This window comes from Pseudopipra pipra, chromosome 5, assembly GCF_036250125.1.
Source record: "Pseudopipra pipra isolate bDixPip1 chromosome 5, bDixPip1.hap1, whole genome shotgun sequence".
Taxonomy (NCBI): domain Eukaryota; kingdom Metazoa; phylum Chordata; class Aves; order Passeriformes; family Pipridae; genus Pseudopipra; species Pseudopipra pipra.
The window spans coordinates 1,080,782-1,295,945 of record NC_087553.1 but is presented as its reverse complement, the minus strand read 5'-3'; the positions used below and the strand labels follow the sequence as shown (position 1 = coordinate 1,295,945).

The 215,164-nt window shown below is 44.8% G+C and overlaps 1 protein-coding gene and 4 long non-coding RNA genes across 6 annotated transcripts; 4 read left to right on the top strand and 1 right to left on the bottom strand.

Annotated features, from left to right (window-relative positions):
* Positions 1 to 6,346: 6,346 nt before the first annotated feature.
* On the bottom strand, positions 6,347 to 153,111 carry PHF21B (PHD finger protein 21B). Of its 2 annotated transcripts, XM_064654064.1 has the most exons (15): positions 152,587 to 153,111; positions 152,055 to 152,087; positions 151,706 to 151,771; positions 65,530 to 65,868; positions 44,925 to 45,017; positions 32,400 to 32,744; positions 29,839 to 29,961; positions 25,286 to 25,337; positions 20,161 to 20,237; positions 17,503 to 17,557; positions 13,977 to 13,999; positions 12,536 to 12,694; positions 11,784 to 11,859; positions 10,887 to 10,990; positions 6,347 to 8,631 (listed from the first exon to the last, which is right to left on the bottom strand). In XM_064654064.1, the coding sequence occupies exons 1-15, from the start codon at positions 152,638 to 152,640 to the stop codon at positions 8,407 to 8,409; spliced, it is 1,824 nt and encodes a 607-aa protein (XP_064510134.1). In that variant the 5' UTR covers positions 152,641 to 153,111; the 3' UTR covers positions 6,347 to 8,406. The 2 variants fall into 2 exon arrangements, with proteins under 2 accessions (XP_064510134.1, XP_064510135.1); XM_064654065.1 differs by lacking the exon at positions 65,530 to 65,868 and having other exon boundaries at positions 152,587 to 153,105.
* Positions 74,821 to 75,932, top strand: LOC135413941 (uncharacterized). The gene is made up of 3 exons (XR_010430511.1): positions 74,821 to 75,343; positions 75,438 to 75,542; positions 75,654 to 75,932. It is a non-coding gene; the product is annotated as an uncharacterized LOC135413941 (long non-coding RNA).
* LOC135413940 (uncharacterized) lies at positions 88,658 to 98,627 on the top strand. The gene is made up of 3 exons (XR_010430510.1): positions 88,658 to 89,153; positions 90,652 to 90,759; positions 95,979 to 98,627. It is a non-coding gene; the product is annotated as an uncharacterized LOC135413940 (long non-coding RNA).
* Positions 118,819 to 131,462, top strand: LOC135413943 (uncharacterized). Its single transcript, XR_010430512.1, has 2 exons — positions 118,819 to 119,109; positions 129,857 to 131,462. It is a non-coding gene; the product is annotated as an uncharacterized LOC135413943 (long non-coding RNA).
* Positions 153,112 to 168,515: 15,404 nt separating the features above from the next.
* On the top strand, positions 168,516 to 174,709 carry LOC135413939 (uncharacterized). The gene is made up of 2 exons (XR_010430509.1): positions 168,516 to 168,773; positions 171,725 to 174,709. It is a non-coding gene; the product is annotated as an uncharacterized LOC135413939 (long non-coding RNA).
* The last annotated feature ends 40,455 nt before the right edge of the window (positions 174,710 to 215,164 follow it).

The window sequence follows — 215,164 nt, the reverse complement described above, 5'->3', positions numbered from 1 at the left end:
GGTAAGGAGGGAACTCTGCTGGGGCCGGGGGGAGATGACACACATAGCTGACTGATCATTAATGCTGCCTTTTTTTCCTGTGGCCCTGATTTCTCCACAGTGCAATCATGGTGCAGTGACTGCTCTCCTGGCTGGCAGTCTCTCTGCAGTCCCCAGAGCAGCAGCTTGTCACTCACAGGCTCAGAGCTTGATCCCAGCGTTGGGAGCTGCTGGATCTGACTCCTGGCCCAGATCTTGGGGGGCAAAACTGCAGAGTGCAGCCTGGGAACATGCTTCTCCAAAACACAGAGCTCAGACTGCTGCCTGCTTCATTTTCTCGTGCTTCAATCCTAATCCCCAAAAACATACTCATTTAACCTGCTGCCAGCCCAGATGTTAATGCCAAGCTCCTCAAGCCCGATATGAAATTAGGACTTGTATATTTTGGGTTTTTTTTTTCTTTATTACATGGATTGTGCTCCCCAATACTGAGTTGTACTCTCAAATTGTTTCTGCACTCCAACCTTTAATTGCCCACAAAAGCAGTTTACAGCCTCTTAGTCGTCTGTCATGAAAATTATCCCCTTAATTAGTGGGATAATAAAAAGCAATTGTAAAACGCACCAAACTGCATCATCTTTAGTGTCTGAACTGGATTTCTGCAGCAAGTCATGGAAGTCTTTGGATGGATGGATATTTGACACTTAGCCCAAGAATTTCTTGACCCAAAACTCTACAAATAGTAATGGCTGTAGTAAGGTACTTGGATTTTCTCTTTCAGGAGTGTCCAAAGAAACACGTTCTCCCCCTCTTTCACCTGCCAGAGTTGTGTTTTTTATTTTCCTATGTATTTCCCACCCCTTAAGAGCTGCATCCTCTGCCTATTGCCAGGTGCTTCCTTCTCCCTCAGCAGTCTGCCAGCAGTCTATGGACACGACCCCACTGGGATTCTGGGGGAGTAGGAGTGATCCAAGGCTCTCGTGGCAGTTCTGCAGCTGGATAAACTGAACTGAAACTGCAGGAGCTTTGGGTGTGCAGGGAAGTTTCAGATTGCAGTGTTTGAGTGAGTGAAATTGCCCAAATTGTGTTTTCCCCCACCTCTAAAGCAGAAAGATGGTTATGCTTTTGATAGGTAGATTGGGCTTTTATATCTAATAACCCAACACTTGCGCTGAAGGGGAAAAGAAGTCGGGATGATTTTTCCTTTCCATATTCCCACTGCTCCCAGACTTCCTCATCAGCCTGTGTCCTCTGAAAAACCTTCTGTAGTGTTGCAGAGACGAAATGCAGCCTCAGTTGATGTCCAGGGAAGCTGATGTTGTATTCAGTGACCCAGAATAGGTGACCCTGGGCACCTCACCAGGCTGCATCACTCTGAGCACGTGCATGGAGCTGAGCCAGGCATGGGCTGGGGGCTGTGTCTGCCTTGTTCTATATTAGGGGTCCTAGAGGGGTGTTTTTTCCCTTCCCCCTTTCCCTTTCACTACAGGAGCTCCTGCACACTCACTGGGCTACCAAACACCGGCAGCCACTGGCCACCAAATGCCCTCATTTCAGTCCCATCTGCATAGAGTACTTTATTCTGCTGCAAAACTCCAAGATGTTGAACTACCAAAATCACTTCCATGTTGCAGAAGGATTAGCAGGCCTACATTCTGTTCTTATCCTCTGAAGTTTGACTAAATTTTTGTTTTCTTATCTTTGGCTTGTGGCTGATCTCCCAAGCAATGCTGCAGCAAAAGCCTTCCAAGGTCCAGAGGGCACACTGCCAGCCCTGATGGGTAAGTGGCCACAGCACAAGGACAAAACAAATCTATTCCATTACAAAACAACATTAAAATTCAGCAAGATAATATCACTGTCTTCTGCACCAAAAGAGCTTTTACGGAGTAATATAAATGAGGGGATGAAAATGATGAGAGGCTTTGTAGAGCTCTCTCACAAGCCCTGACACCCAGCATGCTCCTGCCAGGAAGGCAATAAACACCCCATTCTCTGCGTGTCACAGTATCACAACTTCTCCATATAATTACCACTTGAAAGTTAATAGGACTGTGCTCCCAGCGTGAGGGCTGTGTTTTCTGCAGTCCCGGCATGTCCTGCATCCAGGGCTGTCACTGGGGACCTGGCTGGGCAGGCACTGTCTTGGAGGACAAGCTGTTTGAGGCTGCCCCAGAAATCGAGCCACTTCCCCAGAGGAAAGCCCGTTGTACCCAGGCACTGGACAGGATGGGTAGTGCAGAGGTGGAGAGGTGCCTCCTCCTCTCAGGAGTTGTGATGGACAACATCACTGAAATGCAGGAAAGGGTGATTCAGATAAGGAAACCAAAGCTCCCTGGCTGGCACAGAATCATGAAAATCATTTAGGTTGGAAAAGACCAACCTAAATTTAAGATTGTCAGGTCCAGGTGTTAACCCAGCACTGCCAAGGCCACCACTAAACCACGTCCTCAAGTGCTTATCTACACATCTTTGAAGTACTTCCAGGGTTGATGACTCCACCGCTGCCCTGGGCAGCCCTGAGGTTTTGGGGCAGAGAAAAGCAAGGCTACACCCTTTTCTGTAGCTTTCCATGGAGGTCCAAGTGTTTGCCCATAGCCAAAAAGCACCCCAGGCTTTTAGGGGAGCACTCAGTTCTTTTCTGCACTGTTTTCTTTGAAGAAGCACATCTGTGGCATCACTAGGATTATTACCATGCCATTTTGACACACGGGGTGTTGCTGTCTCTCTCCAAGAAGATTGAGTGTACAGTTTATTTTTCTAGGCTGTTAGCTGGGCTCAGGAGCAAGGTCTATCCAGTCTGCCCCTTTGGGCTGGCACCATGTGCCACTGTCTTGCCACCACTGCAGAAAACAACCCAGCTGGACCCCAGGAATTATCCCAGTGACCCAGCATTGCCCTGTGCAACCTCGCCTTTCAAAATTCAGGAGTGCAAAAGCCTGTGCTGCATCCCTGGCCTTGATGGCAGGGAGTCCCACCAGCCTCTGGACCCTGCCCTGCTCCCTGCTGGCCCTTGCAAGGCCATTTCCAATGACCTGGATTACTTCTGTCACTCACTGAGTGAACTTCTGACTGAGGAAAGCAACTTGATGACCAGAGAGGTGGGAAAGAAAACCAGGCAAAGCACCTCATGTGAAAGCCCAGCAACCCCAGCCTTCATCTGGAGAAAAAAGAGGTTCCTGCAGGCTGAGCTCCACAAGGGTGGGTGCCCAGCCCATGGCTCAGCGCAACTGGGAGCACATTTTATTTATAAACTTTGTAAACCCTCTCCTGCCTAACGTAAAGCCCAAAATGGAAGGCTCGTGCCAGCATTTTACCATGGAAATAAGTGTTGGTTGATAATAGTTGGCTGTACCAGTGTGCAGAGGCTTGGTGTTTGTGCAGGGGTTTGTTTGTGTTGACAGCTGTACAGCACCACGTCAGCACTGACTCTGCTCTGCAGTGCTATCAGATTTCAGTGTGTGACTTTGCCACAGCAAACTCCACCACTGCTTTTACATCATAGGCCTCCAGTTTTGAGGGCAAATTTGCGGAGTGAACGCAAATAGGGGAGCTCTGAGCTGAGACCCCTGGAGGCAGCAACATCTGCCTGTCTTTGATAAGAGTTTCTGAGAGTGAAGTACTTAGAGCGAAATTAAAAGCTTTGATCTGCTTTTTTGTTTCATCATTATTTCATGTCTGAGGCCTTCACATGTGCCTTTCAGTTCTTTATTAGGCTGCAGTGTTTAGTTACTGCTCCAGTGCAGGGCAGGAGCTGGCAGCCAACTGGCACTGCCAGGGCTCAGCCCCTGGCTCCAGTCTGAGCCCAGCTAAATAAACAGGTGACAGTCACACATCCAGAGCAACATCACCCCCCAAAATAGTGACCCTCTGGCCCTAACTCATAGGGTACCCCTGGGTGAGGCAGCCCCAAATGCCCAGGGCACACAGCAGAGGTGATGACAGAATCCCAGAATTGTTTTGGTTGGAAAAGGCCTTTCAGATGGAGTTAAACCACTAGACTGAAAATATCTGAGTCCGCCACTGAACCACGTCCCCAGGTGCCACATCTGCAAGTCTTTTAAATCCCTCTGGGGGTGGTGACTCCACCATTCCCTGGGCAGCCTGTTCCTACGCTTTACAACACTTTTTTTCAGTGAAGAAACAGCATCAGCATCTTTTTTTTTTTTATTTTCCCTTCTCCCTGGCCAGAATCTCTCTGTCAAGCCTGCGTATGCTTTGTAGTATTTTTTTCCTATCACGACAATTTAATTTTTCGCTTGCTTTTTTAAGGGAGGGGGGGAAAAAAAATCCCAACTTTTGCTTTAATGATCTTCACTACTGTAAACTTAAAAGTGTCTTACAGCAGCAGTCTGGCATTTTCTGTTTGCACCAGTCACTCGCTAGTGATTGATCTCAGAAACCAGGCTTCATTTTCTAAGCAAAATAAGCTGCAGTTGGCAAAACCTGATTAAAGTGAGTGGAGCTTTATCTGATGTGGCTGTTGCCACTCATTTCAGCGTAATGACTTTCTTTTCAACTACAGAGGACCTGCAGAAGACAGAACAAAAAAGTACGGCTGGGTTTATAACACACTCTTCTAAAAGTTTAAGCGATCCTAATAGGCCATCAAACTGCTGAGAAACCCCTGTGCATGTGGAATAAACTCCTGGTACAGCTGCTGTGGAGCTTGTGTTGTCATCCTTCCTTACATTAAGGTCTGCCACGACAGAAGCTGTTGATGTTACCGTTTAATCCATCATGCAAAAATTGCTGCTGTGATCGTGGACTAAATATTAAAAAAAAAAATAATTAAAAATTAAAAATTGAGGCATCTTGACTTTGCTTCCTGATTTTTGAGCATTTAGGTCCTAATGGATCCACTGTGGCTTCTCCCTCCAGGAATGACTGAATAAGGTGAGCTGGAAGGGACCCACAAGGATCACTGAGTCCAACTCAGCCTGCACGGGGCCATCCTCAAGAGCACGAAGCCCAAAACCATCTGAGGTCGTGGCACAAACAAGCCATGTCAGCATTCCTCAATCTCTTACTTCCCATGAGACAGAAGAGTTCCTTTTCCTCTCATTTCTGAGGGAGGGTAGACAGTGAGAGGAGGAAGAGCAGGTGAAATCACAGGGAAAGAGGTGCAAATCCGAAGCTGACGGGCTCGCAGACAACAGGCTCTGTTCCAGTGGCAGCTCCTCTGCGAGGGAACTCGTGCCATGTGAAAAGGTCCCGTGCACAGAAAACAGTCTGCCAGGGGAAAATAAAGAGCTCTGAAGCTGTGAAGTCTGGCACAGCCTGTAAAATAACTTTGGCTTGGGAGGGGAGGCTGGGAACCCCGCGGCTCCTGGTTCCTTTCAAAGACAATGCCCGGTGCCACAGCGAGGGACACGGAGACTGGGGGCTCCTGCAAACCTCCACCAAAGCCTCCATTTAAATTACTATCAAAGATTAAAGGCTACCCCAAGCCTACGCTCCCTTGCAACTGCATTAATTATTCAGGCAACACGCAGAGCTCTGTAATTGGCTCCTGTCTGACAGCACAGGGCTGAGTTTGTAGGTGAGGGTGGTGCCAGACGGCTGCTGCTGATGATTGCAGACGATTTTGGGGTTTGCTGGTGTGGGGGAGAGGTGTCTTCTAATGCTGGAAGCAGTGTTAGGAAAAATCAGGCTGGGAGGGAGGAGGAGGCAGCTGAGTTGTAGGGAAAGCAGGGCCACAGTGCTGAGCCCCCCTGGTGACTGCAGCCCAAAATTAAATGGTGGCACTGCCAGGAAGGGAAGACAAGGCAACACATACCCAGACAATAAAAAACCACCCAAACCCTTTTCTTTATCCCCTACCCCTGACAGAAAAAAACCAACCCAAACCCAACAAACCCTGCTCCTGCTCTGCATGAGCACTAACCACTGTGGAGGCTTTATGCAGCTGTGACATTGATTTCATTTGGTAATTTTATTGGGAAGTTCCGTCCCTTCCAGCGTCCAGAAAACAGCCAGCTCCTGCGAGGGCCCTCTAATTCTTTACTGCAGCTAGAAGTGATTTATAAATGACTTTACAAAATGGGGCCACCGCACACTTTGAAGAGCACCTGGAAGTGCAGGTCTGAAACCAAAGGCCAGGGGTCTGCCAGCACATCTGCAATTATTCCAGGGGACTGGACAGGGTGCCCTGCCTGGGAGACACCATGGCCTCAAGGAAGAGGTCACTTTCCCAGAAGAAGGAAAGCAGAAATTACTGTAGTTATTCTGGCATCGTTTAAATATGAAAATTGAAGAGAGTGGTGGAGAAATCAACACAGATTTCTTCCCCCCCTCAGCCAGAGTGTGGCCAGGGAAGGACATGCTGTGTCCCCTCAGAGCCAATACCACCACGACAACACTGCCATTAAATTGTCAGTCAAGTTTAATGCATCATAAAGAAGTAAAACTACATTGGCATATTTAAGACAAACACTTTTTTTTCCTATGCACACTATCCACTGGACAGTCCCCTTTTCAAAATAACTACTTTTAACAGTCCAAGACAGTTCTTCAGAAATTCTTCACATATTCAACCTTCCACGCTTTTCCTTTTTTTTTTTTTTTTTAAATTCATCTGAGAAGGAAAAAGAAAACTCATTAAACCTGAAAACATTTACATTGCAAGCCACGTCAGAATGCATAATTGGCGTACAATAACCAATGTATAACAATTGTGGTTTTTTTTTTTTTACTTAGTTCACTTTGTTCATCAATAAAAGAATATAAAAATCTTGTTCAACCGAGTGTTGTGTATTAAAATAGATTTGTATAGTACTGCACAGTTTCTCCCGGAGTTGTGAAAATGGTTGAAGGGACCACGTGCTGCCTGGCGATGGGCGACGGAAAAAGCCGGTCCCTCGCGTGGTTTTTTTTTATTTTTTTTTAATTAAAAACAGCGACAACAAACAAAAAAAAAAAAAAAAAAAAGAAGGTATTCGGCACCGTGTGATATGTTGATGTGAGAGACCAGCCTCGGGTCGTGCTCTGGTGGCTTTCCTTAAGTACCTGTTGTGCTGATTGAGGGAGACCTCGGAGAGAGCAGGGACGGGGGCACCCGGGGGTGCTCTGGGAAACCCGGGGTGCCCATCACTCCCTTCCCAGGCAGCCACAGGGAGGGGGGCCGTGGCCTGGGGGGGCCAGGAGGGCCCTTGCAGAATCAGGAAGACTATCTAGTGAAACCAGCAGGTGCACTGGGGTTTCCTCAGGCTAACGCTAAACGCTCCCCAAATATGCTAAAATCCAACAAAACATTAAAAAAGAATCAAGTTTTTCCAAAAAAAAAAACAACCCACCCCTTTCAATTTTCCATGCCCTGTCCCTCCCCTAGAACTCTTGATATTATCCAGTTCCAGAAACAACCCCTTGAGGCAGTTTTTTTTTCTTTTCCTGTACCATTTCAGCAGATATTTTTACAAGCAAAAAAAAAAAAAAAAAATTTAAAAAAATCATGCTACGTATTTTTAACAATAAAAATGCAGTACAAAAATGTAAAATTATCTTTTTGGCATATTATCTGTACTGTCAAGAAACAAAACCCAGAATAATTATTTGCTTTTTTTTTTTTCCTTTAAAAAAAAATAAATCCAAAATTAACCAAAAAAAAAGAAAAAAAAGAAAACCCCAAAATAACCTCTTTAAAAAATGAAACCCAACCTGCCAAAGATATCCACTATCATGGTTTATGCTAAATCTTGCACAAAAACTCCATGAGAAAAATACACTGATAGCAAAATAAGTAAAAAGGACCTGCAAAAAAGTAAGGAGTTTTACAGTCATACTTCTTTAAATACTTCGGAACGCATATACAGAAGCATCAGCATGAAAATACTTCAATATTTTACTAGAAACGCTAACTTCATACAGTTTCTTTATTTAAATATCTGCAATTCTCAACTCTAATAATACTGAAAAAAAGGATCTTTTTGTCTCGAAGGCTCTGTGAGTGTCCACGGCGGCCCCGAACCCACGGGGCCAACTTTGTTCCTCTGAAAACAATCCGTGTCAAGTCCTAAGTAGTTCGGTTCCCGGTTACCTCGGGGATCCCGATTCCCCTCCCACACACAGCTTTCAGCCCCACTACTTCCCCACTACCTCACTAACTCTCTGCATCGACAACTCCCCCCTGAAAGCAGGACGGACAGCCTGCCTGCCCCCCGCATCCCTCTCCCCGCCGGCCGCGCTCCTCCCGCGCATCCTCGGCCGTAAAGACAATTTAAGGCCAACAGAACAAAACAAAATCTCGCAAGCACGGAAGGTCCTGGCAGACGCAAACCCCGCAGCAGGACCCGCTCCGTGGGGAACCCGCTGCCACAGCCCCCTGCAAACGGGGCTGGCTGGTGTGCAAGGCTCGTCCTCCCCTCCCGCGGTCCGGGGGAGCTCCGCTCGCTCGCTGCACAAAGTCCCCGGTGCCCCGGGCCGGCGCGGTCAGTTGTTGCCCTGCGATGGCTGCAGGGCTTTGTGCACGGCAGCGGGGCCGGGGGAGGGCTTCATCCAGGGCACCGACAGCAGGGAGGAGGTGGTGGTGGTCGTCATGGTAACCTGAATCATCTGCTCGCTTTGTATCAGTCTAATGAGGGTTTTGAGACGTTCCAGCGATGACTGAGTCCCTTTCTGCTGGGCCAACAGGCTGGTTTTTAGCTCTAAGCATTTCTGTCAAACGAAGAGAAGGAAAGGCTGAGAGCACATTCAAATTGGTGTCAGATATCTCCACCAAACATCCTTTTGTGCCTTGAGTGCACGTCCTGCTCAAATGAAGTATATTCTCCTTTGGGGATAGCAAACCCCCAGCTTAACAAATGGAGTAACACCAGTGCTGCACACACTGCAGCAGCTGTCTGAGGGAACAGTGTTCTTCCCGGTCCAAATGCATTTAGAGGACATTTCCAAGCTCATCCCATGGACAGCCTGGCACAAGCACCTTCTGCACTCACTGCACAGGGATGGCTGCCATGGGAGTGCAATAGCTGTGCTACTGGAAAGCACCAAAGGCACCACTGGGGTCTCTCAACCTCACCAAAAGGCACTGAGGGGTCAAACTCACCACGATGCGTTTTGTACGTGCCACACACTTCAGGGACTGAGTACTGTGAGGATGCACTGATCTCACTAAATGTTAATATTTTTCTCACTATGTGTCGATATTTTTGTGGCAGAAAACTTTGCTGTGAGACACAGCTGTTACACCAGTGCAGTCACCAGAAAGCCCTTGTCCTGTGGGGTGGCCAAACTGCACCCTGTGACCACCTGGAACGTTTCATACAAACCTCCGTGCAAATGGGCACGAGAGCAGGGGCCAAACAAAGGCATCCCAAATCTCCTGCTTCTCCAAGAAGAGATAAAGAGAATCAGCAATTCCCCTTTCCCTCCCCAACCACAGACTGCTGCAGCCAACTTCCCATTCTTCTGTGAGGGACCAGGTGAGAGACCCAAACCCTGAGCCTGTCTGCTGCATGGAATGGTCCAGTGGCCTCTGCTCTCTGAAACCTCCTGTTTTCTCTCTCCCAGTGGGCCCAGGGGTCTGCCAAAACTGGTTACTTGTCTGCAGGCTGCTCCTGTTTGGCCATGGTCCAGACTGCCCAGGGCAGGGATTCTCCCAGGGATCTGGGAAATGCTCACTTGAGAGTCAACTTGTTTGGAAAGCAGCTGTGTGGAGCTGCTCCCAGTTGGTTTAGAGAGATGAAATCTCAGGTGAAGGCTAAAGCATGGTCTGATTTTACCAAATAACACCGTTGCACCTGTGGTGTGCATGAGAGGGTTCTTTTTTAACGTAAATCTCTGTTAAAATGTCAGAATGAAATTGCTCTGTGCTGAAACACCTTTAAGTGCTTTTCCCTTTCAAATGGATACCTTTCCAGTAAATTTAATCATTGGCTGATATTACCATTTAAATAAAATAGTGCTGCCCACTGAAAGAACCCCATTCTGCTTAGGTAGAAATCTTACTGATTTAGACACACACCTGAGAACTGACTGCTTTTCTTTTTCCAAACTCCTCATCCCACTGACCTCTCCTACCTACTTCATACACATGTGTTTCCATTAGTGCTCATGGTGCCTGAACACACTTACAGGGAATATTCCCCACTGTGATGTCTTTTAATAAGTTATTGCTTTTCCTTCCACTCTGTTTTAAATGTGATAAATATTTTAACATGCCCCCTCTGGATAACTGCACTGGTAAAACAAGCAGTGACCTGTTACTCCTGCAGCTGCCACTTTGATTTTTCCAGGGTAAGGAAGTGTCAAATATTTATTGAGACTGCCATGCAAACTAAGAGTCAGGTAGCCCCAAATCAGTTCCTTCAGCCATGAAGGATAGGAATTATGGCTTTGAATTCAGCTCTTTTAGCTAGAGAGTGGTCCTCATAGCACAATATATGTGAGAGACACCTCAAACCAACATTTAGCTTTGAAATTAGTTTGAATGATGAAAATTATTGAACCCATTTCCAGTCATGGAGAGGTGTTACAACATTCAGCTCCTGAGACAAATAAAGATGGTTATTTCTACTTCACCTCAAGAGTTTTGAGCTAATGGACAAGCAGCTACCCCTGGAGGAGATGCTTGTGGCTAAACTTTTCCCCTGGAGAATGGAAGTGCCTAAAAGTCACAGAGCTATCTATGGCATTACAAGGAAGGCAGCCCCTGCTATGTGGGGGGGGTTTGAGTGTGTATTTGCCACAGGAACTCAAGTGATTTCTCCTCCTCAGCCTGCCAGAGCAGTTGGTTTTTGTGCCTAAAGGAAATCCACATGTATTTCCTCTGAGAGAGACACATTCACACTTGAAACTCTGCAGCTTGGGAGCAAAAATCATTTTCTAGCCACAAACCACCAGTTTTTCAGGCACAAATGCTTTATAAACATCTCAGCAGGAGACCCTGTGTCCCCAGTCAGGTGTCCTACCTTCACTGCATTGTTGAGAAGTCGATCTTTTTCTTCTAACTGCCTGTGCTCACTCTTCAGCTCACTGCTTCTCTTTAATAACTTTCTCTTCTCTTCTTCTTTGACTGTGGAACAATGAGATTAAGGATGCAGAGGGTAAGGAAAGGACAGACAGCAGGGCTGTGCAGCTGTGCCCATGGCTAGTGCACAGGACAACCCAAAAGCTCCAGTCCATCTTTGAGATTAATGAAAATTCATCCTCAGACCACGTGTCTCCCAGAAAGAGGAGGATGGTGTTTAAGAACAGGTCAGCCACCTGTAATGGCAGTGCTTTGTGACCCTGCTGAAAAGCACAACTGAAACAGTGCTAAAGCTCCACAAAGCTCCTTAGGATATGATCTAATGCCCCAAACAGCCCATTGTAAGAGTGCAACAGGGAACTGAAAGAGTAATGATCAGTGCACAGGTGTCACACAGCATATGAGACTAATGACTGCCATACCCAACAGCACTGAAACAATTGGAAGCTGGTGTTGCTGTAGTGCCTGAGACATTGTGCTACATACCCAATTACATGGCTCTGCTTAGCCTGACTGTGCCTCTTTGCCTCCCACACTATGATTCTGCCTCAAAATCCCATTTTCAGCCCCGTTCTTAGGAAGGCACCACTTTGATGACAGTCTCCCCCAGAGAGTGAAGGTCCTGACAGTTCCATCTCAGCTTCCTTTCAGAGGAAAGATGGCAAGGAGCAGATCAAGGGGAAGGGGAGAGAAAGTGGCTTTCTGTTCCCAGCCCCTCATGGCCCTTTGTTCACTGCCACCATCAGACCTGGCAGCGTTGCAGCACTACTTTAACACTACTGCTGAGAGGGACTCAAATGGCAGGGAATCCCTTGTCAGCATCTGCATTAATCCCTACCTGTTTTATGAGTAACATAGGAGTGAACAATAGCCAGAGTTCCAGTCCATGGCACGTTGTCATCTTTCTTTAACACCTATAAGCCCAGGAAACAGTAAAAATTTAGGATTCCACAAAGACACAGGTTAACATTTCTCTTCCTCCAGCCTTGCAGCTCTGCAGGACCAGATCTTGGGTCCTTGTCTCAGAACATGACAGTGATCTCAAAGCTGAACATAAAGAACTCTGAGGCACAGAATCTACACTTTAGTGACACTTGGGTGTTTTAGTAATTGTTTTCTTGCTCGTGCAATCAGCATTATTCACAGCAACTAGACAGACCAGCACTTCTGCCATGACTGTGGTCGACAGCTGTGTGTAAGCAACATGATTTAAAGGAAAGGAAGTGTTCTCCTCACAGCCTTCAGACCCACTGGTGAACTCCTGACAATGCCTCCCTCCTCTCCAAGGTTTACAGTCCTTGTCAGGCAATGCTGGTGGTGTTATTGTAAACAAAAAATTGTAAAGCCAAAGGAATCGAAGGGACATTTTAAAAGGACAATTCTTAGCAGATGTGATTACAGGCAAACTAAGTCTAGGACGATGAAAATACCAGAAATAAATACTTCAAGCTGTACTAAAAACCTCTCAGTACTTCTGCAGCTAATGCAGTCCCCTAAGCTGGGACCATGGGTTAGATCAGTTTAGTGGTTCACAAATTGGAGGTTTGTCCCATTTTCCCTCCTTGGCACGCCACGCTCCATGTATCTCACCTTCTGTTGGCACTTTGGGCAGACCCAGACCCCCTTGGGGGCAGTTTTGAGGGGTGGGTCCAAGCAGTTGAGGTGATATGCTCTGGGACATGTGCCACAGGGCTGCAAGTTGACTCCACGCTTGCAAGCAGTGCAGTGCTCATCGTGGTGGATCTCACTCTGCAAGAGAAGAAGGGTGGCTTGGGTAAGCTCAGCCCTTGAGAATTTCTCTCTGTACAGCACCCCAAGCCTCTACTGCAGCAGACAGGCCCCTTCAAACCCAGAATCTAATCGTCAAAGGGACCCTGACCTCTGCAGGAGAGAGAAATAATGTATAATAACAACAAACACAAACAAACAAGCCAAAGAGCCAGAAACAAGTTCCATAAATTGAAAGAGAAACATAAAACCCAACTAATCAAACACAGGAGGGGAGCTGACTAATGTAGCCAGCTCGTGACACGGGAGTTATTGCACTTCTTTTTTGCCAGTGTGTCACTCCGACAGGTGTATCTTCTGAAGCACAGGACAAAGTTAACCTGGGGATCACTTGTGGAAGGGAACAAGCAAGAAAAGGGTTCTTTTCTTGGGGAAAAGTCCCAGTTCCATGTGTCATGCCCACTGCCTCAAGGAGAGCACAGCCTTGGGCTCGGTACCCTCCTCGTGAACTCCTCCGGAGCCTCCTCTCTTCTCCCTGGCACTAATTGTTCTCTGCTCAGACTTGCTCTGACAACCTTTCTCCAACAAGACTGATTAGTGCTTTGTCTGAAGCAATACGTAAAATGAACTAAGACTCATCAACAAAGTTACGGTGTCATGTAGTAAATTGCTATGCTAATCTGGTGGCAACGTTAATTACTCTTTGTATAATTAAGTGCATTTTAATAAAGGAGATACTGATTTTGAAACTCTCATGTCTTTTCAGGCATTGTAACAAACCCTAAATTTCCTACTGGTTTGCCAGGAAGGAGAATAATAATTTTATATGTTTGTTAATTCCAAAAGCATATTTTAATTTTGAGGAATATTAATTATGTTTCATGATGGTTTTAGTCAGGCTTACATCTTAAATTCTAACTCAGTCCTGTAAAAAAAAAAAATCACTCTCCAAAATACTACTCTTTAAAAACTCCGAAAATCTTAATTTTAACCTCCAGGTAAAGAGATTTAATCTCTAGAAACTAGAACGGTTACTCATTTTTCTTAAAATTTTCATTAAACCCACAAATCTGGGCTAGCAATTTCTCAATCAGTGGCTTCTACAAAAGGATTAAACTCAAGCCTTGCATATGAAAGAGTTCACCTCTGAAATTCTAGCTTAGGGGATCAAAGACTTAGTTAAGTGGGACACGAGGATACCGAAATTTGGTACCTTGGTAGCACCTACAATAATCAGAAGCAAGCACTGAATTACACAGGGGTGAGGAAGACACTGCTAACACACAAACTTGACTGCACATACCTTCCAGAATGGATCCTCATTTGCTAGCATACAAAAGAAGGGCAGAGAACAGATTACATTACAAATACATTGCTGGAGTGACTGCTGGTTCTCAGCTAGGGGAGCAATTTTAGTGGGGCTGTGACACAGGAAACCAGGACATTGCCAAAACTCACATGGGCAGGAAAGAATGCAACAGCAAGCAGTGGAATTAGCATCTGAGATTTAAAACTGTGCACTGCAGGAATCCCACGTCCAGAGGTTCTGGTGCTAAAGGGTCACAGTCTGATGAGCACATAATTCTATTTCAAATTTTCAGACCTTTTCACCCAGAGCTCTTCTCCACAGCAGCCAAAAAGTGTTCCTTAGGGACCTGAGCCTGCTGGGGGATGAGCAGTGGGGCCCTGAACCAGCAAGGCACTTAACATGAGTATGAAATGGGTGCCTCTCACCATTAAACACATGTTTAAATGCTCAGCTGATTCATGGCCAAAATGGTCCAAGACTGGGGGGTGAGCCTGATGGGATCATCAGCTCTTCCTCATCAAAATACTCCCCCCCAAAAGGCCAGTGACCTTGTGATGAACCGAGTCTGTAGTGGTTGCACTCACAGCCTGAGAAGAGCACCAACCATCAGAGCCTACTAAAACCAGGCCAAGCCTTTCATAGAAAAAATATTGGTGGAATTCATCACACTTCAGTCCAAAAATAAAAGAAGCTGGAAGGCGTGAACAGCTTTGTGGGAACCACACAGCAGGTTGCGATTTTTGCCGCTAATTTCCCAGAATCATGGATTCATAGAATATCCTGAGCTGGAAGGATCATCCAGTCCAACTCCAACCCCTGCACAGACACCCCAACAATCCCACCCTGTCCCTGAGAGCCTTGTCCAAACCTCCTGGAGCTCTGGCAGCCTTGGTGCTGTGCCCACTGCCCTGGGGAGCCTGGGCAGTGCCAACCACCCTCTGGGGGAAGAACCTTTCCCTGAGATCCAACCTGAGCCTGCCCTGGCACAGCTCCAGCCATTCCCTGGGTCCTTGCACGAGGCTGGTGCACACTGCACACTGTCCCAGTGACAAACACCTGATGGAGAGGCCTTTCTTTGGACTAAAGAGAAGAAACCAAACTGATATTTCCCTCCTTCTGTCCTTCTTCAGCTCCCTCTCTGATCCCAATGGGAATACAGCTGCCCCAGTGTGATCCCTCATACCTGGGAGTCATCTTCATGTTTATCTTTAACAGTCTTTGATAGACTTTTTTTTTTCTTCCATAAGTTTCTCTGCTTTCCCCAAGAATTGTAGTATACTTTGGCAAAGAGTTCCATAAACAATCAGAGCCCAATAAAATCTGTAGATGTCACTTCCTATCCCCAAATACACACACAGAGGGCCACCACGATATGACACCACGATTACTCGGGGGATAGAAATGTTATTCAGATAAACAGAGGCTTGATAATTGAAGAGTCTTTTCTACAAATGATACATGTCAGGGGACACGACCTCATTTCAGGTAAGACGTTTTCAGACAAATGAATCCTGATTAATTGACGTTTTGATCAAAATTTACAAGAATTGTTCCTCCTTCTGCATTTCCAGAAATGACAGTTGTTTCCTGGACGTCATGGGGATTTTTTCCTAGTTTGTTTATCTGTCTTTCCAGCTCACTTTTGCTACAAAGTTTTAAACTTTTTAAAATACAGCCACTTCTGCCTTCGAGTTGATGAAAAATTAAACAGAAGGCAATATTTTTAAAGAAGAAGCAGTTTATAAGAGAAGGGGCAACCATCTCTGCACTGAAGGTGGAGAACTGTCTGGGACAGCATCTGCCTGCAGTTCAGAGCCTGCACAGCATCCAGCGTGGTGCATATGGCTAAAAACACCCTGCAGACGTGGGGAATTCTGCTATAAAGAAGTGCAGCTTAAAACTCTCAGAATATGCAGAATCCCAGCAGAGATTCTGCATCCTGGAATAAACCAAAGATACGGGACTACAAAGAGGAATTAACAATTAAGGAGAGAGAGTGCTGATTTCCAGGCAGCTCTGAGACAGCTGCATCACTGGAGCTCTGACACTTGTCTACTTCCTTGCAAATAAAATGGGAATCATATGGTGGAAAGAAGGTCAGAGATTTCAAACCCCAACCTAAATAAAACCCACCCAGGGGCTCCAGCACGGCTTGCCAACATTACCATCCTCTCCTGGCTTTTCACATGTGTTTACATGGCTAAAACAAGTGCTGTGATAAGACAAATAATAAATTACAATTTTAATTTTGAAGATAAAACTAAGCCAGGAATAATGTTCTTTCTGATGGGGCTCCTGCTAAGAGGGATGGCATCAGAGCTGTTTACTGTGCAATAACCTCTCCTGTCCTCTGAGACCCCACACATTAGAGGCACATGGTAAGTAGGGCAAGTGCCTGCATCTGGCAGGGGAAGTTCTGAAGGGAGGGAGAAGCACTGCTGCATTTCAGCCAGGGCTCCTGGGGTGCAGGAATTCAAGGCAGGGCCACAGAGGTGAACCTCAAGCACTGAACGTGACACCTGAGAGGGATGTCAAGCAAAACACTGAAAAACTGCCAAAACTTCACGTCTTAATTGTAATTACCCCTGTAAATGCTCCTAATACTGAAATAATATTTCACTTAGAAAAACATCTGCCTTCCCTTCCCTCCAATGCACCACGGTAGAGTGAGTTATAAAGGCAAAACAAGGGCAAGGGCAGAATCACATTTCTTTACTGGCTTCCTCTCCTCTGCTGAAATGCAACTCAGGCTTCTTTTTGTTTCCTTAAAATACTGCATGGCCTTGCCTGAAGAGTTAAACTGTGCCCAATGTTCTCTGTATTTCATCTCCCAACTCTTTGCCTCCTCTGTGCTGCATGTTTTTCCTGGGATGGGCTTCTTCCCACCAGCTCATCAGCAGCATCCCCAAATGGCTCCCCTGAGCTGTTAATTCTCGAGGCTTCTACAGTGACATTTTCAGGATCTGAAGTTCTTATAAATGCAAGATTGGAAGGAATCTTCAAGGTCATCAAATCTGGATTTACCAGCTCCAGCTCTTAGAATCAGAAAAACCATGGGGGTTTCTGTCACTGTTTTTAAAGCAAAAGATATGGGAAGTTTCTAGCCCTTGAGGGTGGACAGCAGTTCCTTAAAGCTGGTGAAAAGAGGCAAATGAAAAGCCAAAAATAGTAATTATTTTTTACACCCCAATTTTTCAAGATATATTTTTAAGGACTTGGCGTTGGCAACACTGCCTTCTTCAATCAGTTCTCTCCCTACGTGGTGCTTACACCACCAGAGATCAGATTTTCCTCTGACTGCAGAGACTTTGGATCCATTTCTACACGGCTGTGACCTTCAGCCTTATCCTTCAATTGTTTCTGCAGGAAAACCATCTATTTTCCGTCCTCACTAAAAAGTGCAGGGACCTTACACAAAGTAATGCCCTCTGGTATCCTGGCAGTAAGTCAGATGAAACCCTACTAATAAATATTTAACATGTCATCAGAATAGCAGTATATCCATTTAAAATGTGCTTACCTCTTGTCGAGAGGAACAAGGGGTTATTCAAATAATTCGACGCGAGGCGTTTCCGCTGCAGGGGGAGAGAAACCAACCACAGTGTCACTGCAAAGGGCTCTCCTTGCCCCTCACATTTCACATTAACCATCTCCACGGGCTTCCCTCACACCCAACCAGCTCTCCAAAAGCCACTTGGATTGGCCAAGGGGGCAGTCAAACAAACAGCTGCACGATTCACCTTCCCAGCGAGTTCTTCACGGAGCAGTTGGATGTGCATTAAATGAGAAATACGAATTGCAAATGTTATTGATGGGGTTTCAGGAGATCCATAAGGGGGGAAACGGCGTAATAAACTGTTGTTGTGACATGACATCTTTATTTGAATGCATAGAAATGGTGATGGACTTCCCACCTGCAGGAAAACCGCCTTCACCTTTGTGACGCCTGCCTGCAGCTCAGAGGAACACGCTGAGTTTGCAAGCAATGCTTGTAAGCAAAACATCTCCCTTTCAGGAGTGAACATGCACGACCTGGAGGAGCTGACAGTGATTTCAACCTGCTGAGGTCACCAAAGTTACAAACACAGGCCACTGCAAACCTGGCTGAGGTGTTTAACCCATCAGATGGCACGAGCTGCTGCTCTAGAGCAAACCAGCCTTCACCAACAGTCTGTACAAGCCCTGATTGTCTCTCTGAGCCATTCAATACTTGTACAGCACGACTGGGAACAGCACCACTGCCCTCCATTAGATGTTGTTAGATTCTGCTTGGAGGAAAATTAGAGGGGTTTTGCTAACAAATGATTTATTTTGAAGTGAGTAAACGGTTCTCTTCTAAATGAGTGCCTGCCAGTCTGTTAAATGAATTTTGAATACATGTTTCTTTCTCAAAAAAAATTAACAAGCCTGAAACTTTACCCTTTCCTATGGAAAAATAAAAAAAGGCTGCTGAGGGTAGGGAAATAGAATGGTATCTCATTTTTTTTTTAGGAACAAAGCTTTGAAAAGAAGAAACACAACGTTCAAGTGAAGACATAAGAGCATGATCCCATTTTTGCAAGCAAGGAAGTCAGCACCACTGCAGATGCTGAGCTCCTGCCGTTCTGAGGGGCGTTGGCAAATAAAAAATCTAATTTATATGCAATTCCAATTTAAACAATCATGAATTAAAGATCATTCAGAAGACTAAATTAAACTGCGCCAAAATGCCTGGAATGCCACAAATACCTCAACTCACTGATTAGCAAATCAATCTGAGCAGCTAATTGATCAGAGAAAAACCATCTGCCTCCATTGTACTGGGATGGCATTCCCCATGGTCAGCCCTTAATGACAGCTCCTAATGAGGACACAGCTGATCAGCCACAGGACTCCTCCACAGACATTCCTTCCTCCACTCCATCCTTCACTTCAGGACAGGCTTTTGAGAGCAGATACCATGAGAAGGATGAACCAGAGGTGCAGCAGACCTGCTCCATCTTCTCTTCCACCTCTGCCCCAAGATAACTGAGTTTCCCACAAACACCCATTTGCAGCCACAAAACTCTGCTGCAAGTGTTTTGAAAATTTTATCAGGACAAAAAGGTCTAAGGCACTTCAAATTTAATGCTAGCAAGGCTGAGTTCCTCCTGTGTTAAATACTGGGTGTGTGGACATCAGTATTGGCACTGAAGAGAAGAGTTGAGTTCTGAAGAATTCAACTGCTGCTCTGGAGTATAAAAATCTCCAATACTTTCAAAAAAAGGTGACTAAGCAGCTTGACTACAGAGGTGGGTTTCTTCTTGGCCTCATCTGTCTGCTGTCTGCCAACAAAGGCAGAAATCTGAATTGTTGGCAAACCAAAAACACTGCATGGCTTGTACCTAAACAAAGAAAAATCACTTTCTTTAGGCTTTAAGAACTCAGAACACAGAGAAATTCTGCTTAAATGGCTGCAACTGAATTTCATTTCAGTAGGAAGTTCAAACAGCAACCCCAAACTGTGCTGAAATTTTAAGAGTGAAATTTTAATTAGCTGAATAAATTTATATAAGTCAGTTCAGAAACAAAGAAAATTTTCAGAAAAAGTTAAGCCTATTTATATGCTGCTTTTACACCAGGTTTGCAATCCAATATTATGCAGGACCAAATTCTGATGTTACTATAAGTGTAACAGACAACAGATATTATCCAGAGCATTTTTATTTTTAATTATGCATTATTATATTTATTATGCAGGCTTCTAAACCCCCTGCAGAGCACACTGATTCTTAAACCAACACATCCCTTTTATGAATGCCACTAATAAAAAAAGTGAAGTTCTCCATTTATTATTTGGCACATAGGAAAAGAGAAATAGCAATGCAAGTTTGAACATAATGCAGCGCTTCTGTTCTTCAGTTCTGACCTAAAGGGACTGCCTGCGTGGGTGAAAGAGTAATCAGGTCCCACATTAATTTAGTCCTTTTGGCCTTTATTAAAACTAAGATGAATTCTAGTTTGAAGCAAGTGATGTTGTTGGGGTGAAAACCTGTTGCTTAGCTACTGAGATGAGATCTTTTCTTTCTTTTCCACATCAATAAGTCTTTACAAGTAACTGTGTGGTTCTGCATTCATATATATTTTTGCAATAAGAAGCACTTAGACCTTTTACTGACATGAAACAGAACTGTGGCAAAAAAAGTGAATGATAAAGTACCTCTGTTTCCAAGAGTCCACTGTAGGCTGGATTGGCTGTGCTTCTTCTCTTTCTTTCCTGACGCTTGCTCTGGATTTCTGTAACCATGGAAAGAAACAGGAATTGTGGATTTCTCATTCATCAGGGGAAAATGCAGATCTAACTTGTTAAGCGAGATGCTCTTACCCTCAACCCCCTGGGCTTTGTGTTCAGTTTCGGTTTCTAAAGCATAATTGGGTTGCATCAGCACTGATATTTGCTGCAGTTCAAGGTTTGACATTAATAAGGTTTTCCTTGTGAGATTCAGAACACAGGCATTTTTTATTTTTTCCTTCCTTCGAGGTGGACTTCTGCTGCCCTACAAGATTTTTATTATGATCCCTTCACACACGTATTCAGCAAGCATCATCAGAGAGCTGTCAAAGTACTCCAGATGTCTGCTACTAACAAAAAGGAAGCATTTAAAGCAATTAAGCCTTGTAATTCCCATCATATGAAAGCAGAGAGATCCTTTTTTAATTCAATTTACATCGCTTTTCCTCTGTGGAGGTTGGAGGAAGCATGGCTGGAATGGCATGGCTAGATTCAGTTCTAACTAGAGCGTGACGATTTGTCCACCCAAAAACATACAAATTTATAACCCTGAGCATGTAAATTGTTATGGGCTGTGCATGTATCTGTGCCACTGCAAACAGCAGCACAACGATGGGCTCTTTGGGTTGCAGCCCTGGTCAGAGGAGGGTGAGACACAGGAGAACTCCCTTCTAGAAAATGGTAACACCTCTCCAGGGCAGCACGTGCTGAGGACAGCGTTTAGCAGCCACCAGCCACGTGCATCCCTCTGTAAACACACACAGAAAGAGGGAGCAGATTACTCAACCACAGAAACCTGCAGGTTTAGTGCTATTTTTATCTGAGCTGGGATTCCATTTACATCACGTGGAATTTCTTTCTCCAGCTCTTGACATCAGTTCAGACTGGTGAGATTTATTACAGGCACGTCTTTTATAGCCCCTTATTTTGACAATGAAGAGCAGACATACTTTAGCAAGGAGAGCTCCCCAGCATCCATCCCAAGACTTGAAGTGTGTGCTCTATTCCAAAATGTTTCCTGTGTGAATATTATATGTTTAGACTCCGTGTTGAGGTGCCAGAGGGATCCTGTTGGTCTAAACGCCCCCGCAGTGGTGATACCTCTGTTCTGTCTTGCCCTAAGCAAATCTCAGAAGGAGAGGAACTGGCAGCAGCCAGTCCTTCAGCCCAGAGGAACACACCCAACAGGAACTTAGGACACCATGTGGTTATGCAGAAGGTCTGGCATCTTTCCTCAGTGTCTGAGCTAAATGGGTCCATCTCAGAACATCCTCAGCACCAGATAATGGTCTTCGGGATACGGAGCACGATCTGTAATCCAACAGCAAGGCACAGTCCAGCTTTCAGGGTGGTTATGATCCATGGGAATTGGATTCCCAACACCCAGGTCTGGTTTCCAAGCACCCTTTCCAAATGCTGATCATTCCCATGTACCACTTTCAGCATTGCTACAGTGAAGGGTGTCAGTGCTGTCACTCACGTCTTGGACACTTGGTCACTGTGTGTGAGGACCTCGTCTGGGTAACAGTTCTGTCCCGCTGCAAAAGTCTTTCCTATGAAATGCTCATCTCTCTATGCTGAAATCTCCATCCTGAAGCTTCCAGACTCTCTGACAGCCTCTGAAGGGAATCAGGCCTCAGTGGCAGCAGGGTGGGTGTCAGACACACATCCAGCAGCCCGTCAGAGCCACCAGAAGAGAGATGGTTGCTCTTGATGTCAGCGTTCTTGTAAGGGAGATGCTCTCGAGGCCCAAAGGTAACAGAGAGGTCACAGCAGAGGAACCACGTGCCTTGGTGCTGGAAAAAGCAGAGGGAACGGCCCTCTGCTGGCTCTTTGGTCTCAGCAGCGTGAGCTGGAGCTGCGGTTCCTGCAGCTCAGCAGCCCCAGGTACCCACTGAGGGAACCCAGGGCTTGCAGCACCTCAGCACCCCTGTGGTGGTGCAGGGAAACACCTGGAGATGGGGCAGCCCAGGCTTTGTCTTCCAGAAGTGGTCACAGGGATACAGCATTGTGACTTTTCACCGGCCCAGAAAAAGAAACAAAGAATTGGAGCCAGCTCTCTGTGCACACAGCTGGGCCAAGAGCCCCCCAAGAAGGACTTGGGGGGGGCTGTAGATCTCTGCCCTTCTCAACCCCAAGTCAAAGACTTGGGTACCTGCTCTTTGGTACCTGCTCTCACCAAGGCAACAGAAACACCTGGTGGAATCACACACATGGCAGAGACCTGGAATGCAGCTTTGGGAGAGGCACTGCCAAGGCACAGAGAGAAAAGCTGGTTGGGGGATAGGAACAGCAGTGGGAATAGATGGGAAGAGAGAGAAAGAGAGAGAGGAATGAACTGAAACAGCTCGAGGTGTATCACCCTGTGCAGCCATCAGGAAGGGAGAGCACGGTGCCAGCACTTTATTTATGGAAACTAAACAAAAATATCCATGTATTTACATACATCTAAGAGTGGGTCTGTCAACAAGCACACCTAGACAGAACAAAAGCATACAGCAGTGTGGTATCTTTTGTTACTTGCCACTTCTGCTAAAAACTGTTGTGTGCCTTCCAAATAGGATGCAAGAAAGTTGAATTAAATTTGTTTTATCTAATTAAATCATAAACATTTCAGTAACCTAGATGGAAATATTTCAGGTTTTTTATTTTGCTATGGTAAATCAAGACGTGCATTTTTAGAACAACCTGAACTAAAGGTGCCTTCTTTTAAAGTTTTGCTTTCCACCTTTTTCTTTTTAGCACAATGGTAATGCTAAAAGGTGTTCTAATAGCCTAGAGAAAGAGATTCAGTATATTACAACCCTACACTGCATCACAGAATTCAGATACCTCATTCTTTAGTTTATTAATTTAAAAAACAGAACCCGAGCGGAAAAAAATATTAAACTGTAATACATTTGACAAAGATGAATAAATTTGCAGAGAGCTTTATGTTAGAGGCCAAACTTCAATGGGCTGCTGTCTTCATCAATAAACACTCTGCATGGTCATTCCATGAGGCCTGTGATGGCAATTTATCTTCAGGGAAAGCTGCCCCTTACAGTCAGTCAGTGGAAGCTGCTGTGTTCATTTACTGGGAAAGGCCTCAAAAGATGCCTCACACTCAGGCTCTGCAGAACAGAGCTCTTTCTCCAGTCAGGGAATGCTCCTCTGGCTGTTAGGCAGACGGAGAAATCCATACACAAGCCCTTCTCCACGACATTAATGAATAAGAGGAAGAAAAGCAGTAGCACTGTGAGTTAATGATACTGAGTGAATAAGCTTTTAATGACCCAATCTTGATAGAGTTTAATTCCAAAAATGTGAAATTGAGAAATGCATTAGGAGCATTAAAATAAGCTGAACTGTGTAATGACCTCTTCTTCCTGATAAATAGCAACGGCTGATAACCGTAAACATGACATAGCACTAAAATAATAACCTTTAGCATGTGAAAGCTATAAGGCCATCTCTGACAGTCATAATCACCAATTCTCATGAAGAAATACCCTTTCCATAGCAAATAGCTCTTTGTTGGAGCCATTTATTTAATGCTAGTAGGAATATAAAAAGTGAATTTGTCTGCAGGAATCGATTCCGCGGGATCAGCGTTGCAGCAGTTTGGTTCAAAATGTGCATGTCCACACTTAGTGTTGAGCAAACAGAGCAGAGCAGCACTTGGCATTTTGAAAATAAGCATTAAATTCACGCAAACAATTTATTAGTTCCAATAAAATCAAAGGGTAAAGAATTATTCAAAATGAAGTCCTCTCCGTTGTAAGCATAATTTGCACTTCAGCATAATTTCAAATGTTGTCCTATTTTCCTTAGACAAAGGAAACAAGAACCAGTCGTCATTTGCACTTTTTGGATTATAAATCTTCTCCCAAAATTGCTGCAGCTTTTTGATTTCCATTTCAATCCATTACCATTAAGGGATTAAAAATGCCGATGGCTTAAAGTTTCTTTAAACTGCTTTCAAATTCTCAGTCGCTGGGACATTAAACGATTCTCTCAAACGCAGATTTAAAGAGGAAAGACATTGAAAAATGGCAACAAGACCCACAGAAAGCCCGCTGTATATATTAGGAGACCTTACAATTCAGGTGCTATTTTTTCCTTAATTCACAGCCTGGCTTAAAACCAAGGAACAGGGAATCTTAGTGCAAAGAAATCAAGGTGTAAAATGGGAGGTGTCAGCAAGGTCCCTAAGCAGGTGCCTAAAGCAAAGCCCATAAGACTTAGATTGAGTACACTGGAACTTCCTAAGCATTTTGCTGACTGTGCTCCATGGGATGGGAGGTAAATATCAATTATCATTAACATGTTTTGTGACCAAGAATCGCTGTCAGCTGACACAGACACCACCTTTCTCTCCTTATACTTTTCCTTAAAAATAGTTGCCATCGTCTCTCTCTATAAGAAATAATCCATTCTGCCAAGAAACCATTGATTCATCTCACACCACTGGCAACTTTGCTGAACCAACTCTTTTTTCCCCCTCTCATCCATGATTTTTCCCCTCTTATCCGTGATTCTTTCCCCTCTCATCCATGATTTCAGATTGACAAAGGCTGAGGCAAAGAAAGCTGCAAATCTGCAAACCCTTGCAAGGTATTTTTGGGAGGCTGGAGAAGTAAACTGAAAGCTCTGTGATGCTGCATTTAGTTTCTGTGCAGGATTTGTTTGAACTCGTGTTCAGAACTGGGAAGTTGGGTGAGCAGCTCTCACACAAACACGGGATCAGACTGGAAGTTTCATAAGTTTTTGGCTAAATGGGAGGGAATGAATTCTTTGTGAGAGGAAGTTTTCTAATTTGCTTAAATCCTTATGAAACCAGTGCTGGATTTTCACCAGTGTTTTACACATTACTCTGTGGGACTCTCAGGATGACAAGACTTACTCAAAACCTGAAAGTCCATCTCAAATGGGAGAGAGAAGATGATGCTTGAGCAGGGGGGTTGGACTACAGTGTTCCCTTCCAACCTCAGCCATCCTGTGAGATTCAGGGCAGCCAAGAGAAAAGATTTCACTCCAGAAAGGAACTGTAAGACAAGACATGCCATCTTACCTTCCAAATGTTCTGTTGTAACCAGTCCTAATGCTACCATGAAGGCTATTTTCTGAGGAAAAAATAAACAGGGGTTAGATTTTCCACTACAGTGATCATGGTAAGTAAGTAAATAAAACTAGCCTTGACAGACTAAACCCAGTAAAGGTCTTTTAGAAATGTATCTTATTGGATTGCATAGCAATACGAAGAACTTTAATTGAAGATTTGCTTCAGATGTGCCTGGTGAGTCACATCCCACTTGTAGGACTACATGAACTTCAGGAATTCAGAGGTTTCTGAAGCCAGTGTTATGTGTCTACTGATTTTATACAGCCCAGGACCAAAATCCAGCCAGTCAAATCAATTCAACTGCCAGCTGGCTTGTCACTCCACTCTGTGGAGAGGTCATTGTGTGTTATTATTCCTATCTGGACATGGCACTGCTTTTATTGGATGTGAACAAGCTGTATGAAGCAAAGTAAGGTATATTGAACTTCCTCTGAGCTTTACAACACTAAACAAGACATCTGAAGCATACTGAAAGTCCCCTCCTCTCAAAATAAAAACACATCAGAAATTTCTCAAGTTACAAAAAGAACACCATGTGCATGAATTATGAAAAGGAACACTAATCCAATATTTTCCCCTAATGAGTGAACAAACATCTCCCACTGATGCTGGTGAACTCATTTTGCATGAGAAACCTGACCTAAAATATTGCTTACAACTCTTTTAAACTGTGTATGCACAAAACACACCTTCATACTAAAAAAATCCTCAAAACATGCTGATGCAGTAACAGGACAAGCACTAGAGCAGATTCTAAATTTTCTGTCAGGGATTTTTCATTGGGAAATTTTCCCTCGCAGCAAAAGTTTTGCTGGAGCTTTTATTCCATCTTTCTGATGACAACTGAAATTCTGCTGTGTTGTTCCAAGGCCAAACTGAAGTGAACTCCTTGGTTTTCAGTCACGTCTGTGGTACTGGAGGGGCCTCGGGGGTCTCTTCCTCTCTCTGCTGTGCTGAACAATCTCGTTGGGTCCCGTCACCCAAGCAGCATTTTTGTGAGGTGCAATTCCACAGGAGGGACAATCTGACTGTGAAACCCAACCTGTGGGGAAATCCAGGCAAGCAAAGCCCACAGTCCAACTCTGATGAAGTGCACAAAGACCACAGGAAGATGAAATTATAATACTCACCCCAAATAAAACGTGTAGATTCAGGTCAAACTAAAACACAGTGTTTAAGCAGCAGCAGGTCAAAACATTCTGTTTCAATCAAAGAAGTGTCAGGAGAACACGTTTCAACACTTCCAAGCCAAGATTAGTTTGACCTTCTTGTTTTGTGAAAAGCCTGATGATTCAACTCCTCATTTCAGTTCAGGACAAAATCAACTAGGAAGTCGCTGGAACTACGATTTCCTTTGCAATTGTGACTGTCACAGAGTGACACTGAAAGCAGGCACGTCCTCATTTTGCAGATGGAGAGATCTAACTGTTGGGTGTGTCCTTCAGAACCTGAGGGTCAGCACTGGACATCCACACCCCTCTTGTATCTGTGAAAATATCCTCGTCCAACAGGTGAACTAACACCCTCATAAGACAGGAATATTTTCTTTCCACAGCCTCCTGGCGTGTAACCCTCCCTGTAGATTAAAAAATGGTGCTGTAGAATTTCATCACTGGCATGAAATATATATTCATGCTGTACTTCTGCCTTCCACAGCCGTGCTAATGACAAGTGCATGTGTTCATTTGCATGTCAGACCTTGATTTCAATAATGTTCCCTCCTGACGTGCCTAAAACACCAGCCAGGCACAGTGGGGGCCCCACACCTGAAGGCAAAGATGAATATTTGATCCGAGATCCACCGTGCAGATCTGAGAAGAAAATTAGTCAACTGAGGGGAATTACAAGCTTCACCTCACCCCCCTCAAAAAGTAAGCGTGGCAGGAGAAATCTCAGAGCTGGGAGCAGGAGAAATCACAATATTCAGGTGCAGAACCACAAAGTGGGAATGGTTAACGTGCAACTGTGTGTTCCCAAGGGAGCATGGAATTGCCTGTGTCACCCCAAGATCAAACTGCAGGGGAAACACACGTTTTCTGATGCCCCAACTGAAATTATTTTAGTACTGGAGTGTTTGCTAAACAATGTCTCTCCATGCTAAAATTATTTGAATATATATCTAGTTAAATGTAATGGCAGCTTTACATATAAAGAGCCATCACAAATGGACTTGATAATTAAGTCATGATTGAACACAGGAAGGGTTAACACTTATAGGGATTTGAAAATTGGTCCCTTTTTAAAAAATCCCAGTAGAAGCTGTATTCTTTTAAACAAGCATATTATATTAACAGCATCTTTGTTTTTATGGGTTTGGCTATTTCTCACTCTTGTAGCTTGTTGGATTCAACTCAAAATTCTAATTCCATTGCAATGCTTTCCTTTCAGGTAGCACAGGGTCTGTTGTTTCTCCTCTGTTCAGGAAGCTGCAAAACCAAGACTTCAGTTTCTCCAGTTTTTTAATCCAGGCCTAACATTAGCATTTAGTCCACAACTGCCATGTATCTCTCTTGTACTTCTTAGGTGGGATTAGAAACACTGGCAGAAGAAAGAACCAGCATTTAGGGCAGTAATTTTCCTCTTAGACAAAAAACTTGTAGAATGCAAACGTTGTCCAGGATCAGCTTGGTGGTTTCCCAGCAGGATGACCAAGCCAGGAACAAAAGCCAGTGATCATCCTCATCCTCACTCCTTTCTGTTCATTCAGGTCCACTCAGCACCTGCAGATGGGATTCCTGGCTACTGGTAAGTCTGGATGTTTCTGGTTGGTTTGCTTTCAATTTGCAGTTTAATTTGTTAAATCTCATTCTGTCCCGATTAACATCTACGTAGGGTCCTCTTGGAGTCCCTGCCTCAGTTTTGTGCTTTGAAGATAAATAAAAGCTAGAAGAGAAGTGCCTCGAGTCCCTGTTTTCTTTTTAGAAATGTGGCATCTTTGTTACTCTTTGCTTTAAATTTAATCATCTGCTTAAAAGCCACGAGTGCTTTCAGAAACACACAGCACATCTTTTCATGGAGCAAAACAAAGATTTTCACAAAAGCATTTCATTTTGTAATTACATGTTCTATTTATGTCATTACATGTATTTACACTAATTATGCTGTTAGTTCTAATTGCACTAATTGCATAAATACATGATAATCAACTAAAGTTTACTTTCAAAGAACAAAAGAAATTAACTCTAGACCTACCTATTTATGGCCATGAAATAAATCTATGAAAAGAAAAGAATTGTCATATTTAAGGGCATCAGCACCCTACCCAGAAAAAAGAGCTTGCTGAGACCTCCAGGATATACAGGGTAGGAACGATATTCATGGGCAGAAAAAGGTTGTTGAGATAGTCTAATTAGCAATTAAAAGAGCTCATTAAATTTATGGATGCCATACCAAAAAGTGGGCCCAGTCCCATCATTCTCCTCCTGCATCTCTCTGGAGCACTTTCGTCCAATATTCTTTCCATGGAGATAAGTTACAGGCAGCGAAAAATGAATGTTTTTTCCTAACATTCTGCTTTTAAGCAGGATCTACTGACCTTTCTGCCCTTAAGGTGCTACCAAATTAATAAGGTTTTGGAAATACCTGCCTAAAAAAAGCAGGACTCCACAGTCCCCTCATTCAGTGGCAGTGAAGATTCACAGGAGAGGCAGATTTTAAACTTGGGAGGTCTCCTAAGTGTAGTTCTGCAGAGCTTCTGCATAAAGCTGTGATATTCTGGGCTAAAATATTTATCCTTAACACTGTTTAACTGTATGAACCTCCTAAAATGGTAAAACAAATGACCACCCACATGCCTCAAGTAACATTATAAATTTATACTGTAATAATCCTCTTAAGCCTACAGCTCCAAGGATGCTTTTGTGCTACACATTTATTAGACTGGTGAGGTTAAGATTTCACATGAGCTGAGCATTTCTACAATAGCAGTAGATTCAGCTTGTGTAACTCCTCAAACTGCCTCAAAAGTACACCCAATCTAATGTGAGTACACCCAGCCAAAAAACCAAAATGTCTGCTGAAGAGAGACACCATTTCTACAAGGACTTGTGGTTTATGTTTTTAGCTGAAATTTAAAAAAAATGGTATATTAAGAATATTAAAAATACAGTATATTAAATCTCTTTCATCTTATAACCTTCCTTCTGCTCTCTTACTCAGTTTGAAGGATTTTAACGTGTTTCAGACCAGAATCTGCATACATGTGGGAAGACACAGCAAATGCAAGAAATTGTTGTTAAATACAAGCTAAAAATTGCAAAATTCATTACAAAGAAGACAAAACAAATGTTAATTTCACCTCATATGCCGCTGGCAAACCCAATGCTATAAATCTGATACCAAAAGAAAATACCTTAAGCTTGTATACACCTTTCTCCAGAACTCCAGCTACAGCCTTGCAAGGTGCCAAGATTATTATGAGACCCACAAGTTATGTTACATTTTGTGACATAACTCAACCGTGCTGGAGCTCATTTATTAGAAATGAAAAAGAAAAAAATCACCTCTGGATTTTCCTCCTTTTTCTTTTTGGTAGCAGGGGGTCCCTGAGCTGACTCTTCAGGAGGTTTCTTTGTCTCCACTTTACTTTCTGTCTGGGTTTGGACTTGAGGCTGAATAATGATAACCTAGAAGACAATGTACAAATAAGAGAATTCACTATATGAAACTGGATATTTCTGCCTGAAACCTCGGGTTCTTCTTGGAAGGGTTACTTCATACCCCTGCAGAAAAGAAATGCAAGTCACAAGCCAAAAGTATAAAAAAACTGAATGGCTAGGTTTGGCTCCTAAATCCATACTATAAAAATTAATGGGTTTTGGTGCATTACAAACCTCCAGCAGATTAAGGGAGTCACTCAATCAGTGCCTCTGAAAATGAGGACACTTTCTATTTGGAGGACTTCTGGAGCCAGCTGAGCAGCCACGCTCTAGCAGGGATTTTGAGCCCTTTCCTTTGATTTTATTCTGTGTACAGGTAGAAGAGATGGGATCACTACACATTCAGAGCCAACCTGATCTCAGTTATGAGGTCTCAGTCTCATAACCAGCTTTATTCAGAGTAAGTGCCCGTGGATGGGGAGGAAGACACTCCTCATGTAACTGAGATCAGAGTTCATCCCTCTGCCTTTATGTGTTATGAGCACTGGGTGCCCAGCTTTCCATAAACAAAATAAACTACATGTTTTACATTAAAACCAGCTCTGGTTTAGAACCTCTAGGAATTAGGACACAGGTCTCTCATTCACACACATGTGTGTTAGTAACTCCAGCTGCTCATGTTTGAATTACCACGTGAAGATTTACACAGTGCAGGTCACGTTACCTCAGAAGGTATTAAATTAAAAGGAATGAATGACAATTTCTCCCCACATGTGAGTTTATACCCATAATCAAATCTTCACAAAGGACTGTGGAAGACCTTCCTAAGCTCACCTTCTTGATAAATATTAAAAATATTAGATTTGAATGCTGGGCCTTTTCCATCTATTTCATTGCTAACTTTCAATCCATGTTATTTAATTGTTAGATACTTTATCTCAGCCTGGTCACTTTAGAAGTTCCTAGAGCATAAAAAGGGATGGTTTTCTTAACCAGCAGCTTTTTTAAGTAAAAGAAAAATAAATTATGGCAAAGAAATGGGGAAAAGATGTCTGCTCTTGTTTACCTCAAAAGCCTTCCTACATCCTGTATTCTTTTTTAGCACTCTATGAGAACCTGTGCTGCCAACAGGACCAAAAGTAGGGGAATCCCAGTAGGAAATTACAGTGAATGTCTGCTGGGCACATTGGCAGCCTTTGTTGAATCTGTTTCTGGTGTTAGAGTGGTGAAGTTCTTGCATTTCAAAGCTGAAAAGCGGTACAAAGAGGAGACAAGTAATTCATAACTTGAATTTTCTTCTACTGATTCCTGTGCTGATCAGTTTTGAAACCCTGAGCCCTCATTTCATTTGGTGTTCCCCTGGAAGTGCAGGAGGGAATGCCTGATTATTTTATATGCTCCCCCGGGGTCAGTTGATATAACTCCTATCACTGTATAATTGAAGAGGGAGTCCATAGGAAATCTGAGCCTGCACAGAATTCAGGGATGTTATTAGTGAGGATTGGTTTAAGGAAATGGGAGATCATATGGTCTCATTAATGTCAGGCTACAGAATGATGAGTTTTGTTCCCACTAAAAAACAGGCCTGTACACAGACAAATGTCTCCCAGCATCTCTGTGTCCCCTGAAGAGTTTTCCCTTTGCTTTCTGATTATTTTCCTCAAGAAGAGCCACTGCCACCACTTTGCCCAGGGCTGTGCCCTCCCAGGGGAACACCCTGCTTGCCCCTGCCACGGGGTTGCTGTACGTGCTGCCCAGGGGGAGGTGAAGCCCTGTCCTAGTTAGAACAGCTGGGACCAGCTCATCACTGGATGGGTGTAACCCAGAACTGTGTATTCTAGAGCCTTCCATGCCATTTCCCAGAAACTGGTATCAATAGACCATTTACACCCTCTGCCCAGAGCAGCCCTGACCCCTCAGGCTGTAAACTGGGTGTTCAGAGGCCTGTGAGATAGGAGGGTGCTCCTGTCCTCACACCCAGAGTGGAACTGTGAGATAGGAGGGTGCTCCTGTCCTCACACCCATTAAGGAACCCCCTGCCCTGAGGGAGGGACTGGGCATTCCTGCCTGAACCCGAGGATATATAATCTTGGAGTCTTGGGACTTTTTAACCTCTCGTGGGATCCAGAGGAAGACTGCAGATCACCACTCTCAACCAGACTGCAACCACCACCCTCAACCGGACTGCAACCACCACTCTTGACCAGACTGCACCAGCACTCTCACCAACAGGTTTTCCCCTCTCCTTTTCCTTTGGACTCAGGGGGCCCAAAGAACACCACTCTGTTCATGCCCCAGGGTGCTGGGTTATATATTTGCGTTTTGTGGGTTAAACCCAACTGTTTGTCTGTATAATCGTACTTATTGTATTATTTTATTAAACTGTTATTCTGATTTATAATCTCTCCTTTGAGTTGGGTTCATTTCCCCTGCAGGTTTCCCTTTGAACCAGCACAAGCCCCCACCTTGCTGTCGGCGCTGATGAGGAGCGGCTGCACCTTGATGCTGTCGTTGACGACGGAGATGGCGGCGCTGGTGCTGATGGGGGCTGCATTGCTGGGGGAGGTGGAGATGATGGCGTAGGCCACCCCTGCGCCGCTCAGAGGGGAGGGCAGGGCCTCGCTGACGCTCGGGGGCTGGCTGTGGGGCGGCTGCACATGGCTGACGGTGTTGTTGGCGGTCGGGAGCGCGGGGCTGGGGTTCTTGATGCTCACTACGGTCGCCTTCTGGAAGGTGGGAGGCTGCTTGGAAGGTTGGTCTCTGCACGGGGAGATAGGGAGGCTGTCTGGAATCAGGGTCTTTGGCCTAACCTACAAACAGAGAGGTAGGTGTTATTAGGCACAGCCTCACACTTTCATGAACAAACGCTGCTCACTCGCATTCTCCCAGTAAAACCTCTAATTACATTAACCGTGGACCAGGAGCATCTGGAAAAACTACCTAGCAACTGCAAGTAGCCAGCCATTCCTTTACTTGTAGATATAGAATCACAGGATGTTCTGATACAAGGAATCATCGAGTCCAGCTTCTAACTGAATGGCCCATATACAGGGGATTGAACCCTTGACCTTGGTGTTGTTACCACCAAGTTTTAACCAACCGAGCTCAGCTCAGGGAACAAACACTGCTCACTCACATTCTCCCTGCAGGATCTCTGGCTGCATTAACCATGGACCAGGAGCATCTAGAAAAGCATTACATAGCAACTGCAAGTAGCCAGCCATTCATTTACTTGTAGATATATTCCAGCGCTTCTCAGCTGGGCCATTTTGGAGGCCCTAACTCATCACAGTGCTGAACAAGAAGGGAGGGAAAAAGTCAATTCCTCACTTTTATTAGTTTACATCCAGACAAATGCTAGTCAAGTCACATCCAGTTCTCAGCAGGGATGTGTAAGCCAAAGCCTGGACAAAGAATGGAAAGCCCATACACAATAACTTCCTATTCTGGACACAACACTCCTGCTATGAATTAAGGAGTAGGATTGAATCATTAAGGGAGTTGTGGGATTTACAGGAACAGTAAAGCATATGCCTGGTGGATCAGTGAATGACCATCCTCACGTGTTTAAGACATGCCATGTCTAGTGGAGAGGAGATCGATCACACAGTCACTCAGCTCACAAAAAAAAACCCAAACAGAGAGAGAGGGGCACAAGAAACCCACAACCATCAAACCTCATCTCTTGTGGCTGTAAGTAAAGAGCCAGTTTACAGCTGTGGGTGGATGCAGGGGTGGAGGAGGACACTCTGGCCGGGTCTGCACAGGCTGAGGCTGTACCCAGAGCCATCAGTGACAGTGAGAACAATTGTTTTCAGCTACCACGGTGTGTTTCCAGTGGGGTAATTAATGTCACCCTGTCAACACGGCTCTGCCTTAACAACACGTTAAGTACAGCTCCAGGATTGAAAATAAATAATTTAAGCTGCTTCACATGAAGTTAACTTCACTCCCAGCTCATTCGTTAGCACGGCCAGATACAACAGTCCCTTCCCTCTGTGCTTATTTAGTCCTGTCACTTCTCACACCTCCCATACTGTGAAACAAATGACAAGTTGTAACAGGCAGACATGGGGAACAGCTGCCTGTGTCACCACGCTGGAGTCTACAGGAGCCCTTCCAAGGATGCTGACTTCAATCTCCAGCCTAAGGAAGCAATTCAATGCAAACACGGGCATTCACTGATGGGCAGAACATCATTCTGTGCCTCACCAAGGAGGAGCTGAACCCATTTGTCCCCACAGCAAATACTAAGTGCAGCAACAAAGCCAGGGAGCTGCTCTGTTGGGCTCACAGCTCTGGGGTGACACTGGAAAGCCTCAGAGCCCCGCTGTGAAATGATGAGAAACTGTGTGAAGCTCCAACTAACCACAGTCAAGGCACACTGAAGGGTTCTTTGCTCTTTTGTCTTTACCCAATCACTTTGTATCATTATTATCAGACTTATTCAGCTAAGATACAAGACAAATATCCTGGCCAAGTTGTTTAAGGGAGGACTCTATAATTAACTTCATACCCATAGTTAGTTAATGGCCTTATTTTCAAAAGTAGTGCACAGAGGATTGGTTCAAACCCACTCTGGCCCAGGCATTGTGCAAAACTGAGGCTTTTAACATCAACAACAGCTCAGTGCCATAGGAGACATGATACTCAAAGCAATTTGTTCACGTCTGTATCAGTGATACAAGCAGATCTTGCAATATCTGCTTTTACATTTTCATAATAATGTCCTTCCCCTCCCATGTTAAATCTTATGTAAGTCTCTCATATGTAAGCCTTTAACAAATTGCTTACGCCTGTGTGCTCAGAGACACGTTCACAGAAATAGCATCATTACCCAGAAAAGGAAGTCTGAGAAGCTTGGTAAAATACAGTTAAAAGGTATTACCATGGACAAAAAAAAAATCCAAATTTAATTCTTAGCTGCTTGGCTGCAGTCTAAATTTTATCATCCTTCCCTGAAACAAAACAATTTTCTTGTAAATTAATCTAACATCTGCTACAAACAGAAATACTGTAAACAGACAGATAAGCAGAGAGAGAGAGAGAGAGAGAGAGAGAGAGAATACAGAGCAATTCAGATCAAAGATTCAATAGAACAGTCATTAAGATCTTTAGAAAAAATCAAGTCTGACAAAAAATCAGCACAGGAGTTCTTCTAGCCAAAAACTGTCATGTCGTCTACCAGGATCTACTGTATCTGTCACTCTTAATTGCACTTTTATATTTAATCAAAAGCCTAATTAAAGCTAAATGCCTATATATATTCCAGCTATATAATTATCTCTTCTGCACTGCTGCACATACACAGTGACTGTCAGATGTAACACCTCAGTGAATCCTCCCCACACCCCTAACACACATCCTGCGAGCTGGGGACGAACACACCTCACTCGGCTATAAAATAAGCTCTTCCTGCACAGACAATTAAACAGAACTTAATTTTCCCAGGTGCTAAATTCCTTTATGAAGCCCTCGCACGCCGAAATGATCCGGCAGGACTCACCGAAGTGATGCAGCACAGAACATAGGCCGGGCGCCTTCTGCCCCCGTGTGCTGCAGAGGAGGAACAGCCTCTGAAAACTCCCCGCCAACTTCAGCCGGCCTTGGGAGAGCGTTATTTATTTGCAATTACGGGACAACGAAAAGGGTTGACTACAGGGCAAAAAAAAAAAAAAGTTTCAGGTTCTCCCAAGTTAAAGCTCTAATAATTTAAAGGGTAAATAATGTTAATTTCTACAAACATAGAAGCCACTGTGCTCCAACACCTGTGAATGTTTCCCCCTGAAATATAAACACTAAGGGCAAGTATTTAATATACAGCTATGTGAGGGACCTTTGGCAGAGTGTCACCTCTACAAGCAAACTGCTGCAGTAACCTGCGAGGATAAATGGTGTCGGCTGAGAACAAAGAAAAATAAACAAAAAGAAGGAAAGAGTGAGTGTAAAACCCTTCTCCTCACGGCTAGACTGTAGCTTAGATTTGGCAGATGAAAGGAGGACAGTGGCACTAGGAGAAGTTTGGAAGCTGGCAGTCAGTGAAGAAGGGCTGGAGTAAAACTAGGGCAGGACAGGCACTGCACATGCACAGCACCACAAAGACGTTTCCTCCCGCAAGTAGCACGGGTTGGATGGCACCAGCCCCTGTCACAAGAGCCCCAGAAACAAAAGGTGCAAAAGTTGAGGAAAGGAGAAGAAAAGAGAAAGAATAACAGACAGAATGTGTGTTACCAAGTGAAAACTGCAACTGTTGGCGAGCGCCGCAAATAACAATTCTCCTGTAGCTCAGCCCTCCTCTCCCCAAGTATCTCTCATTTAACTTCTGACAGCTGTCAAAACAGAACGTGATACTACCAGGGCTCAAAACGCACGAGAAGAGAGAGCTGCTTCTTGAGTAGAACGATTTCCCAAACCTGTGTTGCTCTCGAGTTTCCTCAATGCCCACAACAACAGAAACATTTCATTCCAGGCGTTCAGCCAGCCCTGGTGCTGCTCAGACGGCCTGCAGGTGAGCACTCTTCTCAAGAAGATGTTCTCAGACCTGAGCATTCACTGCTTTTCAGACAGGGAACTAACAGGGAGCCCAATCCTGTGAGATGTGCAGAGTGATCTTATGTTCGACAGCCTCTAATTTAATATATTTGAAAGAGTTTCAGATCAGGAGACAATCAGCTCCTGTCACTAAGACGACTTCTTGTATATCCCACATCATTAAGCTCCATCCAGATGTCCCTGCACGAAGCTCAAAGGCTTCCATTTCACCCAAACATTTGATTGTTGAATGCTGCAGAGTGAATGGATTGCTGAGTGCTGGAGGTGGGAGAGCCTGATGCGTGTCAGTGTGTTGGGTTTGGCTGGGTTTGACAGGGTTAACACCAATGACAAAGGCAACTGTGATCACGGGGAATCTATTTCCTGAGGCACATCCCACAGGTGAGTTGCTCCCATGCTACAGCAAGGAAAAATATGGGAAAAAGAAGACCTCTCACAAAATAAGCCCTCAAGATCCAACCCAAACAAGTATGGGGGGGAAAGGAGGAGAAGGGAAGGAAAGCACACAATTCCCCCCATCTCTGTGGGCAATCCCATGCAGTCCTGAAGGATGGGATTTAATTAGAACAGTTATCTCTGTGCAGATCTGCGGGTGCTGTGAGAATTGTTAAGGGCAATTCTGGTAAATGGTTCTCCTTCAGGCCTAGCAAAGAAGGGAAGTTAACAAGTGCACTTCAATTACAAAACCAAAGGGGATCACCCTGATCCTCCAGCTCACAGGCTGGCCTCAGAATTTCCCCCAGAAACCGAAGACTGATTTTAAAAGAAAATACTATAAAGACCTTAACGACAAATCCATCACGAGCACCAACAAATTGCTATAATATTTTATTATGCTCAGGACCGGCATTTTATTGCAAGGTTGAATTTGCCTAACTTCAGCTTCCATCCCTGGATCTTGTTATAGCTTTGTCAGCAACCCTGGAGAGCCCTCCCCCCTCCCCTGTATCAGATATCAGCTGGATCGTGCTCAGCATCCATCAGCCCTTCCTACTGGCAGGGCCGATCTGTAGGAGAGTAAATTTTTCAGCTCAACGCAATATCACGTTGCCTTTGAGAAAAAGACCATTATTCACACTTTATTTTCACTTCACCCTTGTACTCGGAGCTTAAAAACAAAAACTCAAGAATGGATTTGGCACAATTCATATGTCACAGAGGCAAAGTGCTGGGAGCAGCAGACAGAGCTTTCATTCTTGAAAAGCTTTAGAGGATCACACAGAAAACATTAGCAATGGTTGATAAAATGAGTGCAATATGGGGTAATTATATCCTTCACCAGAATGAACAGATGCACACTGACTTCAGTAAAGCTGTGTCTGTTTATGCCAGCTGAGGACCGACTCTCTCCCTCTCCTTTTTTAATCAGTGCAAAAGAAAAGGTTCTGCATAACTTTACAGCAGTGACACTCCTTGAAATCCAGGGTGCCCAACTCACTCGAATACAAGTGCTTCCAGCTTGGTTGGCTTTTAGTTCCTTCCCTGATAAACTCCTATTGTCTTCAGCCTGGTTCTGAGGCCACAGTCAAAATTACCAGAGTTTATCTTCTCGCCACAGGGGGAAGATTTTAAATCACACTGTGATTTAAATCACACGTGGCTGTGGATCCATAGCCACTTTTCTTCCTTCCCCTTGATGTGGTTACACAGAAAGAAGTTATTGTTCAGTGTGTATCGTGAGGAAACTCCAGGCAAGATGACCCAGTTTGGTGAGCCCTGCCTTCATATACAACACAAGCCTCTCTGCAGCATCTCCCTGGAATATCAGCCCAGGAAGCCACACAAGGGTGGTCTGAAATGCAGGACAAAACCCTCGCAGCTCCTCCAGCCCACATATCCAATCCTGCTGCCCTGGTCAGAGCAGACTGGGAAATCAACCCTAATCTGACCAAAACCAAGAGCAAATCTGAACAGACTTCAGCAAGGCCAGAAGTTTGCAAGGAGCCCCTCAAACAAGCCCCAGTGTCTCAGTTTACACTCCCCACCCCGCAGGAGTCACTCGGGGGTATTTTCACACCTATTTAAATCACCCCCCCACTGACAGGCATTTCCCACTGTGCCGGGTACTGCCGTGTTCCCATGGGTTAGTCATGGACAGCCAGCTTTAGTGGGCAGGTAACACACAGCTAAAAGAACCCCAGTGCGATTTTTAAGAAGACAAAGTGTTTTCATTTAGTTTTTCTTCTCCTTCAGCTCTGCTCGATGCTACAGAAATGGAAGTTCTGCTGAGAGGGATGCTTAGAGTGGGAATCTGCCAGCTCTGCTTTTTGTGGATGTTGGCACAAGGCATTCAGGTGGGAGTTCTTCATTAAAATGTTATCAATGTTTTGAACACAAAACTGTATTTTCACAGGAACTTGACTGACTTTTGCTAATGAAATGTACATTTTCTCCTCAGTCATACTGCCTGTATTTTCTGGTTTGGCATTGCTGCTATTGAGCTGATGATTCATTAAGTGGCTGCTCTCCATTTGCAAAGGGGAAAAACCACCATTAAACCAGCAAATTAAAATCAATATTATTCAAAAAAATAACAAGTAGAGGTTGAAGTTGACAAGGATTTCTGCTTTTTTACCTTCTGCACAATGATTCTGTCCTTGAACATGCAGTTATCTTTGTGCCTCTGAGGAAGGAATTTAATCCTTATTGTTTAGGATTACAATAGAAATATAAAAGCCAGACTGTGATTATACACACCAGTCAATAACTTCCTTCCATTTCCACTCTTTTCAGCATTACAAGTCAGCTTGCTTCTCTCACAGATACTCATCTATGATTAACTTCCTCCAATTTAAATATAAAGTGTCCACGAAGCCTTTAGGCACAAACCAGTGAACATTTGCCTGCTTTCCTTCTGTACTTCCATAGGCAAGCTCTGGACTAACCCACACAGCTGGGCAATCACTGGCCTCAAACTTTGGTGTCACCTTAAAGACCATGGATGTCACTGCTTTGGACTGCCCACCACTTTCAGAGCTTTTCCTGCTTCTAGACAACAGTAAAGGCACGTTACAATGGTTTGACCAGCCCCAATTCATTTACCAGCCAACACCAAAAAACTTGAAAGACAAAAACAGTAATAAAAGTAAGGACAAAAATAATTTCTGTCTGCTGACAGCCTAAGCAAGATGGAAGCACACAAAATGCTGACACCAGGAGATGAAAATGAATGTTTCAGGGACAGGAAGCAGCACACTGAGTTCCTTCAAGCCTTTGCTGAGGTCCTGCAGACAAAGAAAACTTTCCATCCACCTGTCATTGGGCCAGAGACCCACTGCAACCTTTTACAACTGTCTTGGAGGCTCAGAGGCTCCATATCCAAGCCACACGTGGATCTGAATCCACCCCATTCACACGGACACAAGTGGCATCAGTGGAGAGAGGGGACATAAATCTTCTTGTCTGCTGCTACTCACAGAGCAGCATTTGACATGGAGAAACAGGAGAGTCTTCAGCTGGGAAAAAGGTACCCTGTCAGGTGTTCAAATGGCTTGCATGGTTCCTGAGGTTTCTGTGGATTCTTCAGGATTCCATGAGGTCCTTTTCAAAGTGCTCACAACACTGATTGGATCTGAAGGTTTCAAGCATCAGTAACAGGCAGTTCTGCCTTTGGATCACTTCCCTCATTAGAACAGAAAACTGACACTTAGAAAGGCGAGGGGAAAAAAAGGGAAACTTTGGAAAATGTGTATCTGGGTGTAGACCCTACAGGTCCATCTTTGACCATACTGCAGAAGACCAGATTTCTGGTCACTGCCAAGCTCTGCCATACCACCATCCTCAAGGCTGAGTCAGCTGTCTCAACCTTCTTCTCTAAGAATTAAGAGCACAAACCTCAACTCTTTCTACACCAAATGTTTTCTGTGTCTAGCCTTCTGACAGCAACATACAGTGGCATGCAATTAATAGTAGCATGACCATTAAAAACAAGCAAACTGGTAAAAAGGAATCCTAACCAGAACTCTCAGCTCCTTCCTCAGAAAGGGAAAGGAGGAGAGAAGAAATAGCTCCCAACAGATGTTAATCTTTGTGCTTAACATTAACTGGAAGGTGTTTCAAACACAGTGACAAGCAGGGTATAAAAGCTTTCATGGAATAAAACAGATTAACAACTATATTTATTAAGGGCTACATTTTCAGCCAGGCCTCTGCAAACCTATTTGAAAAAGCAATTTTGCTTATGTTTTCCGCATGCACACAGTCAATGAATATTAAATACTGCTGCAAAACCCTTAGCCTGGTTATATGCCACGCTGATTAAGTTACCTTGAATTAGATTCTCTCTCTTCTCTTCCACCAGCATTCCAACACGTTCCCCTGGAAGCACGGAGGGTTATACACCAGAAAGGTGCACAACACCCCTCAGGGGATTATAGTCCTTTCCCCCTCTGATACTGGAATAACAACTTTACCCAATTCAATTATTCCTTATTCAAACAAACAATAAAGTGCTCTTGTCTGCCCATTGCACAATTCTATGTAACTTTTTATACAAACATGTATGCCTGCTGGCTTCTTTTTCAGTTTCACAAAAGGCTGACTTGCATTTAGCACTGTTTTTCCACTTTCCAATGGCTATGTACAGTTTTAACCCATTACACTTAAAAATAATGGGGTTTTATTTTTTTCTTTGCAAACAGAAGGAGGCTTTGCCTTAGACCACATTTCTTCTGCAGTACACAGTGGCATCCCAAAAGTTGAGTTCTGTCTATAGGAGGTGTTTTCCTTGCAAGAAAGCTTCCAGAAGGGAGGAAAACATCCATCACCGAGGGAGCCGAGAGCAGTGGCTTCGGTTCACACGTGAAGGGAAGCAACAGCTACCAGTGGAAATGTGCTCATGAGAACTACAAGATGCAAGTTTAAAATGGGAATGTGTTTTTAAGTTTTGGAAACATCTGGAGGCTCCCAGAACCCAGTGAAGAGCAAACACGTGGTAACACAACAGCTCTGCAGCCCAGCCACCAAATCCAGACCCTGCTGAATTACACACACCAAAGTCACTGCAGAAGATAGAATACAGGAAGCCTCTGAGAGCAGAACTGGGAAGAGTGGACTGAAACCCACACATTTCACCTAAAGCCCTGTGTGTCCCTGTTTGTTTTCCCCACTGAGTGTGTGACAGCCCCAGTGCAGGCACTGCCACAGCTCTGCTCTGCTCTAACCAGCAGTGCCACGGGCAAAGCCATCCCAAGCCCTGCCTTCAACCAGGACTGCAAAAATAGGTCAGGGAAATAGCATTATAATCTGATTTCACTGCTATTCAAAGCATCAAGGTCTCTCCACTAATTTGAACGAGAATTGGACTGGGCCCAAATTACTGACAACAAAACGGGAGGTTTATTTTAACACCTTCACCGTTTCATTTAAAACCTTCCAGCTGAAGAACAGAAAATAAGATTCCCCACGTGCCTTCAGGTGGCTACAGTGCAACTTAATCTTGCATGTAAACCAGTTACATACTGTTTAGAGCTGGTGGGTGCCATAAAGCAGAGGAAGAGCTCAAAAAAACCAGTGTTTGAGCAGAAGACCTCCAGGGTTTCCTCCTCAGAGTGCAGTGAAGAGTCTGCAGTTTCACAGCCTCTCACCCAGCTGGAAACCTCAAAGGCCAAAGTAAGAAGAGAAAGATTATTTGGAATTAACTTCCCAAACATCACAGCTCATAGCAGAAATTTTATTTATTTGATGGAAGCAAAAAGAACTTCATTATCTGTAAGAAAAATAAATTAAGAAAAGAGAAAAGAACAAAGGTCTGCCAAAGAGGCTTGTTTTGGCAAATAATGAATGCCTAAAGAAATATTGTTTGTATTGTGCAATGAACTTGTAATTAATGTTTGTTTGCTCACCATTTAATAGCTGTTCTGCACTAAGTGATGGGATTTTGCTGCCATTTGTGAATGTGCAGATTTTGAAACTTCATTCCCCATATGGAAGAGCTCCCAGGGGGTCATATCATAAACCCATTCAAATGAACCAAACAAATGACAAGTATCTGTACAAATGTGGAAAATGAGGGAGCTGTCTGCAGTATTTTATGTAAGTATTGTTAAGTGCCTCAGTTTACTTGTGTGGGATGTTTTTGCTCGAGTGCATAGGAGTCAATCAGAAGAGGCTGTCGAGCCGAGGAGAATAAAAGCATCAAAACTACAAAACTCCTTCAGATCTGATGAGGGGCCCTGAAGTGGAGGAGTCCCCTCTTTCTGTCCAGCCAGCATGGCAGTGTTTGACAGGTTTAATTGTGCACAATTCCCAGCTCCTACTGGAAGATGGTGCACACCCCTTAATTTCCAAAAGGATTTTTAATTTGGTGCTTGTTTTCTCGAAGCTGTGAGGGAGAAGAAGGAAGAGATGTTCTTGACCATAACACCTTCATGGTATTACATGGCCTTGCTTCCTGGCATTTTTACACTTCCATCTGAAGTTTCCAGTTCTCCTGGACCAGAAATTCCTATTGATCCTCCAAATTTGCCAGAGATGACTGTGCACTCACCTCCCAGCTCTTACAAAGGAGAGCTTTCACAGGGACACAGTGCTGCACTTCACTTGTGACAGCCTGCCAGGTCACCTGTATCCAGCTGTTCCTGGGGAATGACAGCTCCACATCACTCTGATCCATGCCTATATTCAATATATCTTTAAGGTGTATTGACTCTTAGTTAGAAGCCAAACTTTCCACTTGTAGATGAAAACCTGATCTCTCTGAAGACACCAGGCAGAAAGCTTTGATGGGTGGAGGGAGGTCCCCACTAGGAAACAATATGGGAATTTTAAACTTCCATGTAAGCTTGGAGTGGGAGAGGAACACACAGACCATGAAGAAGTGGCCTGTAAACAGGACAGGCTGTTGCTGAGGTACTGGCCTGTGAAAAAGCCAGGAAAAACTCAGAGCATGAGACATACCCCTGATAAAGTGGTCTGACATCCAGCTGCCCATTGCACCAGTAGTTTTGGCAGAAATGAGTTTGCTCTGTGGTCATTTCCCACACCAGATCTGTGAAATATTCACCAAACAGAAGATGTGGTGAGCTCTGGCTGAGGGCAGCCAAGGGAGTGCTGGGGTTTCAGTAGTGTTTATTGCATAAACAGGGCTCAAATTGAAGCTGTGCCAGGAAGGGAGGGAAACAAAGTGACACACAAACCAAAATATTGCCATGAGCTGAACAGCAAAATGGAAAGAATGTGGTTTTTTCTAAAAGCTGAGCATATCAGCTTCCTCCCCTTTTTCCAATTCTTCAAAATTGAACCTAGAATGAAAATTCTTCTACTTAACAAAAGTCCAGAACACTGATACTCCTCTGAGTGCAGCATTTGCAATGCCATCATTGCTGAACCACAACCTTCATGATAATTTAGGCCCCTGTTACAGGTCTTTCAGCTGCTCTCGAACCTCATCTGTTTTCAGGAGCAATCTGCTCATCTTTGCCACCCCAAAATGGCAGAAATCAAAAAGTTATTGTGCTGTGAGAACAACTGAAAAGCAAAGCCTTGAGCTTGATAAGAAAACTATAACCTCTCTTTATGTTCGCAGCTCTGCCTTCCACAAAATGTAATTTAAAGAGAGAATTTAAGAACTTTATCTTGGAAATACTTCTTCCTCCAGGCAGATTTAGCTCCCAGATCTTCTACCAGATTCTGCCACTAAGAAAATATTAGGAAAAAAGTAAAGGAAGAAAAGGAAGAATACACACAAAATCGACTTAAACACTAGAAAAGTGTTCATATATGAGAAATAAGGGCCACACTGGGAGAAATATATTTACACTTAATAATCATTAATCTGAAAAGCAAACCATGGAACTGCAGAAAAACACGTGTTGAAAATGACATCCAAAAAAAATTTGAGAAAGAGGGTTGAAATGGGGTATAAAGTACATGGTTATAGAAACAGGGATGGGTGCTCAGGAAAGCAGACACAGCTTGAAAACATTTTAAAAACCCATGAGTGTAACTTTCCTTTCAGTGTTACCCAGAGAACCTGGCCTCAGTGTGGCACCTGGTTTAGCTGGGCCAAAACTTTGTACTGGGATGGACAGGGATAAGGCAAGTAAGTCAATAAAAGAGTATGTCAGGCTAAATCTTCAACAGAAAGCTTAAATACTTCCACCACGCTTTTTTGACTACAGGATTGCAGATTTTCACTTCTGTCATCTTATAAAGCATAAACTCACATCCCACCGTCTGTACTCTGTTATTCCACAATGAATCCACACAATTTTTACAGCTTTTCATTGTGCTAACACTACACTCCCAGAAGAAAATCTTTTTATTTTTTTTTTAATAGACTGAAGAAAAACACAATTCTGCTGCTCAACTCACTAAAGGTGAGTCTTTACCCAGCAAAATGAGTGTGCTGACATACCCAGGCCTGGGCATCAGACAGGAGCAGAGCAGAACACATAAAAAAATTACACAAAAACCCCCTCCGAAGCTGTATTTTGTACCTGAGGTAGCACTGCTGGTCCTTGTCCTGCCAACCTCTGCAAGGAGCTGACCTGAGGAACCTTAATGGGCACTGCAGTGATAGTTCCCAAAGTCTGTTGGAAGAAAAACAGGTGAACACAGCTTAGAACAGGTGAGCACAGCTTAGAACAGGTGAGCACATCTTAGAATAGGTGAACAGAGCTTAAAACAGTTGCAGAACTTTCCCAGACAGAATCTCTTCGACTCAGCAGTTCCCTTCCAGCTGTTTGTCTCTTCCCAGCTGCCACAGCTGAAGGCTCTCCAGGCACCAACTTGTGTTCAAAAGCCCCCTGAAATGCCCCCCAGTGAACCCCCAACACGTGCATTGGGAAGATGATGCATGTCATGGCAGCCAGGGTCACAAGGAGAAGTTTGCTGGGCATTGGTAAACACTGAATTATTACCTATAAATCTACTACAGCACAATGCAACACAGCATTCAGCTAAAATGACACCCTTTTGGGCCAAAACAGCAGCTTATTACTAGCCATGTTTATTTTTACTACTCACCCTTCTCTAAGGTGAGAGTAACAAATTTATTTGTCTAACAAATTTATTCAAAGTTTATTTAAGATAGGATAGAATAAACTGAGAGCTTATAAATTTAACACTGTGCCATGAGTGTAAAGGACACAGGTAACTTTTCCCCTTCAACCTCTTCCATTCTTTCATCCCTGATTACAATTCATAGAATCACTGAGGGGTTTGGGTTGGAAGGGACCTTAAAGATCATCTAGTTCCAAATTCCCCTGCCATGGGCAGGGACACCTTCCACCAGCCCATGTTGCTCCAAGCCCTGTCCAACCTTGTCTTTGGCACTTCCAGGGCTGGGGCAGCCACAGCTTCAACCCAAAAGTTCATATTTTGGTTAACTGGCCAGTATTCTCAAGGCAAGGCTTTATAACTTCTATCTAGTGTTTCTTTATTGCTGTTGGGACAACACTGGCAGCATAAGCAAGCAGATGATTGTCATCATAACAGCAAGAGACACTTAGTCACCGCTCACAAAAACTCACCAGGCTGCTAAAAACAGCTAATAAGGAAAAAAGAACAGACCCGACTCAGTTGCTCTAAATTTAACTCCGCTCAAAACAAAAGTTTTGGATCACGGCCAGTAGATAAAGTCTGTTAATATTACCCCAATCTGCTAATGAAATTTGTCAATAGAAGCTCAAGGAAAGTGAAACTGTGTCACGTCCATGTCGATCTGTTCTTCTCAGACCTCACCCACAAAGTGGTAAAAGACTGTTTGATAAGAATACCCAGCATTTTCAGGTAGAATATTTGTAATGAAGTTGTCCTGCAGAGTTTATATTTTTAACTCTGCTACTCCTCTCAGAGACATTTGGGGGTGTGATGTTACATATTCAGCAAAGATTAGCATTTGCCTAAGATTTGCCTGAGTTAAACATCAAGGAGGGCTGAACAGCTATAAACAGGTAAGGCATATTTTCTTAAGGTGAATACCAAAGTGAACTTTCCAACCCATGCTAGAGGAACAGAAAGTTTACCACAAGCCTGATCTATATTTTCCTACTGTCCCAAATGAAATTTCTTTCCCCACACACAGTTTGAAGCCCAAGGTTTACCTGGAAACCTGAATCAGGGGCACCACAGCCTCTCCTGGGCTGCACACACCCCCTCTGCAGAGAGTTAAAACAAATCCTTCCTTCTGGAAGGTTGTGCCTTAAGGGTGTCTGCTGCCTCCAACCCCACAAACACACATCCTGATATTTCTATTCCAGGTACACGTGGATTGGCAAGGATTTTCTAACTGCACAACATAATACGTGATGTGTTAGGTCAGAGGTTGGACTTGATGATCTTGGAGGTCTTTTCCAACCTTAATGACTCTGTGATCCCATTAAAATAACAAAGTGCTGACAGTGAAACTGGGAACTGATTATAAAGATAAGAATCAAATTACTGAGAAGTGGGATAAGTAACAGTTATCAATTGATAAGATGCACAAAAACTCCACGTCTGAGCAACAAATCTCTTTTCTTGTACTATTTCAAAGGTCAATTGCAAGGAAAAGAACCAATCAACCCCTTCTAGAACAGAATGCCTCTGCCCTGGGAGGAGGGATTCTCAGCCTCTGAGGGCACCACTGGGTTCGTTCTGGCTTAAGTTTCAAAACAATTGAGCCAAATGAGGTGGGAAGGAGAGAAGAAACAAGAAACACCATGAAACTACTGCCCTGTTCTCTCAGCTTCACTCGAAGGCAAAGCCAGGATGAATTGTCAGTGGGTATCAGAGAAAAGAACCACCATTAGCCCTGTCACCTGCACTCTCAAACATTCAACAGATTTATTTTCCTGAAGTAGGAGTTCTGCAGTGATCTCCAGAGAACAGAAACAAATTATGCCTCTCTTAGGTTATGAAATTTTCAGTGACAAAGATGCAGCCTCCTGTTCACAAATGGTTTTATAGAAAGGATCTGTTATTTAATATTCAAGGAAACAATCTCAGTATAGAAATTATATGACCAAGGGAAAATTCAAAACTTTAATCTCACATTAATAATGGCACTATAGTGTGTTCAGACAGGGAGATATCTGAGCATCTATTTTACTTTTCACAATTTACATTGTTTTGCTATTGTTTCCCAGCTTGGGCAATAAATAGTTGAAGCTGTTAAATCACCAGAATTCAATGACAGAAGCCTCTGTCCTTTCCCTGTAACACATTTCATCTGTTATCTCAGGATACTTTGCCTAGGTCAGTATTCCTGTCTCCACTTTAGTGATCAAAAAAAATCTGGATTTAGAGGTCAAATAATGTTGCCAGGGCTACACTGCTGTGCAGGTGAAAATCCAAGCCAGACTTCCAGTGTCTCATCCATGGGATGGATTAACCTCATCTCATCTGGGCATGGAGAGTTCCATCCGAGCCACCTCACCTTCAGGACATGGTTTTAAGGACAGAGCAGGATGAGGATGGTAAAGTACAAAGCAGGGAATCCCAGTTGTGGGCTCTGCAGGTGCCAGAAGGGTGGTTGGGCAGTTTGGCTCTGGGCACATTTTGCACTGCTTTGTTCCACTTCAAGTGGCAAACAAACAAGCAGAGCCTGGCAAATATAAAAGTTAAGGTCCTGATCTGATGTCCTTGGCCAGGTTGGACAAACTCCCCACAGCTCAAGCTGTGACAGGTCCAACACTGCTCACACTCCCTGGCCCCTCAGCCCTGCAGGAGGGGAGGAATCAAGGCACCTCCCCACCAAAAAGGAAAACGAGCTTTTGCTCCTCCTCTTCCCAGTGCCACCCTGTTTTCCCTCCCAGACTGTCCAGGCTTGCCCTGCTGAGCCTGGTGGATCACAGACTTGTCACACACTAATTCCACGCTATCATTCTCATCATTGTGGGCCTATTTTTTTGCTCCTTCCTCTTTTTCCAGTTTGCCCGAAGAGCAAGCGGGTGCACATTCTTATAAACCTTTAATTAACAAGCTGAAAAGACATTTTTCTGGCAATGCCTGACCTTTAAGCACTTTGTATGAATTTATCGATACCAGCAGAAACAATAATTTAAAAGGTTATTTTATGAGTGCTGAATAGTTTATGGCAGCACTTTTGTCAAGATAAACGAGTTCCTTATTTCTCCATTTACGGCGCTAAGCATTTTAATAAAAAAAGGTCCATAAAAGTCAAAGATAACTCTGAATCTCTCCTCTACCCAAGTCTTTCTGGGCTTTTCTGGTGACCCCCTGAAACACCTCCGACGTGGAGGGGTGGGGGAAAATGAAGAGCCAAGTTTCAGCTGGCCTCAGGTTTGACTGTGTGCATTTAAGGGATCCAGATGCAACCATCCTTTTCCATGGTCAGTTTACTCACTAATAAAATAATAACTTTAAAAAGGGAAAACCAACTCAAAAGCCCCCAAACAAGAAGACACGGCTGCAATAAAAGACAAAAAAAAGCAGTTCCTTTCAACTGAAAGAAAATTCAACCGAAAGAAAATTATAAATTTAGGAGATATTGCCAAGTGCAGCTAAAAAAGCAAATCACTTCTCGCCCTCAATTCTATTCATACCCAATAGCATTGTAACTATTTGCTATATTTTCTCCTCCTGTGCTTCTCCTGCATTAAATCAACACCATCCCTGGATCGAGGCTCTCACAGACAACTGAGGGACAGAAGTGTGGGGACAGTGGCAAGTGGAACACAGAGAAAGTGAAGTGTGGCATGGACAGGGAATAAGAATTCAAGGGCTAGAGATGGTAGAGATGGTTAGAGGATAAAAGGATGCGGAGGCAGAAACAGGGATGAGATTTGCATTGTCAGTGATCAGAGTAAGGGCCATATGTTCAGTGTCCAAATATCATGTTTTGACTTATTTAGTCAATGCCTGAGTTTTTAAATCAAGGACTTAGGCATATTTGTGATTTTAGTAAATTCTGCATTTCAGACCTGAATGAATACATATTTTTTTATATATATATATATATATACACAGATATGTATATCTACTTTATTGAAATATATTTGCATTTTACTCAGTGTGTGCAAATACATTTGTCAGAACATTGCTATCTTTGCTTTGAGTTACAGAGATTTTTCTCCCCCTCCTTTGGATGCACCAAAAAATGCTTAATAATCTATTCCTATCATTCATTATCCATTGTCGTGCTTGGGTCCTTGAGCAGTTTAGGATTAGATCACAGATGTAAAACTGTCCTCCCCTTCCAGAATTACACCAGGATAAGTAAAATCACTCCAGTCTCTCACCAAAGAGAATCAGGCTCAGTGAGTAACAGAAGGTTAAAGAGCCACACAGTTTGAAAAGCCTTTCACCACAGCACATCACCAAAGAAAGTGCTTAACTCAGGGACTTACGGGTTTGGTGTAGCTCAGCTGAACAGTTCAATTATTTGAGTTAAACTGACACTGCATTGCTGTATTATTTGCAAACTATTTGGTACTGACATCAATACTGCAGCACAAATATTGTGTTCCTACAATGTATCACAGAAACACTAATCTTTTCCTTTTTAGAGTACATATGCATCTCTCTAAGATCTAGGTCCTCTTCGCGTTGCAAATAAGACACCTAAGCTATTAAAAAAAATGTTTTTGTCTGTTATGTGTTCAATATTGGCAACAACAGTTTTACAGAATGGATTTTTAATGTGGTAGTGACAGGGGAACAGATTGCTATGGCAACAGCAAAGATGAAAATTCTTAACCTGAATGGATCGTCGCTGAAGTAATTGCAGGGTTTTTTTTTACCCATTCTACATCCATTTTACAACTTGAATGCTGCATTCAACCTTGAGCTTGCTTTATATAAATGCCAAGCACTATAAGCAGCCTCCAACTTCATTTGACCTAAAACTTCCTGCACCTTCCCTCACTAATCCTGGATACCTGCTCACCCAAACGTCTCAGTGCTGCCATTTTTCCAGAGACTCCACCACAAAAAGCACTGAGCACTCGGACATAACTTTGAGGCTCCTGCAAGACACGTACACACACGTATTTTTTTTCTTTCCTCCCAGACTCAACCCGTGTAAAAATCCGTGGAAATCACTCTTCGTTTTCAAAAATCTGCTGAAACAAGTGTATTTTAAATAATCTGGTGCAATAATGTTTCGGTTTCACACTCAGACTGTATCCTAAGGAGGCTGTTATTTCAGACACGTACTTTGTGTAAACAGTAATTTCGCTGGAATTTCACAGGAATTTAAGGATTTTCCAGCTTTTAAAAGCATTTGTTCTCTCCCTCTCTCTTTTCTCAGAATTCATTCATCATGCTCCTGCATGTACATGTATTATTGTTAAGAAGTAGCCAACCATAGAGACAAGTCAAAATACTGGTGTTTCCGAAACCATCCTTTTTTGGGGCACTAAAAATACCATTTAAATCAACCCTCACTACAACAAATTAACATTAACAACTCGAACTTTTGCCCCGCTGAGGTCACAGCTGCTCTCACTGCTCTTTACAGGGGTGGCCACAAGCAGCAGGAGACGAAGTTACCACCCTAAATTCCACACCTGCTTTGGAACCCCGATTCTTAGTTGCTGCTGAGGTTTTCCTACTCATCCCTTCCATCACCACTCCCGTGCAAGGAAGCCCACGGTGGGATCACAGCTGCTGGGGGTGTCAGAGGAGAATATGGAGAGATAAAACAAACAATGTTCTGCTTTTCCCGGGGCTCTCAGGCTTTTCAGAGCACCACCTAATTTATCTCAGCTTTTACCACGGCCCTCAGGATTTTCAGACTGCTTCTTGCCACTTGCACATTCCCATCTGGGTGCACTCCAAAATACAAACTCTGTTTGAACACAGTGTATTCTGGCAAAGGGAAAAGGTGATGAATACAGTCCATGAGCCTCCCTGGTTCAGAAATCCCACCAGCTACTCACACGAGAAGGTACAGAGCTGTGCCAAATACCTGTTCTTAAACACAGCTTCCACCACATTATTTACTGGTCAGGATTTTTTTCTAAGGCACCATTATTTTTTATCGAAGGAAACAGTCAGGATTTTTTGCACAGCCATTAGATCACACTCTAAATTTTTGAAAAGAAAAAAAAAAGAAAAAGATCGGCCATGCAAACTGCATTAGCATGCACATACCTGTTCTGTGATTTGAAGCCTTATTCAGAAATCATATTCAATTAATTAAGTCTCCTCCTCCTGCACAAATGAGCACAGTCTCACTGAGTTTCAACAACACTCAGCAGCTGTGATCACACCTATAGTCTCTTGCTCAGCTGATTCATAAAAGATTCGCTGTTCAACTACCAAACTGTTCCAGGTTGATGATGTTTTTAATGACTAATGTCTTCCAATTACTTATTCTCTGTTCACAGTCTGCAGAAATATTCCTGAGCAAAGGGAAAATGTATGCACAGCGTCACACAAAGCAGTTCCTACCCTCTCCCTCGAGTGAGCTCAGGCAGGAGTGATGGAAGGAGAAGGCAAGGGGAGGAAAAATAGAGGCAGTGACCGTCATCCCTTAGTGATCTGGGAATCCTCGCCTAGGAGAACGGCCCATTAGCAGCTACTGAAAGATTGGGATTATCTTCCAAATCGTTCCACCTTACCACCCAGAGGGCTCGGAGCTGCTTCTGCACTCTTTGCTCGGAGTTTTTATCAGGCATCCTTCAGTCACTCTGAGGAACTGGAAAACATGAGGGAAGTGCCAGCCTGAGATGATCTAATTGCTGCCACACAGTCCCTTTGGTCAGGCCTGAGCTAATTCAGGTTCCCGACCAGGAGAAAGGAAGTTGAATTTGCTCAGGAAAGTATCCAACAGAAAACAGACAAGGGGAAAAGCGACGTTTCTTATCTGGAGTGGGGAGGGGAAGAGGGAGGGGAAGACAAAACCCACGAAGAAAATGGATTGACAGTTCCAACCTTTTTTGAGAAAGGGAGCTGTGAGATCAGTTCAGCCACAATAACTGGATGTTGGGACCACAAGTAACTTCCTCGAGCACAGAACTTGGGGGAGGAACACGAAGACTTTGCCTGAATTCCATACAGAGTGTGCATAACTATGTCTGATCTTAACATTATGCAGCTGATATAATTAAAGAAAAATAAAAAGAAAGCAATAACTTTCAATAACTTTCCCAGCAAATGTTAATTTGAACGTGCAGTACACCCCACAAGTCTGCATCATGTCATTTTTAGGCAGACTGCTCAGCAATACTGAGCCACCTGCCCGTCAACAAAAGCAGTGGTAAATACTGCTTTAGTACAGCATGGTGGAATCACCACTGCTACTGAATCCCTAACATTGGTATTCCACAGCTCTAGGATTGCAGCTGTGAAAAATCATTGCAGATATTGCCACAGAGGTGCCACCTTCTAGTAAAAGAAAATAGCTTTATTTAGTCTTGGAGGGTGATAAACTCTGTAGTACTCGCTTACAAATGTCATTGATTCTGGGATGATCCAAATAAAAAGGCTGATCTTTTATGCTCAGGCAGTAAAAGGATTTGGCAAATTTATGCTTGTATTAAAAAAATTCATAAATATATACATAAGATACATATATATATATGTCACTACACAAACTACACTTTAGAACACAAAATAATATATTACACATAATACTTTTCCAGAGTTGTAATAGAGACCAATGTGAGCACCAGTGCTTCCCTGCAAGGATAGAGCCAGGAAATTTTAAAGCTAGTAAATAGAAAATCTGCTTTTCTTCCTGAGATGCTGCATGAATGCCAGTGCTAGCAGAACTAGCTTTATAAACACTGAAGTCAGCAAAGGTTCCTTTGTTTCCAAGCCTTGAAATTATATCAGTTTCTAGAGTGCAGAAATCATAACAAAAGAAGAAAAGAGTCAAACCACAACTCTGGTTTGCTATCTACCCCCTAGGGCTTTTTCTGGCTCCTACTTAGGATGTTTCATCCTGCTAGTCCCAGATAAACCTGGACATGGGGACATCTTCCAAGGTCCTGGAAGGCTGAGTTTCAGACAAAGCCCCAGTTGCCTGTGTCCACTCTGGCACCAGCTAAAGACTTCAAAATCCCCTTCTGAATCCCCCCTCAGCTGCTGCCAGGCCTCAAAGACAGGGAAATCCTCACGTGCTTCAAACTGAACTGTCAATATTCGCCGCACACCTCAAGTTTGGCTTCTGGGACACGTCTGGAAACATCACCCCTGAGGTGTCAGCTGCATTACTGGCTCCAGGCACTGGTATTTGGGCTCTGAAAGAGGAGACCTCCTTCATTCCCACTGGGTTTCACCTCCCTGAGCCTCCCCCTGGAGACCAAGCTGCGTTCAACCAGTTCCATTCCAAACACACTCCACGGAACCCGCGCTTGCTTTTCTTTCCCCTTCCCATCTTTCCCTTCAACCACTCTTGGGAGTCCAATCATCCACTTGAGGGAAGGAGTGTTTCAGATGCCACACTCACACATGGCTCTGTAAGCTATTTAACTTGGGAGAGAGACTCTGCCAAGCTTTTCTGCTAAATTAGTCAGTGAGAGAAGAAGGACCATGGTCTGGTGGCCCAGTGGTTACAGAACATCCGGGGGGGAAAAGAGAACCAACCATTCCAAAGTTTTGGCCACCCCCCTGTCCAACCCTGTTAATGTGGCAGCAGCTCCTACAGTGCCCCAGTGCAAACATTTTTGGGGAATATGACCGGCAGAAAGAGAGGCATTCCTGGATTTCACCTGGGCCCAGGCTTGAGAGCAGAGTTTGGGATCTAAGTTCTGAACTCTGGGCAGCCAGTGCACTTCCACACTGAAGTACCTCCAAAGATCTTGTCTAAATCTCTTTTGCCAGGAATAAAAGACAGAGAGAGAAAATATGTTGTGTTTTCAGCATGCAAATTAGACAGTGCTACCATGATGTCTTCACCGAGGCAGAGTCATGAGCATTTATGAGTCTTAGCTCAGTGAAAGTCCATGTTATGGATAACACTGTAGAGATCAGAACTTCAACCCAGCCATTCCCAAAGCCAAAAGGGGAAAGATGTATTATTTTCTTCTTCTTTTTTTTTTTAATTGGACAATCATGGAATCATCATAAATATCATAAAAATTAGGATGAACACATAAAAAAAGACGGTGGGCTTTTTTATAGGTTAAAAGTTCCTTTTCAAAGAAAATGCATCAATAATAATAATAATAATAACAACAACTAATTCCTTACCAAGTCCATTGTATTGTTATTAGAAAAATGACAATGAAAATGATGCATCTTATAGTGATGTATCTTGTAGATTAGTTGCTCATATGAATCAAGCTTCACTAGACCTGACTTCAGTGGAGATATTCCAAATTCACACATGTGAAAATGCTCAGAGAATTTGCTGAGTAACCCTTTGTTATTAAGACTTCATCATCAAGGCAGTGTGTGTATCATGGTATAGTTTAATTCTGATTCTGTGCAATGTAAGAACTTCTAAATTCAAACCCAATTTCTGGACTCGGGCCAGAGGAATTAAGAGTTTGAGCTCATATGCCTCAAGACTTGAGAACAAAGTGTAAACACTTTGAGCCATCATTGTGATGGTTCAAAGCCACTCCCTCTGGCTCTAAAGCCCACTTAAGAACACAGATAGGGCAGAAACCTGAAGCTTTTTATCCTCTCATACTTATTAGGGAGGCTGGACTTTTCCAGCAACACCAACAAATGCAGTGTCTAATTTTCCATATAACAAGAAAGGTTAGAAAGTGGCACAAGTATATAGAATATAGATTGCTGGCTTGTATTTTGAACAGACAAGTGCAGGGGGAATGAGTACAGTAATGTTTCACTCTGAAGAAAACATTGTGAAATCAGCAAATACAGTGGTGGGGTTTTATTAAAGCAAATGTTAACTAATTACCATCTAATTACCATTATCATTCTAAAATCATACCCTGTAGTATCCCTGCCAAATTCCTACAATATCATCATTGCTATTATGCTAAACTGTCTGCTTTTTAAAAATATCTTAGTGTACTGATTCTTCAAAGAGAAAGGAATATTACAGTAAATTAAACAAGGCTGACTTGTGGGTTTATTTTACACCCATAAGGACAGAAAACATTTAAGGCAAGACCCTTAAATCATCATTACCAGTTCAGCAAACTACAGGAAACACGATGTTGCTTAAATCCTATCAAAGCTGTCATGCAGTCGTGGTATTACCTATTCAATCACTGCTAGTTCAGTGATCTTGTATATAAAAATGAACTCCCCTCCCACCCAGCCACTCTCACTGTTTGATTCAGTGAGGAATGCAACAATCAAATTGTTTGTAACATCACAATCCATCACTGCACGTGCCAATCTGATGACACAGTCACTGAAACGGGGTCTTAATAAAACCAGAGAGAAACAGGCTAAGCAGAGGTCTATAATAAAGATCTCACTGAGCAAAAAACCCCAAACAAACAGTTGTACCCATTAATGAAACATCTTGTACAAAGGCACTGGGATCATGTTCTTGCTTTCACTGGTCAAATCTCCAAGGACAATATTTGGCCAAAGAATCAGAACAATCAAAAAGATTAAGACCCCAGCAGAGAAAAGCAGGTAAATACAAACTCAGTTACAAGCACATGATTAATCCTGCTGAAGGCAAGTGAATTATACACGTTACACTCAGGGTTATGCTCAAGTGAAGGATAAACTCAAACCTGTTTTCTGAAATTATTGATATTGAAGCCTGACTGTAAGATGAACAAAAAGAATTTTGCTTTGTCTTACCTTGCCTGGTACCTGCCTTATTTTAAAGAGTCTATATTTCAGTTTTCATAATGATAAAAATCCAAGTCCAATGCAAGTCTTTCTACTGAGAGGCCAAAAACGTGACTCAAGACTACAGAGCACCTTCTGCACGAGAATTATCTGCTCTGAAGGAACATCAAGACCAAGAGTGATTTAAAGGCAGTCAAAGAAGAAACAGGCTCATGATAAATAAAAGGAACTAGTTGTTTCCCACCCATACACACATATATGAGTATCAAAAACACGCTAGAGCTGCTAACAGGCATCCGCCAACACACTGTCCCTGTCACTGATGGGAATTGAAATATCTCTGTCTTGCCATTCAGCTATTCTCTAAATTTGGAGCTGAACAAATTTGGTTAAATTTGGATCACAGCACTTTCTGACTCACTTTACTGTGTGAGTTTGCAGCCCCCCCCCCGTCACACAGCCAGGCCACTGCACAGAGCCCACGGTGCCCACACTGCCCAGGGCAGGGCAGGGGGCACACAAACACCCCCTCAGACAACAGGACACCCAGGAAAAAACCCTGATCTGAACACAGCCGAGCTCGGGAGCTCAGATGTGCTCTCAGAGAGCCAGATCTTTCACTGGGGGAGACAGAACTGCATCACTTTGAGCACAGCTCTCTAAGCAGGGGGGGGCTGCCCTTCCCTACAGGAATATCTCCACGGGCAGATTATTTTCTTCTCTCTCTCTCTCACCTGCACAAACAATTTTAATTGCTTATTGTGTAGCAATTTAACTTGAGTTTTTATAAAATGGCTGTGATGTGAGGAAAAGAGAACAACTAAACCCTAACATCAATAAGTGCTAATAAATATTAATATAACATAAGCACCACTTTTATTGCAATGTGAAACCAGTTTATTACCCACAGATGAAATCAAATTGCTGCTTTTATTACTGTCAGGAATGACTTCTAAGATATTTCTATTTACTACTTGCGTATTCAGCAGCACTCTGTGTTTACAGCATTTAGTCTCTCTCTCCACCTCTCCCACCCACATTTGCCCCCCCCCCGCATTTATACATAAAATAATTTAAGAGCAGTATTTCCTGCTACAGTTTTCCAATTAATTTAAATATAGACACAAAGGCACATCACGGGATCAGTAGCAGACCAATTGCCAAATCCTGGTACAGTCAGAACAGCAACAGGAAATCTTATCATGCCTGTATTTGCAAGATGAACATTGAAATAAGATAAATACAGAGTTTGCAGTCTGGCATCAAATTATTCAACTATCCCACAAACTCTGTGGATAATGAAAAAAACCCACCTTTTGACAATAAATAGAACTAAGACATTTGGCAATATTCCAAAGCCTTTCATTTTCTAAAGTGGTGCCTTTTATTAAAGTAACAGCACATGTAGAATAAGTGGATGTGTTTATGCATCCTGTAATTTAGGAAACCTAAGAGATTATTTCCCCAGCCCTAAAGTGATCATCTTTCATTATTACAAACTGCACTTCAAGTTTGAATCACACAGCCCTCACATTTTCTATCCGTCCCCCTGCATTCTTGTGCCCCCATTTTAAATAGAACTAACTTGAAAATTCTGACATTTTCAAGAATGCTTGCCTGGTAATTTCCGTGAGGCACAGACAGCCTCCAATTACAATGAACTAGCTGCAGAGTAGCACCGTTTTTAGAGCATTCCTCGCTTTTCTGAAGGGAATCAAAGCTCTCCATGGGAGATACTCTGATTAGCATCAAAACAATAATGTGCTGTAAACTCTCAGCATTAGCACGAGGGATCAGAACTTTGTTTGCATGGATGATACCTAAGTATGTATGAAAATATCACAGAAATGTCCATAAGGGGACTGCCTATATATTCATAAAATCCCAGAATGGTTTGGGTTGGGAGGGACCTTAAAGCCCACCCAGGCCAACCCCTGCCATGAGCAGGGACACCTTCCACCAGCCCAAGTTGCTCCAAGCCCCATCCAACCTGGCCTGGGACACTCCCAGGGATGGGGCAGCCACAGCTTCTCTGGGCAACCTGTGCCAGGGCCTCCCCACCCTCACAGGGAAGAATTTATTCCTAATATCCCATCTAACCATCTCTGTCAGTTTGAAGCCATTCTCCCCTGTCCTGTCACTCCACACCCTTGGAAATAGTTCCTCTCCATCTTTCTTATGGGCTCCCTTCAGGCACTGAAAAGCCACTATCAGATCACCCTGAAGCTTCTCTTCTCCAGGCTGAACAATCCCAACTCTCCAGCCTTTGCTCCCAGCAGAGCTGCTCCATCCCTCTGATCCTCTTGGTGCCTCCTCTGGACTCTCTCCAGCAGCTCCATGTCCTTGCTGTGCTGTTCCCCAGGGCTGGAGCAGCTCTGCAGGAGGGTCTCACCTGAGGGGCAGAGGGGCAGAATCACCTTCCTCACCTGCTGCCCAAGCTTCTAAAACTTTATATTCCTAACTTTTAAGACTTTCCTTATTAGGCAGTTAAAACTGGTCCCAAGAAAAGGCATGAAACTGGAGCACAGCATTTTTAACTTGGTCTCTTTGTTTGGTTCTCTGTACACAGGCCAATGAATTACTTCTGGCTATAAGGACTAGACACACAAATGTGCTGAGAGCTCCATCATTCTCCAGCAGGATCAGGAATCATCGACAAAACAAAAGTAGCTTTCAGTTAATCTCCTTCTGCTCGTGTTCCTCGGTAGAGACACTTTCCAGACACTCACAGGAGGAAAACCCATTCCATAAACACTGAAGGAGCACATCCATACCTACATCCCACTTCACATGAAGGTGCAGAGGGGATGCTTAGTGACAGAAAGGTTACAGAAAGGGGACAGAACCATGGTCTTGTCTCCAAAACCTGGGCTTGCTGTTGTTCCCTGGTCATTAATCTTCTGACAGTGGGGTGTTTGTTCGTCAGCTCCCACAGAAACAAATTTGGAAAGGCTGCTCCTGGATCCTTACAACAGCCAGTGTGAGCCCACTTCTGCTTGTCCTTTCCTGCTGAACACTCCGCTGCCTTCACTGGGAATTTTTGGCTGTGTAAGGAATCCCTTGTTGGGCCTAATCAGGTCTTATTCAGTTCCTGAGATTCTTTATTCAGCCTTTGACACCAGTGGGTGCCTGACCCTATTGTGGCCCCAATGGAAATGCAGATGGAGCAGAGCAGAAACCCACATGCTTTAGATGTATTGACCACATATGTGTGACTGGGGTGTTTAAAAGGAAGCCATTTATAATCAGGAAGCATAAGTGCTTATTCTGAATCTGACATTTAAATATCCCATCAACAGCAACCAGCATTGCAAAACGGTTTAATTAACCTGAAAGGATGTAATTTTATGCTATTTAGCAAGAAATACAAATTTTAAAGTGCTTTTACGCAGTATATATCAGAGTAGTAAGGCCAAATCCTGCTCTTAGCTACCCATATTTAAATATGGAGTAATTTCATCAACCTCCTTCAATAAACCTGTAACTAAGAGGGTGCAAATACAAGTCAAATCTGTCACACATGTTCTATAATCCATTTCCTAAAATTACCATGCTCTTTACAACATTCTCATGGTGGAGTTAAACCTTAAGACCCTGTGACAGGAAAAGATCACTTGATGGTGTGTAGGGTTGTGAATCCTTGGGGTGCTTTTCTTTATTATTATTATTATTATTATGATTATGATGATTAATTTCATTTGGCCAAGTCACCTCTCCCATTCTACATTTACAAATATCTCCTGAAGATAACTCACCTTAAAGCTATCAAAGGATGTTAGAAGAGACTGAATATGTAACATAGAATCCTTTCAGGTCCAAAACTAAAATAATCTTTAAAAAAACTTCCTGTGGAGTTCTCTCCTGTGCTGTGACTTCTCACAGAACAGTTACCACACCTTCACAAAGCGGCAGGAGGAGAAAGCTCACAGAGCTCATTTGGCCCCAGCAGGAATCCCAGCCCCTGTTTCACGTTTGAGGAGACTGTAAAAACCAGCACAATTTGGGCCAAGTCAACAGGGGAAAAATACAACTGGTGTGCTGGTAAGAGCTGAAGTCATGGGCTCAGAAACACAGCAGTTTTTTTGGCAATTCCAGCCAGCCTGGTACGCTCCTGGTGCCAAGGAGCTGGTGCTCCACAGATGGCCAGAATGACCACGGCACTCGGAACCCTCAGCACAAGGGCTTTGTTTTTCCCCTCCCCTAGAGCTGTGTGGAGCCTCTGGATCTTTCCTTTGTCCTTCCTTGAGCTCACTGGTGACCATTTCCACCTGCAAATTCCACCTTCCTTGAGCTCACCTGGCCATTTCCACGGCAAAAAGGGCCGTAGCTCCAAGGACCTGGGGGACAGATCTTATCCCTAAGGATGGACACATCTGAGCCATTCTCACAATCACCAAAAAGGCCAGTGGTGTAGCTGCCAATCCAGGGATCCTGCCTAGGGCAACCCTCATGAGCTTCCCAGGTTGAACCATCAACGGACCCGCATAAATGGATCCTTTATTTCTCAGTTTTCCAACAGTAAAATGTGGAATAATAGCCCCTTAGTCGTAATAACTCCATATTGCAAGGCTAAATTAACTACTGCCATGTATTCTGTCACTGCTGTAACATGGATCATAGGAATAAAAGCTATATATAGCCACATAACCAATACAGGTAAATATATCTATAAATAAAACCTCTAAGTACTGCTGCAACACAAATAATAAATAAAAGCCAAAAAGACTTAGTCATACACGCAGGTGGATTTCCAATTATGGAGGAAGCACTTTTACAGAGAGCAGAGTGGAGCACATTAAGTGGGATGGCAAAGAGAAAGGTAATAAATCATTCTACAAATAAATTATTCTGAAAAATGGCCATTGCGGGCAGGGGTATGTTGTTAAACTCCTGGAATGCAGGTTTTTTTCTAGCAAATTGAATATACAGATAGCTAAGAAGTATATCTGAGCATCCTCCTACACGTATAAAAGCCACCTTTTCCTGGGGGGAAAAAAAAAAAGCAATGGAGTAGCCTGCTCAATTTAAACACGGACACAAGTAGTTCTGTGAGCTGTGGAGTTAATGAAGCATTTGTGGAGAACAGTTTACTATCTTGCCAAGAATTTATAGCACTATAAATCCTCGTGCTGTATTTTGCTTTGAAATCACCTCCCTGCGCAGCCGAGCCCCGGCACACGTGCAGGGGACACCTGCCAAACTTCCCTGCAGCCCACCCAGGGCACGCACGTGTGGGAAGGGAAGCCCAGAGAGGAGCAGGAGGCAGGATCTGTGCTGGCTGTGGGGTCCTGGTGGACAGGGAGTCGTGTGTGTGTGTGTGTTGTGGTGCTCCATGGCCTGGTGCAGACGTGCCCTCCCACCGCTTTTGTCTTTGGCCGCAGCTCCTGGGAGGCAGCCGAGGGGTCTGACAGCTGTGTTCCCCCTCTCTGCCTGTTCTCCCCATCCAACTGGCTTCCAAATGGCCCAAAGGCTTCCTGCTTTCCCCAAACTAGGCTCTGGGATGCCTGCTGGCCCACGGTTTTGCTACTTAGAAGAGAAGGAGGAGGCGGCAGAGGGGCATTTTCTTTTCCAGCACAGCAGATGGGACTTTGTCCTTCAGCAAAGCAACCTCAGATCCTGCTTTCAGTCAGGAAATGGTGGCAAGAAGAGGAAAGGGCAAACACCACAAAAATATCGTTACAATAAGAGCATAATTTGAGAGGTTTATATTAAAATCTCTTTATACCAAAATATGATGTAGGTACAGTCATGCTGATATCCTATGACTGCCCAGGAGCTCCAGGGCATTCTCTCTACAGAACAGCAACAGCAATTCTCTGAAGGCAAAGCACTCCTAGTGTGTATACAGCATATGCCAGCAAAATTCAGCTTATGCCAGCAAAATTCTGCTTCTGCCAACATAACTTGCTCCAGATCATCCAAATGAAGCTCGGAGCTCCATTCCTCTAAGCGGGGAGCAAGAGCTGTACTCCTGACATCCCTGCATGGACTCTCTCAGCAGTGCAGCTCCATCAGTCATGTCCTCACACACGGGACTGGCACTGAAAGGCTGCCAGGGAGGAGTGCAGACCCAGCACTCACTCCTGCAGCTCACCATTTCCTAGGCTTACACCTTTCAATCCTTTTTAATATCTCGTTTCCTGCTTCAAATAAATCACGTGGTAGATACCTAAACAATCCTTTAGTATCTGTTATGTATTTATTTACTTAGATACTTTTTCCAATGCAGATATGGCTTCCATTACAGTCAACAACATTTCAAAATCACTTTAAAAATCTGCTGGGTAAACAACAGCCTAAAAAAGAGAGTGCTGACACGCAGCTGCCCAAATGAAAATTTTGTACCAAACTTACATTTAATCCTATCTATACTTGAAAGTTCTGTATTTAGATTATAGTGCTTGATGCCCTATTTTTTTCTGCTGAGTTGCATTTAGCATTTCATTCTTCCTGCTAGATACCACTTGAGATGACTGTATACACATCCTGATCCCCTACATGCTTTCGAGCAGAAGCCACTGTTCAGAAACTCATAACATTACATTTCATGCCCCTGCCCTTCCCCTCACTTTGCAGATGCAGAGGAATAGGCTACACTACACCAGTAATCTCATTTACTACCATCATCTTGCCACTTTAACCCAGTTTGCAGAAAGCTGTCATTATCCTCCATCTCACAAACTTCATACATTTCAGTAGAAAAAAAAAACCAAACAACTTTACTGAGTTGTAACAATGCCACAAAAAAAAAAAAAAAGAAATAGGAAATGCTTATTGATAAACATCAGCAATGAAATTTCCCCCTGACACTACAGTTCTAGTAGCTAAGGTGTTACTATTATTGATTCGTGATCACCACTCCAGGAACAATCAAGAACACTGAGCATGAAGCAACAATAGATTTTTCCTCCATTGAGCCAGAAAAAGAAACCTAGCAAAACAAATTTAATTTGGGTAGAGGAGTGATGATTAACATGCAATCCAGCACTAAGCTTCCTGGCAGTTTAGGACCAAAGGTCAGCTTGCATTTTGTTCACTTTCATAATTCAGTATTTTTAATTGTTTCTATCCAAGCTTGCTGCCTATTCTCAAAAGGTGAAACCACTATAGTCCTCTGCTTTAGGAACTTGCCATTGCTCAGCTTCTCCTTCCTTTAGAAACTTACCACTGCTCAGCTGCTTCCTCCATAAATTACAAATAATCAGAGATACCAAATCACAAAACTGCAGTGGCTGCAAAGTTGCAAAGTGAAGACATTTCTAAAGAAAAATGCTGGACCTCTTCCTGTACCAAAACCAAGGCAAACCCCAAATGCTGGTCAACATTCCTGTGCTATTCCAATAACAACCAGCCTCTCCTCGAAACAAAGCTGCTCCTTGCAAGAAAAGTTGCAATGTCAGGGCAAGAACTGATTCAGGATAGAGAAAACAATAAATGTTAATTGATTAAATCAATCAGTAAATGTAAAATAAAATAAATAAATAATAAAATAGAAACGTGCAGGAGCACCAGTTTGCAGCCAACTGTTCTAACCCACACTGCTCTCCAGCACCTGTTGCTTCACTATTCAGCCTAAATACATTAAACGTTATTTCAAGCTTCTTCCTTCACTTTTTTGATTCTTTTCTTCCTATGGCTCCTGCCAGTGACAGTAAAAGATAGTCCTTCACAAAATGATAGACCATTGTAATATTGAAACTTTTATCTTTCATATGATTATCCTTTATACAGTTATTTTCCATGATTCTAAGAAATATCTACTGGGATAGCAACAAGTATCTTTTCAATAAAGCATGAACAACACCTTCAATAAAGGAAATTACCCAGCATGAATACAGAATGGAGATTCAAAATCAAATTCCCCACATGGCTACCTCAGTGTAACAGCTGAAGATAGTGCTGTTTCTCCAGAAAAAGTGACAGGACAATTTGGTTCCCAAAGTGCTTGGATGTGCTTTCCATTTGTTAGTGGATACAGCAGGTGATGGTTACGCCCTGTCCAAGGTTTAGGAAGAGACTTCCTGGGTATTAAAAAGCCTCACGCATTCCAACACAACCTTGACTTACAAACATCTTCGGGTGCAGTTTGGCTGTTGCCCTTATCCACACTGTGTCCTTTCCTGATTGTTAGAGACTCGTATCCTGAGCTTGGGAAGGGGAATCAGAGGGGAAAAAAACAGGCTACCACAGCCTCTATGTGCAGAAAGCAGAAAAGAAATCCACATTGCCAATGCGAGCAATAATGCTTTACATCCTCTTCTCCAAAGTTTTGGGAAGGCTTTGCCGTTTTCTCCACATTTTAACTTCATCAACATCATCTCTCTCTCCTGACACACCGTGACTGGAGTAAAATCTTCTCTCTCGTGGCTGTTTAATGGACTGCACAAAACGCGGTGTGCAGCAAACAAACAGCACCCCTTCCCCTCCTTTCACTGGGTCAGTGCACTCACTTCACATTTAGATTACTGTGAACATAAGCATTAAACATACATATACACCTGGACCTGCAGGCAACAGCTCCCCTCTGCCTCAGGTACCGGCACCGCACCAGCACCGCCGGGAGCCCCCGCACCCCGCCGGCGCTTCTTCACATAAACCTTGGGGCTTCTAAGGACAGAAGGTGCGAGCAGCTTGGGGGCGAACGACAAGAGGTGGCCAATTCCTCTGCGCTCAGCGTCACAGGAGGAAAAAACTCGCCCTTCACAGGGCGGGAGCCGAGCCCCGCATCCCGGGGGCTCCGGGAGGGAGGGGAAGGTCTGGACAAGTCTCTTCTCGCATCCTGGCAGCTCTGGGAGGGAGAAGAAGGTCTGGACAAGTCTCTTCTCGCATCCTGGCAGCTCTGGGAGGGAGAGGAAGGTCTGGACAAGTCTCCCGCATCCCGGGAGCTCTGGCAGGGAGGGAAAGGTCTGGACAAGTCTCTCTCCGCATCCCGGGAGCTCTGGGAGGGAGAGGAAGGTCTGGACAAGTCTCTCCCCGCATCCCGGGGGCTCTGGGAGGGACGGGAAGGTCTGGACAAGTCTCTCCTCGCATCCCGGGGGCTCTGGGAGGGACGAGAAGGTCTGGACAAGTCTCCCGCATCCCGGGAGCTCTGGGAGGGAGAGGAAGGTCTCCCCCTGCCCCTCGAAGGCCTTAGGATGGAAGGGCCAGTCTCCCCCGGCACCCCGAAGGAATTGGGATGGAGGGGAAAGTCTCCCCGTGTCCCCGCATCCCGGGGGCACCGGGAGGGAGGTGCGGGTCTCCCCCCGCCCCCGCTGGCACCTCCCTTGGCCCCGGAGCCCCCCCACATCCCCCGCCCAGCGGCCGCCCCCTCCCGCCTCCCGCAGCGCCGCCCCCCGCCCGCCCGGCCCCAATCCATCCATCCCTCCATCCCTCCATCCCTCCATCCATCCCTCCCCGCCGGCCCCCCGCCCCTGCCGGCCGTACCTGAGCGCCGGAGCCGATGTCGGGGGCTCTGCGGGCTCCCCCCGCCCTGCCCGTGCCCTGCAGGTTGACGGGCGCGCTCTGCGGGGGCTCCGCGCCCATCGCCCCGTGCAGGGTGGCCGTGACCACGGCGATGGGCGCCCGGGCGGGCAGCGCGGGCACGGGCAGGCTGTGCCCGGCCAGGGGCAGGCTGTGCCCGGCCAGGGGCAGGCTGTGCCCGGCCAGGCTGTGCCCGGGGCTGCCGCCGGGGCTGCCGCCGCCGCCCGCAGCCTTCAGGAGCGCCGGGACCACGCCGGGCTTGGCGCTGCCGCTGGAGCCGCTGCCCACCAGCACCGCCAGCTTCTGCCGGAGAGACACAAGGGAGAGGGAGAGAGAGAGAGAGATTGAGAGAGAGAGAGAGAGAGAGAGAGGAGCGGCACCGTCACCGCAGGGCTGCACCGGACCCGGCCCCCGGCCCCCCGCAGCACGGATATTTGGGGTTATTCCCCTTTGGCTTTGGTTGGTTTTACGGTTTTCCTCTCGGCAGGGGAAGGGCTGGGCTGGGCTGGGCTCCCCCTCGGCGCTCGGGGACTCGCGGGGGCACTCGGGGCTTCCAACTGATTCTTTTTCCCCTTTTGTTTTTTGTTTTTTTTTGTTTCCTTTGGTTTATACCCCAGTCCTGGTATAAATGACCCTGGCATAGGTCTACATAATACCGCAGCTTCAATTAATAATAAGAGGCTTAAAGAACGTTATTTCCAACTTTCTCTTCCACTGGCCTGGGAACCAGCTCCACGCACCCCAGCGCTTGGCGACTTCGTGTGTTCCCTCACCCTGACTGACTTTGGAGTCGGTTTGTTGCTTTCCCTTTAACTTTTTCTTTCTCTCACAAACTTCTACTATTTTTGGTGGATTTTTTTACAACGTGATGGCATTATTATTATTATTATCATTATTACTATTACTATTATCCTTCTCCAAGCTGTCTTTTTTCCATAGCAACATTTTAACTTGCAGTTCTCTGTTTTTCTTAACAGTTCCTCTTTTACACTGCTACAGAGTGGCTATTCTGTCATCTGTAATAGCACATTGCTTTTGACTTTATTATCAGAGGAACCTGTATTTGAGATTTCTATAGGCACTGCGAAGTTGCCCTCTCATAAATGCCAGTGTCTGCATAAAATGCTCACTTTTGGAAAGGAAAGAGAAAACTTTTGTAAGTTTTTGCACTTTAAATGATCTTGGGAGCTTTTCTTATTAATGCCATTTAAGCAAGTTAGTTATATGTGGGAGGGGGGGGTAATGCCAGTTCAAGCCCCTTTTGATACCTTTAATTATTAAACATCTCATTTTTACAAGACCTGACATCTAAGGTACTTAATCCTGCAAAGATTTCTGCCCCTGTTTAACTGACTGAGCCTCTGGGCTCCAGTGCAATCATATCCAATGTACAGCCTTGGGAAAATGCTGTGCTCCCCTATTAAAGTCAGCCAGAGTTTTGCTGTCCACTTTGCTTGTTTACATTGTAGTGTATATATATGTATGTGTGTGTATATAAAGCTACAGATATAGTTAGTTCTTTCCAGAATCAAAGCTCAAAATCTTTCTTCTGAGGATAAAGTACAAGCCTTGTAATACAAAACTAACTGACTTCCATGAAAATACATCCCTTCTTACCTTTAAACCCATTATACACTTAAAGGCTGTAAAGCCCTAGTGGACAAATATGTTTGCTCCAGGAACTGTGGTTCTGGTGTTTATATGAAACAGCAAGCATGTGCTTTGCCAGAGATACTTGCTTCAGGTTTTGATAGACAGAAATGACTTTTTTTTTGGAGGTCTTTTACAACCTGAATGATTCTGTGCTTCCGTGATTCTAATGCCAGCATTACTCTAGTAATTGTGATTTCGTATAAATTGTTTTAAGCTCTGTCCATTTTTGCCTTTACCCTTTCATTCTCCGCTATCCCAACAGTCATCCCAAGGAAGCACAGGCAATATTCTCCTTAGACTACACTGCTGTGTGTCATAAGTGTTTTGAAGATAAAAGAACTTTCCTCCGAGCACAGAAATACTGTCTGTTAGTTTAAAAGTGCTCAAGTGGAAGCTCAGGGATGTTTTATGTAAGCAGGAAAAGTTGCTTATGACAAAATTCCACAAAACTCTATTTCTCTGTTTTGTTGTAGCACAGTTTTCCACTGGTGTTCCTTGCACTTATTCCACACCCCAGTGGTGCTGTAGGTGCCAAACAGGACTGGGACAGAATATGGGAGAGCTGAACACCACCTCTCCTGCTTTATGAAATACTTCCTTGCAAGGCACCTTATTAACCCCTGAACTGCACTGACTCCCTGTTTTCACATAAATTCCTGATATGGAATATCCTAGTGGCATTAGTGCAGCTTTATTTTGCTCTCAAGGCAGTTCAGCAGCGGAAAACATCTAAGCAAATAAAACTTCCTGATCCCAAAAGACAGACAGTCCTTGGTAGCTCAGTGGAAAGCCCAAGTAAATTAAGTAGGAGTAGATTATGACTTCCCTGACAAAATGCAATAGCAACTAATTGCTTTTTGTCCTGTTTCAAAGGAGGGGATTGTACAGACAAAAGCAGAAATTGTATGAACAAACAAAATCACTACTCAAACTACCCTCCACCCCATTCCCACTGTGAGTCAGTTTTGTGTGTCTTTGCATGTGATGAATTTAACATTTTCCTGATAGTCTGACAGTCCTGCCTGTTCACGTGTATGCAACCAGGAGAGCTGAGGAAATAAGGGTTACTGCTGCTTTCAGTCTAAGCTGGGATAATGCTTGTAAAACTGAACATTCATCTCCTAATGGGAAACTTTCATTTTAATTCAGGTTTTGTGGCTTTTCTAAGCGAATACAGGGAAAACACTGTTTCCCTGGAATGGGCTCGCAAGGACCAATCGGGCCACGTCTGTGACCTCCTGAGGGAACAATGTCATGATAAATTTATTTAAATAACTGCAAATCTTAGAAACTAAATATGGAAGCATACACAAGGGATCAGGTGCTCAAGATGGGCTTCCAAAAGAGAGTTACAGAAACTGTCTGTTTGGGGAAAAGCAGTAACAGCATCTCTTCTGTGCCTCATTTATTAATTTTCTAAAATGTACCTGCCAAAACTTTAAAAATACCCCCCTTAATCAGATTATGTTAGTTAAGAGATGGTTTTTCTTTGTAACAACCATTTTAACTTTGTAATGCTGAGAAGACATTGATAAAGGATGTTGGCAGAAACAAAGATTATGATACGAGAGATTAAAAAAAATCCTCAACAAAACCTGCATCTGCTGCATTCTATTTCTGCCAGATTAATTAAAAAGAATAGTCTTGGTTTTTTAAAGAGAAAGAAAATCTGCATTTTGAGAGTCAGTCAGCATAACATATTCTCTGACACTTTTGGAATGATGAACAATAAGACACTAAGCAAGCTTTGGACACTGCAGCAGAAAACATGTGCTGATACAATGGGAGAGCTGAAAGAGAGGTGGGGGGGGAAAAGAAGGCAAAAAAAAATATTGGCTTTAAATGCTGGAAAGCAGGTCTCTGCTTCTCATCCTCGGCATAATAGCCCTCACAATACACCAATTTCGAAGCGGCGCCTTTTCAATAGCAACACAACTTTCATTTTCGCCGCAGGACGCCACAGGCAATCCCGAGTTTGGAATATGTATGCCGGTCACACGCAAACACACCACAACGTGCTGGAGAGCTGCCACTTGTTTATGACTTCCCAGCTTGTCCGTGGCACGGGCTCAACGTCTCAAAGCAGAGCTAATATTTTTTTCCATATGTATCAAAATACCTCTGGCCTCTCCGTTCATCTGCGCGTGTAAAACCCCTCCCCGTCCCCTCCTTCCCACCCAGCTCCGTGCTGGGAAGGTTTGCAGGGGACGAGGCAGCCGTGCAACAGTTTAAAAGCCTCAAATTTGGTTACTCGAATGCTGCTTCTGCTCTCACACACCACAAATCATTCTGTTTGGGGAATGAAGAGACGGGAAGAGCCACGGGAGGAAGGATTTGCAGGCGGCTGTGCAATAGGACACACGCAGGCTCCGGCCAGACTCCACACAGGCAGCATCACGTCCACTGTGAGGGTTTGGCTCCTTCATTCTCCCTCTGCTGCAGCACATCTCCCAGCCTTTACTGATCTGGTGTCAGCTTGCCTTCACACATCCAGCTCGAACAGGAACACGCCATACTCTGCAAGGGAGTTACTCCTGGCTGCTCTGTGCAGGGATTTAAAACGGGCACGTGCCTCTCACCAAACCCTCACATTTTCCCAATAAAATATGGGACCTGTTTAAAAAGGACCTAAAATTCACTGCCCATCACATTTATATTTTAACACCCGTGTGCTGTGATAGAGACTTCAGTCCATTAATCTTTCTAGTGTGACACCCTGACAAAGCAGTTTCGTTGTGAAAAACTGCAATTGTTTTCAGAGCAGTACCAGTTCTTTTCCTCAGTGGCCTCATGGCTATGAGAAAACATTTGGCATAACCCTGAGAGTTTATTTGGCATAACCCTGAGAGTTTATTTAGAATAACCCTGAGAGTTTATGTAGCTTGCAGAACACTGGCCATCCACTTCCAAACCAAAATGATGGCTTGTCAATTAATAATTTAACATTCAGCACTCATCTAAAGCCCTGCATGCAAACCAGCTGAACAGACTTCTCCAGCAATGAGGGCCACGGCCTCTGCTCATTTACCCAGTTGTCACAATATTTAATGTTCAGAGAGTGACAACAAACAAATGCAGTGTGGATGGGCTGTGGCACTTCAGTACAGCGTCTTAGGATTTTGATTCAGTCCTATGAATATCCACATATTTCCCATATACACGGCTGAACCTGCCTGATCTGCACCTTAAGTCATGAGCCAACAACCTGCATGACTTTACACACTGGAACAGAAGCGAGCAGGGCTTCAGCTGAGCACACACCCACCCAGGGGCACCCAGAGGAGTTCGGTGGGTCTTCGTGGAGGCAAAAGGCTCCACGGTCTGTGTTTTATCCCTGGGCTCCCATAAAAAAACGCTTCCTATTGCATACAGCCCTCGAGGAGACATTAAAGCAGGTTCTCGTAGGAACAAGGACGAAGATCACGCATGGAAAAGTTCTGTGCGCTGTTTCCAGAAACACCGGATTCGATGTAATGGTGTTCGAGACGTGCAGCCGAGGAGGAGGAGGAGGAGGAGGAGGAGGAGGAGAAGGAGGAGGAGTGTTTTAAGGAAGGCTGGGGCAGCTCCCCCTGCCAATCGCTCGGTAAATGACCTGTCAGTTTGATGCAAGCGCTCTCCCTGCGACGCCCAAGCCGGGGCGGGGGGCAGGGATGGGGAGAGAGGAGGGGAGGGAGGAGAAATTGTTCGACAGAAGTATTGTAATGACCCCCAGGGAGAGGTCACCGCGGCGCGGGGTGATGTGCGGTACCCGGGGGCAGGCAGCCTTCCTCCTCCTCTTCCTTCTCCTCTTCCTCCTCCTCCTCCCCAGTCCGGCTGCTCCTGTCCCCCTGCCCTTCCCTAAAGGAAGCCCCCAAAAGCACGACTGATAAACAAGGAGGTAGCGACTGCCCGACTAGGTGGGACTCGGGTGTTAGTTTTTGTCAGGAGGATTTAAAAAAAAAAAAAAAAAAAAAAAAGCTGGAGAAAATCTGGGACTCGATGGAAACAGCCCTTCCAGGGGCGGACTTTCAGCCAAAGGAGGCTGAGTGTGGAACACGGGCAAGGAGGTTTACGTATGCTGAAGTACAATCTCAGCATTAGTATTTTTTTTTAAGGCTTCTTTTGTCTGTTGGTTTCTTCTCCTTTCTCTTTCTTTTTCTTTCTTTTTTTTTTTTTTTGACAACTTCCTGCCTGCCTGTCATTAGAAGTAAGAATGTACTCCTTTGCCTCTATCAGATCTCAGTTAATTAGCCATCGCTGCAGCAGGCTCGAGGATTTAAATTCAAAGTGAAACTCATTCTAATCAAAACTGCAGCTAACTGGGGGTTTTGTTTGACTTTAACCTGAAAGTCAGTTATTGTATCACTGATGTACATACTGCATTACCAGCTGAGTGCTTTCAGCATCCCTCTATCAGTGTGAAATATTTAATCGGCACAAGGATCCAATCAGCACAGCAGAGGGGAATCTAGTGTGTGCATTAATTTACTCGCAGTTGAAAAGCAGTAAAGCAGGTCAGAAACATATAACCTTCTCCCTTCCCCCCCTTCTCTTTCCCCTCCCAAACAAATACACAGCACATCAGAAGAGTTTTGGCGGCGGGGGAGGGATTGAAAGCTACCCGGTATGAATCCAGATTGGAGAGTCAGACAATAAATTAGTCGTTCCTGCCAAAGAATGACAAACACTGCCTGGAACAGAAGAGGGGGACAACGCACAACACCCCCACCCCAGCGTCCCCCCAGACATACCCCCCAAAATCCCCTCTCAAATTAATTACAGTGGGTAATTGTTTGTTTTTTAATTTTTGACTCTTTTTAAGCTGGAAAGATGGCTGAATGATTACCCCTTCTGGGTACGACATTAATTAGAAGGGAAGCAAATGCCAGGAAATATCGAAACAGTCTTTCTATTATAAAGTGCAGCGGCTTTGGATTTTCTGACCAGCCACGTTCTCCGGGAAAGGCTTCCATTAGGATTACTGATGCTAAAAATCTGGTTTAGAAGCATTCACAAGCTCTTCTGCACATCAGCAATTTTATATATTGCAGGAGCACACTGCAGCACGCAACAGCTAAACTTTGTCCGCTTCCAATTCTACCCTTGCGTTCCTCCAAAGACAATCGAGTTCCTTATCTCCTCGATACCCTAACGAGAATATCGACGTGCCATTCTCTTTCGCGGGGGATGGTACACAACCTGAGTGTTACGTGAACAAACTTGTACGATCCCACAGGCGAAACCATCGCGCAGAAACGCGAGGATAGGCAACGATTAAAGTTAAACTCTCGGTGTGGCTGCTCTCCAGGACAGGGCAGCAAGGAAGAATTAGCAGATTTATGTAAAGTGACAATTTTCCGAACTGGTAAATACCCCAACGATGGTAACAGTGGGCTTAGAAATGCACATATTCACTCAAGTGCAATTAGCCTTTAATTTCTGAGCCCATTAAACAGCTTGCTGACTGCAAAACCCAATGCTTTCAACTGCATTGCTAACTGGCAATCCATCGTCAAAGCTCGGAATTAGCTGCTTAGCGACGTGTAAACAGCACTTTTAAACTAAAACGGAGTAGGGGGGAAAGAGGCCGATATTTAATGAGAAAAGTCAGATTGATATTATGGAACATTCTGGAAGTGCCTGTGCATCTTGGAGGAGAGGAGGAGGGGGAGCTAGGGTTGGGGTTTTTTTAATAACCTCACAAATAATCCCTCCTCCTTTCTCTCTCTCAAACCATGTCAATGATCAAGGAAATGAGAACAAGGCGCTTGATTCACAGCTGACTCTCTCTTCTTGTTACATCAGATCAAGAAGGAGCAGTGTAACGGGGGGGGGCGATTTCTGCAGGGGAAACAAATCTACAAGCTGGCATTTTGTCTCCTACTCCTATTAATTAGCCCACTTTTCTGCCAGAAACAGAGCTTTTAAAACTTGCAGCAGAGTTACACGCGTGCCCACTCGCACACACGCTGCATATCTGCATCCAGGAAATTAAATATATTGTGTGGGGGATAAACCCCTCCCAAAAAAATCTTCATGCAAAGAGTAGTTGGTTTCCTATTTTATTTGACGGATGGATCTCCATTCTCTCCCTTAATCCCAAGGAAAACGATGTACAATAAACTGCTCATAGTAAGATGCAGCCCGTGCCAAAGCCCCCAGCCCCCTCGGGTGGGGGTCACTGTGCCCTGGAGCAGGTCTGCACGGCTCTGAAATGCTTCTTTTAAACCCAAACTTGCCACAGAGGAGAACTTTGGCTTGGTCTCAGTCTGAATAAAGCAGAAAGCACACAGGCATCCCTGACCTCGGCAGGTCAGAGGAGGGTTTAAATGGCTCCCCGTTGTGTCACACGGGCTCTCACCCAGCCCCAAAGCCCGGGTCCTACTCGCCACTACCATCTCAAAATCTACATCCTTTGGCTGCTGCCAACCGCAGGTTCCCGGGATTTGCCACGTCCCATGAATTCAGGAGGGCTGCATTCATCCGGCTTATTTGCTGGTGAAAAACAAAAACAACTGTCTACAAACAAACACCCGAACCCCCAACCCGCGGGTGTACACCACATAAACACTAATGCGCTTCTAATTTAAGTTTGGGGAAAACAAAGGCAGAGTGATTAAAGGCCAGGAACGCGCAGCTCAGCATATGGAGCCCCAGTCAGCGCCCTAGAACAAGTTGAATGTTTCCATTGTGTGAAACTCATTCATTACAGCTACAAGATGCAGGGCAGACATTTGCATTTTTAGAGGGGCATCTTGTCATCTTTAGATAAATCACGGGACCCAGACCCTTTCTAACGGCATCAAAGCTCACATTGTTCGCTGTCCTGCCTCCCTTTGTTTCTCTACTCTGCCTCACTATTTTCTTCTGCTCTTCATGAATGTCATTAAAGTTTGCATCCTGTGTGTCCGTGTGAACTCAGGGGCTTCTCACTTTTGCTTAAAAACGCACTGCTTCCTATGACGAAGCAAGGCAAAAGAGATGCAACTGCATGCAATCAGAAAACCCAACAATAAATCAGACTAATTTATTGTCTCCGGTTCCAACGCTGCCGCCGCCTGATTCACGTTCCCTCCCCCCCATTCCTCCTACCAGCCCCAACCCCCGCCCCGACCTGATAATCATTCCTTTCATTTCTCTCCCTCCTTCACCCCGGCTTAAAATCAAATTTGGGAATGCACATCTTCCTTGGTGTGGCAGGAAGGACCAGCCGTGCAACAAACCAAACCAAATCCTTTCCCCCCCCCACACACCTCTTTTCCCCAGCTAACAGAATCCTCCTGAAATGAGCAAATGTAACTGTGAACAGATACAGGCTTCCCATGGGACCAAACCATCAGTTCCTGGGTATACATAGAAAGAAGAAAGAAGTTAAATGGTTGCATTTCCCCCAAGGGGAGGCAGAGCTTCAGTTGTGAAGCATTCCCATCAGAAATTCTGGATAAGTTGCAAAGAAAGGAAAAAAATCCCTGCTTCCTCTCCAGACCCGGTGTAGACATTTCCCCAGCAATTCCACATGTGCAGGTTTCATCCCAACAGCAGGAGTTTTTAGGATGATTGTGTTCCTCTGGAGTGATTGCTGCTTTCCTATGGCAGGCACGTTTCCATGGGACTCACGGAACCGCTCCGAGCAAACTTTCAATTTTCCATCACTCCCAAGCACAGTTTTGGTGAAAGCAAAACAAGCAGAAGGGGAAATAAAAAGCCCAAACTGAGTGCCTACGTCTGGACACCTCATTCCCAACCCAGGCTCTCGTGGACATCTGCCAAGGACAGCAGTGGCCAGAGGGACAGCCACCCCTGCACCCAGGGATCCTTCCTGCTCCTTTTGGCAAGGGAATGTCAGCACAGGAATGCAAAGGAACTCGGGATTTGGTCACAGAACCTGAACAGCCTGGTTAGTTCAGAGGGCAAAAGAGGAAGGCAACGTTATGAACAGGTATTTTACAAAACCCATCTGGTACCAGGACCCTTTACTCGTGAAGAACCCTTTGGCTTGACCAAGAGCAGGGTCCTTCCAGCCCAACCTCTGTGTCTGCTGCTGCCTAAACACATCAGGGCTGAGGTGTGACCAGAGCTGCCTTCCCAGATCTACAGAAATCCCTTTGCCTTAACTTCCCAACTGGATAATATCTCCCTCACTGAGGTATTGTGAAAACGAACTTGCCAGCATCCACTAAATGCTGTTTATTTGTCATTAAAGCCAAGTTAAATCCCATGATTTTACCCCAATCCCGCAGGATTATGGCTGTCAAACCAAAGGTGGTGCAACATCGCCCTGTTTATCTAATGTTGCCTGGAGATATTTTCTCATGTCCTCCAAAGGAACCCTTGTGGAGAAGAAGGTGAGGCTTCACAGCCCCAAGTATTTTTTTGGGTCTGTGTGTGCAGGCCTGGCCACAGAAGGAACTAAGTGGAGGGCACAAAGGTAATTACATGTACTCTCCTTTCCACAGGTTGCATAAAAAGCAATCTACAGAGCCAGAAATGTAGCAAAGCCCAGAGTCAAACAAACACACCACTGATAACTGCATCTCTGGAAAGAGGTGCTACAAGTCTGAAGAAGAAAGGTGTTCAAAGAAGCTGGAAGGAAAGGGAGAAGGGACACACAGAGGGCCAACTTTCTCACAAAAGCTGTCTTGGAGCTCCACTGACAGTGGACAGAAAGGGGTTGAAGAGGACAACATCTGAGAGATTCTCCTCCTGCATCATAACATAAAACTATTTATTATAAATTATGGAGTGAGAATTAGAAACAATTGTGCAGGTGCTTTGCAGAAGGAAATTAGAAGGATGAGTTGACAATGGACTTTCATCTCAAGACTTCCTACTTTTCAACACACAATATATAGAGGATGACACTCTCCATGATTTTGTCTGTCCCTTCCAGGGATCTCAGAGCATCTCTGCAACATTCATAGACATTCCCTCCAGAGGGAGCAACTCTGAGTGCTAAAACTGAGGTCAAAAACACGCTCACAGAATGTATGGAGTCAGAGCTGGAAACTGAACATCACAAACACAAAACTTTAGTCATTGGAAGAGCACCTTCGCTCCTCACTTCATTTTTCCTTCAGTGGCACCACCTCATTTGCCCTGTGGGGTATCCCAAACAGAAATGGGAATAGTCCCACTGCCCTGTTTATCCAGCTGAAAGCACAGGCAGGTTAGCTTGGCTGCCACAGCACTGGGGAGGGGAGGGAGGTTCTGCCTTTCCAGAAGGGAGTGTTCCAAGAGGCAGATTATCAAACAATGTCCTGTCAAAAACACAAGGTGATGTTCAAAACCTGGCTGAATGAAGAGCCCCTGACAAAATATCCCGTCTTACAGAAGTAGGGGATACTGAAAAGTAGGAACTCCAAGCCCTCTGTGGTGTGCTCAGAGCACTCTTGAATGCTTTACTTTTATATGGGGACATATAATGGCCTAGTTCCTCCAGGGACATGGGTGGTTTAGGCAGATAAAAAAATTAACCTCCCTCCCTAATCCCCCCCAGTCTGACAAAGAATGCTCTGTGAGTATGCACATGTGAAAAATCAACAGCCAACTTAGACAGAGTGAGAATCCCAAGTAATACCACTTGACTAGGTACAGATAATTGATCAGTCATAACAAGAGGGGGATACAGCATGTAATATTTTTCTTTTAATGAGACTTCAGAGAATGCATGGAAAAAAAAACTATTTAGAATGACTGAACTGTACAAATATATTAGCAGATGTTGAAAATATTGTGTAAATTTAAGAAACAAGGGAATGATATGCTTTCACCGTAACTTAATGGAATTGCAAATGATAAGATAATGCTTAAAGGGAAAGAAAGGTACACTGTAGCAGTGTTGGGAAAGAAGATTAAAAAGAGACAAAAGAGCTGTTAATGAAGCACTGTGTAGATCCTTGAAACTAAGATGCTACACAACCATTATTCCAGAGGCCAAAGAGAGAGTAACGAGCAATAAAATAATGCAGATCGTGCCAATGGCAGTAAATAAAATGGAACTTAGAATAGAGAAAGAAGGGACTGGGCCCATTTCAAAACAACAGGAGAGGAACACAATGGCTAAGGAAAAAGCAAGGACACACTGCACAGCAACTCTGCCTTCACACATCGAGATGGAGATGATTATACAACACACAGATAAAATGGGAATTATCTGCAAAATTTAGCCCCTAGTCTGCAGTTGTGTCTGAACTAGTTCCTGAACTACTCCCAGGAACAGCAACAGGAGAAAGAGAGACATTTTGTGTGTTGGTTCCTGCTATGGTGGTGGAAAGCACTTGGATGCTCCAGCCATGGGAGCTCTGTAGGGAGCTGCAGAGTGACAGATCCGGGCGTGTAGAGAAAGGGTTCGAGGGCACAAAAGAAAGGCAAGAAGAGACTGAGAGAAGCTGCAGTAAACTTTTCCCACAACTTTGTTGTATTTAAGGATCACAATAAACATTTCCCATTGAGTGCAAAACATCACAGGCACTTAATACCAACTCCACACCTCCATCAACCAGCTCCTTTGCCTGGAACTTTTATCCCAGCCCACAGCTTCTCTTCTGATTAAAGCCATTTTGCAAAGAAGCTGAGTACAAAACCTGGCAGGGTGGTCAGTAAGAACTGATGCTCTGGCTCTCCAGTTCTCCAGCACACCTAATTTTTTTTTACCTCTCCATTTAGGCCGTTTCCACCTTTCCTTCTGCAAGAGTGGAGCACAAGGCAAGGAGATTGGTGGCAGGTTTGTGCAGCAGCCCCCAGAGATCTGAGTTCAAGTAGGAAAGAAAAAGGAAGTCCTTGTTCCAGTTCCCATGTTCCAAAATCACCTGGGGTATAGCCCCCACCCCAGAATAAGTTTGGGCTGCAGTTGTGTGAACTGCAAAGGCATGATGGAGAAAAAGAACGGGCCAGATAAGGGGCAAAATGGTGCTTAGCTCATTCCAGGGGATTCCAGCTGAGCAGGAGGTGAGGATGTTAACAACACTCAATGTGGAAGAAGCAGCTCTCTGCACAGCTTCTCTGTAGACACTGTGACTGCAGCCAGCCCTGCATCATTTTATTCCTGCTTTCCACCTGCTTTTTGTCCTTTTTTTTCTGAAGGACTAAAGCCTTTAAAATGAACCGTGGAAAAATAAGATAAAGCCTAATAATGATGGCCTTCTCCAGGAGGTGAGGGGAATGGGCCATGTTGTACCAAACATGGCACACCAATATAAACTCAGTTCTTCCAAGGGAAAACTGTCTCCTGGTCTCAGGATCCTCCTCCTGTGACACCCCAGCTGATGTGACTGTACCAGCTTTCAGACAGCTGTGCAATAAACCAGGAGCTCCACTAATCAAATCTAAAACCAGATGGGCAACAAACCAGTAGCCCTGCTAATTAAAGCTAACCTGGCAAAGGAAAAAAAAATCTATTTTTTAATGAGATCAGTTGCCCACCTCAGATCACACCCTCGCTGCAGAAACAACTGGTCCAGTGTGGTAGGAGGAGGGACTGGGGAGGGAGGGGGAAGGAGGAGGGGAAAGCACCATTCCAGGAGAGTGCTGGTGTTGGGGCAACTTCACAAGGAACTGTGAGGAAAATGGGCAATAGAAAAGAAGGGATTAAAGAGTAAAAGAAAGAACCAGAAGATATGCAGGAGCCCGTCAGGACAATGCACCTCAGCCAAAGGAACCAAGCACAAAGCCACTGTGCCTCTCGGTGCAAGGCCAACAAGTTTAATAATGCTCCTTCCAGCAGTAATCAACACTCATTTGCTTCAGCTGGGGAACTGAAGAAAAGCAGCCTGTGTGACCACTGCCTACAACACAACCTCTGATAACATGCAGACTCAGCAGAGAGGCTAAAGGCTGCATGGACACAATGAATAAATTACCCTCTCAACTCTCAGAGGATTATAGGTCTCTGTCAAGTCATTTAGATCTAAAATCTGACCTGTCTTAAAGCATTTATAGCTTGTCAGGGAATACGTTCTGTATATTCAACAGCCATTTCTAGGAAAATAAATCTCTATATTATAAAAATTATGACACTGTTAAAGTTAATAATTCTAATAACAATTCCTACATAGAGACAACCTTCACCAAAAGAGCTTAGGCACTACAAGTTCACACCTCAGCTTAATATACACTAACTTCCCCAAGTAGACACATCCACCTACGAGACACTACTCCCAGTCTTATGCTGACATGATGAATAAGAAATAAATCACAGGAACAGGAGCCATCAAAAAAACAACTCAGCAGTAATTACTAAAAAAAAGTCAGGCAAATGCAGAGGGAGAGAGCAGGCAAGGGGGAAACTGGACACTGAGGGACAGGCATTCAAAACTTCAGGGGTTTTTGCCAGCATTCTTTCCAGGAACCAAAAGCAGGCTGGGCTGGAATGCAGTGCTGTGCTGAAGGCAGGTGCATTCGGGTTTGTCAACTAAAAGTTTCAGGAAGAAGTAAGTACAGCATCAGAGATGCTTTCTTAATGTGCAGGTGGACAAAGTGGCAGGAGACAGAGGCTGCTGAACTCAGCAGTAGCTAAATCTACACATGGGCAAAGCAACCTGCAAACAGAAACTTTTCCAAGCTGGAAAGCAAGTGGAGCTCCTGGTATTTTAACAGTGAGCACAACTGCATCTCCTGCTACTCATCATATCAGCATCACCCACTAACATCACTGCACTTCAGGGCTTGTCAGCATTTCCACTCCAAACCTCCACACAACAAAAGTTTATTAGTGGATTGTTTATCTGGGGAGGGTGTGGATGAATGGAAGATGGTGCATATGTTGAAAGAGGGCACATATGTTCTCAACTGAGACATTTGTGTTGGGTTTTGGTTTTTAATGTGCTTTAACACACGTGAGCAATTTCCTAAGAGAGTTTGCCAGTTAACACACAGTCTGTGAGTATAATAGGGCTTGCAGTGCCACCCATGCATAAGCTGCAGAAAACAGGGCAAGTCCAGTCTGGAATGAGTGGAATACAGGGGGAAATAAAACCAGGCTTTTGATCCTGACAAGCGTGGCTTCAGAGCAGCCAGTGCAGCCCTTATGCTGTTCCAAGAGTAACTCTAGGTTTGAGGAAAACAAAACCACCTGTTTTGGACTGGCACATGTACATCTCCAGACAAGCCCTGCTGCCCTTATTACATAAAGGGGAGATGAGGTGCCCACTCTCAGAGCAAGACACTCCCCCTGGGGGGACCCTGCAGCCCCACACTTTCTCTGGGAACATCCCACTGGTGCTTTTACATGGAGATAAACAAGCACCTCGGAGGGAAAAATCATCCCAGGTGATCAGTGAACTCTCCTCTGAGCTCTGTCACTGCCACTGGGCTTCTCAATTAAATGTCCCTGTTAGGTGATGAAATTTGGAGAATTCTAGCCCAGGAAATTAAACAGTGGAATGTTTAGTCATGCAAATGCAAATGCACTGTTCTTCATCTCGGGAGACGTGTTTGCATGAAATTGGGATATTTCAGTGAGATATTCAGAGATTTTAGGACAGTGGGAGGACAGTGGTGAGCGAGCTGTGGGAATTTCGTTCCCCAACCACGAATCAGAATCACCTTGCCTTAGCCCAAGCCTTTATGCCTTAGAGCTTGAACATCTCCTGATGTTCAGAGGAAACTCCTGAATAGCTGCTGTTAGCATTTAATTTGGCTTCAAACACGTTCTGCCTTTTCTGAGAGGCTGCAACGTAACCTGAGAGCAGCTTTGGCTGGGAGGGTGGCTGATGCTGTTAAGACTGCTCATGCTGAGCAATGAAGCTTGGATGTGACCTTATCAACAAGGATTTTTACAACTATGCAGGAGACAGGGCAAAATGATCTGGACAAACTCGGTTTCCTGGCCAAGAGCACGAGAACAAACAAAAATTGACTCCTGGCAACAAAAATCTGCCCTCGCATCATCGTGACTAAACTATAATTAGACACCTCCATTTTTTTTTAATCACTCGTGATTCTTTTTAAGGGCTGGAAATATGAGAGAGGATTTCTCAAAATTTCATACAGAGGTATTTTTAAAGTGACTTTTAAACCCTTTTCACGTTGAAGCGGAAAAAAAGTTCTCAAAATGCCTGGTTTCTGTCAACTGGCCAATAACTGAGGCAAGGGGCTGTAGCTTTGGGCCTGGCACAGTAAGGAAAGGCAAGGAACCTTTAAGACAATCACTATAACGTTGGTTTCCATCTCCTGGGCTGCCACACAGTGCTGGGGACATGACCACATGCACAGCTGAATGTTTTAAGGCAACTTTAGGATTGTTTGAGTAATTATCACATAGAAAACCTAAGTCAGGAATTCTTGCATGAAGTTTACATTTTCTTCCCAGAAGCCACCCTGAAACCAAAGTCAAACCTCAATTTAAGTATCTCAAGTAATAGCATTTACTGTTTTACTAGGTTAATGACTTTCAATCTTGAAAAATCCTCATCTTATTTTCAGCTTTAGCTTCCAGCTACTTATGCCTTTTTCCCAGCTACAGACAACAGCTGCCTGTTAACTCAGATGTTCCTTTCCTGGGAGACAGGGATGATGATTCTGCTTTCCCCCATGAGGACACCCATACCCACAGAGGGCACTGAGATTGGGGTAGAAGATAAGGGAGCACTTTTGACAGCCTCAGCTTGTGTCTGGGGCCAAATCAGCTCGTCATGTTCCTGGGAAATTCAATGCTTGTTCTATTGATCCCTGAACCCAGCTCAAAACTAGGACAAAACCTAACAGGGCCAGAGGACCCATCAGAAAGTTGTATTTTTCCTTCAGAATTTTGTGCACAGAAGCCAAATTATCTTGATTCAGGTCATGAGATTTTCCCAGAAGAGAGTTGCCTCACATAAAATTAATGCATTATACTAACTAATCGTGTGTAAATAAAACCCATTTGAGTTACACTACATTTATATTCAAAGAACAGTTATTTCTAACAAAGAGCTGAGCCAGAGGGAAGCTCACCTGTGGCATCCAGTAAGATGCACTGCTCTGGTAAAATAGCTTTGGAAACTCTTTTATGACTGGTTTTGCTTTTAAACTTACTAAGGTGACAGTGATAGGTAGGAGTAAGTTGAAAGAACATGAGCCTTTCAGCCAGGTACCTCTAACATTACATCACATCTGCAGGCACTGAAGGTTCAGCAGTGCACTGACAGACCTGTGCTGGGATAAACTGAGTTCCCATCCAAGCAAAGACCCAGGAGTGGCACTAGGACAGCTGAAGGGAAGAAAACCCAGTTTCTAGCCATAGACCCTCAGGCTGCAAAGGGTGATCCAGCTCACCCAGCCTGACATCTCACAGCACACCACTAAGGCATTCAACCCATTAGAGACCCATAACTTATTCTCAGGTACAGCCTGACCTCCCAGAGAAGGCATCCTGCCCTGAGAGGAGGCTCTCATGAAACAGCAAATCCCCTGTTTCCTTTGGCCACCCCTTCAAACAGTTAAATCTCCTTCCCTCCCCCTTAAAGCCTTCAGCCCAGTCTCGGACTGGAATTGCTCAGGAGTTTGCCCTGCAGTGGTTGCTGGGTTTGTGAGAGTCTCTGGTATGGCCAGAATTCCTGATGGGTGCCTTGCTGCTCCAGGATTTCTGTATTTTTATCAGCCTTAGGAGGGCTGAGTGTGCAGGAGCATGTGGCATTCATGTGCAGTGCAGTGTGTGATCCAGGCTTTTGCCTTTCCAGCTCTCAGCCATTCACATCCTGGCAACGTCTCTCTTTTAAGTCCCCAAATACCCCCAGCCCAACAAAGAACAAATACCAGCTTCTCTGAAGCTACAGCAGAGAGAAAATGGCAGCTAAAAAAATGCACGAGGCCAACTTCAAAGTTGTTGGATTTGGTGCTCGGGCTTTGAAAAACCTGTCATTTGGGAGGGAGGGTGGGAGGCTGCTCTTTCCCCCTCCTTTCATTAAACGGCTCTTCAGAACTTGGGAGAGCTACAGCTCTCATTATGCATTCCTCCTTCTGGAAATAAATACTTGTGTGGGTTGTCACATTAGTCAGTAGATAGATGTCAAAAACAAATTACAGCCTGGCGTGGAGCCATGCATTGTGTGTGTGTGTGTGTTACAAGGGAGTGCCTGCCATGAAGAAGGTGGTTGGCTCCTCGTGTCAGAGGGTGGAGACTTTTCCAGGAGCAGGAATCTTATAATGAGGGACTTTCTAAAGAAGGAACAGAGAGAATCACGATCTTGTTTCATTCCTTTCCCCACAAGGAGATATTACACAAACTCCCCATATGGCTCGTTGCTACACAGAGCAATCCTACTCCTTCAACGCTCCTTCCAGCTCCGGGAAGTCAAAAACAAGCTAAGCAGTCCCACAGCTCACTTCAGCCTTTAAATAAGCTGGGGCCCTCCAGAGGGATGGGAACCGAAAACTTTTTTGTCCTTTCAAGGTCCGGAGAATTTTCCCCCACCCTTTTCTCTCTCTCATTTTACACGATTTAGTCAGTTGTGATGCCCAAATCAAACTCTTTTGCAAAAAATAGCAAGATTTTAAAAACACACCCAAGTGTCCAACCCTCACTCTGAACCACTAGTTTTTTCCATCTGAGAGATCAGCATCCTGGATTATTCCCAAACTGTCCCTCTGCAGAAGAGCTGGGCCTCACTGCACATTCCTGCCCCCCACGTTTTGCAAGTGTGAAAACACGAGCCAGGGAAGTTATTCAACAAATAATCAAAATTTTACCCCAACCTGGATAAACAGAGGATTGCTTTTGAGAACCTAAAGGCAGAGTTGCATAATTAGATTATCTGATGAGAATACTTCAATGAATAAAAGGAGTTGTTTCAGTGACTCCTGGAACAGATTGAAGACCTGTTGTTGCTGTGCCAGGCCTCCCCTCCCACTGCTGTAACTCTGGAATTCTACTGGAAACTACAGTGTGGGACCCACAGCTGAGGGAGATGAGAGAGAAATTCACTGCCTGCCCTCCACTTTGGCAGAAACTATGTCTCTAATCTTGAAATACCTTTATATTGGTTGTCTCTAACCTTAAGATACCTTTAGACACCACAGGGTGAAGGCTACACACCATTTTTAGCTGGACAGCACCAGTAAAGTCATTGTTCAAATATTTCTGAACCAGGCCACTGCTAGGGAATGCAAATGGACAACATTTAAAAACAAAACAAAACAAATCAGGCTCCCCCCCAAACTTTGTATAATTTCATTTTCATTCCGAATATTGACAAAAGTAATGCATTCAAATGCTGTATCTCCAACTAATCACAGAAACAATTTAAAAATATGAGCCTTTTAAAAAGCAATAAATTTTAAGTGCCTCCCTCCCTCCCTTACTAATTTATTCTATAGGAGTGGTGGTGTCAAACTTTCAGAAATAATCGCTAGAAATTCAATTATTTATACGAATTAAAGTGAAGAATTTATGCAGTCACATGATTCCAGCAGCTGGGGCTTTAAAAATCAAGTCAAGCATTGTGTGACACACAATATCCCTGCTATAGTTGGCAGTGCTCCGTTTATGTGCTGTAAACTCAAACTGGACAATGAAAATAAATTTTCCAGCAGCATTTTATCTTATGCTGCTGTTCAGAGCTTGTATTTCAGTCCTCACTCATTCTTGGTGAGTCACAAGCTTTTCAAGCTTTCGGATTTCACCCCTCTAACATTTGTGTATCAAACCTGACCAGGGCTTCAATTCCTGTAAGCATGACAGGGTACAAATGTTCCTCTGAATCATCAGGCTTAAGGACTGGGCATAAATGTGAATATTCAGGTGAATTAAGCACAATGAAGCCAATTTTGCACCCCCTAAGGATCAATACTCTTAACACTACTCATGATTTTATGCCTGGCAATGTTTGTCAGCTCATGACAAGGACACCGTGTTCTGGGTTCCCATCAATGGGATCTTCAGTTCCAAAGTCCTGAGTGCTTTTGTGAGCCTGGGCCCAAGTTTTCTCTTAGTGCTTAACACACAGAATCAGTGCTATTATAAAATACTCATATTATTTGATTAAAAAAGCCCCTCTGTTTGAGTCAGCTCTTTGCTGTGAGACCCCCCCAGCACTGCCCCAGGGGTAACACAGGGGTAAGAGGTTCACTTGAGGGGGGGTTGTTTGTTTGTTTGTTTGTTTGAACAAAACTGCAACAAGGAAAGAAAACAGAGGCAGTAACGACCTTTTGTTTACAGAGATATAATACTGCCAGATTTGATGCTTTACAGGATTTTGCTAACTGCAGCAAAGCTCAGAAAGAATACAAAGCAGTTTTTAAAACTCCTCTCCATAAAAACAGCAATAAACCCCCAGGTAACATCCACAACAGGGAACCTGGAGCCACCAGGCAAGAAAGTGTTGGGTTTGTTCCTGTTATTTTATTTTTATTGCTGGCACCAGCACATACAAACACACATTTCATAAATGCCCTTGGCTGCACCCAGGTAGGTCTTTCTGTCTTAATGACTGGTCTCTAATGAAATATTCGAAGGCACTGGGCTGTCTCACAGAACACTTCACACATTAATGCAAATCACAAAAGAAATATCAGTACTGTCTTTCAGGCAGCTGCAAGTCACTGTACAGTCTCCTGTGGTTTGGTTTGATTTTGGTTTGGTTTGGTTTGTGGGGTTTTTTTAAATAGTAGTTAACTGTGACTGCTTACAGTGCACTGGCAATGATTTCCCAGCTCTCCCTTTTCTCCTTTCAAAGGCTCTAGACCAAATTTATCAATATACTTAAATGGTATGAGCAAACTGGTGACTTTTAGCACTCTGAAACTTGTCCTTTCAGAGGAGTAGAACTGCAGGAGTCTTTCCCAAGGTATCTTTCAGCCACTGGGACAACTACTGGGACTGAAGTGCTCCTGTCACAGAATCAGTAAGGCTGGAAAAGACCTCTAAGATCACTATTATGTCTGAACATCAAACAAGATTCGGGGATTTAGGAGACACTGAATCAGATTACACCTCTCACCACATCTAATCTGAAAAGGTATCTGGATGCTGGAATCAGGGTGGAGGAGTGAATGCTTCTCTATATCAGGTTTAATAATACTTTGGGTTCTAGATTTTCCTTCTCAGCTTTGCATGCATCAAAAATAACATAAGTTCGTGAGCTATTAAATCAGGGAAAGTACCTTCCCCTCTGTTGGGAACCCTCCAAGCACTGTTCCCAAGGGAGCAGCTACAATGCTGAACAGCCACTCTCAGTGCACGAGACCCAGGATTTATCAGAAGTGCTGAATCAGTCAATAAACAGCACACAGCTCTTTTGTTTTGGGTGACAGGTTCTCAACACTTTTCAGAAAAAGCTGGACTAGTGTACCTAAAACAAATTAAAGAAGAGTGGATGTTTTAGATAGTCCAGTTCCTGCTCTGTGGATCTGCTGAGATTATTTGTCTGACTTCCAACCGTGGTCCTGATTCTGAAAACTTGGCAGGGAAGGCCAGACATCAGGAGGAGCATCTCACATTACTAAATATGTCAAATGAGGACAGAGAGCTGAGCTGAAAAATAATAAGCTCAGCAAGGCCAATCTAAAGGTGTGTCTTTATCTTTGAGGGCTTATCCATTTAACAGGAGATTGGGCTATTTGGTTATCTTGCCCAGCACAGAGCCACAGCTCTGCTCCAGGGAACTGTGCTGGAACAGATTCTCCAGAGAATCTGCCTGGGTTTCATCCCTGTGCACAGCTGAAGAGCTTTTTCATTTGCTTGCCTCCATCTTTCACTGAGGCCATCTTGGTTTGTATTAAACAATTTGAGCATGGTGAGGTTTTTTCCAGCTGTTTTTCTTCATTTGCCAAACCATTCGGGTTTTAACTTTCTAAATTTCATATTACCTAACAGGCACTTTATCTGTTTTTTTAAAGTTGCACACTAGGAGAAAAACTACAGATCCCAGTTTGTGAATATCTAGATAAAAAAGATTCTTCCATGTTAAAAAAAAAAAAAAAAAAAGTTAAGGTGAAAGACAAATTTAAAAGAAACTCAAGAAAAACTTCCAGACCATTTCTATTCCAAATGTAAGTGTTGCAAGGAGGAAAGAGAAGATAAACAATATATTTATAGTAATGTAACAGTATGGTATCTGCAGTCTCTGCTTCTCCCTTTTTCAACTCTCCTACCATGCATTTCTCCTCCCTCTTCTTCCTAGGGAGCCTTGAATCCATCTTCCTTCTTCTGAGTCCTGCAATTTTAACTCTAGAGTTCTCCATATTTCCTACCTGGTGTGGCTTTTTTCTTCCTCAGTATCAGAAGCAACCAAAGGGAAGGTTGTGTTGTAACCAATGTCATTGTTCTCTCTGACAGCCAGACACAAATGAGGGGGATTAGAGGTTAGAGAAGTGAGTCCTGGCGTTCTGCACCCTGAGCACTCCTCTGATCCCACCAGTGCAAAGGTTACTGGTGGAACTGGGAAAGCTCCAGAGGTCCATAAGGTGCTGAAATGGCTTCATATGGTGACCAAAGGTTTGGAAAGCCTTTTACATAAGGAATTACCACAACTACAATACTTCAGACTTGCATGGAGCTGACACAGAGTAGGAGGGAGGTTCTCTAAATCTTAGGTGGCTGAGACAGCAGGTGCAATGTCCATCAAATGACAGCTGTGGAACCAAATTCCAGACTGGGAGAGTCTTTCAGAAGGACACTGTGGGAGCTGAGAGCTCACATGGGGTCAGGGGAAAACTGGACATCCAGCCTGACTCAGGACAACCATTCCTATGTTCTTATAATAGCAACCAGGCCTTTGGTTTGTAACTTGACTTTGTGGATGATCTGTAATTGAGAAGAACTCCATTTGCAGAAAGCAGGGTAGTTTTGAAGTCGTAATGTTTAAGAGCACCATTTGCTTCAAATGCAAACCTGATTTTGGATCAGTGAGAGCTAAGTAAGTAGGGAAGTTCAATTACTCTAAATCATTTTCTAAGTACTAAAATGTGGGTATTTGAAAGACATATGAGGATAAGGAAGAGTTCAGTCCTTGCTGCTGATGAAAAAGAAATATCAAAAATATTTTAGGAATCAATGGAACAACAGCTGCAATTTTCAGAAAAGGCTTATTTCTGATTATGGTCAATCAGAAAAAAAAATCAATGAATCGTTTCCTTTTAAGGAAGATCTTTGTTTTCTAATTAATTTAATTCCTTTTGAAAAATCTTTCTCCCAAATGCTGAGTTATCTGTATTTTATCTCATTGGTTACTGTGCTGCTTTCAGTCTAATCCCAGCAAGCAGAAGTGAAAAAAATAAAAAAGCAGCAAAGGAGTCTGGCAGGAGAGTGAACTGTTCTCTCAGCATGTGCTTTCTGAACTGAGAGTGTGAAAGTAGCCATAAGCTGGCAAAAGTTCTGAAGCCATTCTGCATCTTTTGAGGTCACTGTTTTCTCTCCTAGACTGGTAGAAACTGAAGTCAAACCCACAGTGGGTTGTCCCCAGAGTCCCTGAGCAGAAATAAACTGCATGTCCTTTCAGGGCTGTGCAGCTGGAGGGGGGCAGATATGTTCCTCATCCAAACACAGTGGAGGTGGGGAGAGAATTCTGTAGCTGCACAGTAAACAGGAACATTTCCTGCTCCAGATCTACCCTTGAATACTCCAGTTTTCCTCTTTTTTTTTTTTTATTGGTGAATGCAAGCAATGTTCTGCTTCGATCAAATGCCAACAAGATTGTCAAGAAGCCAACAGGCCCCTCCACTTCTGTGCACGACATTTAAACAAATTAAATCAAGCTCAGGGAAGACCAAAATGTTTGACTTTTGCTGGACTGGGAGGTTGTAATCAACTAAAGCACTGGCTATGTCTTCTACCCTGCTGCAGGATCCTGCTCTGCTCCTGCTGCAGCCAGAATTCCATCAGTAATTGCAATCAGGTGGGAGCCTTCACCAGCTACTTGCTTTTCTCCTCCTCCCACAGAGGATCATTCCCAGGCCATCAGAGAGAGCTCTGCTATTCTGCACCGGGGTGGTGAAAATCCTGGCACTGCAGGGGCAGCCTTTACTCCACTGAAAATTAACAGGTAAGTTTTTATTGGATTTGGACTCCTACTAAAACAGGTGAAACAGGAAATGGCTCTAATCCCTCTGAGGTTGGCTGGCAGTGAAATCCTCTCAGTGTCCCGTGTTTTTAGGGAATGGAATCAGCAACAGCCATGCCAAGGAGTGACAAGTTGGCAGAGTCTGCTGTGCTCATCTTACGGAGCCACATGCAGCACACTGGCCTTACTCTGCTTCTAAAACACACCTCAGGATACCCCTGTGAGGCAGAGGGACTCTCAGAAAGGGTGGGAACAGAAATCCAGGGAAAAGGGTGAAAAAGTCTGTGTTACCTTTCTCAGAACATCTCTCCTGGAAGCAGAAGGCTTGTCCACACTTGTGACCACTCCAGTCAGCTGTGGCAATTTAAATTTACACCCTAACCTATGCAAGTGGAAGCAAGTTGAGACGCTCTAAGACATCACTAATGAAATCAAGGAGACACATTCACACACACAGATAAGAGAACACACAAATTCAGATATACTTATGTATATACATGCATGTATATGCTAAAATGAACCACTTAACTGATGTGTACTATGACAGGGATTGCTTTTTTATTATTTTAAGTACTTTTTATTCTATTCTATTAGAAGCAAATACAATGGAGCCTGACATGTTAAGTATCATTTCAGAAATCAGGTAATAAGTGCACCAGCTCCTCAGTGTCTTCCCACTTTGGCTGATTTTCTGATATCAGTTTCTTACTCAAGCACCTTAAACAGCATTCATATGAAAGGGAACTGAAAGAAACCAAAAACTTGGTCTTCAAATACAATTTTTTTTGCCCTAGTTTGTTCTTCTAGAAGTACAAAGTTTGCAACTGTGGAGTAAAGCACTGAGACTCCTGGAGGAAAAGGTCTTAGAGAAGACTCATGGAGGAAAAGGTTTTAGAAAGAACAGCACGTTTCCCTGAAAACGTGTAGTAAGCTGAAAATCAGCTTCAGACTTTCAGTTAACCAAGAAAAAAACCCAAACCTTACCATGCTAAATATAGTTAAAGATCCCTTTTACAGTGTCAGTTCTCCTGTGAGAACCACCACGGTTTTCCCTCCGCCAGAAGGAATTGATTGGGCATTTTCTCCAGGGAGACCTGGAGCAGCACTGGCTGTTTCTTCCATTCTTTTCAAGCACTACATAGACATGTCATCCAGGAACTTTCCCAAAGCTTTGTGAGGAAAAAAAAAAAAAAAAAATCACACTGCTGTGCTAGGGATACACACAGAGAATTCAGTAAGTGATATGTTGATTAAAAGATTCCTTGTGGGTTTGTTTTTTTTTTGAACTGTCGGCTCGAATCTGTTCCTTCCACTCTGGAGACCAACGAGATTTCCTTTGTGCATTTTTCACGTCTGCTGGTTCAGAAACGGGCATCCAGTCAGACAGTGTGCTTTGCAAATGATGCAATAGAAAGACTTCACTTTTCTGCCTTATTTAGAGAAAAGGTAATGTAACTCCTAATTTTCCCTTCTCCTGCAGAATGTCACTGCTCTGTGCTCCAGGACCCAGATCACACTCACACTTAAATCCCACAATCTGATCTCCCACTGGAGAATCCTGCACTAAAACTGGAAATTGTTTCACATTGTAAGTGTTCCTCTAATTATACTATCAGAGATTATTTTAACACATTCATTTCATACCTTTTAGCATCCCTTTGACCACAAGCAGTCAAAAAAGCACAGGAGGTGGAGACAACACCAAATGAGTGGCAACTGATCCAAACCAAAGAATTGAAAAAAAGCCCACGCTGCTGACTCTGGATCAAGATTCATTCATGCATGCAAGGCAGCAGCAGATTGATTACTTTTTGGCCTCTTGGCACATTTACAGTTAAATTGCTTCATTTGTAACGGAATCGATATTTCTAATTACATCAATTACAGTATTAAAAATATAATGATCCACAAGAGAAGCGAAACAAGGATACAACCCAGTGTTTTGGATGTGTTCCAGTACAGCTTTCAGCTCAAGGTACATTCTTTATGCAAATAAAAAACCAGAAACATGACAATGTTGGGTCCCTGGGACCTTGGGCAGCCGTCTCGTCTCCACGTCCCTGCTCTGAGACAGGCTCAGATGTGTCCCAGGATATCCAGACATTCCCAACAGGTGTTTGTTTAACCCAGCCACTGGAAGATTGATTCTACACTCACATTTAAAAATCAACGCTTTTTAATGCTCATAAAAATAAACCCACCACGGTTTTCACCTCAGCTGATATCCCCATCCCACAGTGTCCCTGGAAGGAAAGAGAGCCAGGGTAGAAGGTGGAGCACAGAAAGCTGGCCTGAGAAGCACATGTAACATAAGCATATCGAGGAGCAAGGTCATGCTGCCAAAGCCAGAGAAACTGCAGATCCAGGTGAAGGTAAAAACCAGCAGAGAAGAAGCCCTAGCCAGGCATGGGGATCTCTGACTTGCTGAGCAACACTCAAGAGCAGAGAGAGAGGTGAACCAGGGGAGAAAAATTGAATGTATTTATTATTTTGCCAAAACCCGCGTATTTCTAGTGCTAGTTAAAAGGTGAATGTTTCTGTGATCCTTAGAAAATCGATGTTTACTGCTTTACACAATGACAAATTCCCTAAGAGGAAAATCATGGACAAGGTGTTCAATGCCCACAACTCTCCTGGAGACACGGGTAGGAAATACATGCACTGAGCACCAAAGAAAATTAAGACATACTTATCCAATGGTAATGGCACTTCCCAATCCACTGGGAAAAAAAAAAAGGGTATTCATTTGTACAACTTTGCTTAGCCCAGTGCTTTTCAATGCTGCAGCATTTTGAGCACAGGTCACAGGGATGGGCTGACTGAGGAAATGCACCTCCATAAACCCAGAAGTGGGAAGTTCTGTGTCCCTCACAGTTGTGGGAGAGAGCAGTTGCACACTGGATTTAGTGGCACACCTCACACCCCACTCACTGGTGCCTCGTGCTCTGTGTCCCCAACACTGGAACCCAAAATGAAGAACCATCCAAGGGACTGATCCCAGACAGCCTGGTGGGGAAACACTTGGCTTGGCATAATTATTTTCACACCATATAGATTAATCTGAGTACTTAAATTCTGCTTGTGAGTTCCTAACTAACATTTCTGGGCTGCAGAGTTTCTAATTACAAGTATTACCATTTCTAATCTCCTGAAGCCCTGCCTGCTGTGTCTGCATCCGAGTCATCACATTACAAGGCCCTCTATTGTCTCACTGCATTCTTCTCAGGCCTTCAGATGTTAATAAACTAGAATAATGAAACAGGAGGATAACAGTAGGATGATAGTACATTTTAATTTTAAATGGAGGGCTTTCTAGTAATGGGGGACACCTGAAAACTAATGCAGGCTTAACATAGGCAGACATCTGAAAATACTGAGATTTCCTGATCCCACCACAGAGAACCAGAGCTGGAGCAAACAGGGAAGGAAACAAAGGTGGAGCTCACTGACAAATCTGGATTAACACAGGCACTAGAGTGCCACTAAAATAAACACAACACGCTCCCTGTCCTTGAGCTCCCTGCTCTTTGCCAGCCTTTGGAGTGGTCTGTGGAGCACCCAGGAGACACACACTCCACCCTTTTGATACTCCCAAACCTGCCAGACAGTGAAGAGACACAGAACAGAAAGCACAAAGTACTTCTGGAATTTGTGACAATAAAGCCTTACGGTATGAAAACACAGTAAGGGAAAGGCAATATAATTGTGGTACAAATCAATAGAGTCCAACTGCAGGGACGATATTAATGTTGTTACACACTTAATCCATGGCTGAATTTGTCTTAGTGAATTGTTAATTTTCTTTCTAAAACAAACAGGCCAGGTAACTTTGCTTCTTTCTGCCTTGGCAAGCTCCTTTCATCACATCTCCACATCCCTCTGAAATAAGGCACACCATGACCAGTTTTTAAGTCTACAAAGCTAAAAACCTCTACAGTGGGGAAGAGGAGCAGCAGAAAATTATAGTTCACATGCGTAAAGTACAGCCTGCCAAGAGCAAAAAAGTTTTAATTTGTCGATGCTGGGCTGTGGATTTGGAGTGCCAAAATTATGAAGGGCAGGACGCTGCAGTGAGTAGCAGGAACAAGAGCTGCTCATGAACCTCACTGTACACAGCACTGATCAAAGCCAGCTTTGAGAGGGCACAGAACAATGAGATCCTCCTTCAAAGGGGAAGAGAGCTTGTGGAAAGGAACTGGCCAAATCCTCCATGATAACGAGAGAGAAATGCCTGATCTTTTCATAACAAGCCTCCTTGAACAGGGAGAGAACAATGTGACCACTTCCACCCTCCACCTTCAGCACACAGGGTGAACCAGTCACCTCTGGGGACAGGGAACACTGGACCAAAACATACCCACTCCCCTTTCCTGACCCCATGGCAGTGGCTGAAGGAATCACCACTATTGGAGCTGCACAGTCCATCACTGAAGCAGCTTTACACAAGTCATGGGGCTTCATCCTGGACTAACCAACTTTAGGAACCACTCCTCTTGCAACACAGAAAGCTCAGTCCACAAAGACTATAAAACTGGTGATGTCAGAGAAGAAGGAAAAACTGGGGTTAAGCATCAGAGCCCGTGTTATTTCATTTATCCTTATGCACCCTGTCATACACAATTACTGAGTGAGACCACGGGAGGGATAAGGTGAGGTTGTTTTAGATGCTTTAGTTATGCATCTCTGTAACTAAATAAAGCTTTAGGTATTCTTTGTGTTGACCTTGGATTTCTCAGTTTTACTAGTCTTGTTTTTTAAAAGCAATATCCTGTAGTGATTTTTACTTTAAGATTACTTACACATGCTTTCAAGGTCTAAACCACTTTACTATTCCCATCTGTAAGGGAATAACAAAGGGAGAAAATTTACACTCCAAAATTCTTGATAAAAATAGGGAATATGTTCAACTTCCATCTTTCTTATTTTCTAACCAATAATAATAATAAAATCTACTGGTGTCCCTCCTGTCCCATATCTCATTTCTTTCCTCTGCCTGTGAGATCTAACATTATCACAGATGTACAATATAACATATTCCAGCTCATGCAAACAAAAGCAGCACAAAGAAAAAAAGTACCCAGCAGTTTTGAGTCATTCTTCACAAATAACAGTAACAAATCATCTCCCAAATGAGCTTGATTTTCACCAGCACTTTGATTGCCTATTATGCTAGGTGGATTTTGGGGTTTTTTTCCGAACAATCGTTATTTCGGAGTCACACAGACACCACTGTTCAACCCTTACACTGTATTGTCTCCCCCTGATATATTCCTCTTCCTTCCCTCCTTTCCCACTTCACATCACTCTTTGTTCTGCCTGTGCAGAGGAGAAACCCAGTGGGACATGACTGGAGGCAATAAGGACGGCAGTAAAGCAGCAGGGCTCTGTGTAGTAAAGTCTGTTGCAAACTCTATTGCTTACCCAGGTGCCCCTTAGATTGGCTCAGAGAATTCCTCCCTCTCATCCTAAAGAAATCTCCCTGAAGATTGAACGACTTGGCTCTCAGGGAGCTCTGGAAACTCACACAAGAGTGGCAGTTTCGGGAGAAATTCGAGGGACTTTGCTTTGTTAATGAGAAGAGGCTTGAAGTGCAATGTAACACTCCTTTAAAACTCTCTTCAAAACACACTCTTTAAAACACTCCCTCTTTGAGCAGGGACGGAGGGGAATAAAGGACCCCTTTGTATAAAGGAAACATCTTTTCAAAGTGGCCAGTTTTAACTAAAAATGCTGGTAATGCCACTACATGCTCTTAAAAACCTTAATTCAAAGCAACGGAGCTGCTCCTGTTTGTGCACTCCCCAAATTTTCCCACGCATGTGTGAATATCAGGACAACAAATCCGAGCGTAGCAATAACATGACTGGCTTTCTCAGACCTTCTGAGCTCTCTGTTACCTCTCCCAGACCCCTCAGGTCATGCTGAAAACCATTGATGCAGTTATATCCTTTTCCACGGGAGTCACAATAAAGCACCAGTAATAAACTGAGTCCTAATGGAGCCCATTCCTTCCTGGAAATCCACAGAATTTCTCAAACACTGAGCAATTACATCACACCCCATCCTTTACAAAATACCCTGATATGACTGTGATTATTACTTCTGTAGAGGACACGGGTTTAGGATTATCAACAGAGGCAATCCATAGGCTGAGGTGTATTTCCCAGACAGTCCAAAACATGTCCTGAATAGCTCCTGGGGTCAGTCAGAACTAAGGGCACTTGGCACTGTGTAGCCATACATGTCTTTTCTCACTTCACAGAAAAAGCTGGTTTCAGGGGCAGGAACTGAGCCAAGACTCTGCTAAGAAGTCAGTTTATAAGAAAAACCCTATAGAAAATGGATCTGGAAAGCCAACATCCATGAAAAACATCGCTGAACTCGGGACACTTTGCAAGACTGTTTCACCCAGGCACTCTGATCTGGGAATTACCAAACTCTTCAAGTTAAGTGACAGCACCCAGGGAATGGCTGGAGCTGTGTCAGGGCAGGCTCAGGTTGGATCTCAGGGAAAGGTTCTTCCCCCAGAGGGTGGTTGGCACTGCCCAGGCTCCCCAGGGCAGTGGGCACAGCCCCAAGGCTGCCAGAGCTCCAGGAGGGTTTGGATGATCCTCTCAGGGACAGGGTGGGATTGTTGGGGTGTCCTGGGCAGGACTGGATGACCCTTGTGTGTCCCTTCCAGCTCAGGGTATTCTGTGACTATATGATTCCAGTAAATCTCAGGGGGGGTAGTTACTGCCAGAGCATCTTAACTGAGGCGAAGAATCGGAAGAAATAAACTGAAATTCACTCCAGTCTCTTTTCCAGACACTTTTCAGATGTCCAGGAAGGATCTTCAAACATCTGTGCTTTCCCTGCCTTAAAACATGAAGACTAATGAGTGAAAGCTGATTTTTCTACTGTTATGCCAAATGAGAGCTGACTTTGGACTCCAGTTTCAGAGGTGTGTGAATCACAACAGTCCCGTTCTCATTCACATGCAAAACAACGCAGCTCCCATTAACACCACCGGGAAGACAAACGAGCCTGGAAAAGGAGGGGTTTTTTCAACCAAAATAACATCATGTGAATCTACTTTTAGCCTTTAATGGCAAAGCAACACCGCTGGAGGATCTTTTACCGTAGATGTTCAAAATTACAGCTGAAATAACACCTGCACAGCCGTTTTAAAAAAGTAAAACGTCTTGTATAATTTTAAAGCTGGTTTTCCTACCTGCTCCTTGCTGCCCAAAAAGTATAGCTGCAGTATTCTGTATGCCCTCCCCATGCAATATGAATTCAGATGGTGGCTGACAGGGGGAGATTTGGAAGTAAGATTTATCTCAAAGCATGTTTCCATGTTTACACACTCAGCATCGTTTTTCATTTCCACCTTTAACCATTATTCCTCCCTGGTACTAGAAGTCAGGTTCTTAATTATGTGGAATTTTTCATTGTAATGAAAGGAAACATAAAGATCCTTGTGAACACATTCACATTTATAACTTATTTACAGTGTGTTTTCAGAGTTCCAATAATTCATAGTGCTAAAGGTGGAAGACTCCACACACTAGCTGCAGTATTAATGCTTTGAAAAATTATTAGCCAAACTAGGAATTTTATTAGTCAGCTTTTCATGTTAGATGTGCTCTGCTGGGATTTTGCTATATCAATGCTTACTTCATGTTCTGACAATTTTTCTAACTAGCCTGAGATATTATTGTATTAGATGATGATTTACTCATTCTATTAAGCCCTGACAATAAATACATTTTATGCTAAATTAGTTCTTCCTTAAAAATACTTTCTTCCCGATAGAGAAAAAAAAAAAGAAAAAAGAACTCTGTTCCATTTAAGACAGAAAAGTAAACGACTGCAAGATCTGAAAGATAAGAAATGTATTAATTGTCCACCCTTTTCAGGAAAGAAATATTATGTTTTTTAAAGTGATAATGAGCTTCCTTTGAGGGCAAACTCACAAGGGGATCTCCTATCTGTAAGTTCTCCTGCCAAAGAGCAGAGTGTTGCAGGAAAGTCTCAGAGCCTCTTTTGGGGGTCGTTTCCAATGTAAAGAGGAGCAGCATTTGACTGTTAGTTGTGCCATAAGAAACTGGGAGTCGTGCTCTTGACACTCTAGGCAAGACCTATTTGCACTGGACTCACAAATGTTGATCATACTATTGCAGCCAGGGCCATCTGTGCTAAAACCAAACACAGCCTCCCTGATGAAACCAGTAAAAACCACAGGTATTTGTAAATTGTTTTCCTAAGGGGCAGAACTAAGTGCCTACTTCCATTGCACTACCTGCATCATTTTCCTGAGGAAGGTATTACTGGCTCCTTATTTCAGATTACTGGCATGTAGGCTCAGATTTTATCCTATCAAAGGAAATATGGGTCGATACCTGCCTTAATCTAGAAACAACAGAGGGAATGCCATGCAGTGTCTGGCAAGGTATTCATCTTCCTATCACATTAGGATTTGGAAAGGTGGCTTTCATATCCCACTGTATAATTTCTACTTTTGAGTGATGGCTACCCAGCAATAGATGTCTAACCCTGCTCCTCCCTGGCTGATGATGTAAAACGTTGCTGCCAGACTGGTGGGATAATGAGATTTTATTTGAACGCTGGATTTCTGAACACCCAAGGACTCACTATCCTGACCCCTTCAGGATATTTTGGCATGAACACCTCCAAAATCAAGCACAAGAAACACAGATCTCTTGTTCTTTGTGTCCTCAGATGGGGCAGACACATCTGCAGCCAGGACAAACCAAGGGTGTAAGATTTGATCTGTGTAAAGTCAGGCAACACTAGCAGAGAGCAAAATCACATTATCAGCATTTAAGGTTACTTAGACACTTTTCAGGGCACTTTGCTTGGTCCTCAACTTAAATAAATCAGTGTAACTCCACTGATCCACCAATTTATGTGCCCTGTTTACTGTCTTTTGACCAAGCATCTCAGAGAAACTTCTCACCTATAATTCTTGCCTCTGATTCTGGTTTATTCTCACGAGCATGAACATTTGATAATGCTCTGTGATTAGATTAGCTGATATTGCAGTAATTTATGGTCAATATAAGTCTGGTCTACACGCACAGAAATTACACTGGTTTAACTAAATCGGTTTCTAAATCAATTTACCTAAATTGGAGCAGCTTCCAAGCGAGGGCACATAAATTGGTTTCAGAATGGCTAATATCATGTTAGCTTAATTCAGTTTTAAGAATGTCCACACAGGGGGGTTACAGTGCTTTTATTAAGTTGATTTAGAAACCAATTTATTTCAACCACTACTATTTCTGTGTAGGCCAGGCTACAGAGACAAGTGCAAACTGCAAAATGCCACATTAATTGTCACCATTACTGCTCCCAGGAACTAAAGAAGGAATTAGTTTGAATAAAGTTTTCATTTGTTAATGAACAGCACACTGGGCCAGAATAAAGCTAATAAACAGTGTTTTGTTTTCATGATGGTTTTCCTCAGGGCAGCTGATATGCCATTAGTGATGAAATGTCACACGTTTTTACATTGCAGCCACAGTGTGAAAAGGTTAAAATGTAAATATATTTAAACATCTCGGGGGCGATTGTGATTATTGCTAATTTTTACTTATATTACAAGAGAAGAAAAAAAAAACCCCACAACTTTACTTTCCATTTGTAACGTTTATGTTTTCCCTGAATTTTACGTTTTGGATAACCTAAAGAATTTAATGCTTATTTATTTCAACAGGCATGGTAAGAAACCAGTCCTTTATTTTAAATATAAAACCTAGAGATTGTTTAATGCTGTGGTGATGAAAGATTGAGGTGATTCCCCTTCCGTCCTCATCATCTACAACCCGACAAAGGCATCTGAGTAGTGGTTGAAGATGTGCATAAACTGAATATTCACACACTTCCAGCGCTAATTGCAAGGCAAAGGGCAGAACTCAAGTTTCCTGACACGAGGGCAGTCCCCTCAGTAACAGTGACCTGAGCTTGAAGAGAGATCAAACGCCTTTTGATGGGGAGGATATCCGAAAACAGCCGGGTTAGAACTCCCCGTATTCTCTCTTGGTCCCTGGGATATAATCGTGATGTCATGGGATATAATCATGATGTCATGGGATATAATCACGATGTCATCTAGGAGGAACAGCACATTCCTGTGAGATGCTGCTCACAGTCCCCCCGCCTCAAAATGATTTCACACCAGAGAGTTGGGAGTGAGTGCAGAAAAACTGATTCTGTCCCTCTTTCTCCATAATATCCAGGAAGCCGCTGAACAGGGATGCTCACAGGGCATTGAAGTGCAAATGTCACTTGAATAGCCTGGACAGATGGGTCTTTTCAGGGAGAGATTAGAGCGTGGCTCTGTGTCCTGGGGAGCGAGGCAGGCAAGGCTCCTCTGTACAGTGGCACACTAAATGTCTTTTGGGCTCCTAGATGGAAGCAGGTCTTGTTCCTTGCTCAGGGTTCTCACATCTCTGGCAGGTACTTCTTTGATCACCACATTTAGAAAACGCAAGGATTTTCTGACGAGCTCTGGGAGGGTCTTGGAGACGAACAGCTATTCCCGTCAGTCACGACATTCCCTGTCCTCTCCCCTTCCCTTCACACACACTGCATCTTTCACAAGGCTCCTTCCAGAGCAAGACGGGTCCCAGGGCTGTCCCCCTCCATCCTCCACCTCCCAGCTCCGGTCCCAGGAGCTGCAGACCTTGTGGCTGGCATGTGTCTCAAATTCTTAACCATCCTTGGCTGTCTCGCTGCCTTTCAAGGACCCGATTAATTACTTCGCGTTTACAAAGCCCTTTGAAGATGAAAAGAGCTTTAATATCAGTGGTAAGTACCATGATTATTTATTCTTCTGGCTTTCCCCTCTTTGTCCTAGTAGACAGAAACTGGTGACCACCTGGATTTTGATGTATGACCACAAATTCAGCAGCACCTGACACACACACTCTGTCCTGTCACGCCGAGGAGATCACGTTTCATTCTGTCATCACATTCTCGTGTGGTGGCCTACACTGTCTCCAGGCAGGCACAGCATTCCAGTGACATGTATTTAACAACCAAACACTGCTGCTGGTTTTACAACTATTGTTTTCTCACAGCCTGAGGTGCAACACAGGCATGATAGCACCAAGAACAAGGAAGAGGCGAGGGGATGTGAAAGGCAAAGGAAGAACTTTTAAGAGAACTCAGAGAAATGCTCATTTCTTTATGAACACCTTGTCCCAGGAAGGGCAGCTGAAGGGATTAAAAAGATTCCTACCAAAAAATGCAGAAAAACATGATGTAGTTGATTTATGCTGCTTCAGTCTTGCTCCCTGGCAGACCAGCCTGCAATCCACACCTGAAACACCAAAGTCACAGAAACATCTACAGGATTGCCATGAAGACTTTGACTTATTTGAGAATTACACTAAGCTTCCATTTCTTTGCACAGCATTCAGTACATGGAACATGTAATTTGCTTCAACTCAAAAACTCGCTTTCTCCAAAGTTCAGTCTTACTCCAAGGCTTTCCAAACAGAGGATTAAAGGGAGATATTGCCCCTTGCAAAACAAACACCCTCCTTGAGACTGCAAATGAGAAATTCCTCAAAACCAACTCAGCTTTGAGCTTCCCAGGTAGGCTGGCACAGCCATGGGCTCCCTTGGCTGTAACTGCAAGTTTCCTGACAGCTACTGAATGAGCAGAAAAATGTCAACTTTGAATGGAAAAAAAAAAAGAAAACAATAACAAATGGCTCCTAAGTGCACAGCAGCCTGAAACACAGGTGCCAGCATTAGCAATAAGGGAACAAACCAGTATTTTCACATCATAAGGTGCTGCCTGCTACAGTTTAAGTGTAAGTGTAAGATGTGATTAGCTGCAAACAGGTAGGGCTGCTCTTGCTGAGTGTTCAAATACAAGAGAAAGCTGATGGATACATAAATAAGTTTGGTGTGACTGCACAGGCAACACACACTCAGCTTGCCTAGAGCCCAAAGCCTCACCTGCTCGAGCCATAAATCACCCCCCTGGCACCACATTTAGACCCAGGGCCGTGGAATTACTCTACAGACAGTCCTTGACTGCCTCTAACATGTCTCACAATTAAAGTTCAGTAAGAGTTTCAGTGTGTAGTATTCTGGTATTCCAAAATAAGCTCTTCTGAATCAGATGGAAAGCCGTGTTCCAAATGAATTTTTAAAGGATCCAGTTAAAACTCCCAGATGCTGGAGGGCTGGCATTTTGCCCCATTAGACACACTTGTCTTGTAAGAAGTTCCATGCAACATAGATGAAATTCAGAGCTCCATCTGCACGAGAGGAGGAGGCTGCAGGCATTTAAGGGGCTTTTCTGTTTGATCTGAGTGCAGCGCAGGCACGACGAGCGCTCGTGGATGTGCTGTGGAGAGTTGCATCTGTCCTTGGTAATTGGGAGCACAAGTCCATCTGCCAGGATGTGTTTGGTAAATCTCTTTGCAGGCTGCCATTTTGTGAGCAAGGACATACATCCACATCCCCCTCGGTGACCCCTCCCTAAAACCATTTGTAGAACCTGCCAGCTGTTCGTTCCTCTGACTCATCCTCCAGTTATCCTTAAGGAGAGAGTGGAAAGAGGGGAAAAACCCCCTACACGCTTACACATAGGCATGTGCAGCCACAAGGACGATGAGGGGGGCAAGAAGGCATCCCCTGGACAGTGGAGAGTTGCATATTTCTGGTGGAGAAATGGCCAGGCAGCAAATCACCTGCCACTGAGCTCTGCTGCAGCACCAGCACAACCTGCACTCTGGCTTTTTTCCCTTCCCCTTTGCTCCATTCCTTCTGGAGCTGTCCAGCTTGATAATCCATCCTCTAGGTAGAAGAAGGATAAAATGCACAAAGTGAAGTAAAAGACACAAAATCTCAGTGAAGAACCTTCCAAGAATGAACTGGTGCAAAATTCCGCTCTTAATTACATTAATATTAAAACGCTTACTGGAAGATACTGTAAGAGCAATTCTTTCTGAGCACTTCAGCAGATGAGCATGGCTTTCCTTCTCCCACTTCAGAGTGCTCTTTATTAACTTTTTAAATGTTTTAATTGTTTCTAATGTTTCATCTAAGAGGAACGTCTTGTAGTGGAGGAAACCCGTTTGGTTGGGGTTTTTCATGAGTAATTCTCAATGGAAATGCTCATCATTAGAAATCTGACCTTACATTTAAAGAGCTGCGAGGGAAAAAAGCATAATTAATTAGACACATTATTTTTCCTCCAGCATATTTTAAAAATTAGCAGCTGGAGAATGAAGGAGATGGGGCTGATCCTGCAGCCCTTTCACACAATAGATGTTGCACTGATGGTTCTGGGAATGCAGACAGGGACAGAAGGATCAGGCCCTAAAGCCTAAGCCAGGCCTGTGCACAGGCACAGATCAGGCCTCTTGCCATAGTATCCCAAGCACTCTCATTCCCTACTGAAGTCAATGGCAACAAAAGAGGCACTTTATGGGTACAGGATTTAAAATCCCCAGTGTTTTATGGCACACAGGGCACCAGCTCTCCACCCCTGCACACACCAGCTCCATCCTGCACAGTGCTACTGATTTTAATTGGGTGCCATGTCACCTTACTCCAGCACAGCAGAGCTGAGAAGCAGGTCCTGGATATCTAATCCACCAGCAACTGTACTTCAAGCACCTCTTTATTTGCATTTCTATCCCGAGGCATCATTGATCATGAGAACTACTCAGTACACAGGATTTTATAGAGTTTTATGCTCCTGACATTTCACCATTCCAGTAACTACCTCTCAAACCATGAGTGAGATTTTGATCTGAGCCCCAAGACTCGGCTGTGTTGTCTGCTCAGTCCCAGCTCACGCGTATGGAAATACCTTCCATGCTTCAAAAATCATCACTTTCGAGATCTCCCACTGTCATTTCATTCTCACTGTTACAGAGATAGAACAGCAACTTCATGGCTGCCTGGCTCGTGCAATCAGAGAATAACAATTCAAGTTCAGGCCAAAACAGTCTTAATTATAGGTCTGGTGGGCAGAGCTCTGACTGGAAATCTGGATTAAGTGCTACCAATCCTTTGAAACATTCTCTACATGAGGATGATGCAACCCTTTTCCCCTTTTTTTTTGTCAGCTTCATTTAAATCTTCATGTCAGGAATTCTTTCAGTCCAGGCATAAACCAGCAACTCCCAACTTCAGCAGTCAAACACTTTATTGCCCTCACTGGTCCTCACCCAGGATTACCCTCCCCTCAACAGAATTCTTGAATTACAAGGTACATACAACACCTCCCCCTGACTCTTCCAATGAAAAGGTGAGGCTTAGATCACCCCTCCAATTTTCATCACTAGTTGAAGCAAAACTTTTGGGCTTTATATGCCAAGAGGCCGAGCTGAGGTTACATACTCCTGAAATGTGTTTTCCACTTGAAAACAACTAGAAGTTTTTATCTGCTGAAGCCCCACAACATTCAGGGCTCCTCATGGGAGGTGGTACAACAAGGTGTGGGGAGCACTGAGAAGCAGCACAGTTTTTAGAAAGATGTTCTCTAAGCCAGTGTTCAGAGGTGTAAACACCTTATTCTGCAGTCAGAGGGGAAAGAGAAAGTTAAGTCCTCGCTCGCTGAGAGGGATCTGGAGTTTTGCCTGAGCTGGCCATTGGTGTGCAGAGGTTCTCACATCCTGCCAGACATTCCCCTGCTTCTCAGCTGTGGCCATCTGAAAGTAGCTGCACCCAAGGATTGAACTGTTTGCTGTCACTTGCCATGTATTTCACCACAATCCATGTATTTCAGGATAGTGTCAAAACTCACCATTCTCACTTCATGCAAATTAAGACAATAAACGTATTTCTTTGTGTTCTAATTGTATGATAAGTTCACATTTTTAATGCTTTTTTCATATTCACTTCCATTTCCTCTTAGCCAATCTAATTTATTAATTAATCAGCTGGCTTGAAATATAATCCAGCCACAGTGCATTTCATTTAATGCAATTAAAACCCCCGAATGTTTTCTGGAGGGAATGTTTCTCAAATGGAGTAGTTCTTCCCTCTGGGAATTGCTGAACAATTTAGAGCAACGTAATCCAGAGAAGACCAGTGTCACTGATGAGTAATTGTGTTTGTTGATACTTTTCCCATGCAGAAGCTCTTTTCTGGGCAAGACAAAATTCTGAGATCTTTACTGAGTCAATGAGTAAATCTTTCACTCGTTCCCCACAGTCCTCAGTACTGTTGTTTCCTTCTCAATTTACACTCAAATTCTTAAGTTCAAAGGTGTTTCAGCTCAATAAGGAAACAGTGAAATTCAGGAGGCCAGTGCCCATCCTGATTTACTGTAAGTCTGCTTCCAGCCCTCCAGTCCTACCTCACACTGAAACTGAGTGCTGGATTTGAGGACTGTATTAAAGACATATGAAACTAATACCAGTAAGTTGCCTTAACTGAGGCAACATGATCAAATGAAACTTTAAAAAAAGTGTGTATGTTTATCCAGACAAAGCCACTGACTGTTGAGAGGCTCAACAGTAGAGCACAACACTGTAATATCTCATCTACTTACAAAGCTGAGATTATGCCTTGGCTGTATAATAATAAACACCAAGATTAAATTGTGAAGGACATAAGGGAAAAAAGGGAAAGATAAAAATACAGAGATACCATAGTAATGAACCAGGTATTTTGTACTGTCTGTTGCTTCCCTATGGGGAGTCACCAGGCAGCAAATGAACCAGGCAGTAAATTGTCAGAGCACAGCTCTTCAGCTGACCTGTGCTCCCCAGCACACACACAAAGTGCAGCAAGAACCCACAAAAATCAACCTGCAGTAACAACGTGCAAGGACCTGTTCAATCTGCTGCTCCAAACCAGGGCCTGCACAGTCTTTACTCACACTGCAAACAGTGAGCTGGCAGGGGCACACTTTGCTTCTAGTCAGCCAGCAGCTGAATTGCTGGAATGGGAGATCTTTCCATTCCCAGGCATCACTAAGTCTCAGAACAGCTGCTTTTCAAATTGCCTTCCATTGTTTCACAGGTATTACCTGCTCTAGAAAAGGCATATTCTAGGTTATCCTGGCTATGATTAGCCCATTAGTTTTGTAGCCACTCAGTTTGCAAGTTGCCATTTTCTCTACACGAGCTTGATCATCATCTCAAAAGAACTGTAGGCTCTGCCACTGTGGTCAAACTCCAAAAAAAAAAGTTCAGCTTGCAGAAGATTCACCTAGAACTGCCAGCTTTGGGGGGTGGGGGGAGAGTCTGATCCATCTTTTCTTGGACACATAAATTAACTATTTGCCTGTTACACTTGTGAGCTTTCTGTCTGTTTTATTCCTGCAGTTATCACTAAGTTCTGAGCTGTCATTTCTAATGCCTACCTTTGCAAACATAATTAGCAAATTACCTAGTGGCTTTTTTATCATTTTTACCCCCTTCTTATTAAACTTTTGCCAGGAGCAGCTCACAGGAAGAACACCACCAGTGCCCAGCACAGGGGAACAATCGCTGCCCTGCCACTTCCTCCACCACCTAAAGCAAAACCTTCAGTCCAAAGAGGATACAGAGGGCTGTCCCAGAAGATACCAGGCCTGAGTCTGAGCTCCTTCACCTTGTCTAAGCCAGGCACGATTCTGCTGAAGTCACTGCCAGGGTGGATCCAGTGCTGGTTCCAAGGAGTATCAGTGTCACTGTCCTCTCAAGAGCCAGCTGCCCTTTATTCTCACTGTCAGTTCTCATGGATTGTGAGCACACAGCAAAAAACCCACAGCCCTAATGGCTTAGCCTTAAAAGCCTCTGGATGGTACATAGCAACACAGACTGCCTGTAATTACATTCAGAGCCAGATCATGGGTTGTTTAGCACAGGGACCTCATTTACTGTATTAAATTCATCCCAATCTTTTCCGTGTAGCTGAAGACTGGAATGCTACAGATGCAAGCAAAGAGAGGTCAGCAGTTGACCACCTAGAGCTGAAGATCTTACTTGCAAGAGAAAACAATGAAATAAGCAATACTGCAGCAAAGTTTAAGAGCCAGAAAGTTCTGTTTGCCTTTAGACAGTTCTTTCTATGCTTGCCTGTACATGACAGCTGCTTTTTCAATTTAACCATCTCAGAGCAGACTCTATCATACATAGTAATGGTAGCATTCCCCTGCAGAGAGCTGCTACTTTGAATGCACTGCTGAGAGACCCTCTATTTCCCCAAGAAATGAGAATGCAAGGGAAAAAAATGTCAGCACTGTGCAAACAAGAACCTTCGAGTGTTCCACACTTCAGAAATATCCACTCAAATGAGAAGGATGAGAAGATTCTAAAAAATAAGTTCGATTGGAAAAAACAATATTTAAATTCTATCTGATCTCTGGGCTTTAAGCATGGGATAAGATCAACTGCCTGTTCTTTGTAAAGAACACCCTTTGCTGTCCCTTAGAAACCCAGCAGTTCTGGGAGAGCAAAAGCTGGGAAAAGGTGGTGAACATGACTTGTTTGGATGCTAAATAGTGCTGAGCACCTGAAATGCCACTGATTTCATGGGAGATGAAAGGGCTCAGAACTCCATGGGAACCAGGCTCTTCCCTTTTTAAACGAGAGAGTGTTTCCCAAGAGACAACAAAGCTTCCATGCTAAGGAGGTGAGGGTTTCAGTGGAGTTAGCAAAGTGGGAAGTGAAAAGGAACAAGAGAAGACACTGTACATGTGTGTCTGAGCCCCAGCTATCCCAGGGCAAACCAACAGGCCCTGGAACTTCCCAACTAAGCTTGCAGAAGGCAGTGTGGTTAAAGGGAGCTCCCTCAGGGCATGGGGCAGAGCCCAGGCTTTCAGATTCCCTCCACTCCCTGTGCAAACATTCCTGCTGGAAACAGTCAGGCTGCATCCCCTGTAGGACAACTACCGAGGTCCCCAAATCCTGCAGTGCTACAAGGGAGGCAAACCTGCAACCACAGCTGTTCCCAACAGCTTTGTTACAAATTTATGAAGTGGAAGTCCTGACAGAGAAACCCAAGATGAAGTCAGCTCCCTCACCCTGTCAAGTGCATATTTTTCTCATTATTCAACTCTTAACAGGGATGACAGCCAAGATTAAATAGTCACTCATCTTCTGTGCCATTATACCTCCTGCATGATTGCTTCAAATTAAATCTAACAGTCAATGAAATAGTCAATATTTAATTTACTCATTGCAGGTGGCGATTTAGCTCCAGTTACGATATCATTTCATGACAGAAACATTGGTATTTATCACTTTTTATGAGTCTTCAGAAGATATGGGGTTCCTTCATTAGGCAGAATGTCCATGCAGCTTTAAGTCATGTGTCATCTCAGAGTGTGGGTTTTGAACTCCAGGGGCCTGCTCCTTTCCCCTGCTTTTCTGGGTGCTCCCTGTCAGTGAAGAGGTGTGAGGGGTCTGTGTGAGTGTCCAGAGACCCAGTAAGGTCACTGTGACAGCACCTACACTTCTGTTCTTCTACGAGCACCCACTGACTCGCTAGTGGAGCAGAACATCTGGGTTTAGGAGAACCCGATACAGAAGTGACAGCCCAGGGCAATCAGGGTTAATTCCCACTCCCTTGACCTCGCTGGCTTACTTACATAAAAGCCATTACACGAGTAGGGGGAGTCCGACCAGAAACATTTTGGTGACATTCATTTCTGACCTTTTGACCACTCAGGAGTTCACCAGCTGAAGACAGATCATTTTCGCCCCGTTTCTAGGGGAGAAAACAGCCAGCACTGCTATCACTCCCTTCTAAGGACCATGCTACAACCTCCTGCTTTTTGTTAGCACTTTTTTTGGCGAACAAAAATACGCATTTCAGCTCCCTGATGAGACAGACTTGACATTGGAACCCCCTCCCCCTGAAAAATGGGGCTTCTCCACATATCAGCAGTTACTGTACATGGACAGTTCAGCTCTTGCTGAAAGGTCAGAAATTAGAAAGAAAAGGCACCACCAGGCTGAGCATTGAACTTTCCCTCATCCCCTCTCAGCATGAGAGGGGACTGGGGGCCAAGTCTGCCTTAATCCCCACACGACTCAAAGGAGTATTTGCTTGTATAAAGACTGGCATCGAAGTGACTCCCGGGGATGAGTGAGGAAGTATTTGCAAGAGGGGGGGAAGCAAGTGAGCACCCAGCTGAAAGCTGGAGTGGAGCATCAGCAGGCGAGCACAAAGACCTCAGCCTTTCTCCCCCCTTCCCCGAGGAGCTACAGGAGCTCATCTGTGCTTTGGGACCAAGGCGGCTTTGCAGGGGGATGCCTCAGGATGGGCTCCACCACTCCCTAATCCCCTGGGAATTTCTGCCCGCAGAAAAATGCAGCCGAGCTGTTCCCTGCTGCCCTGCCCAGGGCCCCTTCTGCCCTGCCCAGAGTGCCCTTCTGGCAGAGTGTGGGCACTCACAGGGCTCTGCACATCCTCCCCCTGTGTTCCCACTGACCCGGAGGGAGCAATCCCGTGCTCCCACCACCCCCTGGCAGACAAGGCTTCCAAAGGCAGATGCAAGCACACAAAATAGCGTCCCCTCTCCCCGCCTGCAAAGCCAGAGCCAGCTCAGCGCTAAGACAACAGCACAACCTGTGCAATCGCACAGTCGATACAGAAAAGTTTCGTGAAATGTGCTCTTGTTTCCTGTAAGTGGTTTAGCGAAAAATCTGCTTTTGGATTAATTTGGGTAACAATCTGCTTTGCTAATCATGTGTTTGCACATACTTGTTTGGAAATCCATGTGTTGTGTATGTCATTATAGAGCATACAGTTATCATACTTTGCTTTCTGTTACTGTGTAAAGATCTGGTTGAAAAACAGGCACATTTCACAAAAATACATCTGAAATTTTGTCCCTCTTTTCTATCACAAACACTCCAATCGGTTGGTCCTGTCACAGACATTTGTGCCAAACAACAAACTTTTCTAGCTTTCTTTTAGAAATTTCCCACTTTAAATTTTTGAACCAGACCAAGAGTATTTCTAATCTTTATTAAATCGACATAACGGAATAATGAGCTCGATACTACGAAGATTTTTATGCTTCACAACGCCAGGGAATTCTAATAGTTTTTATGGTGCATTGAATTTCCAGGTCTAAACACAGACTGATTATCACTGGGGGGGTGGTGCAGCAGAAGAAGGGAGAAAAAGACTTTTGTAGCCATATGCTCATCCTCATAAAGCTGCACAGTCAATTAATGAGTTGAGTAATTTCATATTTGTAGCTATTTGAAAATATGATTGTGCCCATAGCTGAAGAGCCTTCTTTCTGCTCAGAGACCAATTTTTATTTCTCTGCACTTTGAATGTGAGTCCCCACAAACCCCGGGCTCGTTGTTTACATTTTTTGCGTGTTAACGATCCCGTGCGGAAACCCAGCGCTAACAATGGAGAGCCAGATTGGATCTTTGCCCCAAGCACCGTGGATAACTCTGCCTCCTCAGCAGCAGCAGCAAATCTCTGCCTGCCCTCGGCTCCAAGGGATGGTAATTTGCTCCTGATGTACGGCAGCAGTAAATTACAAGGCACAGCCCCCGCTCGGGTGACCCAGCAAACCCTCTCCCCACGCCTCCATCCATCCCATCGTGGCCACGGGGAGAGGCAGGAGGAGGTGCCCCACACCTGGGTGGCTGGATGGAAGCGCTGCTCCAGGGATTTGTAGGTCAAGTGATGATTTAGCAAGGGTTTCCCCTGCATTTAATGTGCGTGCATTTGCAGCCCGACCTTGTGCTGCCCCACGGGTTGTTTGGGGGGTCACATTCACTGCGTCTCCAGCCCACTTTTGCCACCTCAAACTGCTCCAAGATGCTTTCCAAATGGTCCTGCTGCCACACAAATGCCTCAGCAAGTCCACGAATGCTGCACAGAAGTGTAGGAGGTGGAAAAATAGTGCTTTGAGGATAGTGAGCTGTAATCTATCAGCCAGCTCTCCCGAGCTCCTAGCCACAGATAACAAGAAAAGCCCCACTGTGAGGAGAGCACAGGTCTCCAGGCAGGAATGGCATGCCTTTGGTTGGGAAAAGCATGAGGGCTGGCAAAGCAGCAGCAATAACCTGCTCACTCGGTGAGAGGCCCGTGCCTCGTGTGGGTCAATCACACACAGGATTTACTTTGCCTCCACTTGCTTTGCCCCCACCCTGCCCTCCACCACCCACCACCCCAGCCTGGGGCTCCTTTGAAGAGCCCAAGAGCAATAGAAATGACTCCTGACCATCAACCAGCGCTTCAGAAACCCCTCACTAAGGGTCTAAGGCAGATTTTCAGAAAGCCTTCACGTCCTAGGCACTGAGATGCTTAGAAAATCCAACCATCATCTTCCAGCGAGAGCTTCGGAAAATCTGGCTGTAAACCCACAGTCCAGCCCTTTTGTTCCATTAATTGGCTGTGGGGTTTAATTTCTTCCTCTCACTTTCTCCCCTCAAGTGTAATAGTCTAATGAAGGCAGCTGATCCAGGCTGTGTTTCTGAGCACAGCCAGACACGCTGCCTGTGGTGATTCGCACTCAGAAATACATCCCGAGTTCTCCCTGGCCTTCAACAGAAATATGCCTTCAAAATCATTTCAAGTCCAAGTAGGCAAATGATTACTTGAATTTTAAATAAAGGGATTGCTGAGGGCCATTACAGACACATTACAAAAAGACCACCTCTGGCTCAGGAAATCCCTGAGCCACAAACTCTGGGAGGTTGAGTTGAGTTTCCCACTTTGCCTGCCCTGTTCCAATGCCCTTCCCTTGTAACCTGGGGCCACTCCACTAACATGGGTGGAGATGGGGTAGTCTCTCTCAAGTTTCACATGAATATGTTTGGTTTTATGAAGCCAGCATCAGTTAAAAGAGAGGATGGAAAAATGTCACCCCCAGTACTGTTTCAAGTTACCATTGCCAGAATAAAAACCACCAACTTGGCAGGGGCATGATGAACTCTGACACTCAGTTCCTACCTGACTGGCACCAGAAAGAACGCCTGAGCTTGACTTTCCAGTATTTCCTAGCATTTCCAGAGCCAGAATGATTGCAGATACTACAAAGACTACTCTGGAAATTACATCTTAAAAGTTTATTTCTCCAAATATCACAGGCAAAAATAGCAAGCTGGATCCAGTAAATTGCTGTGGCTGTGACTGCAATTTGAAAATAAAAAGCTTCAGCTTATGTCTTCTCACTAACTTCCACTTCAAGGAAGTCTGTAGAACAGACAACAATTCTAAGTTCTTTCAGGGATTTTAGAAACTTTTCTTTCCCCCCAAAAGCATCTTACCACCTACACTACTCTGAAAGAAATCATTACATAGTCTGGGAAGGTGCAAGTTGGTATGAAGATGGAGATCAAATTTTAACAGGTAATTACAGGTGCTTGTCCTCTCTTTGATTTCACTGAGAGTTAAAAGCTATCAAATGCCTAAAAACCTCAGACTACAATCTTGCAGTGGTATATAAAAAGCAACACTGGCAGCTCCAAACATTCAGAAACTCAAGACCAAGGCCCCTTCCCACACACACAAGAACAGAAATGAGCTTGAAAACTGTAAGATGTGAGCAAAATAGTTGCAGGAGGGCTCTTGTAAATGGATTGAGTTTTTGAGTTTCTCTCCACCATCGGGTGAGCTAAAAACTTCTCATTGTTTAGAATGAAAGTTTAACATTTGCTGGCAAAAGCTGAGCCTTAACCTGAGAAGTATTCATCACTGTGACAGAACCATGAGGGCTGCCAGCAACATAAAACTCAGAGTCCCAGCATTTTAAATCAGGAATTTGGTCTGGGTTTGACACCTGGGTTAAATCACAAGCAATAAAGTTTGTGTTTCATCTCTTTCTAACCCCTGTCTGTCAACACAGAATCACAGAATCATCGGGGTTGGAAAAGAACCTTTAAGATCGTCCAGTCCAACCATCCAGCCAGCACTGCCACTGTAACCCCTAAACCTCTAAACCATATCACCCAAAACACAGTGGGACAGGGAGGAGTATCTCTCCAAGAGACCCCTGGAATTGCAATAGCAGGATCTCTGTGCTCACAGCAGCCCAGAACAGAAGGCACACAGCCATGTCCTAAGTAAATGTGACTTTTCCACTAATTCATTTGACAACCAACAGACCTTACACTGGAACAAAATTAAAAAGTGAAGCAAAAAACCCCAAGAAGGTCTTGACAGTGTCTGTAACCTACAGGAGGAAAAATGTCTGAAAATGAGGCCAATGCTTTGGGTGTGCCCAGTGAGAATCCCAGCAGCATCCCTGCCCAGGCACCACAGCAGCTGATCTCCAGCTCCCTCTGTGGCTGGGCAGCTCTGCCACAGAATGAGGGAAGACACAGGGGAGCCACCTCACTGCTGGCAAAGACAAGCCAAAGTGTCTCCAAATGAATTTGGGGTGATCAGTGGACCGTGGCAGAATTTGTTCTGTTTCTAGTCCTGCCAAAAACTCAGATTAGAGACGCTCACTTCTGGAACTGACCCGCAAAGCCCAGAGAGAAGCAAAAGCTGATTCCACTCTCACCCACCCCAATCTCTCCCTCATGCCCTTATACCTCATCAGGCTCCCTGGTAATCCTGCAACTCATGCCAATAGGACACAGGGCCATAATTCCACAGCGGTGTCTCCAAAAGTAAACCAGCAAATTCAGAAACAGGAAGAGTGACTAAACTCAGCGTGATTAACCAGCACAATAAATTCTAATGACCAAGGAGCTTGGGCCAATATTTACCAGTGCCTGCTGTTGAGTTGATCAGAATACAGAACTCTTTGTGCATGGAGCAGATAGTCTGTTATCACACTGCAGCTTGTCTTTCACACCACATGCACCACTTACTACACAACTGAAGCACAGCTTAGCAATTTTATTCAGCCGGTCTGCCACAAAAACTCAATTTAAAAACTGCATTATTGTAACTTGTGGATATGGATCCCATTAACTAGCTCCTTGTCACTTCATATAAGCACCATTTCTTCACATTTAAGGTACAATTTTAGTAGGAGCTTTTCTTTTCTTCCCCCCCCCCTTCCCTCTCCTTTGTTATCTCAATCTGACTAAACTTTTTCTATCTGCTTCACTGTACTTTTGTCATCCCTCTGGCATTTTTAAGACAGGAGGTACATTTTTAGGAGCCTGTCTGCTCACTGGAGAGGCACTCCCTGCTTAATGTGAAGGGGAGCAGGGAGTAATCCCTTCAGGTACCATGGAAGGGGTTTAAAGACATTTTGTTGCTTTCCATAATTCTCCACTACTCAGCAATATAGCGTGAACACTAAACAGAAACTTCAAAAACTAGCTTTTTAGGGTTCTCAGTTCCAGGCAGACAATTTCATGCCATCAAAAGGTGAGACATGAACCTCCTTTAGCACCAGGATCCTCTGCAGTGAGCCTGTTTATACCTTGCAGGTATAAACACCATCCTGTTACCTCTGCTCCCCTATCACCTTCCCATCTATCCCACCTTTTTTTATGGGAGCTGAAGGTTAACTCCATTCCAAAGCCATTGGCAATGCTCTCCCAGCCCTTCCCTTCCAAACTCTCTCTTTTTCCAAATCTGACTCTTCTCTTTCAGCTGATTTAAAACCAGACTGCTCAGAGCTGGAGACACGGGGAGTGTTACCAATCCTGTAATATTTACATCTAATATTAATTTATTTTGTGCTTTGAAAAAGGCACTTCCTCACCGTTGCAGCTCATACATACACTCAGCAAGGCAGAGGCTGGCTGTTTTTATCATCCTTATGCTGTGCCCTTTTCCATTTCCGGCTGGGACAGTGGCCTGCAGGCTGCTTGAACTTGCACCAGAGCCTGAAAGCCAGGGAGAGGCGGAGTGTCAAAGTGACCTACATTCCTCTCACAGCTCCTGAGCTTGACAGAAAATCAGCCAGACTGGAGGCAGGATCTCCAAAGAGAACCCCAGTGCTGAGTGGGGAATAATAAACCAGGAAGGTGCTCTGCTAAGGGGTGTCTTGGCAGGTGGCTCAGGCTGGAGGGTTTGTGTGAGGGGCAAGCTGGGACTCAGTTCCCATCAGGGTGCTGTTGGCATTTTTACAGGATCTGCAGCAAACTAAAAGCAATGGAGTAACACGAGTATTCCTTTGTACCATAAGACTACATTTTCCAAAGAAAGGCTATTAGCTGAAGGCTGTGTGGGTATGGGGAATGCCTCATCCATCCTAATACACTGTCCAGGATAACAAGGCCAATAAGAAATCGATTTTTAGTCAATAATATTCGCTGTTCCTACCATTTGCTGTTCTGCTCAGTTCAAGCCCTGCCAGATCAGTGTCCAGTTAGACACATGTTGTCATAATGCTGCTGGACAGTGGAGCATGGCACTAAAGCCACGTGAAGACATGTCAGTGCCTTGTCAGTGCCTTGTCAGGGACATTTCAGTTCCAGATTAGTACGATCCAGAGACAAGAAAAAGGGCGAGAAAAGCCTTGACTCTAAACATTTGTTCTCTTCGAAAGAATTTGAGTAATATCTACCCACAGTGAGACACTCACGCCCATTTCTGAGGATTTCTACAGCTCAAGAAGGAATTCTAAGACCTGACTTCTCTCCCCTAGCACTTGGTTTGCATGGGTGGAATTACTGTTGTCAACGATGCAGCCAAGGGCCATATGTGACTTCTTGCTGAAGATAATGGGAATGTCCACAGTGAAAAAGCCACCTTTTCTTGAACTTCATTTGCTCATTTAATTACCATCAGTATGTGAGTTTAGGTATCCTCTCAAAAGAAAAAAAAAAAAAGACATTGTAGTAATTTAAAAAGAAACTTTCAGGCTCCCATGCTCTAAAAGGCAATATTTGAGCATAAATATTCTTTTTTGCAAAAAGAACTGCTTTGATCTCTTTGCTGTGGTTAATTGATGCATTTTGGCATGTCTGAGCACCCCGGGGGGGAGCAGGGGAACAAAAAACAAAAGACAAACAGCCTGAAGTTCTAACAAAGGTCTAAGAAAACCACTTCTCCTTCCACATCCTGTACTTATTCTTTCCACGCTGGTCCTGAAAACAAAAGCCCAATTTTCAAGGCAAAGGACACCTAGGGGGACTTTATAGGCAAAGTATTTATCTTCTTAAAGTCCCCTTTCACAACATTAAAGCAATGGCTAATGTTAATTAAGCCGTACAAAACCCCCTCCAAATCTATTCCCCTCATTAAAGCACTACAACAACAAACCATTGGTACCTTCCACTAATCTTTACAAACCTACACAAAAAGGCTGAGTCCTGATACAAAGTTTGCTGAGACTTTTGTTTCTTCCCTGTGTAAAAATTTCAGGGCTGGAGCCTGAATTATCAATGGCAATTCCAGTTTGGGAGCTAATGATATGCAGGCTCAGGCTCTTCCAGGGAACACACAGCAGTAATCAGACTGAAGAACTGCTGCTAAGGCAGATATATTGTTCTGCTGTTGTATCTATTTAGCAGTTCCACCCCAGCCTGTCTCTACACTGAGACAGCTTAGAAAGGGAAAACTCGGATTTAATCAGCTTAATGCAGTGGGCAGTTAAGTGGACGCATAAAAATGCTGCTCTTTTTTTTTTTTTTTTAAAGAGTTACAGATTCTTTTCACTTGGCTGTGAATTAGCGGGAGGAGAGGCGAGTCTTAGCTGGGAATGAAGCAGGGGTGTGCTTGGGAAGTTGGTGTCTCCCGTGCACCGAGCCCGAGGATGGACTGTGACCACTGGGGTGCTGCTGCACTGGCCTGATTTACTACGGCTTCTGCTTCAAGTGGTCGTCAAAGCAAGTTCAGGCACGGTTCATCATTATTATTTCATCAATTAAATGCACCATGCTCAGCTGGCAGCCAGTGAAGTAGGCTGTCACAGATGCATCCAAATCCAGGTCAAAGGGGGTCTTTGTTCTTCAAAAAAAAAAAAAAATCCGCTGTGGAATGAGACATTCCATACTAATCAAAACAGAAATGGTGGAAAAAACAAAACCTTAAGATCTAGCAGAAGTTGACCAAGGGGAAAATGTAGCATACTTTTGTCTCTCGTTATTCACTGGAAACACTTTATCTTCTGGGGTTCAAAGAAACTTCCATTAGGCAACAATTCAATACTCGGGCAGCAAAATGCCCTGGCTGCAAAAGGCTCAGAAAAAATCCAAGGCATTTAAGGAATCCTTTTCTTCTCCAGAAATCTTATTGTTTTGTTTTGAATGCAGGAGAGGAAGGAACAATCCTGCCCAGGCACTGGAATGCCCTCTAAACCTCTCTGCAATCCAAAGGCTCTGCTCTCCCGGCAGCTGATGGGGGTTTGCTGCTCCTCCAGAACGAGCCATCCACACCATTCCTTCACCAGAGCCATCCACACCATTCCTCCACCAGAGCCATCCACACCATTCCTTCACCAGAGCCATCCACACCATTCCTTCACCAGAGCCATCCACACCATTCCTTCACCAGAGCCATCCACACCATTCCTTCACCAGAGCCATCCACACCATTCCTCCACCAGAGCCATCCACACCATTCCTTCACCAGAGCCATCCACACCATTCCTCCACCAGAGCCATCCACACCATTCCTCCACCAGCCGTGTCCCACAGCGGGACAGCCGCTCGGGCACTGCTGCTATTCCCCAAGCACACCTTTGCTTCGCTCCAGCCTGGTTTTGTACAGCCTCCACCTCAGGAATGTGCTGGGGGGTCAGCACTGCTGCCCTGGGGGATGGAGCGGCCCTGCAGATGGTTAAAGTCAGTGTAGTGCCTGTCCTGACAGACTGGGGGTGATTGTTGGAGGCATCAGCTGGATCACAGAGACTTTGCCAAGGAGTTTTGTGTGGTTTGCATCTCGGTTCTCTCAGCTCATATCATGGATATTCTCATTTGTTCCGAGCCATTATACGCGTGGCTTTTATACAACATTGATTGCAGGGGTGGGTGACAAATATGTTTTCTTTTCAGAGGTTACCAGCTGACAAATAACTACCATTAATCTCGGCTCTCCATCTGAAAACACAGGGATTCGGCTCCCCATCTCCTTCAGGAATTTATCCTGGGAGGCAGTTCAGACAAGGAATGGGTGTACCCTTTGTGGGACGGCAGCCAATGAGCTCAGGTGCTGTGCAGGAGGAGGGGAGCACCGCCAGCATCACTGAGCTCCAAGCCCAGCCCACACGGCTGACAGGGCTCCGTTGGATCCCAGCAGCAGCTCACTCCTCCCTGCAGGAGCAGAAAGGCCCCGCTCTCCATTCCCAAGGAGGCTCCTCACTATTTTTTTTTCCAAGTGGTAAGATAATCAATAGTGAAAATGACAATAATCAATAATGGTTCCAAACCTAATTACAAGCCATTCTCCACTCATACTAAACTGTCAGTATCATTAATAAAAGCATAAGTGCTCTGATCTTGCTCCCCTTTCAATCAATAGATTTCAGTGGGTGCAGTTAGAGTTCTTGGTCATAACATGTTGTTCGTCATTAATTTATCTTTTTGGGTCTAAGAGATGGCACTCACTGCCTTGCTTCTGTTACCTACACAAAAAGTGCACCCACAAAAAATTGTGGCACACTGGGCATCTCCCATACCTAAAGGGAAAAGGTGGAAGCCTTTTCTGTGCAAGAGTCTCAAAGCATTTGCACAGTAACTACGACATTAAAGCAGAGCTTGACTCTCCTCAGCATCAGGGCCAGAGACAGGGAATGATCTGCCCACAGTTAGTGATGAGGAACTGGAAGTTGAACACAATATTGGAAGCTGGACACGATGTTGGACTCCACAGTGTTTTGTTTGTGGTATTCTTTCAACCACAAGGGCCACTTGAGAGCCCTGCCTTTCATGTACATACAACGCACATTTACCTCCACATTTTCTAGAGCTTAAGCCAAAGATAAACACGAGCTTTGCTCACAGAATTTGAGCCTGGCCCCTCTAGTAATGGTGTGTGGAAACCAGCATCTTCTGTCACTCTAACAGAATAAGGGGTCATTCAACAACACCTACAGAATAGAATAGAACATTGTATTTCCAGCTGGAAGTGACCTACAACAATCCTCTGGTCGAGCTGTCTGAGCACTCCAGGGCTGACCAAGAGTTAAAGCATGTTATGAAGGGCACTGCCCAAATGAGGCCATCCCTGTGCCACCACTGTGCCACCCTGGTGCTGCTGGGACACAGAGGGGCTGGGGAGCTGTGCCTGAGCCCACAGAAGTGGGACCATAACTCCAGAGGCACAGAAATCACAATATCCTGCCTTTTTTTTCTTCCTTACACAGGAATTTCAACCCACTACACCGATTCCTCATCACCTGTCCACAACCATCCCCATCCAAAGGCTCATTAAGCCCAACCTGCCGGTACAATTTCCACATCTCTCTCCCTTGCTTCCCCCCCAAAGCAGCAACTGCTTCAGGAACACGAGGTCCCTCCTTTTGCACACACACAACAACACAGCACTGAAAACCTCCCGTGGCTCCTGCGTGCTGGGAAAGGGGCTGCAGTCATTCCAGGCTGCTCTCACCGGGCTGGGAAAGGGGCTGCAGTCATTCCAGGCTGCTCTCACCGGGCTGGGAAAGGGGCTGCAGTCATTCCAGGCTGCTCTCACCGGGCTGACCACACACTGATGGCAGGAGTTACCAAAAGCTGGTAAACAGAGACATACAAACCTTCAAGGAATCTTGGGATTTGTGGTCTCTGGAAAACAGGGATGCTTCTACGCAGTTTCCTAGTTGATCCCAGTTTTTCTTGACCCATGGAACCAATAGGATTCCCCAGGCTTTGAATCCTGCCCATCCAGCACAGTACCTCTTTTAAACTGCTACTCATTATTCAGGAAAGGTATTAAAGAACATTGCAGTCAGGACAACTTTGCTTAAAACATGGTGTTTTCAGCTAAGCTTACCCAGGCAGAGCTTGGTGCAGCACACACTGACTGCAAACTGCCCAGAGGAGAGACAGCCTGGCAAAAAGTCACACAGCACAACCAACCAGCCAGGGCTTTCATGACAAGCTACTGCTCCTTGGCAACAGACTCCAGAACTGCCAACAACAAGGTTTGTTTTTCTTAATTTAAAATTCATTTTATTATTCACAAAAAAATACATGATCGCACTTGTCTGGAAGTCAGTTCATTACAGAAGTACCTCACTGTGTTACTTCAGATCATAATAACCCTGTGTGCTAATTTTGATTATAAACTCAGGTAACTCAGACTGTGAGATCTCGGGACTGGGTGTGACCTTTCTGTTCCGTGTTTCTGTAAAAAGCAGGGGAAAGAAACTTGAACTGCGACTGACATCCACAGGAATTGCCACAACACTCATGAAGTAACAACAAGAAAGTACTGATTTTATGCTCCCAATATTTGTGTTAAAATGCCACAACCGATGCTGTAGCACCTCTCCTGTACATTTTAGCAGGACAGAAAAACAGGTCACCCTTGCTCTGTCCTGAACTGACAGCACAAATATAAAAACAAGAGAGGACAAAAGCCCTCCTGTGTTTTAAAACAAGCCAGGGCAATCAAAACTGCTGCTACAAACAGGACACTGTGGTAATCACAATCGTTTGGGTAAGGCCAGACATTGCTTGAACACAGAGTTAAGAACATCCACGTGGCTAAATGTTGCAATTCCTATTAAAACATGCTTGATGGCACTTGCAAACTTTAATCTTTTAACTCTACTTCTGTGCATGCATAATAGCTATTTCTGGGATCATTACAGCCACCCTGAAATGTTTTAGTGATTTCGAAATATGCACAAGGTTACAGCAAATACGAACCCGAACTGCAAAACACAAACATAATTAATCTGCATGAACACACTGAACTGTGTGGCATTTCAAAGACACCCACAACCTTTAGCATTAGTTAAGTAGCTGTACACATGCACTCAGGATAGAAAAGGACCATGAAATATCTTGTCAGTGTCTCATTTCAATTTTCTCTAGAAAAAGAAATATCTCCTGGCTCAGAGTTCAACTGCTCCATGTTTTTCAAATTTCACAACAAACTTATGCAAATGATAGTCTCAAATCAGAATATTCTGTCTTTTGTCACATTGTCCAAACCTCTCACGCATTCTTTTTTAACATAAATGAATTGTCTAGTGCCCATTAATTTTGCAAAAGTAAAACAAAATTGAAACTCAATTTAAAAAAGAGCTGTTCCAATCTTTTAAAAGAAGCACACATATAATATATATATATGGAAACTGCAGCACTGCATATTAAACACATAAGAACTGGAATTAAAATACACATTAAGTGTTCAACAAAATGGCTTCAAAGAAGTAACTCCTGTCTCCTGGACGAGGACACTCAGGTAACTACATTTAGTTAGGGACTTTTGTGGGCTTCCTGGGCAAATAATGGGCTCTAATCTCAGTTATTCACAATGAAAAGAAGGCAAAGGCATAAAGTGGCATTAAAGGCACATTATCTGCCAATACAGCCTGCTCCAAATGTGATTCTTACTTGTAGAACATCAGCTTTAACGAGAAACCCATTTGAAATCACTAGATTTGTTTCATTAGTGTTTGTTCTGGCCGCAGTCAGTGATTCCTGCATCCCTCCTGTCCTTAGCAGCACCAGGGAGGCGGCTGTGGCACAGGGGACAGGGCTGGGACAATCCCTGGCAAATGGCCTGGTTGCTCCAGGGGGCTCCAGTAATGCCTGGGAAGAGCTTTCCTGAAGATGGGCCGGACTAAAGACTATTTCAAAAGTGCCTGCTATTTACCAGAGAAGTCTCTTGGACGTAAAAAGATACCTTGTTTTTTATTATTATTCTTTTAAATAACCCCAGAGTATTCAGCTACCAGTCTTCCACACACTTACACAAATATCTATTTTCAGTATTTAGTTGTTATTTACATGTTTCCAGGCATACATTGAAGTTCTTTTTAGAATTTAGAGCGCTCTCTACACAATCATTACTGGTCAGGACTGGAAGCTGAAGCTTTGGCAAGACAGACCTCTGGTTAAACCTCACCTGGCTCTTTCTGTGGGCACTTCTTACACACAACAGAAAGCTGCCAGGCTTGCACAGACTGCCAAGCAAGGAGAGAGATGAGGGAAAATCTATACACAACAACAGGGGCTTACCCACTGCATCTTTACTTTGGGTGTATAAAAGAGTTTTATAAACCCTCAAGTATCCGCTCTAACGAGATGAGGCACACGAGCAGGTTTATGTTCAAAGTTCTGGAAGCTGACAGTTATCCTGGAAAACCAGGAGAACTCTGCCCAGCCCATGCCTAGGGTGAGTGGGACTTTGGGAAGCGGGGCATTGCTGGCTTGGGTTTCACCGACTGACACCCATGGGTGCACTGGCACCCAAGCACTGACCCTGCCAGCAAATTCTGGCAGCTGCTCTCTACCCACTTAGCAGCAGGAGAAGTATCCTGGGTCTTACTGACACAGCTGTGGTGTGGAGTACCAGGAATTCTCCAAACAAAAGCCAGTCTGCATGGTTGCACGTTGGAAAGAGAACAGGGTTTGGGATGGTTACTCCTCTGACACGTTATCGCTTTAGCCAAAACCAAAAGACAAAACCCAACGTGCTTTCATGACATGGCTCTTCCTCGCTCCCCTTGGCACTGGTACCCTTCAGAGAAGCTGGATGGGGGCTGTGAGCCTCTCTGTTGCCAGTAAATAAGAGCAGCATCTGTTGGGACTCGATTACCCTGCCTCAGGACTGGATTGTTGTCATGAAACAAGAGTTACATAGGGAAGGATCCCCCATGACTACACTCACCCTCAAGTGTCAGCGCTGCCTCAGAGCAGATGAAACTCTGAAAGAAGTTTAGAGGGCCTCAAGTAGGATCTTCAAGCTGAGCTGGAGTACTTTCTACACATCACAGAGGCCAGTGGAGAGGGGCAGCCTGGGGAAGCTGGAGGGACACAGGCACTGCTGCACCACTCCATAAGGACACCGGGGTTACTGTCACTTTAACAAGCTGCCACTATAGTGCTATTATCATTCAAAGCTCCTTATCATGCCAAGTGCAAATATTATGACTAGCTGAACATCTAGAGTAATCATTGCCGAGCTGTGTACGTATATTTGTGTTTAATATTGAGGGCTGTTGCTGTCACCAGGCTATAAAAACCAAACTGGCATTAACATCCCTGCCGAGGATTTGCATAGTGCTGACAGGGACGGAGCCTGGCACTGCTGGGTGTGCTCTGTGCAGACTGTCTGACCAACAGCAGCCACGACAGAGGGCTCCCCAGCAGCTGCCAGCGTGGCAGACAACAGATTAAAGAGGGGCACAGCAAACAGGGAGCCCCACCACAAAGCCAGGAATGGTCTCGTGGCTGCTTCACTCAACAGAATCCGAGTTGAAACTCCAACATGCCTGGGGCTCTATCAAGTGGGAAGGACCTCATTCTTGTCCCATTCCTCTGCAAGGACCCTTGGAGGATGGCTGCAGTGACCCCTCTTTCTCCCAAAAGCTGTGCAGAACTGTCCCAAACAGGCAGAGGTCTTGTGCCTCTGTTCAAATGCTGAAGTATTGCAACAGTTTGTGTCAAAGTGATGTCAAAGTTAAACACACTGACTCGCACCAGAGGCAAACCTGACCACTGTCATTAACCCAGCTCTGCTCACAAATGAGGTGGATTGCTGCAGTTTCAATTTCTTAAAGAACGAGGGAAGCTGAATGTTTTGTAAATCAATGCATGGTAGGATCACAAAAATCTCTATCCTGGGCACATGATCACCTGTGGAACACCTCTTGTTACCCACAGCAGCACGTCACTGCAGCTCCCGTTTTCTGCAAGTCGCTCTCCAGAAGGAAAAGGGCATCCAGTGAGAGAGCTGGACTCCAACAAGGAGTGTGTGATCCCAGGGTGTCTGTAACAGAGTATGGGCTCTGCCACAGAAGCACTTGTTGTCATGGGTTGTTTCTCTCTTGCCTTTCACTGGCACTAAATTCATCAATACGAACGGACAAAGTTAAGAGCCCTCAACAGCGGCACTAATTAATTTTTTTTTTCAGTGATGTTAAATCCGAAATCAGATTTTTCAAATTGCTACTTGGATCACTTGTGCTGGTACCAAACAAACTAAATTATTCATAACAATGGCACTAATCAAGTCCTGAAAAGCCTGGTGACCCCCTGCTCTCGCCTGATAACTGGGAAACAGTGCGAGAGAGGGCAGGAGGCTGCGAGATTAAAGCTAAAGAGGTTCAGGAGGAAATTGGAGCCAGTGATGCTTTATGTGGCTACATTGTACTAGGAAAGCAAGCCAGCAGATCTGCTGTCCTACAAAAGGACAGGGAATTTGCAGAAGTTTCCAGCGCACGACTTCCAGAAAGGAACTGCTGCAGTGCAACACATAAAAACACAGATATATTTTGCTAGTGGTTTCACATAGGCAAACGTTTGAGGTGTACAGCTGGATTCTCACAGTGTTGAAACACAACTGCACTATTTCCAATTCATTTTGGCACATAATCTTGAGCACAGCAGCAACTAGATCTAAAAATTCTGCAATATTCCCTATCCACGAACAGCAGCAGGTATCTGCTCCAAGAGGCCAGGTCAGGCACTTCCAGGGGTTTTTCCATTTGCAAGCGGACACACAAACCTGCATTGACTCCAAGCTCCACTCAGTGTCCTCACACAGCTGCACATGTAACACACCTGACTGTAACACCTCCCATCCATGGCCATCCAGTCTGGGATATCACCCAGAGTGACCTAACACAGGACACTGGCTGTCAAACAACACCACAGAGTACAAGGGAAAGAAAAATGGCTCTTTTAAATACAGGCACTGCTCCACTCCACCTAGAAGGGCACTTTAAATCAGCATTTCCTAACTGTGACAGTAATTGCAATTCAACAGGGCAAGTATTATATAGTGAACACCACTAAGTGTGTTTTATATAAAGATTAGATCTAATAAGACACTTGTCATATATTCCACAACTGCCACATGATTTTTCCAAGCAGATTTATTGAGGGTGACCAGCTATATAAAAGACAGTGTGACCTGTAATGCTGTAGTTAAAGAAACATTACCAGCTTCAAAAAACAGTGAAATTACTTTACCTATTATGGCTACAAATGGTGACTGACTGTTACAACTGAACTACAGCAGCAAAGGGAAATTTTTTTAATTTTTTTAAAGTGAGCTTCTCTGTACATTCGACAGCAGCTTGTGTCTAGATGGGTTCAGAGTTTTGCTTTTGATTAGCTGTCTCAGCCACCATCTATCTGGGGTTGTTATGCTCGTATCCATTTACTTCCTCTTGGCAAAAGACTCTTAGAAGCATCACTGGGGATGCGGAATAAAGCACTTATAATTTAAAATTACATATTTTAAAATAACTCAGTTGAGGCCTCTATTTTAAGGATGTTCTGTAAGTCATACTCAAAGACTTAAAAATCTGTAGGGATGCTAAAGCTCTGTGCTCATGCTGGGATTACATGCATATATATACATATATGTATACACAGACATTAATACACATTATCAAGCTACAAAGTCCAATCCAACTTCAGACTCTGACTGTTAAGATGCCATCCTGAGTGCTAGAGGGACTGTCATTTGGCCAAGTAACTAAGAAAAGATGTAGTTGTGAAGTTGGGCTCTGGGCTGACTTGGTTCCTCCAGGCTTTCTGCCAGCTCTGCAACGAGTACAGCAGGTCACAACAGGCCCTCCATGCAACGTTCTGATCAGTGCAAGAAGCCAAGGAATGGTTTTTAAAAGCACAGTTTTTAATAGCTTGGTAAAAAAGCTGTCCTAATTCCATTTTTAGGCACGTCTCTAATTTTTCTTTTTCATTAATGAAAATTCATGCTCTTGGGCCTCATGGCTCTCAAAGAAACAGTTGCCAGCGTTGATCACTATAAATGTACACTGTCAGCGTGGTACCATTATCACCTTTTCTTAAATTAATATCAGGTAGTTTACTCCATCCCAAGCATATATCCTGAGACAATCAGTTTAATGGCCTATGCAGGTGCCCTGCCAAAATCAAGACAGATAGAGCACGACAGCCAGAAGGTTACCTTATGTCTCTTCTAATGCCTCATTTTCAGTTACCTTTAATTCTGCCAATCCAATTTTTCCATATTCGAAGCATCTCGTAACATGATTTATACATCACCTACCCTTTTTTTCCTTCACTTAAGCTTCCTGTTTCAGCTGACCAATAAATATGCCACCTGCTACAACTGCAGTAAAGGAAGTTTCCTGTGGACTGCTGTCCTGACACTGTAGTTTACATACAGATGTTCAAGGAAACCATGCATTCCCAGTTGGCTTCCCACTCATTATGCCAAGCAGCTCCCTATAAGCCTGTAAGAAGAGTATTCTGTTTGCACTGGGAACATGCAGGAGAGCTCATATACTATTTAAAGAGATACTGTGCAGTTCCTGCTTGCTACAGCTGCACAGCCACATGGGCATAATTATTTCAGTGTAGCCTCTTCTGCTGACTAGGTAGATCCCACAAAGACAGTGCAGCTGTTTGGAATAAGGTCCAGATCCATAAACATATCCATAAGCTTTTGATTGCAAGGGGCTATTAACAGCAAAATGCCTCTGTAGGTGTGCATACAAGTAAGGAGATCTCACCTCTGCTACAAACTCTCAGCGTGACCTTTGTCACATCACTCCAGTCTCACCCTTATCTCACCTACCTGTGAGCACAGGAGAGGGGGACAAGACTTATCTACAGCAAGGGCTTGGGGAGTTTGGTATCAATTTGTGCTTATTAATTGCTTGGAGAGCCAAGGAAGAGAGGGAAATGTAAAAGCAAAGTCTTTTTAATAAAGGAAGTGGGAAAGAAAAAAGTGGGACAACTTTGTAACCCCAAAGGAGGGCTCCAGGCTGGGAAGGGTGACTTGTGGGAAGCACCTTCTGCACAGTCCCCCTCCCTGTCCCTTATGCACTCCTCAAATGTATTTATCTCACATTTTGTGTACCTGCCCCCACCTCTGGGATTGTTTTCCCCCGGAACTGAGCTGCTCTTGCTGCAGTTCCCTGCGGCCTCATCCTGCAGGGTGCTGAGCTCCCCTGGGAAATCCCCCACAGCCAAGCACCAACCCAGGGCACTCAGAGCTTTGCACAAGGGCAGGATCCCACAGAGAAAAACCAAAACAAACCAAAGAAATGTCTCCTAACATTTCTTCATGGCATAGGGTAGCTGGTCCTTCCCTACTTGCCATACAGTTACCCTGATTTTACAGCCCACGGTAACAACAGGAGAACTGTCCAAGGTACAGGTCACACAGAGTGATCCCCAGGACATCACAACACAGGAAAACCCTCCCAATGTTCACTGTTATCACAGCAGTGACTAGGGATAGGTGATCTGCCAAAGGAAACACCCAGAAATACAGCCTTACTGGCAAAGGACATAAACATCTCATCTCTAGAACTGCAAGACAGAGCACACTTCTTATTTTTTTCTATTTGAAATTTGCCTCGTAACTTCAACCAGCTGTAAATACATGTGCATTTCTAAAAGAGCTGATAGCCATGAAGTCATGCAGTATTAGCAACCAATACCCTTCTGACAGAGCTGGCTGTCCAGCAATCTTCAGATGTTTTCCGTGGGCAATCCCAGATGTTTAACCTCTGGCTTTTGCTGCTGTGCTAACAAGTAACTGTGTCACACATTTAAATGATCCCTTTTTCTGTGACCTATCATGTCTGCCAGCTGATAGAAGCACTTTGTAGAGTCTGTAAACCACTGTTTTGAAACAACAAGCAAAACACGTGCTCAGTAACATGAGGTGTAGGCTGAGGAGAGACCTGGAGACATTTGGCTTGTACAAATTCATATTTCTGGCTTATCTGTCCCCAAACAGCTCACAGACAGTGCATAGGTCTGTATTAATACACACCATAATGCACTTTATTCTGGATGACTGATAATGGGATTATTCCTCATGCACCAAAAGCAAGGCATCCGAAATTGTATCAGTTTACTCCTAAGGAACGGGATGATTGTCAGAGCCTAATGTGTTTATGACCACGAGGTTGAGCCAGCCAGGTGAGCTCCACACAGTTCCTGGAAATTAGAGAATATGGTTGTGTCACAGGACTCACAGTCAGTGTCTGACAGAGCTATAAAAAGGACACCCAGTCTGAGAAGGGATTCTCCTTGGAGTGGCGCCTGTAACTCCAAGGAATGTTTCGGGACCTCGTGGCTAACAGGGCAGTGCAGCTGAGGTGGTTTGTAGGCACAGGAACAGCTCCAGAACACCCAATCTCCTCCTTGCTCCCTCCTCAGTCCAACAACAGCAAGTGGCTTTCCAGGTTTCCCTGCCACAGGTAGGCAGGAGGGAATCAGGTGAAGAAGGAATTTCCTCCCTTGGGATATTGTCCCACAGAGGGTTCCACTCTCCCTAATCTGACCCCAAGGAGCCTCTTTTGCTACGAATCCTGACACCACCAAGGGCTGACCAGGCAGGAAGGCACATTCCTCCCTCAGGGAGGGCACCTCATCCAAAGTCTTCTGCAGCCCAAGGAGCAGCTCTTGTGCTGTTCAGTGGGGTTTGGATCAGACTTTAAGGACAGGGCTGACAGGCAGGAGCTGGGATATGGGCTGGGCTGGGACCATTCCCGTGGAGAAAGAGAGGCCAAAAACTGCAGCAGCCACAGAGGAGATTTCATCAGGAAACAATGACAAGGTGAAGACACCACGAGAAGGAAAGCCAGGAACCACTAGAAGCGTAAGGTACCCTCCTATTTCAACACCACACCACAGAAAAACATCTGTCAAACTGTATTGCAGTCTGAAGTAATCAGTGCAACTAATTATCACTAATTGTAATATAGTTTCTGTCTTGCTGCTAATACATTTAGACTTGCTAATCAAATCAAACTATTCCACCTTGCTGTGCTGCTTTCAAATAAACATTTCAGCAAGGATAAAAAATGAAGCTTTGTTCTCATTTTTTTGTTGTTATGGCTGTCTGGAGAGGCCAGTGGCTTTTTTGCATTTGTTTCACACTGCGACAAAAGGAGTAGAAAATGCCATCAGGAAGAGTATTTGGCACTGAATGTTTTTGTTCAGGAGCCGGAGCAGGTGAGCAGCACCTTCACAGGATGTCCACACATCCAGAAACACCTGATTTCAAAGCATTAATTGAAAGACAAGGCAGTGTTGTGGGTGCACTGAGAAACTAGACACGGAAGTCAGGGATTCAGTTCCCAGCTCCTCTGCAAACTTCCCAGCACAACCTTGCTAAACACCTCTGAGCCTCAGCTGCCACTCTGCAGAAGTGGGATTATAAGATGTCTTTGTTTAAACTGAAAGCTCTTCAGACACAAAATGCTCTCCACTGCATTTCTGTGCCCGGGTTACCGCAGTGAGACCCCTAACAGGCTTCTGGAGGCTCTTTTAATAAAAAATAATTAAAATGTGGTTTCCAGAAACGAAATTACATTTGCAAATATATGATTTTCCTTCACTCAGAAGCAAAAAATATTGGAACTTCTTCCTTTCAAAACTGCACCGTTCCATACATTTTTAATAAGCGACCATCCTACTGGGGATTTTAAGGTGTGCCAGAGATTTGCACATTCTGGAAAGGAGCTTCTGACAGGTAAAAAGGCAGTTCCAGACTACCTGATGCTGTTGAACTGAAGTGAACTCGACTATTCCACCCAGAATTCCCACACAATGCCGAGGAAAATATGCCACAGACACACATTTAACACTGATTTAGGGTTGCAGCTTATTCCCCAAAAAACCAATGTAGCTCTTGGAAAACTTTAAGGTCCCTGAAAGATCAGGCTCTCAGCCCCTTCCATGTCTTTGAGGACTTTCTCCCACCCTAAATCCAACCCCTTCCATGAATGCAGCCAAAAGCTTTCCCGGGAAAAGCAACAGTGGCGTTTTGTGTCACAACAGAAAGACGTCCTCAAACCCTGCCATCAGTAAATGTGCAGCCACCTCACCCCTGCTCCAAACCCTCAGCCACGTTTCTACCAATGCTAAGGCAGAAAAGACCACAGTCATTGTAACAGTGGGACTGGATTTGAATATTTAGCAGAGCTTTAAAAAGCAATAACCAAATTAATTTGCAGCCACCGTTAGTTGCCAGCTTAGCACAAACATTTGACATTCCTAACAAAGAAGAAAGAAAACAGCTAAATATTTCATAGTGAAGAGTGCCTCAGATTTTAATTAATTTTTAGTCTTTGAACTTTGCAAACAGCTACTTGTAACAGAGTTTACAAAAGGCCATTTAAAATCGTGATGTTGATCTAGAAATCAATGCGCTTTCACAAAAGGCAACTCATTAGCAGTAAACATTCCTAACTGCCAGGTTTTCCACATGCAGGAAGAGAAGCACCTGGAGGCTACTGAAGCAAACAGTAATCAGAGAGATTTAAAATTCTGACAAGATGATAGAAATTAGCTAAATATAATAATTAAAAAAAAAATCTGGCCTGCTTAAGAATACTTCAGTATGCCTAAAAATCACAGCCTGGAGCTGTGTCTCAATCTCCCCTAAACTCCTTTAAGAAGTTGTTTTGGGATGTAAAAGCTCTGAGGGCAGCAGACAGATGTGCCCATGTCTCCCCTGCACTTTGGAGTGCCAGACTCTGCATCCATTGGAAGGGGTGCAGGGTGTCTGCACCTCAAAGGCTTTCTGAATGCTCCCATTAGCTGAGTGTACAGCCCAACCCACCAGCTGTATTTACCTGCTGGTTCCAGCTAGGAAGCAGAAAAATCAATTTCTTGTGCTGTCAGGACATGCTTAGAAAGGACCTGAAGCTCAGAGAGGTGCTGGCACACCTCATTTTTTTTTTTTGCCTGTTTCAGAGCTTCACCCCAGAACCACACAAAGAAAGATAAAACTTCACCTGGACCTCCATATGGACACAAAGCCCTTGCTTCCAGCCCGCCAAAATCAAATAAAGTCTATGAAACAAGTCACAACATCAGTACCACACTTCAGCAAATCACATAACTTCCAGACAATGCATGGGTTTTATGCAGATTGTATCTTAACACCACCTAACTATGCACAGCTGTGCAGGATTCAAGAAGTTTAGCAAGGAACCCTTTCAATAACGTAAATCATGGCAAAAAAAACCCTAAAAAAACCAAAACAATCAAACTTTCTCTGGTGGAGAAGCACACACTCCATCAGGAATGAGATTAGCCCGAGATGTGAGAAGGGATTGGAGCTATTCTGGCTCTGAGGAGGAACCAGCACTGTGGATGAGAGTTCACAGATGAGTGAGTACAAAGAAACTGTGTGGGAAGGAACAAGAGCTTGCACAGCACACATCTGTCAGCTCTATCAGATTCCCAGCTCAAACTCCAGCATCAATAGACACCCCATGGATTTTGCATGACTTGCTGAAGGTCTATGCAACTGTAAATTACCATGCTGATTGCACCAATGTATACATAAAAATCTCTATTTCTGGGAGACAGAATACAGATAATACTCCTCATTTGAATTTTCTTTGTGATTATTAATGTAAAAATTGAAGCATCATTTAATATTAGTTACTAACACAGTTATAAATAGTTAACTGCCACAGAACATTGTGTGAAAGAAAGCAACCAAATGGAAAGATTTTCTGTGACAGGTCTGTGGGTTTAATCCATTCTGTGGCACACTGCAAACCTATCAGAGAAACAGCAGCATGTCAGGTGTGTGCTGGTTGTAACAAAGCTGCCACTGCACTACGTGGGACATTGCTGAGCTGTGGGCCATGTGCTGCAAAATAACACAGCCCAGGTCTGCTTTCTCAAGGAATAGTTTGGGGTGAATGACAACCCTTATCCTGCACAGGGACAGCCAATCCATAGCCTAGGGGAAACAAACCACTTTTTTTTAGTGAGGTGAGCTTTGGGTGACCCATCCCTGCAGGAGCATCACACCAGGGCAAGGTGAAGGATGGTCACAGCCTCACCTGAAACAGCACCCAAACCCACCAGCCCCCCTTCTATAGCTGGGCCACTGCTGAATTCAAGTGAAGTCTTACCACTGATGTCAGTGACAGTAAAAATCACCGTTCTCATGAAAACAGGGCTCCTTTGGGACCTCTAGAACAAATGAGCCTGTGACACAGTGAGAACATTTCTCCTGGCTTCACTCAGCCCTGGCCCAGGGCAGGAGTGTACAAAGAGCCCTTCACACCTGACCTAAATTAGTCCACCAGGTTTGCAGACCCCTCCTCAAATCTTCTTCCAAGCCCACTGAACAGCAGCGTGGTTGTACCTTCTGGAGGGAAGAGCAGCTTTGTTTTGTGCTTTCTTTAAAGAGAGAAGGTCCTCAGTTTATCTGGGATTTCTGGTTGTACATCTTTGAATTTAAGTGTTTAGTTATCTTTGAATTCAGATCTTTATGTGACCATGGCAAAACTACAGTTATATCCTTTATATGTATAAACGTATATACACTGAAATTGGACTACTCGGAATTCTGGCACTCCAGCAATACTGAGGGTATTTATTCTGAAATTACACCACGGTATTATTTGAAAGTAGAGCAATCTGCTGCTTCCATTTTAAAAATGGGAAAGGAGGCTCGGGTGCCTCAGGGGACCAGCTGAATTACACAGAGGAAGAAACCACCAAAACAAGGAGCAGATCTTGTATCTCCACAGGCCTGAGCCAACAAGCAGCCACTACAATATTCCTTCCAAGTCACGTCAATGCCGGGCCCTTTCTGCACCTCCTTGTTCCTCCCTTTCTTTGTCAGTGTCACAATTAAATTAAGCTTTTACGTAGCTACCAAGTGGTCAATTGCTCTGCTGCCCTTCCTCAGAGTTAGTCCATTGCTAGATGGAGGACACAGATAGTAAACTCAAGAAGAGAGTGGTTAGACCCGTATCTGCAGCTTGTTACATCTCCGCCTCAGCTTTGGCTGCTGAATCACTTTGCACCTAAATAATAACACCAAACCAAAGTCCTGCAGGTTCCAGAAAACATTTGCTTTGTTCATGAGGTCCTAAGAGTGGCCTGGAGCTCTGCAGGGGAGGAAAGGGGGGTGCTTGGCCCAGGCAATACAAGGGGCTTCCAACACCTCTTACCCAGACCCCAGGGGGGAAGCAAAAACCTGTTCCATTTCAAAACTTTACCACCCTGTGCTAATTCCAGTTCCAAATGCAAAATACAGTTTTAGCTGCACAATCTGGTGGCAACAGCAGAGACAGAACAACAGCCAAGCTCTCCTCCTGTTAGAGGGAGCAGAGGACGTGGCCAGCGACTCCTGGAGCAGGTGTCCTGGACAAGGCCTGGGGACAGCTAAATGCCACCTCTGCCTGCTGAAATAAAGGGGAAAGGAGAAATGTTGTTCACCAGTGCTGAAAAGGCTATGTGTTAAGTAGGAAAGAACACCAGGATACTTAGAGCAAGGGCACCTTTTCAGCTCAGAGTCCACCACTCCCTTTGGATGGCAGATGAAGCTCCTAGATAAGACTGGGCTTAAAAAAAACCAAATTCTATTTAAAAAAAAAAAAAAAGGTTTTAATAAAACCATTTAAAATCCTGTTTTCTAAGGAAGTGATATTTGCAAAGTTACAATACCTTTGTGTGTTACTTTGAACCCTCCGTGCAGCTCCAGCAGAACTGGACAGAAGGGTTGATACCCTGAGGATATTAAGTTAACAGCAAACTTCACAAAAATGGGAGGTTCACTGTTTGGCCTAACTGAGGGTCAGGCACCACAGACCACCCCTCCACAGGCTCTACACAATTAATATTTGAGAGCACCTTTGTATGCTCCTGTCTCTGCAAAACCTTGAATCAGAGTGTGCCTGTTCCTTAAGCAACAAGATAAAGCACAAACCCATCAAACCCCCAGTGTCCACAGTGTTTGTGCTCACAGAACAATGTAATTAAGAAAGTAAAAATGCCATAGGACCCCTAGGCCTAAATAACACCAGCTCTGCATTTGCAGCAAGTTCAGACTCACACTATTTTGGTAGCCTGACTTAACTGAGCCTTGTTCCTAAAGTGTTTTGAAGGTCAGCAATGCAGAAAAGCTTCCTGCATTGGCTGTTAAAAAGCAAAACAACACCTATTATAATTCAATTTCCACACATGCATAACTTGGCCTTGGAAACATCTGTTTGCAGAATTAATTCTGACTCCAGGTTCCCAACCAGATGAAATCTCTCTTTGCTTCCCTTTGCTTTGCAGCACCAGTGTTCCACCCTCAGCTGAACGTTTCCAGGTCACTGCTTGACCTTTGGCTTTAGCATTGGGGGTTTTCTTAATCTGAGTCAAACCCTTTCATATGTTTGGGGCTCTCCCAGAATGGATGTAAATACATTTAAACCCATATTGTCTCAGCTGTCAGGGACAGCAAGACTGATCTGCAGCCCACTGAAGGCAGTGAGAACTGGTCTAACTGGTGTCAAAGTGGAACCAAACCCAGGCTGTACAGCAGGGACCTTTCCAGTGACTTTGAAATGGCTTTGGATCTGGCCCTGCCTCCACTAGTGACAACACAGACTAAATCTGAAGAGGATAGAAGAACATGTTGAAGGTAATTGGAAAAAAAGTCACTTCTGAACAAGTTCCTTGGGCAGTTTCTACGAATGCAGTGAAGTTTAATCAGCACCCATCCCACTGTCTGTTGTTCCTTCCCAGTCAGAAAACCCTGGGGGCTGCAGGACTGAGGCTGACCCTGGAGACAGGGACTCCACTGAGCAAGGACTGGGCACAGGGAGCAGAGGTGCTGCTGGGATCAGTCCCTTCTGGGACTACACACACAGGGGACTGCAGTTACAGACAGGTTCCAACTGCAGAAGCATTTTGTCTGCTTGGGCTGAAGTCAACAGGACAACTCCCACTGACTTCAGCAAGAGAGACCAGGGGCCACTGTGGAGAGTTTTTGCAAATCCAAAGCAAAATGCAGATGTGCTGAGGCAGAAGAGTCACAGCCTGGCACTTCCCAGAGCAGAGCTGCTCTGAGCTGCCCCTTATGCCATAAGGAATACAGCAGCTGCAGAGCCAAGGCAACTACAGGTGTAGAACTGCATTTAAACCCCGACTCCCTGTTCTCCTTCCAACTCCTGACTGTAATCCTGTAATGTTAGCTCTGTACATGCACAGCATTTCCCACCCCCCACTGTGGTTAGTGTAGCTTCAGCTCGAAAATTACATTTTGTTGCATCATCTATAGGCTCTTTATACTTGGAAGCATCCTGTCTGCAAAGTGATTCACATGATACTGCACAGATATAAAATTCCAGAATGATCCAACACAATGTTTACTTCTAGCTACTAACCAGTCAAATAAAGCCAGGGAAAAAAAAAAGAAAGAAAAAAAAAAGAGTCTGATGCAAACCTTCCTTCAGTTCTTTTAGGCTGTGAAAGAAGTGAACTGAGTTCTGTTCAAGTCTCACCTTTACCCCTACTGAGCCACCTTCTCCAAAAGACAAATGTATTGATTTCAGAACATTTTAAACCAGCAGAGAACATGACCCATCCTCAGGATGTCCCTGCGCATTCAGATGTCCCCTTTGCAAAAGCAAGACTACAGGATGGCAAAGAGCAAATCTCAAGCACCCCTGTGAGTGCTGTGGTCAATCTAAAAGCACTTTCCACACTAGAGCCCTCTGCCAGCTTCTGCAGAGGTATTCCTGGCACACATAGGAACCAGACTCTATATTCAGCTCTCTGCTTCAAAAACTGATAAAAGAACAAGTCACAGAGTTAAGCTCAACACACCCTTAAAAAGGCAGTACACCAGTGTCTGGATAGCCAATGAAAAAAAAAACAAAATAAAAGTCAAAGCAAGTGTGCACTATCAGCCCAAACCACACAGTTTTTCTCTGGGTATTGCGAGGCAGTGGTGAAGGAACGACTGGAAGGGGCACTCTGTGCTCTGTTCTAGTTGACACATTGGTGTCTGGTCAAAAGTTGGACTTGATGTTCTTGGAGGTCTTTTCCAACTTTAATGACCCTGTGATTCTCTGATTATCAGGCACAGCACGTCACATGCTGAAACAATTATGGTAGGGGAGACCGTTTCAACTGGTTCTTCTCCTGTCTAAATTCATACCTGTACTAAGCAATTTTTAACTAAGAATTTCTGTAATTCTTCTTAAAGAACATTTTCATTGTTCTTTACAGTTTCAGAAGGCTACAGAAATATGAACCAATTAGTCCACAATCTGGAACTTCTCCACTGAAGCACCCTTTGATTAAACTGGTAAAAACCTTCACCACCTTTACCTGTGTGAAAGATAACTTTGGGGCCAGTAAAGTATAGACAATCTTTTCCTTCCTAAATCTGATTTTAAAAAAATTTCCTTTTAAAATACACTCCAACTTTTAATGTTAAGGAATGTTAAGATGAAACACCTTTACACCCTGAACCTCCAAAGCCAGCAGACTCTGGCACTTCAGTCCAGATGGTAAAACACTGTCTTATCACCCTGTGTTCCTCACAGAACTTTTTCTGGGAAGCGAGGGGGAAGAAGGGGAAAGTGAGAGGGATAAGTCTGGGCTCTCAGTCTTGACCTGACAGACACACAGGAGATAAAGAATGTTTTTCATCAAAATTATTGAGGGAAGGTGTCATCTTTTCCCGTCACCATCAATACCCTTTTATGTCAGGCTGACCTTTCTGTGTATGTGGCACCAAGGTTACATCACACTCGCTTTCTTTTCCCTTTTCCTTCCCAATTTCTGTGCCATCCAAATTCAGAAAAGGATAGATAGATAGGCTGGACTTCACTGCTGTCCCTTACTGGCAGAAATAAGAATTAAAATGCTGCATGTTGCTGCTTTCCTTCCCGGCAGTGTTTAGCACCCTATCCAAGATTATTAATAGCAGTTCCACAAGCTCACTCACTCACTTTCCAGCACGCATCTGTACAAACCATGCCATCTTCTGGTGCTTCCTGGCAGCAAAAAAGAAATACCAGTGGCAGAACTTAAACTATCACCTCCATCTCCATGTAGGGAGCCCTCTCTTTACCAGCCTGTATCTGAGTGCAGCCCTACACTCTGCAAAAATGTTTCACGGCTCTTCCAGGTACCAAAATCCCAATGAAAAATGAAGTGCCAGAAACAGTCTGATTTACTGTGAAAATACCAACTCTGTCCCACAAACCAAGCAATCTGTGCTTTGAAAAAAACCTCTGCGTTCAAAGTATTATAATAAACATTCCTATGACTGATGCTGTAAGAACTGGAACAGAAAATAATTTTGGAATCTGTTTCTTAATACGAAAGAATCATCTATCAGGAAGTTTATGACAGCTGGAACTGCCTCCCCACATGATATAAATAGAGACTGGCTAACATGTTGAGCCACCATTTCATCCCTCAACGTTTTTTTCTGCATCCTGCAGAAATAGTTGCAAACACTATAGCTCGCAAACACTATAGCTCACAAACAAGTGGCTGCTCTGTGTTTTCTTCCCCTGCAGCCACCCAAGGCTCCCCCATGCCTTTGTGTGTCACAGCTTCCCCTGGATATTAAAAGACTGGTTGTTTCCTTCCACTTCCTCGATTGGAAAGTTGTTCCAGAACCTCATTCTTCTTGTCACTTTGAGGCCAACACAAGACCCAGCCCTCATTCCTATTGTAGTTGCAGTAAGAGGACCCTGTACAATGTACACCCCTTGTACCTCAGGAGTATTAAATAAATGTTTGTTACACCCCAAGCACCCCCCTACAACTGATCCCTCAGCATGGACAGGGCTACAGAGCCACAGGAACCATAAAATGGTTTGGGTGAGAAGGGACCTTAAAGCTCATCTCATTCCACCCCCCTGCCATGGGCAGGGACACCTTCCACCAGCCCAGGTTGCTCCAAGCCCCATCCAACCTGGCCTTGGACACTTCCAGGGATGGGGCAGCCACAGCTTCTCTGGGCAACCTGTGCCAGGGCCTCCCCCCCCTCACAGGGAGGAATTGCTTCCTAATATTAAACCTAAGACTTCTCTCCATCAGTTTGAAGCCACTCCCCCTTGTCCTGTCACTCCAGCCCCTTGAAAATACTGTCTCTCCATTTTTCTTGCTGTTCCCTTCAGGTCCTGGCAATCAGGTTCACTTGTCCAGGCTGAACAATCCCACCTCTCCCAGCCTTTCCTCCCAGCAGAGCTGCTCCATCCCTCTGACCATCTTGGTGCCTCCCCTGGAGTCTCTCCAGCAGCTCCATGTCCTTGCTGTGCTGTTCCCCAGGGCTGGAGCAGCTCTGCAGGGGGGTCTCACCTGAGGGGCAGAATCACCTCCCTGCCCTGCTGCCCACAGCACAACCCTGGTCCCATCAGGTCACAGCCCAACCCAGCCTGGCCAGAGGAAGCACCACTGGCATTTGGATGCCCCACTTGGCTGCTCACACAGCTCCTTGTGGCACTGAAGGTCTGCAGTGGTAAAGCTCTGGATGAAAGAATGCTACTGGCTTTCTAAAAGGAATGCTGGGGGACTACTCATTTATTCCCTTGTTTTGCAACAGCCAATATTATTTAACACTAAAGACTGGCACTACTGTGCTTTCTTCCAATTATGTTTGTTTGCTTGTCTACAGCGAGCAAAACGTTCAGAGTAAAGTAAGTCAAGTGAGTTTCAGCTGTGTTTGTGAATCACATTGATTTTTCTGGGTCTCCCATGCTGGATAATGCTACAAACATTAGGAATCTGAGAAGAGAGGCAATAATTCCTACCGAAAAAGTGAATTGGTGGCATTTTCTTAAGAAAGACAAGGAGTTACAAAGTGTCCCTCTAATGTTCTATCTAAGCAAGGTAACAAAATCAATGGACATGAACTTCTCTTAACACAGATAAATTGAGTACAGACTGCAACCCAAACTACTGCTATGCCATGGAAGAGACTTTCACCTTGAGGGACACAGTTCCCAGCCACAGGTCTTACATCTAGAACAAAAAAAAAAACAACAAACAAAAGCTTGAAGTAGGATTCCAGAATTCCACTAGACCTGAAATGGCCCAGATCTTAGGGGCTGTAAAACACTTCTAGCCCTCAAAATAGTGTGGGGAAAGATAATAGAGGCTGGTCCTTCATTGCCATCATGCAGAACACATTTCTGGAGCACACATGACATGTTCCATGCAGTGCAGACATTCAAACCCTGGGATGAGAGTAGAGTTTGCCTGAATGCTCAGGATGGCCTCCACTACTCTGAGCCAGGACAGTGTAACTCTAAACAGGGGCTTATTCAAACATTATAACATGGACAACTGGATAGAGAAAGGCTAGTAATGACACACCAGTAGAGCAAAATCAATCACACCTGCAGTTATAGCTGGTAATTAGAAAAAAGATGGAGCCCATTATCCTTGAGAAATAAAGATGCACAGTATTTTGACAGTGGAGTCACATTACTGATTTGAGTCCCACTGAAACACAGCTCCCTGCACGTTTCCTGGGTACACACTCAGCAAAAGCTGGTCCCATGAAAGACTGGATCAACTTCATGCAAATAAGGAAAAGCTGGAAGGTGTGCACAGGAGTATCAACCCTCATCTTAACTCCCCTTCTAGCATCACTCTTCCTGCCTATCATCATTAGCTAATTAATCTTAAAGTGTGCGCTTCTATTTCTTCTGGGAAATAAGGAAATGTGGGAAGAGGAAGAAGCTCAGACCTGTGCCAGCTATGGGTGTGCACTCAGTCACAACCTGCCTGCCAGCAGCTCCTCCTCAGAAGCTCCTCAGCCTCCACTCTGTTGGAAAGAAAATCATCTTCCCATTTCAAACTTCTACCTCTCCCTCTTGATTTCCCATCACAGTACTGGGACCTTCCTGCTGTGTTCACAGGCAACCCATAAGTTTCAACTTAACCCCTTTGTTCTAGATATCACCTCTAATTCCTTTTCTTGTGCTCTTCGAGTGTTTTGATCTCTGTACACTCTGTAAACCTCTTGTACCAGGTGGAGGGGAATTTTCCTCCTTGAAATATGAAGGGTGCTTATGCCAACACCCTTGAGTTTGGCAGAATCTGGCCCTTAAAACACAAATCCCTGTGCCTACTTCTTCTTCTAAGCCACTTCCACTAAAAAAAAAAATTCAGGATGCTCTTGGGCAGCAGAGAGTTCTTCTTGTAAAGCAGCCAAATCATTTTTATTTAAGGCTGCCATTGCACATCCAGCATAGCAAACCAAATTCCCACAGAAGTCCAGTATCCATTAATGCCAAGTTTAAGCCTTCCTAAGCTAAAACCAGTGTATTGACTTGGGAGGAATTGCACCTACCTAATGGATCCTCAGCCTGGAAAGGCAAAATTCCTTCAATGGACAGAAACAGCCCACAGGAGCACTGAGTTCAGCTGGCTCAAGAAACTGCATTTCAACAAACCTCAGGTCACATACCTGCCCAGTCTGGTGAGAACTGAGCACTTGGAAAACTTCAGGTGTTTACACAGTAGGTCGGAACAGCCCAGGACCTTTTTCAAAAAACAGTGAATTGTTATGTAAATGTGTAGCAATTTTCACCTAGTTGTTATTCAGACTTTTTTCTGGATTAATAGTCTAAAGCTACCTTTTTAAAGAAATAACTGCGAGAGACACCAAAACCTGAAGGATTTAGCCACAGCCTTAAGAGAAAAACCATCAGCAAAACAGTGGCTGATGCTAACTCCAGTCGAAACTATCAGAAATTGTAATTATGGCCAGAGCTTGTGCTCGCCCCTGTGCCCAGCTAGCACTGGTACAACTAATAGGGGCCATACAGGAGAAAGATCCCCGGGAAATACATTAGTGGGATTTCAGTCCAGCTTTCTGGGCATTGGATCATCTCACAAATCCATCATTTGACAGCACTCAGTTTAATAGGTGGCAATTTCAAAGAGCAACCAGGGACTGAGCTGCAAAAAAACCCCAGAAACTCAAGAAAATCATAGACTGGCTTGGGTTGGAAGGAACCTTAAAGATCATCTCACTCATAACTATGTGTTATTTTTCTATAACACAGGGGAGCAAATTCATACCAGTGGATGAATGGACCACCTCAGGCAGCCCAAGCCAGGAAAATCCCAGCTTGCTTGCTCTGTATTTGTAACAGAGCTGGCAAAGACACTCAAAGATGAGTTCCAGGGAAAGTTTCTTCTGTGAATGGCAAAACATCAGCTACTGCTGCCTTCACGGTTTGCATTCCCTCATGGTCTGGGAGTCCTGGAACAGAATCTCATTAAGCCAAACCCTAAATACACACAGGACAAAGATCCAAGGAGCTTAAAGTTCAGCACCTTTAGGAGACTGACTTTAATTAAGAAAATGCAAGAGGAAAAAAAAAATAAAATAACCAACTATAGTCTAAACTTTTTAACCAAGAGGCCTGAATTGCAGAGCTTAAATCCAGATTTAGCCTCATAAATAAAAATGATCTATCTAAAGGTGCCAGAAATAGGAGTTCATGCTGAAGGCTTCATAAGCTCTCAGACTTAAAAACTCACAAATGCAAACAAAATCAGACTCACAGTCCAGGATCCAGACTGAGCTCAGACTCTATTCTTAAAACAGGTCTCCGACCTGTCCTCCACCTACCTCAGGCATAAATTACAGCTCATTGCTGGCCTAGATTTCAACCCAAGTTCCACCAGTTTTATGAATTTACACCCAAGTCTCACCATCAGTGCCCAGGAGCTGCTGGTGACTCCCCTCTTCACTCCCCCGTGCCAGGCTCTGTGTGTGTCTGTTTGCACATACACATGGGGGGGGGGGGAGAAGGGATGAATCTCCACTGTCAAAAAAATCATCTGAATGCTGCACTCCCACACTGGGTTTGGCATACAAAAATCACAGGCTTTTCACAATCCTCAGTTATATTATTCATGCAGAATGCACTCAGCTTTCTATTGTTCCTGCTCTCATTGTTTATAAATGAGTCTTTGCTTCATCTGGGGATGGAAGTTCCTTTAAGTTTCTTCTAGTAAAAGTACTTCTGTAATGAGGTGCAGTGCTAGCACCCAGAGGGTTAAAGAAGTTTCTGGAAATGTTTGTGCTTCTGGGAAAAAAAAAAACCAGTATTTGCTTTCCTTATTGAAGGAAAAATGAACAGCTGGAGCTCACTGATATGTTTTGGCCAATCTGATACACAGGTTCCTAATTCCTTCCTAACTGTTTCAGAAAAGAATGAAGTTCTTCATTTTGTTCTCTGTTACCTCAACATTTGTGAAGGGAATTTCTGAACATGTTAAGACTCTTGCTTTTACACCTCACTTAAATATTCCCACCACTAGCACATTAAAAAAAAAAAAATTACCCTGAGACTTGGTCTTCAAACACTGTGCCTGGTGTAAATACTATTTCTCAAGACAGGACATGAATTGTTCCAGTAACTGCTGGTCCCTTTTGTTATGGCCAATACAGAAAACCATATAGCCCTTTGTGCAGCAATACTGCAGATTCCAGGATGCAGCCTGCTCGACAGGCCGGGCTGTCATCATTAATCCTGGGCACTGGGCAAGATCCTGCTGCACTCCCCCAGCTCAGAGTTTTTTCAATCCAATTGAAGTTAATAAACAGTGGACTGAATGACAAAAGAAGGCAGTAAGTCAATCACACAGCACCTGGATGGCTGTTGGCTCCAGAGGACATCCTGCTGTTTCAGGTCCAGTATCCCGGTGTTGTGAAGGCAGGTGGGGCTGCATCCTTTGCCCCTCTGTGCTACACTGACTGATTTGAAAGTTCAAAGGACTCCTCTGTGCTGCCACTGAGGCTGAGATACTGCACATCCAAAGGGGACAACGGGCAGGCTGTCACCTGACATACTGAAACCAGAAAACTGGAGCCAAATTCATCCAGCCAGCTGTATTTTGGAGTGAAAGGAAATTTCCTTTTTGAACTAAGGACTTGAGAAATGTAATAGTTTGCCAGTTAATGGAAATGCATTACATTTCACTAATGTTAAGCAAAGAAACAATTCAATCTCTTTCAAAAACCACCTCCTGTCTACTTGCAAATATCAGTGGACTTTATTAAACGAATGGGTTTTGTCTTTTTAATATCAACCCCTAATATATCAGCTCTTAGCAGAAGTTTAATGAAGCCATCCCCAAGAGCAGTGTCTCTAAGTCAACAATCTCCATCCTCTGTGGGTTTTCCTGGCACTCTGGACTGCCTTCATCCTCCCTCTCCCCTTCTCACCTGCTTCTCTCCCCCTGGTCAGGTTCTGTGCAAACGCTGGGTAACTCCAGTGAACTCCAGGGAAATATATTTCTGGATTTACACCTGCCTAGACAGCAGAAAATGTAAATTGAACTGAATAGTATTTAATTAAAGGCATTTCCCCCCTTTAATTTATGAGAAAAAAAATAACAAAGCCTAGATTGTATTGCTCATGTGCATCTTCAAAAGCATCACATTCCTCCACAGACCCTGTTGAGAAAAGCTACTCACATACTTTTTCACTCAAAACACACAAGCAGAACTCGGTCTGCAATTAATAGTGGAGAGAACAAAAAGTATTTCTTTCAACAAAGATAAGCCCTGTAGGTCATCTGAAGGAGGGAGTGTAGTGCAGTATTTCAACTGGCTTTAAAACAACAGTTATTTTTTTACATATTTGCAGTTTAAGTGCCAGGTTTTGTCTAAGAAGACAGAAAAAAAGATGGCAAATGCTTCTGTCACTGCTGCATCCCAATTAGTTTTGGAGTGGTGGAAGATGACATATTAAAACAACCCCATGTAACATGGAGAGTAAATAACTTCCAAATCTGGGAACTCAGTGTGTGCAACGAGTGCCAGACATCCAGGGAAAAAAGTGCACTGGGAAAAAAAAAAAAAAACAAAAAACCTGGGGTTGTTTTCCATTTAAATCCATGCCTATTCAAAACAGTCATATCTGAATTTCTAAGAGCAAGCAAAATCACTATGCATTTACCATACTAAATGCCTTTTTCATCAACCAACAAAACAGAGCAGATACAAATGAACCAATCAGGGGTTTCGAGTGAGCTATCAGTGTTAGAAAAGCTACTCTGCACATTCCAGTTGAGTCACCACAGAGAAATAGGAGAGGGGAAAAAAAAAAAAAAGAGGAAGGAAAAAAAAGGGGGGGGGGAAATAAATTACTGTGTGCAACTCCATCTGCAAACTGCTTCTCCCGCACTGGTATGTAATAAAATGTGTTGCTAAGATACAAGCTGCTAAAGAAGTTCATTAAAGGACACTTTAAACAAAGCTGCCAGACTCTTTTCCCTTTAAAGACTGCTTATTTGGTTCTGTCCCTTGTGTTTATAATTAGATCCTCTATATGAGAGATTGTGCTCCATTCAAGCCCACTCAGCAAAGAATGTTAATAAAATAACGTAAATAAGGCACTGGCTTAGGTTGTGTATATTTATGGGCTACGGAGCTGTTGACATAAATACATCTGGATTACAACTTGTATTTTTAAATGCAAAATAAATGCTTTTCCACGGAGTTTCTCCCCAGGCTGGAGAGCAGAAACGTCGGCTTCTGCATCCAGCACTCTGACCTAACTTTTAGAAAATACTTTCAGGCACAGAAAACTGGCTTCTTGCCTAAAGTTTGGAGTTTCTGAGGTGCCTCTCATTTAGGCTTTTATATGTGAGTCTTTGTTATCTACACTGAAATAAAGGACAACACTGTTTACGCCTTTCTCCTGGCAATCTTTCTCTTTTTCCATCTGTATACAAGTTCCTGGATGTGTGTTAACGATTTGCAGAATTTCCTTGATCTTAGTTCTATTCACAAGTATGTCTATTCTGTCACATTTTACTGCCAGGGAAGATATGTTATCAAATAGGTCTTTCTCTGACCTCATGTAAAATACTTTTAGCCTCCGTAGGAACACTTGCATGGTAGGTGTATCTTAGCTTTTGTTTTGGCTGAAGGGAAAAGAATGGGTAAGGCTTACTTTGCTTTACTCACCGTGAGGAAATGATATCTAAAGAAATAATTCCAGCATTTATCTCTTTGGGGCTTAATAACAAACAAGCTGCATAAATCACAGATGAGAGTTAGTATCAGTGATTATATAGGAAATGTTACTTGTCACTTTGTAACCTGCATCTCATAACAAATTCTGTATCACAGCCCCCAGTATGTATATATTTTTAATTACATTTTCAGGCTCATTTACATGCGCATATTGGCTTTCTGCCTGAATGATATCAAAGAGAAAGACCTTATGCTCACACCCAACCACACACACACAAGCACATTTATACACAGAGACACTCCAGCCTGAACATTTCTGAGAATGGAAGCTCCTCTTGTCTCTCTCGCTCTCAGAGCAGCTTTGATTCACCAATAAATCTTTAGGCAATCTCAGCTGATCCAAAGCGCTTTAGGAAAACACAGCCTTACAGAAAACGCAGGTTAATCTCTGCTGCACGTCAGAAGTACCAATGATTCTCACTTGACTCACTTAATCAAAATGTAATATACAATTTCACTTTCTGTAACCCTGTGAGATCGGCCGTCGATAGCCGAGTTTGCGCAGAGAGGCAGTTCCACTGCTCCTCCCTGGATCGGGGTGAGCTCCATGACAGAGCACCAACAGGAGCAACTTAAATCAACGTGGAAACGAAAATAACTTATACACTACACAGATTATCTTCTGTTTCAACACCAGTTGTGTGCTCCTCTCGATTAAACAGCAGCAATCAGGCCAGCCTTCCCTCCCGTGAACACACAGCTCTGGCCACAGCCTTAACACCCACCCAGGCTCTTAAAACTGAATTACAACTCTGAAAATGAGATTGCCTCTCAAAAGCCTAAATTAACACCACCCATCACATCTACCGAGCTCTCAAGCACTTATTGTTCTGATTTTACTGCAGCCACACTTAGAGTCAGTTCTCTGGTTTACTTTCCTTCACTCCAAGGGCTGGTCTGCAGTTTAAACTACATATATTTAACTTCTCCACGGGTTAAAAAAAGAAAATTCATCCTCAGTTTCCCACTGTCTGTCTATTAAGCAGAAGGTCTGGCTGTACATGTGCAGAAAGCCCTGTGGTACATATTAGATTTCAGCAGAGGCTCTCTATTGGCAGTTGCAGGTTGGAGGAGAACTAAAGCCGCATCAGCAATTTCCTATGACACTCTGGAAATTGCTACTACATAACAATAAGCAGCTGATTCAAAAAAGAGAGGGGTGGGGGGAGAAAGCGGGTTTAAGGAGGTACATTTTGGCTCAAGGAGAACAATTCCCAATTAAAAAAGTGGTACCACCTTAAGTTGAAAAAAAAAGTAATATATACATATATATATATATATGAAAGTACATGTATATCCACACATAAGGGAAGTGTGTGATGAGGATTGGACAGACCAGATACGAGTCTGTTATGTTGCAATAACTGTCTGCTTTAATGGTAGAACGACAAATTTGCATTTCAATTAGTCCAATTCTTTTTTTTTTTTTCCGTTCTTCTTTGTTCTTATCTCAAACTTGCAGCCCATTTCCACAGTTCCCTTACCTCCAGCTCCTCTGTGTGTCCCAGCTGCCCTCCTGGACACCCTGGCCACACAGACACCGTTTACCAGGGCCTTGTCTCATTGATTTGCAAACTTCTCCCCTTTAACTCCCTCGACTGGAAATTGTGTTGATGCTTCAGATTTTGTTTGGGGAGCGGAGGGGAGAGGGAGGTGTCACTTTATAATCAAGCACAGAAATACTGCATATTTAATCTTCGATCACACAGAGAAAGGCAAAGAGGGAAAAGTTAAAAGTAACTGTATGAACGTGTCTTTGTACGCCTTCACGCTTTCAACTTGAAAATCAAATCTGGAATGAGATGAAAAGGGATTTTCTCTACTTGAACACACCAGAATTGTTGAGACTGATGCAGTATCCCACTGGAAATGTGGTTTAAAACCACCATTCAGAGCCCCTTCTTTAGCATCATGTCATGGAAAGGACACATTCCCGTTTTCTTCCACAAATACAGTGGGCCTGTGGACCAGCTCCTGAAGCAAAGTGAACTGGTTTGCACATCTGCCAAGAGCTGCACACATGGCATCCACCAGTGGAGAGTGTGTCCCCTCAGCCCAGAGCTCCTGACAAAGCCTCCTGCAGAAACACTACTTCCAGCTGTCCAAGCACCTACTAAAACAATAAACCAAATCCTGACTCCAAGATGTGCAGTTCCTACACAGAACTGAAGGTGCCTTGAAAGGATCTCCCCACCAAAGTACCTGAGCAAATACCTGTTTGCTGCAAGTGCAAATTAGGTATTTTACAACGTGTAACAGGTAGCAAGTGTCTTTAGTGTGAAAGCAGAAGTGAAATAAAAAGGTATTGTTGGCATAATTCCTTTTTCTGAATAGACAAAGGCGTTGTAAGGAAAAAATTGCTAAATCACAGGGATAATCATCATAGCCAGCTCCTCTAATGAGGCATCATGGGATTACTGGAGTTATTATAAGAGTCATCTTATTGAAGAAATTCAAAGTTAATTGAAATCAATTGTACTGTTCTGACAGCAGGTGTTTTAAGTGGCTAAAATATCAAAGTGAACCCTTTAAAATGGTTAGAATGAACGTAACATTCACTTTTCAACTTAGCCCTGCCAAGTGATTCACTGCACAAGTACAGAAAAGTGTACAGTCAAAGAAAAATGCTGGAATGAAATCCCATTTCCCGTGCCAGTCCAGCAGCTCCCAAACAAAAGGGGGTTCTAACCCACTCCAGTACACATTTTCACTATGGATGTGCAATTTCCATGAATCTTATAAAGGCAACCCAATGGAAGGCAGAAAGCCATACTTCCATTGTGTTCCACCTCCATGAAAATGTCCTTTATTACCCTTTCTCCTCAGTAGGAACAGGGATCTCAGTAGGGTGTTACTGAAAGCACAAACAGAAGGCTGGGATTGCCATGACTCAAACTATAGCCCTGATATTCCTGAGTTTCTCCTCTAAGGAGCCAAAGGTAAATTCCTCCCTAGTTTTGTCACTTTTTCTACAGATGGCAAAGCAACCAATAAATTGGCAGCTGATTTTGCAATTAAAAAAAAAAAAAAAAAGGAAAAAAGAAAGAAGAAAAAAAAGGAACTGGAGCTTTCTGAGTCACAATCCAGAACTAATCTTTACTCTGACCCAGTGAGTTCATTTCATTCCACAGTTGTTCAGAATTCCCAGACAAGTCAGTGGGACCTCAGCGTGCAAAGTCAAGCTTATATTTAATACCTGTTGTCTTTGTGTTTAAAGACTCAATGCAGTGACTGAAAAGTTTAATACTCCACCTGGGAGCCCATCTCCCTGTCTCCCTGGACTTCCAGAGCCACCCCTGGGTGGAATTCTTGCCAGAGCACTGGAAGCACACCTTGGGACAGGGTTTGACCTCGGGTTCAACTCCAGCTGGAAATGCCTTTCAGATTTGGCCCCGGTTTTCACTGAGGCTTTACAACCCTTCTTTTACCTTTCCCGTTTGGAAGGTTCCCAGCCATATGAAATCCTGAGCTTTGGCAAATGTCAACAATTTACCCTTTAACACGGGTAAACAATGCTGCCATTTCCAGGCACAGCACAGCAGGAATTTCAACAACCCAAAGCCCCCACGCCCTCCTCTTCCCCAAAACAAAGAGCTCGCATCGGTGTGACCAGGCATCTCCAGCTAAACCTTTTCCCACAACTCCCACAAGAACTGGACTTCAATTTTAAGAAGTCTAATGCTTTCCACAAACAGGCTTTGCTGGTGATCACCACAGGCAAAACACAGTCAGCCATTTAATTTCAGATATACCACCCCCCCCCCAAAACAACAACAAAAAAATCAAACCAGCAATAACACAGGCTGGGAGAGCCTGCCTGAAACTAATGTTGATTTTCTGCATAGATAGTAAATTATGGTAAAGAAATGAGGCAGTGCACAAGTGAATGGCATATACATAATGTCTTTCAGGAAGACATATTTTTATTACCACGCTCCAGGACAGGCTGGCTGAATTCAGAGTTCATCACGGGTGAAAATATAGTGGCCCACACGTGCTCATTGCTTATTTTTAAGACCTGGCTTGCCACCTAACACTTATGTCAGTAAAAAGGAACTTACAACTGGAGGTTAAAGGTTTGTTCATTTGTTTATCCTGATCTATTAATTAATAAGATACAACTTTCTAAAATTAAAATACCCTTAATGACTCTTTAAGGACATAAAGAAAGCGAGATACACATGCAGCAGAGCACCTCTGGTGCGCTTTTAAGGCCAGAGCTGGCTCTTATGATAGCTCTTTTATTTACATATAAATGCTTGTTGCTTGACAATTTAGATAAAAATGTTACTGCTGCTCTGCATGTGCTGTAGATTGAAGGTGTAAAACCACTGGACCAACTAATGGAGTCTTCACACATCATATCTTGTTAAAGAAGAGGTAACCCACTCTCAAATGTGATTACAATTAATCAAAACTACAGCATCCAAAGGATATACCTCTGACAGAAGTCTAACTTTTGCCTTTCTGAGTTGGGTGCCAGATTTAGTACTGACTGAAGCTGTGCCCTTCCAATAATGAAAATGATGGCTCTACAGTACTTAGTTGAAAACACCGAGAAAATGTTACAACTATACTTAATTGCATATGTCTCTAAGCCACCAAGACAAAAGAAACATCCATGACTAGCCAGGGGTTCTTAAGTAGATTGTCACTTTAAATCCAACTGTGCATAAATCTACTTCATACATTTACCTCAAAAGTTGGGTTTGTCATTCAGTTTTTTCTCATGTTTATTTGTAACTTTCAAGAAAAGGAAATATTGCCACAAATGCCAATGGCTACAATGGAAAAGTGATGAATAGGGGCACTGAGAGATAACACTCACTCCTGCTATATTTCTAACAGATGTGGATGATGTGGATCCATTCATTTTACTATCTGTTTCATCATCCACATGTGCAGTTTAATTGAAATGCAATTTTAGGGTCTTCTGTATTCAGTGCATGCACAATCAAAGGTATACATTATTGAATTATGAATTAGTTGTGCCTAAACAAATCTTCGGGGGGGCAGAGGGGGGAGGAATGTAAATACATGTGTAAAAATAACCTCCCTCCTTACACTGCCTGCTTAAGTTTACCCTGGTGTTCTCAGATGGCCAGGAAATCACCAGCAGCCCAGCTATTGTCTCAGGAGCCTCCAGTGCACCTTCCCCACACCCTCAAGGACCCAGAGTTCATTTGTGAGCCATTACCTAAGGAGCAACTGCTAATTATAGCAAGTCTGCAAAGTCACACCATGGGTTTGCGACTCGGGCTGAGACCTCCAAACTCATTTCACTTGTGACCTGAGACAGATTCCAGTGTAGACCTCTGGAGGTGGCAGCCTGGAGCAGGAGGACACCACACCACCAGCCAGCCTCTTATTTATGAGCTCTTGTTGCACAGGGTGTTGAAATCAGTAAAAGAAATCTGGGGTTTTGCCTAAAAATAGCAGGTTTCCTGCTAGGCCCAATTTGCTGTTTACAGACTTTAAGTATTTTATGTTTAATTACTTCACGGTCTATAGATTTATTTACAAGATTATGAGGAGGGTAAGTCATAAATATACAACATTGTTTACTAGTTAGTTTGGATTGTACTATATATAATATGCTGCACAAGCTTAGCAAGAGCCTTTTTCCCTGAGCTGAATCAGAACATTCAAACTGTATTTTCAAATGTGTCTCTCTGCCTTATCTAAATTCCAACATGACACATAATAAATAGCTTCTCATTTACTATGATCATAAAAATTTAAACAGCCTTGAAATAGTTGCTACAATACAGGGGGAAATGATCAAATGTATGTTCTAAATACCCACTTAGAACAGTAAAACTATTTCCATATTGAAGAAAGAACACATAAAGATGCATTGTTGCAGTAAAGGCTGTTACCTTGTTTAAAAAAAAAAAACAACCTTCTACTCAGTATAGTAGTATTAGAGTCAACAACTTGCTGTTTTACACTGCAAAAAAGGGACTAACAGCCCTTAGCTATCATGTAGTGTCAGATTTGCTTTAAAAAAGAAAGTATCTGATTTGATTCTATACAGTGATTAAACATCTTTGTGCTCTGCTGAGTAGGGTATTCTCTCCCCTCCCCCCTCCAAAAATGGCATCAAAGCAATCAAAATGGTAATGTTGAGCATGAATGGGGCCCCATCCCCCACCGGCAAACTCCGCAGACTTTTCTCCATGTTAGGAGGAACCAACACCCCTTCCTCACAAAATGGAAGCTTCCACTACCAAACTGAGAGTGCTGACAAATTCTGATTACAATAAACTGGGAGGAAAAAGGGTGGCGTGCAGCCACCATCGCCCGCGGGCACGGCTCGCACGGGCACGGAGCACTTCTGCAACTTCCACCGCAACTCCGGCAAAGCAAAACACAACACACACAACGGAAAAAAGAAAAAAAAAAAAAAAAAAAAAAAGGAAAAAAAATTAAAGAAAAAAAAAAAAAGGAGAAAAAAGAATGGGGAAAAAGGGGTGGACCCGCGCACGTGCCCCTTTCCCCCGTCCCCGCGGCGGGAGGGATGCGGGGAGGGATGCGGGGATGGAGGGGCGGCTCGGGGCTGGCGGGCGCTGTCCCCGGTGCTGGTGCTGAACGGAGGAGCCGCGCTCGGGGCCGGGCAGGGAGGGCAGGGCAGGGAGGGCAGGGCAGCCCGGGCAGCGGGGCAGGGAGGGCAGGGCAGCCCGGGCAGCGGGGCAGGGGCAGCGGGGCAGGGGCACCCCGGGGCGGCCGCGGAAAGTTGAGCCCCGGGCTGGGCAGGGGGCTCCGGGCGGCACATCCCCGCGGGCTCCGCGCCTGGAAGTGCCGGGAGAGGGGCCGAGGGGACGGGGGGGCGCGGGGAGTTGGGTGAGTGGGAAGGGGAGCGGGAAGGGGAGCGGGAGGGCGGGTGGGAATGCGGGCGGGAAGGGGAGCGGGAGCGCTGTCCGCGGTGCTGAGCGCCCGCCGCCCCCGCCCCCAAACTTTCCTGCCGGGAAACCTCCTCCCGGGGGTCACCCCGCGCAAAAACAGCCGTGGCAAAGTTTGGGGAGGGCAGGCGGCCAGGAGGGGAGCAAGGCTCCCGGCTTGTTTTGGCCCCCTCCTCCGTCTCGGTGGGTTGCTCCCCCCGCCTCCCCCCCACCGCCACCACCTCCCGGCAGCCGAAACAGGTTAATCTGTTTTTATTCGTATTTTTGGAAGGGGGGGGGGAAAGTGAAAGTGCCTAAGTGAACTCGAATCAAAAGCCAACACGTCAGATCAGACCAAGGGAAGAGAAAGGCAAGTGGGGAGGGAAGAAAAAAAAAAAAAAAAAAAAGACGAAGAAGAAGAAGAAGAAAAGAAATAAAGTGATCAATAAAAATCAGTTTTGTAATCAAACCCAGAAATGGCTCCGAACGGGGCTCCAGCCTCCTCCCTCCCAACTCTTACTCTGCACATTACACGGAAGTGCACAAAGTAGCCCAAGACAGGAGAATTTTCCATATTCCTAAAACATGTCGACCAACTCAAAATGGACGCCTCTCTTTTTTTTTTTTTTTTTTTTTTTTTTACGTTTTAACTACTGCTTATCTTTTTACTACTAGTACTGAAAATCATTCTTTCCCCCAGCAAGACATCAGAGAACCCGACCTCATTATGAAAACATGCATTTTCTGACTCTACGCAGAGGAAAATGAATGTTATATTCCCTGCTGCCGGTATTTTTCAGCTAACGCAGACACTTTTCGGATGTTTAGATAGTGCACCGTAAAAACAAGAAGAAAAACCAAACACAACTGAATCGATCCGTTCCTTACTTGTTTCTCATTAAGAGCTGCTATTCTTGATTGCCTTTCATGGATTTGTTTCTTAAGATCCCCGTTCTGCAAAAACGGCAACAAGATGCATATTAAAGGCAAAGTGCAAACTAACCCCCGTAATGAATAAACTTGCGAGCTAGAAATTGTTCAAAGGCAAAACCGTTCCACCGAAGCCGTACGGAAGCATGCACACACAAAACACCCTCCTTAGCAAGAAAGCTCAGTGCAGACTACAAAATGAGATCTCTTACTGATAAAGTTTCTCATCCCGCTGTCCCAGCACAACTGCGCTTATTACGGCAGGGATAAAATACTGAAGAAGAGAAAAAAAAGGATCTGCATTTACCTGTGGATCTTGCTTCATCTGTGCAACTAGTTTCTATTAAAAAAAAAAAAAAATCACCCCCCCCCAAAAAAAAGGAGGAATTAGAAACTGTTTCAAGTTTAATGGATTTTTTTAAATGTATGTATGTGTGTGGACGGGGGAGGGAGGGGGGTAAGGAACAAAGAGGCAAGTAAACACTGCGAGTCAGTTTCTAGCAAAGCTCATAAATATTCAAGTCTCGTCCTAATCTCTCCAACACACACACACACACACACACACACACACTCCCGCTCACACTCACGCACACTCACACTCGCTCAGCACCGACCGCAGCGTTCGCTCCGCATCCTCTCCCCGGGGCACACACCCGCACACACACCCGCACACACACAAAAAACTCGGCCCAAAGTACTTTGTGGGAGTGCTCGCCATTGCGGCGGGGGGCCGGGGGTCCCGCCGCCCCCCCTCCCGCTGCGGCACGGCGGCGGTGCCGGGCATGCACCGGGTCCGGCGGGACCGGCAGCGCGGGGGCCCCGCCGGCGCCCTCCTTTACCTGCTGGCACGGGATTTCCACTTTTAACGCCTCCTGCAAGCTGTGTAGCTCCATCCCTGCAACTTGCCAGGCACTTTCCTGCCACTTTCAGCTCCGAGGGAAGTTTGTTTTTTTTTTTTTTTTGTTTGTTTGGTTGGTTGGTTTGCTTTTTGGTTTGGTTTTGTTTGGCGCTTTTTTTTTTTTCTCTTTTCTTTTCTTTCCCCCTTTCTTTTCTTTTCTTTTTTTTTTTTTCTTTTTTTGGCTTTTTTGTTTGTTTTTGTTTTCTTTTCCCTCGCTCGCTTTTTTGCAACCGACCCGCCAGCCAGCCAAGGCAGCCACCCCTCCCTCCGCAGGAAAGGAAAAAGTAATTAAAAAAAAAAAAAAAAAAAAAAAGAAGAAGAAGAAGAAAGGAAAGCCAGGGAAAAATATGGATTAAAGAGAGGGAGTAGGGCGGCGGGAGCCCCCAGCACAGCCCAGTCCTGGCCGCGCACGGCAAGTTGTTCTCCCCAGCGCGGGGACTCGGACTCATCACTCACTTTCCGCCCAGCCGGGGGGGGACGGACCCCTCCCCGCGCGCCCCCGCCCGCGCGCGCCCCCCGCCCCGCCCCGCGCCCGCCCTCCATCCCCCCCTCCCCGCCCGGCCCCGCCGGGCCCCTCCCGCGGGGACGGGCAGGGAAAAGGGGAGGGGGGGGAGCCGGGAGCGGGCAGGGACTATATTTCCTGGCAGAGCGCGCGCCTGGATCCGCTCCGCCCGCGGGGAAAGTTGTGCCTCGGCCCCGCGCGCGCGCACGCGAGTGCCCGGATGGAGCGGGGGGAGAACGGGATGGGGGGGGGGGGGCTCGCGGCCTCGCGCGTGCGCAGAGCGAGAACCGCGGCCACCGACCGAGTACAACAAAGTGGGGAGGGAGGGGCGGGAGAGAGGGAGAGGGATGGAGGGAGAGGGAGAGGGAGAGGGATAGAGGGCAAGGGATAGGGATAGGGATAGAGGGCAGGGATAGGGGCAGGGATAGGGATAGGGATAGGGATAGGGATAGGGATAGGGATAGGGATAGGGATAGGGATAGGGATAGGGATAGGGATAGGGATAGGGATAGGGATAGGGATAGGGATAGGGGCAGGGATAGGGATAGAGGGCAGGGAGAGGGATAGGGATAGGGATAGGGATAGGGATAGAGGGCAAGGGATGGGATAGGAACAGGGATAGGGATGGGGAGAAGGGACAGGGATAAGGATAGAGGGGAAGGGACAAGGATAAGGACAAGAATAGGTATAGGGATAGGAGTAGGGACAGGGATAGGGATAGGGATAGGGATAGGGATAGGGATAGGGATAGGGATAGGGATAGGGATAGGGATAGGGATAGGGGCAGGGATAGGGATAGAGGGCAGGGAGAGGGATAGGGATAGGGATAGGGATAGGGATAGGGATAGAGGGCAAGGGATGGGATAGGAACAGGGATAGGGATGGGGAGAAGGGACAGGGATAAGGATAGAGGGGAAGGGACAAGGATAAGGACAAGAATAGGTATAGGGATAGGAGTAGGGACAGGGATAGGGATAGGGATAGGGATAGGGATAGGGATAGGGATAGGGAGAGAGGGGAAGGGACAGGGATAGGGAGAGAGGGGAAAGGACAGGGATAGGGATTGGAACAGATTGAGGGAGAGGGATAGGGAGAGGGATAGAGAGGAAAGGACAGAGATAAGGATAGGGATAGAGAGGAAAGGACAGGAATAGGGATAGAGGGGAAAGAACAGGAATAAGGACAGGGATAGGACAGGGAATAGAGCGTAATGGAGAGGGAATAGAGTGGAGGGGTCAGGGACAGGGATGGGGATAGAAGAAGACGGTAGAACCCCGAGTTCATCCCATTCCCCACTCACCCCATCCTCGGCCGCCTGCCCCTCCCCAGGAGAAGCTGCTGTCCCCCGATGCCGAGTCCTCGTGCCCCAGAATGGGGTGTCCAACCTGAAAAATGTTAAAAAGCCACATGTGACTGGGGGGATAACATTTTCTGGCAGACGAGCAGCTTTCGGGTCTGCAGCTAAAGGGGAGGACGAGCACCCTAACGGGGTTGGAGCAGCTCCAGGGGAACGGGATGGGAGTGTGGGACGTTGGGACACAGGACCCGCTCAAACAAACCCAACAAACCCGCTGCTGAGGGATGGCAGCACAGAACCAGTCGTGATGACAGTCAACATTAGGGCACGTTCTAGCAGCTTGCTGAAGGAGTGCCAGGGACAAGAACTCTGGTGCAAACATACTCCCAGTCCTGCACTGACTGAACACTGGTATTTCATTTAACCTGCACTAAAACACGGAGTTGAAACTCGCCCTAAGTCATTAGTCAGTATTTAAAACACCACTGTACTCCAGATGTGCCTGGATGCCAATTTTAATAACTAATTAAGTTCATCTCAAAAACTAATTAAAGACACTAACATTCACCCAAACCAACTTACATCAACTATACTCTAATTAAAACTGCTTTGAAATATAATGTGCCAGGAGTCCAAAACAATGTACCCAACTTACATTAAACCTCTCAGACACATTCTGTCCAAGCATAACACAACTTACATTAAAATCACGTGAAGAGCCATGGTGAAATATTCTCAGCCTGCCAAAATTAGGAGTAAAGACTAAACTGAAATTTTCTATTAACCTTACAGTGAAATAAATTAGTTTAGAAGAGCCTTATTGGAGTCAGCAGTATTTGTCAGGGTAACGGGCTTCATTTACAGCATTTGCTTAATGTTGGCACACAACTCGAACAGGTGAAAGCAAGAAACTACTCTCACTCTTTCTCTCAAGATCATGTCTAGGTCAGTGTGTTTTCCATAGTGTACTTGGTGTCTGGACTAAAAATACCAGAGAGAGTGTTTAATTCTCAGTCAACTAAATGGCTTGGCTGTATGGGGGGACTTCTAAAAATCTAAACTCTACTCATACCTGTAAAGACAAATCAGTCAATCCTGCACATACTGATGAGTATGACAATGTTTCAGTGTTGAATATGTGTAACTTCTCACATGTCCTATACAAAGGTATTTTGTGATAGTAGACCCAACAAAAGCCAGGTACTTTTGTAAATTGGGAACGCTTCCTTTGTAGCCTCTGGTTATACCAGAGCAAATCTTCTGTGAGTTTGGTCATCAAGCAAAACTGATTAAACTAGTGAAGTAGGATTTCTCTATGTGTTAGTTGTTAATTCATTGACATTCCAGTGGCCGATTTGTTTTAATGCACATTCTATTGCTGGAGCAGAGAGCCTTTTTCTCACCGTTATCAATTAATCACTTGTTGATCAGAACAAAACTAGTGATTCCTGTTAGCCTGACTTCCTGCAAAGAAGTTATAGGGGTTCATGGCGTGGACAATTTGATGACATTACCTCTGAGGGGTGAGGGTTATCGTGTCATCCTCCCCACAGCACTGAGAGGCCAACAGGAAAAGTTCACAAATTTGTTTCAACCTGCCCACCATTCAGAAATTGGCTTATGTATCTACAGTGCTACTATGATGGGTCACAGATTTTAATAGAAACATAAATTATAAATTGTAGCCCATAATGAAGTGCATTGCTTTTCATTTATTGATACTAATATTGTTTTCTAGAGAAGTTGTGTAAAATACATTAATCTGTCAAAGACATTTATGCAACAGCATTATGCAGCCACCTATGAAAATGTTAACAGCTTTATGCAATTTACTTGGGGATACGGTGGCAAAAGTCATCCTGCTTGCTGGAGGGAGCGAGAGCTCAGTGGGCTCCCCTACCATCCCTTCCCTGCATAAGGAACATTTACAGGTGAGCTGGGAATGCAAAGGAATAGGAGAGTGAGCAAGACAGCTGGCAGCATTGCAGAGGGGTCTGCTTAGGCATGGAAACCTATGGTTGGTGCTAACCAAAAAAAGGTCATTTGTACAAACATGTCATGTGATTAAAGAGATTTTTCCTTGACCCCTGGAAAGATTCTCCTGGCTCTTAGAAGCTGTCGGACTGCAGAAGTCCTCCAGAAGAAACCACACCAGCTCCTTTCTCCTGGTGGGGGAGATCCCATTCAGAGCCTGGATGGGGGCTTTTATACACAGAATTCCTTTTCCTGCCGTGCTGGAGAAAAGGGTTGTGTCTGCAGCAAAATATAAACAGAACCTCTCTGTTGCCAAAATAGTTGCCAGGTTCTGTTTGGATGAACAGAAACCAACAGGTCAAGTTTACAAACACTCCGCCCATGAACAGCTTTATGCACAGGAATCACTTTTAAAGTCCTTGGTAATAAAGTTACTGATGTGCACAAACCCTTTCTAAATCAGAAGCTTTTTCTGCAAAATGTTATTGCAGAAATGACCTACCTGAGGATGGGATGACCTAAAAATGCACAGTAGAGAACCAACAATTAACACTTTTTGTAACAGTATTTCCTGCACACAGAGCCAGGAGCAATTGTTGCATCAAGAGCACAAGACACCCAAAAGATTTTTCTTCTACTGCATTTAATTACAGGCAGCCAGGAATCCAACATGAATCTCACACTTCAACCTCCCCAAAAGCTGATGATGTTCATCAGGCTGGCTGATTGTCAAAGATCTGTAGTTTACCCTGTATTTTCTGGAGACCTCCATCCTGCAGTATCTTCCCTCCCCTTTTAAGATCATCTCTCCAGCTTAACTGAGAAGATGCTTTAGAGAACAGGAATTATTTTATGGAAGTAACTTCTTGCTCTTCCCAAAGTCAATTTAACTGGAGACTAGAGACAATGGTTATCTTGGTGAGATTGAGAGATGTAGCCAGCTCTGGTCTCTGGTGGAAAAACCTTTGGGAGAGACAAAATGAATCAGGAAATTCATTAGTTCTCTGTGATTATCAGAGGGAAGGGATATGAAGAACAATGACATGCTGATGTCCAAGATATGCAGGAGGCTGCAACGTTCGTCTAAAGATCTGATCCTCTGGGTTCATTTCTAATCCTTCAAAATCCTCAGTGTCTCATTACCTGGAGTGCCCATATTCCCACAATTCCTTCACCAGAGCTGCAAATCAGTCATTCTTCACGGGTTCATAAGGTAGCCCTTGCATGCAAGGGCAAGAGGCATTGTGTCCTTTCCCTTCCTTTACTTGAGTAAAACGGGGGTCACGGGAGCAGAACTTATTCTCCTTGGATCGTTTCTGCATCGTGCATTTGAAAGCCGAGAGGACCCAGCTATTAACGACGCATTGTTAGGCAAGAACAACACCAGGCTGCGCTGCAATTCCTTTGGAGATTCAGCGTGGGAAAAGAGGGCTTACCCTCTCAACCAGGACAAAGACCTCTGCTGAACTTCGGCAACCCCCTCTTAACGGGAATTCCTGAAGCTATTTTTCCTTGTGTGCAGCTTTCTTCCTCATCTTTGTTTCGGTATTTTTAAGCACACTTTCAGTTCTCTCCAGCTGCTGCTCAACTCATGTACTTTATCCAGCCTGATCCTGCTCCCTCGGATGGTTCTGGAAGTACAGTGGCAGCACCAGGTGCCTGCAGATGAGACAACTTCAGCACATCTCCAAGGGGGGGTCTGACATCTGGTGATCTGGCCATGCAGACAAACCATTTCACCTGCTCTCTTCCCCATCCTGCTGGAAAATCTTTGACTACAAATAACATTTATTCCTCCAGGGTAAAATGGAGGACAAACAGCAAATCAGTTTCTTACCAGATTTCTCACGCTGTTGGTTATGAGTTTGTCATATTGTCATTTATGAACCGCATGATGCAATGGAGAGTATTGCACCTGGAGATAATCTGAAGTTTGGAGGGCAGTACAAGTGTTAATGGATAGGATGAGAGCTCAGAATGACTGTGACAAACTGGAGAAATGGTCTGAAAAAGTAATCTGCAATTCCACGTGAACAAGTGTTACAGATTAAGTTTATGCAGCTATAATCAACTTCACAAATACAGGGATAGGAACCAACTGCTTAGAGAGTGGTTCTGCACAAAAGGGATTGGAGTTTATAGTGGATCAGGCATCAGGTTGTTGCAAAAAGACCAGAGAGGCATGAACAGGAGTAAAGTCCCTAAGATACATGAAATGATCCTTCTGCTCTACACAGCAGAAAAGTCTCAGCATCACACTTCAAGAAACATGTGGCTGAATTAGAGAGAAAGCAGACGACATAAGCAAGAGCAGTCAGAGGTCTGGAGAATGTTTAGTCTTTAAAGAAAGAGTTAGTTTAGGCTTGGAGTTACAGCAGGATGACTGAGGAGAGACATCAACAGTCTTTGGACAGATAAAAAGAGAAAAGGAACAACTGGTTCTTCAAATCCAGAGGGAGAGAACAGGAAGGGTTAAATTTACATTGCAGAGAGGGAGATCCATACTAAGTATTATGAAAAACATATCTAAAGGCAAAAGTAGGTAGTGCTGGTGCACACTCCCTTGGGAGATGCTGGAATCACTGGTATTGGAGATCTCTGAGAAGACGCTAAACAACCAACCTCAGTACTCCCCTGGAGGAATGGGAGAGGTAAGATGAACTCTTAGGACCTTTTCTGGACCGGTATATTATTACCCCTTTGATGATATAGCTGATGCATCATAGTAAGATACCATAAATTGCATCTACTACCAGCTCTCCCTCTTCATCACATGATTCCCTTTGTTGATTCGTGGCTGTCCTGTCCTATATTTCACTCAGCCACACAAAATTCCTATTTCCAGTTACCCAATTACAATAGGTTATAACCCCATGCCTTGCAACCTGTTGCTTCTGCTGTTAAACCATCATAAACCCACACTTCCTATTGAATGCTTGAATAGCAAAAGGAGAAAAAAGTGATCCCCTGTGATCCTCTTCCAGTTACCAGGGGTTTTAGATTTCCAGTCACCTTCATCTGGGGGGAGAAGGATAAAAGAAAGAGAGCAGGCACTTTGTAATACACAATGTAAAACGCAACTTGAAAGAAATATAAATACTGCAAGGCTTTAAAGAACTCTTGAGATTTTTCTGAACGTGTTTATATTCTTGCTTTACCTCTTCCACATCCACCAAAACGACTCACACGTGTTGACTGCTCAGAAATACTCTTGGCATCAGTCAGGACAAGCACAAGGTCCTTCCTAACTCGAGAGACATAAACACACTCTCCTGGCTTTGTCTGTGAGAGGAGGATCCCACTGACAACTGTGGGAGCTGCGGGATCAGTCTCACAGGAGCCAGGATGCTCTTCTAGGGTGTTGCCATAATCTAAAAGCAGGTACACAGAGATTTTAGAGTGCAACCAAACACAGCAATATTCACTTTGGCTTGTCTCTGAAACTCACTGCTGCAAAACTGGCATTTACAATAGAACATCTTGAGGCTTTTCTGCAGCCTTTGTCCTGTCATTATAAGGGCAAATTCCTCTGTGCTCTAGTGAGGCATTCAGGATTTGACTCATGGGACTTTTCTGTCACTCTCCATTCATTCACATCAGCTGCATCCCAGTTCTGGAACACAGATTTCCCCAGCAGTGAAGGTTTGAGAGCCTTGAGACTACATTTTTAAGGGTATCTATACCTTACAAACTTGGATCCCAAACACCTTTAGAGATCTGACTTGTCCTGTAAAGCACTGCTTTCTTTGATTTCAGAAGGTGTTAGGTGCCTGTATAGCCTTAAATTCTGGCTTTCCCCTTGAGGCAGGAGCTCTTCTTGTGATCTCAAGTCCATTGTTTGCAATTAAATGGTTTCTTTTCCATTATCAGCTCTGAGCATTTCTCCAGTTACAAGAATGTCCCTTGTTCTCCCATTGTGTTACAAGCCTTTCCTGTACTGCCTTTCATCCTGTCCTTCCACCTCTCTCCTATATTTCCCCTGATTTTTCCAGCTATCTCATTTTAGCCTCCTGTCTGAATCACAGACTCAGGCCTTCCAAGCAGACTCTGAATCTCAAGATAGGACAAAATTCTATTCCGTGTGCTGACTTCAGCAGAGAATGTTTGATTCCATCAGCAGAAAAGATTTGGCCCTTTAAATGCAAAATGCTGCCGGTATTTCTGTGCATTTGACAAACTACCAGTGGGATATGTGCCAGTGAAAATCATCAGCTGGGCTTTTGCTTTCGCTTCAGGCCTTGGAAAGTCTCCCTCCCCATGCTGGCATACCCACAGGTAAAAGGACTTCAGAAAAATGCAGGCATTCCAATGCAAGGAAATAAACTCTTTGCAAATCAAACCTTTTGGCACATTTGCAAGCCTCAGCAGCGCTGCCCCCACGCTGGGTTCATGAAAACCAGCTGCATCAGGAAGCATAATGTAGAAGTTCAGGTAAAAGGGATACACAAACCATTTCTCTCTTGTCAGGAGCAATTATGACTGAAGTTCTTTCACTCATCCCCCCATAACCACAAGCCAGGTACACACACACCTCATTTGGGGGCAAAGAGGTAAAGTCACCTCCATTCTCTACCCAATTTATTTTTGTTCTAAATACCAAACTTAGGTTTTATGTGCTGCTGCTCACACATCACATACTCTGCAGTGCCTGGTACAGTAAATGAGCTGCTTTTTAGCAAGCACGATTCCCTACAGGGGATTTTTGTGTTCATTTTCCCTGGGAAGAGTCAAAACAAAAGAGTTTTCTTCTCAGTCGATTGTTTTTTGTTTGCAAGAACATTCTGAATCTCTCCAAATAGACTTTTACATCCACGTAAATGACCACACAAAGTGGAACCCTGTGAAAACCCAAGTGCTGGAACTGTCCCCACATGACAGAGCAGCCTGTGTGGAAAGGAAGCTCAACTCCACATGGCCCTGGACGCTTGGGGAAAGCTGCTCAAGAAAAGGGTCCTTTCTGGAAAAGGTTCCTGCTATGTCAAGGAGCTGTACAGTGCAGGAAGAACACCTAACACCTTGCCCGGAGGAGGAGCTGTGCCTGGGTTGAAGGAGCACCCCCCTGCCTCACACCCTTGGTGTCAGTGCAGGAAAATCACTGCCCATGAGATCTAAATCAATGCAGTGTGATTTCCTAAAGCCCTCACGCCGGGCTAACATCACCAACTTTGAAGTGAGGAGTAAAATTCAAATGAGGCATAATAATGCTGAACACTTCTGAAAATCCCTCCCGTGACCTTGAGGCTCAAGGAGTATTTTAAAATTTGATCAGCAAATTCTGGGTATTTCTCTTCTCATGCCAGAAAAGGTGCTATCATTTTTATTTTTTTTTTTCTGAAGAATTAAGTCACACACCTGAAAACAAAGAGTAGACAAATTCCCTAGCTTTTCTTTCTTCATTTCTTTCCTTTTTCCGTTTTTTTTTTTTAAATTTAGGCTTGAAGCTTAAGAACTGGGGTATATAGCTAGTACAGCATAACATTGTGCCAAAGTGTAAAAGGTTTAGAAAAGAAACTCACATCCCCCAAGTGACTCAGTCCCTTGGATTTGTGATGCTTCATCTCTTCCAGGGTATGTGAACTCACACTTGAGTCCCTTTGGGTCCTTGGGACTGGGCTGCTCATCTGCTTGGAGAAAAGAATCCCATGTCCGCTGAATGTCACCTGCTCCCAGACATTCCATGTTAATGAGGAGTGGAGCAGGGTGTTGAGGTTCATAGCGAGTTCTCTCCTATCTGTCTCCTCCCTCAGAAATGAGCAGTCCAGACCTTCCAGCCTCACTCTCCAGAGTGTGCCTCGACCTCCTTTTCGGGCAGGAGGTAATGAGCCAACTGGTTCTACAAAATGCCTTCTGAACAGGCTCAGCTGCCAGTGGCACCTGGGAAAACTTGGGCAGACTGATACACAAACCTGGCTGAAAATCACAGTTGTGGACAAAACAATCTCTCGTGAGGCCTGAGTTCTCCCAGGCTGCCAAGGAGATTTAGAAGCCTCTTTCCAACGGGAGATATGAATTCAAATCCCTTGAGCAGTTTGGAAAATCCTGTATTTAAGCTTTCTAGTACAGAAAGGTAGGAGAGAATAAGCAGCTGCCAGCCCAAGCCTGGGCACAATTCAACCACACTGTTTTGGAACCTGTGCCACTGATATCTTCACTTGACCAAACAAATCCTCTGCCACGGAGGAAATTTTGTATTTGTCCTACTACCCTAAAAACCAGGCCTGGCTCCAGCTCAGGCCACAGGCTTTCTGACCTCTGTCATCTCCTCGTGGTCAGCACAGAAGGAGCACTGACACCCTCACCTTGGCTCCATCCCAGGTGACTCACCTGCCTGGTGCCACGTCCTGCTCTCACACAAAGTGCCTGCACATGGAGTCCCAAGGTTTTGTTCCCCCGTGTGCTGGCAGGGATTTAACCCAAAGCCACTTTTACTTCAAATGAGAGAACACTTCATTAATTTCCGTGGCAGAAAGCAACAGGGCTTTTGTAGTGCAATGAACAGACAGTGGCCCAGCAGGGAGCAGGAGGAGCTTTACAATAAAGCCTTCACCTCTCTCTGGCTCTGTGCAAAAAGCCCAGCAGTACCGAGACACATTTCCATGGGACAGCCCAATTTCTGCTGAATTGGATGAAAAGGAGAAGCAGCCCCATTTCACTGTGCTCCTGCACACAGAAACCCTGCTTAACACTTCTGCTGAACAGAGCCCTAGGGCAGGAAAGATATTGAACTCCCGTAGTGGAGTGCCAGTAATGGCTTTTTAAAACCATATCAATTTGTATCATTTGCAAAGCACAAATATTTAATCTGGTTTTAATTACAGAAACCTCCTAGATATTGTATTTCTTGCCTCTCCTCCTCCCCACCCTCTCTTTCAATTTTGTTGTTGCTGCTGTTGCCCTTCACTTCCAGCCTCGCTGCCTTGCAGGGCTGATCCAGTCCCCAGAATCCTTTTATCACTCTGCTTTGAAAAGGAGAATTGAATTTCTTTTGTACATCAGGGCGAATTTGTAAATAACACTCGTCCAACAAATTTTGCTCCAAGGATCACTCTGGGAATATCTTCAGATCAATACCATCCCTGTTAATACTGCTGCAAAGAAACACTGCAGAGTACCACAGAGAGGCTGTGGGAATATCATCTTCAAAATAGGGGGTCTGAGAAAGTCAAATGAGAAGTGTTGAGCAACAGGATATTGTTCATGCAGCCCATACACTCATTCTCTGAGCAGGGTACACTAATTATCTCCTGGTATTGCAGCAGCACACACATAGGCTCCCTGGTATGGCAACTGTGCTGGGAGCTGCACGAGCTGAGGTTGAAAAAATGAAATGACATAAATAAAATAGTTATGACAGAAAGTCCCCGTGTTCAATGAAATTATTGGTCATGTCTTACTTAACACGTAATCACGGGGAACAGCTCCAAAGAATATTAAAAAGCATGTTCTGCATTCTCAGGGCTTTTTTCTCTTCTTTAAATAAACGTACGGAGGTTCCTTAAATAGTCCTCTCTGCACTAATCATAAGTGCAACAAAAGATATGCAAAGGCTGCAAAACACAACAAAGCATCAGAAAAAATAGATTAAACCCTTGAGGGAATGAGACTTTCTCTCCTGTCCACCAGTGTTCTGGTAGGGCACTGAAGTGCTCTCACCTCACTCAGGAGCTCTCCCCCAAAAGCTGGTGAAACAAAAGGCTTCTGAGGGCTTTCTAAAAGTAACCAGGGCTGTCAAAATAGAGGAGGGGAGGTGGACACTGGGTGTACCCAGCCCGTGCTCCTTCCCCTTCCCCAGCTGAACACAGAAAGGCTCCAGGGTGGGACGGTGTCTCCCACGGGGGATTCTGTCCCTCAGCCACGGCCACACTACAGAGGGAAGAACAGGACACTGAATGACACACAGCCCAAAAATGGATGTGAACCTCCAAGCTGCAGTTCATGCAACTTATCCAAAAAGGCCACTGAAGTCCCGATACTTCCTATTTTCCACACTAAATTCCCAGTCTATGTGCTTTCCCTGCCTTTTTCTGGGCTAAATGTCAGCCTCCCTGCCCTTGTCCCAGTTAAATACTGGGTGAGTTGTATAAGGATGTCAAACAGCTCATCCTACTATGTTCTGTAACTGTTTTACTCTCTTTATGTCTCTGCAGAAACCTTTTTTTACAAATTTGCCCATTCTTGCAAAACTACCATTTGACTCGCTTTTTCAAATGCCTTTTGTTAGAGATTTAAATCCCCTTCTAGTCCTTTTGCTTATTGGGAAAAACTTGCAAACATATCCCAGGCACAGGGTAAAGCCAGAATCAGGAAGCAAGCAAAAGAAAGCCCAAATTTCCTTTGCAAACAGCTCATGATTTTTTTATTCAGTCTCATGACTGGGTAGGAACAGGCTGACTCATGGCGTTTGAGGGCCCTGGCTCAGCAATCCTGGGTTTGCTGTCAGAAAGGCTGTGTGTGTGTCCTTTGGTCCCCACGCTCCTTCATCTCACCCTTGGCTGATTTGCATCGCTGGGGAAACACACGATTGCAAAAGCTAAAGGAGGAAAAACAGGGAAAAATAACCTGGACTTAAATAACATGACTTGGAGGGGTCTCTCCTCTACTGGCTGGCTGCTGGTCCTGAAGGTCTTCCTTCAAATTCCCAGTCGTAAACACATACTGTGAAAAGGCACCATGAAAATAAATATGATCTTATTAAAGGGCTGGGCCAGCAAATTTCTGCCCTCGCTTCCCCTCAGTGATGAGTCCCTTTAGGATCACTCTGAAGCAACCAAGGTAATCAGGCCGACAAGTTTTACTGGGATCCAAGTTCTCCCTCCCTTGATTCTCCAGGACTGGAAGTGAGCCTGTAGGTCTCTACTCTTCCCTTCCTGCCCCATCCCTGGAAGTGCCCAAGGCCAAGTTGGACAGGGCTTGGAGCAACCTGGGCTAGTGGAAGTTGTCCCTGTCCATGGCAGGGGGTGGAACGAGATGGTCTTTAAGGTCCCTTCCAACCCAAACCATTCTGGGATTCTACAATTGTACATAATGACAAAAATTATTAATAAAATTATCACAGAACGAGAGATAAATTCAGCGAGTACAGAGTAAGAAGAGCAATGTTTTCATTAGCCACATGTTTTAAGGGAAAAAAGTTCCATTTGAGCCCAGCCTTGAACACCTTAGAAACATCATATTCTCCCTGAGCTCAGGAGGAACTCAGTGGGCACAAATAGGGGATGGTTGTCTTGACAGGAGGCAGGTACATGGAATGAAGAGCTGCAGAAAAATCACATGTGGAGAAAGTGTAAAACGGGAGGTCACAAAAGGTGTTTGGAAAAGGAAGGAGGGACCAACATGCTGATGGGGGGGAAATGGGCACCTGTTCTCAGGAACCAAGGGGATCTGGAAAGAAAATGTGACCCCCAAGGGGCTCATCTAAGGCTCAGTGCCTCCCTACCACCTTGTTCTCAGGGCTGGGGCTTGAAGTCACAAATCTGGCTCAAAACTCTATTACAGTACTATGTGTAGAAAAATACAACAACCATCTAAGCCCTACTTTGTTGATGTAAAACTACCACCTTAATATCGATCCTAATTTCAGTGCAAACAGCACTGATTGTCAGCAGATTCCAGCAATCCTCAGTAAGGGTGAAGCCCAGACTTCAGAGACAAACGTGATGGTATAATGGAGTGGAACAGCTTGGAGTGCTATCTTTGTTACAATTCAGAAGTGAACAGAAAGAATTAACGTAAAAACTATAGATTTAAAACTACTCCCTCCAGAGTGGTCATCTATCAGCAGCACAGGTGAATATTTTTTCAATACATACATGTAAAGATCTTTAAAATAAAATAATCATAGCAAGGTATCCTAGGACACCAGGGACAAAATATTGTGATGAAATCTACCACAGAACAATAACAATTTGCTCTGCCAAACCAGCCAGAGAAGTCAATCCAACTTACAATTTAAAGTAAAATTCAATCCTGTATATTGACACGATATTTATCTCTTATCACACAGACAATTGATCTGCATCTCCTCATCTGAACTACCATGGCTTTGCTGAAGTCAGAGGTGTAACTGAGAGGACACTGGTTATGGGGACACCACTTGCAGCCATTCTAACAGGGGTGCTTTTCAAAGCCTTGATAAGGTTTCAGCTCCCACTATCAGCACTAACCACTCTTACACCAACGATATCAATTAAACAAACTTCTTTCTCCCAAGCGTAAAAACACAGGGACTAAAAATAAACCTGTTACAAAATATGCATTTTGTTTATACATATTTACACAGACCTCAGATCTGCATATATGCAGTACCAGAAGGATAAAGCCATCTGATGCAGAAGATCAGCAAAGCAATCTGTAGGCTCTACAGGGGCCAGAAAAGAAACATTTGTACGGTGGCAAACAACATTATGCAAGACACGCGTGTGCTTTAGTTTGTGATGGAGAAACAGTTGCATAAGTTGTGTATCTGGAGAGACTGGCAGCGATCTTGTTCGGCCCTGCACACAAAAGAGAAAATCTCTCCTCTACGTGTTTATTAAGATTTCAAAGCTCAGGGCTACATCCTTCCTACTTCAGGATTTAACTGCGTTGGCTTCCACTCCGCCCCCCTTCCTTTTTTCCTTTGCTTTTTCTTTTTTTTTTTTTTTTTCCTCTCTTTTTATTTTTTTTTTTTTACGTGTCTCCGGAGTTTGATTTTGGAGGCAGCAAGTTGCCCCTTATTTCCCGTGATGTGCTTCTCGCAGCCCTGCCCCTCTTGTTTGCTCAAAGCACATGATGTGTCAGCAAAGTGAGTGTGTGCGCGTGTGGTTTTTTTTTTTTTTTCCGAGGAGGAACGCGATGGGGGAGGAAGAAGGGTGGAAAAGCCTCTCTGTCCCCCCCTTCCCCCGTGCAGCCTGCCGGGAGATGTAGTGCAGCGGCTGCCGCCGTGGAACAAAGGAGCGCGGGGGCTGCGGGAGGGAGACCCTCCCCGGGGCACCTGGGCAGGGCCACTGGCCAAGGGCGACCGGCCCAGGGCATCGTGGCCAGGGGGGACAGGCGGGGAGGGACAGAGGAGCCCGCAGCGGAGCTCGGCCCGCAGATCCCCTCGGCTTCATTGTTCCTGGGCTTTGGCCAACTTGGCGGGGATGCCCGGCCCGCACGGGCGGCGGGATGAGCCGGGACAGGAGCCGGTGTCACCCCCCCGCAGCCAGGGCTCCGGCACCGGGAACCGCGGCTCCTCAGCCCCGGGATGCCGAGCTGCAAAACTTCTGCCCTGCTTTGTGCTTGTGTACGAGGGGGTCTTGAAACGTGAGCAGGAAAAACCCTCCCTTGGATTTGGTATCGTTCAACTTCGCGTCCCACCAGGACAACACGACATTCTTGTCAGCTTCTAACATATTCATTTAAAATATTTCTAAATGAAAAATTGAGGGGGTGTTCTTTCTCCCGTGTTGTTGGTATTTTTAACCTACACCCTCTTGCACGATTACCCCCTACACTGCTACTACCACTCATCAGCTCTTTATTTCTCTATTATTTTCTAGATAGAGAAAAAAAAAAAAAAAGGTGAAGCGATTTCTCCCTTTCAGCCTCCCGAGCAAGCAACTGTGGCGGTAGAAAATGCAAATTCTCGGAAGCCCTCTGGGATTTTTGTTTTAAAAGAAATCAGGTGCTCAGCCTCGTGCTTCTAAAAGGAGAGGGGCACTGGCTCTCGACCACGCAAAGGTTTTTGGCAATGTTTGCCAGGAGTTTTCCTGGTGACTCTTTCCCAGCGATTGCAGCACATGCAAGGCAATAGCCCTGATCTTTCGCTCTCTCCTTCGCCTGGGTAATTACTTTAAGTTCCATCTCCCCTTCCCCCCCGCCGTTAACCTTGGATCCATAGCTCCCGCTGATGACTCTCCCTCCTTCCCTCCAGTACGTCAGCTGTTACTTTTCATTTCATGGCTCACTGGTGAAACTTGAACTCTTCTTCTCTTTACATGTCCAACCTGTTTCCTTCCCCAGATGCTGTTGATTTTCCTCAAGACCTCCTCCCCTTTTATCACGGCAAAGCCACTGGGTGTGGGTTCTTGCAGGGTGAGGGGAGGAGGAGGAGGAGGAGGAGGAGGAGGAGGAGGAGGAGGAGGAAGGGCAGCCGGCGTGTCCAGGCAGGCGGGGATGCCAGGGAAGCGGCCGGAGGAAGGGGAGGGATGCTCCGGCCTCTCTCCTTGCTGGAGGACGGCCACGGCTCCCAGGACCGGGCTTTATCCTACACCCGGGGCCGGCAAAGTGCGCCCAAGTTCAGCCCCCCCTCCCGCACCGATCCCCCATCCCGGGGCTCGCTCCGGACCGCCGCGACTCAAAGAAAGCCGAGAAAAGCAGGCTCCACCTCCTCCAGGTCCGCAGGAATATCGCCCACCGCCCATCCCTCCATCCCCGGGGCTCCGCCGGGCTCGGCCGGGGACCGCTCGGGCGGGACCGCGGGGACACGGCGGGGGCTGGGCGGGGGAGGCTCTGGAGTTCTTTTTTTTTTTTTTTCCTTTTAATAGCCGAAGCAGCAACCGGCAGGGACCGCATGAAAGGACTGATCAGCAGGCACTCCTCGTCACCGTGTCAGGTGGGGGAAGGGAGGCACATCCGACTGATTTAGTGACTGGCTGGGGAAAACCGGCTTTGACTGGGGAAAGGGTCTCCTCGGGGGGCAGGGAGAGAGGGGAAGGGTTAAGGAAGGAGCATCTGCCGAGCTGAGCAGGCAGCCCCGGGAAGGCGGCTGTGCCCGGTGCTCCCCGAACTGCACAAGCATCCCCGAGACCCCTCTGCCACCACTGGGACCGGGGGTCCTGCTCGGAAGGAGCCGGGAGGATTCTCGCTGACTCTGCCCCCAGAGCTCCCAGCAGGCAGCCTGGGGGGGGGGGGGGGTGGGACCACCACCCGCTCCCGTCCCAGCACTGCCCGGTTTTTACATGAATTACAAACTTTGTAGTCAAAACCAGATTAAGATTAGGATTGCACAGTTTCACACACACTCTAAAAATCACTGCTGTCGTTTGAAATGCGTTCTTAGATACTTTTGCTGCTGCTAACCTGCCTGCAGGCAACGGAGCTGGGGAAGGGTCTGGAAGGTGAGTCCGATGAGAAGTGGCTGAGGGAGCTGGGGGGGCTCAGCCTGAGAAAAGGAGGCTTAGGGGAGACCTTCTGGCTCTGCAACCCCCTGACAGGAGGGGAGAGCCGGGAGGGGGAGTCAGGCTCTGCTCCCAGGAAACAAGGGACAGGACAACAAGAAATGGCCTCAAGTTGCACCTGGAGATGTCCATAGGGAAGTGGACTTCAGTAGTTCTACCATCCACAGTTTGTTCAAAGACAGACTCCAGACGTCTGCCTGAAGAGGACACTTCCAAATTGAAGTCTAAAAGGTCCCTAATGCTGCCTGAGGCATCCTGGATTTAAGGAGGAGTGGGATTGAAGAACAGCCTTTCTACTCAGAGCTTCCTGTGAACCTTCAGCAGGTTCTGCTCTGCTTGCTGACTCTGGCTGAGTTGATTCAGAAGCTCCATAGCTGTTCCAATGCCTTTGTAACCCAGTATTGCACCTAAAAGGCTGCAAACTCCCCTCCTTACTGGGCCCAGGGCAATGAGGGATGGCCACGGTGCAGAGAGCCCCCTCCACAACAGAGGTGCTGCTGGGAGTGACATGCTCTGCTTTTTCTCCTGCTTCCCTGTACACCCCCTGTTCCCCACCACCACCTTCCCTGCAGCACCAGCACTCCCAGTTATGTGTCTGGCCAGGTCAGAAACCACCACCCCCTCAGAAAAATAAATTGCTTCTCAAAGCAGAGTTTCCCCCACACATTCCCATGCCTTTGAAATGCCTGACATTAACATTAGCCATGGAAAGGTGGTCATCTGGGGAGTCACCAGCCACAGGAAGAAATTACCCATTACATTGAAGACAACATTTCCCTTGCTAGCATTAAAAGAATTTCAATCTCTGCCTTGTTGGTTCCTTTTATCCAGATGTGTAAAGTCTCACATTTCCACACGCCAAGGTGCTGCTGAGTGTAATGTGTATTAGCAACCTACAGTACTTCATTATACCTTGTTCTAATTCTGTGCCACCCTTAAGATACAGCTGTACTTTCGTGACAAAAATAAGAATTTCTGAACACAGTGTTCAGTACACACAGCTACAGCCTTCCAAGTAGTGACAGCAAGTGCAACCTTTTAACAGAAATAAGTGATAAGAAAAACAGACTCCTCAGGATTATAACTCAGAGTTAAGAAAAAACTAGCAAGCTTGAATCCACTTGTCAAGTGGGTCCAATAAAGAGTCTCTGACATCTTTAAAAGGGGCAGAAAACCATCCTTTGCCTGGTAGACAAACTCCCTGCATGCTGTGGAAGTAAGTGTGTATATGATAGATCTAATAATAGGTAGCTGTCATGGTGATGGGTGCCCAGAATAACTAGTTACCCCTCTGCCTCTCTCCCTGCTTTCCTCTCAGATCTCCCACTTACTGAGCCCATACACCCCCCCCAGCCCCTCCTGGACCTCCTGTTTGCACAGCTGGATGCTAAAGGGAGCTGGACTGGCTCGACTGCCGAAATGAGCTGGGCACAAGCTGCCCGTGCAGAGACAAATCACAGTGGCACAGAAGCACAGACAGCCAGAGCTGCTCCACTCGAGGAGCCCGGGTCAGGCTGACCAGCCCAGCCTCTCGCTGCTGGGAGGGCAGCAGAGGGAACACGTGCTGTGCAAACAGGGCTGGGGAGACAAGGGAGCAGAGTGGGAGCTTTCCTCCAGCAACCCCAGGAAAACCTCTTCCCTGTGCCAAGACACACTTCAGTGTAATCTTTGCATTTTCCTACAAAATCACCCAACTCCTACTTCTCTCTCTCTCTCTCTCTCTTTTAAGGACATCAGTATTTTTCAGTCATAAAAGAGTCTTTGTAATGTACTCATTTTGTGAGTCCTTTTGTTACCTCCATATAATTCTCCCAGACAATTATTATCACAGCCATTGTTACACAATCCAGTTAAAGTAGTTCTTCTGCGCCTCCGTCTCGTTCTCCTGCTACAAAATGAAATGTTTGAATGAAGAGTTACATTCCTCAAGATAATGAGCTCTCCAAAAGGAAGGTAATGGAAAGTACATATTAATTAACAATGCTAAATTGTGGGATGGTATTTATATCGCATTGAGAGATTAGGATTGGAGGGGGGGGGAAAAAAAGAGTTTAGTTTATTTTCTCTGGCACAGGCCATCTTATTAAAACAAAATAAAAATAGAAAAAAAAAGAACCCCCCAAAGCAGGGATGCACTAACCCTTTCTCCTACTCATTTTCTCTGCAGAAATGAGTGAGCATTTCCTGTCAGTTGACAACTCCCCCGAGGACGCTGCGTCACTGACCACCAACAAGTGAGAAAATCTCAAATCCTCTCCTCGGGAGCATCATAATCTCCTTCCAAGGACGTTTCACTTCGCTTTCTGCGAACAGGCAGGAGAATTACACAAGCTTTCCCTCTGCCGAGGTTTGAGACAACACTGTCCCCTGCGGTTGAACTCGCAGGGACAGGAGGCAGAGGCTCCCTCCACGTTCGGACTGGCCCAGCTCAGCTTTTTGAACGTGGAGAAACTTCACTGCTAAAGTTATCTCAGTCTGGGACATACCTTCAGGTGTTTATGTTTCTTCAAATTTTGCTTTCTTCTCTAAGTTTAAGCAAGCAGACAGGTTAAAATGTAACTCTGGCAGGAAAAGACTTTAAAAGCTTTAATGTCTTCCCCACTTAAACTCGGACATTTCTCAGCCAGAAAAGTTTTCAGAAATCGCAAAGAAGAAATAAATGACTCCAAGATCTTACCCATTTAATCGTATGCAAAGTTAAATCTCCCTGCAAAAAATCGCTGAAAATCATTGACAGGAGGTGACTGGCAGGGAAAACACACACCTGAAGAGCAGAGTGGAATTATGACTTTGACTGTGTCATCCAAAAAGCCCCTCAGATAAAAGGAGAACAGGATCATGTGCAACTTTGTCCCCCTGGCACTTGCATGGACCAGCTGACAGCTGGTGCCACTATGAGGAGGAGATGTCTCACTCCTGGGTGAGGTGATGGTGTGGCCAGACAGAGCATGTGGAGACCATGCACCACAGTTTTGGTGCAAAAGATAAAGCAGGGATAGAACATTCCCATTTTTACCACTATTATCTCCATGTTAATTGCAGCACATGGACTTAAAATAAGTCCAATAGTAAATGAGCAGTAGCTCAAATACCGAAAAGTGATCCTAAATCTAATGCAATATGGTGGAATATACCAGTGGTTTTTAATATATATGCCTTTTAACCTGAATTCCCCCAAACAAAGCCTCTTTCTAGAGACAGTGAGTAAAATAGGTACAAAGGCAAATGGTAAGAGCCTGTCATTGATGATCTTGATTTTGTTTTCTTTGCTGCCCTGGAACAAGTGCCCCCTGTGAAAGACATCCACCCTGCATGTCAGTTTTGAAAACAAACTCACTGCTTTGCTCCAGAGAGACAAACCTTGCACACTGCCTTGTATTTAATTCAAATATATTAACCTCCAAGGGGCAACAGTCTGGCAGAACTGCCTTGTGTGATTGATCCCAAATCTTGGCAAGAAGAGTGGAAGAGAGAAGTGTAAGAATGGTGTGGGAAGTCCTGCATACCTGTATTTCTGTGGTGGGAGCTGGGAACATTTACTCATTTCATACAAACAATCCTGTTGGCTTCATGGAGAAACCAGAAGGGTTCCATCAGTGATGTGTGATTCCCCTGACAGTGCTGGAAAGAAAGAAAAAGGGCTTGATGGTTGCCCCCAGAGCAGTAAAAAAAGTGTGGTGCCATCATGCAACTTGTTTTAGCTTTGCATCCAACAGGAATTCGATCAGAATCTGTCACACTGGATCAGATCTAATAAGCTACAGACAGTGCTAACATTTGTACTGATTATTCTTTATAATTTTTTTTTATTAAGTTACCAGCCAAGAAAACAGTTCCTCCCTTGAAGAAATTGCCCAAAATTGTTTGCACTGATTGCTCCATCTTTTAAACTTCTTTTTCAGCACTGATACAAAGGTACTATTTTCGTCTGGATGAAGTATTTTCCCTGCTTGTGCAGCGTTATAACCTTAACTGCTTTCCCTGTGTTCTAAACCATCATTCCTGAGCCTTGCTCCGTTGCCTGAATGCCAAAGCAGAAGTGCTTCTCCATGTCCTTGACTCAGCTGATTTCAAAGACTTCATCTGTTTTCTCTGACATAGCCTAGAACTGCAAATTTTAACAGGGGACCAGCTTTGACTTGTTATTGAACATATTATAAGTGTTAATATTTTTAGCAGAAAACACATGTTCCATTTCCTTAAATGAACTTTTGCCTGTGAGACTCTTTTTCTAAGTGCAGAAGTTATCTCACTGGTGGGAATCAACACCCCTGGACTTACAGCTTACCCAAACATGGAAATATAATCACAAAGAACTAAGGGAAAATATTTTAGGATGATACCACAACAGTAAATAGGGTAAGTCAATTTTATTTTGCATTTGAAACAGGAAAATACAACTCGGTCAATCATCACATCTCAGCTGAGGGGAGGTAAATTTCTAAGACACTTGAATTCAAATGCTGAGGACCAGCTGACCACAGCAAACTGATTTTATTTTGTCTTTTTAGCATGACAGATAAAAAAACCCAATCAGGTAAAAATTACTTTGTGTTCCCACAAATGGGCACTTGCTGTTCATCAAACTGTGTTTTCACAAAGAAAAACCCAAACTGCACAGAACTGAATTATATATTTTGGGTGGCAAACTAAATATTTAACTCAACCTGAAATATTCTGGTTTTCTGTCCCGTGCTTAACAGCAGTTTTAAAGTGAAGCACAAGGTGATAACTTCAGCAGTTAAAGAGATCTAGATTTTCCTACTTTTTCAGCCAAACCCTCACTTTTCAACGAGTAAACTCTGTGTTTCAAATTTATACTGGTTCCACTGCTGAGAGAGCTTCAATAAAACACCATTTTTCTGTGCAAACACTTTACCTCATTTATAATCAAAGGAACACGGGCCTGAGCCGTCAGCCAAACTTAAAAGGGCCATTTGTGATCATATCAGAGAGACCACATGGGGAGATTTTGTAATTCTGGTAACAAAGGCCTCGAAGCACAACTTTGCCTTGTGAACGGGAACTTTTAGGATGGAATTTGGGATACACAGTCTCGGGTGTGTCCATCACAAGTGCTTGGTTTCAGGTACAATAACCCTGGCTCCCAGCTAATGTAACTAAACAGAAATTATAAAGCCCACCAACAGTTTTTGCTGTTTGCTTGCCTACTTCCTCGAGGGTATTTTTGTAGGGCTTTCAGGTGACATTCCCCGCGGGAAAAATGGGGATCAGCCTCACACCATGTCAGGGGGATGTGCAGCACAGCTGGTGACTCCTCACAGAACTGAACAAGAAAGTTGGAGAGCATCGAAAATACAACAAATCCCCTCGGGAGCAGAGTCTGGAGAGCAGCTCCAGGAGAGCAGGGAAGGGCCTGAGCCAGCCCCCGTGGGATCCACTGCCAGAACTCCAAGGGATGCCAACAGTGCTGGACTCCAAGGAGAGCAGTGACTCAGAGCACTCACTGCTTCATGAAAACATTCCCCCTATCAGCACTTTCACAGCCCATTTGCTTTGCCTTTTGGGGTGGGTTTTTTCCCATCTTCTTCTCTTTCATGTAATTTTTGGAGTTTTTCCTACTTCAGCTGAATGGTACAAAGAGCTGAGGTTGCTTTTTTCTTTTCCTTCCTTGCAAAAGAGTTTAAATATTGCAGGGCGGGAGCCAATTGGAGCAGAGGGGCAACCACAGCCACTCCAATGACAGGCTTTCACATCTTTTCCATCTCATTAAAGGGACAGCAAATCCCTGTGCTCTGGCTGTCTGTTAAAGGTGCCAGAGCACCAGGCTCTCAGTGGGAGCTACACCAATTAAATACAGAGAGACCTGCAAGGAAAAACAACCAATCTCCATGCACTGGTAGCATCACAGTCCCTGGAAGAGCCACAGCAGTTCCACTTTGGGGCAATCCCTGTTATTCTTGCCTCCCCCTTTCCCCCTTTATTTTGTGTGGGAAACTGTACTCAGCTGGATTTCACAGCTGGTGCCCTCCTGCTCCAGGGAAGTTTGTGGCAGCACTGCCACCCTCCCATGTCCCTGCAGAGCTTAGGAATGACACAGACATGCTCTGTCCTTGCAGTTGGCCCTCATACTGCTGTCACACAGAGATTACAGGCAGGTGGCAATTAACCCACTCCTTGATTTGATAAATGCGCAATAAAACTTCTTCACCTCCCCGTGCTGCTGCGAAACAGGCAGTGAAGTTGTGTGAGAATCCTCTGGGCAACTTCTGTTCATAAAATGTTGGTATCAAAATCCCAGCTTGTCACAGCCGAGCAGGAATTGCAGGGAAGGGAAAGGCTTCTCAATCCCACAAGGAAATCCTGGGAAGGCTCTGTCCAAGTCAACAGTCCAGCACATCCCTCACCAGTGAAGGAGGAGCAGCACAGCCAAGATGAACTCCAGCCTCCCTCTTTCCAGGGATCACTGGTGAGGTCTTGCAGGGAAGCATCATCCAGCCCCCTTGCCTTTGCTCTTGCCTCCTGCTTCCAATTCCCCCCAGCTTTGAGGGAAGAGGAGTTTTTCCTCTGGCACACAAAGCCCAGACACTGTTTGAGTGAAAGAGAAGAGATAAGACCAGAAAAGCCAAAAGACTACCAGGAGAAAAAAAACCCCATCCTGGTACTTAAGAGAGGTGGGGGGGAATGTTCTGGAGCTGTAGCTGACTAGGAGAGGACTTGGAGCTGTGGCCAAGGGTGCAGATTGCTCATAACCTCCTGTTGTTCCTGATGTACTCAAGGAAAATGGTTACACAATTATTTGTGCTGTGTATTTGGGCTGAGAGGGGCCAGGTGGGCCCCAGGAGGTGCTGCTGGGATCTGTGCACAGAAGGGCTCTTTTTCCACCCTGGCCCCCTCTGGCACAGTGACTTTAGGGCAGGGACAACAGGGACTCCTGAATGGCTTGTGCTGTGTTTGGTCCTTGGGAGGGATGGAGAGGTCACCTCCTTACCCTCAGCTTTCCCTCAGCTCCCAGACACCCAGAATTATTGGTGTTATTACAAACCACATACTCTTCACATCCCTGTAAAGCTGCAACATCCTGTCCTGCATGGACTCCTCTCTGTTGACTTTGTGTGTGTGCCCCTTAAATGACTTTTTATTCTGCCTGCTCTTAGTTCTTCTCTAACCCTAATTTCTTTGTCTCTCTTCCCCCCTCATTACTTCTGTGTTCCAGGACTTCTGTGCAGTTCTAAATTTGCCTGTGCCTAGGCTGTTGAAGCAGAGTATTTTTAAGGTGTTAAAATCATTTGAGTTCATTATTAGAAATGTAAGGGAAAATAATCAAGAGAAGTTTACCAGCTGCTCGTACTTCTGGTCCTTCCAAAGAATTTCTATTAAAACCAACACACACTTGGCAGGTTATTTTATCTAAAATGTCTAATAGCAGTTAGTAGTTTGAAAGTGTCTTTCTACAGCAAATGGATAGCAAATGCACATGTGCAAGTAATTTTTGCACCTATTTTTGTAACTATTATTTTTGTGCCTAAGGAGATATTTACAGGAATAATTTTGTGGCTCTGAAGCCACTAATAAGCCACATATATTTATACAGGGACGTGGTTTTGTGCCTGGGTGGAGAGTACTTGCAAATACATACAAAAAATTGGGACAGAGCAGAACTGTCTCCCAGTGACAACTTCCCCTTCTTTAAAAAGAAAGGTATCATTAAACATCCCATCAGTGGGAGCTGGAGTCAGTGTTCTCCCCTGGATCTCTTCAGTCCTTGGCACTGGGCAGCAACAGCCCAAAGAACTAGTTTTGCTCCTCTGAGAGGAGCCCAGTGACTGGAGGTAGAGGGGAGGGAGGAGAAGATGGGAGAGGTGACCAGCAAAGTCACTGCAGGCACCAGCACGTGTCACCCTCACACCTCAGACCTGGATTGAACACAAGGCATGTTCTGCACCCATAAATTTTATTTAACCTTTCCATACCCTTATTTTGAAGAGGAACTGGCTTCTCACACCCCAAGGAAGCCCTTGAAGCAGTGCAGACCTTTGACTCACTCTGTCACACTGTTGTGGGTTTTTTTTCCTTCAATTTGGGCCCATTTTTAATAAGGTCTGCAATCCAAATCCTGAAGTGTCTCTACAGTAAAAACACCACTGATCCTACCAGGATCAGACTGCAAAACTAATACTTTCAGGTGCTTTTCCAAGTAGAATAGACAAGTCAAACCTCTGAAGCCATGTGGGATCCCTTATTGACCCAAATACATGACACGGATGAACAAACACTCCCCTTCATTTAGGCTTTGCACGGCACATGTAAACACAATTGCCACTGCCAAGGCTTCTGAAATAACACCTTAATAGCTCTGAAAAAGTCAGCTTTTCTATTCTGTAGGTTTTTTCCCAGTTCATTACGGCCTCAGCACTGCCAGGACTTAAGCAGGTGCATTATTTTAATTCATTATTTGTGCATTATTTTAATTCGTTTGACCTCAATGGGGCTGTTCACACATGTAAAGTTATGCACAAGCTTAAATCTTTGCAGAATCGGGATTTGTGGGCTTAATGTAAATCCTGCTGAAGATTTCAGTCAGGTTTGGCTCTTTCCCTGCAAGAGAGCTGCCTTTCCAGCAGAACACATCACACCCAAGGTGAGGGCCTGGCTGGGGACTCAGCTACCCTGGGGTCAGTTCCTTTTGCAGACCTCAGAGAAGGCTTGGGATCAGCATATCTGTGGGAATGTCTGAGTTATTCCTTTGCCCAGGCACTCCAGAAAGGCCATGCAGACATGTAAGAAACAGATGAAAAATCCAGTGATTGGAGCAAGCAGCAAATAACAGCTCAGCACCAGCAGGTGTGACAGGGCTCAAAGGCAGGGACAGCCAAAGCAGAGCTTCCAAAGGTACCTGCAACACCCTTTGGAGGCACAAAGGAAAGTTCCCATTAACCTGGGAAAGTCCCCACTGAGAAATCACCCCAAATCAGGGGTGTTACACAGTAAGGCACTCACTACGAGATTTAAAGGTTTTGGAAGCCAACACAAGAACTGCAATTTATTTGAATATATTTGGATCAGGCCCTAGGCACAACGGGGGAAGATCCTTTAAGAGAAGTGGAGAATTCATAGGTGGAATCTGACCTTAGAATATTTAGGAGGATATTCACATCTCCTCAGCAACTCCTTATGTTTCCCATAAGGCATCCAGACTTTCACCAGCACTGAAGGCAATAAAGACACAGTGTATTCTACAAAACCTTATGTTTTCAAATGCTCAAATCTTTACCAAAACCCTGCCTTTTACTGTCTAACATAAAAGGCATGGCCTGTAGCCCACAGCTGAATTTTGGTTGCTTTTAAAGAAACATCACTGCATTATTAAATACTAAAGCATGAACTTTAGTTTTTTTAATTGTTGTGATGTTCCCCCCTTCTTCTTGCTCCTGCAAAAATACAGTCCTGAAAAGATGGCATTCATTGGATCACAAAGATGATATGAATGCTGTTTTGAAACAGGGAATTCTACAGAATCTGTCATTATTAAAAAATGCAAGAGAGCCAGCATTTTAGAAAAGGAGTGCAGACAGAAGCACACACAGCTGGCTCAGGGAAGCTCATGCATTTATATTAAGACACTTCAATAACATTAAGCACTTTGCACAAATCTAAATTTTGATTGTGTGAGTTCTTCAAAAGGCACTATTGTCCACAAAATAACTTGTTGACCCATAACAAGGCCTTTATGGCTGCTGGGTCACTCAGACCAAGCCATCTCGAAAGGGTCTCTACTGTATAATCCCATTAGTTAAAGACTTGACATCTGATTTCTTTAAGTGCCTTCATGCTTTAACTCCTTTTAAGCATTATGAAAAATCCATCTGCTTATTAAAGCAACAACTTAAAATGAGCAGTTACACTGAAAGTGGGGAAATGTGGCCTGATGAGTCTGTTAGTGCTGCTTGTTTTACATGGGGTTGGCAAAGGGAAGGAGGGATCACCCAGATAATCTTTTCTACTCCAGCCAACAGGGTAAATCACCTTTTGTGACCCCGTACCCTCTCTTGTGCTTCTGCTCTTCAAAAGAAACAAGCAAAGAGAAAACCATGAAGGCAACAGGAAGAAACTGCCCAGACTGTGCTTTTCTTAAGAGAAGATGGATTATTCAAAGGCACACACACCACTTGCCCCCCTCACTCCCTGCAGCCTCACACCTGAAGAGCTCACCTTGCTCTGCAGCCCTTCAGGGTGCAACATTCCAAACTCCAAATGTACAAAGATTCATTAACTGGATCCCTAAAATTACCAAAATTAGTTTACCAGGATCGGGATAAAATAACAGGATAGAAAAAAACCCAAACAAATGTTCATTCATTTTCTCTACCTCCTCATTACTGAGTTCAGGCTCACTTTTCATGTGTTAAGAGTTTGGATGTTGGCAAGGGACAAATTTACAGCAAGCACCTTGGGGATTCAGACCCCAAAAATCCCACCAGCTTTTGATTAGCTTGGGATTCCTTAGAATCTTTGTTAAAATTAGACATAGGCTCTTAAGAGAAAAAACAATAATATCAGAGGTGCCCTTAAAAGTTTCAGAAAAGGTGAGAAATGCAGCCCTGAACTCCCAGGTACACTGGAGTGGGATTTTATTAACAGTTGTATTTGGGGCTGAACCCACAGTACAATCACTAGGAACACATTTTAGAAGCTGTGAAATCAGGCTCAGCTACTGAAGAATTGTTCAGTCTTTTGTCTTCTCTCCCAGAAGGGAACAGCAGCAGGAGAAATCTCTACTGGGCTCGTCTACTTTGCTGCATTTCCTCACCAAATTGACTGTTCACTTCTACCCACATTAAAATACTCACCACACACCTTCCCTTCCTTGGCCCTTGATATCCCTTGTGCTTCCCTGCAATATAAACTTCCTACACTGCCACACCATATTGCCTAGGTGGCTGTTTTCCTAATAAATATGTACCTCCAGTGTGGATTCTGTAATACCCTCTGGAAAGTTTACAGTGCCAGCTCTGAGAGCAGCAGATGAAAAAGTTCCAAGGTATCACCATAAAGAGTAAAGTGGGCATTGCACTAAGGCCTCACAATGCAAATACTAATGATTTTTGTTCATTGACTGAACTAGACAGTGCAGGGGAGAGAGTATTTCAGGTTAATATAAACCATTTTTGGTTGATTGATTGTTTTTTCACGAGGAAGTAGAAAAACTGCATATGGTGATCAAGCGAAAGCTGCCGTCCAAACTCTGTGGTTTTCAACTTTTAAAATTATATGTGAGTGTCAAAACATTTAGAATGTGTCAAAACAAAACCATTTGGCTTTTAAGATGGATTTCTTTGGAGGATAGAACCATTTAATGAACTCAGCAGTAATCCAGGGAGCGTTTTTGATGACGGGAGGTTCACGTCTCCTCCTCGGTGACCCCGAGGTGAGCTCAGCTGGGTAGAACGTGGTGCTGCACATGTCCAGGGCTGCAGGTCCCATCCCAGCACGGGCTATTTGCTTAAGGTCTGATGATCCTCGTGGGGCCCTTCCAACCCACAACATTCAGTGATTCAAGAAGAAGGGCAGCATTCCAGCAGGAGCTGGGAGTTGTTTCCTGGCTGTCCTTTGTGCATCCCGGGCACACCGGGGTCACCGTGCTCTCAGCGCTCGGGTCGGGCTCCCACACTTCATTCCCTCAGGGATTTACCGAGTCACTTTATCGGTGCCAGCGCCTTCCCTCTCCAGCAGGACATCCCAAACCTCCGCGATGGCTCAAACCCAGCGCTCCGGCTCCCGCAGTCGCCACTAGATGGCTTTGTGTGGCGAACCTCGCCTCCCACCGCGGCAGGATGCAGCGCTTCCACCTGGATTTTTCACCTCTCGAGTTCGGGCTTAACAGAAGAAAAAAAAAGAAAAAAAAAAAAGAAAAAAGAAGTAAAATTTTCTCTCTAGAAAACGTCCCCCCGAAGTTTCAGAGCACCCTTCTTTGCCATCTTCCTTCCGGGACTCGCATGGAAGTGCAAGCTTCCCAGGTGTTTCCTTCAAAAAACTCTTCCACTCAGCCCAGAAACCCTTTTCCACTCTCCTGCCTGCCAGAAGCTGAGATAGTGAGAGCCTGGGTGTTAAAAGGGGCAGGTTTCATCGGCACTCGGGACCTCCTCTCCTGAAGAACCAGCTCTGCCTCCCCTTCAGTGCACAGCCTGTAAAATCAGGCTGGACACACTGCTACATGGGCTGCAATCATCAGACCTCAAGGAAGGAATTTAGTCCATTCAAAAAATAATATTTAGGTAACTTGTGAAAAACACTGTGGGAAAGGCAAAGAGAACCACCTGAGCTTCCCAGAGCAGCTTTCCCTGCCACTCCCCTCTCCAGAGGGGGGGACACATCATTCCACAGGTGCCTCTGCTGTGGCCTCACAGCCCTTCCCAGCAGCAAAACATTGGCCCGTGCCACGGTCTCCTTTTACCTCTATAACAGCAATTCACTTACTGTGATATCTGTTCCAATTTGCTTTTGGCTCAGCCAAACTGCAGCTGTCAGTTGTGATCCTCTCAGATCCCCAACAAAAGGGAGGAAAAACGGATAGTCTCCTCTACCAGCAGCTCACTGGTGCTACTGTTGGCAGTGATATACATATATATTCAAGAACAGACAAAAAATATATAATTTAAGAAAACATACTGCAATAGGACAATGCTGCAGACAGAGATAACTTTGGAGAGAAGAGGTAAAGGATTACAATACTGTTAATACCATCCCTGCTCCACGTGGTGTTTATTCAACCCTTCTTGCCTTTAAAGCCCCAAACATTAAAAGGAAAAAATTCTTTTTTACAAGTAGGCAGAAAACCCCAAAACTCTGGAATTTAAAGTACTTTTCTTCGTGTAACACTTCAGTACAAGTTTGTCAGTGCCATAAAGTTTACTCGACTCTTCACATTGGCTGAAGTGACTCACTGAGGTGACACAGGTAACTCAGCCAAGCCAACCTTCCCCCTGAAGTCAGGAGCAGCCACTGGACCTGTGTAATCTCTGCTGTCTATAGTCAGACACTTACAGCTACATTCATGGGCTATTAAAATGTTTACTATAATAGCTGGCAAGTGGCCCAAAATGGAGATGGAAATGACAGGAGGTGAGAAAATTGCATTCACTTGGACTGTTTCTTTACCTCAGTCTTATCATAAGGGCCAGTGGAGTTTTACAGGGCTGATTCCTGCTGCTCCTCCTACTCCTCTCCATCAGGTGATGCTCCACCCTCTCACCTCATTTCAACAGTTTTCAGCAGGGATGTGCCACTTTCTGCCTGCTAAGCCTTGGCCCAGTAAGATCACTGCCCTGGAAGGGAGAGCAGGTCTGGAGGATCAGGCTATGCTAGTATAAAATAAATGAGTGAGAACAAGTTGAGGAACTTCCAGGCAGTAAATCCCCAGCACCTGACAGCTGAGGTATTCTCAGGTATTCTCAGTCCAGTGGAGTATCTGAAGATCCCAGCAGGCATCAGAGCTTCCAGGGCCTTAACCTTGTGGGTGCTTCCCCTGGGAAGTTACCTGGAGTTGGGACAGTGGGATGGAACAGTTTATTGACCCTGTTAGAAGTCACCACAGAGGCACAGTGGTGTTATAGAGAAGACCCAAAATAATAAAAATAAGGACACACAAGTGTATGTTAGTCAGACTGTCCCTGTGTGCTTTTCTGCCAGTGACACTGAGTTCAGTTGTCCCAGTCCCTATTTCCACCCTTGCACCTTTTCTCAAGCAGATGTAGATACATCCAGACCCAGTGGAAGACCACTTGTTATATTTATTTCATATGATCTATTCCTTCACCGACAAAGGATTAAAGCAGGGAAATCTCTGGTCTCTAACAGCATATTTAACATCTGCTGCTGACTCTCCTGATTTTTAAGAAGGCTGTCTCTGGCTCACACTCCCCAGTGTTCCTCAGTGCCTCCTGCTTCCACAGCCACTGCCCTGAGCAGGCTGCAGTAGGTACCCCAGCTCCATCCAGCCCTTCCAGTCCCTGGCATCTGCTCTGTCATGTGCAGCTTTTCAATATGATAATGAGCAATTAGCCAGGCATTTATGAACACAGAGAATGGAAGATCTGTACACAGTGCAAGATTTTCTGCTGAACACACCACTAGATAGTGTGGGGATAATAACAGGTCAGGTACCTGAATCTGCAAATGTTTGTAGCTGCAGCAAAAAGGGAGGGGTCATGGAGTGCAGTGAATTATCAGCCACTATTTACCCAGTGGCTAACAGGAAGCACAGTGGTGTTTATTCACCTCTCCAGATTTACAAGAACATCAGTCTTAGGCTATCTATCCCTTCCTGTCTCAGATGGAAAGCTTAAGCATAGAAGCTCCATTATACACCATAAAAACAGAAAACAAAGCAAGCCAAAGACTTGGTTCTGTTACATTTGCCCATCCAAAAATGGTGTTCTTTAACCAGAGCTGAGCAAGGCCAGACAAGGACAATTCATGATGATTTTCAGACTGAAACAATTTCTCTCCCTGGTTCCAACATTTTTACAGAGAAGCAAATGGAGGTGACAAGAGCTCAAGGGTCTCCAGGCTGGGTAACCAACGTTTTCTTTTGGCCAGTGCACTTGTGAACTGCATCCTCACAGCAACCCAGGGGCCAGGAACTCCTGAAGGGAACAGAGGCCATGGCCAGCTTGTCTCCCAGGGACTTCAGCTGCCAGATGCTTTCAGGGATGCAAACTCACTTGCCCACCACCAACCCAGGACTTTCCATCCTGCTGTACCCTGCTCATCATGCACAGGCCTATAACCCCAAGAGAAAAAAACCATGTTATTTCTGCACCCAAAATAACATTTGCAGGCCTGTGCCATCTCCACTATCCTACCCCACTTCCAGGGTGTGGAGCCAAAATTAGACAGAGGATTCAAACGCTGTTCCACAGCACGGAGAGACAGTGTCACCCCCCTGCTCCTACTCACTGCTCTCCCCTGCCAGCAGAAATAAGGGACTGTTCTGCAACAGGGGAGCTGCTGTGTAAGGCACAGTGTGGGCTCTGGTCCATGATCACCCACCAGCCAGCCCAAGGGGTGAAGGAAGAGGGGCCCAGTCACTGCTGCTGATGGGGCACAGACTCCTCCCGGGGCTCAACTGCTATTAAAAGCAAAGAGAAGAGCTTGTAACTGTGATTAAGTGCAAATGCTTCATATCTGATTTCGGAAACAAAGCTGTTTTCATTCCTCCCAACCGAAACTGTGAGTGTGTATTTTTAATGAAGATGCCAACGTGAATAAAACCTTTCCTTTGAGAAGGGAGCTTTGTTCTGCTGTTTCATTTAAGTGATTTGGACATTGCTGTGGAACATGAAGCTGATCTTTAAAGGTACCTGGAGAAATATTTTCTTAGCTAGCCATCTTCTTTCCTGTCTTTAGGTCATACTACAGCATTGATTTTAAACTGGAAGTCAATTGAGAACTTTAACAGAAATCAATGCTGTGATGTGGTTTGTGAGCTGCTATCTTTTCCCATGCTCTCAGATAGTCAGCATGCCACTAACTCACCCTCTTTCCAGGGATTTCACGTTATTAACAAACAAATTAACAACAATGTAACAAATTAAATTCAAAATTCTGCTCAGTTTCCTCCAGAGGAGGCCACTAAACGGCCGTGACAGGTATGCAGGGCAAAATGTGGCTTCTTGCTCAAAAGAAAAGAGTTGGTATTAGAATTTTGTTGCCAAAGTGAATCACATTTGCAACTGTGTCCTAAAAGTAAAGCCTTAAAGACAAAGAGTGCCGTGGAATTTCATCACCCAAACAAAATTTTATATGAGATACAACTTGAGTGTTTTGGTGGTTGGAGCCTGAGCTGCTGGAAGGATGTGATTACAAAACATTCCCAGCTGGAATTCACATCTTCCTGTACCATTGTTATGGGTAAGCTTGGAACATAAGCTCCAAAGGCTTAAAACTCGAGACAAAAAGGTAGGTTTGGTTTTTTTTTTTTTAATAAACCACAATCTAAACTTATAACATCACTTAAAGTGCTTCCAAAATTGTGTTTGTTTCTGGTTGAAGATTACTATATACAAGTTTGGAAAAAATTGGTCGGAGCCCCACTTTACCTCAGTTTATTGAGCTGGATACAACAAGAATAATGATTTGCTGCTTACCTGGCATTTTGAGACACCTGGGGCTGTAGGAATGCAGTATCTTCTTTGCAACAGCTCTGCTCATTTCCTTTCTCATAGGGCTACTGTCATTTATTCTAAGGGTGCTCTTACAGCAGTCAGTTCAAAGAGAGCTTACCACTATTGCAAATACAAGTTATTTTCATTTGAATGCCCCACAGCACGTGGACAGGAACAGCATCTGCCTCACCCTCGTCAAAGGGGGTTGAGAATAAAGGTGAGAAGTCCCAAATTTAAAAACAGTTCAGGCTACAGGTTTACTTCCAAATAAAATTCAAAGTATTAGTTTCAGTGTTAAACCTCCTGCATGTTTTGTGACATGGATGTTGGGAAAAACAGCCTTAACTCTTGCCACCCTGGGCTAAAACTACTGGTGCAAGAGGAGTTTGAGCTGGGACCTTTATAATTTGGGTGTGGTGAGAAAGCCCCACCCCAGAGGCAGTGACTTCAGAATTTGTAGCGTAAGCACATTATTTAAATGAGTGTTACACTCAGAGCAGTGCTTCCTGTGCGTGGCATATTTTAAGTTGCTTAAACAGCTCCCAGGGAGGGCAGCCAGTTGCACTGTTTGGTCCTGCAGGTCACAGCCACGATCCCCATCACAAGCCCACAGCACAAGTACGCTCTGAAGGTCCAGCTGGGCTTTTCCAGCCTCTTCTGAGCCCCATTCCCGCATTCCTCATCACCCCTGGCTGACTCAAAGCTGGCATGTGTGCACGGCCACCCAGGGTGCCGCTGCCCCTCTGACCTCTGCACAGCCCAGCTCTGATCCCTTCACGTTATAAGCTCCAGCAAAGAAAATTATCTTAAATAAATCCATGGCAGGTACAGCTCCGGAGCTTCTCTGCAGTCACCCCTGACTCCTCCAGCAGTCCGTGTGCGCTGTGACCATCCTGACTGGCTGCACGGAGCTGTGAGGGAAGCACAGAACCCCTCCTGCCCCCAGCCCGGCTGTCCTGCACACAGCCACAAGCACAGTGACCTCGGGGAGCTGTGAGGGAAGCACAGAACCCCTCCTGCCCCCAGCCCGGCTGTCCTGCACACAGCCACAAGCACGGGGTGACCTCGGGGAGCTGTGAGGGAAGCACAGAACCCCTCCTGCCCCCAGCCCGCCTGTCCTGCACACAGCCACAAGCACGGGGTGACCTCGGGGAGCTCTGAGCGGGATCGGGACCAGCCTGGCTGGAACAACATCCTGAAGCGACAGGGCTGTTAGAGAAGGATTTGCTCAGCAAAACGCTTCACAGCTTCCTTTCTTCACTGACAAACGGCTCCAGGGGGTGAAAAAGGGAGTCATTAAGGCTCACTGGATGTTTAAGGGACACCTCCAGCTTTCTGCTCCGAGCATCGACTGTCCCTGCACTGCCTCTCTCAGCATCGCCGTACCTGCACTGCCCCTCTCAACATTGCCGTACCTGCACTGCCCCTCTCAGCATCGCCGTACCTGCACTGCCCCTCTCAGCGGAGCGATTTCTGCTCCAGCTGTTCAACCCTTCTCTGATCTGCCGGGCAGGGAGGGGGGTCAGGCTCCTTTGTCTCCAGCCATTTGACTTAATTCCACTGATGGCTCAGTTTACCAACCACCACCTCTGGTCTGATCGCCTGGATGAGAGATCAGAGCAGAGCCATCTAATTTATAACGAGACTGGGCACAAAGCAAGAGGCAGATGCTTTCTGAGCCCTTGGTACACAGAAGGTTTTGCCGGTGCAAAGAATTGCTCCACAGTCATCCAGGAGCAGGTTACCCAGGGTCAGTGCTGGGCTCTCACTTTGCATGCATGCCCGTTTTTAAATAAAAAACAAGCAAGCAACATTTTTACAAGATCTGGGAGCAGTTGGTGATGCACAAGTGCATCCATTAGGAGCAGTAACCACGGTTATCAGTCCAGTTTGGGGATTTCAGCACCCAAAAGGAAACCTGGAAGTTAAAGAACAAGCTCTCACAGTGTCATAGGTTCAACTGCAAGTAGCTCAGGAGCCACCCCAAATGTAACCCAGTATTAGCAGTTCCTCCCCCAATAACCTGGGAACTCACCCCAGGAAGAGCAGTTTTCCCTTTTCCCACTTCTTTCAGCAGTCAGATAAATACCTTTAAATGTCTCCAGGTCTCAACTCCTGTTTGCCCTCTTCTGTTTTGCTTTGGGCTGAAAGCTGAATTCGAATAAGGTTGTACAGTAAAATCAGGGAACAAATGAAGTGGAAAGTACTGATGCTTTGGTGTCCATGAGAAATAATAGTTCTCCTCACAGGACTGATTCAGGAAGCAGGGCCCAGTAAGAACCAAAGAAAGATGCTCCAACCCTCTAGCAACCTTCATGGATAGAGCAGTTTTGTACTTTTCTCACCTCAGGAAAAAGTGTTTTAATTAAAAACTAGTAAGAGCTAGAAAAAATTGCTTTCACACATCAGCATCCATAAGTTTTCCACCTGGTTTACAGGATTTTTTTTTTGTATCAGAAAAGTAAACATGTATCATAGAATTTTAAAAAGGGAAACTGGGAATTACAATCCTCAAAATATATAAGAGTCTTGCTACCATCTCAAAGGGATCAAGCAAGACTTGGAAAGGGCCCAAAATGAAGAGTGTGGGACAGTGTGAAAAGCTTCTCAGTTTTAGGAAAGTCAGAAGAACATGCACATACTGGGACACTTCTCTAAACTGAAGCTCATTCTTGACCCTTAACTCATGAGAACTGCCAATCAATATTGTTTCACATTTTTCCATTGAGCTCTGCAAAGTTTACTGACTAAATATAGCAAAAGCTGGAAGTTGTTTCATCTTTCACTGTGCTTTCCAGGCCAGCAGAGGACAATCCCACCCTCAGCCTTCAAACTTGTGCCATGCAAAAAACCAATAATGAAACAGCTAAACTCACATCTATTTACTGCTTTTGCAAGCCTGTACCAGGGAGCTCCCAAAATGGGAAGATTCAAATTTGCACCATTCTTGTTGCAACTGTCCTTGCCCTAAACTGGGTTGAAAAGGCCAAATTGGCTCGTTCCGGGCAGGCAGGAACACCCCACGCTGGAACAGCACCAGTTACCCCAACCACAGACCAGTCACCCCAGCCACAGACCAGTTACCCCAACCACAGACCAGTCACCCCAGCCAGGGTGGCCCTGCAAGCACAGACCACCCCCAGCAGCCCCTGGCAGGCAGGGTAACAAACCTCAGCTCACACCCTTGTCCACCCTTGTCCTGCTCCCCTTGTCACCCACATTCCACGAGGAAAAGCAACTTTACACTTCGCTGACCGTCCCATCAAATAATTGCTGCCCTACTTTACAGGTCAAGCGGTGTTTAAACCTTTAACATCAAGGACAAGGCTCCTGTTTGCTCCATTAGGGAACGGGACTTCACTTCCCAGCTTTGACTCCCCCCAGCCCTTTGATTTGCCGGCAGAAGTGACTCTCACTCCAGCTGCAGTTTGTAACACGCCTCCCCCTCCCCTCACCCCCATTTCAATGCTGGGCACATTTGCCCTTGGATGTATCAGGGCTGTGTTTTGGAAGAGCAAAATGAAACTTCAATTAAAGAGCTTGCTGCTGCTGCTTCTTCCTCCCCCCCCCCTTAATTTTCTGATGTTCCAAGAGTCCCTTGCACTAATCACCATTGAGATCTGTTAGTTTATACAAGCATATTTTAAGATGCAAGCTTTTGGAGGTCATTTGGCTCATTTATACATCCACAGGGATGGCCTGATTTGCTCAGCTCAGCTTCACAGCCCTCACTTACAGCAGGGCTGGGTAATCGGCTTTGATGAGCTCATGAAAAGAGACAAAGCAAAAATGCACGACCCTATGGACAGACAGAGAGACACAAGTTTCTACTGGAATGAGTCAGAAAGAGCCAACTGCTGCCTGCAGTTCCTGCCCTGCCTGTTTTATGATTTAAGGTCCCGATGGTTTTTTTTTTTTTTTTAATATTATTTTATCTCCTCCCTGCCCACTGCCACCTTACGGTAACAGGAAGCTGTTTCAGTGGAAAAAAAATATGTAAATGCTGCACCTTAATATTTAGACAGCACATTTCCCAAAGCACTCAAACCCTTCACACCAAGAAACATCTTTATACCAAACATTTGGAAGTGATAAAAAGTGGGCTTTTCAAGCAGCCTTAAAAAGCCAACATGGACAGTGTGCTTGTGCAATAATCACATCACCATTAGCAGCCAAGGGAATTTGGGAAGGAAGTTGTTAGCATAAAGAATTGATCATTTCCATAAATTTTCAGTCAATGAAAGAATAAGCAAGAAACAGTGGAAAAAGGACATTTTCTAATTCTGAGTGACTTGGCCACAACACATTACATTTTAAATCAAAGTGAAACCAGTGGTTCATTTTATGGCAGAATTAAGTGTACACCTGCAGCTACAGGTTAAATGTCACTTTTGGAAAACAAAACCAACAAAAGGTAATTTTTGTAGGGGATTTTCATTTTCCCCTACTTTGCATGTCCTAATTCTATGCAGAGCCAGGGAAAGAAATGGGAACAGACTTATTGTGCCATTACTGAAACTAAAGATAGAAAGGACCATATTCTCAGAGCTCTGGAGCAGCTTGCGGGCTGCAAATGTGCCATTAAGCCTTTAACTTAAGGACCCCTGCAGAATCAAGCCCCTTGGGGTGGAAAGGGTTAATGTCAATCTTTTAAAACACAGAAGTTTCTGCTGGAGTTTTGGTAGAAAGGGGGGGATTTCCAAACCTGCCCTGATCTCAGCACAGCACCTCCTTGCCTTGAAGTGGCAGCACACGAGCAGGTCCTGGGCCCCACAAATAAGCATATATCAGCTCACACCACACACATGCATGCACATATATACATGTACACCACCCTTAGAGCTGTCCTGTCTAAACCAGTACAGGGACATTACTGTGGAAATCTGTGGGCTGCAGGTTAGGCACTGTAACTCACGGGTCAGAGAAAGCCTGTGGTCAAACAGCAAGGGAATTGCAGAGCTCAGGAGGGCTGGGCAAACAGCCTAATGATCCTGAGCTCAAAGAATGGCCCCGTGTCCTGTGACCACAGGAGGTCAGGGTGAGTGACAATGATGCCACTGCTTGGTCCTAATTCCACTTATTAGCAAGGATCAGGATGTGACCCAGGCCGTGGGCACGGCTGTGCAGAGAAAGCCCTTCGGACTAATGGTGTCTGCAATACACCTAATATTTTTCCGGGATACATCCTTTCTTCATTTGCATCACAATACTGTAAGGTACTTACACCTGACACCTCTAAATCCTTTAGGATGCCGCACGTCAAACAGCCCATTTAGTCTCGACTCTGAGGTGCAGAGTAGCACAATACACTGAAGTTGCTATGCTGAATTGTGTCAAAAGATCTGCTGTTTTAATTCCCCCCTAATCGGCTGGAAATAGCACATTGGAGCAGTTCAGAAGCTGTTCCAGTGTGCCATGTCAAATGTTACTGCAGCACTATTTTGACAGTGTGTCATCAGACAAGACAATTGAGACAAATATTGATGTGCCACAAAGTTTTCTTTCTTTTTCTCGATTTTTTTCTCCCTCTCTTCCTCAAATCACCACTGTGGAGAAAGCAAAAAGTGAGTGGGAACAAAGTGCAAAGTACGGCTGGGAAGCAGCTGACCTGCCATCAACAACATCTTTTTTCAATTATGTAATTGAAAAAAATTACAGAGGCATTAAAGCTGTGACTTGCAGCAAAGAAAGGAGGAAGAGTTCCCACTGAGACACCCTCTCCTCTTCTTCTGGCAAAGCCTGGAGCTTACATGGCATCTGCTCCAGCGTGGGGGAGTGAGCTGGAGGGGATGGAGCAGCTTTAATACAGGATCTCCTCCCCACTGCCAGGCCAAGAGAGACCCCTGCCACTGCTCTGGGCTGTGCTCTGCACACAGCCTGTGGGACCTGGCTGAAGAGGAGGGACAGGGCTCTGCTGAAGACACTGAACCAGAGTGCAGGAGCTCTGGGCTCAGCTCCCAGTTCTCTCATTGGAACTGGGCAGTCCCGAGCCAGTCTCTGGACTGGGAGCTCACTGTCAGCTGGCATCCAGGGAAAAGAAACAAGCAGAAACACAGCACTTCAGCCAGGAGACTAAAGGGATGACAAAGTGAATGCAGACAGCAACCTCATCACCTGAAGAAAAGGTTCAGGATAAAATCTTTGCTTCCTTCACAGGAACTTCACATTTTCATCTCTGCAGACTAGCACAGTCCATGTTGGTTATATAACTGGCAAACACATTCACATATTAAGACCCAGTTCACATGTAGGCACAAAAATAGAGCTGGCTGAGTGGATTCAGTAATTGGAGAAGTACCAGCAGACTCTGGTGGTTTGTAGGCAACCCCTACCAGCAGAGAGAGTAAACTGATGGCCTGCACCTTAACTCCTTTAAATGGGAATGGGCCTACCCTTGTTTACATGAGATACCTGTCCGAAGAGAGTCCTGTTTCAAGCTAAACCCAAGGCAGTTACAGCACTGCCTGCAAAGGGACAGCAGAACACCAGGAGTGACTGCAGCATGCACATTATTCCATTAACTACTGCTTCACATCCAGTTTCTCCCCTGCTTCTCTGCCTTCCTTTTCTTCAGCAGAAGATGATCCTTGCCTGTTTGCAGCTCGCACTGTCTAATATGTGCCAAGTGAAAGCAGCCTAATTATATTTATTGGCATGCAAAGACAGCCTACTGGAGCTTAAGGAGGCTATAAAAATACAGTCATGCTAGTAATTAATATCTGCTATAAAGTGAGGTAAAAGTCACATGACAGAGAGCCTTGCTGGACCAAGGTTCAGTTCTGCAGCAGAGCATCTCCCTGTGCCCTCTTTTAAACAGAGTATCTTCTGAACATTGAAGACATTTTCATAATGAACCTTGCCAAGGTTGGCTCTGCTGTTTTAGTTTATTTTTGAGTTCACTTTCCAAAACCCAGGGTATTTTTCACCAGGACATCCCCATTCCCTGCTCCAGCTGCCCCAGCACAGTTATTAACAAGATACTTTTATTTATATAATATACCCCTCTGCTTTTCCCCTGTATTCCCTCAGACTCAGTCACTCAGGGCAGGGTGAGTCCCATGTGAGGGACACTGTCACCTCCATCCATTCTGTCATTAAAGAGAGACCTTCCCCCTCCAGGCCTGGCAGTGCAGCTCCTTCCATCAGCACCAGGTTCACCTAACAAAAATGAATGACAGTCAGGAAAGCCAGACTGTCTCGGTGGGAATTCAGCTCCATGAAAAAACAAGCAAGACCCACAGGGTCCCAGCTGCCAGAAGGGGTGGGAAGTGGATCTGGTGTGGAGGGAGGGTGGCACACTCCTGCTCCTCATGCCAGGGCAGAGCCCCTGTGCCACCCTTCCCTTGAGACATTTATGTGAGCCAGGGAAAAGGAGCCTCCTGAGGTGTTCCACGGCCTTTGAGGGGTAAATAGGGATTATCAGCTAATCGCCCTAATCCTTGAGGATTAATGGATGATCTGATCTCCCACGATTGCATTCAGCATGGAAAGGCCATTGGCACCTGAAGTCTAGAGCACACACATCCTCACTGAGTCTTGGCTCCAGTGGAGTGGGATAAATCATTTTGTGTTTTTTGAAGCAGAGCTGCAAGGCAGCAATCACACTTCCATTTTCAGTGATCACCGCAGCACCAAGTAAATATTTCATCAGTGTTTTACAAAACAGACTCGATAACGGGACTTTTATTAACAGTGTTAGCAGTGTAAGTATTAATTTTTCATATGCTCCTCAAGTGTAATGAATAAAGCTCCGCTTCTTCTCAGGCCACAGTGGGGGTAGTTTCATGGTCTAGAACAAGTTTCTTGCAGAGGACAGAGGAGGAGGCCAATTGCTCAGGGGAGTCTCCACTTCCAGAGCTTGAGGAAGAGCTTCAGAATGAACCCTCGGCTGGGGAATGTCAGACTGGAAATCCAGTGCACGGGGAAGTTGATCTGTCCAACTCGAGGCAAAAGGGGCTTGTTGTGAGCGTGTGTCTGCATCAAGGGGCCTGCTTTCTGTGCTGCTGGAATTGGAGGTGCTGTGCTCCAGCTTTCTCCTGCCCTGTATGGCCCCTGGGCTCCTGCTGTCCCCCATCCCAGCCCTTGGCAGGCAGCAGAGGGATGGTCAGGAGCAAGGCTGCAGACTGCAAACTTCCCGTGTGGTCACTGCCCTGGGTAAAACCCAGCCCAGCAGCGGCTGCTGTGAGTGTGTTTGCAAGTGCTCTGCCTGCTGGTACAGCTGTGTTCCACTCCTTGAGTGCTCAGCATCTGCTGCAGCACCAGGGGGCCCATAAGCCCACGCCGGGTGGCCTGTGGAGCAGATGCCGTGTGGAAAACAGGGAAGATGACAACAGAATGTTTAAAAAAGGTTAAAGGAACAGATGGAACAAAGATTCCTTCGGACCACTTGTTTTTGGTTTTTTTTAATCTCAAAGTAAAACCGAACCACTGCCTTGAACTTTTCCTTGTCACTGGATGAGAGTGGAACCAGGACAGATGACACTGAATCTGAATAAAAAATGAAGTGACCCAGCCTCCAACATTCACAGAGAGGTTTTTGGAGCCACCAAAGCAAGGTACATGAGTGAAATCTGCTGAATTTCCAAAGGATGTGAGTCACAGATGCTAGAAACGATTAGGTACCTAAGCTGGGTGATAAACCCCTATTAATGTAAGAAAATGCAAGTAAAAGAGAGATGTGTAAGGATACCCGAACATCTGAACCTGGATGACTGGAGTTCTTTGAAGAAAGTTTAATTTATATATGTGAGTATTGTTCTGCTTGTCCTCAGTGTAAGCGGTCAAATATCTTTGCTCTTCTCTAACAACTGTTTCCTTTTGTCAGAAAATTAAAGCTTTGACTGACAGCTGAAAAGAATGGCTACTGTAGCAATTGTCAGCCTTACATTTTTTGGTCAGAAATTGCTAGTAGCTGTTTTCCATGAGAAATTAAATCCTTTTTTCTTGATCAAGTCTGCTCTTGAATTCTGTATGAATGATTCCCTGGAGAGCACTTACAATACCCAGCAGCTCCCTGCCCCTCTGCTCACCCACCTATAAAACCAAGCTAATAACAATATTTACCTCCCTGACTCAAGTTTTATGAAGCTTCTTTGAGGAACATTTTCAAAGCACTTTCATATTCTTAAATGAAGGCTGTCCAGACAGTACGAAATTCAATTACCCTAGAAACTAAAAAGCCATGATTTAATTTTTTTTTTCTGAGTAAAACATAAATCTAAAAAATATATATTAAAAGTGCAGACCAAAACCAAAAAGCCCAGTTGGAGAGGTGGAGCTGTGAACACAGTTAATGTGGTAATTGCTTTTGTATTGTTTATCTCAAACAAATTAGTTATGGCTTGTCAAACCAAATCTGTGGCAAAGCCTGTGGATGACAATGGAGAAGCGAGGTGCAAACATGCCTGAGTACAAACTGAGTGGCTTTTCTCAGCTCAAGGAGTTGAGCCCAGCAAAATCCAGCACCTTGCAGCAGATGATGGAGGGTTAGGGAGCAGGAACAGAAATTCGTATCTAGGCAACATCAGGAAGCCTATATATGGACATAAATGTTCTTTGTTTCTTTAATGAAAAAGCATGTTAGTAAGGACGTGTAATGTGAGGTATAATTGGCTGAGAGATGTTAAAAACCCTGCTCACCCCAGCTTAAGATGTGACATGGATGGTCATCAAACAGTAAGAGGCAAGAAGATGACAAAACATACCTGTGCCAAAGCATTGCCAAAGAGGCTACTGCCAACTCAAAGTCTGAAGTTTGCTGCTTTCCTCGGTGTTTCTTTCCTCAGCTCTTCCAGGGAAATACGTGACTGCAACACATAAACCATTCAACCAGCGGGACAGGCAGTGGGCACAGGGCCCTGCTTCAGCAATTTACTGGGAATCTGGCTCTTGGTTTCCTCACAGTGATCCAGGCTGCCCTGTGTGGCACAGGGATGCTCATCTCCCATCAGCTCATCCCACTGCCTCCCCGTGCCTGGGGTTAACGCTGCAGGAGGGGCTGGGAAGGGTTGGGCACCTTTGGAAGTGACCTAAACCCAGCACAGAAAGAAAAAGCCTGCAAAAACTCCTCATGGCTTGTCTTGCTTTCTGAAGGGTTAGAAGGAGCAGCTTTCTGCACACCAAAGACTTAGGCTTGGTGTAAGGATTGGGGGGACCTGCTGGATGGATTAAAGCACCTCCTGGACAGACACACAGCCTCTCGTACAGCACAGCTCAGCCCCGGCAGGTTCCACGTGCTGCTGTGCGTCAGATGAAAATGATTTCTGCCCTGAAATAAGGTCAAATAAAATAAAATCAAGTCATTTTTTTTTTCCTTGATACTTTTACTTTCTGTTTCTCTGACTGTTCAGAGCCTGTTGCTGTTTCTCCAGTCTACAAAGAGGAGAGCAGAGAGCTTTTTCCAAGTGTGTTGTTGATTCCCCAGGGGAGTTTCTCCTTTCAGTCATTTTTGCTCAGAGCCCCATTCAGGACAGAGGAGGAAGAGTGTCACACAGGCTACAGGCAAAGCCATCCCATGCTCCATGAAAGGGTTCAGCTCTTCACTGAAGAATTGTATTCCTGTGCCTTGACTGAGTATTTCATAAATTGGTGACTGTTTTTGCTCTTGTGCCCCAGACATTTATTTCTGAGGACTGTTAGGTACCAGGTGGGTTTTTCGTGGAAAGAGGCACTTCAGTGATCATTTCCTGGTGTCCTGTCTTTTAAGCACAAGGTTTATAAGTACATAAATACTCAAAAAGCTCCCAATTTCTGATGCAGTCTTAACCCTTCCTTATGAACATGCTGGTGCTGTAGCCTACAAGCTAATGAAACCCTCCTGTGAGCATGTGGTGTCTGTGCTTTTTTTGGTTACTCTATCAGGTTATTTATATGACAGAAGCCTGCACAACTGCTTTTATTTAACTTTGAAACAGGAAGACTCAAGGGCATATTTATGATCATACCTACACACAGAACTACCGAGCTCCTCTTTTCCAGACAGTAAAATACACTAATAAAATCTTTGCCTCTACAGTATCCAGATGGAGATTAGGCAGGCAACTCTCCCTCCCAGCCATAACGTTGTACAATTGTCTTAGTGCATTATTGCTTGGGGTTTTGTGGTTGGTTTTTTTTTCTGCAGATCCCTCTGGACCACACAACAAAGCTGAAGGTATCCAGCATGAAGCTGATTATGAGTTCTTAATTCAAGAACAACAATTAGTCAACTTACAAAAGAAAATCATAGTGGAACTAGGCTTGCAATCTCTCCGATTTTCCACACATTTCAATGCTAAACTTGTCTTTTACCAGTGGGAGGTGATAATGAAGCTTCAGTTCACGGATTTGCATGAGAAGTGATCCCAATTATTTGCCTGGGTAGGCAATGTGTAAGGCATAAACTCAACGATTTTATCCAATTCAGAAATTACTATAAAAAATGTTACAAGGCACATTTGGGGGGGTTTTGGTGGGGTTTTTTTGGTTGTTTTTGAGAAGGCTCTTTCTCTAGAGAGTTTCCTGTTGAGACTGATGAGAAATGGGCACCCCAACTCCTACATGACTTCCTTTCCTTTCCCCAGCTTCTTCCATGGAAAACTTTAACTTTCCACAATTAAAGCCTGAATGCTCTCAGTTGAAAAACCAGAGGCATCTACAACAAGTTCTCTGCTGTCTGCTGTGGTAAGGAAGGACATGGAGCTGTTGGAGCGGGTCCAGAGCAGGCACCGAGATGATCAGAGGGATGGAACAGCTCTGCTGTGGCTTCAAACTGACACAGAGTAGGTTTAAATTGGATATTAGGAAGGAATTGTTGGCTGTGAGGGTGGGGAGGCCCTGGCACAGGTTGCCCAGAGAAGCTGTGGCTGCCCCTGGATCCCTGGAAGTGTCCAAGGGCAGGTTGGAGCAACCTGGGCTAGGGGAAGGTGTCCCTGCCCATGGCAGGGGGTGGCACTGGGTGGGATATAAGGTTCCTTCCAACCCAAACCATTTCTGGGATCGTATGATTCTATGAAGGAGTTGATAACCGGTGTAAAGTCACATTAAAACACCCAGAGGGGAAGAAAGGCCAGAGAGACCACTGCTGTGAGGCCTGACCTGTCCTCGGTTGGGACCAGAGCAGGCAGCTGAGCCCAGGAGATGCAGAGGCACCCAGACACAGCCATCTGCTTGCACAGCCACGCTGCTCACACAGCCCCTGTTTAAGTGCCTTTGTTCTCCAGGCACTTGATCCAAACACGGCTCTGTTTTGATTACTCACGGTAGGACTCATCTGAGCTCTGGCTGCAGGGAAGCATCAGGGGAAGCACAGTTCAGGTGTTCCCACACTGCTGCTCTCCTCTGTGGGACAGACTCCACGCCCCACTGTGCACCATGGCCAGAGAATCCCATTGCACCCATCAGAAAGTAGGTCAATAAGAAAAACATCTCTGTTTTCCCCTCTGTAAAGCTCGTGCTATCAATTGTATCACGTTAAACTGAACTCTAAACTCCATCTCCTGCAGAAGATCAGTGGATGGTGGGGTTATTTTTAGTTTTTCAGCCGATCCAGAGTGAGAAGAGCGTTTTGCCCCTGAAGACCCCATTTTCTGGGGGCAAGCTCACCAAAAACTAGCAATGGTCACACATCTGCAGTGTGACTGGTGAGTACTGGGATGCAGTAAAATACACACGAAGCATTTCCACGGCCTGAGAGGGACCCAGCTCAAAGGAAAGGAAAGAAGTGTGTGGTTTCTCCTGTGACTCCATTCCTGGCTCTCACAACAGTCACCAGCTGTGTTCTTTAGAGCCTGCCCCCAGCTTTGCAGCCAGTTGTGAATTTTAACCTTGAACCTTTAGTCCTTTTACGCTGCACTGAGGAAATTCAGTCCTTCCCGGTCCAAGGCTGGAAGAATCAGCCTCACTGCCACTTTTTGGAGGCAGTCACCCTTTGGTCTCTGCCCAGCAAACTGACCCTTGGCTCCAGGGTCACCTGCCAACTTTCAGATATCCCTGCTTTCTCCGAGGTCACCTGTGCACAAATCCATGTGAACCTACAAATCAATACACCTTTTTATCCTAAATTTTGGCACGTAGCAGTTTCCTTTTGTCTCAGGCCCCTACTCCCACTTGAACAAGAGCTTTGTCCTTGTAAAAGCCGTGGGCACAAATGAGCTCTGGCATTTTCTATTTGTATGTTCTCTAATACTGCGAGGTAAAGATTTGAAGGCAGATACAGCATTTAATGGTAGGTTTGGATATTTTGGGCACACAGACCAACAGATGCGATCAAACTTAGCACTCACTAAATATATCTGTCTTGCCTTGAATGGTTTTTACAGTCTAAAATTAAATGGGAGCATGCAGATATAAAATTAAATGAAACTTTGCAGATACAAAACAAAAGGGGAATCTGGAAGCTGTTGTTTTGCTTCTCATACAGTAGTGAAATGGTTAAGGATTTTTTCTGAAGAACTTTAGAGGCACAATGGAGAAGCACAGAAGCATAAATCTGAAGGTTAAATTTATATTGGCTTTGCTCCTCCTTCCCATAGGAGCACAGATGGTAAAAACCTTAAAGCTACCCCTGCTATTATCATGCAATAAATGAATTATCAGGTTTCTCCCTCACAATCCTAACTATGGAAAGCACCTTCCTACTCACATCATGATCGAGATAATTTAAGTGAAGAACTGCTGTTTGTTTGATCTGGGGGGGGGGGGGGGTAAAAAAAGAAAAGAGAAAAAAGAAAAGAGAAAAAAAAAAAGAAAGAAAGGAAAAGACATCTCTAAAAATCCTGGATCACCCTTTGGACTTGGAGCAATTGCTTCCACAGTTGCCTAAAGCAACAAAGCCAGCCAAGCCCACTGGATTTCTAAAATGATGCAAGGAGCTCCCTCCGCAGCTTCTGCATCAAAGAGCCACTGGTTGTTTGTTGTGGTGGCTGCAAGAGACACCTGAGAAGTGGCATTCCTCGAGGAAAAGCAAAGGAAAAAAAGAAATCAGCCTTGCAAGGAGCTTTCTGGGAGGAGAGCGAGGCAACGTGAGGGATAACGAGAACAAGGCAACGCAAAGCACTAAAAACATACTGGAGGGAAATATTCCCTCGGATGCTCTGACTAAAATAATCTCCTGGAAAAGATGAACCCCACTCTGCTCGTGCTTCTGCAAGCCTTGGTGCAGAGTAAAGACCACTTCAGTAGTAAGACCCTGGCAGGCTTCAGGAAAGCATCTCCTCTCTTCACACACAAGCAATTAAAGCTGACAAAACTGGGATTTCAGCTGCTGCTCTGATGTTGGAACATGGATGAAACACCACAAGGATTTAAATCCCTACGCCAATCCTTTTGCTCAAACGCAGTGAGAAAAAGGAGCAGACTTGGAGAAGCCAGTGAGATGGGTCTTAATTAAATAACATCACCCACTGAACCCCAAAGGTCAATGTGAGCACTAGCTCTCATGTGCACTGCCCACAGTTACTTAGCGAGTCTTGTCACCACTGCTTAATTCTCTATACACTGAAATTAAATAAATAAATTTAAAAAAAGCTAGACTTCTACTGTTTAGTTGTTTTTTTTTGGTTTGGTTTTGCGTTTTTTTTTTTCCCTTCTGAATGTCTAGGGGTTGTAATCAGCTTCTTCCAAGAGCTGCAGCTTCATGAGCAACTTGAGGATTCCCAGCAGCAGGAGGTGGCAGCAGCCAGGCAAACCTACATATATGTTTGCTTCTGTATGTTCTGTGAAGGAGACTGTATGAAATTACCTGTTGTGCAGGTAATTTATGGCTTGAGGTGCAAAGAGACGGGTCTGAACTCGAGGAAATGCAATTTTATTTTAAAGGGAGGGATCATCTAAAAAAAAGATTTGGTTTTCTTCAGTCAAATCATATGCAGGTGCCTTTTCCCTTTATTTGTCATGGAATATAATTTGGAAAATATTAGTCCTTCTTCTTTCAAAAACACAAATAGTGAAATAACATGGGCATTGAAGCATTCAGATGTAAACGATATCATTAAAAACTAGCAGAAATACAGTAAGGAGAAAATTAACACCCACTGCCTGCTTTATTCCACACTGAGCCTTCCCTGCCTTGCAGAAACTCTGCCTTCAAAGACCTGGAAGTCCAAAAAGGAGCTTCCAGTGGAGACAGTAGGCAAGCCACCTTTTCCCAACTTTTCTGTTCTCAGGTAAGTGGTGCATTAGGCATCCTGGATGCCATGGAAAAGCAGGATGGGTACAGAAATAGTCTTGGATGTGGTGGTTTTTTCGGTTGTACTTCTTTTTCACACCCCCTTTTGGTGCAGCTGAACTTGCAGGCAGCTCCCAGCCATCCTCCCCGCAGGTTCTGCAGCCCCTGAGGCTGGAAGAGCAGCTCTCCCCTCACCCTGAGCTCCTCAGGAGCGAAGCACAGCTCTGAGAAACACGACCTGGGGGTTGGCAAACTGCAGCCACCACACTGGCCTGGGCCAAGCACCACGGCACTCAGGAGCTTTCACTGCACAGAGAGGCAGGGAAAACACTGGCAAAAAATGAGAGAGACAGAAGAGAAAGCTTGGGGATCACCATTTAATCCTATGGGATGAACACTCCAAAAGGATAAAGAATAAATGTTGCATCTTTGCCAACAGTGGTGCCTCAGCAACGGAGCCAAAGCAGCAGCGTGTGGGGACAGAGGGGGGAACACGGGAGGGCAGCAAGAGGGGGGGAATCCAGCTCCCCTGGGAGACTTCCCATGGCTAGCCAGGCCCTGGTTTGCCATGTCCATGTTCAGTCTGAGTCCTGCTGTAATGGCACAGACAGGCCAAGATCAGCCACAAATGGCCGGGCACATGAACTGTATGAACTTTTTCCTAATATCCAACCTGAACTTTCTCTGACGCTGCCTTAAGCCAGTCCCTCATGTCCTCCAGACACCAGAGCTCAGCACCTCCCTCTCCTCCCCTCTCATGAGCAGCAGGGTCACCCCTCAGCCTCCCCTTCTCTAAGCTGAGCAAACCCGGCATCCTCAGCCACTCCTCCTAAGTCCTGCCCTCTAGTCCTTTCACCATCTTTGCTGTCATTACGGGGACACATTCTAATATTTTAATATTTCTCTTGTGCTGTGGAGCCCAACCTGGCATGCAGCTGGAGCTGAGGGCCATCAGCTGAGGGCTGCAGCAGTGCTGGGGCCATCAATTCCTTCCCCTGAGGAGCTGCTGTGCTGCGCTTAATGTGCCCCAGCTTGGCCCTGTTGGCCACCAGAGCACAGGGTGAACTCACACTGAATTTCCCACCCAGCAAAGCCTCCAGAGCCCTTCCCAGAGGGCTGCACACCAGTGTCCCCCAGTCTGTACACACAGCCAGGATCCCACTGTCCCAGGTGCAGAATCCATCATTTGTTCCTGCCCAGTCTCACCTGGTGACATTTGCCCATCATCTCCCACGGGGTGTGTGAACAGCCCTGCTCCCATCAGCCACAGCTGCAAGGGGTTTACAAAGATTTCCTTCAAACTTTATTCTGGACTCATTACTCAGGTTTCCCAACAGCAACCACTGTCATTCCTCAGCATGTACTGACACCTTTTTCTCTGAACAGTCAGAAATGAAATTCCCTCTGACCATGACTAATTACCATGGGAACTGCTGCACAGTATCTTTCATTTCCGTAGTCCTGCGTGAAGAGGAGCCTTAAGCCAACACAATCAGACAGTAAAAGGAGGGAAAATTCAGAGGTTCCACCTGAGGACCATAGTACTTCATACAGAAACACTATTATTTTGAGCTAGGGGAGGAAATGTTTAATCCCCAAAACAGATAATCTGTCTTGTGCAAGATGGAGCATATGGAGGTGATGAAGGTTTCATTCATTTCTCTTGAATATTAAAAATAAAAATGTAATAACCATAATAATGGCTTATGGACAAAGTTCCAGCTAAGTGCTTTCAGAATAGCTGCTCTCTGAAACAATCTGACCAGGAGAGGTTACAACAAAATAAACTGAAGGTTTGCCTTAGGGTTGGTGAAGTAACAGCACAAAGAAGTATTCAAAGCATACCAAATTCCATGGAACAGGTGAAATTAGTTTTCCCTGAATGTTATTCCCTGACAGACAGAGGGGGCTCAGCGCTGTAACATCCACTCAGGATTACATTTGTCAGACACTATTTGGCCAGTCCTTTTCTTATGATGAAGCCTTGTCCTGTCTGATTTTACACTTTCTGTCTAATTAGCTTTCTGTGGGAAAAGTCCATAAGGTTCTTGTCGAATGGATCATGCAGACGTCCCTCCCCTGCCTCTCCTCCTAGGCTTGCACTGCTGTGGGTCTCTGACTGGCCCCATTTACCTTCCAGCACCCACTTGGGTGTGCTCTGGCACCCACAGGCTCAATGACAGCTCTTACAGGAGAAACCGTGAGCAGTTTCACTTATCCCTCCAGACTGCAAGCCACAGTTTTAAAATATAATGCTCTTATTCAAGGAGGAAAGGGATTTCAGATTAATGGAAGCAATGGCTCTCAGAGTTTGAAAGTTTCTCCTTTTAGCTCCTTGCAGGGAGCAGGGCCAGGCTCCAGGGAATGTCCTGTGGGAGCTCAGGCTCGGTGTTGTCTCTCACACTTATGAAATGCTTATTTCAAGTAAGAGAAACGTGTTCCTGGTGTGATCTCCCCCTTCCCAGCACGATGACATCATGTTCAGCAAAGTGCTGACCCTGGATCTCACCGAGTTCCCGGAGCAGGAGCAGCAGGACAGGGCAGAGAAGCCCAGACGCAGCTCTGTCCTGGGGTAGCACGTGGACAGAAGCAGGGCACAGCAACAGCAGCTGGGTTCACAGCTGACTGGGACAAATGTGAGTTGGAACGTGGCTGGTGGAGGCTGATATGGGAATGTTTGTTCACTTTCCAGGGGAAGCAGTTTTGCAAAGCAGTCATGGAAGGAGCTGTTCCTCCTTCGTGCAGTTTGGTTGAGGGCTGAGAGCGCCCGAGGTTGGTGCTGAGGTTGTGCACACTGCTACACAAAGTTCTCCCCCAGTGTTCGGGGGGTTTGGGCTGTAAAGATGAAGGGTGCAAGTTCATAAGCACATCATCCCACAGAATAAGCCTCTTGCCTTTCTTAGGACAAGCCCTGTGTCCAGCTGTAGCACCAGCATGGTGCTCAGGTGCTCCCCACCCCAGCCAGGACCTTTTGTGTTGCAGCTGCATCTGTTTGCCTCCAGGTAGGATCACTTCCTTGGTTTTAAAACCATAAGGTACTGGAATGTGCCCACTATCTTTCTGTGACATGCAGAAAGACTTCACTCTTCCACTGCGACCTTATCCAAATGTTAGTTAACTTTACACAAGCTCATGCTGTATCTCTACAGCTCTGGTGTAACCTGGAAACATTTCACCTCTGAGATATTTTACCTCACAGAAGTCAAAAAATATGAGTCAGATGCTATAGAGGCAGCAGCATTAGAAAAAAGTACATTGGTTGGTTATTATGCAGATATCCCAGTACAGTCAAGTTTATTTTGCTGGCTGTGCTTCATCTAAGCAGCAAAATTAATGAAGCCGGGGTACAGAACCCTGTTGGAGGGAGATGGAATCACTTCATCTGGCCTGTGTTCCCCCTCTGTGTGTGCTAAAGAGCTTCCCATGTTTATGGGTGTTGGTAATTACTGTATCTCATGTTCTCAGAGCAGGTTCCTTTTGTCCCCCAGACTGCCTACACACACCTGCCTTGTTGTGTGCTGGGAGCCCTGGGCTTGTGCTCCCTGCTGGGCACACAGGAACATTCCAACCACATCCAGGTGCCCACTGCTCCTGCAGGCAGATGTTCATCAAACACTTGTGTTACTGCCATGCTTTGTTTAAAAAATAATTTGAGTCATGAATTACCCTAGAAGCTTGCAGGCTTTACCTCCAACAAAAAAAAGGGGATGCAGAAACCCTGACAAATTAATTCCCTGACAGATCTGGGGGCAAATTGTGGGCCTGGCTGGTGAATTCCACACCACCATACGAGACCAGTATCCTGGAGGTGCAACACCTAAAAGTGCTTAGTAACCATCGTCCAGATATTGGAGGGTTTTTTCTGTCTGTTATTAAATTCATTGACCTCCTCTTTATCTCAGTCAATAGATCCTGATTTCAGTCCCCAGAGAAATTTGGGTATGCTAATGATGATCAGCTCCCCCTGCAGTGGAGACCTTGTTCTGACACGCTGAAGTGCTGACTTCCAAAGGGAACACTGGAGCTGTGCAGGGATGGACAGAAGGCTCCCCTTTGAAAACACACAGTGTGGATTTTCTGCAGATGAAGGGAAAAAACCTGGGAAAAAACAGCCCTGTATGTCTGCCAGCAGGGAGACCCCCTTCCACAGCCTTCTTCCCTGCTCCTGGACCCCAAACACGGACCTGGAGGAATCCAGAGCCACTGCAGTCCCTCGTGGCAGCAGCCCATAAAAACTTCATTGCCCTTCTTGAATCTCCCACCGAAATAACAACTTGCTATTTCAGCAGGAAATGACGTGGAGGCCCTATGAAAAAAGCTTTCTGCATTACAAACCCCTGAGTACACCATGCCAACATCCAGTGCTGAAAGAGCCCCACGGAAAAACAAAGCACTCAGACTGATTACTGAAGTTTCTGTCATACTGCACACACAGGAAGAGCAACCCCAATACTGACATGTCACAGCCTTTTGATGATTTACTTCGTAACCTTTGTGTCGTGCTTTTAAATACAGTTGTTTGTAATGCCACAGAAAAATGGCAAATATCCTCCTTGATATGAGAAGCACCCTCTTAACTTAGGAACACCCATTTTCTTTCCTGGAATTACTATTTCTAGGAACTGACAATGACAGAGGAGAGGTAAACAGAGCGAGGAGTGCCAAAGCAGTGACCTCAGGTGTTCTGCAGCTCTCACCTCTCTGCCAGGGTGTGACCCTGTTTGGGTGGCACGTCCAGCACTGCCCTGTCACCCCCCAGCAAAGAGGGAGGCCACAGGTGCTGGTGTACCAGAGAACTTCTGCCCCCCATCTGTCCTATTTATACTGAATTCAACCATTTCTTTGAAGAAAGGAAATGTTATTCTCTGCCCTCCTGTGTACTGAGTCGCCTCCTCAGATCCAACCCTACACTGCAAGTCACTGCAGATATTCCTCAGGGTTTATTACAGGAATTACAGCTTTGAATAGATGCACATCAATTCAGTTTGGACAAAAAAAAGGAAAAAGCCCTCTCTGTGCAATCCTGGTTTTGTTACGTCTGACTTAAGGACTGGCATCTTGGACTAAACTGTTGGTTGTTTTTCTCTCTGCACATGCAGCTTTCCCCAAAGTGTAACCCTAGCAGTCAGTAGAGTGACTCCAACACAACTGGCTGCTCTCCAGCACTTCCAGGCTGTAGGAAAAAAATCTTTTGTGAAAGAGAGAGACACATTGTTCCTTCCTGCTTGAGGTCTGCTGGGTAGCACAGGTTCACTGGCAAAGGGGTGTTTGGACATGTGTGGGGACTGAGAATAAAACTGTTGCTTAAGAGATGTCTGGCTGCTGAAACGAGTGTGACTCACTTCTACCTATAGGCTCTGGACAATAATGTCCCCTTGGTGGCCACCTTGCTGTACCCACACACTGCAAAAAAATCTGGAGCAAGGGGTGTCTTTGAAGTACACAATAATTAAACTAAAACTGAGCAAAGCAGGAAGAAGGTGAGAAAAACCCAGTCAAGTTTAGCCTTGCAATAATTCGGGTCATAGCTGGATTTAATTTGGCTTAGAACTTTTAGAAAAAAAAGTATAAAACAAACATAATAATCTATCAGACTGAGTCAGGAAGAGACGATGTTCCTACAAGGTGGAGTTGTGGTTGGGATCTCTTTTTCACCACATGAAGCCCATGCTGGCTGTGACTCCTCTTAAAGCCATATGAAACAGCCAAAAACATTGCAAAATTTGGTCTCTTGCAACCCTGCATTGCTGAGTTCCCAGAACAAATAAAGAGAAGGATGAAGGAAGCAGGAGGGAAGCATTAAGAACCAGGGAAAAAGGGAAGTGGAATCGGATGAGCAACTTAAAAAACAAAGGCCCCAGCCCCAGTTTTCCCCAGTCCTCAGCCTGGGGATGCTGTGGATACACCACCCACCTGCATGACCACTCTGCCCTGGCAGGGCAAGCACAGCCCCAGCCTGCCAACACTGACGTGCTCATACATTTTATGGCCTGGAAACAACAGTAATGATGAGAAGAGAAATGCCCATAATAGAGCAAATTAATATTGCTAGCACACTGCTCGAGATTACCTTTTCAAACAATGTTAGAGAGATGGAGGAAAGCCCTAACAAATTATGTGCAGAGTATAAAAATAATAAATTAAATTACAAGTGAGCAGCAACTCAATATTTTGCATGAGAAATCGATTTTCTCTCTCAGCTCTGTAATACAGCCAGCAAAAGAAAGAAGAACCAGCATATTATCTCCTCAGATTCCTAAACTGCCCGAGTAGGGACCTTGCTGTTATTTTTCTAGAGCCACTAAAGCTTCTTCCTTTTGTAGCAGGTTTTGTTCTGCATTTCTCCCTTCACCCTCTGCTGACTCAGTGGCTGGAAAGTTTATATGTGGAGTTGATAGTGCTGCCTCATTTCTAGTTGATATTTGATGTTGTGAGGCCTGTTTTCTCTGCCTACGACTTTTGCCAAACTCCAAGTGTTCCAGGTGAATTTTACCATTCCATTTAGCAGGCTCAGACTGGATGTTTGCACCTGTTTAATTTCATTTCAGTCCAATGGAACTCTTCCTGTAAATAAAGCAGTGGGGAAAGAGGTGGCCTGCTGTTGACACAGGGCCCCAGAGCGAAGCCATCCCAGCAGACAGGACTTTTGGAGCCTCCTTCAGCCAAGCCTTCCCTCAGGGCAGAGACAGAAAACATCCCATGTCCAGTCCAGGACACCTGCAGGACTGGGACAGCCCAGCCAGTGACCCACATCCAGCCTTCCTACTCATAAAAAAACCCACAAACAACTAATCACACTTTTCCAAAAGTGGCATTTTTATAAATATCCAAGGCAGATGCTTCACCTGTTCTGCAGCAGTGCCATCCAGCCCATGTAAGTGGGCAGGAATGGCAGCACCACAAACTTCCAAACACAGGTGGCTTTGGGGCCAATGTCACCCAGACACTGCCCCCTCCCTCACAGCTCTGGGGGCTTGGGGGTTGTTACGTTTTCAGGTTTGGTTCAGACCTGTTCCTGCAGTTCAGCTGAACTATCTCAGAGTCCCATGCCCAAGTGCCTCTTTTGAAAGGGCCAAAGTGACCACCCCTGAAACGCTGAGGGACCAGGAGGAGCGGCCACCTCACCTCGCAGGGAAGTGGCCTCTTTCCACGAGAGAAAGAAAAATCATCTTCACCTCTCAGAGCAGCCAGCTAAGGCTTAATGAACACTCACCAGCCAGAGTAAACTTAATAAGCCTGAACTGATGAAGACAAGCATAATGACAAAAGAGCCAGGTTCTGCTCCTGTGGTGAGATGAGCCCGGGTGGGATCACCCGGCACAGCTCCCCGCTGCAGTCAGCAGCAGGAAAGCCTCTCCCAGGAGCAGGAAGCCCTCTCCCAAGAGTTAAAGCCTTTCCCAAGTCACGTGGAGTCAGGAGAGTCCCTCAGCTCTGGGGAGTTACAAGTTCCTCCAGTGTGCCCTAAACCAGGCTGTACTAAACCAGCTCACAGCCTTTACCTGAGTGCACAGTTCAGGGTATAAAACTTCATGCTTCTCACAAAAGTACTCCCCAGAATAATGCCTGGGGCCCTGCCACTTGACAGTCCTCAGGTGCACACTCCAGCAAAAACAATTTGAGGTTATAAGGGAAGAGGAAAAAGAGGCGGTCTCTCCACACTCTTATGTTTTCAAGGTTTCAATACCCATTTCCTTATTTTAAATGTATTTGATTCCCAAACAGTCAAGCTGCAAGGCTTAAAATGAAAGAATAAATCAATAGCCCATCAAAAATAACAGTGGCATTACACCTCCCTGACTTCTGTTTTTCTGTTTGTCTTGCTGGAGCCCTGTCAGCTCCATTATTTTGTTTGGTTCTCCTGCAGCCAGTTGTGAGGAGGAGTAACAGTGTCTTGGAGAGGGATCTTCCTCCTCACTGATGCAGACAAAGGTCTGGTGTGAAAGTTTACAAACCTTGGGCACGGGAGGGGGAATTCCAAGGCAGTAAACAGTGGTTTGTCACGTCATTTTCCTTGGCATTGAATTTTCCCTGAACACTGCCCGAGTATCGGAATACAATCCCAAGAGCTGCCAACAGCAGGACGTTTCCTCCCCCAAAATGAAGAGTGTTGACACACAGAGTAACTGTGGCAATGCAAACACCATTTTGTCTCGTCCTAGATAAACTCTTGCACAAAACGTAATTTTTTATGTGTTTCCACACTCCATTCCTTCACTTCCAAACTTCTCTTCACGGCCAAAAACCAAATACATCCCAAATTTTCCTTCGGGAGCAAAACTTACTCTCTCTTTCAAGTCACACCAAAAATAAAGCTGACCCAGTTACCACAGAGCTGCTCAGTCAGAAATCAGCTGGGGAAAGCAGGATGAATGACATTCTGGATCAAATGCATAATTAAAGGGTACTAAATACAGCTGGCCATAATTTTTCAAAGGAAGAGGATTTTATACATTTTTTTGTAAATCAACATCTTTTAGTGGGTTTTATGCTGTCAAAATTTTGGGTTTTTTACTGTCTCATATATTTTGAATATAGCTATTTCTACCAAAGCAGCTATGAACTCCTAAGAAACAATAACCAAAGCAAGTTTTCAACAAGAAATTTGGTTTCAGGTATGATTTGCTTTTGACTGTAACCCCTAAAATTACACCTTTATTAAAAATTTAATTTTTCTCTGAAAACCTTTTACCAAAAGGTATTTGCTTTTTTTCCCCCCTTCTTTTTAAATCCCCAAAATAGCTGTAAAGTAACAATTATTTTATGATTAGGTCAATAATCTGTGCTTAACTGACGCCTGCTCGCAAAGAGGTTAATCACAATTTTGAGGTGATTACCAGTACTTTCATTTCCCCAAAACTCTACATGACACTCTGCTCTTCTGATTGGAACTAGATGATCTCTGAAGTCCCTCCCAACCCAAGCCATTCCATGATTCTGTGATTGTTGCTGAATTACTATTTCCATAAAGATGTGGAAAGAAACTTCTCTATTTCTCCTTCCCTCGAATATAAAGACACATTTTGAACTCTGCGACAAGAAACAATTCTAAAATTTAACAGATATAGTTTTCTTCTCATGAAGACAATACACAGAACTTATTTTTCAAGGGAACCAAGCATTTGTTTCTTCCTTCTGCCCATCTAAATCAATTTGCAGTAGCTACACATGCACTTACATTGCAGCCTATTATTTTTATTTGATCACACAGCAGCTCTTCCCTTTCAAAGGGTCGTGTTTTGCAATGTGATTGCAATAAGAACAGAGCACATTATTTTTACTAATTCTTTATTTAAGAAACAAAAGTTGGCATTGACTGAAACGCTGATTGTAATTGCTTTACTCAGAACAAGTTCCTAATAGAATTTCCTTTAATCAGTTCAGACTGGCTTTACAGTTTTGTTGGAGGTAAATTTAATCACGAAGACACGAAGTCACACGTAAATGTTTCATACTGTTTTGACTAAAATATCTCCTCTTATCCTGGAAGACAATTAGTGACATCTTGGCATTAACATTGTTCTGATTTCTTTGACTCCAAACTATTCCATTTTATAGCTTGTTGGCACTTTCATAAGGAATGAAGTTATTTGCAGAGCTCTAGCCTTTGCAGCATGGGTGTGTGTCTGCATGTCTTTGTGTTAATCCACACATCTTCATCCACTCTGGGAATCTGAACCTGGATGGAATCACAGAAATGCACACAGCTGGCTACGTGGCAACTGGAGTAATTATCCAGGTTTTTTTGGATGGGAAAGACTTTTCCATCATTATGTATTATTGCATCATAGGAAAAGAGCCGACCTGTCCCATCCCAGAGAGGATGGCATGAATAAATTTCAGCCAGGAGGACGAACGATATTAAATACTGAATTATCTTTATGTGTTTCACAGTCTTCTGCCACAGCTGTATTTCACTCTGGATCTGGAAAAATTCTTAAAACTTTACAACTTACCTTCTTATCTTTGAACGTGATAAGCTGCAGATTTTCCTGCAGAGAGTTCTGGTTCCTAGTCAAACTGTATGCTATCAGCCTCCCTGCAGCCCGAGCTGAGAATTAGCAACATCAGAAAGGAGCAAAAGTGGGACCTGCAGTCTCAGATAAATTAGGACAAAATTGCATAAGATTGATACTCAAACTGAACTTTCAGAAGACGCAAAAAATTCTACCCGTTTCTGTTTTCCCCTCTCTGGGGTGCAGAATAATCAACTTTAACTTCAGCAACTGATACAAGAGAGAATCTGCTCAGAGGCTCCTTTAGCAGCACTGGAAGGGAAACGAAAGCACTGCTCTGCTGCTGCAAGAGGGATTGAGGAGGAATTCGGGAAACAGAGCACTTGGAAGCAGAACAAGGGGACTAGGCAGGCTAAAGAAATTAAGTTATCAAACACAACAGTGCAGTAACACGAGGGACAGACATTAAGCTGATGAAAAGCAAGGCAAACAGGAAGGAAAGCTGCTTGTCCGATGTGAGTAATCAGCAGGCAGGCGCTGGGGTGGGTTCCCCAAACAGCAACACACTGTTGAAAGAGCATTTGAACTTCATCTCCTGCTGAAATCCCTGCATTCACTGAGCTGCTCTGGCTCCCGAGCTGCACAGGCAGTGCAGCAGTGCCAGGGGGAGCTCCGAACCCTCGGGCTTGGGCGAGTTCCCTTATTTTAGCGCTGTGGGTTCTGCCGTTGGATTGTTTTTTTCCCCATGTACATGCAGATCGTGATTCTGCTCACAGAGCTGCAACCAGGGAAGAGAAAACCGGCTGCCCAGGCAGTATTCCCCGGTACACTTTGTGCAGCTCCTGATTACATTCCCATTTCTCCCACAGCAGCTCCCCTGCACGACACGACTGAGCCTTACTCACTGTCAGACTTTTGCCTGGGCGGTGGTTTATTTAAAGCTGGGGTTTCATTCTAGTTACTGCCTCTGCAGAATGGACAAGAGCTCTTTATCTGCCAGCCTTGTTGCTGCTGATCAATATTGATCTGAAATGTAGGTACAGTCATTGTACATTTAGTGTCTTCGGGAGCCAGAGCTGAAAAAGTGACAATTTATACATGTCTCAGTTCCAGCTATTGCAAATCAGTCATGGGATAAACAGATTTACCATGCCAAGTAATTCCAAGATGAACTGGTAGGGTGAACAAAATTGTTTTAGAGTTTAGCAGGATCACTGTGTGTTCAGCATCAAAAACTCACACTCAGACTCTCATTACCTGATTTTGCAGGAGCTTGAGAGACATATAGACAGAGCAGCTGAGGCAAAGTGAGGTGCAGGGATTTCCAAAGGAAATGGTGGAAGGAAAAGCAAGTCTCTGAGCTGTAACCCTCCAGTAATTCCCCCTCACTCCACGGCCCCTTTGTTTTCCTCTCCTGTCTGCAGGTTTATTTATCCGGTGTCGATGCACATGGATTCACTTGGCAGAAACCTCCAGCTCTCTCCTAAGTGCCAGAACAGGAGAACCCACAGCTGTTGGAGAGTTGAACACCATGAAATGGGCAAGGGCTTGAGGAGAAGGACTGAGTGAACCCTGTGTATTGATGTGATGCCCCACAAGCATGACTCCTAGGGTAACACTTACAAATGCTAAAGACGCCACAATTAACACGGTGATTACGATATCTGACTCTTCACAGTGTGTCTGCATGTAAACAGAGAGTCCCAGCCAGAAACACAGTTATTCCTTGAAATACTGACTTTAACTTACACATGAAGCACAACCTGTGCCTTGTTTTCCATAGTTGGTTCCTAAAGATAGATATCAATTCATGTTCTAAGAAAGAGCACCTTCACAGGAGGGTGAGGGCTGCCCTGGGAATCACAGGGGACGTGCTCTTAAATGGCACGTGGTCCAGAGTGAGGCAGGGATTGACCATACACAGCTCTTGCTTGTTGACAAGTCCAATAAAGATAAACTGGGGTAAAAATAGGAAAACAGACACAGATTGGAACTTGTGCAAGAACTGCCTTAACCAGGGCCATGATTTTCCAACACACAGAACTGGATGATGCACAGACACTGCTCTGTTCTCACCCCTATTCCCCAGCTGTATGGGAGCTACAGAATAGTTTCATTAAAGCAATGGGTGCATTAGAAACCACTGGCACACTAGGACTACATTCCCACACAGCATAACTGAGACTGCAAAAAAAACAGCAGGTTGTCCTTCACAAATATATTAAAATTAAACTGCAGAAAAGTCCGACTTACACACATTTTGTGAGCTTTAAAGATAACTATTTCTATCTCTACGCCTACATGTGTTCCCACATAAAATACTACACTAAATTACAGTAAAGGAACACAGATGATTGTATCCTGACTGAGACTTATACCTAAAATACAATAGAAATCGTCACATTCAGAGATGCAAAAAATCCTGAGTGGAAAGATACACTGGGGGAGGAGGAATAAATTCACAAAACCCACTAAAAATTGGAGTTGTAGGGAGAGTTTCAGATCTGTTGTTGCTGCCAGAAAGGACAGTGGACAAAGGAGAGTCAAGCTCTATGATACGGCCACACCTTGTTTAACACAAATCAGAATTAAGACTGATAACACCAGTAGAACTTTCATTATGGACTTATATCTGACTGTCTTGATTTAAAATACTATATAAAATGTAGAAAAAGTGGGTCATAAAGATTAAGCAGGATTTTTCCATTATTTCACAGTGTAATTTTGCTCACAGTACAGCATCCATTGCCTTAGCACAATTTATTTCTGGGTTACTATTTGCATTCTTCGCTTTTTTGGGCAGCAAATTCCAGATTCAATATGAAGTTTAGGTAGAAAAAAGGCTTTAAAATAACCCCTTCTCTAGGACATCTGCATGTTTGCATCCTGTGTGGCACAAGTAAAGCCAGTAAAGAAGTCAGTAGGAATTTTTCCACTAACATTAGTCAGTGGAAAAGTCCTTCCAGCCAAACCCCCCCACCAAAACCCCCAGGACAGGGCAGCTGGGTCTCCCCATTTCACCATCCTTTTTTTGGGATTCATGGTCTTTTTACCTCCATCCTTCACAGGTCTGCCACTAAAAGGCTGGAAGGCTTTAAGGAAGTCCCATTACTGGGAAACACTTCTATTTCCCTAATTCATGAAATGCAAATAACGGTATTTCCTTCATGTGCTGAAGTCCAATAAGGAAAATCACAACAACAAACCCCTAATAAGTTGTTTATAATGAGGAGAATCTTTCCATGCACAGCTGTTGGCTAAAAGAAACAACAGAAATCTTTCCTGCTGCATCTCACTGGTCCAGTTAAGACCCTGCAATACTTGTGTCCTTAGGGTTAAGCTGGTTCCAGAAAACAAAAGAACAGGAAGGCAGTAGCTTTGGGCTTTTACCCCAAGATCAAAACCTCCACTGCCATATAACTCCAGGTGCTGCCCTAGGATAAGTTCAGTCTCCCACTTCACACGTGCTCAGGAAGCACTGGCAACAGAGTGTGACCCTGGCAGGTTTTTATGGTGGAGCAGGGACCCTCTGTCCTCCTACAGCTGGGGCACAGCTGGAATAAGGTGGTCTGGGTAATTTGGGGGACACAAAGTGATGTTTGCTCGGGCCCCCAGCCCTGCTGTGGATCAGGGTGGTGCTGCAGGTGAGCAGGCACAGATCCAGCATCACCTGGAGTGCTGTGTCCAGTTCTGGGCCCCTCAGTTCAGGAAGAGTATTGAGGTCCTGGAGCAGGTCCAGAGGAGAGCAACAAGGCTGGGGAAGGGACTGGAGCACAAGTGCTGTCAGGAGAGGCTGAGGGAGCTGGGGGGGCTCAGCCTGGAGAAGAGGAGGCTCAGGGGAGACCTCCTGACTCTGCAACTCCCTGACAGGAGGGGGGAGCCAGGGGGGGATTGGTCTCTTTTCCCAGGCAACCATCAGCAAGACAAGAGGGCTGGGTCTGCAGCTGTGCCAGGGGAGGGTTAGGCTGGATATTAGGAAGAAATTCTTTGCAGAGAGGGTGCTCAGCCATTGGAATGGGCTGCCCAGGGAAGTGGGGGATTCTCCATCCCTGGAGGTTTTTAAGATGAGACTGGATGTGGCATCAGTGCCATGGGCTGGGAACCACAGCGGGGTTGGATCAAGGGTTGGACTGGATGATCTCGGAGGTCCCTTCCAACCCAGCTGATTGTGATTCTGTGATTCTGTGATTCTGTGATTCTGTGATTCTATGATTCCATCAGCTGCTGGAGCACTCCAGCCAAACAGCCTGTGAGCACAACCTGTGCAAGGCCACACCTGGTCTGACCCCTGCCATGGAACAGGGACGTGTTAAGGATAACCAACACTCAGGGTAAAGCTGCAAGCTGCTGCTGGGGACAGTGCAGGGCTCTGTGTGTGGCCT

Coding starts and splice junctions, on each gene's coding strand:
- PHF21B (XM_064654064.1), bottom strand. CDS start 152,640: ATGGAGCTACACAGCTTGCAGGAGGCGTTAAAAGTGGAAATCCCGTGC. Junction 20,238..25,285: donor TACAACAGAACATTTGGAAG/GTAAGATGGCAT, acceptor CCATGGTTACAG/AAATCCAGAGCAAGCGTCAG. Junction 14,000..17,502: donor CTTGTTCCTCTCGACAAGAG/GTAAGCACATTT, acceptor TTTGTATGCTAG/CAAATGAGGATCCATTCTGG.